At 36.4% G+C, this 288,358-nt stretch overlaps 5 protein-coding genes across 18 annotated transcripts; 4 read left to right on the top strand and 1 right to left on the bottom strand.

Annotated features, from left to right (window-relative positions):
* The first annotated feature begins 52,887 nt into the window (after positions 1–52,887).
* LOC121726816 (acetylcholine receptor subunit alpha-like) lies at positions 52,888–82,666 on the top strand. Its single transcript, XM_042114356.1, has 11 exons — positions 52,888–53,060; positions 69,878–70,008; positions 74,584–74,723; positions 75,227–75,271; positions 75,504–75,613; positions 77,330–77,510; positions 77,974–78,089; positions 78,608–78,913; positions 79,217–79,372; positions 81,267–81,558; positions 81,983–82,666. Exons 2-11 carry the CDS (start codon positions 69,945–69,947, stop codon positions 82,178–82,180), a joined length of 1,608 nt encoding a protein of 535 aa, XP_041970290.1. The 5' UTR covers positions 52,888–53,060; positions 69,878–69,944; the 3' UTR covers positions 82,181–82,666.
* A 6,270-nt stretch (positions 82,667–88,936) lies between these two features.
* LOC121727056 (acetylcholine receptor subunit alpha-like) lies at positions 88,937–93,422 on the top strand. The gene is made up of 5 exons (XM_042114734.1): positions 88,937–89,008; positions 89,297–89,619; positions 89,923–90,078; positions 92,023–92,314; positions 92,739–93,422. The coding sequence occupies exons 1-5, from the start codon at positions 88,937–88,939 to the stop codon at positions 92,934–92,936; spliced, it is 1,041 nt and encodes a 346-aa protein (XP_041970668.1). The 3' UTR covers positions 92,937–93,422.
* A 2,707-nt stretch (positions 93,423–96,129) lies between these two features.
* On the bottom strand, positions 96,130–266,843 carry LOC121726768 (fasciclin-3). Of its 10 annotated transcripts, none has more exons than XM_042114259.1 (16): positions 266,604–266,843; positions 219,531–219,736; positions 125,996–126,092; positions 125,296–125,377; positions 123,018–123,141; positions 121,987–122,112; positions 121,184–121,375; positions 119,994–120,184; positions 118,811–118,952; positions 118,110–118,148; positions 116,690–116,803; positions 111,234–111,273; positions 110,603–110,656; positions 108,531–108,654; positions 107,965–108,149; positions 96,130–97,387 (listed from the first exon to the last, which is right to left on the bottom strand). In XM_042114259.1, the coding sequence occupies exons 2-15, from the start codon at positions 219,580–219,582 to the stop codon at positions 108,009–108,011; spliced, it is 1,518 nt and encodes a 505-aa protein (XP_041970193.1). In that variant the 5' UTR covers positions 219,583–219,736; positions 266,604–266,843; the 3' UTR covers positions 96,130–97,387; positions 107,965–108,008. The 10 variants fall into 10 exon arrangements, 9 of the variants coding, with proteins under 9 accessions (XP_041970193.1, XP_041970194.1, XP_041970192.1 ...); XM_042114260.1 differs by lacking the exon at positions 96,130–97,387 and adding an exon at positions 237,633–237,674 and having other exon boundaries at positions 106,748–108,149; XM_042114258.1 differs by lacking the exon at positions 96,130–97,387 and having other exon boundaries at positions 106,748–108,149.
* Positions 99,693–104,040, top strand: LOC121727055 (acetylcholine receptor subunit alpha-like). Its single transcript, XM_042114733.1, has 5 exons — positions 99,693–99,764; positions 100,053–100,375; positions 100,679–100,834; positions 102,641–102,932; positions 103,357–104,040. The coding sequence occupies exons 1-5, from the start codon at positions 99,693–99,695 to the stop codon at positions 103,552–103,554; spliced, it is 1,041 nt and encodes a 346-aa protein (XP_041970667.1). The 3' UTR covers positions 103,555–104,040.
* Positions 266,844–277,242: 10,399 nt separating the features above from the next.
* Positions 277,243–287,393, top strand: LOC121727385 (WASH complex subunit 2). Of its 5 annotated transcripts, none has more exons than XM_042115205.1 (13): positions 277,243–277,299; positions 277,982–278,080; positions 278,587–278,684; positions 279,141–279,222; positions 279,862–279,992; positions 281,014–281,102; positions 281,433–281,563; positions 282,349–282,453; positions 282,903–282,996; positions 283,597–283,796; positions 283,868–283,984; positions 284,064–286,950; positions 287,174–287,393. In XM_042115205.1, exons 1-13 carry the CDS (start codon positions 277,297–277,299, stop codon positions 287,257–287,259), a joined length of 4,122 nt encoding a protein of 1,373 aa, XP_041971139.1. In that variant the 5' UTR covers positions 277,243–277,296; the 3' UTR covers positions 287,260–287,393. The 5 variants fall into 5 exon arrangements, with proteins under 5 accessions (XP_041971139.1, XP_041971137.1, XP_041971135.1 ...); XM_042115203.1 differs by having other exon boundaries at positions 277,250–277,299; positions 287,171–287,393; XM_042115201.1 differs by having other exon boundaries at positions 277,250–277,299; positions 287,165–287,393.
* The last annotated feature ends 965 nt before the right edge of the window (positions 287,394–288,358 follow it).

The following is a 288,358-nucleotide window of genomic DNA, read 5'->3' as shown; positions in this document are numbered from 1 at the left end:
CAATCTAGCCGTCAATATGCTCTCTTCCGAGTTAGAGAGACTGCACATTACACAAGAGTATATACTGTACAGTTTTTTATAACAAATGTTATTGTTTTATAGTAACAGTTTTATACATTATATTATATAACTGTAACAATTCGTAAGTCGAGAAAGTGACACTAAGTGCACAACGCATACAATTCGATCACACAAGATCGCTCAGCGAATCGACATAAAATTATATCAATTCGCTGAGCTACTGTACAATAATTACCAATAATATACAAAAGCTACCAAATGTATCTCTGTCTAATCGCGATCTACCAAAAACCCTTGTGCCCGCCCGCCTCACCAAAAAAACATAAAAAACTTCTTCCATTTGAATCTAGCAATCTCAAAGTTGTACGAGACGTCATTTCAACCGGGTTTTTCGATAACTGCTGTAAATTCAAAAAAAAAAGAAAAACAACAATCACCATAACACTCAGGCAGTGTACAGTCCCCCTTACCGTATAATCGGCTCGATAATGTCTGTCGTCACGCGCCGCCGCCCGAACTGTAAATGAACACTTTAATCACCCCGATACCTTCACAAATCGCTACACTGGAATGTGGACTATGCGTCAAAGTCAAAGTTTAACGTTATTCTTAGAGAATCGACATTAAACTCAGTAGTAATGAAAATGCTTGAGCAAAGTCAAACCGCCTATTGAATTGACTTTGAAAGTCGAATAGAGATTTATTTATACTAGAGATCGCCCAATGGTCGAAATTCGACCTTAGTTTCAATACTACTACACTACCTATATTTTGTAAAAAAATATTGACTTCATCATATTTTTTTTAACTCTTGTCTCTGGGACTCAGCGGATCTCAGACTGGCCGTGTAAGCATTGTCTAATTATAGTATCTAATGGTGCCTTCTCACGGCGCGTATTATCGCAAGCCGCGCCGCGCCCGCTCGAGCCACGCGCCGTGTGAAGGGGTGGCTCGGGCGTCACGCGCCAGCTCGAGCCACGCGCCCTAAGTAAGTGGTGGCGTGGTTGCGTTCTCACGGCGCGTGCTACCACGAGCCCGTTTGCTGGTTTGCCCCCTTATTTAATTAAAAAAAAACTTCGTGCTACCTATAGCGCAATGTAGCCACCAAGCAGCGGCATCTGTTATCAAAATAAAGGAATTAAACTTAATATTATAATAAAATTAGCGGCATAGATTGAAATGCAACCTATTTACCTAGTGAATAAAGTTGCATTTCATTAAAATGTACTTATTTAACGTAGTGACTTAAAGCAAAATAATATCTATTATCGTGTTAATAAAGTTTAATTTTACTTGAATGTTTGTCAGCGAAGCGCGGTTTGTGATATAACGCGCCGTGAGAAGGGGTGGCTCGTGCTCGCTCGTAATAGCTGGCTCGGCGCGGCGCGGCTTGTGATATCACACGCCGTGAGAAGCCAGCTTTAGATTCAATAAAAAAAAACTATAATCCATTTTCAATTTGTCACCTTGTTGTCTTGACCATATATTATGTCTATGGTCTTGACAGACTTCAACCATAAATAAAAGAGTATAATTCGTATGTATAGGCTTGTCACTTAAAAATCTATCATTTTTCCTAGTGTGTGTGTTGTAGTGTGTATAATGTTTTATTTGTTAAAAAAATGTATGATAAAAGCATAATTTCAAAATAATATTAGCTCGATGCACTCCTACACCATATAAACTATAACTGTGCAAAATTTCATTCACCTACGTTTCCCCATTTTTCGTCAAAAGGGATACAAAGTTTTTGGCTTACGTATATTAATATATAGATAGATATTTTGTAATTCTATCCCTGCAATCAATTTTGTATTTTTAGGGTTCCGTACCCAGAGGATAAAAACGGGACCCTATTACTAAGACTTCGATGTCTGTCTGTCTGTCTGTGTTTCTCCAGGCTGTAACTCAAGAACGGTAATAGCTAGAGAGTTGAAATTTTTACAGATTGTGTATATCGGCTGCCGCTATAACAACAAATACTAAAAACAAAATAAAATTAATATTAAAGGGGGGCTCCCATACAACAAACGTGATTTTTGGCCTTTTTTGCATCAATAATAACAACAGGTAGGTACTTGAATTTTCACAAAATCCTTAGTTTTATGTGTACTTTAATATTTAATAATAATATTAATATTAAATAAAAAATTTAGAGGGGGCTCCCATACAAAAACACAAATTTTGACCTAATTTTGCTCTATAATGGTACGGAACCTTTCGTACGCGAGTCCGACTCGCACTTGGCCGATTATTTATTGTTTGTAGTGATTTATGGCCTTAACTTCTTGAAGTAATTACATATCTAGCTAAAAGTAAGCAAAGCTAGTAAAAAATAACCTACTATATAGCCCCTTATACAACATAATGTAAATAAATATCAGTTAAAAATCCGGAGCAGCGTTCATAAATTTTAATAAACCAAAAGAAACCATAAACATCTGAATCGAGCTTCAGGCAGTCGGAATAATATTTGTGCTGGCCTTTGACTGCGGAATTACTGCACAAGTCTGTAGCACAGCTTTAACGGTACCTTTGTGCTTGTGCTCCGAATGTACTTTATATTATACAAAGTATAATTTTTAAATAACACGAAATATAATAGGCCGCAGTTAGTTAAGTATGCTTGCGAGCCGGCCTTATATTAAAAACTTGGTCTAATTTTTTAACGTTAATGTTTCATAGTTTCTAAGGTTTTTTTGACTGAAGTTTTTTTCTTTCACTAGCACTTTTGATTTGCTATTAATATCAAAATTAATAAATCAAAAAGCTGTTACATATATAAACTCCTGTCAAAAAATATCATGAAAATTGACATTAATCTATATATATATATATATATATATATATATATAATTATATTAATACGCAAGCGAAAAACTTTGTATCCCTTTTGACAAAAAATGCGAAATTGAAATTATGCTTTTATCATTAATTTTTTTAACAAATAAAACTCAAGAAGATGACAGATTTTTGAGGGACAAACCTATACATACGAATTATACTCTTTTATTTATGGTTGAAGTCTGTTGACAACAAGTTGACAATTTGAAAATGGATTATAGTTTTTTTATTGAATCTAAGATACTATTAGACAATGCTTACACGGCCAGTCTGAAATCAGCTGAGTCCCAGAGACGAGAGTTGAAAAAAATATGATAAAGTCAATATTTTTATACAAATTAAACGTATTATTTCTAATGTCGTCGAAACTTAGGTCGAATTTCGACCATTGGGTGATCTCTAGTTTAGTTAATTGATATTACACAACATAGCATCAACCACGATACTAGAAAAAAACATCTTTACATGATTGATCAATTGTTTAAATTGATATAAAATTAATTGTGACTTGCGTCTACCTAGCTACTCTACCTTAGGACTCTATGGTCTAAAGTGATTTAGACCATAGAGTCCTAAGCTTTTTGTATAGTACTAATTCGATATAATATGACCATTCTGAAGTTTGGGAGACCGCTAGTTACTCACGCAACGTATCGAGAATGCACTAAAGTTTTATTGGCCATAAATTCGCCTTCCACGTTAACACAAATATACCGTGTTCAAGATAAATAAGTAAGGGGTAGACTTGAATTGGCAATAAGGTTTGATGGTGACTCGCGTGAGGCCTGCATAATGAGACGACGTCACACAGCTTCGCCTGGGACTTTATAACTAGACGAACTTTCAAATCAATCGTAAACCTACTTTAAATATGTTTTATTTAAATTCTATTTTAGCGCTAAAGCGTTTAGTTTCACAACTCTATCTTTTTCTAGATATTATTCCCCCTCTGATATTCAAAATTCGAATACTTTTTTTTTAATTTTATATGCTGTCAAGTGCCTCGCATTTTACGCGGACATCTTGTCCGACGGAATACATTTACAATCATTTAAAAAAATTGTTTAGGTGTAAAGACTGTGGTCTCTTTACACCTAGATACGGACGGATAGATAAACTTTCGCAAATCTATATATATAAAACTCAAAGGTGACTGACTGAAATGGTGATCTATCAACGCACAGCCCAAACCACTAGACGGATCGGGCTGAAATTTGGCATGCAGGAAGATGTTATGACGTAGGCATCCACAAAGAAAGGATTTTGATAAATTCCAACCCCTTGGGGGTTAAAATAGGGGATGAAAGTTTGTATATAATAATAATACTTCTTAACGCGAGCAAAGCCGCGGGCAAAAGCTCGTTAAATATAAGTCTGAGTAATTGTTCACCATTTTTAATTGAGAAAAATTTACATTCAGTCAGTTAATTATTATTAGTGTCAGTTGTTCAGACAAATCTAAACAACAAATAAATGCAGCTGTTTGCTATAATAATAAATTGCAAATGTTGTTTGCAAAACAATAGCCACAAAACTGCTAAACAGTATCCAGGTGGTAATCTGGCGGCACAATTAGACTCGGCAGCGCTAATTAGCTGCCAGGCTATCGCCCTCATTATCTATATTATTCACGGGATTTTGTACTGCATCTCCTATCATAACAATTACTAGCTGACTATTTCTAGTATCAATATAAGAAGTAGATAAAAACCTATTCTCAGGCCTAACGAATGTATAATTATACAAAATTTTATTAAAATCGGTTAAGCCGTTTTGGACAAAAAATACTGTGATACGAGAACTTTATATTATACTATTAGATTAGGTTTTGTAAAATAAAATATAGGGTAAATGACTAGTAGATTGGACAGTATTAGGTAGTCATTGGAAAAAGCACAAAAACACCATATTTATTAATGTTGCTTTAAAAACTGACTGATTTTCTTTAAAAACAGGCGTTCTTTTACTTTAAAAACAGGAAATTTTTAAAGCAGCATTAATAAATATGGTGTTTTTGTGCTTTTTCCAATGACTGGTACTGTCCAATCTACTAGTCCTACCTTATTATTGTTTTTTGCTGTTCCGTAATATTGCTAGAAATAGATGTCCGTGGCGTAATGCCTGATTCTACTATTATTATTTTCATTACAAAATGTAATGCGCGGTATTTAAGTATCCACACTAATATTATAAATTAAAGTGTCTGTCTATCACCGCTTCACAGATAAATCGTTGAACCCATTGTGCTGAGTATGGAGATACTTTGAGTATCGGGACAAGACATAGCATACTTTTCATTCCGGGAAAAAGTACGGTTTCGAGCGCCATAAATGAAATATGGCGCAACGGACTTACGCGCGTCATCTAGTTCTGTAATAATTAATAGCCGACCCGTGCTTGCATCATTATTGGTTCACATTGATAATAATTAAATTAATATTATGATACTTATAAACGTTCCGGTTGTGGCTTGAGAGTAGCAAGGGCAGGACACATTGGAAGGAATTGGAGAAGGCCTTTGCCATACGGCACACGGAACTTAGTGACCTCTTGTAATCCTTTGTTTTTGTAATAAAAGATTATTATTATTACTTATAAACGTATCATGACTTTAATAACATTAAATACAACTGTATTGCTACAGGCCATTGCGTGCAATAATTGCCATACAATTAAATATTTCCATATTTAAACCTTAAAAGTTCAGTATGAATCGTAGAATCTTCGTCAAGAACATCAAATATTAGTCCAGCGGGTAGCAGGCTAAGCAAATCATATCACGCCGCGTTGAAATCGAATAAACAGAAGTCAATGCAATAAAATGCGGCACGAAATGCACAAACATAATTTGAAATTTCGCAAAATGTCGACAATTTGAAAGTTTAGCTTCAAATGCAGGTTTTGTTTTTCTTTTGTTTTAATACTAGATGACGCCCACAACTCCATTGCACCAAAATGAGTTTATCGGAACCGTACATTTTTTTGGGATAATAAACCTTTTTCTTTTCCGAGACTCGATGTATCTGTATTCTGTATACCAGATTTCGCCTCAATATTACCAAAATACGCCTCCGTGGTCTAGTGGTAGATATAGAGCGCGGAGACTAGACTAGAGACTAGAGACTCGGACGTCGTGGGTTCGATTCCCGTGTTGGAAACATGTAATTTCCAAGTTTGGTTTGGTCAATGCAGGCTGATCACCTGATTGTCTGACAAGTAAGATGATCCATGCGTCAGATGGGCATGTAAAAAGTCGGCCCTGCGCCTGATCTCTCGCCGGTCGTGTCGGTCTTCCGTCAAACTGGGTTATGAGAGTAAAGGAATAGAGAGTGCTCTTGTGTACTGCGCACACTCTTGGGCACTATAATATTACTCCTGCATAGCTGGCCTGGTTTCAGTGAAAACCGGCCACCTTCACCGAAACCGGTGTGGGAGCTATTATTATTATTATACCAAATTTCACCAAAATCGCTTCAGCGGTTTAAGTGTAAAGAGGTAACAGACAGACACACTTTCACAACTATAATATTAGTATGGATAAGGTGTGGTAAAATCAACTATAGGCATGTTAAATAGGTATATAATAAACGCTAAGATATGATATTCGTCATACTCGAAAGGAAAAATCTTTAACTAAGATTAATTTTCATGGCTATATTTAATTCCTATGGGATCTTTCTCCAGTCCCTATACGTCTAAATTTTAAAAATAATTGCACAAAATATTGTTCATATCGCACCGGCCGTCTGACTTCAGCATTTTCTCTTCAAACGCTGGTTTTATTTTTTAAAACATTTAACCAATTTCCGCTCTAAAACATCGTGAAAATGGAAATAGTTTTTGTTTAACGTTTTTTTGGCCTGGTGTTCCGGACAATGGACTTTTAAGTTTTATTTTGGCGCAATAGTTCATTAATCTGTGAATAAACAAACTTTGCTTACAAAATATATTTTTTATAATTATAGAATATACACATAGTATACGTGTTTTTCTTCTAATATTAAACTCGTTGTAGTTTGAATCGTATGTGTGGTTATCTACAACTTCATGTAACATATATTTTAGTTATCGTTTTCCATATTTATAAATAAAGATGCAAACAGTTTTTTTGAAAAAGATCTAACAATTGAGTAAATTTTATAAAAAATGCATAAGTCTTAATTAATATATTGCCGCACTCAGAGACCAATATTCATTACGCATGTAATTAAATTTAAAGTTTGATAGATAATCTATGGGGCTTACCGCTTATGTCAAAATCTTCATTTATTTACAGCAGTCTATATACGTGAGAGAAAAACTTTGTAACCCTTTTTACGAAAAATGGGGAAACGTAGGTGCATGAAATTTCGCACAGTTATAGTTTATATGGAGAAAGAGTGCATCGAGCCAATATTATTTTAAAATTATGCTTTATTATATATTTTTAACAAATAAAACGTTACACACACTACGACACTACTACTAAAAAAGATGACAGATTTTTGAGTGACAAGCCTATACATACGAATTATATTTATGGTTGAAGTCTGTTGACAACAAGTTGACAAATTGAAAATGGATTATATATTTTTTTTTAATCTTAGATACTATTAGACAATGCTTACACAGCCAGTCTGAGATCAGCTGAGTCCTAGAGACAAGAGTTGAAAAAAAATATGATGAAGTCAATATTTTTATACAAAATATAGGTAGTAGTCCTAATGTCGTTGAAACTAAGGTCGAATTTCGACCATTGGGCGATCTCTAGTTAATATTCATTTCTGAGTGCAGCTTACCACGTAAAATTCAACGAAACAACACATCATTCGGTAGATTTCATCTCAAAAGGACGATTCAATTCGAAGACTCAAACTTACTTCAATAAGCGAATATTCGAGATGTGACATATTCAGAGCTGATATTAAAATTCCCGCTGCGACCCTCGACGTTCGTTAAGTCGTACGAGAAAGCTCTCGACTTTATCGCCTGAAAAATATCTTTATACGTAGTGGACCATCGATTTCTATTTTAAATAGCGAAAGTGGGTCGCGCTTGTGACCGAGATTCGGGCATTGCACGGTACCGACACGCTTGTGTGACATAACGCGTGACACGACACCGTGACACATTGTGACACAACACTGTGACATTGTTACACATGACACTGTAGCATACGATATTGTAACACATGGCATTGTGACATACTACGCTGTGACTCTCGACGCATATTTTGTCGTTTACTTCGCAATTATTACAGTTGAATATCATTCCCATAATTCCATTAAAGCTATAACTATGACTAGGATGTTTTGAATGGCCGAAATGAGAAATAGAGCTTATAATAGAAATACCAGACGAGAGTGTATTTCCTCTTAAAAGGCCGGCAACGTACCTGCTGCAGCTCTTCTAACGTTGCGAGTGTCCATGGGCGACAGTAATTGCTTTTCCTCAAGTGACCCGTTTGCTTCTTTGTCTTCTTATTTTATTTAAAAAAATAATGAAAAATGGCACCACCTTCTGTAAAGTGTCACTTGAGAGAGGTCACGACCTCATATTGATTCATCCGCGAATATTTTTGTATGTAGCCAAATTATTAATTGTCGCTGATGTAATCTTGCTTTAATTGGCTTCATATATTTTATATTATAGGTCCTACAACGATGATATCCATGCGCCAAAACATCATTTTCAGTGTGTAGACCGTACATGTGGTTTTATAATATAATAATTAGAGATGTGCCGACTAGTCGGTATAGCCGACTATCTTTAATTTTTTGCTGCAGCATTTTTTTAAAGCGCTTATTTATTTAAAAAATAATATTAGCACGCATGATATAATTAAAATTTTAACTTTTTCTTTTACTGTCTCATAATTTTTTGTGATATTAGTATAATTTCAGGATTTTCAGGTATTTTAACTAAAATTTTTAATACAAACATGCGATAAACACGCATACATATTAAAAACAATTCGATACCACTTTTTATCTTTTTTTATGTGCACTATTATTTTGGACGTGGGAGAGCCATCTTCGGCACGAATGGGCCGCCTTGGTCGGAGTAATACCACGGGCTCACAGAAAACCGGCGTGAAACAGCGCTTGCGCTGTGTTGTGAGTGAGTGAGTTTACTGGCAGCCCAATCCCCTACCCTTTTCCCTTCCCTACCCTCCCATATTTCCTTCCCTACCCTCCCCTATTTCCTTCCCTACCCTCCCCTATTACCCTATTCCCTCTTAAAAGGCCGGCAACGCACCTGCAGCTCTTCTGATGCTGCGAGTGTCCATGGGCGACGCAAGTTGCTTTCCATCAGGTGACCCGTTTGCTCGTTTGTCCCCTTATTTCATAAAAATAAAAAACTATTAGTGGGCGGCGGGCCCGCGCCCTGAGGATTTGCATATTATATGTTCATACATCGCGCAGCACTCTAAATCCATTTTGATATTCAACGTTTCCATTACGTGTATTTTTTGTGTACTTTACAGCCACTCAAAATAGTGAGCTCGTCAAACACGACGCTTACATGTTTTCCTTGTGATCGTTTTTAAGGTTTGTTTAGTGGTAGGATAATAACATTTTTTTTAAATAAAGATGCTAAGTTTCTCTAGCGGCTAACATAAATAGCATTAAAGTATTTGTAAATAATACAAAAATGAGTAGCAAACTCACCAACCTTGCATTTCCACACTTATTGAACGTGCAGGTATTTAACGATTTCAACATTTGAGATTATAAGCTTTCAGGTCAACTAGAGAATTCAGAGCTACGAAATATGGTTGGGTTCATATCAAGCCTAGCCAGCAGATCATGACTTTAACGTGACATAACCCTACCACATAAACTGCCTCGAATTTATACACAGGCCGTTATAGGCCACGGCCTAGACGCGGCAGCGTCCTTAGAGGCCGTACAGATTACGTGCCATGGAGGGAATTGATTCCTAGGCAGTTGACAGACTAACATCATTTGGTCGGGTCATATCAATTCAATGTTAATTATTGTAATCTGTCGACTGGGTTTGACGTAACGCGACCAACCTACGTAGGTCCTCCACTACGTAGGTCTCTGATAGTTCTTGAGGTGGCGAAAATAAAGTAGCCTACTCTCATACAAAATATAAATTTGGCACTGTAAATATTACATTGCTATAATGTACATAACATGAACCGTATCTACGTAATACACCGACTATTCTCGGGAAATAATCGGTGAATAATAGATCAGCTGTCGGCCGGTCATAAATAACGCGTCGCCACTCCTGACGAGCCGCAATATCCGCATTGTGGATCAATCTCAGAGAGATATGATTTCACTCGATATGCCAAAGTAATGAAAACAATAAATAAGTTTATGTGTTTATAAATGAAAACCTCGGTGGCATTATATTGAAGTAAGTTCTTTTGAAATTAAATTAATATTCATTGTTGTTTGTCTTTGAACTAGTTTTTACATGAAATTAACAAGGTTTACGTTCTGACGTACGACAAAATTGAAACCGTACTCTATCTACGTAGCAGCGTAGACTTGAGTTAGGTCTACGCTGCTACGTCGTAGCCGCTCACTACGTCACCGCGTAGCGCACAGCTACGTGGTGACGTAGCTGCAATACGTTATATGTAGTTGCAACTATTATATTCTTACTTTAAGGGGGCGACCTATGTCAGAAAAAAAATCGGTTTTCACCCACGCACATCATACCCCCCGTACTCGCCTAACGCATTCAAAATGTCACCGCGGCTATAAATTTGTGTAATTATTCTCGTAACCACTTTTTGTACGAACGTAGTATAACCAAATATATCAGATAAAATTTTGAGAAGTTCGAGTCACATTTTCCATCTGTACTTTGAGAATCAAATTAATACTTTTTGCCTTATACATTAGTAATACTTTATGATAATATGTTTATTTATCGAAATCGAATAGGCTCTGACACTACTGGATCGATTCTGCTGTAGTTGTTACAAAAATATTATAACTTTATTTAATATAATCTACTAGCCAATAGCCATGTCTTCGTTCACGTCCGAATTTGGTTAGTTTTTGTGTGTATTTGCGTAAAATATATTAACATTTGTCAGATTAAAATATACAAAATTCTCATGTCACAATGTTTGTAAGCGAACTGCTCAACCGATTCAATGAAATTTTGCATACATACATTCGTTAGGCTTGAGGATAATTTTTTATCTGCTTTTTGATATAATATATTATTGATACTAGAAATAATTTATATAGCAAACTGACGTTTGCCGGGTCATCTATTCAAATATGTACATACAATTCTCTTGTCACAGTGTTTGTGCCCGAGCTCATCCAAAACGGTTCAACGGATTATAATGCTATGTACATTCGTAGAAATATCAGACGAGATTGGACGACACCCTTACCTTTGTCCATTTGGCATGGACAAAGGTAAGGGTGTCCTACATACCCAAAAGTGGGGACAGAGACAAAGCTCTACCAAAGTCATACAGACCAATTAGCCTCACTTCTTTCATGCTTAAAACAATGGAGAAGGTGGTCAACCTACACATAAGGGACACCTATCTCACTAAAATGCCGCTGCATGAAAGACAACATGCCTACCAAAAAGGCAAATCTACCGAGACGGCCCTAATGGACTTGGTAGATCGGATTGATAGAGCAATTGAAGATAAAGAGATTGCGTTATGTGTCTTTCTCGATATTGAAGGCGCATTCGACAACACTTCAACCGGCTCTATCACAAATGGCCTGGCTTCAAAGAATATAGATCCAACAACTAGGAAATGGATCAAAGCCACGCTCGACAATAGGGTAGCCTCATCGACTATTATGGACCTGACACTCAAAATCAGGCTGACACAAGGTTGCCCACAAGGAGGTGTGCTGTCACCCCTGGAATGGTCCCTGGTAGTGGATGAGCTACTAAGGGAACTGAACCTCATAGGTTACTACGCTCAAGGGTACGCTGACGACCTGGCGATTATGGTGGTGGGAAAATGCGCATCGGTGGTCGCTGGGTTGATGCAGTCAGCACTAAGAGTCGTCGAGAATTGGTGCCAAAGGGTCAAGCTAACAGTAAATGCTGATAAGACGGTCTTGATACTTTTCACCAAAAAGAGGAAGTTGGAGGGACTAAGACCCCCAACACTCTTTGGGAAAACTATTAAGTTTGCGGGTGATGTCAAATATCTAGGAGTAATCCTAGACAAAGGACTCACTTGGAATAAGCACATCGAGTATATTACGAAAAAGGCTAGATGTGCTCTGGGTTCCTGTTGGAAGCTTGTCAGCTCTAAATGGGGTATTCGGCCGAAGGCAATGCTATGGCTATATACAGCCGTAGTGAGACCGATTACCACATATGGCTGCGCAGTGTGGCATAAAAAGGCTGAACAAGTAAACTGTCACAAAAGACTAAATAGTGTACAGAGACTGGCATGTCTAATAATCACGGGTGCACTCTCGTCAACACCCACCGCTTCCCTCGAGGCCCTGATCAACTTAACTCCGCTTCCTCTGCTTGTTCAGATGGAGGCCAAAAAGGTGGCTCTCAGGGCCAGGACGGCGGGTGGGACGAATTGGGTCTCCACCCCATTTCGACAGCTGGAACAGTCTCTCAGTGAATCACCTATCATGGCCATGCCATCAGATGCCATGATCAAGGTGTATAGCTTTTCGAAGCAGTACCAGGTTTTTATACCTTCCAGGGAGGACTGGGAAAGGAAAAATCCAATCGATGTCCGCCCTAGCGACATAGTTTGGTTCACGGATGGATCAAGGAAAGACAACCGTGCGGGAGCCGGAATCTACGGAGGCAGGCCACCAAAAGGCAAATACGCCTGCTTGGGGGAGTTTGCGACCGTGTTTCAGGCTGAAGTCTTCGCTATCCTCGGTTGTTCACTAGAAAGCCTGGAGATGGCCCTAGTTAATAAAAACGTTTTTATCTTCTCCGATAGTCAAGCTGCACTTAAAGCACTGACTGCCGCAGAAGTCTCGTCCAAATTAGTTCTGGAATGCATTGAGACGTTAAACATGCTGGGAAGGAACAACAACATCCGCCTAGTATGGGTCCCGGGCCACAGCAACGTCCCCGGCAATGAAACCGCTGACGAGCTGGCTAGGCTTGGGGCCGAGAGTCTCATATATGGTCCAGAACCATTCTGTGGTATAACTCCCAGTACCACAAAGCAAGTGCTCAAGGAATGGGGTCACAGACTATGCAGGAAGCAATGGGCTGAGACCCCTGGCCTTGAACACTCCAAGGCACTAATTCCTGACTTCAACAAGAAACAATCAGAATTAGTGCTCACCTTGGGTAGGAACCAATTAAAAATCCTTACCAGAAGCCTAACTGGGCACTGCAAGCTCAACAAACACCTGAACAGAATGGGTATTTGTAACATAATGACTTGCAGATTCTGTGAGGAGGAGGATGAAACACCTATTCACCTTCTCCTCGACTGCCCTGCTCTACTACAGAGCAGGAACAGGCACCTTGGTCGCCACGAATACTCGTCCACAGAGGAAATTCATGGCACCAACCCCAACCATATCGTTCAATTTATGAGCAGTATAGGGTTGGGGATGATACTCTAGTGCGAAGGAGTCACAATAGATCCTAATGGGTCGCAGTGACGTCAGGGCTACAGAGACCTGCCTTCTTTAAAAAAAAAAAAAAAAAAAAAAAACATTCGTTAGGCCTGACAATAGGTTTTTATTTACTTTTTATATTGATACTATAAAAAAAAATAATTGGCAAAACAATGTTTTCTGGGTCAGCTAGTTTCCTCCTTTTAGCTCCCCTCGATTTCTCGTGAATTGCACCATCAGATCACCACTTTTATTAACATGTTACGAAATTCGGGCTACATCATATACAAAAGAATTTTGCAAATCCGTCAAGTAACGGCGGAGTTCTCCGCCATAGTATCACTAAAATCGTCTCTGATGCTGGTGCTGCGTTGGCAAAGGTGCATTGATGTGCACGGGTGATTACTTTGAATAACAGAAATAAGTAAGTTCGAAATAATCAGCCAAGTGTGAGTCAGACTCGCGCACGAAGAGTTCCGTACCGTTATAGGGCTAAAAATATAAAAATTGTAATTTTTGAATGGGAGCCCCCTTCAATATTAATTTTACTATCCATTATTAAAGTACAAATATAATTAAGGATTTTGTAAAAATTTCAAGTGCCTAGCAATAGTAATTATTGATATCAAGCAAAAAATAGCAAAAAATCAGGTTTGTTGTATAGCCCCCCTTAAATATTTATTTTGTTTTTAGTATTTGTTGTTAAAGCGGCAACAGATATACACATTCTGTGAAAATTTCAGAAGTCTAGCTATAGCCGTTCTTGAGATACAGCCTGGAGACAGACAGACGGACAGATAGACATTGAAGTCTTAGTAATAGGGTCCCGTTTTTACTCTTTGGGTACGGAACCCTAAAAAGAACATTTTTCAAACAAAACGGCAATATCATAGGTATAAAAGACCTTATAGTATATTATGTACTCTTCTAAACCCTTACATAAATGTGCCGTCACCTTTGTTCATACTCTTATTATTATTTATTATCAAGCGAATGGTCGAAGTAGTGAATTTTGCATATAATAATATAATGTTATCACTGTTTGACAATTTAATTTTATCATTTCAAGACCGTAGCGTTGTTCCTAAGAAATTTATTCGATATTTTCATAGTATCGAGTATGACATCAGAGTAGACAGAATGATAGAGTATGCCGACTTAGAACTGATGTTGAAATTTTTAAATTTGACGTATTATGACGAAAATCGTCGCTAGGGTTGTTAACTTGTTACCTACGAATTTAAAAATATGACATATTCGATGGACGTGTTCCTCTTTGGTCGTATTATTGTTTGTGTTTTGGCACATGCGATTAAAATTGTCAGAATCCAATTTTGAAATCTTTATTTAAAATATTTAAAAATAAATTATATCAGCCAGCGCGAGGCACAATCCGTTCATAATCCTAGTGAAACCCGACGAATTTGACAGATATTGAAACCTGTCCGGTTCTTTGCAGTCGAACTACTGGTAGTTATGTCTATTGTGACGACATTCATTGAAACCGAATCGATTTTCAAATAGCTGTCATACACTAGTTTTTGTCAAAACTATATCGATTTAAAGCCGATTTATTTTTTCAATCTCTATTGCCGCGGCCGCTGATTCGTCTATCGTCACGAAGCTTCGTGCTATGAGACGATACCATTGGACGATACACGCAGATCGTCCAATGGTATCATCTCAAGCACGAAGCACTACGCATGTGCGGCCGCAACATACGGGGTTGACAAATTATTTGTCATGATAATATTATCATATTTGTAAACAAATAAACATATTTTATATTAAATTAAAAAGCCTTCTACAACTGTTCATCGGCTCCAGTTTTCTCCTGTAAAGGTTGCTTTTAGTGTGTCTATTTAATTTTTGTTTGTTTCCCATGGTTTCGATTAAATATTTGCTCAATCCGGAGTAAAGAGAAAGAAGTACATCCTCTCCTCAGGCGCGCGCGAACGCGACTGTTGGCGACTGAGAGGTGAGACAAATCTAGCGGTGAAGCTGCAATGTGATTTTTCTTAAATATCTTAAAAAATATAAAGAATATTAAAAATCCGCTAGGTCGAACCCTCGGTGATAGAATTTTATATGATGTGTAAAAATATTAACTCAGTTTAATGCATGGTTTTGGCAATATATGAAAAAAATCGTCAAAGTTAGATGCATTTTTGTGATTTTTTTCTATCGAGAAAATTTTACGATATCGTGTTTTCGCTCAGATCGAATTCTTGGAAATATAATGTAGTATCTATGTTTAGAAAATTAAACAATTCGGGGCTTATTATCAAGTACAAAAATGATTTATAACATCGACAATTTTGGATTAGTCGCCTTCTTAAGGGCCCCGAAGACGATCAAACGGTTTGACTCAAACACGTAAATTATTTTGGTTTGACTCAAACCGATTTGATCGTTTACAAAGCTAGTTTGAACGGTTTGTCAAACATTTACGTGTTTGAAGCTTGTTTGATGAAATTTCATATTTTCGTTGTGTTTGACGCGCCGTTTGATCGTGTTCCGACGCGTTTGATCAAACCCGCTTAAGTTTAGTGCTGGATTATGAAATAGAAAAAAAAAGAAGCTGTAGTTTCTAGCACTTTCTGTAGATGTTCATGGGTAAAACGATATTATTATAGTCGATAGGCCATATTATTAATTTGGACCAAAGTCGTTTTCTTTTTTTTTCTCTTCTGACGCAGGACATTAACGTTATAAACATAAGATAAGAAAATCGCGATCCTCGTTCTAGAATCTAGACTCTAGAGTCTAGACTCTAGAGCATCTTCTGCATCACAAGACTTGTACTCGACAGCGCGTTTTGAATGAAACTGCGCAGTGTCGTTTGACAAACCGTTCAAACCGACATCAAACGGTTGCATCAAACACGTAAGGTTTGAATCAAACCGTTTGATCGTCTTCGGGGCCCTTTAGATACATACATAATATTCACAATCTATACATCTATACATCTATACATACATACATACATACATACATACATACATACATACATACATACATACATATAAATAAAATTGGAGTGTCTGTTTGTAATATTGAAAGAACCGTTTTTAACTAAATGCATATGAATGTATATAACTTTTTTTGGCACATAGCTGATGTAGTAAGGCATAACTTAGGCTACTTTTTAACCGACTTCCGAAAAGGAGGAGGATATATTTCAGTTTTTTTATATTGGTTCGTGGACAACTCCGTCGTTTGTAGACCGATTTCCAAAATTCTTTTGTTGTTGTATGAGATGTAGCCCGAATTTGGTAACATGATCACAAAAGTGGTGATCTGATGATACAATCCATGAGCATTACTATTTGGGTAAGGAAGGGGAAAATGTCTTTCTTTTTTTATTTTCTTTTTTTATCACATTTTGCTGACGCGGACGAAGTCGCGGGCAACATCCTAGTATTATAATAAAATCGTAGAGGTAAAATTTTTGTACATTGAAAATAAACTTAAAAAAACGAGTCAGGGGCATGGTAGAAGAGTAGTAGAACACATTTTAACTGTTTTTGAAATTTTTGCTTCTCTGTCTGTTTATCTATTTATATGTTTGTACAGGCTAATCTCTGAATCCGCTGGACCGATTTCTATTAAATTTGGCATGGTGATACCTTACATCCCTGATCAACATCTTAGATACTTTTTTAACCGAGTTTCAAAAAAGGAGGAGTTAATGTTTACTTTTTTTGTTTGTGGTCAGATTTTCAAAATTCTTTTTTTGTTTTATAGATTGTTAACCCGAATTTGAAACCATGTTTACAAAAAGATAATGGTTTTTATTAATAATTATTATTCTACTGTTTTATGATATTTGAACTACATTATTGTAGGTTAATAATATTACTTTAAAGTCACTGTTGACGTAGGACAATATTACTGACTTTTTAGTTTTGATTAAGTACGACACGCGTTAGCTCAGAAGAATCAGATTTAAAAGGCAATCGCTTGTAACGGCGAAAAACGTTAGTGACACATAAATCGAAGCTCTAGCCGAGTATAATATACAAAAAAACTAAAGTAGTTTCCACTACAAAGACAAAATTTATTTCAAAACTACAACATTTGTCCATAGCATGACAAAAACGATATTTCCAAGTGTTCATCAGCACAATCATTTGTCGGCCGCCGTCAACCGCGATGGCCGCTTCCCGTCGATACCGCTCTATTATGCTACTTTGTGATTTCATTCTTTACAACTTCAACATTTTCCGCCAAGAATTCCGCATTCGACCGAGGTTTCTGACAATGTAGTTTACATTTCCGCTCTCCTTGTACTTTTTGTTCTTGTTGGTTAATATTTTCGTTTTTCAAATGTTTTAAATAAAACTATTTGGTTGGTTTGTTTTCAACGTTGATATTAGCAAAGTGTACGATCACTAGCAAAATCGGTGTACTTTTTGTCACGTTATCACAAGGCAGTAAGGTTCAATGTGACTTATGTAAGGGCGCTTTTCCTGTCACACAGATAATCGTCCGCGCGTCGTCATGCGCGTGATTACTTGCTCCTAGCCTCGTGCGTGTTGCCCGCATGTCGGGAAATCATCAATGTGTCTAAACACCCTAGGACGAAAAAACGCGGCTGAAGTTCGGCATGATTACGCCTGCAGTGTATTTTAAATTGCTGATGACACACCATGCCGAAATTATGTAGCGTTATATTTTATGCGTAGCGCATAGCATGCGTAATCATGCCGAACATCTTCCGCGTATTTTCGGCCTAGTGTGTTTAGACAATAAGAAATGACAAACAACTTTCATGCGGACCAGACCTTCACGCCGCGCGGGCGATAGAGAAAGGCGACAGGAAAAGCGCCCTTATAATATGACAGACTATAATATAAAGCTGGTCGCACATTTTCAGCACCGTACACCGAAATGCGGCGCGTACAGTGCGGACTAAGGTGCGAGGTTTTACATCATTTCATAGAACGAATTCAAAATTACGGCGCGAACGGCGCGTGCTTGCTGATGATAATTAATGTGCAATCACCTAAAGTGTTGTGAATAAACGCTGCGTAAATATTTTCATCAGTGAGTGTGAGAGTAAATTATTGTGTACTCCATAATAATATATCAAAACAAACAGTATTCTATAATATGATGGTGCCTGGTGTTGGATTAATGGCTGGTCTGAAGAACACTGTGACAAATCACTGCCGTTGTACAAAACGTATTGATCCCCACGTGTCCGTCATTGAAGTTGATGCTCCACATCCATCATCGGAAGTGCCAAGACGAATGTGTGCGCATAAAAAATCTATCGATATGTGAAGAAAACAAATAGCAATTGTATTGACAAAAACTGATTTGTGTAGGTTTGTTTTGACGAAAAAATTACAGTTCTACAAGAATCTTATGTCACTTAGATGATAGATGACATCAATTACACTTGATGCCACCAACGATAATAATTCATATAGACCTTGTGATATACCGTAAACCGGGGTGAATAGAATTGAAGGGGGCAATAGGAAAAAAACTTAGGATAAGTTTCAATGTTTTTTATGGCAAACTCGGTATCCCCAGTAAAAAACCCGCAACTTTATAAATTTGTTGATATCATTCTCCTTAGTCTGGCAAATTTTTATGTGTGGCTACATCGCTAAAACTGCCAAAATTTAATTTCAAAGTTGACAACAAAACAAGTCGTTTTAGACGAGCGAGTTTGAACCTCCGCATTTCGGTGAATTTTGGTCATAATAGTTTATAGTTTTCTTCAAAATGCGGTCAGTGCTGTTATAATATATTTTGATAAAGTTATTAAGGTAAAAATATGCAGTAAGTATACAAAATTGTTCTTTATCCGTAAGCCTTATTTTCTTTAAATTTTTGGGGTGATTAGATACACTAAAGGGGTGAATAAACACGCCTGAGAGGTTAATAAGCACGCAAATATAGTTAATAGACACGGCCAAGGGGTTATTAGTTACGAAAGAGGGGTGATTAGCCATGATTATGTCAGGGCTGCCACAAAGTTTGTTGTGGTTATCTGCAGTTTAAATTTATCTTTTAGTTACTTAAAGCGTTTTTAATTTTCTTGATTATTTTTTAATCCATTCAATATTATTTAATTTTATTCATTCTTAACAGAATAATATAAATTAGTAAGGTATTTCATTTATTTTTGTAAATATTTACATTATTTTATTTCTCAGATACAATAATGCCTCGAAAATATATTAATATAATTTTACTTTTAATTTATACTAATAAATAATTAAAGAAACTTTCCCAAGTTTGCTTGCCTTTATCCAATAAAGAATATATAGGGAAACTGTAACGAGGCAGCCCTACGAAAATTTTCCAATCACCCCTCAGGTGTGTCTTTTGTCCCCTGATAAGTAGTAATTAGAAATTACGTATATTTTGTGTCTTTTTTTAATAACTACAAACATAATATCCGAAGAGAAACAAATTTATATCAATAGTTTGGCCTAAGACTCAATATATACACGACTAAAAAAGTGGGTATCCGTTCTGCAACCTTACGAAAATAATTACCAAACTTCGAAGACCTATCTATTCACCCCAAATTACGGTATGGATGAGATGGGGTATATAAAACATTATTTTTTTTAAATATCGGGTTGTATAGCCCGTCAAAAAAGTCACGACATTAATAGAGTCACCACTTGTTTCCGGTGTGGCCTCTTATGGCTACACTGTATCCAGTCACTATAAAAGATTTTGATACTTTATATTAAATACAGTTTAAAAAACACGTTGTAAATATTATGATTTATATATATTATGTAGTTAAGAAAATTTGAAATAATTATGATGTAGTTATAGTGTGTGTTTAATTTACGACATTACATAAAACAATCTAATCTATGTAAAGTATTATTATCTTTGTATATGTCATAGTCTGTCTCTGTCAAGAAAGTGAAAAAATTAAAAAGTGTCAACATCGTAGTGTCATCCATTTCAAATCAATTTAAGAAAAAAGGGACGACACTACGATGTTGTCACTTTTTAATTTCTTCACTTTCTTGACGGACTACCTATATAAAAATGCAATAACTCGATTAAACGGTTGAACCGATGTGGCTAATTTTAGTCTTAAAATATTCCTGAAAGACCAGGGAAGGCTTATAAGTGACACAAAGTTCACCGGTTCATCTAGTCACTAGTGTTACATAATATTATGAATTTATAACACCTGTTATTTAAATACCCTCTCCCTGAGAGCTGCAGAGCTATTGTGATGACCAGTGAGAGCTGAGAGAAGCTCACTCCTTTTTTATTAAGGAACTACTTATTTAAGAAAATACAATAAATAAATAAATGAAAAACAGGGTTTTGTTATTTTAATAAAATATGAGCATCCAAATAATATTCCACAATGCAGCCGAAAACAGAATCATCGCCACTTTCTAGGTCCATGTAGTTACAGCAGTGGTGTCACAGTGAAGTGGCACTTTCATCTTCAATAATCAGCTCTTCAATATCCTAATAAAGGGTTAATTCCCACTCCTTGTATTTATTTTCAGTGTTTTTTTTTCAAAATGATAGCATAAATTCTCCCAGTCATTTCGGCTATTTCGTTAAACGCTTTTTCTGCTACCTGTAAACATAAAACGTAATAATTATAATATTATATTACGCTGCTTCAAAGTGTTAAAGGAGTTAAGCACATACACTGTGACACGAGAATTTTATATACATCTAAGATACATAAATACGCAAAGCACCTAAGTCAAAGTATCAATCATTGTTAGGCGCGTTATATGATAGATTTATTTGACAGTTCATTGTTTACGTAAACATAAGGTTAATGTAAAATTGTTGTTTTATTATACTACATAATACTTACTCAGGCTACTTAAAATTACATTATACAATAAAATTAACTAACAAAATGTATAAAACAAACGCTTAATTACCTGCTACTATGGCGATTGAGCGATATCAGAATCGGAAATATGGACGCGAGAATTTCAGTGATATTTTCGCGTTTTACTATTTTTCTTAAATGAAAATCTTCAAATTTTCAGCACTTATGACACGTATTCCACTTTAATTATTCATATTAATCACAGTAACATGTAGTTTTCACATTGTAAAACTAAATTTAAGGAAATTGAAAATCTTTGTTTTGTAAATTTTATGTCATAGAGTATTGATACAACAAAGAGACAAATGTCAAAAGAGTGTTGCTATTGCTTAAAAAAAAAGTTTCGCCTCCTAGACATTCTTGACGCACTATAAAACAGCTGCCTGTCCACGGAAACTTCCAAAGATGACAACGTTAGTTTTACTGTTAGCTGCGCGAAAACATATTCTTGTAGTCAATGATATTTTATTAAAGATGGCGTATGCTCATACAAAGCGGTCATCAGAATTTGTTCCTGTACGACATATAAATACCTACTAGGGTGGAGCGATAATGTATGAAGAAAATTTTTTTTTTTTTTTTTAATGGCATAGCAATAGAAAGTTGCTCTTTGATGAGTAAATTTTGCATACAAAATATAGTTTACTTGTCTTGATGTTATGAGGTGCCCCAACCCAATTGAAAATTCGAAAAATACGAATTTTTTGAAAACATTGGTTTAGTTTTGACAAATAGTATTTTTCTATATTTGCAGTTCCTTGTAAAAAAAATACATTGTAATACGTTAAATAAAAGCCTGGTGCCTTAGCCAAGACCTTTTCTTTATCGCTTTTCTATAGAATCGCCGATCAAAATGTATGAAATTGACTTAAAAATTCGCGAATATGACGTTGACGTTCGACTCGTCTAATGTCAATTCTATACATTTTGATCGACGATTCTATAAAGAATCGATAAAGAAAAGGTCTTGACTACATGCTCTGGTTAGTGGTATTAATGTTTTTATCGAGAAAATTTAAATATTTATGATATATTATCAAGGATAGATCATCAGAAAAAAGGAGATTGTTTGGTATTAAATTGTTTTTTATTTCACAATTAGGCATTTCAAACAAAAAACTACCTTAATAATTTGTTAATTACATCTTCCATAAAACGAATATCAACTCCTTTGAAAACTATATTCACAACTATACTATCACAGCCACCTTTTCTGCCATCAAAATAAATTCTGCGTATACTTTTATATTTGCGATCTGCATCGTGTGTGCTGATCTGTTTTTCATTATTTCTCATCACATTTTTAACGATCAATGACAGCACTAGAATCCTTTGATATAATAATACCAACAATCAACATCTTTTAACACAGATAAAGAAGCAGATAAAGCTATAATAGCAGCTGCTCTGTCAGAGACTCAGGTACGATCGCATACGAGAGCTAATGATGGAAAATTGAATCTCTTTTTCTTGGGTGGCTGAGCAGCTACTTATTTTGGCGATTAATTAGCTTGTAGAAGCTACAAAAAGAAGTTACAATCGCTGGAACTCGTTCTTTCGGTTGTTAAGTCATCATGCAAAGAACGAGAACAAGACGTCTGGTTAGGATCCATTATCTCTTTGTTACGAAGTCATTCTTTGTCTTGTATTTTTATTTTCTTCATATTTTTAGTCGCATTTAAATCTAAACGGCCTATCATTTTTTTTGCAGTTCTTTAATCAAGTAAATACCTAATATACTTCTTTTTTTGGGAAAAAAAGAAGTATATTATTTTTATGTAGTCGTTTTATATAGTTGATTCTTCATAATAAGTATATGAATTTTATTGTAGTTACTTCTGTAGTTGAGTTTTTATGACGCAGTTAAGGTCTGTCGCGGAGAATTTTTAAATTTTGGTGGGATTTACGAAACGTTGTTTCTACAAAATACCATTGATCCCTTAAGCATAAAAAATACGCCATTTACTTTATTCAGCCACACGCTAATCAGTTTAGGAGGTGGTTGTGGGCTGGGTCGTACCAGTTTCCAGCCAGAAATGAAAGAAAACCGTTTTATTACAAAACCCCCGATTTTATGCAATTTTGGTGTACTTAAATTATCCTACTTGTGGCAATAATATCATGTTGTTATTTTGAATATCGGTAGAGTTTTAGTTTGTTTATAGTTACGTTAATGTGCTATTTAAACTTTAGTGCACATAGTTTTTTTAAAGATTATTTTTCTCGCAAATTTCAATTTTGGTGGATACATTTTGGTGGGTAAGAGGGTGTGTAAAACATTATTTTTTTAAAAAACACCATTGATTCTTTAAGCATAAAAAATACGCCATTCACTTCATTCTGTCACAAGCTAACTCGTCTAGGTGGTGGTTTTCGTACCAGTTTCCCGTAAACATCTAATCCCCAATTTTGGTGGAAACAAAAATTTCCACAAAAATTATATAAAAAATGCAACTTGTTGAAATACACTTATAACTGAATCATACGTATTTACCTTTAAACTAATGTGACCATACTGTATGTGTCATATTTTATCGCTAGAGGAAAACGGTATTCTTATCATTTTTACCCAAATCACAATATACCCAAATTTACCATCATCATTACTTACTTAATTAGAAAACCAGTATCGACAAATCAGAGCGTTTGACCGAACCAAAATTTCCAAAAAGATCATCAAGATTACGCCCTCGAAAAATCCCAAAGAAGTCATTACCGAGAATCGGCTAGTAACCATCAATCCCACAATTACGAGTCACGACTACGATTAAAGCCCGTAAACACGAATCGGCGTTTCACCACAATAGACAGAACGTACCAGTAGGCCAACTTAGAAGAGTTCGCTAAATTGAGACGTTTGACGTAGTATGACACATCGGTCGGCGCGCTTTGTTAATTGCGTTGATCAGCCTGTCGTGATAATGCTTACAGCGGACAGCAGCTGTACCCGCGTCGCTTCGTCAGTTTGTTTGAATTCGGCCTACTGGTTAGTTCTGTCTATTGTTATTTGACGGAGCACCGGACGGGCCGTGACGTAGATTGATGACGTCACCGGATAAAGGACTGATTTTACAATGGAGAAAAAATAAGTGTCGTTTACGAGCTTCCTCTTTTCAAGTGAAAACGATCAAGGTCGAAAATGAAAAATTGTTTCATTCAAATGGATATTTATTGAGAAAAATGTAAGTGATATTTTTATTGAAATATTTTCGATCTAGTTTTGTCAAACGTTTTGTCAAACTTGGATATATGGGCTATGAAACTCACCATAATACGGTTTACACATACTATTAAAATTTCTTACATATTATTACACATATTTTGTCTTTTTTTGGATTATATTTTCTTCTCTCGTGGCTTCAACCATTGTGATGTAATAAAATATTACAACGATCGAAAAAAGAAATGAACAACCGATGAGCCCCTCTCGAGTCTCAAATATCAAAATTATCGAGTGTTTGGCTAAGAGGCCGCTCCTCGCTGTGACGAAAATGATAGCCTTTCTACGAAATATTGTTTATGTACTTTACTGCCATCATCATCATCGCGAGATTAGAGACAACGAATTTGCATAACAAAATATAAGAGATTTTTTTGTATTGTCATAAAATGTAGGCATCATTTAGAAAATATATTTTTGGAAAGCAATACGTTAATTTCATTATAAGTTTGATCATTTATGCCTAAAAACTGCAAACCATCAAACTATCATTCAATTAAATATTCACAACTTTTTTGACAGAATCTCCATACTTGATCTGTCAAGTTAATTGATGGGGCTTATCAGGAAGTGGTGAAACAGGCCCTTAGTAAAATAAGTATAAAATTACTTACAATTACATAACGCCCGCAAGTCAGTTGCGCTAAATTCATTTATCGCGCGGGAACCGTACATGTTTCCGTAACAAAAAAACTATCCTTTGTACTTTCCAGGGCTTCAAAGTATCTGCATACCAATTTTCTTTAAAATCGGTTCAATGGTTTGGGCGTGAAGAGGTAACAGACAGACAGACACACTTTCGCATTTATAACATTAGAAGAAAATAAGTTTGGATTAAATTCAGACAATGTTTCCTTCAGGTATCGAATTAAAAGAATCCCAAAAACTCAATAAAATCGTAACTCAAACCAACAATGGACCCAATTCTGGTCTAAAACTTATAAATTGCATTAAACGCTGCGGATAGTCATTGAAAAGGTTTAAATTAAGGGATGGCTGAAGGGCGGGGGAACTTTAAATTCGGTGCGGTGCCTGCGGCCCACTCTCCTCTAAGGGGGTGAAATATGTTAAGAAGGCTTAAGGCGTTTTAACGAAATTTGAAGGGGGCGTGTTGGAATAACTGTCGTACGGGACCGTCGTATTTTAGTGATCCTCTGTCACTTGATAACGGATGAAGTTGGCTGTGTATAACTCTGACTTTAATGTAATATTGGATAATTTGGTTGTTTGGATTTGCTGTTGTATAAAGTCGAGGGGATCCATCTTTTAAGGTAAGTAAGTAAGTAGCCTATATTATAATGTTAGAATAATAATTATCTATCACCAGAGAAATTGGTTCATAGACAGAATTGACGAATCTAGGTACATACGCCAATCAGCCGGGTTATTTCAAATCAATATTAGTCTAAGTGACAATCAACTGGGCTAGGCAAACCCCATCCAAATAGTGTATGTCCGTCACGAATTTATAAAATATAGTGTATAATTATTATAGTAGTAAAAAAGTTGGATAAACGATATTCGTGAATACAACAGCCCTAGTAGACAAGTGGCAAGCGATTATCCTAAACGCTAACAAAATGTATTCGATTTGACATGAGTCATCGCTTCGCTAGCGAATACTTATGTCAAATCCCATACATTTTGTGGCGTTGGCGTTTACGGTAATCGCTTGCCGCTTGTCTAGACCCTCAGTTTATTACACAAGCAAGTCGACATTGCACTGTAAAGGTTATAATAATAGTGTAGTGTATAAAAACGCCCAGAAAAGTTTGAAGCCCAAGCTGAAACCGCAGCTCTAAGCGTAATATAGAGCGGAAGCCCGTCGTGAATGCAGTTTAATTTTATCACGACGGAAACTTTTCCGCGTTTCACGCAACGAGTTTGCGAAGTTTTATCACAATCGGATTAATACGATTTCCTTGATAGTCTGATATTAAAAGTATAATATACTCAAACCACATTCGTTAATAGTTCACTTGATTAATTAAATTTACGTTTAATAAAATTAATAACCGTCGCTTCCAATTTCTATATAGAGTAAACAGTTTGTATGTAAACATTCATATTAATTTACCCGTTATATTTTGTGATATACGCAAGTAAAATAAATTCAAATATATTTAACAATACCACTAACAAAATATGTTATAGATTATGTAAAGAGACTTAGGGTGAAGCTAAACGAGCGTAATTTGTGAGTTGTGAGTCGCAGAATTTCGGCTGGCAGAAATTCTACTTCATTCAGTTTCATACAAAAGTCCTGTTTGATTCACACGAGCATAATTTTGTGAGTCATGATTTGTATGAAAAGATATTTACGCAACCAAAATTCTGCGACTCATGACTCACAAAAATACGCTCGTTTGGTTTCACCCTTAAGAGTGTGCGTAAACTTTACGCATTCTGTTTATGCCTCAAAGCAAAGAGAATCAAAAGCATCTGACATAGATAGTGACCTCAGAATGTAAATGCAGTTTTTTCTCTTTTAATGATGGAAGGTGTATAGCACTAGATTCTTAACTACCATCTAGTTAGATTCAGCTACGCCGAACGGCAACGAGGCGCAGTCACAGATTGTGTTTATGAGAGTAGTTAGCTAAAAAGCTACCTAGTAATTAAAGAAACTTTCTGTAGCATCGCCACAAAATGTCGTTGGGTACCTCTGTATAATATTATTATCTTTAAGGTTATGTTGTCACCATAAAGTTAATATACCTAGCGGAATAGAGCAACAATCTCGAGCTGTCAAACGAAGCCAAAATTGGTTTTCATCTGTGTGAAAAATATGTGTACGTAATACGTATACACTTACACAAGCATGATTGAATATGAATTCTATGAGATTAAATTGTCAACGTGCGGCACGTGCCGACTGGACGTCAAAAAGATAGTGCTGCTTTCATGTATCACACGTCTCTTTTTACCACGCAGTGTTACTGATAGTGACATCTCTCTTGCTCAGGCCTTTGTTTCTCTATTCCGCTAGGTATATTAATTTTATGGTTGTCACAAGAGCTAGAAGAAATCTTATATATAAAATTCTCGTGTCACAATGTTAGGCCGCGTTCTCCTGCGAAACGGCTTTACTAATTTTAACCAAATTTTATATGCATATTCAGTGGGTCTGAGAATCGGCTACTGGGTACTTTTTATATTGATAAGTGCATTTGTTGAATAAATAATAGTAAATTATTACAACTCGAGACTGACGGCGACCATTGTTTGTGCGACGGGATAGCGATGGACGTCGCCATGGTGACATACTTATTTAGTCACTTCAATGAAATAATACGGGCGAATGCAATGATATTCTATGTAACTAACGTAACTAGATTGGAAGTTTACGGTAGCAACGCGTTGCCACTTCGAAGATGCCTGCAGGCATATCTCACATATATAATGACATAACGAATATATGACTTGACAGTGTCTTTTGAACAAAAAAGTAGTTACGCATTTCTGAGAATCTTTTGTAAGACATTGCTACTCTAGTATTTTAGAAACTCATTGGGCGAATGTCATATGGCAAAGAAACGTTTACCGGGATATCTAGTATGTTTCTAAAATCCAATAGAATCGCTGCACTGAGCGAAGTCAGACAAATGACGCTAAATGATTCTCAAAAACACAGTCTTCGCTACGCAGCTCCGGTAGTCCGGTTGCAACACACTCCACAGATGTTGTTATAGTTACAGTTATGGTCAAAGTTAACTTGTTATAGTTAACGTTAACTTTAACAATAACTATGACTATGACCACCGAATTTGACAAATGTCTGTTGCTAAAGTTAATGGGGTTGAGAGTATAAAAAATGAATTATCCATACAAATTGACAGGAAATAATAATTTGTTATGGCAACTCTGTGAGCCTTATGTTAAATCTAACTTTAACTTTAACCGAGCGAAATTATGCGGTTAAGGTTATCGTCAAACATGTATGGCAGAGTAGACAGAATGATATGTATGACGTCCATTAATGAGTTGAACCAGAGATTTGACAGTACATTTGACATTTTGTTAAACTTAAAGTTATAAGGCTTCTTACCGGCTGCCTAGACGAGCAATTTTTCGGGGGCCGGTAACTCTGTATAACTTCAGCAAATGTGGGTCGCGCTCCCTAAGACCCGAAAGCAGGTTATGCAGGCAGCGTTCTGGTAAACAAAATGTCATCGACATAAAATTTAATTTATAGTAATATTATGCCGATTCGAAGCAGAAAATGACAGTGAAAATAATGGGAGCGTGCGACGGCCGTGACCCAGCCGATTGCAGGCGCTCGCGAATTGAGAGCAAATCCTAGGTTTTTAGGGCTAAAAGCTCTCGCCGTGACTAGACTGCGCATTTCGAAGGGACAAAGGGCGTCGACATTGGTCTTTGTCACATTTAAGTTATGAAGTAGCTGGTTAGCTGATAAGCTTGACAGAAAACGTAATCAGATGATTGAAAGGGTAGTATCTTTAATAATAATAAATTACATAATAAATCATATTAATGTGTAGACATGATTTTTTTATATATTACAGACTCGAAAAAATATCACAGTAACATTTAGGTGCCCAAATATAATACTTATCGCTATGCCAAAAAAGTTGTAAGGAAGAGGTGATAACAAATAAAACATCCCTTATCAATCCCGGTACGAAACATTTCTTATCTAAATGTCAGGACAGTTTCAATTCAGCAACCAACTTTGTCATTATCAATCAATGGACACGGGAAGCGTCCCACCACTCGCGCCTGTCCGCCTGTCCCGCCACTCCGCCTGTCCCACGACTCCTCGCGCCGATATTGAAATCTGTCAATTTAACAAAGGAGCGCGGGAAATTGGGGCGGCGCTAATGGCGACACTGACGGCGATTAATGTTGCGCCCCGGGCGAGGGAGGGATCTGCGGCGCGGCGGGGGGAGGGGGAGTTAGAGACTGGATACATTAAGCAAATGATCTATGTCACACGATGCATTTATTCATCTTGGCCTCGACGATGTGGATTTGGAACGCTTTTTTCATTGCTGTAAACTGCCTTTATGGGTTCCCAGAGGACGCTTAAGCGCCATTGTCGGTGGAATATGAGTTAAATGTTCTATTTAATTTTCCTTGTAAATAAACTGGGTGATAGAGTTCGACGGAGTTGGAAGTTAATGAGATCTATTTTTAAAAACGTGAGTTCACCTGCGTTTAGGAACTATGTCATTAGATATTCACGGAGCGACTGGCAACTACGCCAACTTAAAACCTCCTTGAAAACTAGACGAGTCAACTTAAACTAGCGCCACGTGACATCACGTTAATTAACTTTCGTAGACGATAAATAGTGTCTAACCGATTTTTGGCCGAAGCCGAACAATATTCGGCTATCACTACAACCTTCAGTTTAAATAGAAGTCTTTGCAACCGAAACGGAAAAAGGTTAAAAACTCGGGCAAAGGTTCAAGGTCTCAGAGAATCTGTTCAAATTTCCAAACTTATTGAAATGTTAACAAAAAAGTTGAAACATTTTTCTCCAAAAAAATACTTTATTATACTTTCTGATTCAAAATAATAAATAAAAATAGAACTAATAAAATTTCGAAATAATAACAACTCGGATAGTTCAATTTCTTAGTTTGTTTGCTAGGAAGTGAACCGTGCGTCGGCCTCGGCCATCATTTCGGCTGAACCTTCAGCTTATCCAAAAAACAAATGAGGCCCGAGCCGAAGCCGAAGTCTAGTCGGACACTAAAGATAAACGACAAGCAATTAAAGTACGCTCCACATATTTTTGTTCTTTGTTATGAAGACCTTGTCGATATTCAGAACTTCATCTTGTGTTGTCATGCTCCCGACAGTTTTTCCCTGATGCTCCCATGATAAATGAACTGCTCACATATTATACTTGGAAATGTATTGCGTCGTTTGTTGCTAAGGATATTTTGAAATCTTCGATAAAATAGTAAAGGAATATACGAAATTAATCTAGTGGAATTTATTATAGTGTGTATAATGTATATACCTACTCTGTTTTCATTCATTTCGATCTATGTAAACTATAATTGTTGAAACTTGTTGAAATTGTTGAAAACACTAAATTGATGTTCCATTGTATTTCATTGAGATTGGCAGTATAACCGAGCTTGTTTAGATTCAGATCTAAATTAATTTAAACTGAGCTGACTGTTTTTTTTATGAAAGAAATTGATATTTTAAGATCAGAAGTATAACAAAATTATTTTATATATACATACTATAACGTTACCGATTTAATTAAAAAAACATAACTTTATTTATATTCTACCCAACTGGTAATAATGATGATGAGCTATATTGCACAACTAAATTGAACGCAAAAGTAAATTATCCTTACATAAAAGTACAGAGAAAAATCTAATAAAATTATTCGTTGGCACAGCGGCTGAGTGCGTGCGGTGCAACTGTGTCAGGGTCAGGGGGGGTTTCCCCATTTCCCCGCTTCCCCGCTTCCCCACTTCCCCCTGTCCTTGCAGCTCCTTCCCACTTCCGAACGAGAATTCGTCCTTCCCACTTCCCAAATCGTGTATTTCGGAAAGTTTCGCTGTGTAAAATTAGTCTCGGAGTTTTATTCCCGGATTTCTAGCGGATTAGTCGAATGAAGTTTTGTTTTATAAATCCATCTTAATTGTGTATTTAATTGTAGAGAAAATAAATAGTTTGATTCTTAGAAATCATTATAAGACAGGATGGTAAATATTATAACAAGATGGTAAATATAAATACAACCAGTTCGTAAGCGCTCCACATTTAAACTTTTTATACGGAAATGTGTAAGTTATTGATTTTTAAGATAATAGGATTCTCGGTATCCTGAGGCTTTTAACTGCAGTTTATTAATTCACTTGCGCTTTTATTAGCTAATATCAAAACATAAACCAATCAACGACGCCATACTAGACGAATTCTCGTCAAAAACCTACAGAAAATGGGCTTAGAGACATAAAACCTACATACCTAATATTATACTTAAGAGTCCGGGTGCCATCGCAAATATTGTAATCGTTCATATTTTTGGTATGTAAATATTTTGTAGTGAATCATTGTACAGGAACCTAGGTAATTACTATCTTAAGCTGAATTATAACTCAAATATTATGGTAAATATTCTTGTATGAGAAATGATCTTGGTATTACGTTTGTATGAGAATTGCGATGGCACCCGGACTCCAAAGCAGACATTGTTTCGAATTTATAACATAACTAGTGGGACTTATACGTGGGAGAGCCATGCTTCGGCACGAATGGGCCGGCTCGACCGGATAAATACCATGTTCTCACAGAAAACCGGCGTGAAACAGCGCTTGCGCTGTGTTTCGCCGAGTGAGTGAGTTTACCGGAGGCCCAATCCCCTACCCTATTCCCTTTCCTACCCTCCCCTATTCCCTTCCCTTCCCTCCCCTATTACCCTATTCCCTCTTAAAAGGCCGGCAACGCACATGCAGCTCTTCTGATGCTGCGAGTGTCCATGGGCGACGGAAGTTGCTTTCCATCAGGTGATCCGTTTGCTCGTTTGCCCCCTTATTTCATAAAAAAAAATGAATTTCTTAAGAAAAATACTTGGTTATCCAAACAAAAATGTACCAAACTATTATCCAAAGTAAACTCAACACGTTTACTTCACTCACACTTCACATATTATTAAGAAAGCTGCATAACGTGAAGTCGCAGCTGTCTCGTGTTAAGTGGGGTACGTGTCACGATGCGGCGATAACACGCGGGGGACGTAGGGGACGTAGGGGACGTGGGGGACGAAGGGGGATAAGCGGCTTTAGCGCTATAGCTAGACACTCGGATCGCATCATTACTGTAGGTTTATAAAAGTGATTGTCACCCGCTGACGTTTTTTGCGCTGTTTTTTCGAAACATCGAAACAAATTGGTTTGTTTTGGGTATTGCTTAGATTCTGCGTAACGTAATGTTTCTTCTGAGAAATTGACTATTCTAGCTTATTCGAGTTTATTTGCTGAAATTCAACGTGAATAAGTCATTGATGCACGAAATTCGCCAAATTGGAAAATGCAAAACCAAAACAAAATCTAAGCAAAGCTATAAAACCTTAAATTCACAGTACATTAATCTTCAAATTGGCAGTAACCCTGTACTACTAACGCATGGCCGCGTATATGGTATCACATGTCGTGACATCACGGGATCGCCTGGCACGGCTTGGCACGGTGCACCTCAGACTTGGACCGCTGCCCGTCTCCAGGGGAACATTAATTACGAACAGTACTTTCTCGAACGCGCAAGGAATTGTTCAAGTCGTAAAAATACTTGAAGAGCGTGCCTGTCCCTTCTTTAATCAAGGGTCAATCTAGCAGGACTTTATTTTGCAATTAAATGTGCGTTGTATGCAACAAGATATGGTACCAAGAATGTTTATCGTGCGGTTACCGTTTATTTTTCCATGACAAAAACAACTCGATGGCCGAACGGCCCAGAACTGGGGCTTAAATAATCTCCATAACAAGTGCATGTAAAGATAAACCAAAAATAAGTTTCAATATTAGCAAGCTGTTATCCTTGTTATAGTCAGGACAATTTAAGGTAGCACCAGCGGTCATTGACCTTTCTAGTCTAAGAGCTATGTGAAAAATACTCGCACTGCATTCTGTCAAATTAAAAATAAAGTTGAATTATTTTAAAGAAACGGACTATTATAATAATATTTTGATCGGAAAACGTCTTGGTTACCTCTTCGTGTGATAATCTCCAACTATTTATAAGTTTGAAGTGGTATAATTCATACTGTGTTCACATAGTGTATGGAAAATACAATATCACCCTTAGACTAGAAACATATTCTGTCACTTCATTGGCAATCGCGGATTGTATAGAAAATTACCGAAGTTTTTTGACAGGAAGTCAATGACCGCTACAGTCAGAATTCCGCAATTTGAGAATAATATTGAATTTTGCATAGACATGAGAACAAAGGCTTTAAAGAAGTAATCTCAAAAGGTTTTTACGTTAATCGGATCAATCTGGTAATGCTCTTATAAATCAATACGCTTATAGTTTTCACTTGAACTAATTATTACAAATACTGCCGGCGGGCCTGGAGTATTAAATTGCAACAATTTTCAATCCTTTATCAATAAATTAGTATAAGCTGCTTAAAAACTCAAAGCCAAAGAGGTGCTTTATAGAGAGATTTTCCAACTAAAACAGAAATATTTTGTACTTTCATACTTCGATAGAAAAAGGAAAATATCATAAGGAAGCCAACGTTGTATATCTGGTAACAAATAGATATTGTGTGTATGTTTCAAACCACAAAACACGAACAGACATTCACAAATGTGATAGGTATAGGTCTACCAGAATCTGATGGCAAAAAATGAGAAAATAAATTGGCTCTAGCAATACCGGGGTAGTTGGAATAAAACATTTTGATCCTTTTTCTCCTTATAGCGACTTATTTTGTGTGTGAAACAGCAATTTATATAAAAATTTATCCAATGATCAAGGATACTTTTTGAAAATCTGCCATTAAAAATTTGCCTTCAGATTCTGGTAGACCGATACATATTAATATTAAAGGATTGTACTGTCGGTTCTTGGTGGAAATTCATTTTCAACACAAGTAAAACACAATATTACTTGCACTTTTTCCACTATATTCATTAATTACTAAATTTTAAAACTTTGTACAGTACCAGTAACTCAGCCGTGCTTGCTGATTTTATATATATAATTGATTGTACTGTCGGTTCTTGGTGGAAATTCATGTGTTTAAAATGAATTTCCACCAAGAACCGACAGTACAATCAATTATATATATTAAATCAGCAAGCACGGCTGAGTTACTGGTACTGAGTAAAAGTGCAAGTAATATTGTGTTTTATTTGTGTTTAATATTAAAGGGCATTGGGTAACTTTGTATGGACCTGTGGCGTCATTTTTTTTTCCAGCGGCCAGGGATAAAGCTATAACTATTTTGTAGCACTACATTAGAGAAACATATATTAGTAATAAAAATAGTTCTAAGTAATATCGGAGCTGAGCTACGATTATTTTAGTATATTTATTTTTGCATCTTATGTTCACAAAATCAATAGTAATTAACGTTACTTTATGGAGCTATCCTTAACAAACAGGCGTAGAAAGGGTATATTAATCTGTTGGATATATATTTCTCATTAACTATTGCCCACGACTTCGTCCGCGTCAAATATGAATAATTTTTCATACATATTTTCACACTGGGTTTAACTCTCGTCCGACTGAAATATAGCCAGACTTAAGAATATAATATTTCATTAGACAGTGGATTTCAAAGGGCCGGATGCAATATTAGGCAATTATAATTATTGTGTGTTGTGGGTAAAATTACTCTAGGGTGTAGTTCCCATAATATAATGTCGATTATTTCCACTATTTAGCGAATTTTGCAGTATGCAAAGTAGTACCTATGCTATGACGCCCGACGCCACCAGCTTTCGACAGAATTTTCAGTCCAGCTTTTAATCTACTTCCCGACTCATTATAGAAGTACAGCTGCAGGAATGTTTTATAGAATACTATCTGTCCCGGTGAACTTCGTGTCACTTTAAACCCTTCCTGGACTTCTACGAATATTTTAAGACTAAAATCAGCCTAATTCGTTCAGCTGTTTTCGTGTTTTAGCTCGACTAACTCATTTGAAAATCCATTTTTATTTTTTATAAACTTATGAGAAGATTAACTATTTACTTACACAAAAATATGAAAAATCAAAACGGCCTTCTTTAAGAAATTCGAGAAAAAATGGATTTGCATTTTTTTGCAAACCAAAATAAATAGTTAAAAAACTCATTAAATGACGGCGCGGCGCGTATATTGTATGTTAAATGGTTAAGTCTTCTCTAAAATGTAAAAATAACTAAAATTAAAAATAAATGATGAGATGAATAATTAATTTTTCTTGTATCTATATCTACAGGTTGTAACATAAGTGATAATACTTTAGTTAGGGTATACATTATGTGTCCCTTGTGTAAAGTTCACTCTGAAAAGAGCAGGGCTCTAGCTGAAAGACCAAAAACATTTTTTGTGATTTGCGCGCCCTGGCGTAAAGAGTTGCCCCATACAAAAGTTTTTTTTTTCTCCGCTTGGACATCTGCAATCGGCTAATTATAACCATAATCAGATATTATCTAATATTGAATTGGGTTTTATTTGTCCAAACTCCATTAAGTAATATTCCACTTAATAATATTAGTATACAGGGTATAACAATACTAAGTGATAATACTTTAGGGTGTGTACTGTGTATGACTCCCGTGTATTAGAGTTTACTGTGAAAGTAGTAGCGCTGAAAGAGATTTTTTTTTTCACTTTTTTATATAAGTACAGCAAACTTGGACTTACTTAATAGAGTTTGGACAAATAAAACCCAATTCAATATCTAATATTGAATTGGGTTTTATTTATAATATCTGATTATGGTTATAATTAGCCGATTGTAGATGTCCAAGGGGAGAAAAAAAAAACTTTTGTATGGGGAAACTCTTTACGCCAGGGCGCGCAAATCACAAAAAAATGTTTTTGGTATTTCAGCTAGAGCCCTGCTCTTTTCAGAGTGAACTTTACACAAGGGACACATAATGTATACCCTAACTAAAGTATTATCACTTATGTTACAACCTGTAGATATAGATACAAGAAAAATTAATTATTCATCTCATCATTTATTTTTAATTTTAGTTATTTGTACATTTTAGAGAACACTTAACCATTTAACATACAATATACGCGCCGCGCCGTCATTTAATGAGTTTTTTAACTATTTATTTTGGTTTGCAAAAAAATGCAAATCCATTTTTTCTCGAATTTTTTAAAGAGGGCCGTTTTGATTTTTCATATATTTTGTGTAAGTAAATAGTTAATCTTCTCATAAGTTTATAAAAAATAAAAATGGATTTTCAAATGAGTTAGTCGAGCTAAAACACGAAAACAGCTGAACGAATTAGGCTGATTTTAGTCTTAAAATATTCGTAGAAGTCCAGGAGGGGTTTAAAGTGACACGAAGTTCACCGGGACAGATAGTATTCTATAAAACATTCCTGCAGCTGTACTTCTATAATGAGTCGGGAAGTAGATTAAAAGCTGGACTGAAAATTCTGTCGAAAGCTGGTGGCGTCGGGCGTCATAGCATAGGTACTACTTTGCATACTGCAAAATTCGCTAAATAGTGGAAATAATCGACATTATATTATGGGAACTACACCCTAGAGTAATTTTACCCACAACACACAATAATTATAATTGCCTAATATTGCATCCGGCCCTTTGAAATCCACTGTCTAATGAAATATTATATTCTTAAGTCTGGCTATATTTTAGTCGGACGAGAGTTAAACCCAGTGTGAAAATATGTATGAAAAATTATTCATATTTGACGCGGACGAAGTCGTGGGCAATAGTTAATGAGAAATATATATCCAACAGATTAATATACCCTTTCTACGCCTGTTTGTTAAGGATAGCTCCATAAAGTAACGTTAATTACTATTGATTTTGTGAACATAAGATGCAAAAATAAATTTACTAAAATAATCGTAGCTCAGCTCCGATATTACTTAGAACTATTTTTATTACTAATATATGTTTCTCTAATGTAGTGCTACAAAATAGTTATAGTTTTATCCCTGGCCGCTGGAAAAAAAAATGACGCCACAGGTCCATACAAAGTTACCCAATGCCCTTTGAAAATGACGCCAATATTACCCAAACTCCTTTCACTATCAAGTGTTTGCCTTAGTTTATGGTTTTGATAATAAGAAACCAAAACCATAAACTAAGGCAAAAACTTGACAGTGAAATTTAATATCCATATTAATTCCATATTACTTAATATTATAAATGCGAAAGTGTCTCTATTTCCATCTGTCTGTTACCTCTTCACGCCTAAACCGCTGAACCTATTTTTCCGGGTATGGAGTTACTTTGAGTCCTATAGGACCTTTCCCGGGACTCAATGTACAAAGGACAAAGGGTTCATTTTGTCTTGGAAAAATGTCCGTTTTCCTTATGATAAACGAATTTTGGTGCAACGGAGTTGTGGGCAGGTCGGGAGAGCCTGCCACTACAAAAGCGATCGGTCGTTAATGCTCACGAGTTTCATACCTAAACGTGGAGCGGAGAAAGTTGCGGGGTGTGAGGGGAGGCATTCGATCCCAGTTCGCTCGCTCATATTTTGTTTTTAATTTTTACCTCACCTATTGCGAGATACTCATATCTTAAAAATTACGAATACGAAGTCTAGGATTTTCTTAATCTGCTTAGCAAAAGAATAGCAAGAACAAAAGGGTAGCCTTAAAACTGATTTAATTTAAAAGTAGACGAGAGGAAATGAGTTACACAAAACTCTTTGTTTCAGCCCGTCTAAGTTCGTCGTGGTAAGATATAGACTACAACATGTTGTCGGAAGTTTAGCGTTTATATAAAGTTGAGTGACAAAGCGGGCGCGACAGCTGGCGCCCCAAGTCCCAACTGGTACTGATATTTAAGATTATAGATTATAGATGTTGCATGCAACTTTGTATGCATAGAAATTTTCCCCAGCAACCGTACATTTCATTCGGATTAACCGTATACAGGGTGTAACAAAAGTAAGTGAAAAAGTTGAACACCTTAATCGTGGGTATCGCAGACACAATCGATTTTCAATTGTTATGCGGCATCCGGCTGCCGGTGTGTATGTGTCCCTTATATTGATTTCACTTTGAAAGTAGCAGCGCTAAAGGAGTATTTTTTTGTGGTTTGTATGGGCAAGCGCCCGAGAGTCATGAAGTTTCCCAAACACAATTTTTTTTTTTTTATGAAATAAGGGGGCAAACGAGCAAACGAGTCACCTGATGGAAAGCAATTTCCGTCGCCCATGGACACTCGCAGCATCAGAAGAGCTGCAGGTGCGTTACCAACCTTTTAAAAGGGAATAGGGTAATAGGGGAGGGTAGGGAAGGGAATTATAGGGGAGGGGAGGGAAGGAAATAGGGTAGGGGATTGGGCCTCCGGTAAACTCACTCACTCGGCGAAACACAGCGCAAGCGCTGTTTCACGCCGGTTTTCTGTGAGAACGTGGTATTTCTCCGGTCGAGCCGCCAATTCGTGCCGAAGCATGGCACTCCCACGTATGAACTAAAAAAAGTTATTCTTTAAGCGCTGATACTTCCACAGAGAACTCGATATAGGGTACCCATACACACCCTAATATATTATTACTTAGTTTCGTTAGATACACCTTGCACACGTGGGTGATCTTCAAAGGATAATCGGTAGAGCGAAGGTCCAAGCTCACTGTTGCCATTTCATAATTATAATAAAAACTTAAGAGGTGTCAAGGTGGACATCCGAATGCAACAAAGTTATTTCGTATGTTCAAAAAACCTGTATACATATTATACACTCAAAAAAAATATTTAAAAATCGCCATCTAGTTGACGCACAGGAATACTTACTATCAACGCCCTCTGGCCCTAAAATGCAGGTACTAATAAAAAAGTGTGGAGGTCAAATCAAGGTCATATATCGTTCTGTCTAGCCTTCAGATTTACACCGAACGCGCGATAAGGAACTTCGTTCTAATGGTGAACCGTGCGCGCTGTGCCGTTAAAAACTTTCGTAACACGATTCAGGATTGTACATCTCAAAAGTCTTAAATATCTCTAATTTCCATGCCAAATTTTAATTTAAATATCTCAAGCGATATTGAATAAAAATTGAATCGGCGCCCGCGACGCCGCTCTACGTGTCGCGCCTGCACTGGTCCATGACGGTCGAAGACGTCGTAAACTACATCCGCGAGAAGACCACCTACACCTTGAGGGTGGAGCGTCTGCAGTCTCGCCACAAAGTGAATTTCAGTTCCTTTGTGGTGAGAGTGCCGACTCAAGTTTTATCCATCTTCGAGGTGGAGGAGTTCTGGCCCGCCGGTGTAGTTAACCGGAGGTTCCTGGGGAGGCTCCCGAACGAAGCGCGCATCACGTCGCCGAAAGAGACTTTACGTGATAAAGTGTAGTGTGATTGTGTGTGTGAATGTGTAAATAATATTATATATTAGGATAAAATTGTTCGGCGTGCACCTGTTGTCTGATTGCCATAATACAAGTTTTTACTTAGCATGGGATTAGCCGACGTGATGTACGCTATTTAGCTTATATACTATTGTATATTATTGTATGCTTAGTAAAGAATTTGAAAAAATTTGAATAACCAATATACAAAGAAAAATATTATCTTTGATCCTTTTACTATTAGATAATTAGATGTTGGAGTCCCTTTTACAAGTCTGTAAATAATAAAGCATTACCCTTAGGCACTAGAAGGTTAAGTGAGTTTATAATGTATGTCTGTACTCTTAGTGTCATTCTTATTCTTACTTTGTATCTAAATTAATCAATATAATTTATGCATATTTCTTAACGCTTCCAACGCTTTCCAACTTCCGCTTCCAACAGCTCTACAGCGACTGAGTGGAGTTTTGTTTTGAGAGTTATGTTATTAATACAGATTACAGAATGCCAGTAAAACAAATATTATAGCAGCCATTATATAAACTTTCCCCAACTTCGTTAATTATGTTATATAATAAGTAGTTATTGACATAACAAGATGTGTTTACTCATCAAAAATAGATAAAGACATCGTTGAATAAACATAATTATTGCTTTTCTTCGTTTCAGTTAATATTAATTTACGTAATAGACAAACGGGAAATTTTCTTTCTTTGGCTGGTTTCGTTACTTCTGTTGAAATTGACGACCTCTGTGGCTCAGTGGTGAGCGCGTTGGTAGCTCAAGCCGCGGGATCGAATCCCGCCGACGGAACCAAAAGTTTTCAAAGTTCCTGGGTCATGGATGTGTATTAAATATGTGTATTATATAATAAAAAATCTTAAATATATGTATAGTATAAAAGTATTAAATATATTTCCGTTGTCTGGTACCTGTAACACAAGTCCTTCAGGTACTTACCACGGGGCCAGACTGACGTGGTGTGAAGCGTCCATAGATATTATTATTATTATTATTAATTTCTGATAATATAATTCATAACTAGGAGTCATTAGCAATATTTATATTATATGGCCTAGGATCCCTTCATAGAAGGACCTTCACCGAGCTGGTTAATGGATGAAAAGTATTTTATATTCAATTACGTATATCAATAAATTTATTGCAAGTGGGTTGCCTAAAAAAGTTCAGTCCAGAATAAAAGAATTTGTCTACCAACCCAGAAAAATGTATATAATATGGCTGTTTTACTATAGTCCCAACTCCCTAGGTTCTTCATATTTTTCTGCATTTTTGCATATTTTTTATGACGTTAGTGGAAGAAGCAAATAAGTAACAGTTAAAATTTGTCTTTTTTAACCCCCGACAAAAAAGAGGGGTGTTATTGTATAAATAAAGGCTTTAGACTCGGAATTATGATTTGAAATAAACAAACTGTGGATTTCACGTGTAGCCAGATATATTAGCTAGATGACGAAGTAGGTAAATTACAAGGTTTGTTAGAATTACAAGGGAAAAATGAATACTCGTAATGTTATAAAATGTTATTTTTCTGGTGCTTCCACTCACGTCTTTAATTAATATTATCCTTTTGATCGACAAAAACGTTTTCAAAATCTACTATCTACTATCTTATAGCAAAACTAGCTGTCCCGGCAAACGTTTCTTTGCCATATAAAGTATTTCGCCCATATTCTTTTATTGAAGTGACTAAATAAGTATGTCACCATGGCAACGTCCATCGCTATCCCGTCGCACAAACAATGGTCGCCGTCAGTCTCGAGTTGTAATAATTTACTATTATTTAATTCAACAAATGCACTTATCAATATAAAATGTACCCAGTAGCCGATTCTCAAACCCACTGAATATGCATATAAAATTTGGTTAAAATCAGTAAAGCCGTTTCGGAGGAGTACGCGGCCTAACATTGTGACACGAGAATTTTATATATAAGATTTATTTTATAATCCCCAATTTATAAATCAAGTGAGAAATTGTGACGTTCGATTTATCGAAGCTCCGATACAAAGACAGTAAATTGCACCTTTTCAGTGCAGAGATGTGATAGAGAAAGGCGCTGACACGGCGAACGGGACACTCCAATCACGCCTTCAATCGATTCCTTCACGCTTCACGCTAACTAATTTATCTACGGCGTGACAGTATAACACGAAAATATGATAGTAAAAAATTTATTTGTTCTATGTGACTCTGGATATTATAGCGAAAAAAAACTTTACCGACGCTTCAAACCAAAAGTTAGATTTTTCAAAAATACGTTTTGAATGAAACTGCTACAATAAAATATTAAATGTTTCCAAAAAATGCACAGCTTTTTTTTATGAAATAAGGGGGCAAACGAGCAAACGGGTCAACTGATGGAAAGCAACTTCCGTCGCCCATGGACACTCGCAGTATCAGAAGAGCTGCAGAAGCGTTGCCGGCCTTTTAAGAGGGAAAAGGGTAATAGGAGAGAGTAGGGAAGGGAATAGGGTAGGGGATTGAGCCTCCGGTAAACTTCTCACGCCGGTTTTCTGTGAGAACGTGGTATTTCTCCGGTTGAGCCGGCTCATTCGTGCCGTAGCATGGCTCTCCCACGTCTAAACCTTACCTTCGTTGGTTGTCATACGTGAAATGAATATTATACATTAGATAGAGATCCGTACATCTTTCCGGGATAAAAAGTATTCTTTTCGGGATATAAAGATTTTCTCAATGATAGCACACCCGGGGAAAAATAAGCTGACTGACTGTAAGCCGCTTCTATATAAATATAACACATTTTACATGCTTTTGTAAATTAATTTAAGTTAAAAACTATTGTAATTTTCCATCTTTATAGTAAAAGATGGCTCCGAGCGAGTTTCTTACGCCGCCGGTTATTCTCGCCGGGTTAGTTCCCGAACCGGCGTAGGCCTCATGTAGACGCGACGTCCTAAAGTGTTAACTTTGTTAACCTATTTAGAAATAAATATTTTGATTTTGATCATGTGTCCTTTGCCGGGACTCAAATTAGTATCTCCATACCAAATTTCAGATTAAGAGGTTTAGCGGTTTGTGTGTGAAGCGGTCTTATAGACAAACAGACAGATAGACAGACAGCCACATTTTCGCAATTAATAAGTTTAGTCTAATGCTGCCCTAGCTACTTGTTAACCTTCAAGCGGTCGCGCGACGTCGAATCGACTCCCCTCAATACATTTTCGTTGATATTATGGATATTTCTCATTGAATCCGTATCATTTTCTCAGTAGCTTTTCATATTTTATCTATCTACCAAATAAATAGCTTACACTTACTCTTCGCACCCCCTTTGCAGCAAGGAGCTCAATTATTTTGGACTCGGCGCCGTCGTCGAAAAGACTCCGCGCGCCTCTCTTATAATTTTATATGCACTTTTCATATAATTGAAACAAATTTTATGTTTATTTATAAAACTAAGTCGTCGTTGACCGATAACATCGAGTTTTATTGCTAGATGAAGAAAAAAATTGAACTAGGGTAAGAAAATTCCGATCACTTTTTCTGCCCCCTCTTCACACAAGATAAGCTACTATGGGTCATAGGATTTTATAACTAAGTTTTTACTAAAAATACATTTAATTTTCTGAATAATTTTAAAAAGAGTAATAATTAAATTTGTGAAATAATAAATAATGATGAATGAAAAGTGTTTTGTTTTCGAAATTCACCTACGACGTCTTTTAGGTTACGCGCGACCACTGCCGTTACAAAATAGCGCGCGCCCGCTTGAAGGTTAATAGTTAATGGTTTCATATAAATACGACCCAATTTATGATCGTTGTTTTTCTATATTAATTTATTGTATTTCGATGATTTAATATTATAACTTAAGTCAAAATCTAAATTTAATCACAATAACTTATTAATTTATATTCGTGTCTGAGTGCGGAAGTAAATTATGATTTTTTTTAATTAATTGTAAGGCGAAAAGTGTATATAATTTTTAATATAAACAATAAATAAGCGTTCAATGTTGTTAGGGTTTAATAAATTTTCGTGTTAATCATTAAATATGAAATGTATCTTCGAATTCCCAGATGAAGTTTGATGAGCTGAAATTTTTAATAGTTCATTGAAAACTTCGGTTCCCCGGGCTTTACATCGCCGAGCATGTGAATATATTCCTCAAAATTATTTGAAATTGGATGAGTTTCGGAAATTATTTTAATATAAAGTTGCAAAAAATTTCGTTTAATAATATTATTTTCAATTTGCTTGGCTTATAGTTTATTTCCTAATCTGAACTGCAAACTTACTAATATTATAAACGCAAATGTGTCTGCCTGTCCTTCTTTTTAGGGTTCCGTACCCAAAGGGTAAAAACGGGACCCTATTACTGAGACTTCGATGTCCGTCTATCCGTCTGTCTCCAGGCTGTAACTCAAAAACAGTAATAGCTAGGGAGTTGAAATTTTCACAGATTATGTATTTTTATTGCAGCTATACCAAAAAATACAAAATAAATTAAACATTGGCTCCCACACAAAAAAACACAATTTTTACTATTTTTGCTCTATAATGGTACGGAACCCTTCGTGCGCGAGTCCAACTCGCACTTGGCTGATATTTTCTGTCTATCTGTTTGTCTGTCTTTTACGCTTAAGCCGCAGCGCGCTGAACCTGGATGAATCTTGATAGATAAATTGACTCAATATTATTGAGCCCCGGGAAATAACATAGAATATTCAGTTGTTGCGTTGTAAACATCGTATTCAATACTGACTACTTTAATGTAAATGGCTCATATTATTTACTCATTTACAAAAAATACGTTTTAATTAACATTACAAATACGTTTTGAGCTTTTAATCAAGCCAGTCGTACGTCTGATGCATTAGCCTTTGACGTCCACTGGACTTAGATAATCCTGACTGGCGATATCAAAGGCAAACCCTTATTATATTATCATACTGACCTTATGAATAATATCTGAGCTCTCAAAAACGCTTTTAGTCTGGAATATAGCAGTTATTTTAGAACATTAACAATTAGGTAGGACACGTTGTGATATGCAAATATCACTCGTGTTGACCAAAGGTCAAAATAATAACACTAATGTGAAAATCTAGTTTATGAAAAAATTGGGTGATATACGTCATAATAATGTAAATCACCCAATTTTTACCTTAATTTTATTGAGTTTTATGCCGTTATATGACACCAATAATATTATGAATATATTAATAACGTAAAATATCAAATGATTGGCACTTCAACAGAACAGAACTTCTGGCAATAAATTATTTCTGATTTCAGAAAATCCAGTAATTTGCCTTTATAGTAATATATTTTAATTTCAAACATACATATTATAATAGCTTACTTTCCCTTACTTTTACTCCATAGACTTGAAACTTCATAAGGGCTTGTATCGACAAGGTGTAACAAAACTAAGTAACCTTTATAATGTGTGTACGGGGGTAATATTATAGGTAGAGTTCGATGTAAAAGTTGCTGCGCTGAAAGAAAAACTTTTTTTACTTTTGTATGGGAAAATGCATGAAGCTAGGGCGCTTGCTCTTACAAATCACAAACGCGCTGGTACTTTCACAATGAACTCTATATAACATTATTATACACAACCTAAAATTTTATCAAGTAGTTTTTTTACACCTTATATAAATATTTTTCATATATAACTTGCTATAACTCCATAGTCTTGAAACTTCATAAGAATTAGGCTTGTATCTATATTAGACGGGGGCACTCGACCAACAATAGCTGTCCGTACCCCGTGCTCTCGTCTCCGTCACTTCCGCAATTACGTCATACTTTCGGGATGGGCTTTCATAACGTTTAAAGCTTTTTCAAAGCTCCGACATCAGCTTTGTAGAGGGCAATCTACATATTGCATTCTCTGAATTTAATATACGAATTAATTCGAGCTTTCGTGTGCGTAAATGGGCGTGTTCATTAAATTTGGCTTTTCGGATTTTCAAAGTTGTTTCGTATGGAGCATGCTGCATAGTGTTTGTACATTGCTCTTTTGTATTCATCTAGATTCTAGATCAGCCTTTCCCAAAGTGGGCGATAACGCCCCCTTGTGGGCGCTGAAGGTATAAAGGGGGGCGGTGTGGGACCCAGAATAAATGGGGGCGTTGTGTAGAGACTTGGGGGTTATTTATTTAATCTGGATGCATTTCAAATTGAAACAATAGGGGCGCTCACACATTTTTTTTTCAAAGTGGGCAGTAGACAGAATAAGTTTGGGAACCCCTGATCTAGACTAACATTATTATGAATGCAAAAGTGTGTTACCTTTTTAGGCTTAAACCAATGACCCTATTTTGATAAGGTATTATAATAATCTGTGGCGGTAATTCGCCTAACATTCCTGCATCGCGCTATCGAAGTTTCGTAGAACGGCAAGATATATACAACGTCTGAAATGACGTCAGTGGGCTTCGGCCTGACCGAGCATGCTATCTCGCTCGGTCGGAAGATCTTCCTTTTCGGCCGCCACCAACAACGTTAAAAATCTATGTATATAAAACTCAAAGGTAAAACTCAGTCAGTCAGACTGACATGGTGATCTATCAACGCACAGCCAAAACCACTGGACGGATCGGGCTGAAATTTGGCATGCAGGTAGATGTTATAACGTAGGCATCCGCTAAGAAAGGATTTTGATCAATTCTACCTCCAAGGGGTCAAAATGGGGATGAAAGTTTGTATATAATAACACTTGCTAATGCGAGCGAAGCCGCAGGTAAAAGCTTGTAATTAATAAAACTCTTTATTGCACACCAAAATACATACACAATATTAAATGAATTATATAAATATTAATATAACTTATTGATGTACTAAAGGCGAACTTATTGCTACTAAGCAATCTCTACCAGGCAACCTTTTGTATACAAGATTTAAAATAGGGATAAAAGAAAATAGTTTAGGTGCACAAACTAACTATAACAAGTGTTAAGTTTAAAGAATACTAATAGACACAGAAAATAAACGGTTCTTGCACGACGAACGCTGCAGGTACCGTACACATTTATTAGAATAGTATCATAATTCAGAACTAAAATGTAACGATACATACTCGTTAAAATCATTCAAGTATATTCGTCTAGAAATTTCAAATGAGAAAAGATAAAACAAAATAAAACTCAGTCTACCGGAACCTAACAGTTTAGTATCTTCTGGAGCTATTATTAAAGATGTATGTTGAAATAGGACGATCGATCTGCAAGGCAAAGGAACGCCACCAACGGGGTTCTTATCACCAGCTAACGCTGAGCTGTGGCGTGTTGCATACCACACGGGTTCACGGCTCAAGTTATCTGGCCGGTGGACTCCAATGAATTCATTCTGCTTCATTAGCGGATGCCTTCGGTGCACTCGCTGATTGAAATTCCCCCCTCCATCTCGATGACTTGCATCAGCTTATAATATTACGGAATGTTGAGAATAATAAAAATTGTTTTGCGTTATATTCGTAACTGGCTGTTACCCGCGACTTCGTCCGCGTCAACAAAATGTATAATACATAGGTAAAAGATAATAAAGAAAAAAAATATCCTCCTCCTTTTTGGAAGTCGGTCAAAAAGTAGCCTTAGTTACTCCTTATTACATCAGCTATCTGACAATAAAAGTCCCGTCAAAATCGGTCCAGCCATTTCGGAGATTAGCCGGAACAAAGAGACAGACATACAGACAGACAAAAATTCTAATAATTGTTATTTTGGTGTAAGTAACGTACGTGGGAGAGCCATGCTTTGGCACGAATGGGCCGGCTCGACCGGAGAAATACCACGTTCTCACAGAAAACCGGCGTGAAACAGCGCCTGCGCTGTGTTTCGCCGAGTGAGTGAGTTTACCGGAGGCCCAATCCACTACCCTATTCCCTTCCCTACCCTCTCCTATTCCCTTCCCTTCCCTTCCATCCCTACCCTCCTTTATTACCCTATTCCCTCTAAAAGACCGGCAACGCACCTGCAGCTCTTCTGATGCTGCGAGTGTCCATGGGCGACGGAAGTTACTTTCCATCAGGTGACCCGTTTGCTCGTTTGCCCCCTTATTTCATAAAAAAAAAGTACCGTCTAAATATTCATATTATGCATGTAGTAAAAAACGGTTATTTTAATATTACAAACAGACACTCCAATTTTATTTATATGTATAGATAAGCTACAAGATGACGTCGACACAAAATCCGTTTTTCGCACGGTAACCGTACTTTTTTCCGGGATAAAAGTATCTTATGTCCGTTTCATCTTTTCATCAAAATTGGATCAGTGGTTTGGGCGTGAAGAGGTAACAGACAGACAGACACACTTTCGCATATTTTATAATATTAGTTTGAATATTGAATGGTATGGATATCAAATCTAAGAGGTATAATATGAAAACATATTTTGCTCAAAAAGCTGTTCTTGGCTGTCAATTAACTAGTGACTTTTTCAGCGTATGAGATAAATACAGCAACAAATAGTAGGTCCAAAAATAATCGGCCAATTTGGCGAAGATATAAAGTAAACCCCCGAGAAGGACAAAAAAAATATTGCGGAAAAATATACAATTAGCGTGGAATATTTTTACAAGAGCCATGTTGATGGTGCTCATTGTGGGACTACATTCAGCAGTGGACGGCAATAGGCTGATGATTATGGTGATGATGATGACGATTGTGATGAAGCCATACAACTTCTAGTTTTTAAATATAAACACTGTAAAAAAGTGCAAAGAACTTAAACGCTGCTAAAAGGCTGCTAATGGTTGTTTTAATCATAAAGTCTCTCGCGGGACGTATCTTCAACTCGCATGAGCTACAGTTTGGAGCGTGGGGTTAATATTGTAACAAAACGTTTAAGGTTAACCACCTTCATACGATACGATTAAAAAAGCACTCATGCACAGGACTTACTGATATGACTTTTTTGACATAAGTTTATCTATTTAAAATCGAAGTTAAATGGATAACGTCCTGTAAAAAACAGAAATTGATAATTATTTTCAGTTCTTAAATGATCAATTTTAATAAATGTATTATTACCAAAAGATGAAATTATAGAAGCTCGTTATATGCTTAAACTTATGATAGTATTGCCCTACATCTTTGAACCTGAACCCTCGAGTGCATAATGCATATCACAGGGCTTGCCTAGTGACAAGTAGAGAATGCCATGACGGGTAAACTAAAATAAATAGACTCAATGAAAACAGTTAAAATGGACTCAAATAAATATACCAATAAGATTCAAAAGGTCCAGAGCACATATTTATGCGGCACGTTGTGTGTAAATACTATAAGGGTGGCCGCTTACAACCGTTTTCCGTTATTCAATTTCCTAATGTGGTATTCTAAATTTGAAATTCCGTGAGACTAGCCCAAACGTTCGTTTTTCTCCACGCGCAAACGCGCTGGCTTACACCCGAAACGTACGTGCTGAATTCATCCCGTTCGGAAAAAGCGAACGTGTGCGTCAGTTAATGTATTTTTACTGATTCCATGCATTCGTATTTCCGAATACTAAAAACGAATTCGAAAATCGAGTACTGAAATCGTGTTTATGCTGCCAGCCTTATGCGGTACGCTGTGTGTAAATACCATTAGGTGGGGACAGGCAAGTGCTACGTTTTTCGAGGGTTGCAATCGTAACACTCCAATGTAAAGTGGCTTACAGCCCTCGCTTTGATACATACATTTTATAGTTTTAGAACACTGCCACTTTGTATTCGTATGAATATTTTAAACTTTTGTTTGAATTTTATGTTATTTCTACAAACATGTAAAGCTTTGGTTTCTTAAGATTTTGCCTGAAGCTGCCATTGTACAATGTACAGTAAATTCACGCTTTCAAATGAATTTTTTAACTCATTTGAAAGCGTAAATTTACATGGCAATTATTCGTAATATTCACCAAAGTATAGACACCAATTGTTACACCAAGTAGTTGTTGGCCTTGGTGTAACAAAACTAAGTGATAATGCTTTTGAGTGTGTATGGGTTTCCTTTATAGAGTTCACTGTGAAATTAGCAGCGCTGAAAGACGAACTTCTTTTTTCACCTTTGTATGGAAAATATCATGACGCTCGGTCGCTTGCCCATACAAATCACATAAAATTTTGCTCCTTCAGCGCTGCTAATTTCACAGTGAACTCTATATAGAGAACCAATACACACTCTAAAGTATTATCACTTAGTTTTGTTACATCCTGTATAATGTAAAACATTAACAAAATAAACTATACACGTTATTTGAACACCAGCCCTAACACAATTAATAGAACGCAAACCGCGCTAATCCGGACCATTTTTAATCGAATATCGTTCGATCGCGGCTTCGATCAGGCCAAGTTTTAATTGATCGCCGCCGCAAGGAAATTGAGGAGGCCGCTGACATCCTGAAGACGGCGCCTTATAACTCCGTGATACGGCGGTGATTGCATTTCCGCCAAACGTCTTCGAATAATCCGATACTCCAATCCAGTTTTGTTTTTATCAGCTATTAATAGATTTTGCTCACGGCCCCGCTCGTCTTCAAAAAGTATCCCACGATAATAATTGTAGGTTTTCCGCGATAACAACTATAATTTTTTCCCGTAGTCTAGTATAATATGCCGAAATTAAATTTAAATCGCCCCAGTAGTTTCGGAGCCTGACAAACGCAAATTTTTCTCTTTATCATTAGTTTATCTATATATATAAAACTCAAACGTGGCTGACTGACATGGTGATCTATCAACGCACAACCCAAACCACTGGACCGATCGGGCTGAAATTTGGCATGCAGGTAGATATTATGACGTAAGCATCCGCTAAGATAGAATTTTGACCAATTCCACCTCCAAGGGGTTAAAATAGGGGATGAAAGCTTGTATATAATAATACTTCTTAACGCGAGCGAAGCGAAGCAAAAGCTCGTTATAGAATATAGATACAACGTTTCCCTCAGAATTCGTTAATACAAAATAGAATATAATATTATATACACATAGCGTTTGCCTGAGAATTTGAGAGTCAATACAAAACCGGTTTAAATTAGTATTAAATACCTCATTTCACCACCTTTTTCTTTTAAACGGGCCTTAAAAAACCACCACCATATTAAAATTTTGAAAAATCTTCCCTTAGTAGTTGCCGACATTAAAGTCATACTACCTCTATAGATAGCTGTGGCAAACATGGACATCCATCATGGCACAACGACCCCTTTACACGCAGTGGCTCTATGACAGATGGCGATACGCAACAGTTACATTAAGTTGAGGAAAACGCTCACGAAAGGGGGAAAGTTCGTCAGACGGTCGAGAGAGGAAACTGGGGGAACTCGTTACAAAACACATGACAGCCTAAAAGTCGAGTTTAAGTTCATTATCATCATCACTCCTGAGCTACAGACTTATTATCCATTCAAATTCTAATTCTTTATTAAGCATACAATAATATACAATAGTATAAAAGCTAGGCAGCGTACATCACGTCGTCTAATTCGATGCTAAGTAAAAACTTGTGTTATGGCAATCAGGCAACGGATGCGCGCCAAAAAATTTTATCCTATTATAAGTATAATATTATACAATAACATTGCACTTTATTACGTAAAGTCTCTTTCGGCGACGCGACGTGATGCGCGCTTCGTTCGGGAGCCTCCCCCGGAACCTCCGGTAACCTACACCGGCGGGCCAGAACTCTTCCGCCTCGAAGGGGTTCTGGCCCGCCAGTGTAGTTTACCGGAGGTTAACTACACCGGCACCGTCATTGCATACTTATTGTGCACATTTTTTATATTGCACATTTTTCCGGGATAAAAAAGTATCCTATGTCCTTTCACGGAACTTAAAGCATCGCCATACCAAATTTCAGCAAAATCGGTTCAGTGGCCTGGGCGTGAAGAGGTAACAGATGGACAAACAGACAGACACACTTTCGTATTTATAATGTTAACGAATTTATAAACTATGGATTAGCTTAAGGAACAGTAGTCCCTAAAATTAGCAGGTTCGTCATCGGAACGACGTTAAGGACATTAAAATAACATTCATATCAGCGCGCCTTGTACAGTGGCTGTTACGTGCTCGCCGCGTACCTTTTGTTTTTAGTATTACACAAATCAAATATATCAAATCGTTTACGTTAGGTTACGACACATATACTACATTTTTTGTTTTTTCTAGAAAGTGTGTAATTTAGCCATAACATGATTTAATTATGAAAAACAGCGTTATAACAGTCATCTTTGAGATTTTTTTCTATCGAGCACAATTTTTCAAATTGTGTACTGATATACCTTTGCGTATAGGAAATTTTCTCAATTTTAAAATGGCATTTATTTTATACTTAAATAATGACATTTCCTTTACTAAAAACGTGTTTTAAAAAACCCATTTTACGTAGTTGCAACAACCACAGCGCCTTAAGTCGCACGCGTACGCGTAAATTAAAATGTCACAGGAACCGTGTATTTTCATCCTGCAAAATATATCATATTTTCTTCATCGTGCTCTATCCTTCATGTTCAATTCATCAGACCAAATTACGTACTTCCTCTATCTGCCATTCATAGGCAGATGGCAATTTTCCATCATCATCAATTTCCCCGTTAGTACGATTTCGTGCATTTTTCAATGTTCTAATTTAAATTCACGATAAACAATAACTTTTTATTTGGTACTTTTATGTTTTAAACCGTGGATTTATGGTCGTTGCATGGTTAGTGCCATGGTACCAAAGTTTTATCGTGTAAGACATTATGTATTCAACAACAAACGTTATTTTTTGGTTTCGTAGATAGAGTAAAATAATGATGACTCTCTATTTTAGCATGGTTCTAAATGCGGCAAAGGTTTGTGACATCTAAGAATATAGACTAGGATATATAAAGACAGTTATTCATCAAAAACAGCAATCGTTATAGCAATCAGAAGTGTGTTTTTTCAAACATAATTGTTGCCTGTACTATTTTACATTTAGGACGTAGCTTAATGCAATGGAACTAAGCTACTACGTCCCAAATAACGAGGCAAGTCATAAAACTGTATATTAAAATATGCTATGAAAATATGTTCGATTAACCAAACCATGATTTAGATCCTATTGTAGATAAAATTTAAATCCATAAGACCTTTACATTCCAGCAGATTAATACTTAATTTTTTCATCTTTTTAAATCAATTGTAAAGAGTGTCAACACACATTTTTACATTAAAAATATTATGCGTTAATATCATCTAGATCTTTGACTATACATACAAATATTACTCTGTGTGTATAGTTGAGGAGCCGGAGGACATGACTTTGGATTGTTGCGGAAAGCGGGTATCGTAATGTGTGATTAGCGGGACGTGCGGGCCGCAGCGGGCGCGGTGCGCTCTGGGCGGGCGGCGGGCGGCGAGGGCGGGCGGGGAGTCCGCGCCGCCTCAGTCGCAGCCGAGCGAGCGCCTCGAAGCGCCGTACGCGCCCAATCCGCCCTCCGCGTACCATGAACTGACGACGGACGATCGGTCGCTGGATCCGCGTCTATAAAGTGATAAAGTGATCATAATAATGGTTTTATTGTAACGTGCTTCAACAAAGTAAGGTATTGGCAACATTTTTTTTATTATATGATCGGTGTGAAATTTATCCTTATCAGTAATATTGTGGTGAATTATCAGGATATCATTCCTACCTTTTTTACGTATTGAATTCAAACTGGTTCCGTCTTTTACGAATTAAGCTTATGGAAGAATGTAAGCGAAGAAAGGCGGATGGAGATGGATAATTAAAGAAGGATTATGTTTTTTTAATATGAATTAAATTAAGGAAGAGTTATCTTATACTTTTTTCTTTTTTTAATATAAATGCATGCCAGCATTGTGTGTTGACGTTGCATTTTTGCAAAGTGCATTTGAGGTCTTATGTAAGCCCGTGCGGTTGTTCTAAACGTATAGTTTACTGTGCTATTATTATTTTTATACAGAAAAAAATGTTAATACTTAACATCTTTTTATTTTTATATTAATTACTCAACTGGGTACTCATTCGCTTTTATAAATTTTAAAACTATTTAGAAACCTTTAGGGTTCGTCTTTCTTAGGTTCAAATGTGCGTAAAATTGTATATGATGAAATTGTTAAACTGTTTATTCATTACTTTATGTATTTACTTCAGGCATCATAGGCAATAAAAATATTTTTAATATTGTTTGTACTGTTAAATGATTTTAAATATTATAATTAGTAGTATTCGATTGCATCATTTACGAATTAAAATTTGATATAGTCTTTTGTTAAAGACCTATTTTTTATAATTAATTAAATTAATTGTTTTCAAGAGTTCATTAAAATATTCAAAACACTGAAAATAAAGTATTGAATCTATCTCTTGATAAAAAATTCCGAATATTTATCCGGTAGAAACAGGAATTCTGTGAATATAATCTGGCACCGCTGCAGCCCCAGGAGCGCACCTCATAAGAATTTCACATATCCCCTCAGCCAACTAAACGACGTTTAAGTCGAATACATTTTATTTCTGCGGTAAAAGAGCTATTTGGTCGCTTAGAATTTTTGGTCGCTTAAGAATTTTTTGTCAATCCACATACCTACATACCTATATATTTTATTTGTTTTGTCATAAATATAACATGACTGCATTCATAACTCAATAAGTAATCATTTGTGGGATGATACACAATATATATATATATATATATATATATATATATATATATATATATATATATATATATATATATATATATATATATATATATATATATATATATATATATATATATATATATATATATATATATATATATAAACATCGTCCGAAAAATAGTGTAAAATATTCGCGATAGTTTACGATTAACCAATAAGCGATAACGAAATAATAATAGAAGTAATATTCACCTATGATTGCCAGTCATCAATGTCGATGCCAACGTTTTTGCATGCTACACACATCTTTGCAATCATGGTTATTCCTCGTAGCCCAACGTGGGAAAGGGTCTTTACATTACAATTCGGATTATTCGCATTAGTTCAAGATTAATATTTAAAGCAATATTGAACTAAGACTAGTAAGTAGTAAGGTAGCAATTTTCATAATACAGACGTTATAAAAATTGCTACCAACGTCTCATGCTACAAACATCTTCGAAACCATGGTTATTCCACATGGCTTAACATGAGGCCTTCCTACATTATAACGCGGAATATTCGAGATAGTTCACGATAAACTAAATATACAGGGTGTAACAACACTCATTATTCATTAGTAATACTTTAGTGTGTGTAATATGAGTCCCCTGTATAGAGTTCGTTGTGGAAGTAGCAGCGCTAACAGAGTAACTTTTTGTTAAACTTTTGGATGGAAAAAAATCATCAAAAATCTTGCCCATACAAACCAGAAAATGTTTTCTCTTTCAACGCTATCAGCGTTGAAAGAGAAACTTTCACATTCAACTCCATATAATACGGAACACACACACATCCTAAAGTATCACTTAGTTTTGTTACAACCTCTATAAGCGATAATGGACTTGTAGAAGAAATATTCATCTATGACATCGACCTCAACGTAGTCTGCAAGCAACATGGGGAAGGCCTTTTACATTATAATTTTTAACGTGAAATATTCGCGATATTTCACGATAAACCAACACAAATGATTAGAATGTGTAGCGGGTATATTCACCTGTGATTGCCCATCATCGACATCAATACCAACGTTTCTGCATGCTACATACATCTTTGCAATCATGGTTTAGTCATACATGGCTTAACGTGGGGAAAAGCCTTCACATTACAATGCAGAATGTTAATTCACGATGATTTGAAATAATATAAGAGATAATAAACTTTTTTTTTACTAGCCTATGCTGTCCCACTGCTGGGCAAAGGCCAGTAGGGTGTGTACGAATTCCCTGTATAGAGATCGTTGTGGAAGTAGCGGCGGTAACAGATATGGATAGTAAACTTGTAAAAGGAATATTAATCTATGATTGGCTATCGTCCACATCGATACCAACTTTTCTGCATGCTACAGACAGCTTCGTAATCATTGTTAAACATCATAGACCTACGAAGGGGCCTTTATGCCATTTTTCAAATAATGACGACACTAAAATGCCGCTCATCTAACAAGAAATTTCACTCCCACGTTATATCAATCGCATGAAACGCAACCATATCAAGTCCACACATAGGAACCATATCAAGTTCACACAGTTAACGTTGGCAAAAGCCAATGTTAACTGTGTGGACTTGATATGGTTCCTTTGGTATTTATTACATATTGTACGCCACAGCTAACGATGGTATATCGAAAATTTCATGACCTTAATACAAATTATGCATTAACATTATGCTTTAACATTATGATACTAGCTGTCACGGCAAAGTTGTTTTGCCATGTCTATATATTATTTGTAGTTGTAATGTGGTTTTTATTATGTTTTAAAGTGACGAAATAATTATGGCACCATGACAACGTCCATCGCTAACCCGTCGCACAAGCAATAGTCGCCGTCAGTCTCGAGTTGTAATAATTTACTATTATTTATTCCACGAATGCACTTATCAATATAAAAAGTACTTACCCAGTAGCCGATCTCAAACCCACTGAATATGCATATAAAATTTGGTTAAAATCAGTAAAGCCGTTTCGGAAGAGTAAGCTATCTAACATTGTGACACGAGAATTTTATATATTAGAATAAGATTATTTACCACTAGGTACATGACACCCGCTACTCCGCTGTGCCAAAATCCGTTTATCGCGCGGAAGCCGTACATTTTTCCGAGATAAAAAGTATCCTTAGTCACTTTTCGGGACTCAAACGATCTCCATGCCAAACAGCAAAATTGGTTTAACGATTCTTCTTGATTCTCATATCGACTTTCATTTTAAAAGAGATAATAATAAATTAAGCTTCAGTCTTCGTATTCTCTAAACGTCTCTAAACTACCAGCAAAATTCTACAGAAACTGTTATCAATATCACGGTAATAACTTTACAGAATGCTTTTAACATTATATTATAAAAGTTCATATTTATATGTTTGTTCGTCCACTACACGAGCATCGATTTTTCAACTTTGTCAAACTTCGTGTAAGAAGCTTTGTCATTGAAGATAAGAAAAGGAGTGCCGGCGTCTTTGTTATATTCTTATCTCAACTTCTTAAAGGTATTAAAATTGTTTTATACAGAGGAAGACAATAGGATGGTTTGTAGGGACGCTGCTTATAAAAATGAGAAATAGTTTGAAAATATTATAGGCATGATGCACATAATATTATATTCTCCTTCCTTACAGAAAACATAATATATTATATATTATGTTTTCTATAAGGACGTTCAGCACACATTTTTACAAATGCCCAGATAACAATATTTGACAATAATAGATCCCCGCTATTTTCGAAGTCGATTCCATTGAAACAAATTAACTACAAGCTTAAGTACACATATCTACGGATCCTACGACCCATGATTTTTTTTGTCAATCAAGCAAATCAACCTGCATTGTCTAACCAAGCCTTTTTTTTTGTTTTTCGCCGAGAAAATGTTTTAAGCATCTTGCGGAGGATGGGGGTCCTGCCCGCAAGTATGTGAGTCTCTGCTGCGCCCGAAAGATGCTAGTAGACGTAGCCCCTACCCACTAAAAACTCGGCGGCACTCCACTATTTGCCCTAGGCGGGCCGCGGGATCATGTGAGCTTACACCACGGCTACGCCGGCGTGTGCCTGCTGCTGCAGGCTCTTCTCTGTGTGGTCTAACCAAGCCTGGAAACAAATTTTTATTGTTTCAACGCGGAAACCTAACCACGATCTTCAAAATATCGAAAACAAAAATACTAGATTACAGCATGGCCTACGACCTACATCTAAGAGTCAATGCGTCGCGTAGATGCATTTCTAAATTTGTACTGAACTGACAGATTTCGTGAGCGTGAGACGTCTTGTAAATCTGTCAAATCCATACAAATTTAGAAATACATAAATACATCTACACGTCGCGTTGCGGTCTGAATTGACCCTAATACCTATATAATAATGTTAATATTGTAGCATTGACATGTAAAAACAAAATTTTAAATTAAACATAAAGGAAAAACTGAAGCATAATTAATATCTATATATTGAATCAGATAATCAACTATAATTATGAACACTGGCTGGCACAACATCGATGTTAGGTTATTAAAATCAAATCATCATTTTAGTTATAACCACCAATAAGTAATTGCTATTGAAAACCATTATGTTATTTTATCATAATGGTTGATATTATTTTGCTATTACGTAGTCCATTTGAATAGACCTAGTTTTAAATAGTAGGACGTTTTATCTAAGAACTAAATAATTACTATTTAATACTCACCTAATGTTATCTACTAACTGTAACTGCACACTCAGAGAAGAATAGTAATTACTTAACTGCAATTAAATGAAGATTTTGACATAAGCCCCATACATTATCTGTCAAACTCATTATTGAATGGCTCTAAGGGTTGATTCAGACCGCAACGCGACGCGTAGATGCATTTCTAAATTTATATGGATTTGACAGATTGGCATGTCGCCTCGCGCAATTGAAATCTGTCAAATCCATACAAATTTCCTCGCTTCGCCTCGTCGCGTTGCAGTCTGAATTCACCCTAAGAGCCCCCGCAGACTGTAGACTTTTAATCGGCCGATAGTTAAGTTTGGATCTAAATCAGTATGAAGCTGTATGGAAGTGCGCATAGTATTACAATGATACCGAGTCGGCCGATGGTTAAGTTTGAAGGCTATACGATTGCCTTCAAACTTAACCATCGGAAACTGTCGGCCGATGCTAAATCAGTACGACATTCTTCCACGCGCGCACATGACGCCGATTGTGGTCGGCTGACTCAGCACAAATCCGAATCGAATAAAATTTTCCATTCCAAAATCTATCGCTATGAATGGAATCGTGCGAGAACAATCGGCCAACTGTTGTCTAGTCTGCGCACTCACCACCAACCCAACTGTTTAGTTGGCGTAGTGTGCGCGCTAAAAGCCCAACCCGACCAAACTAACGGCCGATAGAAAGTCTGTAGTCTGCGGGGGCACTAAAATGCGACCGTAAGACTGTAGTTTTATAAAAAACTAGATGACACCCGCAACTCCGTTGCACCAAAACTCGTTTATCGATCGGAACCGTACATTTTCCGTGATAAAAACTATCCTATGTCCTTTCTCGGGACTCAAAGTATCTCCATGCCAAATTTCAGCAAAATCGGTTCAGTGGTCCGAGCGTGAAGAGGTAACAGACAGACAGACAGCGTGGGAGAGCCATGCTTCGCCACGAATGGGTCGGCTCAACCGGAGAAATACCACGTTCTCACAGAAAACTGGCGTGAAACAGCGCTAGCGCTGTGTTTCGCCGAGTGAGTGAGTTTACCGGAGGCCCAATCCCCTACCCTATTACCTTCCCTACCCTCCCCAATTCCCTTCCCATCCCTACCCTCCCCTATTACCCTATTCCCTCTTAAAAGGCCGGCAACGCACCTGCAGCTCTTCTGATACTGCGAGTGTCCATGGGCGACGGAAGTTGCTTTCCATCAGGTGACCCGTTTGCTCGTTTGCCCCCTTATTTCATAAAAAAAAAAAGACAGACACACTTTCGCATTTATAATATTAGTAAGTAACTAAGTAAGTATGGATGCATTCTCACAACATACACAGTTTAAGAATCATCATACTGTCTGATGGTTTGATCATACACTGTATAGTAGCTGGGCTAAATTCGTAGTTTAAGTACTTATAAACCAATTATTATTGTTTTTGACCAATACATAATATTAAATTAACGACTAATAACTCTTCAAAATTCTAAACTTATACAATCCAAACTAATAACAAACATTTTATAACATAAGGGAACTCATTTAACCAATTAAAACAAACCTAACTTATCCGGTTCACCATCTGGCTAATAATATATCTATTTTATTAGCCAGATGGTGAATATATCTATATTATTATGAGTTCCCTTATGTTATAAAATGTTTGTTATTAGTTTGGATTGTATAAGTTTAGAATTTTGAAGAGTTATTAGTCGTTAATTTAATATTATGTATTGGTCAAAAACAATAATAATTGGTTTATAAGTACTTAAACTACGAAGTGGCTATACTTAATATAATCCACATTTTTTTTTAATTCAAATAATTTTTACAATCCTAAAGCCTTAATTTATGCAAAAAAACGATTTTTTAAATTGTTAATAATTATACTACTTCATCCACTTACGACTTCAATTATTAGCTATAAAGCTTTAAAAAAAATTAAAATGAAGTACTACGTAGTACACAACGGGTTAATATAGAATAAGTTTTTTTAAAGCCTCATGTTTAACTTGATATTTGACCCTTACACAGCTGCGGTAAAGTTACAAGTAAGTCGAGCTTCTGGAGATACAGTGTGCTTGTCTCTATCGATCTTGAGTGCTTGTGGCTCACTATCTGGTGTATTTTAACTGTGATACAGTTACTATAGTCGTGCATAGTCCACTGATGCATTGTGCAATATTTTTGAGATGTATCTACATTTAGTACTAGACGAAATTCTAGCGTAAGCATCAAAAGAAATTTCGCCTAAAAATTGTTGCAAAACTGAACAATGTTTTAAAACTAAAACAGTATAATGTAACCAAGTTATATATCTTAATTCGTTTATTTTCTTAGGATTAAACTATCGACGTGTTATTTTCCGGAACTCAAAGGATTGATTGTCAAATTCAAATCAGCGCAGTGTGAGAAGGTAACAGACATACAAATTAATAAATATATTATTATGTTGAAACCAGATGATGACGCCTGCAACTCCGTTGCATCAAAATTTTCGCCTTACATTGTACACCGGTATAAAAGTATCCTATGTTCTTTCCCGGGACTCGATGTATCTTTATACCATATTTTAGCAAAATCGGTTTAGCAGTTTGAGCGTGAAGAGGTAACAGACAGGAAGATTTAGCATTTGTAACATCCCTAGTTCTATGTCATGGTTTATATCCAAAAAACTTGTCCAATAAGTCGGCAAATGGCATATTTTCCGTGTGGAGGCTCGAGGAAAATCCCACGCTTACAAGTTTGTGTTTACGACGCCACGCCCACTTCTTACCGAGTTAATTAGTTCTTTGACTTTCTCCGCGTTTCCTTTATCTGTAGTTTTGTTGTACTTTTTCCTTTTTCATTCCAGCTATGTTTAGAAGAGTATTTTAATAATCATACTGTGCATTGAAATCAGACATTTATGATTTTTCATTTTAGTATTTTTTTTTATGAAATAAGGGGGCAAACGAGCAAACGGGTCACCTGATGGAAAGCAACTTCCGTCGCCCATGGACACTCGCAGCATCAGAAGAGCTGCAGGTGCGTTGCTGACCTTTTAAGAGGGAATAGGGTAATAGGGCAGGGTAGGGAAGGAAAGGGAAGGGAATAGGGGAGGGATGGGAAGGGAATTGGGCCTCCGGTAAACTCACTCGCTCGGCGAAACACAGCGCAAGCGCTGTTTCACGCCGGTTTTCTGTGAGAACGTGGTATTTCTCCGGTCGAGCCGGCCCATTCGTGCCGAAGCAGGCTCTCCCACGTGTCAAGGTTTTGCTTGAGATAATAAAATGCATACTTAGTTCAAGTTTTACTATTAATTTAGTAAACAATTACAAAAACCAGAAAGCAACAAAAATAAAATTACTTTTAAATCGTAGTATTCTTCTATCAAACAATTTACTAAAAACTTTTAAAGCTCTTTTGAAATATTGAAACTTTGCCCCCAAAAATTTTATTCGGAATAAAAACTGTGACAGCGGAACGTTTGAAACCTAGAGGCTGTGTATACAAGGCAAAGGTACAATGTAATATAAAGCCAGAAACAACTGAGCTCCAAGGGAAGAGCCCTCGAGTCGGCGAGTGGCTCATGCCGAGTGAAAAGATACAGTGGCATATCTTTTAAATATCATTTTGCGAGAGTTTTTATAGTCACTAATTGAATTGCACTGAAATATGCCAGTAGGCTCTTGTACTAACGATGACGCCGCCGCAGGCCCTAAAATTGAATTTTTGTTCCGTAATTTAGGTTTGTGATAATTCCCGTCCGCTTGTTTGTTCACCTTAGGTCTACAATGTAAGTGGCTAGTTCTAGGATGATAAAATTTTGAATGGATATTGCATGAAACATAAAAAAATAATGGTGGGAATAAATATAGTGAAATGTGAAGAAAAACTATAACTTTAGTGCTTTCGCACGGAAACTGGTATAATAAATTGTAAAATGGGACCATTTAAAAAATTCTGTTAAAAAAATCAAATTGCTGAACCATAATAATTGACGACTACAGAACCCTATTCCGTGCGTGACCTGACACGCACTTGGCTGGTATTATTTATATTATTATGAGTCACAAAGCACACACCCACACAGTATCGCGTGATGTATTCTAATACATTTCATTTCTAATCTATGGCGAGTATGTAACGAGTTTCGAAAGTATGGAATGAATATTCTGCCTTCGACCCGTAAGCTTTGGGCTTAGCACGAAATATTAAACTAGAATTTACTAGAAGACTACAGACTACTCCGTTGCGCCATTATTCGTTAATCACGCGGATACCATATATTTTTCCGGGATAAAAAATATTCTATGTTCTTTTTTCTTATAATATCTATGGACGCTTCACACCACGTCAGTCTGGCCCCGTGCTAAGTACCTGAAGGACTTGTGTTACAGGTAACAGACAACGGAAATATATTTAATACTTTTATACTATACATAATATATTTAAGAATTTTATTATATGATACACATATTTAATACACATCCATGACCCAGGAACTTTGAAAACTTTTTGTTCCGTCGGCGGGATTCGAACCCGCGACCCCCGGCTTTAGCTACCAACGCGCTCACCACTGAGCCACAGAGGTCGTCATAACCTCTTTATATATTTCATTATACTATTAATATTGTTAATTATTATATGCGCTATATGCCCCTGATGACAATCGAAGCCGCTTCTTTGACCGAATGTAGATGTGTAAGGCCGCCAGAATTGTCAAATAGTAACACAAAAGATTTTGTGTTACCGTTACACAAAAGTGACACCATTTTTGGATAAAGGTGGTTTCATAATGGTGAAATAAATTACCTACAATTTTTATTTTTTTATTTCTGTAAGACGATTTAATACAAGATAAAATGTGTGTTTGGGTTGGTTGGTTGACACAGGTGTACAACATGTAAGTAACTCACAACTTGAAAACCAATAATAATGAGCCCTAGCATCATAACGAATAACTTTTTGTATGGAAGTAACAGTGAAATAGCGAAAAAATAAATCAGCTGTTCCATACTTTTCATGTGAAGTCAGTTGAAATAAAATACCAATTTTTTTTCACAATTTCAGTGTTGTTTTCATACAAAAGTCATTTGTGATGATGAGCCCGAGAAGTAGTTTTCAAGCTATGCGTTAATTTAGTCACGTAACACGTTGTATGGCCGTCCAAATACCACTATGCATTCGGCTTTATAGATCGATTGTGTTACGATAACACAAATGTAACATAATCGTAACACAAATGCAACACAAAAGACTTAGAATTTACAACAATTTTAGATTATATTATTTATTTATTGCAACTAGGCATTAATGGGCGATTTTTAATATACCTTTGACCTCATCGCTAACAAATATAATACAATAACATTAAAATATCTGTTATTACCTTAGAATTCACATTTACTTGTATTTTTTTCCACATAAACAAAAACATAACGACCATTTTAGACTCATTTACTCCTGAAATAATAAACCTAGCATTTTTTCTTAATTTTGTTGATGACAGTGCAGCCGTATTAACACTGCATTTGCACGTTGACTCTTTAAATAGTACCTTTGGGGTAAAAATTCGTCACACAAATAATACGTAACACAAAATAAAAAGCCAAATTTTATTTTAAACTATCGATAAAACAAGTCAATTGAAGGGTTTTCGCAACAATATTAATATTAGAGCAAGGGACTATCATCTAATTATTCGACGGTATACTTATTATTCAGTTATTCTCTACAATTTGATGGATATTCCAACCATAAGATACTGCAGAAAAAAACGACAAAAACGTCACACAAATAAATTGACAATTTTGGCGGCCTTACCATCTGGGTAAGGCCGCCAAAATTGTCAATTTATATCAACGCGAAGTCGTCTAAGTCGCGTAGACGCCTACGTCGCGTAGACGCCTACGTCACGTAGACGCCTACGTCGCAATCACTACGACGTAGTGGAGACGCCTACGTCATGTAGCTACGTCGTGTAGAAGTCAACGCTACGTGTCTAATAATTACGTGACCACGTATTCTTACAAGCGAAAAATTGATTTATAATAATTCGAATTGATTTATATTGATTTATAATTAAAAAAAAAACTAATTGTAACATTTTATTCTTTCACAGTAATAGTTTGCTAATTAAATATAAAAACTTATATATTTGATATATATAATTTTTTTTATTGGATAGAATATAATTTGTAATAAGTTCATTACAAATTGAGTCCAGTTACATCGAGGACAATGTTTTCAATACAGTGTACATTCAATGATAACTGGAAGAAGAAAGAAATGAAAAAACTAAGAACAAAACCCTACTCCAGACTTGGAGAAATGAAAAGATTAAAGACTTAACTATATCATACTTTATCAATATGAAAGTCATAAGTGCCCAGTGGTAATAACATTTTTATATATAGAAATGTTGAGTTGCATATTTTTGTTTGCAGATATGCACATCGATCAATAATAATAATTATTGATTTACTTATTGTATTAAAAAGTTGTTCAAGAAAATGTGCATTCTACTTTTTTATTTTTCAATTTTTATTTTTTATTTTTTTATGACCGGGACTCTTACTAATACATATAAAAATGGTTAAAATATTAAAATAAACAAGAAGAAATGCGAAAAAAATAGAAAGCCAATTAATCTTTCTTAGTAGCCTGCTGTTTAGCTTGGTGAGCTTGCAAAACAACAACAGCTTCATCTACCTTAGCCTTCAAAGACTCTCCATGCTCCAACATGTGAAGCAGCTCAGAGTTGTCAATCTCTAGAAGCATACCAGTTATTTTTCCTGCGAGTTCTGGATGCATTCTCTGGATGAGTGGGAAGAGACGTTCACCTAACATCTGTTTCTGTTCCTGTAAGGGAGCCGCCGCTAACATACTAGCAGTGAGGGGCTCCTGTCCTTGAATGTGAATATATTTAGTTAGTCTGTATAAAAGAGAAATTAAATATCTATTATCTTGCGTTTGACAAAATAAATGTCGTTTATTGTTTCAACTTTTAGCATCAAACAATAAAAATATATTTTGTTTTTAAACAAGGTCTTTAAGCTTCGCAATTTCATTTATATAACTCGTTATGAAAAAATGTAGCCTTTATAACAATTTGTTTAATAGTTGTTATTTCAATGAATAATTTTTGTCTAATTATTATTAATAATCATTCTGATAACAATCATATGAAAATGCAAAACACCTTTTGTGCAGCTGGGTTGTTTAATCTTTTAAAGTTTGTTTCAAATTCTTTATTACAATATGTATAGTCAATTAAGGGTCTCTCGAATATACCACTGTTTCATAGTTAATAAGTTTAATAACTTATTTGATTACATAAACCTATCAAATTTATTTAGCTTTATCGATTTATCGGTAATTTATATTATAAATAGTCAATGTAAAATATAAATTACCGATATTACTCGTATTTAGCATAGCTTAAATATATACTTTAGTCTCTCTAAAAATCCTTGTTAACCCGTATACCAATGTCATTATTTAAAATTAAAATGAGTTCCGTCCTCACAAAAAAGATTGCCACCGACAAAATTACAACTTTCTTTGTAGACCTGTCCCTTTGCATATGCTTTAGTAGAATTATTTCATGAAGAGTTTGACAGACAGTGTATGAAGATTTGCCTGCAACTTTTCGCCATCGTTCCACGCGAAGATTACACCATCCTCATCACCTTGATGAGTGGCAGTCTTCCACCATGCGTTTTTCGCGTAATTTTCTGCCACGCACTGTAAACTTTGGAATGAAGTGTCACTAGTAGTATTTTCGGACCAATGCGACCTGGAACCCTTCAAGAAGAGAGCGTATTCCATCTTAAAAGGCCGGCAATGTCAGGTACATTGCCGGCCTTTTAAGATGGAATACGCTCTCAAATGTTAAGAGTGTCCATGGGCGACGGTAGTTGCTTTCCATTAGGTGACCCGTTTGCTCGTTTGGCCTCTTATTTTATATAAAAAAGATGAAGTCGAAATAATAATTTCATTAAAATTAAGTACTGAAATAATGAATGTCTATGTATGTTGTATATCTCTTCTACGTAGCTCTTTAAAGCAATGCTTGTATGCAATGATCAAAAGCATAAAAGTACAAGCAACATTAGCCGTTTAGGAATGTGTAGGAACAAACAGCACGAATATGGTCGCAAAGGTCAAGTGCTTCTTGAACGGGCGAGAGGTTGAGGGCTAGAAGCTAGGACGTCTGCGACATTCAGGTTTAAAGCTGTCTGAGTATTGACCATTACCGCTTGTAACTGTAGTAGCTAAGGTTACAAAACCGGCCAAGTGCGTGTCGGGCCACGCGCAATATAGGATTCCGTAGTACCTCTAGTTTTTGATAATTTTTTGTATGGTTGCTATTAATGTACATTTATGACGTGTTTTACACTACTAACAATCATCATCTCAGTTACGTACAAAGGAATTTGAACGAAAAGTTCCTTTTTACTTCGCCGAATACATTTTTTTAGTTGATCGACTATAACTCAAAAACTTATAAAGTTTTCTTAGCCGTTTTAAATTCAGCATATTTCCTACTCTCGTGATTTTTTTCACATTTCCAGAAGCAACCGTTTAGCTAGTAGAAGGGCGGAACAATAGACTCTTACGATTTTTTCCTCTTTAAAACTTAATATTTCACAAACGGATCCTTAAATCATCAAAAGTGCTGAGTTTTGAGGTGCCGCACCGGTTGGCAGCGGGCAACACTACTGGTTTCTATGTATTTCTATGAAATACCCTCCGCAGCAAGCGACATGAAGCTAGCGACACTTTCACAGAAATACATAGAGACCAGTAGTATCGCGACGACACGTCGTCTGCTGCCGCTTCATGTAGCCGGCTTCCTTGTACCTTTAAGCATTAGGCGTCCATTAGACGGTCATGCCCTGGTCAGTCAATTCCATCAATCATGACTTTCGTTTGACTGTTGGTGAATGTTGAAATTAATTCCACATAACACAGTCATTCCGACTGATTGTCAGCCATACGCAAAACTTCACAAAGATTACACGTCGTGCTCAATCTAGATAATTATGGACGACTGATTGACTGACGCGTGATTGACGAAATGCCATTAAACGTTAACTCAAAAGTCACGATTGATGGTTGCATGACGTAAAAACCAAAATATTCAGATAACTGTCAATCAATTTCATGCAATCATCAGTCACATTACACGGCAGGTTATTCAACACTCACAGTCATGACTGTGGTAAAACTGACAGCAAAACCTACCGTGTAATGGATGCCTTAAAACAGACTAGATGACACTTGCAACTCATTTGCGCAAAAATTTATTATATTAAAATCGTCAAGATAAATTGACTCCAATTGTAAAATAAATTGGGAATTATGAAGCGGCTACTCAGCCGCTTCATAATTCCCTAGCAACAGCTGCAGAGGAAAATAATTTATGTTAATCTATCGGAAAGGCACAATTATTCATAAATTGGACCTTTACTAATAAAATTGCTATTTTATCTGATCGCCCGTCTTTAAATTTTCGTGGAATCGGTTAGCCAAGTAAAATGAATTATTTTATGTTAGTAATTCAATTAACCCTTAATTAAGGGTCAGTTACTAAGTAATTATTAAAATTTAGGTCTCTATAATATAAGATCTGTCTTATCAATCTGTACCCGTCCATTACTGGACCCAGGTATCTCTTAATGAATGATGATGATATCCTACTTCTAGTATTCAACATAGACCCACAAGTAAATAGATATCGTCGTCCCACCTAGTTTAAGGTCGAAGTCAACCTATAGTAATTGTAAGTCGAAATTTTGGGTATAAACATCAAAAATAAGGGCAGTAAGTAATTACTAATATTATTGGATATAAGCTACGATTTACGAATAATAACAACTAAGGAAACGTAACTACTCACTCCCATGCTATTACCGTTTTAAAGGTTCCATTCGAACTGTCATGTAACGTCAGCCTGGTACCGCTCAAGGCCACCGAAATATTGCAAATGTATTGAAAATGTGCACCTTGGTACATCATACGTAACATTTGTGCGAATATATTATTTACTGTCTACTGTGGTATGTCCAAATTGCAAGCTTGGCGACCGGCGACCATTCGTCTGATCCTTTTATCTATCGGATTGCAGTGAATTGATATCGTAAAATAGATCTGTGTCACAACTCACAGTCTTGTCGTATGTGCAAGTCATCTTAGCTATGTCTTTGACACAACACACACAAGTTGTTTGTGTGTGTTGTGTCAAAGACGGTCAATAAAGACATGTTTTGTATGCGTGTAAGCCCTTCCACACGATGTTTTTTTTACGATCGTTTGTATCGATACAAACACAAGTTGAACGCTCAGCAAACGGAAGGAAGCCGACACGTTTTAAACTTTATATCTGCCAAAACGCGACGAAAACGTGCAGAAGACGAGAGCATCAGAAACGCGCGTCGTCAGTGCGCAAAAAATACGTCGTGTGGAAAGGCCCTAACGTCGAGCGAACTATTTAAAATTAAGGTTAACAATAATCTAGGCAACACATAGGACGTTCTAAAAGTATAATATTTTGATTCAAATTTATTTAAACATGAAACTACGAGTAGATAAAAAGAAATTTATTCACACGCAGATGGCGAAACTAACTGTCAAGCCCAACAGATCGTTCCGTAGAAATAGGTGATAAGATAAGTCAATTTTCTATAATCTTATATATAAAATTCTAGTGTCACAATGTTAGTTACCGTAGTCCTCGGATAAGTGCATTTGTTGAATAAATAATAGTAAATTATTACAACTCGAGACTGACAGCGACCATTGTTTGTGCGTCGGGATAGCGATGGACGTTGCCATGGTGCCATAGGTACTTATTTAGTCACTTCAATAAAATAATATAGGCGAAATACTTTATATGGCAAAACAACGTTTGCCGGGACAGCTAGTAACTAATAAGTTATCTAAAATAACTATTTTCAATTCAAATAATTAAATAAGATGAGTCAATTTTAGTACAACAAAACGAAATTTACGTCTACGTTGTAAGTACGTCCATAAATTTAGACATAATTGATTAGTACGTTTTGTACTCGAATTTTAGACACATAAAATTATTTTGCTAGTACTAAAATGACTAAAACTACACTAAAATATAGCTAAAACGCGTGCTATAAAAATTCGAAGCAAAACATCGGAGCAATTAACCTACTGCGCCACCACCGGCGTTTTCGGATATTTTATTTTCTTTTTTAGTGCGAGTTGCACCTACGGCTAACGTTTTATAGTAAACTGTTACCGAGATCTAATTCCGATATGAAATTGTTTTTGGACTGGCAATATTGTCACATGTTTTTGTTGTTTTATTAACGACATCGTTTTCATACCTATGTTAGAATGATAACAACAAACACAGTTATCTTTTTATACCCCTGTGAACGTGTATTAATCATTAATTGGGGAGAAATGCATTTTTATTGCTTATCAGTTATCACGTCTTATCAACCTTATACAGCATGACTGGTGAGACATGTTCAATACTCGAGGACGTTATATTTGGCTATTATATTAAGTATATGAAAAAAAAAATCAATTATACATCACTAAGTAAATGTATCTTAAAGTTAAATAATTACATATTTACCCAACGCATGGACACCGCGCGCGGGAGGGGCAGCGCGCGGCACGGGGCGCATGCCGCCACGCCGGCCGCATAGTAATTTTTACTAAGTGTCTATGATTCATTTATTTAAAGGGGGTCAAAAATTAAGTACCTAATTTATTACTCATGTCTCACCAGTCATGTTATATATTATTTGAAGTAAATTTTGCATCAATTTAATATTGAACAGTAATTTATAAATGAATTGTTAAAACTAATTTTTACAAGTTGAATACGTTTCTAGAACCTAATATTACTTTGCGCAAATCGAAATGCACTTAAATTTGGAACAGGCCAACACAGGCGGCAATTAAATGACGTGTATCTTATTGCGTAGTTCATAAACTTTATTTTTGAATAGCTGACAATAACTGACATCTTTTTTTTTAAATAATGAATGTTGTTTTAGCGGTAGCGGGCGGTGCGAGGCTGGGCGGCGCGCGCGCGCGATGCGCTGACGCCATGTGCGCGCCGAGATGCGCGCGCGCGCTCTGCCCGCCCGCGCGGCGCGCATTCTGCTCCTGGCCCTGCTACTTGCCGGTACGTATAACCAAAGAGAATGTCATATACTACGTAACAAGAGGTCGGACTTAGTAGAAAAAAAATTAACATTTATTATTTTTTTTTAATTGAAACTAAAGTTAAATTTTTTAAGTGCAAAACCTTCCACTCTAAACATACCAAAAATTAAAAAAAAAAGAAATGAGCTCAAATAAATGTTTTATTTCAATAAAAAATATTGTACATAGCTAAATAAACACGAACCAATAAAACAGATTTAATCCACAAGGTTTAGGCAACAAATCCGTCCGCTGCGTACGCTCCGATTCCGATCCAGTGGACGCGCATCTTTATACACACATAAGTATTATTACTTTGTTTTGTTACACCCTGTACATACGACAGCTGAAATCTATCGCGTGGGCTCAGGCCAGCTGCATACCACCTCACTTGATCAGAGGATTTTCCCTTAGTGGCCGCACCTCTCATAATCCCATACCTTCCTTCTCCTCCTCCTTAAATCTCCTTAACAACCATTGCCTGCAGACTAAAATGTTGCAAACTAGTACAGGGACCTAAAAATCTGAAATTAATGAAAAGTTTTTCATTTACTACATTTCCATTCATAAATTATTTATTATAGTTAATGACCTTAACGTGCAATTAATTACTACAATAAATCAATAGATACATTTCAACATTTTCGAAATTAACTGCATACATATTGATAGGTACCACGGACGTATACTTTTTTTACGTCCGTGATAGGTACATTATAATATTTTCCATGAAATAATAATCTATCTTTTTCATATTATTATAGTTTAAGTTGTAAATTATTATACAAATAAGCAAATAATCACTATGACATACTTACTTTGTATTAGAATACGGTATGACATAGTTATGTTTTGCTTCAATTTATCAATTTGCGGTTATTGCCATTTTACAATGCCATTTTACAATGGCTTACCTTTTGTTTTTCAATAATTAATCCACTAATTTTCAATTTTTGAAAGAGTTGCTACAAAATAATTTTCACTAACTGAAAATCAATATTTGAGTTTTATACTTCTTCTTTGTCTTTTTTATCAACCAAACACAGTCGATCTTGCTTAAAAATTGTACAGATTATCCAACTTAATTTAGTTGCTACGTTTAAATTTGGAACCCAATTTTTTTTGTTCGAAAGTTTCACCCACCTGCGTATAACGTAATGTGTTGTGATCCGTTTCCGAGAATTTTATGTGCTCTAATACTGTGTCACCAATGTGTACAAGAAGGAAATTACGTCCAGGAATTATAAAAAACAAACGTCCGTTAAAAACAAAACTAAAAATACAGTTTTATATATATTATATTATAACCAATGATCTGGGAGGCTTATATTATGAGACTTTCACGAATTTTATGAATAAGGACATAATAGTTTACACGGGACTGTAGATAGTAACTAAAAAACCTTTAAATAAGTACCTACTTACAAGAACCAACTTACAAAAAGAACTGAAATCCAACAAAAACATTTCTTATAAAATGTTGCCGTGACGACCACATATTAGGTTTACCCTGTGAAAAAGATATGAGATCTCATGTAGAGCCAAGCTTCTGAATCTACACGGCCTAACTCTACTGACCCTAAGGCGCTTTGCAGACGAAGGGGCGGGGCGGGCCGGTCAGTTTCGCCGCGAACGATAGCACAAAGGGAATCCTATATTATCAACGCACACGGTGGGCAAAAAGACCGCGCCGCAGGTGCCCGGCGGGACCTGGCAGCGCATGTGGGAGAGCCATGCTTCGGCACGAATGGGCCGGCTCGACCGGAGAAATACCACGTTCTCACAGAAAACAGGCGTGAAGCAGCGCTTGCGCTGTGTTTCGCCGAGTGAGTGAGTTTACCGGAGGCCCAATCCCCTACCATATTCCCTTCCCTTCCCATCCCTACCCTCCCCTATTACCCTATTCCCTCTTAAAAGACCGCCAATGCACCTGAAGCTCTCCAGATGCTGCGAGTGTCCATGGGCGATGGAAGTTGCTTTCCATCAGAATAGAATAGAATAGAATAGAATATACTTTATTGCGTTCAAGATATTGTACAAACATAAAATACATTCATCAAAGATACAAGAACGCAAAGGCGGCTTTATTGCTATTGAGCAATAAAGCCGCCTTTAAGAGGATACAACAGGGGCTAGAGAAATGAAAAAAAGTACGTGTAATATCTATAGCTGTCTCCCTTATCTGAAGCCGATACCGCAGAACGCGATAGAGACAACTGCAGAAAATCCAGAAAATCAACGATTCGTTGTCCCCTGATTCCTTCTCCAAAACTTAACCGATTTAAGTACTTTTTTCATTAAAGATTAAAAAAAGGCTTGAGCTGTGTTCCTATGTTTTGCTTTTTTTGTATAATCTAGCCAAATCTGTTTTCTGGACGTTTGAACACAGCGGAAAATCTGGCCATTTTTTTGGGTTTTTGAACGTTCATATCTTATTTAATAATTAAATTATGAAAAAGAAGAAAACATAGGGACATTGTATTAGTGGCCGTAGATATTCAGGAAAAAAATTATAACTCTACTAGCATTATCCAGGGAGGAAACAGGGGACAACGTTTGTATGGAAAAAAGGGCGGTGTGGACTCCTCTTAAGTACAATAACAATTAACTTTCCATCAGGTTACCCGTTTGCTCGTTTGCCCGCCCTTATTTCATAAAAAAAATGTCCGCGGCTGCCCGCCATGGCTCACACATCTGGAAATTCTTAAAACAAATTCTACATTTCAGTGTGCTGAGTGTGAGTTTTTTGTTTCACATTCGATCGTGAACGCGTTTGGTGTTTACTAAGATTTTGTATGGGTTTACTCACTGGGCTGGGCTCACTCCCGTGAGCATCGCTAGCTGGCGCTGTACAAATCCCATACAAAATCTTAGTAAACGCCAAACGCGTTCACGATCGAATGTGAAACAAAAACTCACACTTGGGCCTCAGTAAATATGTATGGCTCGTCTCTACTACTAACTTCAGATCAGAAATAATTAATATTTAGATATTCGCATCACCTCCGCGACAGTAGCGAAATGGCGAAGTCATACATATTTACTAATATAATATGTAGAATTTGTTTAAGTTAGGGTTAGTAGAGTTAGGCCGTGTAGATTCAGAAGCTTGGCTCTACATGAGATCTCAAATCGTTTTCACAGGGTCAACCTTATGTGGTCGTCTCGGCAACATTTTATGTTTTTGGTGGGATATTTATTATCTCTTTATGTACAAAAATCATAAGGTACGTTGTTATAATATTCGATTTGGTCCAAGTGTTGCAACTTGCTACCGTCAAAACTCAAAAGTCGTCATTATATTCATTAAAGGCTTAAAAATCCCATATCAATTCGGTCCAGCTACCTGAAAACAATAAAATTATAAAATAATTAGTGATTTCATTTGATTATTCAGTGGCACTAAAATACTTTCAGAATTCAGTGTGGAAATTTTATGAGGAGTTTATGCCGCAGAAGTTATGTGTCGGTTGAATTTATATTCCTCATTAATGGATTCAGGACGTACTTAATACCATTCCACAAACTGACGGCTGCCTATGAATATAATATTAGAAATTGATATTCATTATGATCGTATATTATAAGTTATAACTCACATTATCTACTGCAATAACAGGTGTTTAGGACTCATTTCATGTTATCATTATTTGGTTTGTTTAGCCACATACGTCATGGTGCATCTTAAAGGTTTTCCAAGGGGTATACCGTATAGCTGTTTTTGAGCTAACAAGAGAAAACACCAGCAAAGTTCTTTAACATTGTATCTGCATATTATTATAGAAATTCACAAACGTTCTTTGTAATTACAGAACTACGCACAATTATGCGAAATCCGTTTATTCGAGGATTTAGATTATAGTGATTGTACATGAAACTGATTGAATTGACCAACGTATTGGCAAACCATAAGAGCTAAATTACTCGAAATTTCGCACACCTGTTTCTTTTATGATAATATAGAATACCCATCAAGAACGAATATTTTAAAATTCTACCCTTAAGGTGGTTAAACAGGTTATGAAAGCTAGTACGCCTGGAACACTTTCACCGAAACTCGGGCAAAACCATGACAAAAGGCGTTTTATAGACTTTGGCCACTACAAATTTCCACAACTTGGTCAAATAAGATTAGAAAAACTCTTGTTTACAATACAATATAATCTTCAAGATTTTTTTTTTATGAAATAAGGGGGCAAACGAGCAAACGGGTCACCTGACAACCTGATGGAAAGCAACTTCCGTCGCCCATGGACACGCGCAGCAGCAGAAGAGCTGCAGGTGCGTTGCCGGCCTTTTAAGAGGGAATAGGGTAATAGGGGAGGGAAGGGAAGGGAATAGGGGAGGGTAGGGGATTGGGCCTCCGGTAAACTCACTCACTCGGCGAAACACAGCGCAAGCGCTGTTTCACGCCGGTTTTCTGTGAGAACGTGGTATTTCTCCGGTCGAGCCGGCCCATTCATGCCGAAGCATGGCTCTCCCACGTATAAATTTCTTTCTCCTACTTTACTACTCATACTTTCTTCTCAAAAACATGTTACTGATGATATTTCAGGGTGCGCCGGCAACCCGGACGCGAAGCGGCTGTACGACGACCTGCTGTCCAACTACAACAAGCTAGTGCGGCCCGTGCTCAATGTCAGCGACGCGCTCACCGTGCGCATCAAGCTGAAGCTCAGCCAGCTCATAGATGTCGTGAGTAGAGAGAGAAAGATATTATATCACCTTGCTCTGTCTAGCCGTACTACGTAGCAGCGACGCGCCCACCGTGCGCGGGTGACTCTACCGGTCACCAACATTGGGACCCTTCCCAATACCGCCTCATCTTTATGAGGTGCGGCAGAGGAATACCCCGATACCGATTTCCCATTTCTCCCCTAAAGGGGAAGTGAAAGATTTTCCTACGAATCACCGTGTGTATTAAGCTCATCCAGCTCATATATGTTGTGAGTAGAGAGAGAGAAATATTATATCATCTGTATCTATAAATTGAGCAAGCCCTCAATAATTTATATAGCCATCCTTGTTCATAACGCAAAGGCAAAAAATAATTATTGAAATGTAAACCAAATTATTATTTTTTTGTATCAATTGTTTTCTTATATTTTCCCATATCTTTTAGGATATCATTTTATTTTAATATTATTATCTGAGATTATGTTAATGCGGATACTCATAATTTCTTTTTTCCTTTTCAGAACCTTAAGAATCAGATTATGACTACGAACTTATGGGTTGAACAGGTAAGCCTTTGAACGTTATTCAACATAAATAATAATAAAGGTATTGAGATATAATATATCAATAACTTTTTGACCTTCCCACACATTCTTTTATAAAATTGTCTGGCCAAAAAATATAACATTTGTCTGCCATCTGCCTAACTTATATTGTTGTATTTCATTAATAGGACATATTATATAAATGTTACTGACATTCTAGTAATAGTTTCTACATAAGTTGTGTGTTTTTCAGAGCTGGTACGACTACAAGCTATCATGGGAGCCGCGCGAGTACGGGGGCGTGGAGATGCTGCACGTTCCCTCGGACCACATCTGGCGGCCGGACATTGTGCTCTACAACAAGTAAGTTTTCACCTTTAACGCGTCGGTGGACGCTGCAAACTGCGAAGTATCTAAGAATGTGTGGCGGATGAGACAGTAAATCGGTTCGCCGCTGTCGGTGAACTAGAGGCATTATAGAGTGCCGTACGCACAACTTTAAAAAAGCCAAACTAGAGAGGGCAATAAAAATTAACCCGGAAAAATATACCGTTCCCGCGAGACAAACTAGTTACAGGCGTCATCTAGTCTTGTATAATTTTCGTTCAATTGATAAAAATAATGAAATTTGTTGTGTATTGATTATAATTTACATGATAGGTCTATTTCACAAATAAAATACGTTATTTACTTGTTTATGTCCCCCTATCGCAAAATATTTTGAGTCAATTTAAGAAACTTAGGTATTGGGAATAAAAAGTAGTGAACAGTGAGTGAACAACTAACATGTTGCTCACGTTTCCGTTTTTTATGGCAAGGGTTATATCTGTTGGACGTGACCTAAAGACCGTTTGGGCTTACTTTACCTTTGAGCTTATAAAAGTAAGCCTTATGTCTTTGGGATAGGGGTCAAGCCGGAGGCCTCTAAGCCTGGTGCTCCGGCACGTAAGGACAAAAAGATCCTCATCTTTTACGTCCTCTTAGCGATACTTGAAGTGTACGTTTTTTAAGTCAAAGTCAAAGTCAAAAAATTTTATTCAGAATAAGTTTTTTCAAACATTTTCCGAACGTTGTTGCTACTGGGGCCTACCACCGGTCGATTTTTTAGAAAACTTCATGACGCTGTGGTAAACCTAAATAATTTATATACGAGTATACGGTATATCTCAATTTCAGGTGTGAATTGTATATAGTATATTTTCTGACAGTGAAAAATAATACGATTCCACACTAAATCTTAAGCGCTTACGATGACAAGTGAGAAAACTCGCAATCAGCATATTCAATGAGATCTTCATATTGATGACGACTTTGTTTATATGTGATTCACTGATGATATGAATCACGCAAACAATAATAAATGAAAAAATCTGAATTAGCAACAAAATAATGTAACTACATGATGCTACCGCCAATTCGGGAACTAACCCGGCTACCTAATAATCAGAGTAAGATTTAATTTTGTTGTCAACATGTTTTAACACCTTTTGGCTTTTATTTTTTACCAAAAAGGTGGAAAATTATAAAGTACTAGATGGGCAAAGATCACCACAGAATGGGTACCAGAATATGATGGACGACGCCGCCGTGGCCGGCTTCGAAAAAGATGGTGCGATAAGCTAGAGTCTAGACAAATACGAGCCAGGTTGGCCTACGGCTGCGTTGAATCGAGTGAACTGGAAGACTTTGGGGGAGGCCTTTGCCCAGCAGTGGGACAGCATTGGCTCTTAAAAAAAGATGACGCCCGCAACTCCGTTGCGCCAAAATTTGTTTATTGTACCGAAAACCGTCCATTTTTCTGGAATAAAAGTATCTTATGTTCTTTCCCGGGACTCAAAGTATCTCAATACCCAGCAAAATCAGTTCAGAGGTTTGGGCGTGAAGAGGTAACAGGCAGACACACTTTCGCATTTATAATATTAGTAAGGGTTCCCATACAGCACTGCGAATTCGCATCGCATCGTAATGTCATTCTTATTTTGTCACAGATATTTACGATGTGATACGTATTCTCAGTTATGTTTGGGAGCCCTAAGTATGGATGTCCTCAAAACTTGTACCACCTGCAAAACATTCCAGTGCGGACGGCAACTTCGAAGTGACGCTGGCGACGAAGGCGACGCTCAACTACACTGGGCGCGTGGACTGGCGGCCGCCCGCCATATACAAGTCGTCCTGCGAGATCGACGTAGAATACTTCCCCTTCGACCAGCAGACCTGCATCATGAAGTTCGGCTCGTGGACGTATGACGGCTTTCAGGTGAGATATTCCGGGGAATGTAAGATAGATAATGTCCGGTTTCTGAAGTTTTTGTCTCCAGACAATAACTTCAGAAACCGGCTCTGACGCTAGCGAATCGAAATCGCTTATGAATAACTAATAAGCGGTTTTCATTGGCTAGCATCAGAGCACTAACCAATTAACAACGCTATAGAATCGATAAAATCCTGTCGGAAAACCTCAGGAATTGGGCATAACTAAAGCAAAGTATAAATGCATTTTTTTTGGAATTGTTAAATTTTAATGAACATAAAAATCTAAGTTTGTTTAGGTACTTAACCAACATCAACAAGCTAAAGGTACTTTTTTGAAGAGAGATTTCTTGCTACAAATGCTGTAATTATTAGACTTTCTGCAACTTTTAACAATCAACAATCAACAGCTGCCGCCATAATTTGCTTTAGTGTTCCATTGAGATATGCGGTAATCACCCTTCTTGCAGGTGGACCTGCGTCACATAGACGAGGCTCGCGGCACGAACGTAGTGGAGCTGGGCGTGGACCTCAGCGAGTTCTACACCTCCGTCGAGTGGGACATACTAGAGGTGCCGGCTGTTAGGTACGTCTCAGCTTATAATTAAGTTGAAAAAAATCGGAGAATCTGCCGGCTGTTTGGTACGTCTGAGCTTTCAGGTGGAAAAAGTACCCCATCGGCAGTCATCCTCGTAGATTTTGTTTAGAAATACTAAGAATGCCAATAATGGGATTTTTTGCAGAAGGAAATCTTGAAGTGCCAAGAATGAGTGTTTTAACGGCTACCAATCTAACCATTGTAGATTGTAGATGCACAGGAGATGCAGTAGTGAAAATACGTGGAGAGCCACTGGATACAGTGGCGGATTTACCAATAGAATAAGTAGGCTGGAGCCTATGGCGGCGTCAGTTTTAGGGGCGGCAAAAATTGAATAGCCTACAGGCGGCAAATTTGTAAATCCGCCACTGACTGGATATAAGAAATACAGTATTATAATTGGAAACAATATTGATCCTATTTCTGCTTTAAAAATAAAATCAATCTTGAAAAAATATATGAACGTTAATTGTATTTAGAGATAAATAGTCAATTTTTGTTTTCAGAAATGAGAAGTTTTACACGTGCTGCGACGAACCATATCTGGACATCACGTTCAACATAACGATGCGGCGCAAAACTCTCTTCTACACAGTCAACCTCATCATCCCCTGCATGGGTATCTCGTTCCTAACCGTGCTGGTGTTCTATCTCCCTTCCGACAGTGGGGAGAAGGTATCTCTGTCTATCTCCATCCTGCTCTCTCTCACTGTGTTCTTCCTACTGCTAGCGGAGATCATTCCACCGACGTCGCTCGTTGTACCGCTGCTCGGGAAATTCGTACTCTTCACGATGATTCTTGATACATTTAGGTAAGAGCTCCATCTACAATTATTATTTTATGCGTTAGTGTATGTTAATTAATTGTTAGTGCTAATAGTTTGTTAAAATGCCATGCATTAAAGTATTTTGTTCCGTCTGGAGACTTTCACTCCTATATTCTTAGTATAGGAGTGTAAATAGACGGTTCTTTAGTATTTATGCAACAATATCATATTTTAAGTTGCTGTTACAGAAAAACTTACTATTTCAATTTGCTGAAACACAAACGACCCTCACTGGATAATCATTATAATATAATGATAATAGAGTCCTCAACAATCCTGTACTTCCAGTATCTGCGTGACGGTGGTGGTGCTGAACGTGCACTTCCGGTCGCCGCAGACGCACACGATGGCGCCGTGGGTCCGCCGCGTGTTCATCCACGTGCTGCCGCGCCTGCTCGTCATGCGCCGACCGCACTACCGCCTCGACCCGCACCGCAGCCGCTTGTGAGTACTGGCCTAATTTGGCGTACAGTACTATCAGAGATGTTGATTCCTAGGCAGATATGGGGGACCTACGTAGTCCGGGGCGTCTCTAGCCCATGTGGCGCCCGTGTGCAAACATTACCCTAGCGCCAACTAATAAGCGCGCGCGCGGTCAAAATGAAATAGGTACAAAGTAAAAGTACAGTTTGTCCGGTCGCTTAGGGGTGAGGACTCTACGCCGTGGCTTCTTTCGTTCCACCAGACGAACCATAACAGCACATCAAGTTACCACATAGGTACTGTCAAATTTCTCCAATATAAAATAGATAACAAAACCCTATTGTTATTTGTTTGTAGATTGAAGTTTTTTTTCGGTTTTAACCATGATGTGCTCTTGAGTCTTGACTGACCCTAACAAGCCTAACCCCAAAACGTAAATTTTATATCGCTTAGTACTTCAATTTTACTTTAAATTTCATGTTTTATACTTATTAAACATCACATCATCACAACATCGGTATTAATTCGATTTCATTAAAAAGAACTCTAACTTCTCTACATCCGAAGAGCCAGCATGGCACAGTTTGTTTTCTAAGTTTACTGTGCTTTTTTGTATCTAAATCCAAATCCTCCCACTACCGATTTTGAAAAAAACGAGCGATAGGACACTCACTATTACACCAAATAATATAACTTCATTTATGTGTTTTAAGGTTCATTTCACGTTGAAAAATAAAGATTATAATATTTATATTGCAAAAGCCGAGCCGCTCATGGCGCGCCTTGCTTTGCTGTAATTCTACAAATATAAGAAGAGCTTCTTCTTACGTTGTTCTTTCTTTTTACGTTCGTCAATAAAGCGTGGGCCGTGGCAGCCGGCCAGTGCGGGCGCGCGCCAAGTGCGAGCGGCGCTCGGCGCCCCTAGAACCGCGGCGCCCGTGTGCACCGCACACATTGCACCTAAGGGAAAGACGCCCCTGTACGTAGTTTGGTCGAGTTACGTCAAATCCTGCCGATCACAATTATTAACCATCCGACCAAATAGCGTTGGTCTGTACTGCCTAGGAATCAACCTCTTCGATGGTACTATAACCACCTAATTATGTAATATATATAATTACATATTGATTGCTGATCTAATAACGTACACCATATAGGTAGTCGCTAAACTACTCACCCTCAAAAAAGAGTCAAAGAGATTTAAAGCGATGTTATATATATACCGAGTACCAAGCTTTGCTCGGTACTCGGTATATATATATATATATATATATATATATATATATATATATATATATATATATATATATATATATATATATATATATATATATATATATATATATATATAATTATATAGTATTTAAGTATTATATATACTCGATATAATACTTAACTACTAGATTAGCTAGCATATATTTTTTCTAGGAAATACTTTCTTTTTTTCGGTGAAATTTCCTTTTACATGAATATCTAAATCATATACAGTGTGTAACAAAAATAAGTGATAATACTTTAGGGTGTGTACGTGTTCCTTGTAGAGTTCACTGTGAAAGTAGCAGCTCTGAAAGACGATTTTTTTTCCCTTTTGTATGGGCAAGGGCCCGAGCGTCACGAGTTTCCCCATACAAAAGTGAAAAAAAATTTTGGTCTTTCAGTGCTGCTACTTTTACAGTGAACTCTCTACAAGGAACACGTACACACCGTAAAGTATTATCACTTATTTTTGTTACACCCTGTATATATACAAGAATTGCTCGTTTGAAGATAATTTAAGATTTTAATTATTGGTCATTGCCACAGTTTAGATCTCCAGTTTTAGTCTCCATCATTCTTTTCCTATGACAGTATTCATTTTCAACTTCGGCTTAAAAGCGTTCCTTCCTCCACTAATTTTAACACGATCACGTTTCAGTGCCGGCATAGTGAGCAGCGAGGGTTGGTCGCCCGTCGTCATGCCGATGGGCGGCATGGGCGGTATGGGGGGCATGGGGGGCATGGGGTCTACATCTATGGGGCACATGGGGATGGGCGTGGAGGACAACTCAGTGCCGGAGTCCCCCGCGCCGGGCGCCTGCAGGCTCCACGACGCCCCCGCGCTGTGCGACGCGCTACGCCGCTGGCACCGCTGCCCCGAGATACATAAGGCCATCGATGGCATCAACTACATCGCTGATCAGACTCGCAAAGAGGAGGACTCGACTAGAGTAAGTATCTTCGTGGCTACTGGTTGCTTAATTTACTACAAGCCATAGCTTGTTGGAAGTATATTTAAAGCGTGTCAAGGAGGAAGTTGCTGCCAAAATAAGTTCAAGTTAGAGACTTTGGGAGTTTTTACTAGTCTTTTATTTAATACTAGCTGTCCTGGTGAACTTTGTGTCACTTTAAAACCTTCCCTGGACTTCAACGAATATTTTAAGACTAAAATCAGCCCAATCCGTTCAGCCGTTTTCGAGTTTTAGAGCGACTAACACATTTGAAAATCCATTTTTATATATATAAGATTTACTAAATAGTCTCCTAATTGGTCCTTACTCCTAAATTTGCCAGACTTTTAATTAACTTTGCAGTTACTGGTAAGGTCTTAATTTTTTTGGCCTATTCTCTAATTAAACCGTGTACCTGTTTCAGGTGAAAGAGGACTGGAAGTACGTGGCGATGGTGCTGGACCGGCTGTTCCTGTGGATATTCACACTGGCGGTGCTGGTGGGCTCCGCCGGCATCATCCTGCAGGCGCCCACACTGTACGACGAGCGCGCGCCCATCGACGTGCGCCTCTCCGAGATCGCGTACGCCACCGCCAAGCCGCGCCCCCCGCCGCCGCGTTAATCCGCCACTGGTCAGAAGCCTAAGCAAGAATATCTCGAGAGCGGAGATTTTTGAGTGGCATATAGGATAAATGCACTGTATAAGTATCATATTGGTCGGAATTCGTAGTTGTTAAATTAAGTATGCGTGTAATTGCCGTTTTTGCTTGGACTTCTGTCGTAAGTGGGTTCAATTATTGCGTACGTCGCTCCGCCCGGGACCGAATGTCGGACCGATAAGTCGTTTCGATTCATTATCGCACAGTTAACATATTGTGTATGTTTGTAGCCGACAAGTCGGACGCCTATGGTCGGGGTGGCTCAGTGGCAGTACGTAACACGTTCGGGACTCGAACTCCGACCGTCGCCGTTTGCTCGGTCCGTCGCACTGTTTATATTATACAAAATTATTGTAAATAAAATGATATTAATAGTTTATACGACGAAGTAATGAGATCGAAGATAAGTCGAATTTCTTTTGATAGAGACAAAATAAAATCAATTGTTTATAAAGTTTTTTTCATTAGTATCCTTTTCCTTATAAGTAATAACATTCGGGAGTGACGAGACCAAAGTATTTCACATAATATCCACAGCTATGGTCTATCTATACTATAATAATTACTAGCTATTTGACCGAGCTTTGCTCGGTATTCGATAAAACACGAATAAAATGACATTTCCGAAAAATGATTCCTAGCTGGATCGATTTATCGCCCCCGAAACCCTCTATATGTACTAAATTTCATGAAAATCGTTGGAGCCGATTTTGAGATTCCGATTATATATAAGTATACAAGAATTGCTCGTTTAAAGATATCATACATTTTCTAAAAATGATTCCTAGCTAGATCGATTTATCGCCCCCGAAACCCCCTATATACAAAATTTCATGAAAATCGTTGGAGCCGATTCCGAGATTCCAATTATATATAAGTATACAAGAATTGCTCGTTTAAAGATACTAGAGATCGCCCAATGGTCGAAATTCGACCTTAATTTCAACGAAATTAGGACTACTACCTATATTTTGTAAAAAATATTAACTTTATCATTTTTTTTTCAACTCTTGTCTCTGGGACTCAGCTGATCTCAGACTGGCCGTGTAAGCATTGTCTAATAGTTTCTTAGATTCAATAAAAAAAAATAACCCATTTTCAATTTGTCACCTTGTTGTCAACAGACTTCAACTATAAATAAAAGAGTATAATTCGTATGTATAGGCTTTTCACTCAAAAATCTGTCATTTTTCCTAGTGTGTGTAGTGTGAGTAATGTTTTATTTGTTAAAAAAATGTATGATAAAAGCATAATTTCAAAATAATATTAGCTCGATGCACTCTTTCACCATATAAACTATAACTGTGCAAAATTTCATTCACCTACGTTTCCCCATTTTTCGTCAAAAGGGTTACAAAGTTTTTGGCTCACGTATTAATATATTGAATAGAATAGATAAAGAGGAAAAGTTTTTTTTTTGTATTGAATAGGCTAAAAAACTTCCGAACTGTTTTTAAAAATTCTGTCATTTACGGAAAGCTATATCCTTTGTGATGGACATAGGCTATGTTTTATTATGAAAATAATATATTAAAGATCCTTCCGAAGATTGCAAAATTCCAAAGTGGCAAATAATAATAGGTAATTTACCATAAAATTATATTATTACGCTTGCGCTGCGAAAAGTATTGATGATATAAGTAACTAAGTTACCTATTATTATGTAGAACTTTTTTTTATGTAGATAAGTCTAAATATATAAAAAAAATACGCTCATAGATATCAGAAACAAACGGTGGTGGTCTCTCTTAGTTTAATATTTTGTATTTTATAATATTTCTAACAGTTATAAGATTAAATAGGGAGTTGTTTTTAAATTTATTATCTTATCTAATCCACATGTAGACAGAGGAGAGTATAATAAATAAATTGTTAACATGATATAATATTATGGACGCTGTTAAGTATTTGTGAAAAAAATACACACACCCACAAAAAATACGTAGGTATTGAGTTATGAATGCAGTTATGTTCTTAATTAATAGATCATTAAGAACAAATTGGATGCATAATTTAAGAAAAAAAATGTGGGGGTATTATTTTAAACGGCAATAGTCCCACCTCACATTCCCACCACTGCAACTCCATAATCGCAACGCAACGTAAAAATAAAAAGTAGAAACATAAAGAATATAGAAAGAAAATAAGACAAAAAACAAGCTTAGGAATAAAAAGTTTATTAATATCAAAATATGTCATACACAAAAGCTTAAGTACAGTATTGTATGTAGCTCACAAATTCGTATACAATACATAATCTATGTTACATAAAAAATTATCATTAAATAAAATATTCATATGGTACTGAGATTATTCTAATGAGAAATTCGTTATCAAATAAGACTTTAATAACATTTATTTAAGCTAGCTTATTAGCTACATAATATATTAAATATTAACCGTTTTTATAAGTTTATTATTTTCTATCAAATGTTTTCCTTACCAAAAACTTATGTACGCGCCTGGCGTACCTCATTTTTTGTAACGAAAAGATTTTAAGAAAATATATTTTTTTACTCACAGACCACAGAATATTGAAAAAACATACTTAATATTTTTTTTTAGAAATATGTTGCAAACATACAATGTGATGTACAATTTCTGATACAATTTAATATTATTGTGTGTGCATTTCAGGCAATGAGCTTAATTTGAGTAAAATATGATAATACTCGTAATTATTAGTATTTTGTGCGTACTCAGACAGTTTCATGTTATTAATAATAATAATTAGACTAATACTTGTATGATGTGCAATTAGAATGAAAAGCGGTAAATAAGTCTTATATATTATTTAAGTTCGGTAAAACGTTGCTAATATGATTTTGTCATTGGCAACCCTAAGATTCAATTTCTTGTGGTAACCCTGAGAAAAGCACCTTAAATTAAGTATATATAAACATTAAACAATTATATGGACGGATTACAAAGCGCTAACTAACAACGCAACTTAATATAAAATATTTGTACCTTCCAATGTTCTATAAGTGTCGTATTCTGAATTTACCTTATGCTGGATTTACACGGGTGACTAAAGCCGCACGATTTACGCCGCACGGCGAAAATTGACCGTCTAAATGGCAATTCGACTACGCCGCATGCGACTAAAGCCGCAAGCCCCAAAGTCGTGCGGCCAATGGCCGCATGCGGCTGGTGACTAAAATCGACCGTGCAAACGCTCAGTCGCAAGCGATCGCTTGCTGCAAATACATAGCGGAGATCTCGGACGGCACAGGCGATTTTTGTAGAATGTGTAAATGGGGTGGCGATTCGGCTTGGACAGGCGATTCGACTGGTGACTTGCCGCGCGACTAAAATCGACTCGTTAGTCACCCGTGTAAATCGAACATTATATACCTATAATAATTATAAGGTTTAACCCATCAACACCCAAGCAGCACCCGGGTGCTGCAAACAATTGAAAATCTATTGTGTCTGTGATTAACACGATCGAGGTATTAAAAGCAAGAATCTAAAATTATTCTAAGGATTTTAGATAAACTTTGCAAATCAGTAACACATAGCTTTTTGTTACCTATTCAGAATATTACACATAAAGTATTGTGGTTTCAAGTGATTTATAAAAAAAATACAGAGCTAGGTAATAATATCAATATTTAAAATAAATAAAATGGCTTAGGAAGATACCAACCTACTTAACGTAATATTATTGTAAATGTGCTAAAACTTAATTTTGAACATTAAAATATCGAATAAGCGAGTATATCTAAATTTAGCTACCAGGAATTTTGATTTGAAATTCATTTTATTGTTACCTAAATTATATTAGTAATTTGAATACGTTGGTCAACACACTTAAATGCACAAAAGTCAAAATAAGTTTACTTACTGTAAATAAAAATACAAATATATCTGCCCTACTCTTAAGTTAACATCATAAAAATATATTAACTTAATAAAATTCAATATCGATTACAATAATATACATTTAAATAACAATAATATTTCGGTGGATGAAAATGTTACTGTCATTTTCTTCTGATGTTCTACTAATTTGTAATTCGCATTTCCTTACACTAACATATTTTATTAAATGCCTTAATATAAAACACACATATAACGCACACTCCGACATAAATTTTATATACTTTATTCAAAGAATTTTGTAAATAAGTTTTAAGTATGATTTAATTTTTATGGCCAATCTCTACATTCTGTACGTCAGATGGCATTATCATTTTGCAAAAATAGTAATGAGAGAAAATATAGAGTTCAGATTATAGTCGTACTTCAAGACCGTTTAGATTTCTTTTTTTTTTATTTGCTGCTCATTCTTGATTTTAAATTAACCAAGCTCTTACTTTTGCAAAACTCAACATAACATTTCGTCAGCATATCTCAATTCCATTGCAAAACAGACAGCCTTATTTCGTAATCTCTACCGTACGCGATATGTCTACTCCTTCGTCTCTGCTGCTGGCTGCTGCTGTGTGTAAACGATCTCGGCGTACTCGGTGGCCGGCGGCGGGGGTTTCTCCACCGTCTCGCTGAGAGCCAGCTCCGCGTACACTACGCTCTTCTTCTCGTCTCCTTGCTCCTGAAAGTATAATTATAATATGATATTTAAAGCGTTGTTCTGCCGCTTATTCAACGATTATGCTTAGCAAACGCATTATTTTCTGTTATGTAATTGCTAAAAAAATCTATAAATTGATTTAAGTTTAAGGCTTTCCCACATATCAAGGGGGCATATCAGGGCGATCAGGAAAGTATAGAGAGCATTAGTTCGTCTGTAATCCCTTTGATTGTGCATTCTGTAAACAACTGCCTAATTGCAATCATCGTTACCTATCGTAAGCCAACAAGAACAGTTCTGTTATGTAACTTCGTAACAAGCTATCTAGTTAGGTTTTTATATTAGGTAGAGTTAAATAACTTTGAATACCCTATAACCCTAGCCTCCTTGATAACCACTTACCTCATCTCTAGTCTCCGGGGCGGTATCTTGCACCTTGTCCTTGCTGCGTGGCAGTACCGCTCTCATCCTCGCGCCCAGAGCCGCCAACCGGGATCGCTGGCCGGCCGCGCTCTCTGTGTCACTACTGGCACATAAGCAACAACGTTAGTAGAGTGCTAGAGAGAGAGGGGGATAGCTTGTGGACCTACAAATAATACAAACTATAGTTTGTGCGTTTTATGATGATATGCGTGACACATTATAATTGACAATAGTAGGGAAGTTACCTAACAAACATTAATCGATAATTTAAAAATATCGAATCACTTCGTAAAGGAATTGCAATCGAAATTATCGATTTCGTACTGACATTTCAGTGGTGCCGGCGATTTAAGATGGCCGCCCTTTTTTATCGATTTGATTTCGATTCAACAGAGTCAATCTCTATTGACATGGTTCCGTTTTATGCATCTGATATTTTTCAAATGTTTTCGTAAAAATAATTTTTCACAGTTAATATTTATAATTTTATATTAATAAGTTAGCATTTAGCAACTTTTCGTTTTTATTCATTTACAATTATAGGAAACATTTGTTTTTGTAGATGGAATATAATTTATTACATTTTGATTTTTTTGTTTTCTTGTAAAAAAAACCCGTAGCAAGGAATATGTAAACTGTCACCCATATCATCTTAAAACGCACAAACTATAAGGAAACGTAACTCTCATACTTCAACCGTTTTGATTTTGGGAACCAAAATTTTGGAAATGGACTTGGAATTTTAAATTTTGCACACTAAAATATGGCAATAGCAACGAAACACACACTCAAAATAGAGCCGTTGAAATAAAATTTATTGTCACTTCTATAATATTTACACAAAATTGTGTACCGAATACATGCATAAAGTATGCATGTATTTGGGTCTCATTTTGTAGACTCGTGGACAAATTTTTTGACACAGTTACTCTTCCTTAGTTTTTATTATTCGTAGTTGTGGCCTGAGTTAGAGTGAGAGAGTCAGTAGGCTCCTTATTGTAGCATGGAACCACTAGCTCTGTCCAAGTACTGGCTAGATGGATAGATCTCGGACTTCGGTAGTTTCGTACAGGCTTAGCAAGTTAGCACGTGTCTTGAAGTTATTTTGTAGTGATAGCCGACATATGACTTTTTAAGTTTTGTATATTTGTAAATTTATAATTTAAATATGTATTAATAATGCGGGGTGCGATTAAGCCTTCCTGCCAAATTTTGATATATTGATTTTTCTTTTTCACTCAGTACCAAAATGTTGAGAAATAGCTTCCGAAAGTTATCCTAAAAAACACTACAATTAATGGACACTACAAGTCACCCGCGCGCCTTTTCCCGCGTCAGCCCCGCTCATACCCACCGCCGCGAGTGACCGTTCTGCAACGATTTTAAATGGGATAAAATATGTCATTAAAAAAATAACACTCATTTTTTTTGGTAATTAGAAGAGTCTAATTACCAAAAAAAATGAGTGTTATTTTTTTTTTAATAATTTTTTCCAGGGCTTAGGTATCATTAAGAGAGCTTAATGATACCTAAGCCCTGGAAAAAATTTGACAGGAAGGTTTAATTGCAGCCTGTATTGTAAGTCTACTAATTTACATCATTTGCAAAGTTCCATTGGTTAGGACAGAGGTTATAATTAAGTTGAAAAAAATCGGAGAATCTGCCGGCTGTTTGGTACGTCTGAGCTTTCAGGTGGAAAAAGTACCCCATCGGCAGTCATCCTCGTAGATTTTGTTTAGAAATACTAAGAATGCCAATAATGGGATTTTTTGCAGAAGGAAATCTTGAAGTGCCAAGAATGAGTGTTTTAACGGCTACCAATCTAACCATTGTAGATTGTAGATGCACAGGAGATGCAGTAGTGAAAATACGTGGAGAGCCACTGGATACAGTGGCGGATTTACCAATAGAATAAGTAGGCTGGAGCCTATGGCGGCGTCAGTTTTAGGGGCGGCAAAAATTGAATAGCCTACAGGCGGCAAATTTGTAAATCCGCCACTGACTGGATATAAGAAATACAGTATTATAATTGGAAACAATATTGATCCTATTTCTGCTTTAAAAATAAAATCAATCTTGAAAAAATATATGAACGTTAATTGTATTTAGAGATAAATAGTCAATTTTTGTTTTCAGAAATGAGAAGTTTTACACGTGCTGCGACGAACCATATCTGGACATCACGTTCAACATAACGATGCGGCGCAAAACTCTCTTCTACACAGTCAACCTCATCATCCCCTGCATGGGTATCTCGTTCCTAACCGTGCTGGTGTTCTATCTCCCTTCCGACAGTGGGGAGAAGGTATCTCTGTCTATCTCCATCCTGCTCTCTCTCACTGTGTTCTTCCTACTGCTAGCGGAGATCATTCCACCGACGTCGCTCGTTGTACCGCTGCTCGGGAAATTCGTACTCTTCACGATGATTCTTGATACATTTAGGTAAGAGCTCCATCTACAATTATTATTTTATGCGTTAGTGTATGTTAATTAATTGTTAGTGCTAATAGTTTGTTAAAATGCCATGCATTAAAGTATTTTGTTCCGTCTGGAGACTTTCACTCCTATATTCTTAGTATAGGAGTGTAAATAGACGGTTCTTTAGTATTTATGCAACAATATCATATTTTAAGTTGCTGTTACAGAAAAACTTACTATTTCAATTTGCTGAAACACAAACGACCCTCACTGGATAATCATTATAATATAATGATAATAGAGTCCTCAACAATCCTGTACTTCCAGTATCTGCGTGACGGTGGTGGTGCTGAACGTGCACTTCCGGTCGCCGCAGACGCACACGATGGCGCCGTGGGTCCGCCGCGTGTTCATCCACGTGCTGCCGCGCCTGCTCGTCATGCGCCGACCGCACTACCGCCTCGACCCGCACCGCAGCCGCTTGTGAGTACTGGCCTAATTTGGCGTACAGTACTATCAGAGATGTTGATTCCTAGGCAGATATGGGGGACCTACGTAGTCCGGGGCGTCTCTAGCCCATGTGGCGCCCGTGTGCAAACATTACCCTAGCGCCAACTAATAAGCGCGCGCGCGGTCAAAATGAAATAGGTACAAAGTAAAAGTACAGTTTGTCCGGTCGCTTAGGGGTGAGGACTCTACGCCGTGGCTTCTTTCGTTCCACCAGACGAACCATAACAGCACATCAAGTTACCACATAGGTACTGTCAAATTTCTCCAATATAAAATAGATAACAAAACCCTATTGTTATTTGTTTGTAGATTGAAGTTTTTTTTCGGTTTTAACCATGATGTGCTCTTGAGTCTTGACTGACCCTAACAAGCCTAACCCCAAAACGTAAATTTTATATCGCTTAGTACTTCAATTTTACTTTAAATTTCATGTTTTATACTTATTAAACATCACATCATCACAACATCGGTATTAATTCGATTTCATTAAAAAGAACTCTAACTTCTCTACATCCGAAGAGCCAGCATGGCACAGTTTGTTTTCTAAGTTTACTGTGCTTTTTTGTATCTAAATCCAAATCCTCCCACTACCGATTTTGAAAAAAACGAGCGATAGGACACTCACTATTACACCAAATAATATAACTTCATTTATGTGTTTTAAGGTTCATTTCACGTTGAAAAATAAAGATTATAATATTTATATTGCAAAAGCCGAGCCGCTCATGGCGCGCCTTGCTTTGCTGTAATTCTACAAATATAAGAAGAGCTTCTTCTTACGTTGTTCTTTCTTTTTACGTTCGTCAATAAAGCGTGGGCCGTGGCAGCCGGCCAGTGCGGGCGCGCGCCAAGTGCGAGCGGCGCTCGGCGCCCCTAGAACCGCGGCGCCCGTGTGCACCGCACACATTGCACCTAAGGGAAAGACGCCCCTGTACGTAGTTTGGTCGAGTTACGTCAAATCCTGCCGATCACAATTATTAACCATCCGACCAAATAGCGTTGGTCTGTACTGCCTAGGAATCAACCTCTTCGATGGTACTATAACCACCTAATTATGTAATATATATAATTACATATTGATTGCTGATCTAATAACGTACACCATATAGGTAGTCGCTAAACTACTCACCCTCAAAAAAGAGTCAAAGAGATTTAAAGCGATGTTATATATATACCGAGTACCAAGCTTTGCTCGGTACTCGGTATATATATATATATATATATATATATATATATATATATATATATATATATATATATATATATATATATATATATATATATATATATATATATATATATATATATATATATATATATATATATATATATATATATATATATATATATATATATATATATATATATATATATATATATATATATATATATATATATATATATATATATATATATATATATATATATATATATATATAATTATATAGTATTTAAGTATTATATATACTCGATATAATACTTAAATACTAGATTAGCTAGCATATATTTTTTCTAGGAAATACTTTCTTTTTTTCGGTGTTAGAGTTCACTGTGAAAGTAGCAGCTCTGAAAGACGATTTTTTTTCCCTTTTGTATGGGCAAGGGCCCGAGCGTCACGAGTTTCCCCATACAAAAGTGAAAAAAAATTTTGGTCTTTCAGTGCTGCTACTTTTACAGTGAACTCTCTACAAGGAACACGTACACACCGTAAAGTATTATCACTTATTTTTGTTACACCCTGTATATATACAAGAATTGCTCGTTTGAAGATAATTTAAGATTTTAATTATTGGTCATTGCCACAGTTTAGATCTCCAGTTTTAGTCTCCATCATTCTTTTCCTATGACAGTATTCATTTTCAACTTCGGCTTAAAAGCGTTCCTTCCTCCACTAATTTTAACACGATCACGTTTCAGTGCCGGCATAGTGAGCAGCGAGGGTTGGTCGCCCGTCGTCATGCCGATGGGCGGCATGGGCGGTATGGGGGGCATGGGGGGCATGGGGTCTACATCTATGGGGCACATGGGGATGGGCGTGGAGGACAACTCAGTGCCGGAGTCCCCCGCGCCGGGCGCCTGCAGGCTCCACGACGCCCCCGCGCTGTGCGACGCGCTACGCCGCTGGCACCGCTGCCCCGAGATACATAAGGCCATCGATGGCATCAACTACATCGCTGATCAGACTCGCAAAGAGGAGGACTCGACTAGAGTAAGTATCTTCGTGGCTACTGGTTGCTTAATTTACTACAAGCCATAGCTTGTTGGAAGTATATTTAAAGCGTGTCAAGGAGGAAGTTGCTGCCAAAATAAGTTCAAGTTAGAGACTTTGGGAGTTTTTACTAGTCTTTTATTTAATACTAGCTGTCCTGGTGAACTTTGTGTCACTTTAAAACCTTCCCTGGACTTCAACGAATATTTTAAGACTAAAATCAGCCCAATCCGTTCAGCCGTTTTCGAGTTTTAGAGCGACTAACACATTTGAAAATCCATTTTTATATATATAAGATTTACTAAATAGTCTCCTAATTGGTCCTTACTCCTAAATTTGCCAGACTTTTAATTAACTTTGCAGTTACTGGTAAGGTCTTAATTTTTTTGGCCTATTCTCTAATTAAACCGTGTACCTGTTTCAGGTGAAAGAGGACTGGAAGTACGTGGCGATGGTGCTGGACCGGCTGTTCCTGTGGATATTCACACTGGCGGTGCTGGTGGGCTCCGCCGGCATCATCCTGCAGGCGCCCACACTGTACGACGAGCGCGCGCCCATCGACGTGCGCCTCTCCGAGATCGCGTACGCCACCGCCAAGCCGCGCCCCCCGCCGCCGCGTTAATCCGCCACTGGTCAGAAGCCTAAGCAAGAATATCTCGAGAGCGGAGATTTTTGAGTGGCATATAGGATAAATGCACTGTATAAGTATCATATTGGTCGGAATTCGTAGTTGTTAAATTAAGTATGCGTGTAATTGCCGTTTTTGCTTGGACTTCTGTCGTAAGTGGGTTCAATTATTGCGTACGTCGCTCCGCCCGGGACCGAATGTCGGACCGATAAGTCGTTTCGATTCATTATCGCACAGTTAACATATTGTGTATGTTTGTAGCCGACAAGTCGGACGCCTATGGTCGGGGTGGCTCAGTGGCAGTACGTAACACGTTCGGGACTCGAACTCCGACCGTCGCCGTTTGCTCGGTCCGTCGCACTGTTTATATTATACAAAATTATTGTAAATAAAATGATATTAATAGTTTATACGACGAAGTAATGAGATCGAAGATAAGTCGAATTTCTTTTGATAGAGACAAAATAAAATCAATTGTTTATAAAGTTTTTTTCATTAGTATCCTTTTCCTTATAAGTAATAACATTCGGGAGTGACGAGACCAAAGTATTTCACATAATATCCACAGCTATGGTCTATCTATACTATAATAATTACTAGCTATTTGACCGAGCTTTGCTCGGTATTCGATAAAACACGAATAAAATGACATTTCCGAAAAATGATTCCTAGCTGGATCGATTTATCGCCCCCGAAACCCTCTATATGTACTAAATTTCATGAAAATCGTTGGAGCCGATTTTGAGATTCCGATTATATATAAGTATACAAGAATTGCTCGTTTAAAGATATCATACATTTTCTAAAAATGATTCCTAGCTAGATCGATTTATCGCCCCCGAAACCCCCTATATACAAAATTTCATGAAAATCGTTGGAGCCGATTCCGAGATTCCAATTATATATAAGTATACAAGAATTGCTCGTTTAAAGATACTAGAGATCGCCCAATGGTCGAAATTCGACCTTAATTTCAACGAAATTAGGACTACTACCTATATTTTGTAAAAAATATTAACTTTATCATTTTTTTTTCAACTCTTGTCTCTGGGACTCAGCTGATCTCAGACTGGCCGTGTAAGCATTGTCTAATAGTTTCTTAGATTCAATAAAAAAAAATAACCCATTTTCAATTTGTCACCTTGTTGTCAACAGACTTCAACTATAAATAAAAGAGTATAATTCGTATGTATAGGCTTTTCACTCAAAAATCTGTCATTTTTCCTAGTGTGTGTAGTGTGAGTAATGTTTTATTTGTTAAAAAAATGTATGATAAAAGCATAATTTCAAAATAATATTAGCTCGATGCACTCTTTCACCATATAAACTATAACTGTGCAAAATTTCATTCACCTACGTTTCCCCATTTTTCGTCAAAAGGGTTACAAAGTTTTTGGCTCACGTATTAATATATTGAATAGAATAGATAAAGAGGAAAAGTTTTTTTTTTGTATTGAATAGGCTAAAAAACTTCCGAACTGTTTTTAAAAATTCTGTCATTTACGGAAAGCTATATCCTTTGTGATGGACATAGGCTATGTTTTATTATGAAAATAATATATTAAAGATCCTTCCGAAGATTGCAAAATTCCAAAGTGGCAAATAATAATAGGTAATTTACCATAAAATTATATTATTACGCTTGCGCTGCGAAAAGTATTGATGATATAAGTAACTAAGTTACCTATTATTATGTAGAACTTTTTTTTATGTAGATAAGTCTAAATATATAAAAAAAATACGCTCATAGATATCAGAAACAAACGGTGGTGGTCTCTCTTAGTTTAATATTTTGTATTTTATAATATTTCTAACAGTTATAAGATTAAATAGGGAGTTGTTTTTAAATTTATTATCTTATCTAATCCACATGTAGACAGAGGAGAGTATAATAAATAAATTGTTAACATGATATAATATTATGGACGCTGTTAAGTATTTGTGAAAAAAATACACACACCCACAAAAAATACGTAGGTATTGAGTTATGAATGCAGTTATGTTCTTAATTAATAGATCATTAAGAACAAATTGGATGCATAATTTAAGAAAAAAAATGTGGGGGTATTATTTTAAACGGCAATAGTCCCACCTCACATTCCCACCACTGCAACTCCATAATCGCAACGCAACGTAAAAATAAAAAGTAGAAACATAAAGAATATAGAAAGAAAATAAGACAAAAAACAAGCTTAGGAATAAAAAGTTTATTAATATCAAAATATGTCATACACAAAAGCTTAAGTACAGTATTGTATGTAGCTCACAAATTCGTATACAATACATAATCTATGTTACATAAAAAATTATCATTAAATAAAATATTCATATGGTACTGAGATTATTCTAATGAGAAATTCGTTATCAAATAAGACTTTAATAACATTTATTTAAGCTAGCTTATTAGCTACATAATATATTAAATATTAACCGTTTTTATAAGTTTATTATTTTCTATCAAATGTTTTCCTTACCAAAAACTTATGTACGCGCCTGGCGTACCTCATTTTTTGTAACGAAAAGATTTTAAGAAAATATATTTTTTTACTCACAGACCACAGAATATTGAAAAAACATACTTAATATTTTTTTTTAGAAATATGTTGCAAACATACAATGTGATGTACAATTTCTGATACAATTTAATATTATTGTGTGTGCATTTCAGGCAATGAGCTTAATTTGAGTAAAATATGATAATACTCGTAATTATTAGTATTTTGTGCGTACTCAGACAGTTTCATGTTATTAATAATAATAATTAGACTAATACTTGTATGATGTGCAATTAGAATGAAAAGCGGTAAATAAGTCTTATATATTATTTAAGTTCGGTAAAACGTTGCTAATATGATTTTGTCATTGGCAACCCTAAGATTCAATTTCTTGTGGTAACCCTGAGAAAAGCACCTTAAATTAAGTATATATAAACATTAAACAATTATATGGACGGATTACAAAGCGCTAACTAACAACGCAACTTAATATAAAATATTTGTACCTTCCAATGTTCTATAAGTGTCGTATTCTGAATTTACCTTATGCTGGATTTACACGGGTGACTAAAGCCGCACGATTTACGCCGCACGGCGAAAATTGACCGTCTAAATGGCAATTCGACTACGCCGCATGCGACTAAAGCCGCAAGCCCCAAAGTCGTGCGGCCAATGGCCGCATGCGGCTGGTGACTAAAATCGACCGTGCAAACGCTCAGTCGCAAGCGATCGCTTGCTGCAAATACATAGCGGAGATCTCGGACGGCACAGGCGATTTTTGTAGAATGTGTAAATGGGGTGGCGATTCGGCTTGGACAGGCGATTCGACTGGTGACTTGCCGCGCGACTAAAATCGACTCGTTAGTCACCCGTGTAAATCGAACATTATATACCTATAATAATTATAAGGTTTAACCCATCAACACCCAAGCAGCACCCGGGTGCTGCAAACAATTGAAAATCTATTGTGTCTGTGATTAACACGATCGAGGTATTAAAAGCAAGAATCTAAAATTATTCTAAGGATTTTAGATAAACTTTGCAAATCAGTAACACATAGCTTTTTGTTACCTATTCAGAATATTACACATAAAGTATTGTGGTTTCAAGTGATTTATAAAAAAAATACAGAGCTAGGTAATAATATCAATATTTAAAATAAATAAAATGGCTTAGGAAGATACCAACCTACTTAACGTAATATTATTGTAAATGTGCTAAAACTTAATTTTGAACATTAAAATATCGAATAAGCGAGTATATCTAAATTTAGCTACCAGGAATTTTGATTTGAAATTCATTTTATTGTTACCTAAATTATATTAGTAATTTGAATACGTTGGTCAACACACTTAAATGCACAAAAGTCAAAATAAGTTTACTTACTGTAAATAAAAATACAAATATATCTGCCCTACTCTTAAGTTAACATCATAAAAATATATTAACTTAATAAAATTCAATATCGATTACAATAATATACATTTAAATAACAATAATATTTCGGTGGATGAAAATGTTACTGTCATTTTCTTCTGATGTTCTACTAATTTGTAATTCGCATTTCCTTACACTAACATATTTTATTAAATGCCTTAATATAAAACACACATATAACGCACACTCCGACATAAATTTTATATACTTTATTCAAAGAATTTTGTAAATAAGTTTTAAGTATGATTTAATTTTTATGGCCAATCTCTACATTCTGTACGTCAGATGGCATTATCATTTTGCAAAAATAGTAATGAGAGAAAATATAGAGTTCAGATTATAGTCGTACTTCAAGACCGTTTAGATTTCTTTTTTTTTTATTTGCTGCTCATTCTTGATTTTAAATTAACCAAGCTCTTACTTTTGCAAAACTCAACATAACATTTCGTCAGCATATCTCAATTCCATTGCAAAACAGACAGCCTTATTTCGTAATCTCTACCGTACGCGATATGTCTACTCCTTCGTCTCTGCTGCTGGCTGCTGCTGTGTGTAAACGATCTCGGCGTACTCGGTGGCCGGCGGCGGGGGTTTCTCCACCGTCTCGCTGAGAGCCAGCTCCGCGTACACTACGCTCTTCTTCTCGTCTCCTTGCTCCTGAAAGTATAATTATAATATGATATTTAAAGCGTTGTTCTGCCGCTTATTCAACGATTATGCTTAGCAAACGCATTATTTTCTGTTATGTAATTGCTAAAAAAATCTATAAATTGATTTAAGTTTAAGGCTTTCCCACATATCAAGGGGGCATATCAGGGCGATCAGGAAAGTATAGAGAGCATTAGTTCGTCTGTAATCCCTTTGATTGTGCATTCTGTAAACAACTGCCTAATTGCAATCATCGTTACCTATCGTAAGCCAACAAGAACAGTTCTGTTATGTAACTTCGTAACAAGCTATCTAGTTAGGTTTTTATATTAGGTAGAGTTAAATAACTTTGAATACCCTATAACCCTAGCCTCCTTGATAACCACTTACCTCATCTCTAGTCTCCGGGGCGGTATCTTGCACCTTGTCCTTGCTGCGTGGCAGTACCGCTCTCATCCTCGCGCCCAGAGCCGCCAACCGGGATCGCTGGCCGGCCGCGCTCTCTGTGTCACTACTGGCACATAAGCAACAACGTTAGTAGAGTGCTAGAGAGAGAGGGGGATAGCTTGTGGACCTACAAATAATACAAACTATAGTTTGTGCGTTTTATGATGATATGCGTGACACATTATAATTGACAATAGTAGGGAAGTTACCTAACAAACATTAATCGATAATTTAAAAATATCGAATCACTTCGTAAAGGAATTGCAATCGAAATTATCGATTTCGTACTGACATTTCAGTGGTGCCGGCGATTTAAGATGGCCGCCCTTTTTTATCGATTTGATTTCGATTCAACAGAGTCAATCTCTATTGACATGGTTCCGTTTTATGCATCTGATATTTTTCAAATGTTTTCGTAAAAATAATTTTTCACAGTTAATATTTATAATTTTATATTAATAAGTTAGCATTTAGCAACTTTTCGTTTTTATTCATTTACAATTATAGGAAACATTTGTTTTTGTAGATGGAATATAATTTATTACATTTTGATTTTTTTGTTTTCTTGTAAAAAAAACCCGTAGCAAGGAATATGTAAACTGTCACCCATATCATCTTAAAACGCACAAACTATAAGGAAACGTAACTCTCATACTTCAACCGTTTTGATTTTGGGAACCAAAATTTTGGAAATGGACTTGGAATTTTAAATTTTGCACACTAAAATATGGCAATAGCAACGAAACACACACTCAAAATAGAGCCGTTGAAATAAAATTTATTGTCACTTCTATAATATTTACACAAAATTGTGTACCGAATACATGCATAAAGTATGCATGTATTTGGGTCTCATTTTGTAGACTCGTGGACAAATTTTTTGACACAGTTACTCTTCCTTAGTTTTTATTATTCGTAGTTGTGGCCTGAGTTAGAGTGAGAGAGTCAGTAGGCTCCTTATTGTAGCATGGAACCACTAGCTCTGTCCAAGTACTGGCTAGATGGATAGATCTCGGACTTCGGTAGTTTCGTACAGGCTTAGCAAGTTAGCACGTGTCTTGAAGTTATTTTGTAGTGATAGCCGACATATGACTTTTTAAGTTTTGTATATTTGTAAATTTATAATTTAAATATGTATTAATAATGCGGGGTGCGATTAAGCCTTCCTGCCAAATTTTGATATATTGATTTTTCTTTTTCACTCAGTACCAAAATGTTGAGAAATAGCTTCCGAAAGTTATCCTAAAAAACACTACAATTAATGGACACTACAAGTCACCCGCGCGCCTTTTCCCGCGTCAGCCCCGCTCATACCCACCGCCGCGAGTGACCGTTCTGCAACGATTTTAAATGGGATAAAATATGTCATTAAAAAAATAACACTCATTTTTTTTGGTAATTAGAAGAGTCTAATTACCAAAAAAAATGAGTGTTATTTTTTTTTTAATAATTTTTTCCAGGGCTTAGGTATCATTAAGAGAGCTTAATGATACCTAAGCCCTGGAAAAAATTTGACAGGAAGGTTTAATTGCAGCCTGTATTGTAAGTCTACTAATTTACATCATTTGCAAAGTTCCATTGGTTAGGACAGAGGTTATAATTAAGTTGAAAAAAATCGGAGAATCTGCCGGCTGTTTGGTACGTCTGAGCTTTCAGGTGGAAAAAGTACCCCATCGGCAGTCATCCTCGTAGATTTTGTTTAGAAATACTAAGAATGCCAATAATGGGATTTTTTGCAGAAGGAAATCTTGAAGTGCCAAGAATGAGTGTTTTAACGGCTACCAATCTAACCATTGTAGATTGTAGATGCACAGGAGATGCAGTAGTGAAAATACGTGGAGAGCCACTGGATACAGTGGCGGATTTACCAATAGAATAAGTAGGCTGGAGCCTATGGCGGCGTCAGTTTTAGGGGCGGCAAAAATTGAATAGCCTACAGGCGGCAAATTTGTAAATCCGCCACTGACTGGATATAAGAAATACAGTATTATAATTGGAAACAATATTGATCCTATTTCTGCTTTAAAAATAAAATCAATCTTGAAAAAATATATGAACGTTAATTGTATTTAGAGATAAATAGTCAATTTTTGTTTTCAGAAATGAGAAGTTTTACACGTGCTGCGACGAACCATATCTGGACATCACGTTCAACATAACGATGCGGCGCAAAACTCTCTTCTACACAGTCAACCTCATCATCCCCTGCATGGGTATCTCGTTCCTAACCGTGCTGGTGTTCTATCTCCCTTCCGACAGTGGGGAGAAGGTATCTCTGTCTATCTCCATCCTGCTCTCTCTCACTGTGTTCTTCCTACTGCTAGCGGAGATCATTCCACCGACGTCGCTCGTTGTACCGCTGCTCGGGAAATTCGTACTCTTCACGATGATTCTTGATACATTTAGGTAAGAGCTCCATCTACAATTATTATTTTATGCGTTAGTGTATGTTAATTAATTGTTAGTGCTAATAGTTTGTTAAAATGCCATGCATTAAAGTATTTTGTTCCGTCTGGAGACTTTCACTCCTATATTCTTAGTATAGGAGTGTAAATAGACGGTTCTTTAGTATTTATGCAACAATATCATATTTTAAGTTGCTGTTACAGAAAAACTTACTATTTCAATTTGCTGAAACACAAACGACCCTCACTGGATAATCATTATAATATAATGATAATAGAGTCCTCAACAATCCTGTACTTCCAGTATCTGCGTGACGGTGGTGGTGCTGAACGTGCACTTCCGGTCGCCGCAGACGCACACGATGGCGCCGTGGGTCCGCCGCGTGTTCATCCACGTGCTGCCGCGCCTGCTCGTCATGCGCCGACCGCACTACCGCCTCGACCCGCACCGCAGCCGCTTGTGAGTACTGGCCTAATTTGGCGTACAGTACTATCAGAGATGTTGATTCCTAGGCAGATATGGGGGACCTACGTAGTCCGGGGCGTCTCTAGCCCATGTGGCGCCCGTGTGCAAACATTACCCTAGCGCCAACTAATAAGCGCGCGCGCGGTCAAAATGAAATAGGTACAAAGTAAAAGTACAGTTTGTCCGGTCGCTTAGGGGTGAGGACTCTACGCCGTGGCTTCTTTCGTTCCACCAGACGAACCATAACAGCACATCAAGTTACCACATAGGTACTGTCAAATTTCTCCAATATAAAATAGATAACAAAACCCTATTGTTATTTGTTTGTAGATTGAAGTTTTTTTTCGGTTTTAACCATGATGTGCTCTTGAGTCTTGACTGACCCTAACAAGCCTAACCCCAAAACGTAAATTTTATATCGCTTAGTACTTCAATTTTACTTTAAATTTCATGTTTTATACTTATTAAACATCACATCATCACAACATCGGTATTAATTCGATTTCATTAAAAAGAACTCTAACTTCTCTACATCCGAAGAGCCAGCATGGCACAGTTTGTTTTCTAAGTTTACTGTGCTTTTTTGTATCTAAATCCAAATCCTCCCACTACCGATTTTGAAAAAAACGAGCGATAGGACACTCACTATTACACCAAATAATATAACTTCATTTATGTGTTTTAAGGTTCATTTCACGTTGAAAAATAAAGATTATAATATTTATATTGCAAAAGCCGAGCCGCTCATGGCGCGCCTTGCTTTGCTGTAATTCTACAAATATAAGAAGAGCTTCTTCTTACGTTGTTCTTTCTTTTTACGTTCGTCAATAAAGCGTGGGCCGTGGCAGCCGGCCAGTGCGGGCGCGCGCCAAGTGCGAGCGGCGCTCGGCGCCCCTAGAACCGCGGCGCCCGTGTGCACCGCACACATTGCACCTAAGGGAAAGACGCCCCTGTACGTAGTTTGGTCGAGTTACGTCAAATCCTGCCGATCACAATTATTAACCATCCGACCAAATAGCGTTGGTCTGTACTGCCTAGGAATCAACCTCTTCGATGGTACTATAACCACCTAATTATGTAATATATATAATTACATATTGATTGCTGATCTAATAACGTACACCATATAGGTAGTCGCTAAACTACTCACCCTCAAAAAAGAGTCAAAGAGATTTAAAGCGATGTTATATATATACCGAGTACCAAGCTTTGCTCGGTACTCGGTATATATATATATATATATATATATATATATATATATATATATATATATATATATATATATATATATATATATATATATATATATATATATATATATATATATATAGTATTTAAGTATTATATATACTCGATATAATACTTAAATACTAGATTAGCTAGCATATATTTTTTCTAGGAAATACTTTCTTTTTTTCGGTGTTAGAGTTCACTGTGAAAGTAGCAGCTCTGAAAGACGATTTTTTTTCCCTTTTGTATGGGCAAGGGCCCGAGCGTCACGAGTTTCCCCATACAAAAGTGAAAAAAAATTTTGGTCTTTCAGTGCTGCTACTTTTACAGTGAACTCTCTACAAGGAACACGTACACACCGTAAAGTATTATCACTTATTTTTGTTACACCCTGTATATATACAAGAATTGCTCGTTTGAAGATAATTTAAGATTTTAATTATTGGTCATTGCCACAGTTTAGATCTCCAGTTTTAGTCTCCATCATTCTTTTCCTATGACAGTATTCATTTTCAACTTCGGCTTAAAAGCGTTCCTTCCTCCACTAATTTTAACACGATCACGTTTCAGTGCCGGCATAGTGAGCAGCGAGGGTTGGTCGCCCGTCGTCATGCCGATGGGCGGCATGGGCGGTATGGGGGGCATGGGGGGCATGGGGTCTACATCTATGGGGCACATGGGGATGGGCGTGGAGGACAACTCAGTGCCGGAGTCCCCCGCGCCGGGCGCCTGCAGGCTCCACGACGCCCCCGCGCTGTGCGACGCGCTACGCCGCTGGCACCGCTGCCCCGAGATACATAAGGCCATCGATGGCATCAACTACATCGCTGATCAGACTCGCAAAGAGGAGGACTCGACTAGAGTAAGTATCTTCGTGGCTACTGGTTGCTTAATTTACTACAAGCCATAGCTTGTTGGAAGTATATTTAAAGCGTGTCAAGGAGGAAGTTGCTGCCAAAATAAGTTCAAGTTAGAGACTTTGGGAGTTTTTACTAGTCTTTTATTTAATACTAGCTGTCCTGGTGAACTTTGTGTCACTTTAAAACCTTCCCTGGACTTCAACGAATATTTTAAGACTAAAATCAGCCCAATCCGTTCAGCCGTTTTCGAGTTTTAGAGCGACTAACACATTTGAAAATCCATTTTTATATATATAAGATTTACTAAATAGTCTCCTAATTGGTCCTTACTCCTAAATTTGCCAGACTTTTAATTAACTTTGCAGTTACTGGTAAGGTCTTAATTTTTTTGGCCTATTCTCTAATTAAACCGTGTACCTGTTTCAGGTGAAAGAGGACTGGAAGTACGTGGCGATGGTGCTGGACCGGCTGTTCCTGTGGATATTCACACTGGCGGTGCTGGTGGGCTCCGCCGGCATCATCCTGCAGGCGCCCACACTGTACGACGAGCGCGCGCCCATCGACGTGCGCCTCTCCGAGATCGCGTACGCCACCGCCAAGCCGCGCCCCCCGCCGCCGCGTTAATCCGCCACTGGTCAGAAGCCTAAGCAAGAATATCTCGAGAGCGGAGATTTTTGAGTGGCATATAGGATAAATGCACTGTATAAGTATCATATTGGTCGGAATTCGTAGTTGTTAAATTAAGTATGCGTGTAATTGCCGTTTTTGCTTGGACTTCTGTCGTAAGTGGGTTCAATTATTGCGTACGTCGCTCCGCCCGGGACCGAATGTCGGACCGATAAGTCGTTTCGATTCATTATCGCACAGTTAACATATTGTGTATGTTTGTAGCCGACAAGTCGGACGCCTATGGTCGGGGTGGCTCAGTGGCAGTACGTAACACGTTCGGGACTCGAACTCCGACCGTCGCCGTTTGCTCGGTCCGTCGCACTGTTTATATTATACAAAATTATTGTAAATAAAATGATATTAATAGTTTATACGACGAAGTAATGAGATCGAAGATAAGTCGAATTTCTTTTGATAGAGACAAAATAAAATCAATTGTTTATAAAGTTTTTTTCATTAGTATCCTTTTCCTTATAAGTAATAACATTCGGGAGTGACGAGACCAAAGTATTTCACATAATATCCACAGCTATGGTCTATCTATACTATAATAATTACTAGCTATTTGACCGAGCTTTGCTCGGTATTCGATAAAACACGAATAAAATGACATTTCCGAAAAATGATTCCTAGCTGGATCGATTTATCGCCCCCGAAACCCTCTATATGTACTAAATTTCATGAAAATCGTTGGAGCCGATTTTGAGATTCCGATTATATATAAGTATACAAGAATTGCTCGTTTAAAGATATCATACATTTTCTAAAAATGATTCCTAGCTAGATCGATTTATCGCCCCCGAAACCCCCTATATACAAAATTTCATGAAAATCGTTGGAGCCGATTCCGAGATTCCAATTATATATAAGTATACAAGAATTGCTCGTTTAAAGATACTAGAGATCGCCCAATGGTCGAAATTCGACCTTAATTTCAACGAAATTAGGACTACTACCTATATTTTGTAAAAAATATTAACTTTATCATTTTTTTTTCAACTCTTGTCTCTGGGACTCAGCTGATCTCAGACTGGCCGTGTAAGCATTGTCTAATAGTTTCTTAGATTCAATAAAAAAAAATAACCCATTTTCAATTTGTCACCTTGTTGTCAACAGACTTCAACTATAAATAAAAGAGTATAATTCGTATGTATAGGCTTTTCACTCAAAAATCTGTCATTTTTCCTAGTGTGTGTAGTGTGAGTAATGTTTTATTTGTTAAAAAAATGTATGATAAAAGCATAATTTCAAAATAATATTAGCTCGATGCACTCTTTCACCATATAAACTATAACTGTGCAAAATTTCATTCACCTACGTTTCCCCATTTTTCGTCAAAAGGGTTACAAAGTTTTTGGCTCACGTATTAATATATTGAATAGAATAGATAAAGAGGAAAAGTTTTTTTTTTGTATTGAATAGGCTAAAAAACTTCCGAACTGTTTTTAAAAATTCTGTCATTTACGGAAAGCTATATCCTTTGTGATGGACATAGGCTATGTTTTATTATGAAAATAATATATTAAAGATCCTTCCGAAGATTGCAAAATTCCAAAGTGGCAAATAATAATAGGTAATTTACCATAAAATTATATTATTACGCTTGCGCTGCGAAAAGTATTGATGATATAAGTAACTAAGTTACCTATTATTATGTAGAACTTTTTTTTATGTAGATAAGTCTAAATATATAAAAAAAATACGCTCATAGATATCAGAAACAAACGGTGGTGGTCTCTCTTAGTTTAATATTTTGTATTTTATAATATTTCTAACAGTTATAAGATTAAATAGGGAGTTGTTTTTAAATTTATTATCTTATCTAATCCACATGTAGACAGAGGAGAGTATAATAAATAAATTGTTAACATGATATAATATTATGGACGCTGTTAAGTATTTGTGAAAAAAATACACACACCCACAAAAAATACGTAGGTATTGAGTTATGAATGCAGTTATGTTCTTAATTAATAGATCATTAAGAACAAATTGGATGCATAATTTAAGAAAAAAAATGTGGGGGTATTATTTTAAACGGCAATAGTCCCACCTCACATTCCCACCACTGCAACTCCATAATCGCAACGCAACGTAAAAATAAAAAGTAGAAACATAAAGAATATAGAAAGAAAATAAGACAAAAAACAAGCTTAGGAATAAAAAGTTTATTAATATCAAAATATGTCATACACAAAAGCTTAAGTACAGTATTGTATGTAGCTCACAAATTCGTATACAATACATAATCTATGTTACATAAAAAATTATCATTAAATAAAATATTCATATGGTACTGAGATTATTCTAATGAGAAATTCGTTATCAAATAAGACTTTAATAACATTTATTTAAGCTAGCTTATTAGCTACATAATATATTAAATATTAACCGTTTTTATAAGTTTATTATTTTCTATCAAATGTTTTCCTTACCAAAAACTTATGTACGCGCCTGGCGTACCTCATTTTTTGTAACGAAAAGATTTTAAGAAAATATATTTTTTTACTCACAGACCACAGAATATTGAAAAAACATACTTAATATTTTTTTTTAGAAATATGTTGCAAACATACAATGTGATGTACAATTTCTGATACAATTTAATATTATTGTGTGTGCATTTCAGGCAATGAGCTTAATTTGAGTAAAATATGATAATACTCGTAATTATTAGTATTTTGTGCGTACTCAGACAGTTTCATGTTATTAATAATAATAATTAGACTAATACTTGTATGATGTGCAATTAGAATGAAAAGCGGTAAATAAGTCTTATATATTATTTAAGTTCGGTAAAACGTTGCTAATATGATTTTGTCATTGGCAACCCTAAGATTCAATTTCTTGTGGTAACCCTGAGAAAAGCACCTTAAATTAAGTATATATAAACATTAAACAATTATATGGACGGATTACAAAGCGCTAACTAACAACGCAACTTAATATAAAATATTTGTACCTTCCAATGTTCTATAAGTGTCGTATTCTGAATTTACCTTATGCTGGATTTACACGGGTGACTAAAGCCGCACGATTTACGCCGCACGGCGAAAATTGACCGTCTAAATGGCAATTCGACTACGCCGCATGCGACTAAAGCCGCAAGCCCCAAAGTCGTGCGGCCAATGGCCGCATGCGGCTGGTGACTAAAATCGACCGTGCAAACGCTCAGTCGCAAGCGATCGCTTGCTGCAAATACATAGCGGAGATCTCGGACGGCACAGGCGATTTTTGTAGAATGTGTAAATGGGGTGGCGATTCGGCTTGGACAGGCGATTCGACTGGTGACTTGCCGCGCGACTAAAATCGACTCGTTAGTCACCCGTGTAAATCGAACATTATATACCTATAATAATTATAAGGTTTAACCCATCAACACCCAAGCAGCACCCGGGTGCTGCAAACAATTGAAAATCTATTGTGTCTGTGATTAACACGATCGAGGTATTAAAAGCAAGAATCTAAAATTATTCTAAGGATTTTAGATAAACTTTGCAAATCAGTAACACATAGCTTTTTGTTACCTATTCAGAATATTACACATAAAGTATTGTGGTTTCAAGTGATTTATAAAAAAAATACAGAGCTAGGTAATAATATCAATATTTAAAATAAATAAAATGGCTTAGGAAGATACCAACCTACTTAACGTAATATTATTGTAAATGTGCTAAAACTTAATTTTGAACATTAAAATATCGAATAAGCGAGTATATCTAAATTTAGCTACCAGGAATTTTGATTTGAAATTCATTTTATTGTTACCTAAATTATATTAGTAATTTGAATACGTTGGTCAACACACTTAAATGCACAAAAGTCAAAATAAGTTTACTTACTGTAAATAAAAATACAAATATATCTGCCCTACTCTTAAGTTAACATCATAAAAATATATTAACTTAATAAAATTCAATATCGATTACAATAATATACATTTAAATAACAATAATATTTCGGTGGATGAAAATGTTACTGTCATTTTCTTCTGATGTTCTACTAATTTGTAATTCGCATTTCCTTACACTAACATATTTTATTAAATGCCTTAATATAAAACACACATATAACGCACACTCCGACATAAATTTTATATACTTTATTCAAAGAATTTTGTAAATAAGTTTTAAGTATGATTTAATTTTTATGGCCAATCTCTACATTCTGTACGTCAGATGGCATTATCATTTTGCAAAAATAGTAATGAGAGAAAATATAGAGTTCAGATTATAGTCGTACTTCAAGACCGTTTAGATTTCTTTTTTTTTTATTTGCTGCTCATTCTTGATTTTAAATTAACCAAGCTCTTACTTTTGCAAAACTCAACATAACATTTCGTCAGCATATCTCAATTCCATTGCAAAACAGACAGCCTTATTTCGTAATCTCTACCGTACGCGATATGTCTACTCCTTCGTCTCTGCTGCTGGCTGCTGCTGTGTGTAAACGATCTCGGCGTACTCGGTGGCCGGCGGCGGGGGTTTCTCCACCGTCTCGCTGAGAGCCAGCTCCGCGTACACTACGCTCTTCTTCTCGTCTCCTTGCTCCTGAAAGTATAATTATAATATGATATTTAAAGCGTTGTTCTGCCGCTTATTCAACGATTATGCTTAGCAAACGCATTATTTTCTGTTATGTAATTGCTAAAAAAATCTATAAATTGATTTAAGTTTAAGGCTTTCCCACATATCAAGGGGGCATATCAGGGCGATCAGGAAAGTATAGAGAGCATTAGTTCGTCTGTAATCCCTTTGATTGTGCATTCTGTAAACAACTGCCTAATTGCAATCATCGTTACCTATCGTAAGCCAACAAGAACAGTTCTGTTATGTAACTTCGTAACAAGCTATCTAGTTAGGTTTTTATATTAGGTAGAGTTAAATAACTTTGAATACCCTATAACCCTAGCCTCCTTGATAACCACTTACCTCATCTCTAGTCTCCGGGGCGGTATCTTGCACCTTGTCCTTGCTGCGTGGCAGTACCGCTCTCATCCTCGCGCCCAGAGCCGCCAACCGGGATCGCTGGCCGGCCGCGCTCTCTGTGTCACTACTGGCACATAAGCAACAACGTTAGTAGAGTGCTAGAGAGAGAGGGGGATAGCTTGTGGACCTACAAATAATACAAACTATAGTTTGTGCGTTTTATGATGATATGCGTGACACATTATAATTGACAATAGTAGGGAAGTTACCTAACAAACATTAATCGATAATTTAAAAATATCGAATCACTTCGTAAAGGAATTGCAATCGAAATTATCGATTTCGTACTGACATTTCAGTGGTGCCGGCGATTTAAGATGGCCGCCCTTTTTTATCGATTTGATTTCGATTCAACAGAGTCAATCTCTATTGACATGGTTCCGTTTTATGCATCTGATATTTTTCAAATGTTTTCGTAAAAATAATTTTTCACAGTTAATATTTATAATTTTATATTAATAAGTTAGCATTTAGCAACTTTTCGTTTTTATTCATTTACAATTATAGGAAACATTTGTTTTTGTAGATGGAATATAATTTATTACATTTTGATTTTTTTGTTTTCTTGTAAAAAAAACCCGTAGCAAGGAATATGTAAACTGTCACCCATATCATCTTAAAACGCACAAACTATAAGGAAACGTAACTCTCATACTTCAACCGTTTTGATTTTGGGAACCAAAATTTTGGAAATGGACTTGGAATTTTAAATTTTGCACACTAAAATATGGCAATAGCAACGAAACACACACTCAAAATAGAGCCGTTGAAATAAAATTTATTGTCACTTCTATAATATTTACACAAAATTGTGTACCGAATACATGCATAAAGTATGCATGTATTTGGGTCTCATTTTGTAGACTCGTGGACAAATTTTTTGACACAGTTACTCTTCCTTAGTTTTTATTATTCGTAGTTGTGGCCTGAGTTAGAGTGAGAGAGTCAGTAGGCTCCTTATTGTAGCATGGAACCACTAGCTCTGTCCAAGTACTGGCTAGATGGATAGATCTCGGACTTCGGTAGTTTCGTACAGGCTTAGCAAGTTAGCACGTGTCTTGAAGTTATTTTGTAGTGATAGCCGACATATGACTTTTTAAGTTTTGTATATTTGTAAATTTATAATTTAAATATGTATTAATAATGCGGGGTGCGATTAAGCCTTCCTGCCAAATTTTGATATATTGATTTTTCTTTTTCACTCAGTACCAAAATGTTGAGAAATAGCTTCCGAAAGTTATCCTAAAAAACACTACAATTAATGGACACTACAAGTCACCCGCGCGCCTTTTCCCGCGTCAGCCCCGCTCATACCCACCGCCGCGAGTGACCGTTCTGCAACGATTTTAAATGGGATAAAATATGTCATTAAAAAAATAACACTCATTTTTTTTGGTAATTAGAAGAGTCTAATTACCAAAAAAAATGAGTGTTATTTTTTTTTTAATAATTTTTTCCAGGGCTTAGGTATCATTAAGAGAGCTTAATGATACCTAAGCCCTGGAAAAAATTTGACAGGAAGGTTTAATTGCAGCCTGTATTGTAAGTCTACTAATTTACATCATTTGCAAAGTTCCATTGGTTAGGACAGAGGTAGGGAAGGGATAGATAATAATCTATAAATAAAGCTTCAAAGCACCAACTAAAAGCTAAACCCAATTTTAGTAACTAGCTGATGTAAATGTTTTTTGTTAAGTTTTGTGCTAAATGAGAGCTATCAAAGGTGATTTCAAGCTTTTAATGTTAATATTATGATTATTGTCAAGACTCATGACACAATAATTTATACTAAGTATGTATTCATATCTCAATTTTGAACGGTCGAAGATAGATATGCGGTTGAGTAGTTTTCGAAGTTATTCTTTTTCATTAGGTTAGAAAATATACACGATCTATCTCTGACTGTACAATATTGACAATTAAGAAGCATCTTGTATCCTGATTCGTGACAACTTGTTTGTTTTCAAGCATGCGGACACACGTGCGATATAGCTCAGTGAGTAAACATAACGTACGTTCTAGAAGGTCGCGGGATCCCCCTCTCAATAAGCACATCACCCGCCGGAGTCCTTACAAAAAAGGTCAAATATTTACAAAGTTGTCGATAGTGTTGCCAGGTAAAAAGATATTAATAAAAGTCTTTTATAGAACCCTATATAAAAGGCTATCTTTCAGGCTGATATTGTAGTTCTTTGCTATCAAATAATAACTAGCAACACTATCTAAAATAGTTTTAAATACCGTTTTTAATAAAGCAGCTAGCTAAACACATAGTTAAGTTGGTAATCACATTGCTAGTCAAAGCCACGGATCAAATATAAAAAGTTTTTTTTAAGTATACTATCCCAGAGCTGGGCAAATTCCTCCCCCAAGGTTTTATAAAAAGTATTTGCGTAACTAATAAAAAATGTCTTAATTACATTGCAATTTTCAATATTCCTGGATACCCGAAAACTTTTTAATTTGATCTTTGACCAAAAGTGGCAGAGAAAAACAATAATATTTACAGACTTGGTTTTTATAATTTGTACACAAAAAATGGGGAGAAATTATTTTACCCACGAGGAAAATTTTAATTAGGTGTTTTGTCTTATAGATTTTATTTATAACCCTGAAGAACAATAACTTTTATACAAAAATACTTACGACTCTCCAGAGTTCTTGGTGTGGTCGCGACTTCGGCTACCTGAAAGTTAAAATGTATTTCTTTTTTAAAACCTAATCTGGGTTGAAGCTAAACAGTTTATTGAGTGACGAGGTACTAATATTTTTTTACCTAACTTTAATAGTTTTTTTCAAACGGCCTTTGTGAACTAAACTAACTCTTTTTGTCTTTTATATTTACGTCACTTACTCACAAAAACATTGCGATCTTAGTCATTACGCCGTTGAAACAAGATGGCATTGAATTCGTAGACAACTATTAAGATTTTTCCTTTCGGACAACTTTTCTAATCTAATAATTACAAATATTACCTATATCTCGTAGGCCGACTATGTGGCGTAGACTTACTACGTCTCGTAGACTTGCTACGTCTCGTAGACTTGCTACGTCTCGTAGACTTGCTACGTCTCGTAGAATTGCTACGTCTCGTAGACTTGCTACGTCTCGTAGAATTGCTACGTCTCGTAGACTTGCTACGTCTCGTAGACTAACTACTTCGTGAATATCTACTAAATCCGTATATACAGTGATTGAATGTGAATGAATTAATAACTAGCAGGATCACTAAGCTGTGGTAAAATAATACTAGCTACATTTTTCGACAAGATTCAGTCCTTTATAATTGCAAGATTTTTGTGCATTTTTATACTTATATAAGAATCAAAAAATGATGTATAATCTCTTGTATTTAATAACGAATAAACGTAAAAAAATATATAGCAAGTTGGTTAAATTTGAGTGATTTAGATTCAAAATGCGTAAACAAAAAAATTACCTAAATAAGTAACTTTGCATTAAGTTAATATTCCATTAAACATAATTTAAAACTATGGTTGTAAATAAAACAAACGTTTGTCTTATTTAATAAATACTTTTTATTTATTTTCTAAATTTTAAAATTTGTATGACAATACAAACTCGTATTCACTATCTATGAATGTCTATGATAAATTCTCGAAAAAGTCAATGTCAGAACCAGGAAACCAGGTCGGAACTAGGGGGCATACCACGAAATCGTTTTGAGACTCTAACAAATCGGAATGCCGCGTCCTACACTAACAAACATGCGTTAGAATAGGACGCGACATTCCGATTCGATCGTTTGAGTCTCAAAACGGTTTCATTGTAGGCCTCCATGTCAGAACCAGATCGGAACCGGGTCAGAACAAGGTCAAAACCAGGTCGGAACATGGCGGATAACCGTAAAAAGCTATTATATAATATTATAGTAATTTTACTCTAAATTTATACATGTTACTGTGAGATCTTGCTTTAACAAGTGTGCCATTATTTGGCAACTTTTACAACTGGAGCGAAAAAGATCGTCACGAAATCTATTGAGTTTATATTTACGTGAAATAATATTCGGAGGAAAGGTTTTGAATTAATTATTTCAAGCTGTGTCTATTCATAAAACCTAAAGCTGAATATGCACTTGAAATTTGGCTACAAATATATCTTTAACAGTAAGTATATTTTATGGTAGAATTGGTAAATCTGACAAAAAGTCATAAAAATTGGCAATGTAAAATTATAGCAGTACAGTATTTTGCTTGACATTTTGCAACCGTTCATGGCAGTGTTGTAATTGACGAAATATTACAAAAAGCGTTACAACTAAGGCGGTACAAAAATAAAATTCTTAAAACGATTCAAGAGCGCTAAACGAAATCACAATGACGGCAATAGCTAACTTAAAACTAACTTTTTTACAAATAGAGATAACAGTTCTCGATTTTTTCAACTCGATTAAGTACATGCTTCGGGACATGTTTTATCGATCTGAAATGTCAAAATATCAAATAGCAAAAAAAATCGCGAACTACCTAAACCTAAAGTCTTAACTGAAAATTACAAACATTAAGTAGATTACAATATCTAATACAAATTATATACAAAATATAAAATGGTGGTTGAACTCGTAACTACAAACTATAATAATTGTGCATTAAGTTATGAAGATTCATAAACCGCCTACGTACGAGTAAAGCTAACAATGGCCGATTAGCTTAAATTCAGCTCGACGACTTAAAACTATTTTTTGTGAGTTCAGCTCGTCAACTGAAAATGTAAGAAACTTATAAACTAGAAATGCCGATAGTGAGCCGTTCACCTAGGATACTATTCTGTAATCTATACAAAATGCCAAAAGTCGTTACAAAATTTCATAAATGGAACAGTCTTACAAGCAGATATTGGTTTTGTTGTAACCATCGTAACAGATATGAGATTCATAAGCTATTCCTTTAAGAAAGCTAGTAGGATTAAATTCGTTTTTTATAAAAGCGGCAGTATATAACAGTCGATATTCAAGATATAATTTTAATATAAACATTCAAAAGTCAGTCAGAACATTTAGTAATAGTATGTGCAAAATAGGATGTGCGGCAAATCCTCGTCTCGTTAAAATAAAGATTCGAGTTCCCAACTCGAATGAATCGAGTTAACTCCTATAATATCTCAAAATGTTTCTTACTAAATAATTTAATAAAATAAGGTAAATTACATCAAACACGGCAAATAGAATTGAAAATGACTTAATTCTGTCACTCACTAACGATAAACTGTAAGGATATAACATTGAGAATACATTTACAATATACTTTATGTAACTTCAGTATAGGCAACTACATTTAAGTATTGTTACATTCAAAACATCTTTAACATTACGTTAAATGTACTAATTATTTCATATTGAAAATGTCTCGGTGACAACATTTTAACGGATCATGAGTTACATTAAACTGTGCTCGTTACGACATCAAGAACATGAGTTATATAAATAATTGTTTTAATTCAGTCGATTTCAGAGCTTGTCCATCAGACGCGAGTCGATTTATTCAAAAATACTTCGCCCGCACTTAGAAAGATTTCACGATTAATGAAACTTGACATAAACTGCACAAGTTATCTGTCAAACTTCATTTAATTACGGTTATCATTAATATAATATCAGAAGTGCGGTCGCAAGTCACTTATGCGTCGCGTCCTATCATCGGTTCTCGAACTCGCGTCGTCCGAACTCGCTCGGTCGACTTACGACTTAGACGGCGGTGTCGGGTTTCTTTTCGGGATGTTTAGTGTTGCCATTGCTGATGTACTCCCCGTGGTCGTGCGTGGGGTTCTCCGAGCCCTTGATGTCGTCGTGGGGCGGGAGGGGGGCCTCAGAGTCCGCCCCGTCCGGTATGTCGGTCCGGTGGGACCGCCCTGCCACATAGCAATCAGTTAGGCGATCAAGATACTAGTGTGTTAGTGCCTTATAGTTCAGTGAAAGCGTGTTGTTAGAGCGACTACCGAGCTATGTTATTCGGTGATTTTCTGTTTTATGATAATATTAAAAACGTGTCAAAAATTAAGCTCATCACACGGAAAACACATTTAGGAAAAGCTTAAATTATTATCTGTTGTTTATTTATCACAGTTCATCATAAATATTGTTTAATTATATTAGTTATCATTTATAATAGTTCATTATAAATATTATTATACTATTGTCCGATATTTCAACAAAATTTACATTTCGTCATTTTAAAACAAAACCTATGGGATGACGTATAATTTCTGTATTTGTTTCATGTTGTAAAGAGATAATGAGGATGTGAGTTAAAATAACAATAACAAAGAAGAAAGAATACCAACACCTTTATATTTTAACTTGCTCAGCTTTTAGCATTAACTACTTTTTGTTATTAATCATATTTCATGTCATATTTTTAACACCTATTGCATAATGAAGTATTCAAATAAAAGTGAAAGTGAAAAAAAAAATAGAAAAAGAAACCATGTATTCAAAAAAAATGTAAAGCTTTTAATTTTAAGATTTATGTACGCGAAACGTTTTAAACTACTTTTTTTCAAAAATCATGCAACATCAAAGTCATCATGCAAACATGCGAAGAGAAAATCATGCACATAACATGCAACATAGTTCTTGATCGCTCAAACTATTGCTACATAGCACAGTCATAGTAAAAAATATATTAGGATCAAAACGCAAAACATGACATAGATTTTGATAACTTGACTAATAAAATAGTTACAATGCATTTCGATCCTCATAATACCTCAAAATGAAAAGGAGAGAAAAATGTTGATTATTGTAGTCAAAAGAAAACCATATAACATTAAAAATTAAATGTTGGGCTTAGTTTATATTTTTATTATACTAAATCACAACAATACAAAAAGGTCACTTTAATTTTTACATTTTTATCTCCTATTTAATTTTAAGATTTTGTTTTAATGTTTTACTCTTCAATCCTAACATTCTGAGCAGTGAAGATTACATTTTTTTACTTTAAAAGTGATTTGAAATTATGTAATCTTGACAGCTTAGAAATGTAAAAGTAATATTTTAATTTTGTTGCGTGAACTATATTTTGTTACTTAGAGTTTCTAAAATTGGCAACACTGTTTAAAAATAAATGTCAAGCAAACATACATTGCATCTAAAATAATTTTAATTCTTACTTAACGATTTAACCGGAAATCTGTTAAAATACAACAATATTTTAATTTACTAAGTATCTATTTCTCTTTTGTACTCTATGTAGTCTTATATTTCTATTATTTATATTATGAGCCAATTTAATAGTCATCTCGATAGCATTAATAGTCGAGTTGAATTCGAGTTAAAGTCAGATTCAATGGTAAGGGTACGTAGACCTAATTATTCTCGGTAATATTATCTATTGTTTAAATTTTATATATTTCGATTAACGAATTGCATTTAGAATGAGTTCATTTCTATTCCTATTTTCAAGAACAACATCGAAATGTAATTTTCAGAAAGCTAGAATGGAAATCTCGATCGTAAAGCGAATGCGAAGCGATAGTTCATAATGTCGATGCAAGGGACATCCTATTCGTAACATCACGGAATAGTCATGCAATGGTCGTAATGCTCAGACGTCATGCAAGGAGCCAATGTTGGCTTAATAGCTAGAATTCATGAGAACATAAAATGACTAATCTCCCATAAAACCAATTGATATTGTTTGAGAGGTATAAAGCACTAACAAGACTTTTACCTTTTTTCTTTAACCACAGATTTTTAATTTTATACTTTTAGGACCTGTTTCGCCTTTTACTGATAAGTGCCGGATAGGCTATTCACAACATAATATCTGACAGATAGAGTATAGAGTATCTCTGTCAGATAATAGATAGATACTAGATAGCCTATCCGGCACGTAACAATGGTGAAACAGCCCCTTAGTGAAATTAACGAAAACATCGCTTACAATATCAATAAGTTTATGTAGTTAGTCAATTCAATTCAAGGAATTCTATATATAAGTCGTGGAATAATTATTTATTCATGACTGACTAAACTCTAGACTCCTAAAAACGGTCACATTTTCATTTGTACTATAAGTTATCATCTCTATCAGTAGTTAATGGATGTTAAAATCAAGGAAGTTTCTAGAACACTGACCTCCGAAGCACCAGCGGTCGGTGGCTTTGGCGAAGACGATCAGGGAGACGGCAATGAGAAGAATCAGCACGGCTACGACTATGCCGGCAATCGCCCCCGAACCCAGCTCCACACCTGCAAAACAAATGGAGTTAGAGAGGGACAATAGACGGAAGGAGACAGAGAGATGGCCAAACGTAATGCATGCCTAGTTTTGTTTTGTAGCAACTTTAGGGTCAATTCAGACCGTAACGCGACGCGTAGTTGCATTTCTAGATTTGCATTGATTTGACAGACTTCAATTGCGTGAGACGACATGCAAGTCTGTCAATTCAATACTTTAGATGCGGGCTCTACACTCGCGGCGCGAAAGCCCGCGAAGGCCGCGAACCGCGAGTGTGGAGGGTTTCGCAGCTTCGTGTTTGCGCTTCGCGGCTTCGTGTTTGTACGCATCGTGTTCACGGCGCGTAGCATCCGCAAATCGCGGCCGTAATTCGCGCCGCGAGTGTAGTCTGTAGAGCCCGCAAGAAATGCACCTACGCATCGCGTTGCGTTCTGAATTGACCCTGAGGACACAGAGAGAGATGTCCAAACGTAATGCATGCCTATTGCCTAGTTTTGTATAGTATAGCAACTTTAAACTAAAACTAGTAAGTTATTCAAGTAGGTCGTAAAGTATTTAAAATTGAATGATTCCTATAAGAAGTAAGACTAAAAATGTTTTACTTGGTTCTATCTTACATTATCTCATTGTTACTAAGTATACTTTAATTTAGAAATTAAACTATAATGTATGTAGATGCTAGCGAAGCAAAGTAAAGAATACTATAACATTCGCTAATGAACAAGCATTTTGTAGTTTGTTTAAACGAATATTCATGCGTCCCTAAGCTTAGACCTTTTGCATGCGTCTTCAAAAAGTTTTATGTTGGCGCAAAAACCATATTGTTAAAGATTTTTTGTTGTTGAATAAAGAAGCATGCCTCTGAAGGTAACAGTTGAGAACTAGAAGATAGTTAACAATTATTAAAAAACAATAGAAAATAGGTCGCATATTCATGACACTTTTCTAGCGAAGAATAAAAAGTAGCAAACTTAAAAACGAGACAACCTAAACTTAGGTAATGTAATACTCATTAAATTTATTTCTCTAAGGGAGATCGCAGACGACAGACTTTTTGTGCGATCGAATCTGCGGCGACCATGCCGACTGTATGGGCGCCGCAGACTACGATCTCCCTAAACTAAAATATCTGTAACAACAAAGGTCAAACCTTTTGTATTTTAGAATATTGTCATTCTCTCTACAGCTAGGCATTCAACTACAGTTTACAAATCTACATTTTAATTCTACGGATAACAAACATACATTAATTGTAGCTTTAGATTATCATGTCAAACTCAAGACACTATCTAAAAGCTAGGTTTTGGTTGTTCTTACCATAAACGTCTATAAGGTAGGACGAGTTCGCTTTTCGCGCTGTTGGATAAAAATCATGGAATAAAATCATGGGGTTTATATTTCGAACAAAAAGGGGTTCACATAGTATGTAAATATTTTAAGGCTTTTGTGTAATGTTATTTTTGCTGTTGTGTGCGTAAAGTACCCTCCTATTTTCTATCATTAAAGAAACATTTTTAGCCAGTATCCTTCAGAAGTTCTCAAAAAATCACCGAGCGGCAGCACTTGTGCAGTGTTGCCGCCGTTAGTGTAATATATTTTTTAATAAATACTTACACAAAATGAACATGAACAACATGAATGCAGTCTAAGCTTTGCAGAATACTATTTACACCAGACATGGCTGGTCTCTGACCAGACTAAGATTTAAGTAACGAAAAGAAGGCACATTGATTTTGTTAACCCCAAATGTGAGTCCATGTTCAAGCGTAGCATATTACTCATCTAACTTTAATGAATTAGATGACATAAGATTATTAATAGTGTCCCGAGTAGCATAGGCTTTATTTAATATAGGCGCAATCAAGTAAAATTATAGAATATGTAGTTTTAATCTTCTAATCGTGATGTGTGTTTTAACTTTTAACATAAGTTTTGTATAGTAACATAACAGGTGTACAGTTTTACAGGCCATGTACCGCTTCTACGCTACACCAGCTCAAATAGCTATTCATCCTTACCGGCGGGTTCGTCCATGGTGCTAAGTCTGACGGCGAACTCCTCCTGCCCGAGCTCGTTGGAGACTCGCAGGTAGTACGTCCGGTCCACGTCCTCCTTCGCCACGCGCTGCAGGATCAGCGTCACGTTGTAGTAGCCTCCGCCCTAAAATTATGGCCAGTTTAGAAGATGTAGCTTTTATTAATTACTAGCTGTCCCGGTGAACTTCGTGTCACTTTAAAACCTTCCCTGGACTTCTACGAATATTTTAAGACTAAAATTAGCCCAATCCGTTCAGCCGTTTTCGAGATTTAGCGTTACTAACACAATTGAAAATCCATTTTTATATATATAGATAGATTATTTTGTGTATTGTTGTCTGTGGAAAGTAGTTAAATGAAGAACAATACAACGAGGCAATAGATATTTACGGTCACTTCACATCAAATATTAAACTTGGTATTTACGGTTGGTCTTGTTTTGCGCCATAGAAAAACGAAAAGGGATAATGGGCTTGTAAAGTTGTACAAACAATTTACGTTCGTAAAAGTTACGAGGCCCTTTCAAATATCCATCAAAATTTACTTTTAATTTACACTAATGTTTTTTTTTTTTTCATTCATATTGTTCTGATCTTGTATCTATCTAATATACTTAATAAAATATCTGTGATGTTATGCAAGCTATCATAATAATGTACGCAGATGTAATGTAATATAATCTTTTTGAGGAATTAATATAGGCTTTTTATTATATTTATTTATTATATATTGTTTTGATCACTAAAGGCCCGGCGCCTTTAGAGTCATACCCATACACCTAACAGTGCGACTGTCGATTTCTAACTGCCGCACTCAGAAACGAATATTAATTACCGAGTATAGCCGAATATTAATTATAATGAAGATTTTGACAAAAGCCCCATACATTATCTGTCAAACTTATTAAATTGATGTTTAATCATTAAATGCCTCATGCAGTAGGTAAAACATTTTAATGATTAATTGGCGAAAGTATTCTTACCATCATTTCTATCGGTTTTATCATAATAGTAAAATATAGTAAACTCCTAAAATAGCCGCTGTTAAGCATTAGTGTCCTAACACACTTTTTTTGTTGTTAAATTTTTAATGCGGTCTTGTTCAAAATTTTGTGGGTTAGTACACGAAAGCTTATTAGCGTCCAAATAATGCTTATCTTCCTTACCAGGTGCTCAGGCTCCAAGGCGACGACAGCGGCGTCGTCGGCGGCGGGTCGCGGCGACACAACGAGATCGCCGACCGTCCACGAGGCGGTGGGCGCGGGGTTGGCGCGCACCGTCACGTTCAGCCGACCCTCCTCGCCGATCTTCAGACCGAAAATTGTGATCTGACCCGCCTCCATGCGCTTGGGGGGATCTGAAAGATGATTTACAGACATAGATTGTATTAATAATGGATACAAAATTGTGCGGCTATCAGGCTAGTGACTGCTTAAAAAAATTAATTAACTTAATCTAGATAGGCTTTTTTGCAATTCTGAAGCTGTCATAGTTTCCGAGAGTTCCTTAATTTTATATACATTTGAAGTATTTTTAATAATAATTTTGGTAAATTAGTTAAAGAGCTATCAGAGAAGTTGATTCATCGGGAGGTGGCGGACCTATGTAATTTGGTCGCGTTATGTCAAACACAGACAACACATCACGATTAGCTTTTATTTATATATTTATTTGTCCACACTGTGCCTTTTTTTGTTCGTCAAGGGCATGCGTTATAGCGCAGCCAACAGCGAACGTGAGGCATGCCCGCGACACATGCCCTCTGACCGTATCGAAAACTTCAAAAATGACAATATTGGCGTTGAGTTCCTTGACGCATTCAATTATTGAATGCGCCAATATGAAAGTTGTTGACGAAAATTGAAGCTGAAAGTGCATATGTGGACATGGCTAAAGATAACATTGAATTTAGGTCCGTCAACTGGCTATGACTCGATTTCATCGATGGTACAATCAATATGAATAAATTTTTCAGCACATACAGAGAAATCGATTCAAAGGTTAATAATAATCTGATTATTAAATTATTAAAAACTGAGCAATGCATAACCCGACAAAATAACGTCGTTTCGCTATCTGACAATGAATTAGGGCCGGAACACAAAAACACGATACGACGTCGTGTCGTACCACGAGTCACGAGTCACGACGCGGCGTCGTTTCACGATGCGACGTCGTGTCATGGGAATCTACGACGCGCGTCGTAAAAAACTACGACACGACATCGTGTCGTACGATGTCGTTCGTAGTTTTTTTACGATGCGCGTCGTAGATTCCTACGACACGACGTCGCATCGTGAAACGTGTCGTGTCGTGTCGTGTTTTTGTGTCCCGGCCCTTAATGTCCGGTACTTACACTCAACAACGAGCTGCCTCGCCACATCTTTAGGTCCGTCCAGCGCCTCGTGCTCAGCGCGGCAGATCAGTCGCTTGCCGTTGTCGTCAGCTGACAGGGTCCGGGAGAGGTTCTGGCTGATGGTCTTCAGGTCGCTGCCAGGCTCTGGCCTGATCACCGCCTGGTGAATACCCTCGAGCAGCGGCTCATCATCTGGAAATTATGAGTTATTGTATTTTTCAGAGTATCTGTAATAGATAATTAGATCTAAGTCATTTTTATTTAAAAATATTTTGTTTAAATTTTATTTTATTTTACTAACACTAAAGTATGACAAGGTTTGAACGGTCAGTCTGGCGTTAGTTCAGTCCATCATCAGTCTCAGACGACTTACGCCAGAATTATGGCCGGAATGTAGGTACCGACATAGTACATAATAAAAAATCGGCCAAGTGCGAGTCGGACTCGCGAAGAGTTCCGGAGGCGGGAGGTCTCCCTGTTTTGGATTAAGAACTTTAAAAATGATTCCGTCAATGTCACGGTTACACGATCATTCTCCCGTCAATCTGGATCAGACTGATGGACTGAACTAATGCCAAACTGACTGTGTAACCCTAATTTATGTCTTAATTGACTTGCACCGTCAGTCTACCACGTTATTTCAGTACTTACTGCGTACCTATTACAATTTATTATTTATTAGTCAAGGATGTTATGGTAATACAAAAGTAGTACCAACCTTTCATACTAGATATTAATATACTTATACTATTAGTTATGTTTCTATTTTAATACCCTAAACTTTTAAGTGGTTCTTAACTCACCTAAATACCAAGTAACCTTGGCAGCAGGTCTGCCGCTGGGCACGACGCACTGCGCCATGAAGTAGTCGCCTTCCTTGAAGCTGGACTGATGGGTGTCCGTTATCAGCAGGGGCTGAAGAGGTGGCCCTGGAAACAGGAAATATTCAGTAATTTTTTGATCTTCGTTCTTGTTTTATGAGGGTCACTAGAAGCGCCATCTGTTATGACTAGGAGTAAACGCAAAAGTTCCAATTTAAAGAAATAGATGTCTTCATATTGCCCAACATTACTCAAAATTAAATAGTTTCCAGTGACGCGCAATCTGTTATAAGTTAAAACCAAGAGTTAGCAATAGTTTCAGCTTTACGAAATAGGAGTATTCGTAGTGCGTATTCATAAAATCATGATAAAATCCTAGCTCCAAGACATAATTATTATTTAAAACAAAGTTTTTGACAATACATAGAAACGCCATCTGTTAAAAACAAAAGTAAACAATAGTTCAAACTTTACGCACTAGATGTCGCAGTGATGCACATTTGTAATTTTCAAGTTTACTTTCAAAGTTTTGTAGACAGTTCTTAAAAACTTTTTTCGCAAGTAAAAACTGTGAAATATCCGAATAAAGGAGTGAGCACACTGAGACGGGCCGTGCCGGGGCTCAGCGTGCCGGGGCTCATCGCAAAAATCCGCCTCCATACAATTTGTATGGAAGCGGATGCGCGTATCGCACACTGTGTCGGGGCGCAGCAGATTTCCACTGCCATACAAATTGTATGGAGACAGATTTTTGCGATGAGCCCCGGCACGCTGAGTTCCGGCACGGCCCGTCTCAGTGTGCTCACTCCTTAAAGACGCCATTTCACAGTAATTATTAATTTATTATCAGCGTTACGTTGCCATTTTAGTAACATAGTACAACGGCTTCTCATGAAAAGCCCACAATTCGCGATCATTTGGCAACATGATGGCACAATGCACGAGATGTTGCCGCTCTCTGTCATCTGTCGTGCCGTCTCGCTCGCACACACTAGGAGCTGCTAGGTACTCACTGGCGACGGTGAGCTGCATGGTGGCAGTGAGCTCGATGCTGCCGGACTGCGGCGGCACCACGCACGAGATGTTGCCGTTCCACTCCTCGCGCACGTGCTTGATCAGCCCGCCGCACTCGCCGAACTGGAAACACGATAATATATTCAATAAGTACTAGGAATATTACAATAGAGCGCGTTCAACATCTGACAACACCTTGAGGACTTTAAGAGGAATGCGCTTTTTTGGTTCTGCTCGCTGGCGTGGCATAGGTAGGCGAATAAGGGTGTGTTCCCACCGAAGTCTAGCTAAGCTGCGTAGCTAAGATTGTGTTTCTACTTTCTAGATTCCATTAGAACCTTGGTTCTATTGGATCCTTAAAGACCATTTCCTTGCAAGGCAACTGACTTCAGCTCCGGTGGAAACGCAGCCTAATGTTTCATAAAAACTACTGCTCGCGGGTTCTTAGGTTAGTATAATTATGAAAAGTTGAAATAATTATGCATTGAAGCCCAAACAACAAAATATTAAAAGTTATTTAAGTATAACCTAAATTCAGTTTAATTTCGCCGCATCGCAAATACATAGGGTATTTGGAAAAAAGAAATCTCGCAAAAATAATTATTATAAAGTCCACACAGCGAATTTTCGTTTCAAATTATGTACTTCCTTATTGTGATCATAACATAGTGGCCTTTAATATTATTATTATATAGTAGGTAAGTATAAAAACATGGTACCTCATTTAACTACCAACTACCATGGGAATAGTAGAGTAGAAGTACATAAAATGAAAGTCATTAGAATATTGTGTCACACGCAAAAGTTGGCTTAGTGTAGGGTAATGTAGGTAAATGTAAAACCGTAGTTAAAACTTCTGCAAAAGTTGACTGTGTAATTTGGCTAAAAGCTCTGATAACATTTTCCTTTTGCAATTATACGGTTTTAGGTTTTCCTTGTTATTAACTTGAGCTTCTTTTGTCATTTTGTTACATTACCGTATTTATCAATAAATCAGGCCCATTCTCGATGATAAAAATTTTGAGGGGTCTTAAGATTTGAAATGGGTTTACAAAAATCTTATTCATATTAAAAAGACTTGGGAACGTGGGACTTGGGGGGTTGGGTCAAAGTCCCCTGTCTACTCCTCCTCGGACGCTCGCTCGCCCTCGGACCGCTCTTGCAGACAATTTATTTTCCATTTCAAGTCACAACAAAGACGCGTCGTAAGCGCGTCCTACTTCCATAAGGCTCATTAATCTTCAATACATTAAAACAAAAGAACTGTTCATCGTCTGATCCATTCGATCAAAAAGTCAGTGGCCTCGAACGCTACTACGTAAATAGGTACATAATCGATAAATAGTTACCAACAAAAATTGGTTTACGAGTATAATATGCTAGATTATGTCGCCCGCAACTCCGTTACGCCAAAATTCGTTTGTCACGCGGGAACTCTACAAATTTTCCGGGATGAAAAGAACCCGGGACAACAATTATCTGCATACCAGATTTCATCAAAATCTGTTCAACGGTTTAAGCGTGAAGAGGTAATGATGACGTGAAGATGGTTAGCAGCTACAATACCGAAAAATTCGTAGCTTAATGATTTTACTATTATCTCAATTTATAAAGGCAATAACTATAGTTTTTAATGAATATTTCAACTGAATACGAAGAATCCACAAAACACTTGGCTAATCCCACTTAGCCGAAACTGATTACCTGAGCCAAACTTTGACCTCGGTGTCGTCTTATCCAATGGCCGTAGGGAAATATAACTCGACTATCTTTTACTGAGATAACTATGATTGATGTCGTCTTAAATACCAAAGGATATTAAAGGATCCATTATCGCGCCAGCTTAACTTTACAAAAGTATATTTCTCTCTTTGTTTCAAAACTTAAATGATCGAAAAGTTATAACTTACGTAGTAACTGTTTACTTGTTTAGTAATCTGTGCGATAACCCTGTTACGCAAATAATTATAGAACGTATGTTTCTGGCTATTCCGAATCAATTGACTTTTTTTTATGAATAGAAATCGGATCAGTAGCTTAGGCGCTGCGATCGAACAAGCATAATTTCTAAAAAAATAATATGTATCTAACATACAGAATGCTAACCAAAATCTAATTTCCTAATTACTAATTACTTTCCTAACAACTAGTTCGCATTTCTAAACAAATACTGAAGCAATAAGAAAATCCTTGGACCAATCGACGGAAAGCAATTTCCTCGGAGTTGTACATGAAAAGAAGTCTTTATTTTATTCGCCAGCAGTAAAAGTACAGTACCTGTAATCCATTGCCGGAGTACACGACTTCCTCATCTTGGTTTGTCGGCAGCAACCGGTAAGAGTTGGGCCCGACGGTCATTCTGAAATTTAAAATGTGAGATGTTAAAATTAAAAAAAAAATCTTCAATTAGAGACATTATTTACGCAGTATTAGCAATAGATGCAATAATATTATGATTTATAGCTGAGTGATGTACTATTTCCTATCTACAGAATGTAACGAAACAAATTGATAATAATAGGTACTTTGGGGCAACCTTTCCCAAAGTGGGCGATAACGCCCCCTTGGGGACGCTGAATGCCTAAAAGGGGGCGGTGTGGGACCCAGAAAAAAAAGGGAGCGTTGTGTAGAGGCTTTAATTTAAAAGAAGGTGAAACAAAGGGGGCGCCAAAAAATTGTTTTCTCAAAGTGGGCGGCAGACAGATAAGTTTGGGAGCCCCTGCTTTAGGGTATGTAGATACTACACTAATATTATGTATGTGTCTTTTATATTAGAGTGTACTGTAAAAGTGGCAGCGATAAATTATGATTTGTAGTGTAGATAATGCGTTCCAGTGCAGCGTCAGGAATTTTCCCATACAAAAGTTAAAAAAAATGTTACTCTTTCAGCGCTGCTACTTTCAATACAGGGGAAACAGAACAGACTTCGTTTTTTTACACATTCTAGTAGTGAAATATAGTGAAAGTAATGACTTACCGACACGAGTCGATGGGGTAGGGAACTTTGCACTGCACGATGAGCTCATCTCCCACCCGCCGCACCGCCTCCCTGGGTGTGATGTCCACGACCTGACCTGCAACCAACAATATACGGTTAATATTATGATTCATAAATTATTTTTAATAAATATTGATCCTCCTTCATAGACAGATTTGGTTTAGACTCTTCTACCACATACTTATTGCCTATGAAGATTTTGAAAGCAGAACAAGCTATAATATTGTGCACTGTGCGTTTAAGAAACGGTAGAAGAGTTCCCAACATTTAATATAATAAACAATTTAGAATAATTTTGCGCACGCTTTTGGAGTGTTAACCGGCTATTTGGTTGAATGGGCACCCTTATTATTTACTGTCAGCTCACGGCTACCTATTTAACGATACTTCAAAAGCTTGAGTGCAAAATACTAAACTGTATTATTGTTACTACCACACTTAGGGCCTGTTTCACCACTTCCTGATAAAGTCCAGCACTTATCAGAAAGTGGTGAAACAGGCCCTTAGGAGGATTCCACACCGCCCTTTTTTCCATACAAACGTTGTCCCCTGTTTCCTCCCTGGATAATGCTAGTAAAGTTATAATTTTTTTCCTAAATATCTACGGCCACTAATACAATGTCCCTATGTTTTCTTTTTTTTCATAATTTAATTATTAAATAAGATATGAACGTTCAAAAACCCAAAAAAATGGCCAGATTTTCCGCTGTGTTCAAACGTCCAGAAAACAGATTTGGCTAGATTATACAAAAAAAGCAAAACATAGGAACACAGCTCAAGCCTTTTTTTAATCTTTAATGAAAAAAGTACTTAAATCGGTTAAGTTTTGGAGAAGGAATCAGGGGACAACGAATCGTTGATTTTCTGGATTTTCTGCAGTTGTCTCTATCGCGTTCTGCGGTATAGGCTTGAGGTAAGGGAGACAGCTATAGATATTACACGTACTTTTTTTTCATTTCTCTAGCCCCTGTTGTTTCCTCTTAGGGTCTGTTTCATCACTTCCTGATAAGTGCCGAATAGGCTATCCACCAATTAACTTGACTATTCGCCACTTTATCAGAAAGTAGTGAAACGGGCCCTAAGTAAACTGCATTATAATGTCAATTTGGCATTATTGGACCAAATGCGTTATCTCTTTGATATAAGACGATTACGAGGTTAATATCTGTAATTAGTGCCTAAAATTGATCTTACTATATCCAGGAGAATTAGGCGTTGGTCCATCGAGGGCATAATTTGGTAATCGCACCAAAGGCGTATGACAGCAAATTGCCTATCACAGTGTTAAGCGGATTGCACTGACTTGAATAAGCTAGGCGCATTACGGATTGTCGGAATATAGAGTTTGTATTATACAGCTCGACAAGGCTTTATATGAACGTGGGTGACATTGACGGGAGCGCTGCTGGTAAAGGAGAACTGTCAAACACATGTCAAAAATGACGTTTTTGTATGATAGAAGCGTTTAGTTCCTTTTCTCGCCACGTTCATATTATAAAGCCTTGTCGAACTGTACCTATACTCCCAAACAGAGGACACAAGAGAACAGTCAAAAAACTTTAATGTTCAAACGCATGTTTAGGTATTGCTTGTTCTGTGTGTTGTATATAATCCAAAACTGTGAATAAATAAAGTTGTTTGCCATTGCTTTTTGCCCGATGTATATAAGTAGGTATCAAAAAATAAAAAAAATATCGGCCAAGTGCTATTCGGACTCGCGCACGAAGGGAACGCCGTACCGTTATAGAGAAAAATAGGCCAAAATTGTGTTTTTGTATTGGAGCCCCCCTTAATTTTTTATTTTATTCTAATATTATTATTAAATATTAAAGTACACATATAAGTAAGGACTTTGTGAAAAATTCAAGCACCTACCACTTGCCACTATTGATAAAGAGCAAAAAAGGCCAAAAAAAATTACGTTTGTTGTATGGAAGCCTCCCTTAAATATAATTTTTATTTTGTTTTTGGTATTTGTTATTATAGCAGCAACAGATATACATAATCTCTAAAAATTTTAACTCTCTAGCTATTACCGTTTTTGAGTTACAGCCTGGAGACAGACAGACGGACAGACAACGAAGTCTTAGTAATAGGGTCCCGTTTTTACCCTTTGGGTAGGGAACCCTAAAAAACGTCACGACGCGACGCCTCCGCAGAGGACTTTTTTCGCAGACGAAACTAGCAAACACCTTGAAAAAAAAATTCTTTAACATCGCTTCGATCGGAATCTCGAAATGTAAAATAAGTTTAATACAAAGATAAAGTGAATAGTTGAGCAGACAAATGCAGGCATTGCTCAAAGTATCACAAACTCTCGGCCCCAGCAAAGTGCACCCTAACCAGAACTTTTGCGAGTGCAATTAATAAGAACGGCAGACATCTTGTTTTAAATTCCTTCTGAAGAAGCCGTTTAAGGAATCTACAATTAAATTATTATAAAATGTAATAATCGATTAGCTGCATAAAATTCTACATACTACAATAATCATAATCACCCTTCCTTTTAGCTCCTTAGTATTTCTATATAATATATATTGAGGTAATATTTGACCCATAAACATAACTTAAACCGTAATAATATAGTCGCAATTTCCAAGTAGATTTAATAATTTGAGGTTCCTGTATTATTATTTTAATTACTTTTAAATAAATTATTCTGAGCTTGACGAAATCTATACTTATAAAATTACATGTCCTGACTGACTGACTGACTGACTGACTGACTGATTCATCATCGCTGAGCAAAAAATGTAAAAGTTACAGCCACGAAATTTGGTGAGTAGGGTTGTTTTATTAAGTAGACACCCACTAAGGAAGGAATTTTGAAAATTTTACCCTGAAGGGGGTGAAATAAGGGTTGAAAGTTTTAATGAAAGTCCGTCATTTCTTGAGTTAGAAACATGAAACTTTATTTTTGGGTTACTGATTAAAAATGAATGGATACGTATTTAAGTGTTTTTGGAAATTCTACCCCCAAGGGGGTGAAATTGGGGTTGAAAGTTTGAATGAAACTCCGTTATTTCTTGAGTTAGAAACATGAACTTTTATGTTTGGGTTACTGATTAAAAATGATTGGATACGGGTTTAAGCGTTTCTGAAAATTCTACCCCCAAGGGGGTGAAATAGGGGTTGAAAGCTTAAATGAAAGTCCGTCATTTCTTAAGTTAGAAACATGAAAGTTTATTTTTGGACTGCTGATTAAAAATGAATGGATAGGTATTTAAGCGTTTTTAGAAATTCTACCCCCAAGGGGGTGAAATTGGAGTTGAAAGTTTGAATGAAAGTCCGTCATTTCTTGAGTTAGAAACATGAAACTTTATTTTTGTGCTACTGATTAAAAATGAATGGATACGTATTTAAGTGTTTCTGATAATTCTACCCCCAAGGGGGTGAAATTGGGGTAGAAAGTTTCAATAAAAGTCCGTCATTTCTTGAGTTAGAAACATGAAAGTTTATTGACGTTTGCGTTTGACGTTTGCTTAAATAGGGTCCGTTTTTACCCTTTGTATAAGGAACCACAAAAACAAAAAGGAGAAAACTATCCATCTTTGTTATTATACTATGTTAACGCGGATGAAGTCGCGGGCAACAGCTAGTACGATATACGGCATTCCATAAATAAAAACAACGCCTGATCCCACCAACGAGTTTCAGTTAATACGGCTTAATTAAATAATATTCTCGTTTTGGTGGACTTTTTATAACTCTCGTAAATCTCAACAAAAAAGTACTTAAAAAATCTAATCTTTTCTCCCTAGTTATATTCTAATCCACGAAATTTTTCTCCGGTACACCAGACTGGTAGAATATATAGGTAATATGGGCATGGAACTGTGTACGAGTACATATTATAGTTGTGTCATGTGTGCCTCGTCCTACTACATAATATAGTAACAACTTTAGAGCCCATATGACCCTAACTTGACTACATACTTTAACCTAGATCTCAAAATCTGTAAGGTCTAGAAAACTGATTCTTTGACACAAGTAACTTCAGTTCATAAAGATTAAATGCTCAAGACGAAAACACGATTACTCAAAAAATGCTCGATAGTTTCTTTTTTACAAAAAACCTTGTTTTAGACACATTTTTGCTTGGATCTTCGAAGTTTGCTGTCTTTTCTTTAATATTTTTTAATATCTAAAAAGGTATTGATAAAACCTAAATTTGCTCAAAACACTTTTTTCATAATCATTATAGTTCGTCTTTTATTCAAGTAAAACTAACTCGGCGATGATTCCGCGCCGTCCTTTTTTACCTGGCATATGAAGAGAGAAGTGAGTGTGAAGAGAGAAGGACGATGTTTGATTTTTAGAGTCAGGTGAGCTCTTAAGTAATAACACTTTTGAGCATAGATACTACACTGACTTCATGCGTTTAGCGAACGACCGAATGCATCGTTTAAAATAAAAAAATGTTCCGAGTGCCCTAAATATTTTCGCTGTTATTTCTGATGTTTACCATTCTTTGAAACAAAATATTAAATAGAACATGAACTTATTTCCTAAACTTAAATTCACCAAGTTTTGTAGACTAACATGAGTAAGTTTAGACCAAAATTGAGTTGAGAATGTTCTTGAAAAACTTACTCTTAGCATAGTTGACAAGTTTGTAGCACTTTCAAGAAGCTTTACTAAATAACAGCTAAAATCAAGTAGCAACCGAATAACATTATCATTATCAGCCTACCAAACCATGAAATAGGAATCACGATAATATTATATTTACTGCAATGTTCGACGTTTTACAACGTTTACGTCGATAATATATCGTAATCCATTAACAAAATATGTCAGGTTTTACAAAATCACAATTACTATAATTACTAAATTACTAAATTCTTTATAATCTTTATTATGACAAACAAGTACATCACCTGAATATTCTGGACCTGGCTGTTTGGGTCTATTTTAAATAAATTTCTCCCTCTACTTATTAGTAAAATTCCTTTCCTTCCCTACCCACAATAAAATTAATATTCCTTCTACCGACATTTTTCGCCGTCGCCCATGGACACTCGCAGCATCAGAAGAGCTACAGGTGTGTTGCCGGCCTTTTAAGAGGGTATAGGGTAATAGGGGAGGGTAGGGATGGGAAGGGAAGGGAATGGGGGAGGGTAGGGTATTGGGCCTCCGGTAAACTCACTCACTCGACGAAACACAGCGCAAGCGCTGTTCCACGCCGGTTTTCGGTGAGAACGTGGTATTTCTCCGGTCGAGCCGGCCCATTCGTGCCGAAGCATGGCTCTCCCACGTATAAAATTATTAAGAGACAATATTGACAAACTATTTTACCTTACATTTAAATTAAAGGTGTTTTAATTATTCATCATAAAAATTACGTTTTAATATTGGTGTTGCCAATTCTTCAAGAAACATAACAAAACTATTAATATTTGAACAATATAATTATGTTTGAACAATATAATTTTATAAAAGTTTTGCTTTAATTCAAAAAATTTATGCTTTTATTATAAATATATACTTACAGGTTGTATAAATTGCCCGGATCGGTAATTTGTATGGGTAAGACCACAGAATAGATAATAGTTGGTAAGACGACGGATTTTTTTGAGTTCCCAGCATTGTTCTCATAGAAAAAGTTTTTCATTTTGACGGGCTCATTTTATGGTTTTAAGGATAACGGTGTTCACCCAAACAACCTGTATATTAACACATCTATCATGATTCATGTGCAACACGTCGGATTGTTTACTGTATGTGCTAGTAGCGTCCTAGAACATACAGTAAACAATCCGACATGTTACTCCGACTTTCTGGAATATTCCCTATTGAAAATAACTGAACAAAATCTCTTCACCATTGCCTGAAGGGCGAAGTATTTTTCGGCAGCAATAGTTAATAGTTCCGAACTTCCCATTAAAGTGCAAACTTTTGAGAAGCTTAGCTTAAAAGCTCGATTGTTAAGCTTCGAGAGCAAAGTTTAAAGGAAAAATGTTCGGGCTGGGAAATTTAAATATTGAATTTATGTGGGCGAGACGAATCGGTGCAGTGTACGGAGAATTACGCTCAAATTCGAATTCATGATTCACCGGATTTTGCATTTTCGTGCATATATTACGTCATATTATTGTGTTTTCAACATTTGATCGTCCTGTCTGGAACATTTTATTGACATGCTATTGCTAAATCGTTTTCATAATCATGGTCAACTTAGACCTATATTATACAACTCCATTTTAATTGGTTTAAAGGCCAACATAACCGCGTTGCGGCACCGCACCGCCAAAATCACCGGCAAAAAATTCAAAATTGATAATATAAAAAAAACTGAAGAATTCCGCCAGTTTTAGCGTTGTGGTGGCGCAACGCGGTTATAATATTATAATATTATGTTTCGGTCCTAAAGATTTTAAGTTATCCAAGCTTAGGTTCACTTGCACAGATCTGTCATCTAGGTTAATAAGAGTTAACTTTAACTCAGATGTAGCTCTGAGTTAAACAACAACTGGCTTGTGGCCTGTGGGTTAAATTAACCCTGTCTTAAACTTAAGGTAATCCTGTGTGAAAATATTTTTTTTATTAATACGAGAAACTATAATAAATAGACTAGTATAGACAAAACTGACCCAGGGTTGGCATGAATTAGTCTGTTGGAGGTATACATTTTCCCAATAAGAAGGGAATTAGTTTTCAGCAACAATGGATGTTGTTAGATTGATTACATTATCTAGTATTGACTGTGATTTACGACCGGTGGCTTGTAGGAAGATCAGTATCAGCTTTCATTAGAGATAAGTACCTACTGAAAAGTTTAAAATGATCTTTTGATAAAATTATCACTTTTTAATGAAACATATTATACATATAGGTACTAATAATTTATGCCATTTGTTGTTCTAACAGTTCTGTGAGTAAGATAAAACAGAATGAATTATTTACAACTACGATCAAAACGTACGTCTAACAAAATTAGGTTTTTATTAGGTCATTTAGTTTAAATTAGGTCATTTAGTTATTACCAACATAAATGTAATATAAAACGAGACGTAAGCAATGCACAAAACGGGAAGGAGGCCCAAGTTTAAGACTCTATCAAATAAACAAAAGACATTACACTTATATTTAATATTTCAAAGTAAATCTCTCGGTAGTAGATGTGAGGCAACATTAATAACTCTGTCGCCACGCGAGGCGCTAAGCTGTTCTCACCTAGAAATGAGAGAAATAATTGCTTCATCCAATCCTTCTGCGAGAAGTTCTAACTTTGTTAGATATTAATCGTAGCGTTGTTGTTATTTCCAGTCCTTTGTACTTTTAATTCAATGTTGTAGGTGTTGTCATATTATGGAACAGAAATTCGATTGTGTGGTAGCCGTATGTTTTGCCGCAATAAAAACTATCACACTTGCCTTGGGACTCAAAAGATTATATTATTACCCATTAAGTTCAGTTTGTTCGAGCGCTAGCATTTACTACAGAAATATACACTTTCAAACTTATATTATTATTATCAAATAGAATAACATTCACTTGGCTTCTGTAATATTTTATTGCGGTACGATCACGCATAATCAATTTCCAATTTGTAATATTATAATGCGGTTTGTACCCTAGTTTTGGTAAAATAACGACTAGTTGCGGCAACACATAATAAAAACAAATGGCAACCCCGCGAGGAGAGGAGAGGGGAAGTGGGAGGGGTAAGCCTCCCGGGACTGTAACGCAATTACCGATACATAAATATATTAGTGGCATTACCCACACTCATCGAAATATTATACTATGGAAGAGTAACGGAGCCAAAAAAATGGTTCCACGGAATGGACACCAAGGAGTATACTTAGGGTCAGCTCAGACCGCAACGTGACGCGTAGATGCCGTAAGTGTCTAAACACACTAAACCAAAAATACGCAACCGAAGTTCGGCATGATTACGCGCTACGCATACAATTAAACGCGACGTATTTTCCGGCGTGGTGTGTCATCAGTAATTTAAAATACATTGCAGGCGTAATCATACCGAACATAGGTCGCGCTTTTTTGGCCTAGTTTGTTTAGACACTTAGATGCATCATGCATTGCATTGATGCATGCAAATTATGTATGTTGATTGTTAACAGATTTCAATTGACGTCTATCAATTCAATACAAAAGAAATGTATCTCACGACATCTACGCGTCACGTTGCGGTCTGAGCTGACCCTTAGTTGGTTGGACCCGAATACGACAACTCAGGTCAGGCATAGAATTTTCGTTGCCCTACGTATATTTTTATGGCAGTTAGTTAAATATATTTAAAAGGTCCAATGTATGTGAGTTATCGTTCTTTATATTGTTGTATTTCGATGGCATTATTCACCCCATACCGCTTAATGTCCGATTACTAGTTTATTCATATCCGACCGTTTTATCAAATTAACCACAAATCGAAATCTATTCGTGGACAAAATTCATTTATGACTAAATTAGTTGATCCGGCCAACGTCGTTTCGCCATATATCACTACATTAAGTAATAAGTATGTGTTAAGCGTATGATATAAACCTTCCTGTATATTTCGTATTTCGCTATTTCTAATAACAAACCGCATAAAAATCCGTAGATTGAAGCAAACCTATATAGGGACACTAGATATAATACTTAAATACTAGATTAGCTAGCATATATTTTTTCTAGGAAATACTTTCTGTTTTCCGGTGAAATTTCCTTTTACATGAATATCTAAATCATATACAGTGTGTAACAAAAATAAGTGATAATACTTTAGGGTGTGTACGTGTTCCTTGTAGAGAGTTCACTGTGAAAGTAGCAGCGCTGAAAGACGAAAATTTTTCACTTTTATATGGGCAAGCGCCCGAACGTCACGAGTTTCCCCATACAAAAGTGAAAAAAAAATTTGGTCATTCAGCGCTGCCACTTTCACAGTGAACTCTCTACAAGGAACACGTACACACCCTAAAGTATTATGAATTATCACTTATTTTTGTTCATAAAAAAATAATACTATACAGGGTGTATAGTATTACTTTTTTATGAAATAAGGGGGCAAACGAGCAAACGTGTCACCTGATGGAAAGCAACTTCCGTCGCCCATAGACACCCGTAGCATCAGAAGAGCTGCAGGTGCGTTGCCGGGATTTTAAGAGGGAATAAGGTAAAAGGTGAGGGTAGGGATGGGAAGGGAAGGGAATAGGGGAGGGTAGGGAAGGGAATAGGGTAGGGGATTGGACCTCCGGTAAACTCACTCACTCGGCGAAACACAGCGCAAGCGCTGTTTCACGCCGGTTTTCTGTGAGAACGTGGTATTTCTCCGGTCGAGCCGGCCCATTCGTGCCGAAGTATGGCCCTTCCACGTCTATTAACCAATTAACATCAACATTTTGCAGATTTTTTTTAATTTTCCACAATATGTTGATTTATCTCGAATTAACGTTCTAAACGTTATCAAAATATTTAGATTAGTAAAATATTTTAACATTGTTCCATAATTACTTCTTCAAGTTTAAAATAAATTCTTGGAATTAATTCCACAATAAATTCGCAACTCGGATCGTAATAAGCAAATAACACGAATTGTAAAAGAATCTTGTAATTTAACGAACATCGGAACGCGGTGAATGCTTCTTCTCTTTTGTGGTCCTCCCCGACCAGGGCCACTTGCTCCAGGATTGTTATTTGCTAACCGTTTGTCAGAATATCATGCCTTTCCTTTCATATAATATGAAGAAGGAAAGCGATAACACGATGCTTAATCAACGATTAACATTAACATAGATTGACGAAAGTTGGCTTTTGAATTTTGATAAAGATTATACAAACTTTAACAGTTACATGAAAACAGGTCGGTGTTTGCTTCTAAAATTACGTACTTTTGTTTAACTTACAAATAAATAACTTAAGAATTTCAGAATAAACAAAATATCTCCCGATACTGTGAAGTAGTAGACATTAGTGATTAGTGATTACTGATTAGGGTGATAATGATAGAATTATTATTTTTAATTAATTAAGAACTAACCGTCAGATTGCAAACTGAAATAATTCGTTTAGAAGCTACGATGCAACTAACACATAGATAGGTACACAACACTAACACATACACAACAGATAAATCTTATTTCCCTTTTTTCAAAAGAATTCTTTTTTCGAAGAGGCTTACGAAGAGGCTTTTTTCGAAATCGGAAGAAATCAGAAATCTTACTATTGAATTATTATTAGAAAATACTAACCCTTAATAAACTGGTCTAGTAACTTTCAACAGCGAATCATATCATAATAAGCTTTCTAGCACTAAATGACTTTCAAAGTTACAAGCAATGAAGTCTACAAACTATCATAAAGTTAGCTCAAGCCACAACCTAGGTCTATGATAAAGCCCTAATTATGTGACAGCACGGCCCGGCCGCCGCTCAGAATACATTAGCCGTTCCATTGAATACTCTAATTTCCTAGGTCTAGTTCCATTCTAACGCTAGACTAGGCGTAGGCTTTGTGGAGCGGAATGCGTCTTACTGGACGAATTAGTTGCAGACAGTTGTAGGACATGGCACGGATTCGTTTGGAGTTGTCTACGAGAGGTAATTTGAACTGACAGAATGTGATAAACGGGTCCACTTAATAATAATATAATTTATAATATTTTACATATAAATTAACGAGCTTTTGCCCGCGGCTTCGCTCGCGTTAAGAAGTATTTTTATATACAAACTTTCATCCCCTATTTGAACCCCTTGGGGTTAAAATTTATCAAAATCATTTCTTAGCGGATGCCTACGTCATAACATCTACCTGCATGCCAAATTTCAGCCCGATCCGTCCAGTGGTTTGGGCTGTGCGTTGATAGATCACTATGTCAATCAGTCAGTCACCTTTGAGTTTTATATATATAGAATTATTTTACTTTTTGCTCGCATATAATTTGTCTGAAATCCAGTTATAAAATGGTTGAAAACAGTTTTTCAGTGCGATTTAAATATACTTAAAGTAGACATTATTACCTACTATATCTATCTTTGACAATTCCAGCTTGAGCGTGGAATCGCTAGCCACTGAACCTGAGCACTGAACCATAGATTTCGTCAAGCATTTTAAAGGACATTGCTACGATATAGAGCTAATTGGTGTATTGATGACTTCACAGTTATACCCATAATTATTATCATCATAACTTAGTAAATAATGATCACATCGTTACTTATCTGTGACTTCATAAAATCTTAATCATGATATCTGTGAGATCATAGTTCTATGTAATCATTATCGTTAAAATTGAAATGAAATGTAAAATGGTTTTAAATAAACAAAGCGGTATTTCAGCTGTCAGGGGTATTTCACTGGGAAATTCTCTGAATTTAGAATTTGTAATTTCAGTGAAAGCAGGACAATAATTATTGAAAAACGAATATTTCAATAATTATTGTCCTTGGAACATTTTCAATTATATTTTTTCGTCAAGGTAAACCGAGTTTCGAAAATTTTAATGATGTTTATTTTTATGTTTCAACCGACTTCCAATAAAGAAGGAAGTTCTGCAGTTTTTTTTTTTTGTAATTTCGACAATTACTTCGCGGTTTGTGGAACGATTTTCAAAATTTATAATTATTATTTCTTCGCTTGCCTGAAAAGGTCAACAATACTATTATTATGGAGGTATATTTAGTAATTAGATTTTTTTTAAATTTTATAATAAGTGCTACAAAATCACATAGCATTTTGTCCGGTTTCATATTTTGTACGATGGCAAAAAAGAGCTTTTAGTCAAATTCTATTCGATATCGAAGAGGATTAGGCATCGAAAGCGCCATGTCACTTAGCTATGCCTGTGGGCTTTGGTGAATCCCATACACATTTGATTTCTAACTCCGTCGAAATGATCAAATGAATTGCATTTGATCATTTCAATCAAGCACAAACTGTGTTATTTAAAAAAAAAACTAACGTCAACTAAAAACGAGACCAAACTAACTCGTTTCAAACAATAGTCAACTAAGTCATACAAAGTTCGTCTAGCAGAAGTAATTCAGATAATTCCCCAACAAGATTTGAACCCGCACCCCAACGAGGCAATTCAAAAACCGTAATATATTCATCCTGTATCCTGCGGCCGGACTAATTGGTGATCCACCCTGTATCGTCACTTAATAAAATCCGGGACACCCTTTATAAAGCTCCCTTTATTGGTCCGCCCTGGGCCTTTTACTACTTATTGAAAATCTTGTTTACTACTCAATTTCGGTGTCTAGTTTTCGGGTAGTAAAAGTGTTATTAACTTATTAGTAGTTTATCACAAGTAGTAACGTAGTTTGATAGCTTACTTGGTAGTATACTATATCAACTATAATTATACAGGGTGTAACAAAAATAAGTGATAATACTTTAGGGTGTGTACGTGTTCCTTGTAGAGAGTTCACTGTGAAAACGGCAGCGCTGAAAGACCAAAATTTTTTTTTCACTTTTGCATGGAGAAACTCCTGAAGCTCGGGCCCTTGCCCATACAAAAGTGAAAAAAATTTTCGTCTTTCACCACTTGCTACTTTCACAGTGAACTCTCAAGGAACACGTACACACCCTAAAGTATTATCACTTATTTTTGTTACACACTGTATAGTTAGTAGTTACTCTTAAATACACCCACATTAGAATTCAACACAAAATCATGCTCTCGTAGAAAAAAAGTGACACAGAAAATATGTAAACTTTTGACTCATAAACCGATGTAATGGTCTCTGAAGAACAGGTGTAGTAGTAGTACAGGTAGTAAGTACTTAAGGTTTATAGTAGCCCTAACGGTGGCTAAAATACCTAAAATTTCTTCTAGGTTTCTGAATTTCTACAATTTCAATCAAAGTGTAAATATTTCATAATCCATTCACGCACCGTCACTCTTGCCGTGCTAGCATACGCCAACGAGATATCTCACTCTACACGTTTTCTCGATGTTAACTGGTTTATCTCTTCATCTCTATTGACCCTAACATGACATGCATTTTTTCTAGTACGTCTGTCGTCAAAATTAGAGATAATTTTGTTTTTTTTATATGTGATATTTTTGTCTATATACTAATGAACAATATCCGAACGAGAAATTTATCTCTCGAGTCTCGTCGTACGCATGTTAGCAAAAAAGAGATATATATATCGCTATCGACAATATCACTACGCTCGAGAGTGAGATATCCACGAGATATCTCATTGGCGTATGCTAGTGGGGCTGGTAGCTGCAATATCTTCCGGTTGTACATTTGTGTCACACGGGACGGCATTTCGCGATTGAAGGGCAGTTCTTTTATCTATTATTTACATTTCCATAGTGCGGGGTCTCAATCACGAGCCATAATGTATGCACCCTACAAATCAACGAGATACATCGCTACCGTAGGGTCACCATGCGGCTGGAAATATGAATATTCAAGTTTTATTATGATGAGATTTTAAAGTTTAGTAGAATGTATTAATGATGTGTCTTTTAGGGAAATGTGAGTATCAATGTGGTTTTATTAATTATGAGGATTAAGTTTAGCTGAATATACATTAAGTCTTACTCATTGTATGTAAAACTATTGGTGTTTCAGGTATATTTTTTATACTTGTAGGTATATTATTAACATCTTTTATTTTTCCATCTATCTGTGTAATTTTTAGGAATTTATTCTGATCTTACTATAATATTATTGTATGTTAATTTATTTTCTTGGGCTGTTTTGTTTAAGTTTTATTTTAATTTTTTGTTATTGTTTGTTTGGAAGAAACCGTTGAAAGCGGTAAGGCGGCGATCACACATTTGCAGAATTACTTACCTTGTGTTGTTCTTTTTATTGTATTGTTTATGTGCAACTTGCAAGTAAATAATAATTTATAAATATATACTTACGTATATAAAAAAAAGGTTTTTAAAACCTGCAATTTTTAAATTTTGGCACTTGGCTCACTCTAAACACATTACAACCAGACCTCCAAATTCTTTTTCCAAATATATTTTACGTAGATTCTGTTTTTGGCAGAATGTAATTAGCCGTAGCATACACTTATTTTGTTCTCAGCAGTTTTCCCAATGGTTTATCATAATTTTTCCTAAAACTCAATGAAAATGAAAAATTAACGATATTCTAATAAATGCACTGCGCATGGCCACCCCACGAAATAATCCCCCCGAACAAGGCTCCCGGTGATCTCAACTCAAATAATGCTGCGGTTATTTGTCAGGGGATTAGCGCTCTACAGCGGCGCGTGTCCAATTACATACAGTGTGGTCACCCTCGTGTCAATATAATGACGCTTCTGTCTATTGCTTGAGACTTGCAAATAGAAGGAGATATACTGGGAATGTTACCTACATGTTATCATCGTGAGAATGCGACATGTTGACCAGTGACCTTATAATATTATTATGGTCGTTACTGGGCGAATAATATTTGTCACCATTCGCAACCAACGGATGGACCACTGGTACCATAGACTTAATATATACACAATAAAATATAGCAAAAGTTTAGGCTCGATATTAAAAATGTTGAATAATCCAGAATTCACTACAAATATTTCATACATTTCAGATAAATATCACATAATACAAAAATATTTAAATGATAACAGCTGAAGAGAAAACTTCTTTTTTGAGATACTTAGTTAAAGAATTAAACGCAAAATAAGTGCCATCAATATAATATTGCCAGAAGCCCAATACATGTAGCTATGTAGTGCAGAATCAGCCACAATACATTGATGTCTACGCGACATACATACAAGCTCATGTAACGGACTGACGTGGAATGTCGGCGCCAATCAGCCCAGCTAGTTTCATGACAGAGTTTGATACCTATCTCAACAGTGAATAAAGCAACATAGCCTATATACGACTGGGCGATATTGTCATCACATAGGCGAGTCTACACTCATTTATGAATAATTAGATGACGCCCGCAATTCCGTTGCGCCAAATTCGAAATCGTGAACTGGACATTTTTCCAGGATAAAAAGTATCCTATGTAGTGGATTTACAAAATTCTATCCCTAATGGGTTAAAAATACAATGAAAGTTTGTATGACAACATTAACAGCGAAAAAAAGTTCTTATAATTCCTATTACTTATAAGGGAACTTACATTATACAGGAAAACAATATTCCTAAGAAAACTTCTCACAAAACATTTAATCCGGAACCAAAACGCTATAAAATCTAACTAAATACGAATAAACTGCTTTTAAAAAATCCAATAGACGTATCGAATGTCGCAAAAAATGTATTCGAACCCCGTACCCCACTTAACCACATCGAGATAAGCTTCAATTCATTGCAACCGCGCACTTAAAAATTGAACAATTGCTATAAAACCGACATCTGCGCAGGGGATGTCACTGGATTAGACCACCGATATAATATATCGTCTAGACGTGACTCGTCGTTTAAATTCGTGAACATGACTTGAATGTAAATTAGTAAATAAATTGTGAATTACTTTTTTGTTTTATTGTGTATGTTATCTAATTGAAATTCATAAAAACAAAATTATCTTTGCAATTTACAATTTTGTGTTTCTATTTATAACATTATATATTTTAGCTTTCATAACAAGAATATCAGGCTTTTTACTCGTACAAAACTGTTGTGCAAATATGGGCAATGACTAATGAATAATAATATAATTATGGCACTTTCAAATTACGTGGAATTAAAATGCTGAAATATTAATGAATCGCTCTGTTACCCTCTCTGCCACCTCTGTCACCAGCAATCACAGTCACTTTCAAAGAAATTCGAGGTAAAAAATTACTTAACTGAATGGTCACTATTTCATGAGTGTCTACAATACTACATCAACGTTTGGTTTAGTTTATTTAAATATTTAGTTGTGACTGCCGGTGGCCCCCGTGGTCGCGGATTACCGACGGCCTGATGAGATGTGCAGATGGCCGTGCACTTCATTTTAATATTAAAATGTTTGATTACATTAGTTATTAAAGCGTAGCACGCATGCGTTTTGAACGTAACACAACACGCGAAAATGCACGGATGAAATAATAAAACTAAAATATTATGTATTGACGCCTCATCATTTAAATCGGATATGTGTGGCACAGAGATAAAATAAACATGATAATTAGTCAGACTTATTGATCTGAAGCGATGGTGGAATGGTGAATTCGTTCGCGGAAATCATTGCAAAAAAATTAATACTCTCTACTAATCCTACGAGCTAAGTAGACATTGTTAACATGGCTGGTGACTGTTCTACTCATAAGAATAAGAATAAGAATGGATTTATTTTTAGCATCACACATAGATATACATCATAAAGTTAGACTATAACATTATAAAATTAATTTATTACAATGCTGTGTGACACCAAAAATTGGCCCCAGCTCAGCAAACGCAGCAAGCAAACCCGCTGCACTGATATTCTTCATTTGCTGGATTTGCCATATACGAGTAAAAATCTGGTGAATTTTCTCTGGTAAGGCGAGAAAAGAACAAATCTACTTACCAGCGTTGTAACTGTTTCAATATTCCGTGTGACGACCGACCATATGGCGGTCTCGTGATTGAACGAAATATATCCGTATTCGGAACACAAAAATTCTTTATTAAGCCGACAGGCGTCCGCTGCTTGTTTTTAACTCATACACACAGAAATACTATATCCATTTCTGTGCTCATACACGTATGACCTATATGTACAGTTCCTGTGGCTATTAAGAGGAGTCCACAGCGCCGTTTTTCGATACAAACGTTGTCTGTTTCCTCCCTGGATAATGCCGGTAGAGTTATGATTTTTTTCCTGAATATCTATGGCCACTATTAGCATGTCCCTATGTTTTTTTTTCATAATTTTATTATAAAAAAAGATAAGAACGTCCAAAAACCCAAAAAAATGGCCAGATTTTCCTCTGTGTTAAAACACCCAGAAAACAAAACTGGCTAAAATATACAAAAAAAAAACATAGGAACACAGCTCAAGTCTTGCTTTAATTCTTAATGAAAAATTCAATTTCTCTCGCCCTTGGTGTATCCTCTTAATTATTTAGCATGCCTACGTGACAGAGCCAATGACAATGCAATAGATAATTTGTTAAAAAAATTAACAAAAAAGCGTGTTTTTTTGTTTTTTCAATCTATTATTATTTAATTTTCGTTCTTCTAAATTCAAATATTAAGCAAAGTTGAGTCGATTTTAGATAACTTTTTAACTCATCGAACATGTAAAAATTGGGCTAATCAGCTTTCAAACTCCAATGATAATGAGGTACATAGTTAAATATTACAAGGTGAAGAAAGAAATCGCTATCAATGGCCATTCCTACATAGTCGTCGGCCGGACTATAGCATCACTCATTGTCCTAATACTAGAGTACCAGAGAGAACATTTCCCAGGAACTAGTAGTTACTAGCCCGTGTATAAGAGGCTTAAGGATAATACGGAAAACTCACGTACCTGAACTTGGATCACGTATGGAAAATGCAAAAACCCATTTCGCCGCTCGTCTCAAAATATTGTCGCTTTCTCGAACATATTTCATTGTGAAGTAGAAGTTCTAGCACTTTCGAAACAAAAGAATAACAGATTTGACGAATTTAAACAAAAATAATGCCGGGAAAATGATTTTAAATAAAAAAATGTGGCTTCTATGTATCGCAGTATGCTAGATATATTAGCTATAGATTATGAAGTAGGTAAGTGGTTTTTACGTGGGAGAGCCATGCTTCGGCACGAATGGGCCGGCTCGACCGGAGAAATACCACGTTCTCACAGAAAACGGCGTGAAACAGCGCTTGCGCTGTGTTTCGCCGAGTGAGTGAGTTTACCGGAGGCCCAATCCCCTACCCTATTCCCTTCCCTAATCTCCCCTATTCCCTTCCTCACCCTCCCCTATTACCCTATTCTCTCTTAAAAGGCCGGCAACGCACCTGCAGCTCTTCTGATGCTACGAGTGTCCATGGGCGACGGAAGTTGCTTTCCATCAGGTGACCCGTTTGCTCGTTTGCCCCCTTATTTCATAAAAAAAATATGACGCAAAAAAAATTGTATATAGGACATACATAACATAATAAGAGATAATAAGATAATAGCTAGTATAATTATTCAGTGTCGGAACCGACTTTCAAAAAAGCGACTTTTCTACAAGAATTAATAATCACAATACCTCATTTCTGTTAATAATTTTTAAAATAATACCTACAGTGCATTTTACATTTAAATGAGTATCCTTTTATTTATAAATTAATTTATTCACATTAATGAATATTTGCATGCACATTGCTTTTATAATTAAAGTATCCTATCGACAAAATATAACTCGGGTTCAATTATATTCATTTAATACAAATTAATATAAGTGATAATATTTTATTAAAGTGTATATGTATTTCGCTTTTATAAATGGAAAATTATTTAATACTTGTATTAATATCTATAGGGCAGTTCCATGTAAAAGTTACCATAAACTAAGAAAATAAATACCTGATTTTGGTATTAAATATACTTAATTATAGTCACAACATTATGGTACTATTAAGATTTTATAGAAGCAACAATTTCTAAGCATTACTTTTCTAGCAAAGCTGCCATTTATGAGATGATGTCGTGAGCTCGGCTGAGTGTGGTTTTGTGTGATGAAGTTCTGACTTAGTTTTCACCATAGAGTATACATTATAGCAAGCTATAGAGTGCTTCTAACAAGGTATGAACTGTAAGCACGAGTGTGAACATATTTTCCTATAAGCGTCAAACGATAGCGAATGGAACATCACTAGACTTGCGTTATACGTTTGACAAGTATCTATAGAACTTCTGCTTACGATCGGCACAACGGGGAACGAGCGATGCGCGCGCTCTATAGCTTGCTAATGTATACTCTAAGGTTTTCACGTTATCTTTTTTAAATTTTTGACATATTTTGTCACACACTGATTGTTCACACAATTAAATACCGATATAGCTTTTGATATTCGGGAAAATTCATTTTTAAAAAGATATAATGCTTTTTGTCATGACAAAAGGTGTGGTTACCGCGATTCTCTTTCGAATTTTGGATATTAGGATATAGAACCTGCTCATAGCAAAATGTACAATTTCTGCGAGATTATATTTCGAACTTTTGACATTAATAAAGCGTGCTATAAGCAGAGTAAACATACTAAGTTCTGTCTACTCTGCTATAAGTCTCTATTATGAAAAATACTCTTGTCACTTGGAAAATAATAAACAGCAAGTTTTCATATCCGCCGGCGCTGTGTCAAACCGCTTATTGATAGCCTGCAGGCTGCAATTTTAGAATGTGACATCATGCTTCGCTGACAGGGGCGCGCGTTTCCGGGTCTCTTGTATTTCCCTTTTTGGGTATGCGTGCTCGTGCATCGCAATCCGGCTTATTTGAGTTTTTAAAAATTATGTTTTTAGGGCGATATATATTTTTTTTATGAAATAAGGGGGCAAACGAGCAAACGGGTCACCTGATGGAAAGCAACTTCCGTCGCCCATGGACACTCGCAGCATCAGAAGAGCTGCAAGTGCGTTGCCGACCTTTTAAGAGGGAATAGGGAATAAATACACGGAAGGAGCGCAGAAGCGATACTAGAAATGTAATTGTAGAATTGTAAGCAGCTATTTTTACTAAATCAAAGGCTTAGCCCATAATGCTGCGTTTCCACCAGAGATGTGTTACGGGGAATGTGTTTTTGAAAACCAATAGAACCGCTTCATTGACGTGACCTCGCTCAGCGCAGCGATTCTATTGGATCTTAAAAACACATTCCTCGCAACACATTTCTAGTGGAAACGCAGCTTAAGAGTGTAACAAAGGTTTGGATCTTCGCAAGGTTATCCCAGTTTTGGAGTTCTAAACATAAGTAGTTAGAGTCCGATTTTACGACGTTCAAATGATCACATTTTAGATAACAAGCCTTCTAGAACTAATTCCAGGGACAGCCTTTCAGCTAATTATCTACGTCATATTCCTTACTTTAAGAAAAATATTGTAGCAAATAACTAAGATGAAAATTCCAAAAACATAAATTCCATATCAGATACCGAAGCAAAAGAAACTTATGTAAACTTCACCGACCCGTGGCTGAGTTAAAGGAAACAACACTTCCAAGTTATGTCATGAATGGTAAAGAATCTATCCGTAAAAATATTTTGTTGTTTGCAGTTTGTTCGCTTCAGTAACAGCATCAGCAATAATTCGTTTAACGTAGTAATGATTTCTAGAAGGTTCTAAAATGTTTTAATATCTGGAAACAACTTGTGTAGACAGCTATAGTGCAGTGTTTTTTAACCTTTGTACCAAAATGTTTCTCGAACCCCGTGTTTGCTTTTCCTTTCTCCTACTTAGTATGAAATACTTTTTTCGATCCCTGGCGACAAAAGACCCACCGGTTGAAAAACACTGTTACACTCAATAATAAAGGTATTATATAAAAAACTCAAAGCAGATATGTTACTGGGTGAATCTACTCAAAATATTATTTTAGGCCAAAAATTGTGTCTTTTAAAAAACCCTTAAATATTGCTCTGAATGTGTCTGGTGTTAAAAGGCACCGAAATAGAATTCCCTTTCTGTAAGAGTCACGAAAAAAAATTAAATAATTTAAGAGATATTTAATATTAAGTAAAAACTGTTGTTCATTACAATGACAAAATTTGTGGAAACTGACGTGTTTACTTAGAATAATGACAATTTGTTGAGAATAATGATTATTTTAAAAATCTTAGCCATATTCGTGCTGATTATATTATTATTATAAACGCCTCCGTGGTCCAGTGGTTAAGAGCGTGGCTCTTGACTCAGAGGTCGTGGGTTCGATTCCCGCGTTGGAAACATATTGTTAATTATTATTTCCAAGTTTGGTTAGGACTTAGGACATTGCAAGCTGATCACCTGATTGTCTGACACTCAGAACAGGAAAATAAGGTCTGACAAGTAAGATGATCCATGCGTCGGATCACGGATGGGCATGTAAAAGTCGGTCCTGCGCATCTCTCGCCAGTCGTGTCGGTCGTCCGTCCCACTGGGTTATGAGAGTTAAAAGGAATAGAGAGTGCTCATGTGTACTGCGCACACACTTGGGCACTATAAAAATACTCCTTTCAATGAAACCAGCCACCGTCACCGAAACCGGTGTGGGGGTTATTATTATTATTATAAGTAAAAAATAGGATTTTCAATAAAACCTATTATGTTAGTAAAAGTAGGTATTGATTTATTATAAAAATTTATTCCCTAAAATATAGCTTATACCAAAACCTGCCTTTAAAAAAATATATTCTACCTTTTTGAGTCACCTGCAATAAAAAATGTACACCTGTTAAATAATAATAATTCTGATATTTATTATTTCTTAAATAATATTTTATTTCAAACGTTCCGCGAGGCTTCGCTCGCGTAAATTAGATATTTCACAGACAAATTATACACACAAAATAGCCTATGATCCTTCACGTGGTCAATTTCTTAATTATTATCAGTTATCTGTACAAAATAACAGAAAAATTGCTCCAGTGGCTCGTGAGATAAGCCCTTTCAAATAATTTGCCCCGTTTTTTCCATATTTTCCTCTATTTCTTAGCTCCTATTAGTCTTAGCGTGAAAAAATATAGCCTAAAGCCTTCCTCGATAAATAGGCTATCTAACACTGAAAGAATTTTTCAAATCGGACCGGTAGTTCCTGAGATTAGTGTGTTCAAATAAGCCCTCTTTCAAATAATTTCCCCCCGTTTTTCCACATTTTCCTCTATTTCTTAGCTCCTATTATTCTTGGCGTGATAAAATATTCCTTATAGCCTTTCTCGATAAATGGGCTATCTAACACTGAAAGAATTTTTCAAATCGGACCAGTAGTTCCTGAGATTAGCGCGTTCAAACAAACAAACAACCTCTCCTGCTTTATAATATTGAAGTATAGATAACATTTTTACTACTTTTCTTACTATTCTTCTACTAATTTACGAAAATGTGTCAAATAACTACCTAATTGTAATATCGACATTGCATCGATTCGATATATTTGTCCCTGTTTTCCAGAAATACAGTTTACAGATTTGGTCATTATTCTGAATGATAGTCATTATGTTTTTAGGGCTATTCAGGAAAATTACGTTCAGGAAAATGACGAATTCACTAAATTCGTTCATAATTAAGTATTTATATAAAGAAAACTAAAAAAATGATTATGAACTTAGAAATGTTGCGGGCCTTTATAACTTGGTATAAAAAAGTAGTCAAAAACAGACAAATGTTGGCACACATCGAGAAAGGTAAATGACGTCTTATTTGGAAATTTTTGTAGAACGTATTTCAAAGACTCACCTGCATAAAACGAAGACCTCTATCCACACCAAAGCACTGCGATCAAATAAAGTGAGCCAGCAGATTTTATCGCAAAATAGGTTTCAACCCGTCACGTTGAGTATATCGGCAAGGCATTCAAAACAAACAATGCGCAGGGCAATGACGCGAATTTTATGAACATTTTAAAAATATAATTTTTAGTTATTTAATGTAAGTTGATGTGTTATTTGTTGGTATCGAATAGTTTATTAGTTCTTTATCTTCAAATTAACATTAAGTTTTTAATCCTTTCTAGCTCATTTTTTTATAAATAATAAATTGTGACCGGCAGTATCGAAACGACACGCAAAAATTTCACAATTTGGTACTTTTTTTATAATAACTTTTGAAATATTAACTTTACTTTCAAATAGTTTTAGCAGCATTTTCGTGTTAATTAGATTCAAGTTAATTAGACATTGAAATGTGTAATGTTACATCAAATTTACGAAGGCGTTTTGGACCCTCTTTTTGGACTTCGAAGACATGAATTTAGTCTCTCTCAAATATTCGCCCTACTATCGCGCGCGTTGTGAAGCTTCAAATACGACCCAATTGGGTCGTCTTTTATTTAGTCTCTCTCTTTTATGTAAATGACATTTCGTATCTTTTGTTTCACTTATCTGTCAAATTTGTCAATGTTGTTCGGAAGAGATTTAAACCGGAAAATAGTATGAACGTAACAGATCTGTATAAGTAGAATATCATTGGTTACAACTTACACTACAGCAGTTTCTTTCAACCATTACGGACTTACGGATTTTGTCACGGAGCCCTTTCTTTTTCCCGAAGTTTCAGCTGATTTCCAGGAGCCATGGTCACAATGAACAGATTAACTACTCTAACTTCTATCTTCAGATTAAAAAGCATCCTAATTTTAACCGAAAAATAGCCCAAGAGTTGCAACTTCCTATTGTTTGGTCTATGCCCTTCGAATCAATCTGACATCGAAGGGCATAGCAACAGACCCTAGTCCATCTCACACAATAGCTTCTTAAGGACCCTTACACCGGAAGTCATCGATTCTAAATGATGCCTGTCCTGTTATTTATTGGACACATTTTCTATTTCCTGCATTCTATGGAGCGCGATGCAGCCATTTTCGAGTAATATATGCACCCACGATCTTTTAACATTTTCTTCGGAGCAATAAATTTTGATGGGTCTATAGGAAGCGCCCATAGATTTCAATCGTTGATGTTAGTAATGGGTACTCATAAGTCATAACTTATCAATTTAGCTATTTACAAGTTACAACTCAATATATTTTTAAATAGCTGTCCCGGTGAACTTTTGGTATCACAATTTTTAATATTAGTATGAGAAATAGTAAAATATATTTAACACTCCGTAGGTACACAAGAACAGCGGGGCTAAAATGGTTACATTTAGCAATTCCTCTCAATCAATTCAGCAAATGAATTGTCAAAACTGTCAAACTGACAAATGTCAAATTAGTACAAATTACTAGACATATGAATTGCAAGCAGTGTTGCATTTTGCGTTTTAAAAAAAAAAATCATATTATAATTCATAATATGATTCTCCAAAGCTACCATTTTAGCCCCGCAGGTGAACAAAGAACATTGTAGATTTAGACCTCAGTGCGAACATAATTCCTACCGACACAATTTTGAGAACAATTTATTCCATTCCCAAGAAGGATATCAAATTTAATGACACAATAAAATGTTTGCGCATCAAATTCAACGATCCCCGAGGAATAAGAGGAATCGTAACGGAACAAATATGATATGAAAGTAATGGAGGTTTGTTTGTTTGCATATTTCTTGGAAACACAAACTGTTGAATGCAGCTGAGCTCTTACGGCTTTGATGAATGAAAATAATCATTCGTATGCTTAATTGGAAAATGCGGATGTTGATAAAAACTCGTGATTGAGAGAACGCGACACGCGTATATTAATACTTTTGATGTGCACATTTGGGATGGACAAAAAATGTTAAAAGCGTCAGCATACGTGTGCTGTGAAAATTCACGAGAAGAGCGAGCGAGTAGACCGCCGGCGCCATAGGAGAGGAAGTCCCCCCCCCCTTTCTCTTCGGAATACAAAAGGTGATTTTTTTAAGTTAATCGTTATGTTACTTTAATATTTTTTACGAGATGACACCCGCAACTCCGCTGCGCCAAAAATCGTTTATCGCGCGGGAACCGTACATTTTCCCGGATAAAAAGTATCCTATGTCCTTTCCCGGAACTCAAAGTATCTTCATACCTTCATAACTGAAGTTAAACCGGATCAGCGGTTTGGGGTGAAGAGCTAACAGACAGACAGACAGACACACTTTCGCATTCATAATATTAGTATGGATAAACCTTAATTTTTCTCCACGATTCATTTCAATAATTTCCACACAACTTGAGTAATGAACGAATGACCGTTTGCAACAAGAGTGAATGAAATGTGTGACAATGGAAACCGGTAACTGACCGATATCAATTACTGTGCAAAACACGTTCCAGTGACACTTCTGTTTCTCAGAAGACCGTATGTGTGACAGTGGCTTTATGGGCTCAAATTAAAAAGTATAACTGTCATGAAAACAAGACCAAAATCAAAAAATATTGTCTAAGTTTAAAATAAAGTCACACTGATTAGGTTCGCTAGCATAGATTTAGGCTAAAATTAATATAACACGATATTTATCCCAGTGTTAACTTTAACCCGTCAGTGCTAGTGGACTTAATTCCAGATTTAACCTACACTCATTAGTCTTAATTGTTCGTTAAACTCATGCCATATTACATTTATCAAATATAAAGAGCGAAAGAGGGAACAAGATATTCAATAGACGATTTTACAGGCTTTGATATACGTTCAACCTTTTAAACTAAACAAGGTCATAATTACTATATTTAGGCATTAAGGCTGATCACTTATAATTAAACTTATAAGACAATTTGCATTTGGAATGGACATCGACGATCAACCTACCCACATCACAAGTCATTCTCGTGAATCGTGATAATGAAAACTTCACGAATGTCAAGGCCGATTTGATAATATTATTCCCTTTCTGAACTCTGAAGAAACAAGTGTTTTAAATAGTATATACCGTGTCATCTTAGGAATTATAGGAATATTTTTTTTTCATTTTCATACACTGCATAATAGTATGAAGTATTCTAGTGATTAGAGAATTCAGACTAGGTACTTGCGACGGCTTTGCTAAATCCATGCTTAATCCGATTGGTCCATTTTCCATTTTTCTATTCCTTAATTCGTTGTCGAAGTTATCGATAGCAAGTTGTTAAACACGAGAAAAGTAGTCTATCAAGGCATTTTTAATGCTTCAGGCATAATGCAATTCAATTGAATAAAGTTTAGCCAGCTATTACAAAAGGTACGGTTTACAGTAGCAACAAATTATAAAATCAGTTAAGTAATTCGGTTAATGACTAGGCCTCGTCAATAAGTTTCAACTAGGGAATGCAATCCCGCAAGATAATTTCAATCCCGGTATTTGCGGGATTGAACCATCACAATCCCGCTGGATCCCGGTATTTGCGGGATCCCGCAGGTTGATTTTAAACTTTTAAAATAAATCGTTATAATGATACTTGATATACCCCGTTTTATGCTCAGAAAGTCAAAGAAAACAAACTTTGTGGAACACTTTTTTACAGGGGTTTATTAATAAAAATAAAAGAAAACCATTTTTTATGTCTAGTGTCTAATCGTAATAATAATAGTTAAAAAAAAACTAAAAAAACTCACTTATTTATTTTCATCTTATAATTAAGTTTTTTTTTTCGAAATATAGATATAAAATTGAACTCAAAGAGTCTGCTACATACATACAGCCCAAACTTATAAAAGTATGTTAAAAAAGTTAAGGTATTAATTTTGTGTCGTCTGCCAAACGGCTCCTGATATTCCACACTAGGTAGCCAGCAGCTGAAAAAGTTAGCTCAGCTTCCACGCTGGTTGGTACAATTGTCATTAAAAGTGAATTGAAGGTAAATAATTGTTAAGTAGGCTGCTAGTAGCCAACGGGTCTAAAATGGTGACATTTAGCAATTCCTCTCAATCAATTCAGCAAATGAATTGTCAAAACTGTCAAACTGTCACATGTCAAATTAATACAAATTACTAGACATGAATTGCAAGCAGACTTGCATTTTTCGATTTTAAAATAATGAATCATATTACGATTCATAATATGATTCTCCAAAGCGACCATTTTGGCCCCGCTGTTCACGCACCTCCGCCTGCAGAGTTACACGTATGAATCACGCTTCTTTGTAATCCCGCCAGTCCCGCGGAGTCCCGCTAAATTTTCGACCGGGATTAGTCCCGCAAAATGCATGCGGGATCCCGGTATTTCGGGATCCCGGTATCCCGGTATTGCATTCCCTAGTTTCAACCTATCACAGGGAATATCAGGTATCTATTATTCATGAAAATCAATAACCGAACGTATTTCACAAAGTTTCCATTCATTCAGTCTTCAGCCTTTATTTCATTTTTCATTTTCTGTCAATGTTGAATGAAATATTCATGAATCTTTTTATCGATTTAAAACGCTTTGTCGGCGATAGTTTTATTAAGTGTACGATTTTTAGCGTAATAAGCCTTATATCCGTGGCGTCCCTAACTTCTAAGTCAGACTTATGCTACTTACCTCAGGCTTAGCTCATGCTAACTGGACTGTGGTTATCCACAGTCCAAAGCAGAAATTCAAAAGAATAGAAATATAATAAGTTTTCCTTTATCGAGCATATTTTTACGATTTACGTCAGTAAGAAAATTATATTATGTTTTCTGTGGTGACTAAAAACCCATACTTGTGTTTTTCCAGGTTAAAAAGTATACTATGTCCTTTCCCAGGAATGAAAGCATCTCTATACAAAACTTCAGCAAAATCTGTTAAGCTGTTTGGGCGTTAACAGATAGCTACACACTAGGGAATGCAATCTCGTTCTCGCGAGATCTCGGCCTTTTTAGCGAGATTGATCTCGGATGAAAAAAAGGCGAGATCTCGCGAGTTTGACGAGATTGCACTTGATCATAAAAACGTCTTATTTGAAGCGCCGACTGACACGGACGGAGTTGCGATCACGGAGTCAAAACAAAGAGGAGCTGGCCTAAGCAACTGTGCACTGTGATTCTCAACTAGGTCCTGAATTTTGACTTCTCGTTATTTTGTTAGTTATAAAAGAACTATTTTATTACTAAAAGATTAGTGTTTGATAGTGCGCTTTTATAATTCTGGACGTCACGTTATCGTGGACGCCGGCTTCCACGATAAAACGTTGTTGATAGATAGTAGATACGTATGTCAAAGTTTACTACCTAAAATTATAGACAGATACATCAAACAATGTTTGATGCATAAAATTCTATTGAAAAAATCGTGAAAATGAATGTTAATCTTATAAAACTTATAATATTTTATTTTTTTTTCGTAATTTATTCAAATATTGTGATTATTTGCAAAAAAACCCACCAAACTGCTAATCTCGCGAGATCTCGAAATTGGCGTGATCTCGCGGTATTGTATTCATAAACTCGCGGGATCTCGCTTGAGCCCCAATCTCGCGAGATTTGCATTCCCTACTACACACACTTTCGCATTTATAATATAATATGGATGTTTATGGGTTGCACGTGTGATGATGATGATGTGTCACAGCGACACTATCCACAAACCGTAAACGGTTCACATATTTCTAGTCACACGCATCGAGCTATGTAACATACTGAGAGCTGTCGGTTCCGTACATTCCTACTGCCGACTGCTGACCCGTTTTGGAATTATTTTGAAATGTGCAATGTTAATATTGTTTATCGGGTAGAAAGAGCTGAAATTCCCATTTAGACTATTTAAATTATTTAGGTTAAGGGTAAGGTTATTGTTCTACATGTTCGAAAATAGATTATAAGTTTTACTTTATTGCACAAATCACTTAGGGCCGCACTCAGAGACAAAAATAATCACTTTAATGAACATGTTTGAAATTCTATTTGCCAGCAGTTGCAGCTATGACGTAGTCTGTAGCCTTAGGGTCTATCGTGTCAATATTATCTTGACACATGACAGCTATATCCTGAGTAGTGACATATGAAAGCAGTTTGACACGATAGACCCTAAGGCTACATAGCGGCACCTGGTGGGAAATAGAATATTTTCGAACACCCTCATTTAATAAAGATTTTGACATTACGCTTCATACATTTTCAATCAAGTTCTTCACTAAACTAAAGTTAATTAATTTTTAAAATATTGTCTTTCAGTACGGCCGTCAGGTTGTATTTGTTCTTAGAAACTGTAAATTATCTAGGTGAAAGGGGCATGACAGATGTAGGTTATGATGTATCGGAAATAATCCATAAAATATGGCAAACATCGCGCATTTTCAAATAAAACCTGTTATTTATGTGTGGAGTCAGCAGAGACGAGTAAATACTAGGGTTGCCTCTGCGAAAATTTTTCTGCTATTGTTATTTCATTATCTATTATTTTTAAAGGCGTTGTGGAGTTTGTTATGTTATACACGTAAAAAGTAAAAACCTAATAGTATGAGTTTTAACTGTGTATGTTTTAAATTAATTTTTATAATTGAAAAAGATTTTCATTTTGTTACTTTAAGCCGAAAACAATTTTAAACATACTTAATATAATATGCAATACAAATTATAACTAAAATAACTAAGTTTTTATATTTTAATGTGTATAAAATGCTTCTCTAGGATGTAGCAGCAGTGACTATTTAAAATCTGTGGTAGCAGGCAATTTGATAGAGAATGTTCATATAGCTCTCTTCGAGACAGCCCTATCTAGAGGCAATGTAAGCGATATACACGCCTTAAGTTGTGAGAACACACGACCGAGTATTGCTGATGTTAACGTTACGTTACACTTACGATATGTTACGTTCTTGTGATATAATATACTTCTTTCTTACTTGTTGTTTACTTATTAGTGTAAAAAATAAGACGATTTCAAAAATAATACATAAAATATTTTACAGCAACGAAACGTATAGTCGAATTTGTATTTTGTGTCTACTTTTATTATTTTTTATTCGATTTTGAAAAATCATATAAATCGCCGCAATAACCCATGTTGATTACTTATTCATTTAAATTTCTACGTTGAAACAGTAAAACAGTTAAGTATTAAGACTTTCTTGTACGTGCATAAAATCTAAGTAGGTTATCAATGTAAAACTTATCTGGCGACGCTAAAGAAAAACGTAGTTTATTCACCGCAATTTACGGTCCGTGTTTAACAAAATGGAAACATACGTATGCATAAAGTGGCGCAAGGAATAGCTTTCAGTTGGCCCATTACAAACGGCCGATTCAAACCATTAGAAGCGGTATTAATATTTGATGCAAACGTAATATATCGCTGCGCTAAACTTTAATATTTATCGCACAAAGCGGATCCTATATGTAATTTAATATGGAACACTCGTACCGAAAAGTTTGAGCCGTGGATAATCCTTCAGTTGGGAATTGGGATAGTTATATTAAATTTCACATTCTATTTGTAAATAGTTTCTGTGTTATCTCCATGGTGGCCTACGAATTACGATGGACCAATAGTGGTCAATTCGCAACACGACGCGTAGATGCATTTCTTTTGTATTGAATTGACAGATTTGAATTGCGTGAGACGTCTTGCAAATCTGTCAAATCCATAAAAATTTTGAATGCGTCTACGCGTCACGTAGCGGTATGACTTGACCCGGCTATTACGAACTCGGAACGTGTAGAGTAGCATGATCGATTGGACACGTGACAGAATGATATTGCCTTAAAAATAAAATCGTGAATAATGTCGCAAACGTATTGATTGTTGCGATGTTATATTCTTTCCAACTTAAGTAGTCAGCTGGGTTTTCCCTAAAGTATGACGCATCCCGTATTTTCTATGGAAACGTTTTACATAATTTTCAAACACGACTACGTGACAAATTAGAGGTTTTGTGTTGTAGTATAACTGTATGTCAGTGTATTCAAATAATAATAATATTTCTTAATTGCAGGCTGAATCTAGTATTTTTGTTATTTTCACGAGATGCATTTCAGAAAAAAAAATTAAGCTACGCTAATCCCCATTTTCCTTCCCTACGAACTAGCTAGCTTATAAATGTTATAATGAAACAAATACGATTCGTTCCTAATGAGTTATGAATATGATAAAATACTGTCTCGACAGACGTACAAACATTTTTATTTATGTGTACATTCAACATGAGCGCCAAGTTAATAAAAGTTATCTGTTGCGCGCGGGATCATTGGCAACAGGAAATTAAATGCATGCTCCGCCCCCGACCTCCCCTCGCGCTCCGTTCACGCCTGCCTGCTCTGAAACGAGACACTTCTGTTTGTTTGTTATATTAAATATATTAAAATATATGCTTGTGACTTCTTCGAGGCCCGTTTTACCATATTTCACCCTCTTGGGGGATGATTTTAAAAAATCGTATCTGTATTTATTTGATGTATTGTAGATATTGTATACAATCCATCAACTAAACTGGTGTTTGTGGGCCTTAGTATTTGGGGTGCTTTTTTTTTTAATTGGCATGGTAGGTGAAATGAGAAACTGTAGTTTCTCCCTCTCCTCTTTTCACCCTCATTTTCACCCTCTCCTGTTATTTTAAGAGGAGAGGGTGAAAGTTGCAAGCAAAATTTTGATTGAAACTGAAACTTCAATATTACATTTCTGCTTCAATTTATCTAACTGAGGAATATTAGGAATCGATCATTCTATGTAGATGCAATTTACAGCACAATCCGTTTAGTGTTTTGAGCACGTTGACACGCCTGCCTGCACTGAAACGAGACACTTCTGTTATATAAATACGTATATTCATTTGCGTAAGCGTTACGTTTCGCCACGGTCCAGGGGTTTAGTGTGCTGGCCAAGTTCTTTGTACTGAGAGAGTGTGTTTTGATATGGAAATAGAAAAAGGAAATCGACCTACATCTTTCTCAATGAATATTATAAGTAATTACGTCAAGGTTTCGTCTGTTTAGTCTTTTTACATGTTTAAGTGCTTTTGCTTGTTTTCGATGTTTTGCCATTTAAATCATAGTAAGACCACCATTTGTTACAAAGTTACAGCCGCGCGGGAGTGAATTTTGTACAATACTTTGCTAGCCGATGTTTTAGCTATAACTATGCTATTGCTATTAATTCTGTAGTGAGAATGTGTGTTCGCAGATCAGCAATCATATAGTACGATAGACCCATTTATTAATTGACTGTATATTTATTCTATGCTAATAAGACGTCTAACGAGATAAAATAGAAGTGGCTATCCTAGAAAACGCGCTAATATTTGCAGAGCAGTAAGACAGACATATTAAGATAGACCTATCTATTAATTGACTGTAATTCTAGGCTAATGAGACTTTTCAAAGGATAAAATAGAAGTGGCCATCCTAGAAAACGCGCCATGTCCCACATACGACAATTAATCTCAATTTCAGGCTGAGTCAACGTGCAATTGATAGTTTAAGCTGCCCAATTGAAGTCGCATTCTCACGGAGTTTCGTAATGTCGTAGGAGTAGCGTGACTAGATCAAAAATGTCTCGTTCGAACCCGCGACCCTTCGCGAACAAAGTAATTACATGATAAATAAGAGCAGCCACTATCTACCTCGACGATATACCGTCTAAATTGTAATTCTATATTAAATGGGTACTACTACTAAATAAAAAAACGATTCATTGCATTGACATAATCCAACCAAATAACATACGAATCCATGTATCCACATCTATGATGGTACATAGGTATTGTATCATAACTGCCACGTGTTTGATTCTATATTATATAAATATATACTCAATACTCTAATCTTTGAACACACTAGGTTAGGGACCAAGCAAATACTCTGTTCTACTTGTCTAGTCTGTACGCATAGAATGTAGAGCAAGCCATATTTTACTAGTCATCATAACATTACATTACAATTGTAATATTCCTGACACTTGTTATAGTACATAGTACACACCATTAAAAGTTACATTTTAGTAAAGGTTTGAGGTTGAGGCTTCTAAAAATAGCCCGTAGTAACACAAGCTTCATAAATAGGTTAAGCCAACATGCTATGGACATTGGACACACCCTATCTTCGATGTCACCAGGTCAAGCCAAATTATATACAAAATGCTATTTCCCTAGTTGCGTGACAGTCTATTATATACTACACATAACACAAAGCACCTATGACTTACGTCCCATAAGTGAAAAAACTTTGGCGTGTTAACACAGAATAACACATTTGAAATTATATAATGAAATTAGTACGTCTTGTTATGCATCCCTTTAAATATCCGCATAACTGTAAATCAAGGTCCACTCTCTATCTATCATGTGATATTTCCGATGTGCCCAAAAAAGAAAACAATGTTCCCAAGCTAAACGAACCTTTGCATTTTTAAAGAATAAAAAGCACTTTCCCACTGTAAAGAGCGAAGTCGTAATGTAAATTACTGAGCAAACAGGTAATGCACAAAATTGAAATGTAGCGCAATTTTCCGCTTAATTAAAAAGTACAAGCTCCTGTAGTCCACACATTAGGGGTTTCCATTAAAAACTGCATACACGGCGAATTCGTCGCGAACTTTAAAAGACCAGATAAAGCGAACGTACACAGAAACGCTTTTACGTGGAGAGGGGTGCGGTGTCGCGAGAGAGGTTTAATAGCTCTCATTATATCATATTACTAATATATGCTACGGTATGCCAGCTTCATTTCGGTTAGAATTTGACCTATATTTCATTTAAATGAACTTGGGACGCACGGGGAATCCTATAAACGGCATTCTCAGGATTCATACCTTAATTGTCAAAGGGCAGAGGGAGAGAATGTTGCTTTTGTCTGACGAGTGACAGAAGTGGACGAATATTTGTTTATGCAAAAGAATTCTAGAGAATTTTCCGTTCATTTAATGTCGCTTAAAATTCTACCATGCCTCATTGGATACTTTGATTTTGCCTTTTGATTGAAGCCACAAAAATACAAAAAAGGGTTTGACTTAAATAGGTCAAACCCTTTTAATTAATACCATGTTACTAATTAATAAACAGATGTGTATAATCAGAGTTTAAGATGTTACACGTGGTAAAAGATTACATCACCAGTTAAGGAGCGCCCACACGATTCAGTTTAATTAAGCTAGTTAAATATAACAGTAACGGGGCGCAGTCGTGTCACATGACAACGATGGTAAAAATAATGCAATTAATTAGTCGGTGTCCTTTTTTTGGTGACCCCGTTACTTCAAACGATGTCATGCTCCACCGAGCCAGAGACAAAACACCCATGGAGTTTTTAAACGAGGTATTTTTAGATGTATCCTTATTGGATCCTGCGTCAGTGATTGGCGCAATATATGGAGGCATTTATTTGCCTTAAACAGGACTGAGAACGCTGAGGAATTCAGGCTGGAAGGCAGTTTGTTCACTATTGTTGTAAAGAGTTTTGGAATTTTGTTAGGACCAAAATAAGGTGTTTTCGTTACTCTTGTTGGGTAAGTGTAAATAAAAATAAAAAACTTGCGATGTGTCAAGGGGCACCCTAATGGAACGAAGTTATTTCTTATGTTCAAAAAACCTGTATACATAATAATTATAATAATACACTCAAAAATATAAAAAAAAACGCCATCTACTGATGCCCAGGAATACTAACAACGCGTCGCTATTTATACTAAAAAAATGACATCTAGTTGACACACAGGAATACTATCAACGCCCTCTGCTACTACCATGCAAGTACTAATAAAAAAGTTTCGAGGTCAAATGTCGTTCTGTCTAGCCTCCTTTACGCCGAACGCGCGATAAGGAACTTCGTTCTAATAAATGAAGGGATTTCCATGGAACTAAAAATGTTGGTAGGTATACTTTCACTTAGCCTTAAGGCCCTTCTCGTTGGGTCTGAGCAATCAAAGACGAATACGCTCTACATATTCCCTATATTACTTGTCTTTGGCCATCATGGATTCTTAGGCCAACGTCACGACTAGAGAGGTCGTATATAAATAGTTATTTACCTTACACAACTTTAAGAATATAGGACATGTCTAACACGAAAATGGCCAGTGACCGTAGCTATAACATTAGCCGCAGTGATTACAGATTTCCGCAGCTGCGACATTCTTGTGTGACCGCTTACCACTTACCGCGTTAGTGGACATTACCGCTATTAAAACCAGGTTCTATTTCCGGCCGTTTCCAAATTCTAATGAATAAAATAAAGTTGTAAAATCTAAAACTTTCTTATAGCCTGGCGTGGAAATGGTAGTAGTTTTAACTGACCAGTAACGATAAAATCCTATGGTTACGCGAGTCTTATATGAAATTGGTACTAGCCACTAAGCTCTAAAAATTTTATGTCATAGGTTTATTTTATTATAGTAATATGATAAAAGAAAGTGCACAGTGCCGGAGGTTTTTGACAGTTTTATTTTTAACAGCGTTGATTAGTCAACTTCTTCACGATAGGCCATCAAAAGCGCTAATGAATACAATATAAACGTCCGTCAAAACTTTCGGAAACCAAGCATTAACAATTGCAAGACCGCGAGAAAATGCTATTAGAACAATATTAAAAATAACACCACACCCTTGGGGGTTGAAATAGCGCACTATACTAACACTTAGAACTATTAAATTTCGCGGAAAACAAGCTGTGGACACACGTCGAGCGACACTATAATTGGATATAGCACAAAATATCTTTGATTACGAACCGTACGGTATGTTATTTGAAAAATTCTACTGCAACTCTTTGATGTTAGTTCTGTGGATGCCATGAAAAACTTTGTTGCAATATTCTAGCTGTCAATAAATACAGTCTACTGTATATCTAAAACTACTAAATTTTGTTGAACATGATTTGAAACATGTCGACTGTACCTTAAACTCCCTTCTACATGTTTTGTGATCGCCTGTACTTATACATTACTCCTAATTCTTGTCGGAAAGAAGAGCCTTTATGAAGCAATGCTTGGCGTTAATAATTTATTTATATTGTAAAAATTGTGTATTCCTGTAGGATAATGTGTATTACTCCTAATTCTTGTAGGAAAGAAGAGCCTTTATGAAGTAATGCTTGGCTTTAATAATTTATTTATATTGTAAAAAAGTGTATTCCTGTAGGATAATGTGAATTATTTGTGCTACCAAAGGCGGCATTAATATATTTATCATAATATCTTCCTATAGTTTTCGCTTGTATACATGTAGAGGCTAAGATATAAAAGGCTAGCTGGGGGCGCGCCTGCTCTCGTAAACTGTAACACTGTCGCGTTTATTTCATAATCAACAATCATTTACCACACAATAAACACTTTTATATTTATTACACACATCATATTCGGTGTTTTATCGCCAAAAAACATTGCTGTGACGATTCAAATACTTAGTATTTAATTTAACAAATTATATCTACGCATCGCAGCAGGTTCAATTAATTATGTTTATAATACTGGAATGTAGCAAGATTAACATTAATTTATTTTACGCATATTTTAATTTTTCAACAAATTTTCTGCCGAATCACACTGACCTTAATAATTACTTAACTTTAAGAAAGAGTTTGACAAATAATACATAACTAGTTTATGTCAAAATATTCATTAAATAAACGTTGACGGCACTCTAACGGCACTCAAAAATATTGAATGAGTAGGTACGAGTACTACTCATTCAATATTTTTGAGTGCCGTTAGTCAATTATTAAAAGAAGTAAATTATGTACGCGGTTGTGTTGTCAAATACAAGAAGTAAGAACGTATTTTATGTGCACCACAAAACGCAGTTAGCTCCCCACTCCCCATTTCCTCTCCCCACTTTATTGCACTTAAACGTTTCAAGAAAATGCCTTATGAATTTATAATGTGCTGACTATTTCTCGGTATGCCATTGTTTTGTCCGTTTAGTATAATTCAGTAGAGGCTTGTCAACTGCAATAAGAATACAACAGTAGAAACTAGAGTTTGCATTCTACTATTTTGTACAAATATCTAAGTGGACACCAGTAATGTAGCTTATAATTCCTTTTGGATCCCGATTAATCCCATCTAATAAAAAAACAGCAAAAAAGAAAAAAACGGCATTAATGTTGCTTTAAAAATGTAGAGATTTTGCTAAATTCATTAGTTTTATAAAAGCGGTAACAGTAAAAATCTCTTTAGATGATAAACTGTTTTCTTCAAAAAGTATTATTATTATTATTATTTATATTACTTCATTATTATTTATAGTGAGTATATTAAATTATTCCAAAAAAAGGCTACTAGCTACTGTTAGAATACCTACTACCTACTAAGTATTAAAGTTTTTCAGTGCAAACCGCTCTACATCGTGAATCGTGATATTTCCGGCGGAACAAACTTGCTCGGAAGCCGGAATTTAAGCCTCGACGCCGTGTGAGCAGAAAATAGGATGTTAGGATTACTTTAGTGTTAATAATGAAACTCGCAAGTTGCCACGTTGACTTACAACTTGATAACGATAAGTCTTGTGGAGTCAGTGGCTACGCTGCCACAACTTCCATGAGATTAGGGTCGTTTTTCATTGAACTATGTTTGAAAATTAATATACTATTTTACCGTATCACATTAGCATTATTTTTTATTTTAATTAACACTGCCCCATTGTGGGGCAAAAGCCTGGAGTCTTATGAGCGCTAAGCTCATCGTATAGATACGAAAGATATTGCTTTCCCGCAAAGAAAGACAATTCTTAGCCAAAAATGTTATATTCTTACTCTGCTATTAATTCAAGACAAACCTTCAGACACCTCTTCAAATACACCGAGTAAATTACCTGAAAAAAATACATTTTATTAGTATCACGAAATACTATGAATAATGAACCAAAGGAATGTATTAAAACGATGCTGAAAGTTGGGGCGAAATGAAATTCCCAGACAAGTATTAAAGTCATGTGATAGATAACCAACCCCTGATGTCTGCTATTTTAATTTCACAAACACTAACGTTTTTCCTCGGCTTCGATACCATTCGCTTTTAGAATACTATTCAGTAGGGGCATACAATCCAGAATTTTCCAGAATTAAAGTATATTTAGTAAAAATAACGTGTATTTGTACATTTAATTGTTTATTTAATAAACAATAAAATATAGGGTAGTATTTTTAAAGGTAGTTTTCTAAGAGTAAAGGTTTTTGTGGTTACACTAAGTATTCGTTTTTGGGGCGCCATGCGACTATGGCAGGCGCCGAAAATAATTACTTGTTCAAATACCATCCGACCTAGGGCTGACGTCAATTTAAGGCACCTTTCTACAAACACATTTTTGTCTAGAGGTGTTATAGTTATAAACACAATTCACGCTAGACTTGATATATCATGTATCACACTACATAGAGAACGGACAAAATATATATTCTATCACTCCCACACGCGTAATAGGATTGAAAAATATTTTACAAAAATTTCCACTTGAAGCATTCTACATAGGTTTATGTAAGCGGGACGAAAACGTGATCTATACAGGATTTTATCTGACGCAGGATCCTGCCAAGGGCCGGATAAGGATGCTCTAAGACTGTGAACACTGCATCTTGCAGATTCTTCAGTTTACCTTTAAAATTCATACATAAAATCGGACAAAATTTTAGCCTTTTTACAATTTCTTTTAATAAAAAAAATTGTAACTTAAATTAGACAATTTTATTGGATATTTTTTTTCTTAAATAGATAGAGAACTCCTAGAGAATCTTACCATCACATTAATATAACAAAGGGAAAAGTTTGTAAATGTAAATGTTTGTTACTTTTTCACACAAAAACGACTAAAATGATTTTGGTTTGGGAGCTGTAGCTCAAACTCTAGCTAGATGAACATAGGATTTTTTAATCCCGAAAGAGTGCAGTATTCTCGTCGTATGCTGTAATAACTAATAAGCAGAGCCACCGGTAAAAAAACTAGTTTACATTTTTTCCAAAAACAAGACCCTAAAGTCACGTTATAAACTCATAACGATATCTAAATTATACAAAAAATACAGTTAAATTATACCACAAAACACTTATCACACAGATGTCTCTAATTCATTCGTTTATCTAATTGGTGGCAGCCCTACACTTGGCGTGACGTCCAGTCGCCATAATTACGTCGCTGTCACGCGACACGCTATATTTGACTACTTTTGATTAGAAACACATTATATTATACTATATTATATTATGTATTGGAAGGTCACTTTCCAGCTATACATAATAAGGCGCTCTAATAACAATTTTCTTGGAAAACTTTATTTCAAAGAAATCAATAAGCTGAGCTGCGGCTTGTTTACAATCAGAATGAGTATTAAGGGGGCGACTAACCCTAAAGTGTCGATTTTATAATTCATTTTTATACTTGAAAATAAGACCCGAATTGTTTCATTTTCTAAAATTTGATACTACATTATATTTCCGACAATTCAATCTGAGCAAAAGCACGATATTTTAAAATTTTCTTGATAGAAAAAAAACACAAAGATGCATCTAATTTTCACGAATTTTTCATTTATTTCCATAACCGTGCATTGAACTAAATTAACTAGAGATCGCCCAATGGTCGAAATTCGACCTTAGTTTCAACGACATTAGGACTATATTTTGTAAAATAATACTGACTTTATCAAAAAATTTTTCAATTTTGTCTCTAGGACTCAGCGGACTGGCCGTGTTACAAGCATTGTCTAATAGTATCTCAATAAAAAAACTATAATCCATTTTCAATTTGTCACCTTGTTGTCAACAGACTTCAACCATAAATAAAAGAGTTTATTTCGTATGTACAGGCTTGTCACTCAAAAATCTTTCATTTTCCTAGCGTGTGTGTTGTAGTGTGTGTAATGTTTTATTTGTTAAGAAAATGTATGATATCAGCATAATTTCAAAATAATATTAGCTCGATGCACTCCTCCACCATATAAACTATAACTGTGCAAAATTTCATTCACCTACGTTTTCCCATTTTTCGTCAAAATGGATACAAAGTTTTTGACTCACGTATTAATATATAGATATTTTAACACGTTGTATAAAATTCTATCATTGAGAAATCGACCTAGCGGATTTTTTAAATGTTTATAAATATTTATCGAGTTATTGAGAAAAAACTAATTTGGCGATGAAACCGCGTCGTTCATTTTCATCTGGCATATGAAAGACGGGCGTGAGTGTGAAGAAAAAAGGACGATGTTTGATTTTTGGGGTTAGTCGCCCTCTTAAACTACATAATATGTATTATTATTGTGTATGTGGTGAAGTTACTTGCTATGACATTACAGCTCAAAATCTCGATTCATCTATTTTAAAGTAACCTTAAGGCACACTTGCGCAGATCTGGGTTAAAGTTAACCTCGAATCAAACGTTATCTCTTTCGTAAAATATATGAAGAATGTAAGAGATAACACACTATTTAACCCGGTATTAAAGTAAAGCCTAGATCTGCGCAAGTCGACCTAAAATGAGTAATGACTTATAAACCAGTACAAACTCATATTTTTAAGACTTAAGTTTTTTGACATTTCCTGGTGAATCCCGTTTTGTAGTTTGATAGGAAACGAAATAGAGCTGGTATCAATGCTGGTACACTAGCTATGTCCACACTGTGCACTTTCATCTTCAATTTTCAACATCAACTTTCATATTGGCGCATTCAATTATTGAATGCGTCAAGGAACTCAACGCCAATATTGTCATTTTTGAAGTTTTGGATACGGTCAGAGGGCATGCGTCGCGGGCATGCCTCACGTTCGCTGTTGATTCCGCTATAACGCATGCACTTGACAAACAGAAAAAGGCACAGTGTGGACAAAGCTATTGGGCGTTTTGAAGCGCGCGCTTTGCTAACGCGCGTTTCGAGAACCCCGGTTCTATTGAAGCGTACACAATACACATGTAACGCACGCTTGCATGTGTATTGTGTAAGCTTCAATTATAGAATCCGGGGTTCTCAAAACGCGCGTTAGCAAAGCGCGCTCTTCAAAACGCCCAATGTGTACCAGCTCATAAGAAACGAAGTTGCGTTTATGTTGATTGTGGCAGTAGAATTGGGGTTCCATCAAAAAATAATTGACACGGTATGAGTTTTTCGTCCAAATATTGAAGTTGTAATTTATTTTATGAAATAAGGAGGCAAACGAGCAAACGGGTCACCTGATGGAAAGCAACTTCCGTCGCCCATGGACACTCGCAGCATCAGAAGAGCTGCAGGTGCGTTGCCTTTCCTTTTAAGAGGGAATAGGGTAATAAGGGAGGGTAGGGATGGGAAGGGAAGGGAATAGGGGAGGGTAGGGAATAGGGGAGGGTAGGTAAAGGAATAGGGTAGGGGATTGGGCCTCTGGTAAACTCACTCACTCGGCGAAACACAGCGCAAGCGCTGTTTCACGTCGATTTTCTGTGATAACGTGGTATTTCTCCGGTCGCGCCGGCCCATTCGTGCCGAAGCATGGCTCTCAAATATGTAATATGTCATACAGTGTAGGTACCTATATCAACATCAAAGTTTTGAAAGCAGATATTAATATCCGCAAGTTATTAATTTTCAAAGTTGACATGAAAATTCCGATTTTCCGCAGCAGAGATTGGCTTTATGGATATTGACTAACCCGCGGTAATGTGGGCAAAGTGGGCAAACTGACAGTTTATGAGTGATGAGTCCCACCGGTGGGCTGCCCAGGGCGTACTTTTCCAAGATAAAGAAAGTACATTTGAAAGCCATTTGTTATTGTGAGGGTCAGATGTAATTTAAAAATATTGTATTGCAGTCAGAAACAGACAGGTGTACGGAGTAATAATAAAGAATAATATCAAATAATCTTAATATTATTGAAAACTTAAAAATATTATACGTGGTAGAGTATAGCGTAACGAATTTTAGACGATAAACTTAATAATTTATCACGATAGCGATACTAGTGACCCACCTCAGCTTTGCGTGGATGCTACTAAATAAAGTGTACCTCTAAAATCATTCTATTAGTGATTAGACTATGTAATTACAAAGAGCAAGAAGTCAGAGAGTTAGAGCTTAACGGGTTTGTTTGTATAGTGCTAGTTTATAATATTATTTTCATGTACTTATACTATACGCAGCGGGCCATCAACGCTCTTCGAGTACAATATAATAATGCTTTCAGGGTGTTGGTGGGGCTCCCTCGCTGGTGTAGTGCATCGGCGATGTTTGCGCACGCCCGCACAGACGGTTTTCACACCGTACTGCGACGTCGCATAGCTTCGCTGATGTTCCGCACGCAGGGCAGCCCCAACAGCATCCTAAAAGTGCTCAGCGGCAAGCTGGACAGCCCCCTTCTGGGGCACTGGATCCATACACGTCATGTGCCCGGAGTGCCAGAAGGTGGCAATTTATACTTTAACTAATTTATTTTTTGTAACTATTACTAACATACACACACTGGCAAAATTAGCGGAACATAGGTAAAAAGGGCCAAAACTTGAACTCAAGTGGGTCGGGCTGTCTGAAAGCCTTTTTTATAGCTTCTAAGCTCATTCAAGAAATAAAATATTGAACAAAACTGGCAAGTTGACAGGTTTTTATAGCAATTATGCCCTAATAAGTGTTTTTCGATTATTGACGTTGTAAGTGTTCCTGATAAGAATGGCGTTTTAGCGGGGTGCAAGGTGTGCTCAGCTCATTTGATTGTTTGGTTTTTGGAAGAACACATTGCTTAGATACAAAACTAGTGATTTCCCAGCATCTGCGACAACTAGAGTTGTAACCACGATAGAGAAAGGTCACACCTACCGTTCGGTCAGTCAGGCCTTACGTGTGTCGGCTTCCGTGGTTCATCGTAACTTTCAACGCTTCAGAGAGACTGGATCTTACGTTCGGAGACGAGAATAAGGCAGATATCGGGTGACAATGGTTCAGGATGACCATTTTGTAAGGAAACAAAACTTAAGAAATCGACCTCAAACTGCTATGCAGACACGAAACCTGTCGGAACAGGTCCAAGATGAACGTGTAAGTGATTGTACAGTAAGAAGAAGATTCAAAGAAGTTAAATTAAACTCAAAAGTGCCAGCAAGGGCACCAAAACTTGAGACAGGACACCGAAGAGCCAGGCTAAGATTTGCGCGTGAACATCAAAATTAGACAAGCGAGTGAAATCTTGTGCTGTACAGTGATGGGAGCAAATTCTGTGTACATTGTATTGACAGGCGATAAAGAATGTGGATAAATCATAAGGAAAGCTACAGGCCATCAAACTTACCGGAAACAGTGGCCTATGATGCAGGCTTCGTAATGGTTTGGAGTTGCATATGATTTGGAGCCCGCATGGAGCTGATGATTATAGATGATGGTACTTTGACAGTACAGGGCTATAGCACCGACATCCTGGAACTGCATGGTGTGCCTTTTACACAGTTTTAGGTAGTAATTTCAATTTTATGTGCGTCCATAGAGTAAGAAAATCGGGCATTATTACCTAAACGATGCTGGCGTAGCCCAGGTGGAGAGGCCAGCGTGGTCTACGGATATGGATCCGATTGAAAACGTGTGGCACATCAATGGGTGAACGGTACGAGTTAAAACTCCAGCTCCAAAATGTGTCCAGGAGCTCGAGTTAACGCTAGTGGAGGAGTAGGAGAATATCCCACAGGAAATGATTGACAATTAAAATGCAAGCATGGAATGGCGTATCCAGGCCCTCTTGAGATCCATAGAAGGCATTACACGCTTTTAACATGGCATTTCTTTAATAAAAATGGATAATTTATCTTAAAAACTTACTACTGAAATTTCAAAGATTTTCTTAATTTTTTTATTTTTGCTGATTTTTTTCTATTTTTAACGTTTTTATGCCCTAAATTTATATAAAATTTCTTTTTAATAATCAATTAGTAAATAAATAAATAAATATTTAAAAATCAGTGAACAATTAAAAAAAAAAATGAAAATTTTGTTATGTTCCTCTAATTTTGCCGGTGTGTTTAGTCTTTGTAGGTTTATTGTTTACTTACAAAATATGGGTTAAAAAGCCTTAAATAAACGTATTTTTTTATACAAAATCCTTTATTAACAATCAATCAATAGCTCGCTCTGTGGACAGTCCAAAGGATTTAATATCTCAGTATACGATACCGACGTTATTTTTAAGCCAGAGGCTAAAGCTTTCATTTGTAGCACAATAAACGAGACAATTTTAACCACTACGTCCGTTCTATCATTTAAAAGCAATTTTCAAGTAATTGCTTTAAATTGTTCATCCCATTTTGAATAACGGACACACCTACGTAATAGGAGATAGTTCATCTTGAAATTTTGAGCTGGTTAAAGTTATATTATAATTTCATAATAATATTATGGAAGCTGATAAATTCTAGTTTTAGGATCTATTATAGATGTTGTCACGTACAACTATCATCTCAATTTCCAAAGATAGTAGCTAGTAGTAGAAATAAGAAAACACGTTACTAAGGATTAGGTACTAAGAATTTTCAGACACCCATAAAAAAAATTAAAAACTTAATGAAATTATTCATGAAAAACAACAAAAGAATTAATTAGTGTTATTCCATAAATACCTCCTAAGTCCTATCTAATTTACGAGTGGTAACGTAGAGTAAGGCCGGTGTACTATGTTCCTATCATGGCTTCAATTGTGCTAGAATTATGAGGTCTCATTAAAAATAGCTTAGCGCCGCGTGGGAACACTGTCAACCGTTATAGCGCATATCGACTGTTTCATCGACTATTGTTAGAACCGCAACAATATCATAGCTCGAATTATATGCGTCCGCGCGAACGAGCGGTTATATGTAACGATTTATTTTAATAGCGGTGCGGTCGCGTGGTATAGCCGCCACGCCACGCGTTCGGGCGGACAGATAAAAATCGAGCCTAAAAATACATAAAAAACAGACAGAAAGGTAGAAATTTGTTTGTCGATTAATTTAAGAATGTTAATTAATTTATGTTTAATGTTTATTTAATGGAAACCTCTCAAAGATCTAATCGAATAATTATATAAAACTTCTTTATAAGGACTTTAATCTTTATGATATGTAAATTCAACATGTGTAACATTTTATCGATATGGTAATGACATCCCTTTCACCAAATGATGGTAGATTAGGTACTATTCCACTAGTGATTTGGCACATCTTCGAATTTATGCCAATAAAAATTGTTTAGCACATAGTGATTATATTCTATTTGGTTTAAAGTTTATTTGTGGTTCTTATATTACAATTTTTTTTTAATTGTGTAAATTAAATTAATAAAAATGAATTGTTAAAACGAAAACTCTGAATGCTACAGGTACTTGCCACAGGTACTAGGTACTTTTCGTGTTTTTGCTTGGGAAAAATTATTATTTAGTATTATCATTGTTGCACCCACACTTGTCACATAGATTCAAAGATTCAAAGAATTTATTAGCATCCAAGTATAGTATACAATATACAAACTCAGCACCTTGTACACTGTACAGGCGGCAGGCGGTTGCTTATAAATGCAAGCGCAAAGAATATTATTACTAAGTGCTAACTAAAGCACCTATTAGTAGACCTTAATACGAATAAACGACCAAAACACTATTAACTAAGGTAAGCACTCTTGTTCGTGACTTGTGCTACTTTCGTGGGATATATTTTTTGGGAATGTGTGTTTTGTCCTTACTTCCGCCAACAAACTTATCGTAAATCGTAATATTAGGCTAGTGCGACTTCGTTGATCCCTCCTAAACTTGAATACATCGTTAAGTTCTTAGGAGACCATATTACTTCGTCAATTCGCCAGGTTAGAGCGTTCCTTTAAGATTATATAGAAAACTTATACAATAGAGAGAGCTATACAAAGCTGACGTGTCCTCGTGTTTATGGACTTGGAATCCAATTTAACTACGTTGGAATAGCTTTATTACTGTTATAAAAAGTTTTCTTTCAAATTGTTCCCCGGGTCATTTCCCGGGTCTCCAAGTAAGTATCTCTATGCCTAATTTCAACAAAATCGGTTCGGCGGTTTTGTGCGTGAAGAGGTAAAAGATAGACAGACACATTATAGTATGGATATGGATTATATTATAATAATTCATAGCTATCATGGTCATGCCTATGATGGTACTAATACCACATCTATCGCCTCACGTATATAAAGTCGTGTAGTTTGGATATTGTGTAAATTATTTTCGAGTTTATCGTGAAATCGTGAGCATCAGAACTTCGCGAGTGAGTTCCGCTCGCCTCATTCTCACGGACATAATTAGCAACGACTTTCTAACGTGGACGACGTACTGGACAGTGGACAGTAGGCAGATGGGCAGTATCGTCAGGACAGGTAGATGGGCAGTGTCTACAGGACTGAAATTAGGTGAAATAATAATAAATAAATAATTTTTTTATTAATCAATTTCGTTACAATTTTTTACAATGAGACGAGATGAGAGGTATATGTCTACAGGACAAGCAGGTTAACTACGTTAGATATGAGTAACGAAATTTAAAATTAGGCTGGTTATCTACCGTGCCCGCAGAACATGCCAATTACATATCAACGGTGTCTACGAAACAAGCCAATTAGACAAGTTATCTAAAGTATCTACAGGTAACAGGACAGGCAGATTACTGTGAATGACCTCACGGCGTCTACAGGAAAGACGAATTTTCACAGGCTAATTGATCACGGTTCGTGGCCCCACAGTGTCCACAGGACAGGCATTTCACGGACAAATTGTCCACGGTGGGCAGGCAGGTTTACTGGGAAACGCAAATGTAATAATCCGTAGACAATCGCTAATAGACACATTTTATGCCGTTATGAGAGAGTCAGTTGTAGAAACTAGAGAGTAGAGAGCTATGAAATTCTAGAAAAATATTTCTAGAATTTCATAGCTCTCTACTCTCGTATTTGGAAGCATTTTTAAAACAATAAAATTTAACCTAAGAATTAACTTATTCAAATATTTATAAAAATTTAAAGGAATCTTTAGTGATTACATAAACTAATATATTTACAACTTTCTAGTCCTTGATAAAGACGAGATATAAAACCATACCTTGTCATTCAATATTCATGATGTTTAAATTCAGAATTACGAATTAGTCCACTTTAATACGAAAATAAAATTATTTCGAATTTCGCAATGAAAAATTATATTTCCCCAGAGCGGGCGAAAACTTTTAAAAGCGGCACTCGCGCGGTGGCTCATGTAGAAATAGTTTGGATAATTATTTTATTAACGCCTCATAATATTATTTCATTGCTAATTAGTAATTACTTATATACGGTTGCAATTTGCGATTGTTACATATGAATACTGAAACCAATAGTAAGTCATCTTGGTGATTATCCACAATAGTCAAAAAACATCTTAAAATTTACTATACGTGTTTATGCAGGAATTAGTATTATAATACTAAATTATAGCATTGCTAATTTGCTAAGTAAATTGAAGTAACTTTTGAAACTAGCGGCCGTACTCAGAAAGATTTAGCCCGGCCGCCCATTGTCCGAATTCCGATCAGAAACAGTTGAATTTCGCCGGCCCGCCACCCCGCACACTATCCGAGATATCCTTCCGGCGAATTCGAGCTCACTCGGCTCAGTACAAAATGTAAGAGACAGCGCGGACATTCAATTGTTTCTGATCAGAAATTTCGGACAATGTGCGGCCGGGCTTGATGATATAATTAAACTCTGTCAATTAAACTTATGGTTACTGTCAAAATCTTCATTTAATTACAGTTAGGAATATTCATCTATGAGTGCGGCAGTTAGACAAAGAGCCATTTACATTTAAGGCTGCATTTAGTACTCGAAATGTGTTTTCATTTTTTTTTTCTCTAACTGAAGAAATCGAAATCCACGTGTCACTTCCTACTCAAGGCAATAAACATGGTAAAGACGACCAGCTCACGGGCACTCGCCGGCACCAACTTACACATGACACCTGACCCCATTCCATTTCATCCGCAACGATTCCAATATTTTTTCAAACTAATTTCGGCACTTATATTGTAAACCAATTTATATTATTTCGTCGTATAAACTTTTTCCTTCTGGATTACGGGTTTATTTAGTCCACGTGTAAGTTATTATTAGTGACAAAGGATCTATATTCTACGAGTAGGTATACATTCTACATCTACTATTTTTTGTGTATACTTTTGTTTGCGATAAAAGTAGAATATAATAATTGTGTCCTGTACCGCCTATTTCATTATTATGTTTCGTATCTCGAAATCTAACCGATTATTTTGTGGCTTCAGATTTTTCGACTATTTTCCGACTTTCATAAAAGTAGGTTCTATGTTTAGTTGTACAAGTTTTTTTTTTTTAATTAATATCAATATTTTGAGACAAGCAAAATCTATTAACGTATCTAGATATTATCTAGATACTTTAATAGATTTTGATCTGATAATTGATGATCGATCTAGTAGATAACTTAAAAAACGTAGTAAAAAAACTAAGTTTTTTTACTAAGACGTAGGTCCGTCAACTGCCTAGGAATCAATTTCCTCGATGGTACCCTTTGTCATTCACGTTACGTTTGTCTATGGACGTTAAAAAAAGTTAGCACCTTCGCTTTTTGCCACGCTAACCTAGAAAGGAGAAACTGACGGTGTTTGTAGCACAAAAAGTCCATTCCCGAATTCGCAAATATTCAAATAGCCAAAAGCCGGTACAATGGCCGTTCACACACATTGTGTATTGTCTGTGGTTATGTCATGGGTTTTCGAAAGTAGGTCCGAGGTACATGACCCGCTCAATGACGGAAAATTATGATTTAATGACTAATTAATAATTATTCACAGAAACATTAAAATACGCATGTTACATGTCAAAGAGTTACTACTTAATTATTTTTTTGTAGTTCATAAATGGAACGACTTAAGTAGCGGGTAAAAAGCAGAGAAACTAGCCTAACAGAAATACCTTTATGAGGAAAATTGGCAGTCATTAGAAAGGTATTAATCACCACAAAAAAAACTAAAATTGAATCTAAATTCTAGCGTCCCCAAACGAGCCATGTTCATTAGAGCGTAAAAGCGGAAGTGATGACCGTTATTGTAATTACAGACGTATTTCCGGTCAAATTCGTCTCTATACTCCTGACTTTATAATATAAAGGTTACTTTTTATGTAAACAAAGATTATTATCTGTTTTATTAATAAAACAAAATAGAGTTACAGAGATTTGGGTATAAAATAATACATTATTTTGGAAAAATATTTTATTCTATGATCAATTATGGGCAGCTTAGGCTGCGTAGACCGACGAGTATAATATCATGAATACAGAATTCCCAATTCCCATCCAAACTGTATTGAATATGTATTAATGTTAAATTAAAATTGTAGAATTGAGAGCTCCGGGGTTCTAATGAAGCTTAGAAACTACTTACAAACCCTAACTTCTCTACTTTCAACTATTTCCAAACTATATATGGTAAAATGTGCAGTGCTCAAATGAGATTTAAAAAATTTAATGCTCCCCAATGTCCATTTGTACTTCCGTATTTTGTACATCTCCCTACCCCCACGAGTTTATGGGGTCATTACATGTTAAATGACAGCTAAAAATGCACCGAGCGGAAACGGCGCGGGAATCGAACCGTGAAATGTGCCAGCCAGAACAGTTACTGGCGAATTGACAGCTTTTACTGTAAAAACTGTGCTGTCATTATGGAAACATAGTGGTTGAGGTCCAAATGTGTTATGTAGAGTGCACATGGTACACCAGTGTGCCGTGGCCCACGGCACACTGGTGTACCATGGTCAGCAGTAATTGGTGCGCCTCGGAAAAGGTCATCGTGCTTAGTTCTAGTGCTAAGTGCCAAAAAAGGAACATCTCAGGACGATCGACGAATGGGTGAGAGCTCAGAGGCCTATACACACTGATTAATTTATGGTGTACCTCCAAATAATTTCATTTTCCTAGATGTACGTCGAACACAAAAAGTTTGCGGAACCCTGATGTAGAGCCACAGAACAGAATACATTTAGTACAACATATTTGTGGTACTTGGTTAGAGTTGAGAGCACTGTTACCTTTTACCCGTACCTGGCTACCACAGAAAATAGTTATGACGACGTAATATCTCTCATCACTGCTCAACTAACTTCTTAATTATGATATGGTAGTTATAAAGTTATTTTTATGAAAATGTTAAAAATTAAAATGTATTAACTAATTAAAATAATTTTTCGTTATTTTGTGTGTCGAATGTCGAATATTGGGAAATTAAACAGGTGTAATATTAAATATTATGAACAATTAAAAATCTATTAATGGACTTAATATAACTTACGATTCTAGTGTAAGTTTTGTTTAGAATAAAAGACAGTGAAGTATATTTTACGCTCAATACACAAAAACAGGTGAACAAAGAACATTGTAGATAGGCATCAGACCGCAGGTGGGCTCGACCAAAACTTTTTAATATTACCTGACAGGTATAAATGTATTAGAAAATATACCCTAACATCGTAGTGTTAAGATTAAATTTTAATTAACACTGCATCACCCCACAAGTTCACCCTATAGTCGAATTATAAGGTAACTTGATGGTAATTTATTATACCTATGTTATTATAAATTGTAGTAAGGTTGTAGAATATTAGACATACCTGTCGCCCTTGCACGAATTTTGTAATCAGGTAGTTTTAGTTAATATTTTAACAAGTGCTATAAAAGTGACGTAAAGTTGTGGCATAAAGTAATTAATAGCACAGTAAAATATTATACAGTAGAGTTACTCAGTCGTGTGTTTAAAAATCAAACTATATACATAGTTGCATTTAAATCGTATATTTCGTAGATTGATGATAGATAGATGTAGACGCCAAAATTCGTTCATCGCGCAGAAATTGTACATTTTACGGCATAAAAAGTATCCTATGTTCTTTCCCGGAAGGCAAAGTATCTCTATACATTTCAGCAAAATCGCTTCAGCGGTTTGGACGTGGAGAGGTAACGGACAAACAGACAGACAAACACACTTTCGCATTTACAATATTAATTTGGATACTACAGGCTATACGTGGAGACAGGCATTACGCGCGTGCGAATGCGATGTTTGAATATTTTGCTCCGAGTTTTTGCAACATTTTTTGTCTGGTGCTGGCATTGTAGGTTTTGGCGCCCCTGGCTACCTGGCATGGCATGGCGCCTACGCTCTTCCGTTTAGACTGTACAATTTCACACTGTGTAAGTAGCAGTGTAACAAGTGCTTCCATTAAACCACACACACATCCACAGATTAAACATTGGTTAATCTGTGTATTCAAAAAAGGCTAAGGTGCAAAAAAAATTGCGGTTCAACGCCTAAAGGTAATTTTAAAAGCCAGAAATTTTCAATGCGTGCAAAAGGCAATATTCTTGGGGTATTAGATGTTATTCTTTAAGATTATATTTTTGTAAGATTGTATTTTTACTTGCTCTCTTCTGTTCCAGCAGTCTTAAAGTAGTTCGCAGCCATAGTCCATACGCCACTATAGTAATAATAATATTTATAATCTAATATTATTTGTTGGTACTTTAGATATTACTTATCATAGGCAATATTTCATACACAATAATCAGACTGGGCGAACCACGAAAGCTGTTATCTACACTTGGCAAACCAACGTTCATTAGAATCATCGCATTACGCCGCACCACGGCACCACGTGGCCAGTGCTGCCAACAACGTAACTCTATTATATTTTACTGCCAGATATTTTAGGAAGCAACGTTACAAAATGTGCCTATAGTAACTGATTTTTAAGAATTATAAGGTACGTATCATAGGTAAAATAAGGTTCAATGAGAGAAATAAACAATGTTAGTAGTATGTTACTCATTACTCCTTAGTCACTACTAATGACTAATGAGTAATAGACTACTGACATATAAGAATTGAAGATTTTATGTTTTCCTGAATAATGCAGATTAAAATAGCTAAGGACCTAACAATCACACCAGCTATAGCTATAAAGCAAAATTTTTAACTAAAACTTTTCATCTATTCCTATACGTGTTTGGAAGCTACAATGGCCCAAAGAAACGCAATGCAATTCACACATATTATTATCTAAATGCAACACAGACGTTAAACTTAAACTTCTTCAAAATGTCGGGGGTTATTTATATTATGTACCGCTTCTTGATTTTGTAGCATCGTCATTCTCATGATCATGGCATGAAAAGCGACACAATATACTTAATGTACAGTAAAACAACAATAAATTAAACATACCAACACTTGCGGTGAGGTATGTTTGCTGTTTGCAGTTTGCACTTCAAGTGTGTGGACAAAGTTTTGACGCTACTTGAGATACGGTCTCGTATCTCATCATACTTGAACAAAGCGACATTTCTTTATGTAGACAGTAGAAGACGTAGTTTCGTTCAAAAATATTTCAAGTACTCTTCACTCGTTCAGAAATTCACTTATCGCCTGGATCCTTACTTTTTCCTGAGTAAGAAATATTCTAGAAACTTTATCAGGATTCAGTTTTTCAAAATCTGTTGAGCTGCTTAAGTATGAAGATAGACCTGAGGCAGACAGATATCGCATTTATAATTTTTTTTTTTGAGAAAGATTCGGATTTTTCGTAAATTATAATGATTAATGACTTTCCAGTTTCCATACATCGTCTCTTCTTGGGCGCAAAATAACGAAGATTACCAAACGTGGTTTTAGTAAGTTATACAAAACTAACTTACTTCCTTTGTGAAATGTCTGTTATGGAAAATGAATTTTGGATGAAAAAATGTTGTACAAAGCGAAGTTTCCATTCGAAAAGCTTTATTGAACTAGAAACTGTATAACGTCAGTCGAAGCTGCTGGACCAACATATTTCGAGCATATTTTGAGTTGACCAAGTTTTTTTCAGTCGAACACAAAATAGAGAAATCATAGAGACATGTCATACACCAATTACTTAGTTGTAAAAAGTGTTATAAACAACATGCATAAAAGACAAAAGTATTTGATTTAGATTAAGCTACCCTGTTCTTAGATACTTATTTAAAACGTTTTTGAATACGAATTGATTAATATTGTATTCTGTATGCGATTTTTATTACAATTAGTCTGTTCTTTACCTCAATATTGCATTGGATGACAACAATTTAGTTGTCGTTGTATTAACAAACACGATAGTTGTAAAAGTAAAAAGTTACATAATAAAAAGCAAAGAAAAAACTTGAATTTCACTACGACAGTACTTACGTCTGTCCGTCTATAGTACGACGGTACTTCGTGAGTCGTGACCGACAATTTCTCGGGCTTACGATAAAATGTGTCTCGGTGTCCGCCCAAGGCATAAGGGCTATATTTCACCGGGACACCATGACGGGACAAGCGGTCGCTATCAACGAAATGTATTAAAGATGGACACCAGTAGGTAAGCCTACTGGTGTCCATGCTAAGGCATAACAACATTAGAAACGGGAAAGAAAGGAAATATTGACAGATAATAGCAACAAAATGGCGGACCTTTGTCAATCTGTCACTTTGTGTATTCTTTCGTAGAAAGAAATTGTTTCTATGGTGACCATGCTATGCACAGTGCTTATCCAAAATGCATTCGATAGAATATGTCAATATTGTATGAGTCAAAATGCATTCGATAATGACGATAGATGTCAATACTGTATGAGATTTGACATATAAAGCGTCGCAAGCGCCATGAATGCTTAGAAACGATCCACTTTAGGACAACTAATTTTGCCATCGAAACTGGCGCATGCATTAATTTTGAATAATCATTTTTCTAAGTGTCTCTTGGTCTGTTATAGCTATAGAATATAGGTATTCATTTTGTTGGTAAACGACTGGTTGCTTCACCATGGAGTCCCAGTTGAAATATAGCTCAATCCAAGAGTCAATAAAGACGTAACATGGCATTTTTTTAATAGCGATCTAATGATGAACTATAATAATGAACACACAAGAATATACTGTTTTCATTGCAAGAGCGGCGCTACGAATCACAAATTGCGCATTAAATCGCATTTCGGTATCTTTATTCTTTACTGAAAATCTTTTTACTTACATGACCGCCTAAGCCCCACAATAATAACTCTAAGGTCAAACAATATTTACTCCACAAACTATAAACATGAAGAAAATCGTATCCAATTTCAATGTTTTTATCCCTGTTTACTTAGGACGGTGTCAAAACAAAAGTTCAACGCTTATTGAGAGGACAGGAGACACATAAAGCACAATATAAAATACATACAGTAGGATGTTACCGTTATTTCAAATAACTTGAAGGAGAAGTGCATTACTATCAAGCTACAGTGCAAAAAACTTAGGTATAGGTATAAGGTACGTCACTGTTGCAGTTGTGATTTTTTTTAAAGACGGGAAATGCGCTTAATCATCCCCGGCGGCACTGGGGAAAGACCACCGGGGTATGTGGGACTCTCTGCGGCCGATAAGATGGTAAGTTAGCCGCAGCTCTACTCACTAAAACCCGTCCGTGCCTTCTCCTCCGCTTTGTGCCGGGCCGCTGGACGCGTCTGAGACGAAAACTGCAGCGGCCCAGTTAGCGGCGTCTGCTTCCAGCGCAGCTTCTCCGCGCGATATTCTGCTGTCTTAATCATCCATTCTAACATGACTATACCAACACAAATGCACAGTTAAAATGTCAAAAATATTTATCTGGCAATGAGCGATTTCAAGGACATGTCAGAGTTACTCTACTGTATGATATTTTATTGTGTTAAAGCTTTGAGTACATCAAATGATCATTGTGTTGACACCATTTTTTCAGTCCCTCATAATCGCGTTATACAAAATGATGATGGACGGCAAATCGGAATGCATCAACTCGTTTTGTGCAATTTGCCAATCAAGGGTGATGACGTCATCGATGACTAACGCTCGTGATATTCAACTGCATCAATGTCAGTTCATCCAGTCATTATGGAGGTCGATTTCTATAATAAATAATGGTTATTTCCAGTTTATAGAGATTTGAAGTGCAATTTTGAGTACCTTATATCCAATAGAACCCAGGCGGACTGATCGCAGGCAGATGCTATGCATTACCCTGAGTGACCTTATGAGTCGTAACTCGTAACGTGTTAGATCTGCTTCAGCACGAATGGGACGGTTTGTCTTAATACCACGACCACGACCGACGACCAGAAAATACTCGCATTCATTCCATTGGTTGAGACTCGGGAGTGAGAACCATACAAAGTTTAATGTCTATTTTGAACTAGATGACGCCCGCAACTCCGCTGCGCCAAAATTTGTTTATCGCGAGGAAACCGTACATTTTCCGGGATGAAAAGTACCGTTTGACTTTTACCGGGTCTCAAATTATCTCCATACCAAATTTTACCAAAATCGGTCCAGCTGTTTGGGGGTGAAGTGGTAACAGACAGACAGACACACTTTCTCATTTATAATATTACTAGCTATTTGACCGAGCTTTGCTCGGTATTCGATAAAACACGAATAAAATGACATTTTTTTAAAATGATTCCTTGCTAGATCGATTTATCGCCCCGAAACCCCCTATATACTAAATTTCATGAAAATCGTGTGTGTGTGTGTGTGTGTAGTGTGAATGGCGCGAATCAAAAGGCCGTTATAATATTATGTCATTACTTTCACACATTTTCTATCAAACTCTTTGACCTGTCATATTAATAATAACGATGGCCGTCACGTTTTCCAGTTAAGCATCAGAACAGTCGGCGTGCCGGCCCGACGTTTGCAGAATATTAATATGATGTGAAAACTTGTGCCTATACTAGGTTGACATTTCCATTGTGCCATATAGGGCTAATGGAATTTGACACTTGTTTTATGCTAATGAATCTAGAAAGTTGGCCTGAAGGTGTCTTATAATTAGGATAATTAAGATAATATGTTTATTAATAATATTATGTATTATCAAATTGGCCTTTTTTGTCAAAGCTATGTCGCTGGATTTTCTCTATCGGTCATTGAACGATAGCAGCTTGTCTCTTTCACACGCGTAAGAAATGTTTGTGCCTCGTTTCCAGACAAACGTTATATTTACAAACTAGATAATGGACGAAATTCACTATATCCGGCGGCCAGACTTTAAAATCGATAGCTTTTGTGGGTAAAGAACATACACCAAAACTTTAAATAAACCACCTTTCCGGGGAGATATCACAATTTGGGCAATAACATAATAGAACGCATTTATTATTGCTTAGTCGGCGAGCCGGCGGCAAACATTAGCTAATGAATTAGCGTTGTTCGTCGCACATGGCGGAGTCATAACTCACGTACACAATTATCTGTTTTGCAGTGGTGGTCTTATCTATTCAGAATTGGAATTAGAGCATACCATGGCTATATAAATATCTTAAAATAGCCCATCCCTGTCCTTGAATTCGCTCTATAAGATAAGTTTTATATTGTGTGTACGTTTTGCTACTTCAAGTCAATCTTAAAATACGTAGGTGTGCGTGCACTTGATTCGGGAAGGGTAAAATGATGGTCTACTGTATATTTTTATATTATGTTATGGCTTTTATAGTAATGTTATGATTTATTTTAATTATATTAAATAATGGAATACCCAACAAGATTTTAGAACAGCTATCAAATTATCTGTGAGCTTCATTAAATCAGAGGAGGTATATCGGTGTTGCCCGACTCCCGATGTAAAAAACGCTAAACGCAACGCGTAGATGTCTTTGTAAAATACTGAATTGACAGATTTCGTGAGCGCGAGACGTCTTGCAAATCTGTCAAATCCATACGTCTGAAATGCGTCTACGCATCGCGTTGCGGTCTGAATTGACCCTTTTACCAACAATCTATACTCTATAGTCTATACTATACAACGAAACATGGCGGTAGCGGTCATTCCTAATCCATTGTCAATCACGGCAGAAAATGCTACCTAGCTGAATAGAGCAACAATCTCGAGCTGTCAAACGAAACCAAAATTGGTTTTCATCTGTGTGAAAAATATGTGTACGTATACACTTACAGAAGCATGATTGAACACATGAATTCTATGAGATTAAATTGTCAACGTGCGGCACGTGCCGACTGGACGTCAAAAAAAGAGTGCTGCTATCATGTATCACAGGGAGGGACAGGGAGTCAACGACCGCTACCGCCATGTTTCGCCGTACAGTATAGTAGGTAAACAACCTCCAAAATGCCTGCAAATTTTTGTGACGAAACGCAAGGAAATTGCTAGCGGGCGAGCAAATGAAATGAGTGTGTCAGAGCTTTGATGACGGCGGCTTTGTTCCGCGCCGGTTATGAAACAAACCGTTCTTTTCGCATACGAGTAATACAGTCATACAACTTCGTGTACGTGATTTGAAAAACTGCTTCAGTATTTGGGAATGAAACTGGAGTTTTTCACTGTAACACGTTTGGAGGTGCCTACATGGCACAGTGTTCGGACTTCAATAGGAGTAAAGGAATACATTTCTGCAGCACCGTCTTTATTGGAAGGAAGGAACTTTATTTATAGGAAAGCAAAGAAGTCACTTTTACAATAAAACAAAAAAAAAACTCGTACAGTGCGCCATAATAACATCTTCTTCTTATCTTATCTTCTTCTTATATATAAAATTCTCGTGTCACAATGTTAGGCCGCGTACACCTCCGAAACAGCTTTACTGATTTTAACCAAATTTTATATGCATATTCAGTGGGTCTGAGAATCGGCTAGGTACTGGGTACTTATTATATTGATAAGTGCATTAGTGCACTAGTGTACTAGTGTACATAGTAAATTATTACAACTCGAGACTGTTTGTGCGACGGGATAGCGATGGACGTTGCCATGGTGACATACTTATTTAGTCATCACTTCAATATAATACTAAGGGTGAAATACTTTATATGGCAAAAAAACATTTGCCGGGACAGCTAGTAATTAAAAAAAAACATAAAATGTATTCGATGAAGCGTTCCTATCCTAGAGACAAAAGAATGAGGCACCTATAGATTGTTCGTGCAGTGACTTTAGACCCAGCAACAGTTTCTAATAACTTCTTTACAAGTAGCAGGAATTGCTCAAATCTACTTAAACTTTGTGACTTTAAATCCAGCAACAGTTTCTAATAACTTCTTAAAGCTGGCGCCAGACATGGGCTTCAAAGTTTGAGCAAACTTTGCGCAAATAGGAAAATGCCAGCAATTAACTTTGCACAAATAGGCAAATGTCAGTGCCACACTTGGCGAATTTGCGTATTTGATCACATGTCTGGCGCCCGCCTTACAAGTAGCAGGAATTGCTCAAATCTACTTAAACTTTGTGACTTTAAATCCAGCAACAGTTTCTAATAACTTCTTAAAGCCAGCGCCAGACATGGGCTTCAAAGTTTGAGCAAACTTTGCGCAAATAGGAAAATGCCAGCAATTAACTTTGCACAAATAGGCAAATGTCAGTGCCACACTTGGCGAATTTGCGTATTTGATCACATGTCTGGCGCCCGCCTTACAAGTAGCAGGAATTGCTCAAATCTACTTAAACTTTGTGACTTTAAATCCAGCAACAGTTTCTTATAACTTCTTTACAAGTAGCAAGAATTGCTCAAATCTACTTAGGTATACAAAGTCGTACAAATGAAAGAAGTTTGTAAAACTTCAAGGTTTTACTCCTGTCGCGTGCGAACTACAAGCTAGATTATTTTGACTTCCAAAGGTTCGCGTGATAATTTATTTATACACTTGTAAAGCTATTCAAAATGTCGGATCACGCTACGCCAAATTGTAAAACTTACTCAATTTATAATACGCTAATCAAAAGTAAAGTCGTTACTGAATTAAGCTAATTGCTAAATTTCACGAAGCTCGATTAAACAATTTCAACAATAAAACAACTATTTACTTTCATTTCCTTAATGTTTGTTTACTTTAGTTGTTTAATTCCATACTAATATTATAAATACGAATGTCAGTTATGTTACGCTTCATCCAGTACACGCTAAACCGATTTTCATGATATTTCGTATGACAATACTTAAAGTCCCGCAGAAAGACATACGACAGTTTTCGTCACGAAAAAATATGTAAATGTAATGTAATGTTTTGCATCGAAATAGCACAATAGACATAACGACCAGTAGTTCGACTGCAAAGAGACGGACAGGTTTCAATATCTGTCAAATTCGTCGGGTTTCACTAGGATTATGAACGGAATGTGCCTCGCGCTGGCCGATATAATCTATTTTTAAATATTTAAAATAAAGATTTCAAAATTGGATTCTGACAATTTTAATCGCATGTGCCAAAACACAAACAACAATACGACCAAAGAGTAACACGTCCAGCGAATATGTCATAGTTTTAAATTCGTAGGTAACAAGTTAACAACCCTAGCGACGATTTTCGTCATAATACGTCAAATTTAAAAATTTCAACATCAGTTCTAAGTCGGTACACTCTATAATTCTGTCTACTCTGGAAATAGCGTACAACATCTAGTGTTTGAATAAATGTTAAAATGTTGTATTAGTCATTTACATACCTTCTATGACCTTAAGTTAATTTTAGAAAGTGTCAATCACTTGTAATGTAGCAATAGATTAAAATAGTATCAAGATTAGATCATACTATGATTTACTATTTAGCTATACTTTCAGACTTAAGTAGGATATGAAATAACTTTCTTTAAACGAGACTAGTAGATAATATCGGAGAAAAACTATAAGCAATTGTTTGAATTGCTATGATGGTTAGTTTAAACAGAAAAACAAATAAAGCAGAACAACTGTGTGAGACGAACGCTAAAAGCTTCTCTACTGTTTAAAAGCTATGACGATCATCAACACAGGTGACGACTACGACACGATATTCGCAGGAAAATCGATACGATATGCAAGAGTGAAGAGACTAGTTTAACTTTATTTTTTATCTCACACGAAGCCTGAAACAACAGAGGATTAACAAGTAGGGTAAACAATAATAGGTTAGTGCTCAAAAAAGGACAAAAGCGAATAGAGTATTATAAGGTGCTGTCCAAATAATGACTAATGAGTATCCTCATGAGTATGTGAGTAACCTATTACTCATCTTATCTATAAGTAGCACACAACAAAATATCGTATCGTAGCCGTCATGTATGAACGGTTCCGTAGGGAGCAGGCTTCATTACAGTTGCGTAATGATCAGGACGTGCTGCGAGGCTTTTTAGGACCGCCTCTAGGCTTTGTCCTGTATTCAGGTGACTTAAAAACCCATATCCTTTGTTCGGGAGACATTACGCAAATTAGCTCCCGCGATAACGATCAAAGACTTTGATCGTACAATCTCATTCTTGCGGTTTACTTTGGTATGTTCCTTCTTTGAATTTCGATTGATACTCCCTTTACGTTCCTCCGTGCCTCCGTGGTTCAGTGGTTAAGAGCCGACTTGACTCGGACGTCATGGGTTCGATTTTCACGTTAGAAAAAATATGTTGTTTCTAAGTTATGCAGGCAGATCACCTGACTGTCAGACAAGATTATCCATGCGTCGAATGGGCATGAAAAAGTCAGATATCGCCTGATTTTCGCCAGTCGTGTCGGTCTTTCATGAGAGTAAAAGTGATAATAATATAATAATAGACTTAATTACAATGTAATGGATAGTACTAGGTATAAGCCAATTACCGATATAACTGATCATTATTCAGTAGTTATACCTACATTTCAAATTAACCGCTATAAGTTGTATCGTTTACATTAATATATTCAATTAACGTTATCTGCTAATGATTTTTCTGATATTACATTTTGTATCAACATTAAATACCTTTTTTATAATTTAGAAATAAAAATATCGCAATATTTATAAAACCTTTTAACTTTTTTCATAAATGAATTTAATAAAGTCAATTTAATATCGCAGTAAAGTTTTAATAGAAGATTCTATCGACCGGGTAAACAGAACCACTTAGATGTTCAAATGTTTGTTGAAGTAGGTAAACGTTTAAGAAAATGGCGGCTAACATTTCTAAATTATGTTTTAAACCCGTTGGTATATTTCGTTGTGCAATTTGCAACATGCATATTTTTGCAAATTCCATTCCTCAGAGTTTCAGCGCAAATTGTTCGTGCCACAATAGAAAGACAATATTACATACATATTTTGTAACAAAATTTCTATCAAACTATTTGTGACATGTTGACTGTTGAGTATGCAACTCTGAAAGTGTAACTTTTTTTAACTTATGTATGGGAAAATCCCAAAAAATCACAATGAACTCTTCATAAGGGACTTATAAACACCCTAATCTCCTAAAGTGTAATCACTAAGTTTTGTTACACCCTATCTATATATGCGATACCTAGGTATTTTTTAATTAAAACAATTTCATTACAATAATAATTCGCTATAAATATTTCATTTTGTCAACAAAACGAACTCACATTTCAACTTTCCACAAAGGTTTTCATTTATTTAATTTACAACACAAAGACAAAAGGGCCATAACTGTACACCCATTCAATGTGAAATAAAAAAGTAACTGTAAAAACTAATTACTGTAAAAACAAAGAGCCGGTTATCTCACTACAGAGGGTCCAAACCACTGAACCGCTTAATGATCCTTAGAACTTAGCCTCGGAGGAATTACGAACTACTTTTTCATGCTAAGGAAATAAGTTGCCGGTCCCACGAGGTATCTGAAGTAGATTAGCTACCAGGGAGTACAGGAGAACTTTGTTTACGTCAAACTTGGAACGATTCGTTTTAGGTAAAAACTAAAAGCCTTATTTATTATTTATTTATTTATTTATTTAAGGTCGCTTTAACATCAGGGTCATTAGCGACCACAACAAAGAATACATTACAGAAGACTTAAATAATTCTATATTTGATAAAGTTCCTGCCCACTTTTCGTGTAGAAATGATCAAGTAGTTATAACCAGATTGCGAATTGGACATACAAACATCACCCATATTCACTAAAAGCCTTGTATTGGTCAAAAGAAAAAAAAATGTTCTAATTTCAAAAAATTGAATTAACTTTTCGTAGTTCGAAAAATAAACTTACCGAGTAGCTCACCATGTTTTAGTTTCCTACGTAGTAAAAATACATACCTGTAACAAAAATAACAAATGATTAGGCAATTTATAAAATAATCATGTTTGAATAGCAAAGTGAGGCCTCATACGAAATGATATTGTGTTCATTTCGTACCTGTGTATTTCATAGTATTGCACATGTTTGCACAACAATAAACTTATAAACCTCGCCCTACATTGTATTAGTGCATCTTTGCGTCACAACTTCACAAGACGTTCACAAGAGACGCCACGGGACACAGCAGCTCTTGTAGTGAAAAAGTTTGAAAAAAAAGTTATATATTTTTATTTATTAGGAAAACATACAGTGTTTTGTTACGAAATAGAATGCTATATTATAGTATCTCTATAATAAATATGACATCGTCATGTCTTGACTTTAAAATCATGAAGAATTTGTACATTGCTTTTATTTACATTTTTCTTCGATTCTTAATCACAATTTCCATTGAGCTTTTGCAGCACTTTGGCAAGCTATCAATTATTCTTGCACTTTTGTTTAATTTTAAAGTATTTTTTTTTAATATTAAGAGTTTTGCTTTTTTTATCAAAAACCTGGATAATATGCTACTTTCCTCCAAGCAGGTATTCGAAACATTTTTATTACGACCGCACTGATTAGCTATAGCTACTTTAATTTGAAGGAATGTACCACAGCGAAGGAAAATTAGAGAGCTCCGCCACAATTCTAAAGTAGAGTAAGAAAATTAACCAAACGCTCTGAATTTAAAATTTTATACATTTAGCAAACCTTTTGTCATTTCGTTTATAGTTCAAATCACATGTATGAAATATTTCATAACAATAATAAGCTGCATACAGCACATCTACAAAACCACTACCAGCTTTATTAAATTGTTAGACCTCTGAAAATCCTAGCATGTTTCCTTCAATTGAAGTTTTTATTGTGAGTTAAAATCTGTGCTTTTCTCTGCGGTTTGGGGGCGTCCACAAATTACGTGAGGTGTTTTTTTTTTTTACCCCCTAAAAATTGTTGAATAAAATCTCACGAAATCTCACCGATTTCGTGAGATTTTATTCAACCCAGGGGGGTTAATCCCCCCCAAATCTCTTTTTTACCGGTAAACGTTTGGTTTGACAGTCAGTAGATTTTCTTTCGAACGAATTTGTGAATTATCTTAATCGTATAACGATTACACTTAAGCATACGTACAATCTGGAAAATTGGACCAAAATAGTATTATTTTGTTGAGAAAAAAATTATGTGAGATTTTCCGAGACCCCTCCTTTCCTCAACGTGAGATTAGATGAGATTTGACTCGACCCCCTCCCCTCCTAAACACTTCACGTTTTGTGGACGCCCCTTTCGCCAACCGCATTATTCCACAGATAAAAAATACGTGTGGCACTCGGGGACTGTCGCGGTAAAACTATTGCATAGCATTTTTATCAACTTATGCAATTAAGTTTTTAAAATTATAATTCGCATACTTCTAGTCCAAGTACAGTAGACCCGCGGTAATCCGACAAACGTTTTGCGCGGCCGTGTCGGACTAGCGGATTTGTCGGATTATAGAGTACTCCCTACATTTTTACACATTACAACACCTTAAAATCATAATTTTAAAGTTTTAGCTGTAACCGTAACCGTTGCATGCATTGTACCAAAAAAATGTACGTACATAAACAAAGATTGGGCAAAATAATGTTTATGTACTATCAGAGAAGTTGATTCCTATGCAAATCGGGGACATAAGTAGGTTGGTTGCGTTACGTCAAACCCAGCTGACAGATCACAATTAACATTGAATTGACATATTTGACCATCTGTCAATTGCATAGGAATCAACTTCCTCGATAGCACCTAAATTAACCAGTGATAGGGATGTCGGATTACAAGGGGCATCGGATTAGGCAGGGGCCGGATTATCGCCTATCGGGGGTCTATAACTGCACCGATCGGAATGGAGGTGTTAAATTTTGTCGTTACGGAATTTCTTGATTCGGTCGCCGCGCTCAAAGCAGCTTATGCATTCACAGAGCTTCTCAGTAGCAGAAAAGTTATTATTGCTCATATTTCGTTATGAAGAAAGCACAAGGATGATGCAGATTAAAATAACTCGTCCCAATTAGGGCGAGTTCGCGGAGGCGCCTCGCACGTTTTAGCGCACGCGGTTGTAAAACTGGCGCTAATGGCGAAGTAAACAACATGTGAGTTATTAACTTATTTTTAAATTAAAACGCCAATTGAGTTGCATGTTGCTTCTAATAAACGATAAGTTGATTGTAGCTCTTTGTAACATTTTTTATTTATTTATTTATTTATTAAAAAATTTATGCACATACAAGACGTACAAAGGTGGACTTAATGCCTTAAGGGGAGGTTATTCCTAAATTAGCAGGCCGATGTCTGTCAGTGCGAATATCGACGTAAAAGACATTAAAATAACATTCATATCAGCGCGCCTTGTACAGTGGCGGTTACGACGATCGCCGCGTCCATGATGAAATAGGAGAAAAAACCTTTTTACTTAGATAAAAAATAGTATAACTAAACATGTATCCGTACATTTCCCTGTAAAATTTTAATAGTAATCGAACTATCCAAATTATTTTTTGATTGAGTCCCTGTAAGTCCTATAAAACTGAAAATGTTTTTAAAATCGAGGTTGTTTCGGAATTTTTTTTTATCGAGTAAAATTATCTGTATTGTGTTTCTAACCGTAAAAGTCACTAGTTAAAAGATGTATCTTTACATGTATATATTTTTCAGTTTTTTTTAATGACGCTTTCTTTAAAAATTACTCATTCTAGAAACGTGAATTTGGAATATCCTAGCCTTAAGGCATTATCTGCCAGTCAACCTTTGGGCGATACAGAAACAAAATTGTATAGGTGCCAGTCAAGATACAAAAATAAGAAAAAAGAACTAACTTACTAAAAATACAAGATTATATTATATGAATTATACTAATAGAATATAATATAAACTATACTAATGTCATAGATACACTGATATTATATAAGATAATATATATAAATAATAAGACTATGAATATATTGAGTATATACTTAAATATAATATACTATATTTTTAATTTCGTTTTCTTCGAAAAGTCTTGTTATTACAAAAGTCTTGTTAACTATTACAAAATAATTTTGACTTCGCGACTTAACAATTATTATTAACAAAAAAATATATCTAGAAACACGACCACTATAAAACGTTTAAGTCAATATAAATGAACGGTATTTTGCTGTGCCAGCGTCGTTAGTCGTTACCTTGTAACATGGCAGCTGAATAAGATTTTTTTAATTTAGTTTCAAAACCTTCGTGCATCAAATAAAGAATTTAAACGCGACAATGTAAAAAAGGGGGCCTAAAAGGCTTAGGAAAGAGAACAATCTAGACACAAACTCACAAATGCATAGTCAGAAATAAGGCCAACAAAAACCAAAAGAAAAGTTAAAAACCATTTAGTTTCGTCTTAGTCGGATAAAAAACAGACAATGCCTACGGAAGCAGGCTAACAGCATCAGGAGGTCATCTCAATCCTGGTAAACAAAGAGATAAATGCTTAACTCCTAGGGCATAAGACGGCTTTATTTAGCGTCTTAATTCCAGATGCTGTATCCTTTGGCTCCCGGCCAGATAGTACAATTAAGACCGACTTATATATCTCACCATGTACAGGCATTTCTTCTACTTTCGCATTTAATGAAAACTTTTATTGCGGACATCTGGCATAGTTTAAAACCAAGATATGTTTGCGAGTTCTCAATTTGGACGGTAATTAATCTGATTCTGCCGTAGGTTTTTGCAGTTTTGTTTTAGCCAAAAAAATATATCTTTCAAAGGATGTTGTTTATTAAAGGTCCTATTACAAATTTATTTAGAGATAACCATAGACATAATATATACTGTCGTAAAGACCACCTGACAACTCGAAAATGCGTGACCATTTTTGATCTGTCAATGTGTGCGTGTGCTAGTGATGTATATTTTATTATCGATAGTATAGTATTTTGCTATTGATAGTTTAGTCCGTTCGAGTTATTTGACCTGAGTTTCTATAAGAAATAAATAATATGCAACTTTGATAGATTTGTATTTCAAATTAGGTATCATAAATTTTAATTGGCAACAAAAGGTGACGATTGAAAAGTAGATACACATTTTCTTTTGGAATGATTTTTCAATCGTCGGATATGTTATGACATGAGATAGGGGTAATAATAATAATAATAATATATTATAGGGGTAAATAATTTACACTTAACACATTATAAAGTTACTTATTTATTACTCAGGTAAAATCTATCTGGTAAATCAGTCCTTACATTGAAAGTAAACGTTGAAAGTAAACAACACACATAGTATATTATATTTTATTCTTAAATTAAATACATATTATAAAATATCATAATATTTTATTACAATTATTTTGAACCGACTTCCAAACAGGAGGAGTCTAGACGTTCGCCTGTGGATATATTTTTATGTATGTTCAATGATTACTCCGCCGTTTATGAACCGATTTTCAAATTTTTTCTTTTGCTGTACATTGTATTGTTCCGAGTAGGTATCATGTTCACAAAAGTGGTGGTCTGGTGATGGAAACAATAAGAAATCGAAGTGACTCCTTGATATTCAAATGGGAACATATGGTCCCAGAAAATGTTCAAAATCTTTCGATTAATAAATTTTAAAAAGTAGTCAAAGAACGTTTTGTGCCAAAGCCAAAATGATTTCATAATTGATGGCACATCTTGGGAGTAGAATGCTGAATTACTGCTTGCAAGGCTACTTCTACATGACTTACAATTATTATGTATCTATATATGTTTAAATTGTATAATTTTTAGTTACAGCATTGTAAATGTTGTTTTAAAAGATTATTTTTTTTCTCACTTTTTTTGGTAAAAAGTGGGCGTGCGAGTTTCTTACGCCGGTTCTTCTCGTCGGCTTAGTTACCGAACCGGTGGTGTACCATGTATTCTGAAAATATATTTTATTTTAGATTTGTTCAGAAATAAAGCAATTTTGATTTTGATTTTTTAAAACACCAACTGTAAGTATAGAAAACGTTAAGGACAGCTAAAATGAGTAAAATTATTATTTTTAAACAAAAAATTAAAACCGACTTCCAAGGCAAATTATACTTAAATGAACTAAAAAGTATTAAATAATTCTTATTCTGTACTCAGTATTAATTCTGTTCTCAATCTTCATTATTTTGCAATCGGTACCAGCTAACCTAATCGCCAGTTCTCTGACAGAATAGGTATAACAGCAACTTATATACTTAGGACTGGTACCGACTTCAAAATTATGAAGATTGAGTACAGAATAAGGATTATTTAATACTTTTTAGTTCATATAAGTATAATCTTAAATGAACTAAAAAGCATTAATTGCTTATAATTGCTTATTTTTAATAATCGCTTCAGTAACAAGTGCAACAGTATGTCAAACTTACTGGCACAAATAAAGTTGGGATAGCTCCTTTAACCAAAATAGTATTTATTCTAATTTTTCTTTAAAAATTTTCAATGAAATGTTTGCCTACATATTGTTGAATTTTTCTTGGGATTCCAACCAACACGCCCAATTAATTTCAGCCATTTTCCTCTTATTAGAGGATCTTGAGGGAATCTGTAAAACAAATGATTATGATATATAAATATAAACCTTCCTCTAGTTTTAGAGCCACTCTATATTATAGTAGTTATATTTTATTAGCTATATTATACTATACTATATTAGTTAAAATAAGATAATATGTCCTTTTAGTCCGGCCGCACATTTTCCGAATTTCTGATCACAAAAATTTGGACGCCCAGCCCCGCTCATACATTTTGACACGTCAGAAATTCTTTTAGTATGATGGGTCTACAACAAAATGTATGAACAGAGTGCGTTCCGCCGGGCGTCCGAATTTTTCTGATCAGAAATTTCGGATAATGTGCGGCCGGGCTTAAGGTGATAAATATAAAGGTAAATGATTTTTATTTTAGATTTATGTTATTGTAAAATATCGATAAGCATATCGATAAATTTGATTCAAGCACTAGCGTATATGTAAGAAATTTTGATGAAAAATTTTTCTTCAAAATTTGTGTAATATAGGAACAATAGTACCTTTAGTTACGAAAAATATGAAAGTAAAAGGGAGGATTCACAATATTTTATTTGAAATAGAGAACTAAAGACCAGAATATAGCAAAAATAAACACATCGTAGCAATTAGGACATGAAGATTAATTACGGGTGAAATGTATATTTTTCAGGATTATTCCTATGATTTACACTGCAATCACTCACAGCACAAGTTATTATTGTTATATATAATAGTATTTGTTGAAAATAACATACGATTTAAATAATAAATTGCAAATACCGAAAGGGCATAAAAACGATTGACGACTTTTGACGACCTGTCAAATAAAAGTTGTTACAATTTTCATTAGACTGCCTCTCTCTTTTCATCTTGTTATAATTCCATAAAGGATTTTCTTCTCTCTCGCACTCTTTGTTGGTCTTTAGGTATATATTATGTCTATGGAGATAACTATCACTCGATTTCTTTACGTTATGTCGTAAGATCGTAAGAGTCTCGCCTTGATCTGAGCAGTATCCAGTTTCTGAGTTTTTGACGCAGTTTTTTTTTCTTTGATATAAGGTAATTCCTTTTTTTCCAAAAAGTTAGCTAATTTTAAAAGCGCTAGTGAATAAATAAAGTACTTTCAGAAAACTGTGACATGTTTCTATCTACCCGAAGGTGTTACCCACTGCGGGTTGGCTATTGCAATATTTAATTTGTGACTACAATATTATTTTATGTACGTTTAAACTTTAAAGCCTTAATGACTCATAAAATGGTTGTTGCTGCATAATGGTTCATAAAGTTAAAATTTTCTCGAACTTTTACAGATTAACTGCGACTTTCCCGTAAAGTTTTTATCAAGATAAAATATAGTCTCGGCCTGTGCACATTTCTTACGGTAATGTTTTTAACATCTGTTACTATAGAAAAAAACAATAATAAGTAGTTTAATAAACACAGTGACTACATAAGAACACGGAACACCTATAACTATGTAGTTACTACTGACACATGGGTATGGGATATACACATTTTTATAATGATAAAGCTACCTTATTTGTGATCAATCCTTCTTTAAGAGGATTCCACACCGCCCTTTTTTCCATACAAACGTTGTCCCCTGTTTTCTCCCTGGATAATGCTAGTAGAGTTATAATTTTTTTCCTGAATATCTCCGGCCACTAATACAATTTCAAAAACCTAAAAAAATGGCCAGATTTTCCGCTGTGTTCAAACGTCCAGAAAACAGATTTGGCTAGATTATACAAAAAAAAGCAAAACATAGGAACACAGCTCAAGCCTTTTTTTAATCTTTAATGAAAAAAGTACTTAAATCGGTTAAGTTTTGGAGAAGGAATCAGGGGACAACGAATCGTTGATTTTCTGGATTTTCTGCAGTTGTCTCTATCGCGTTCTGCGGTATAGGCTTGAGGTAAGGGAGACAGCTATAGTACTTTTTTTTCATTTCTCTAGCCCCTGGTGTATCCTCTTAATGGCACTGAATTTGAATCTACTTGAACTTATGAATATACGATTAATTTATTAGTGACTCATATGGTGTCTTTGACCTTGCGAAACGTTGAATAAAACCGCCATCAAAGTTTACGATACCAATTAATATTAGGTGAGGCAAAATCAATTTACGGATATTTTCGGCACATCCACTAGTGCTTAGGCTAGGCGTAGATATTGACAGAAAATGATAGTCACATACAAGAAAAAATATTTATTTGGGAGAGTTGGGCTTAGGCGGAGAGCCAACCATGATATTACGATTTTTTTTTTCATGTTACGATTATTTCTTCGCCAAAGCATCCAAAAACATTACGATCATATTCCCAAAATATCCGCAGTCAATTTTACCACATCTCATACATATTCAAACAAACTGTACAAAAGAAAGTGCAGTACCAAAACTTACAACTTACACACATACATATTACATAGTATCTCTTACAGACTTCTCAAAGCTTTTGGAGAAAGTTGTCCGTGGGCGACGGGCGGCGTCCTTGGCTGCAATGTCGGAGCGGCCAAAGACCTCGGCTGACGTCCTCTGTTTATATTTAACGTCTATGCCATTTATTTGATCGTGAATTTTATTAGAACTAGATGGTACAGGTCATAGAACTCATAGCTGAATATTAATATACAAATACAGATAATTTCTTTACAAAAATTTCAAGATTTAGCTTAGCCTGGTATCCAAGAAATTATTCCCCAAAATGACCTCTTCCCATTTTTGGAAGTCACAAGAAAAGACCGATTTAAGTTTCGTTTCAAAAAAAAAGAACCTACCGATGTAGTACAGAATAGTATACACTTTTCGTACCACGTCTTGCTTCTTGTAATATTTTTAGATGTTTGGTGTTTACGTATAGGTATTATGTTTACAACTAGTTGAAACAGTTTAATGATCCTAGCACATTGAACTTGGTATTTGGTAAACGAAGCTACTTTTGCGCCAGATTTGTTTTTGTAGTATCCTTTATTTTCATGTTTCTAGAACAATGTAGAACTAGTTATCCGTACTATGAATGCGAAAGTGTGTATATCTGTCTGTTACCTCTTCACGCTCAAACCACGGAGATACTTTCCCGGGTAAGGACATAGGATATTTTATATACGGGAAAAATGTAAGGTTCCTTTGATATACAAATTTTTACGCACCGGAGTAATTGCGGGCGTTATCTAGTTACTTCATAATAATGAGGTTTCTCGCATAACTTTTTCATAGAATTATTGTTGAAGTTTTTGTGTTATTATTGAATATCCAATGTCCATCCTCTAATACAATTACCCAGAACCCAATTCAAGTTGGCTTCGACAGACATATTGATATTCGAAAAATATTTCGTAACCCGAAAATTTCTGTTTGCAGTAGAAATAGAGCAAACATTTCGAGTTTGATATAAAATATTGGCATATGGACTGTGGATATTACCCTAGGCACTAATTTTGTACGTAGAATAGGTACTCTCTCGGTAAAGTACATTGCATCCTGTATTCCCTGATTTTAGACATTAAAATGATATTTGCATAGATCGCTCTCAAAAGAGAGAATATTATGATTTATGATGATTTCTTGACCAAGTCAAACTCTGTAACAAGAAGTTAAGTAAGATCATTAAAATATGTCTATGAGTGCTGCCGCAAGTAGTACATTATCTCGCTCCATATTTCTATCAGTTGATAGATAAGTTATCAAACTATGAAAAAAAGGTAATTTTATATTGACGAGATCTCTATAATGCAATGTTGCCAAAGAACAGAAACGCAATTGTAAATGTATGGAATCGCAATTCGCAAGGTAACTTGATTAAGCGTATCCAATCTCTTTTATTATTCTATTCCATTTCTATTAGCGATTCCACTTTTCTTCATTGTATTAAGCTTGAAATATTTAATGTATAGCGCCATCGAAATAATATACAGAATAGAACAGTAAGTTTCAAATATATTGCTTGATTTATATGCGTCCGCGCAATAGAGAGGTTTGGCCGCTACACAAAATATCGTAAGCAATTGTATGTGAGTAAATAGCGGAGTAACCGCGCCTTATCTTATCTTATATCTTTAAACGAGCAATTCTTGTATATATGTATATATATATAATTGGAATCTCGGAATCGGCTCCAACGATTTTAATGAAATTCAGTATATAGGGGGTTTCGGGGGCGATAAATCGATCTAGCTAGGAATTATTTTTGGAAAATGTCATTTTATCCGTCTTTTATCGAATAATACCGAGCAAAGCTCGGTCAAACAGCTAGTTAAATATTATAATGCGACTGCGCGACAGAGATCACAAGCAAAGATAATATTATTATCTTTGCTTGTGATCTCTGTCGCGCAGTAGCATATAAATCGAGCCAGTCAGCCAGCCAGCCAGCCAGCTAGCCATCCAGCCAGCCAGCCAGCCTTCGGCTTCAGTCACTATGGCTGATTCGTTTTCGTGGAACCATTTTTTGACTCAGTTGCATGATAGTGTATATTATTCGTAGTTTAGTGCGTATTAAATGCGGGGTGAAATATTAGAACTTTGTTCTGAATGATTGCAGTGGAGCATGGGTTTTTAATTTTAAATATAACAGCGAAATTATATGAAACGGTCGGCCATTTTGGTTCGTGGTCGCCGTCCACTTTCCCTCGCATAGGGTTGCCAGGCTTCCAGATAAAGTCGAACACAGGCTTTTTGATTGCGTGTCCGGCCAAAATTAAAGGGAGTCGGGATAAGATTTTCATGTAAAAGAATGGATTCAAATACTGTACAAAGTATTTGAATCCATTATTTTACATGAAAATCTTATACAAATATTAGAATATTTTGCGCCTGATGAGATGTAATATTGTATCTTTTACATGTTTATTATTTTAGGGGAAAAGATTTATACAACATATTGCTATACTGAGAATTTAGATTTGGTGAAAGTTTCCGGCTTTTTATACAAATGTCCGGTTAAGCCGACTGCTTTGTCCAGCTTTTCGGTTTAGCGACCTGGCAACCCTACTCGCAACTAGTTTTGCAAGATTTATTCCGCTTTGTGCGTTACTGAGGTTGAGTACTAATGTTTTATTATCGTAAGAAACATAATATTGAATATACTAGTACCAGTAATTGGCAGTTTGTACTGATATGGGGCTAACGAGATTTCATTATGTTTCTCTGTTTCTCTGTTTCTCTAACTAGCAGTCACACTGAAGAAAATTACCGAGTATTATTTATTCTAAAAGCTGGCTGGTCCTTAATACCAAAAAATTAGTGATCTGATGAATCAGATAGAACTAGACCGCTTTAGTTTACAATAAAATTTTAGGTGTGACTTGTGACATTCGTAGTCTCACAGTAAACTGGGTTCGTGTATCGTGTTTGCAAATTATTATCATTCTCAATCTCCCCCCCCAGGCATATTTATAGCGCAGTTTGTAGGATGACTCACGGTTCGAACCCACGCCTTTGTTCAGGAAATCACCTTGAAGTTTTAAGGGATTGATAATATTATTAACCAACTTCCATAAAACGAGGAGGTTATAATTATATTCGGCTGTCTGCTGTGGATATTTTTTTTTTTAATTCAATGAAACTAAAGTCATTAAATAGGGAAAGAATCAATATTTGAGAACTTCATTAATTATTATGGTTCAATATGGTTTTAATCTACAAAAAAAAATTGAGAATCCCTATTATATTTTGAGTTTTTATGTGGTTTTAGCCAAATTTAGCTTATAAAAAATGGCGCTAAAGGTTACTTTAAATATGAATAAAAATTTACTAAAATAAAAACCACCAGATGCATTTAAGAATTTACAGCTTTTAAAGAAAATACAAAAAGACATTCCAAATTAGCGAAATTTCAAACATCAACGTTGTTGTCGCGAAAAAATGTGAAACATTTCATTTTAGCTTCATTTGGTTTTGGTCGAGCAACTACCTTGAATGGACTCCCGAAACGAGATTAAAAACACGTTTTACTCATTTAATTAGTTATCTCAAATTCATCACATTTACATACAAACTGTCTCCAACCGGATAGCTATCAACGTGTTAATGTTGCTAATTTTGTTTATCTTCAAAGATATTAACTCAGTTAAATTTTTGCAATTGCAGCAAAGCGATAATAACTTTTTGGTACATCTGTTACGAGTATTATTATTATACTACGGAGTTTTAGCTAAATAAGAGACAAAACCAGTCTATTATACGAGTCTGCAAAAATAGACTTCTTACCTAATCTCAAGGGATAGAAATTGATAGAATATAGATAGTAGAATACAAAGTAAGAAGGTGACAAACAATAAAACCCCCGTTGAAAGGCTCTGCAGGAGGTCAGTAGATAGCGCCACAACATACAAATAACAATATACATCTCCGTTTGCCGGGCTAAGTGGTCCGCGCGTGTAAATTCACAATCGCTTGACGTAAAACGAAATTGCTCTGGCAAGCCACTGTAGCAATCAACGAACAAATGCGTATGAACGAAGTCATACTGATATTTTGATGCGAAAGAGTCTCTCTGAATTCAAAATAAACCTGCTGAATCGATTTAGATACATTTAGTAGAAAGATATTTACAGTTTCGGGAAAGGACATGGCATAGTTCATCTCGCAAAAATAACATAAAATATCTATCGAACCTTCCTTACACAAACCATATCTTAACATGCTCTCGGTTCAGTTAAATTGAATAATTTTAGAAAAGATTTTACAAGAGGGCTCACGCACTCTCGTAGCACCTACCGCCCTATAGGCCATCCCCTGAGCAAACGAACTTGACCATACATTTGCCGCGTTGCCGAGATCGCACCAAACCCCTATTTTTTTACTTATCTTAGTTCAAAATAGGAAATTAATAACGTGGAGAGGAATATCCGTATACTGAAGATTATTGCTGTATCTGGGGGCACGGCAGTGCCCCAGCCAAGCTTTTTAGCAAAGGCACGGCCAGAGGCAGAGAAATAATCAGGGACTAATTGGATTTATTGGGTACCATCGGCCACATGCGTCGTTAACTCGTTACATATTAAAACACTTTACGCTTGCCATCTGTGTAAGTATGAACTCCTCCCAATATGCAGTTTCATATTTGTTTCTCTTGTGCTCATTGCCAAGCTACTATAATAATTATAAAATAAATAAATCTATGTGATACGTTTACTGAATGTTGATTTAAATTACAAAATAAGTTGAAGGCTTGGCTTGAAATGTGACCTGAAAACTTTTTACGACAGAAGTATTGAGTAGCTATGTAATATTTTGCCTGGTTAATTTACATATTTTCATGTTTTTTAAGGGATTTTTATTAAAATTTTGTAGCTTTCAAATTATGAGTTATAAAGCTCTGAAAGCGGTAGATTACGGCATCTCCGTAGGGGGACCGCCTTAAAGTAAATGTCCAGTGAATTTACACTGAAATGACCTTTAAAAGCTTTTATTCGACTAGAGATCTTGGTGGAGCCTTAGAGGTCATAGATCTTAAAGCCAACGCCCCGTTTTAAAAAATAGTGAGGTTGTCAAAATTCATGCACAATTTGAGGCAAGAGGCGAACAAAGGGGGTGGTGGAATGAACCCTGTAGTGCAGACGCGAGCGTTCACCTCAGACCGACCGACCCACACGTTATTATATTCATTTACCAACAAAAACGATCAGAATCACTGAGAGCAACTTGGAGAAATAAAGACGTATAAACACGCCAATTTTACAAACTTTAAATAAATACCATTAAGTGTCCAGAATAACTTAACAAATTATAGAAATGAACAATTAAAAAATAATAAGATGACAATCTAATCTCATAACTTTCTTCAGGGAGTACATACTGACAATACCATATAATAATAACCATCCATTACCAACTAGGTGAACCTTCTCCTAGAACAATGCAAAATCTCTAAGTTAATAATATTACAGCATATTATTATAGATGGTTTAAGGTGTACCGATTAAAACTTGTCTGTGTAAAACATAACTTGATTATATTGTTGACAGGTTAGTTTATAGTTTATGCATGGTAACTGGTTTAAAACTTTAACTGGTAAATTCATAACTGGCTTAGCTGTGACTATTCTTATGTAACAGAATTTATCATAAGAATATGAACACTACCTCTACTAAATATTAATTAGGTAATATTTTATGCTTTTAAACGTGTTTATTCAACGACAACGGTTGTTAAAAATTATAAGCAAAACTAATACGAAAAATCTACGTAGCGATAAAATAATAGAGCAGGAAATATTGCTAATTGGTCGCAGTATTAACAATTTGCTGTGGTACTTATGCAACTTAAACTCTTATGTTAGTGAGTCTTATGTCGTGAGTCTTAACTCTATTATGAGTTAAGACTCACGACATAAGACTTTTTTTTTATTTATGTAGTGACTAAAAATATTTTTTTATTTATGTAGTGACTAAAAATATCTTATCTTTATATATAAAAATGGATTTTCAAATGTGTTAGTCGTGCTAAAACTCGAAAACCGCTGAACGGATTAGGCTGATTGTAGTCTTAAAATATTCGTAGAAGTCCAGTGAAGGTTTTAAAGTGACACGAAGTTCACCGGGACAGCTAGTCTTAAATATAATTAAAAATATCCTTCAGATATAAACAGTAGACTCAAAGACTCTAGCTACTAGCCCATTAAGATCAAGAAGACGGAGAGAATCATGCAGATCTGAGAAACTTCGATTGCGCGACTCAGCGCGACCATTGGTTGTCAACATCATTTCTAGAATGAAAAAGTTTTCCGATTTTCTTAGACCCACCGAATAAGCACACGTAAGGGCCAGGACACAAAAACACGGCACGACGTCGTACGGCGTCGTACGGCGCCGTACGACGTCGTGCCGTGGTTATTAACGAGGCGCGTCCGACACGGCGCCGTACGACGCCGCACGACGTCGTGCCGTGTTTTTGTGTCCCGGCCCTAACACCTCAGAGTTCAGACGTAACACAATCAGACAGCCGTTTCAGAGAAGTTTGGCAATCAAGCAAAGCAAGAATTTTATGTTAACACATAATATAAAAAATATTTTTTTATGTATTAACATAAAATTCTTTGACATAGAACATCATATAACATAGAAACACTAGCTTCAAATGGACACGACTAAGCGGCTTGTATTATTCTACACAAGAGCATTCCATTCCTAACAGTGCGTAGTTCAAGCGTTGTGTTCCTTGGATTTCGCTGTAGGTTGAGCGGTGAGCCTAAGCCTTCTCTTTGACCAAAAATTCCTTGCGGGCGGTTATTTACGTTATACAATCTCTGGGCACAAGGTAGGCTTACAAACTCCGTATGCTAAAAATATTTCGAAATATAATTAATTTTATTTCGTAGAGTAAAAATACTTTCGTACTAGTAATGTTATAATATATGAATTTGAAAGTATGTTTGTCTATTTTTGTCTGTCTGTGTATGTTTGATCTTGACGCCAATACCGCTGGACGGATTCTAATGAAACATAGTGTGATTGCCCATAATCCACGTCAACAGCCTTACAATCATGATAGCATCTCAACTTAGAGAGCTTAATTTATAGAGACAAAATATTAAACTTCTTAAAAAATAACAAAGCATTAAAAAGTAACACAATATAAGTTGTTTAAAACAGCAGACGGGACATGTGTTAACTAATTATAGTTGGCATGTAACCTGTTGCCTCTCACGACTCAATATAAACAACCTCTTCCGCCTCTCGGAGGGTTTAACTTTAACCTTGGAATATTTAACGGACATCGAGTTTTAACTTCCAACCTAACTAAAAAACTGTATGATCGTAACTGTTTTTGGATTAACTGAAATTAATCTAAAAACAGTTACTTACTCGAGCTTATTCGATATGTTTCTGTTTTTTTAGATTAATAAATTTTTAGAGAAATTAGTTATATAATTTGTAGCTTCAAAAAATATTATAACACTAGGCAACAAGCTAAACTGCTATATTATTGCTATTATGCTACAAGACGCTTCATTCTCTCGCCTCATAATAAAATACTGTTAGTTGTTACACAGCAAAACTATGTAATACTCAAAATTAATATTTATGATCTAATTATACTGGACTAAGAGATACATCCTGATAAAATACGTGTCTGATTTATCTTTCAAGCTTGCCAGAACATTGTTTCAAATTGGGAGTAGCACACTGCAGACTCGTACTAAATTTCGGCGAATACAGCCTCATATACGAGATGTAGCCGTAATCTTAAATGGAATTCGTTGTAGCTCTTAAATCACGTTGAAGAAGCTTCTCTACATGCGTTGAGCTGAGTGTAGAGTGTAGACCATTAAGTATACATTATACATAACTCAAGGAGTGTTATTACTGTGTAAAATAGGTATTGTTTCTATTAATTGTCTCAGTGTAGGCGCAGAATATATATTAGTAGTACCAAGTGTAGGGCACATAATATTTTAACAATTAAAAAAAGTAAAGCGTTTTGAAATCAGCTGAGGTCAATCACATTCGAATTTCGATAGTAAGTTTTTTGTTTACAACATAATATAATGTATGACTATTATATTTTGTAATAATTGATTTTCGAACGATTTTCACATTCCTCTTTTAAGTACATTGCAATCCCAATCAAAAGGCATCCTCTCAATAGGGTCATTGGTCAATCTCTAGGGTGGTCAACTCTAGCAGCCCACGTTCACTTTTCCAGTCGTATTCAAATATTTAGGTAGAGACTTGAGACAACAAAACGTACAAACAAACCACATTTAATGTTTGGATATTTGGATGTTCGTGATGTTAACAACGGCATAATGTAAACAACCTGAGCGCTGTCAATCGACATATTGTGGTACCCTTGTTAAGCGCGAGGTGACAGACAGGACAAGAATTGTCGATTAACTACCCCCCAAGTATTTTTAAAAAGGTATTCTTTGCTCTTTTTTGGTTAAAAAATCATGTGTAGCAGTGGCGAAATACGGCGCTGTGTTATGAAGGTATACCTATAATAATAATATTAGAAAATCTTCTTCAGGCCTCAGAGCCTCTATAATCGATATAGATTAACAACTCCCACACCGGTTTCGGTGACGGTGGTCAGTTTCATTGAAACTAGGCCAGTTACGCAGGAGTAATTTTATAGTGCCCAAGTGTGTGCGCAGTACACAAGAGCACTCTCTATTCCTTTACTCCCATAGCCCAGTGGGACGGACGACCGACACAACTGGCAATTAGGCAGAGAGGTCGACTTTTTACATGCCCATCCGACGCATCCAGGATGATCTTACTTGTCAGACAATCAGGTGATCAGCCTGCATTATCCTAGTCAAACTTGGAAATAACAAGTTTCCAACACGGGAATCGAACCCACAACCTCCGACTTCCGAGTCAAGAGCCGCGCTCTAAACCACCTGGACCACGGAGGCGTTGATAGAGATTAGTTTGACTATTTGCAAATTGGTGAGAAGTGAAGAACACGGATCGTCTCTCGCGAATTTTGTTCATGATGTCGGGCAAACTTCTAAATCTTTGACACCTTAGATTTTCGTTTGAAAATTGTGGATTTCTTTAAGAAAGAAAATTGTATCAAAATGCGCGCTCAAAACAGCAAAAATTACAATACACAGACAGACTGGGAACGAGCATGAATGCTCATATTATGTTTTTTCTTGCATCTCGCCTTATGTCTAGCTTTTTGAACTTTATTGCTATGTCTGATGTCTAAATGCCATGTGTCGTGTTGCAACAGCAAGTTTCACCTTTAGCTAGAATTGCTATTGCGACCGCAAAATGCTTCGTAGACACGATCCACGAGGGGAAGCTACGTTGCCGAATATTGTGCTGAGAACAAGGTGGATGGCGCCGTTATTACTAACACAATAAAGTTCAAAGTCAACGCAACAATTTTAAATAAATAGTTTAATGAGAAATAGCTTTTATTTTATTTTCCGAGTTTATACTCGGAAAAATACAATGTGACGAGGCGTGGATATTTTTACTTAATGAAGCTAACCATCATCATTAATACAATAAATCGCAGTCACAATAGATTTTCAATTGTTATGCGACAGCCGGGATTGATGGGTTAAATAATATTTCTTTAGCCCATCAATCCCAATCCCAAAAAAGTCAACTTACGAGCAACTAAACCGTTTATAGTGAAACTTTGAGGTCACACTTGATGTTATGATAAATAATGATAGTTAGATTCCCACGGTACCACTTTTACTTGTTAGACGTAAACTGGAGCTGGCGACTAGCGGTACATAATTATTTATGTACAAAGGAAATTAAAGTAAGTATTAAATAGAAAAAGTCAAGATTATTAATATTCCAGATTTAAGGAATAAATTTATTAATTTGATAAGTTTATACATAAATTTTACATTTGACACATACACAACACCTTAGAGTCTATACTGATTGTTTTCAATTTTGGGTTTGCAGGACTATGTGTATGCAAAAGCATAGTACAGAGTCCTCCAAACCCAAGGCTTTTATTCATCTGTGACTTGTGAGTGTGTGAGTAAAGCGACGAATGACGAACCTAAAGAAGAAGAGAAATAATAATAACCCAAAGATCCGCTGTGAGCATAATATTGTGTGTACGTTAGCGATTGAAAACGATGTACCTACCCTTCACTTGTAGTTGTATGTAGTGTTCTTCACTTGTAAAATGTTGGTTTTTATATTCGATAAGATGGAACAGGCTAAATTATTATATTATTTAATATTGAATACAACTGAGATGATATTCAGTAGCTCTAGAAATTGCAATGTCATCGTATAACACTTGAACTGCCCTCGAAAAGTCGAAATTCCGCGTCTATGACACTCCACTCCACTCAACGATCCGTTTGTTATGTTGTACAACAATATTAGATGACGTATGTATGAGCTATAATGCTACTAATTTAAATACTACTTATTAGATAAAGCTGAAGAAATAGAGTGGTTCTTTTCGTTTAGAATTTGATATTTCATTTTTATTGCGATCAAAAATTGTATTAAAAACAAGTACTTACCTACCTATACTTTATGAAGTAACTAAGTACGTATAGATAAAATGATTGAGCAGATTTTGTAACTAACGTAAGTTGACTTACAAACACTTCTTTTCGATGCCTGTCGCTTAGTGAAACTTGCATTACAATCGAGAAGTTAATAAAAATATTCAAATCATTGGAGTTTAAAAGTTCTTGAGTCATTTGCATTAAAACTTTCAAAAACGGCACATTGCTAAAACCTAAAATATTTGTCATCTTGATTCTTAAAAAGTTAAAGTACCTACTAGAATCTAGATGACGCCTGCAACTCCGTTGCGCCAACGTTAGTTTATCGCTTTTCCGGGATAAAACGTATCCTATGTACTTTCCCGGGACTCAAAGTATCACCATGCCAAATTTCACCAAAATTGGTTCATGTTTTGAGATTGAAAAGGTAACAGACTGACAGACACACTTTCACATTTATAATATTATAAGTAATAATAATAATAATAATAATACTCCCCACACCGGTTTCGGTGACGGTGGCCGGTTTCATTGAAACCAGACCAGGTACGCAGGAGTAATTTTATAGTGCCCAAGTGTGTGCGCAGTACACAAGAGCACTCTCTATTCCCTTACTCTCATAACCCAGTGGGACGGAAGACCGACACGACTGGCGAGAGATCAGGCGCAGGACCGACTTTTTACATGCCCATCCGACGCATGGATCATCTTACCTGTCAGACAATCAGGTGATCAGCTTGCATTGTCCTAACCAAACTTGGAAATAACATGTTTCCAACGCGGGATTCGAACCCACGACCTCCGGAGTCGAGAGCGACGCTCTAACCACTAGACCACGGAGGCGTTATAAGTACCTAAGTATGGAAGTATTGTAATATGGATAGTACGGAAGTATGGTTTATGTACTAGATTTTAAGACAATCGGGGAAGGAAACACTTATTTCCAAAATAAAACTTCCCTGGACTCCCACGAATATTTCAAGATTTATAAGCTAAATCGGTTTAGCCGTTCTCGAGTTATAGCGAGACAATGTTGAAAATTCATTTTTGTTTAAATAGATTTTCACGCTAGCCCTCTTCTACTTAGTCCGGGGTAACACAATTTTTTTGTTACTATTGACAAGTAAATTTTTTTGTGAAATCAACAAAACTTGGTTGACTACGGAACCCTAAAACGGAACCCTAACCAGCAGATTTTCTTGTATATTGTAGGGTTATTACTGTTAACAGTTATAATAATTTAAGAGTAACTTTTTTTTTTCTTGTATATTGTAGGGTTATTACTGTTAACAGTTATAATAATTTAAGAGTAACTTGTCCTACACATAGAACAATCCATACTTTAGGTCCATCAAATCAAAATACGTATTAAAATTTAAATCCCTGTTAGCTACCAAATTTCGAGAATTTTCGCAGAGGAAATTGTTGTTCGGCTTATCAAAATGAAGCTACTCACGAAAAAATAGCTTGTTAGTAATAAAAAAAATTGTTCTAGGGAACCTGTAGTCTGTACTAGCCTGTTCATAAATAGTTATGTCCACACTGTGCACTTTCATCTTCAATTTTCGTCATCAACGTGGGAGAGCCATGCTTCGGCACGAATGGGCCGGCTCGACCGGAGAAATACCACGTCCTCACAGAAATCCGGCGTGAAACAGCGCTTGAGCTGTGTTTCGCCGAGTGAGTGAGTTTACCGGAGGCCCAATCCCCTACCCTATTCCCTTCCCTTCCCATCCCTACCCTCCCCTATTACCCTACTCCCTCTTAAAAGGCAACGCGCCTGCAGCTCTTCTGGTGCTGCGGGTGTCCATGGGCGACGGAGGTTGCTTTCCATCAGGTTACCTGTTTGCTAGTTTGCCCCCTTATTTCATTAACAAAAAACAACTTTCATATAAGCGCATTCAATAATTTAAAGTATTGAGACAATATTGTCATTTTCGAAGTTTTGGATATGGTCAGAGGGCAAGCGTCGCGAGCTGAGGTCGCGAGCATGCCTCACGTTCGCTGTTTACTGCACGGCGCTATGCCTTTGACGAACAGATAAAGGCACAGTGTGGACAAAGCTAATAAGATCCCTTATCGTTCGTACTCCATCCGTCCGTATATATTTACCCATCATAATTTCACATTGGAAATAAGCTATAATATTTGTAGCACACATTGCATAATATATTATGTTACTAAAAGTCACGGTCACCTATAGTTAAGTCATCCCACAAGCGGTGGGCGCGTTGAGGTAGGTCCGAGTTAAATATAACTGGCCGGTTAACTTTCCACGGATTTATTATAAACAGGTTAAAATTTAACTGAAGCTAAACACGCGTGCGATAACGTTGTTTTAGTTTAAAACTAAAAAGTAAAAACGCTCATTATATTGTAGATTTGGATCTTGAAATAAATAAAAACTTCAGCCTCTAAAATAATAATAAGTATTAAGACGCCTGCAACTACGTTGCTCCAAAATCCTTTTATCGCGCGGTAACTGTATTTTTCCGGGATAAAAGTATCCTATGTTCTTTCCCGGGACACAAAGTATATCTATAAACAATTTCAGCAAAATCGGTTCAGTGGTTTGAGCGTGAAGATGTAACAGACAGACAGACTTTCGCACTTATAATCTTAGTATGATCTAAGATTACCGTCTAAACTCTAAGGTGCTTATTATATTATTGATCGTATCACTTTCTAACTTTGCCTTAGAAATAGCTATTTGCTATGCAATGTATCTATAATTTTAATTCTACATTGTTAAACTTAACTTTAATAAATGAAATTACCTACTAATATTTCTTCTGTCTGTCCGTTGCCTCTTAAGAGGAGTCCACACCGCCGTTTTTCCATACAAACGTTGTCCCCTGTTTCCTCCCTGGATAATGCCGGTAGAGTTTTGATTTTTTTCCTGAATATCTATGGCCACTATTAGCATGTCCCTATGTTTTCTTTTTTTTCATAATTTTATTATTAAAAAAAAATGGCTAGATTTTCCTCTGTGTTCAAACACCCAGAAAACAAAACTGGCTAAAATATACAAAAAAAATAAAACATAGGAACACAGCTCAAGCCTTGCTTTAATTCTTAATGAAAAAATTACTTAAATCGGTTAAGTTTTGGAGAAGGAATCAGCGGACAACGAATCGAAGATTTTCTGTCCTTTTATTAGAACTTTTGTCGTGTTGTCTCTATCGCGCTCTGCGGTGGGAGACTTGAGATTAGTGAGACAGCAATACATTTTCAAATACATATTTTCAATTTCTCTCGCCCCTGGTGTATCCTCTTAAGCGCTCAAGCCCTCAAGCTTGAATCCCGGGAAGGATACTTTTTATCCCGGAAAAATGTACGGTTCCCGCCCGATAAACGAATTTTGGCGCAACTGAGTTGCGGACGTCATTTAGTTTTTCATACATACTAATAATTAAATTCTTTGAGACCTGAGTGCGGCTGTAGTTAATTCCAGGGTTGATACTTGATTCAGACCGCAACGCGTAGATGCATTTCTAAATTTATATAGATTTGACAGATTCGCAAGACCTCTCACGCAATTGAAATCTGTCAAATCCATACAAATTATGCCGCGCCGCGCCTCGCCTCGTCGCGTTGCGGTCTGACCCTGAATCAACACACCTAGCTAGATAATGGTATATCTTGTATGCATTGTACAATTTACAGTCCCTAGTTCCGACTTCCGATCCTAAGTAATTATGACTTTCACACAAACGCATCACTATTACGCATTGTCTTGTTAGTGGTCGTGACTCGTGACTAGGAGGAACAAATCGATCGTGATTATGTAAGCCTCCGGGCTCCGAGATAAAAGTTGAATCAGCCTGGATGAGGCCTGATTCACAGTTATCCAATCTGAATCATTTATGATTCACTGCGGAAAAATTATGCACCATTGTGACCCATTTCCTATGAGTTATGCGTTCCTTATCGAACAATGGCGCTTGCACTTGTTTTATGCGCTAACTCGCTGATGCTAAGCGTATTCGTTCACGAATGCTGCTTAATATTACTGTGCCACAAAGTACTTGTATATTTCTTGAATTTAATCTATTGAAATGTTTGATAAAAACTGTAATATACTTTATGTCAAAATATTCATATCATAATATTAATACGCGAACGAAAAACTTTGTAACCCTTTTTACGAAAAATGGGGAAACGTAGGTGCATGAAATTTTGCACAGTTATAGTTTATATGGTGAAGGAGTGCATCGAACTAATATTATTTTGAAATTATGCTTTTATCATACATTTTTTTAACAAATAAAACATTACACACACTACAATATATACACATGAGAAATGACGGATTTTTGACATACGAATTATACTCTTTTTATTTATGGTTGAAGTCTGTTGACAAATTGAAAATGGATTATAGTTTTTTTTATTGAATCTAAGACACTATTAGACAATGCTTACACGGCCAGTCTGAGATCAGGTAAGTCCCATAGACAAGAGTTGAGAAAAAAAATATAAAGTCAATGTTTTTTACAAAATATAGGTAGGTAGTAGTCCTAATGTCGTTGAAATTAAGGTCGAATTTCAACCATTGGGCGGTCTCTAGTATTACTAAAAATCTCAATTAAAATTAAATGTTATAATAATTAGTTAAAGATATATCTAGTAATTTGCAGTTGCCCGCCTGTGTAGTCTATACTCTATCTGTACTCAATAATATTTTGTTTAGAACATTTCCACTGTGTCAATTAAATGAAAAAAATAGACTGCATAAAATAGATTTAATCGACAACATTTAGTTAAATGAACACAATGTGTTAAACAAAGGTATTTAACGGTTTGTTAAAATAATGCAGTTAAATGTCGCACAGGGCGACGGATTTTATTTAAAAACGGAAACGGTTTATTTGTTTAGCCCGCTTGTTTGTTTAGACTTTAGTGCATACAAGTTTAAAATTCGATAGAATCGGCTCAACGATATTTTCATGCGTTTTAACAATAAAAACTCACAACAAAAGATGTCATGAGGCCGAGGAGACCATAGATTTTTGTGTTGTCCCAAAAGGTCTTTACTAACTTATGCAATGATCTTTTACTAAAACAACTACTTTACATAATTACCCCCCCTCCAAGTCATAGCGAAGCTCTTACTTTTATCCTCAATTTCTTTAACTTGACATTATTATTAGTAGGCTCATTTAGAAAGAGACACGCTTAGAAGATACCTATATATGAGTCAACCTACATCTCCCTCTCTATTGAGATAAAGAGGGAGATGTAGGTTGTGACTTGTGAGCAACTAGAATATTCTTTGTTTTGCGGAACCCCAACCTGTCATCGACCTCAATCGCAGTTCCGTACGTGCTGTCATTACGGTGACTCACGTGTGACACAGCTTCAGTATAATCATCTCATGGTCACTGCATTGTGCAACATTATCAATTGGTTTAAAGTTTGAACGAATTGTAGGTTTCTTTTGTTGTGCTCAGTTTAGGTGACGCCGCGTTAAAGTAAAAAACCGTGTTGGATATGTTTTAGATACAGACAGCAAAAAATGGAAAGGGCGTAAGCGACAAAATGGTTTTTGTCGCGTAATTTAAAAACCATAAATACATTTCATTTAAGCTATGGGCAAATTAAATTGTATGCTTGAACCAATTTATGTACAAATTTTGGAAACTTAAGTCACTCTCCTCTGTTGGCAAAATAGGAATCCCTTTTTTTACAGAGGTATTTTTGATTGATTATATCATGATGAATACTGACAATGAACTTTAATTTCTTAGCTTTAGTCATTGCTGAGGAAAATCGAATCCGCTACAGCCAAATGATCAAGGCGTCGCCTTAATTCACAACTTACGACTCTACAATCCATGCCTATGCCCAATGCCCATGCATAGGCATGGATTGTAAAGTTATTTTTAATTATATTTTTAATATGAATTGAATTATCGTGGTCTAAGCATGCATTTTTAAAATTCATACACATTTCAATTCATTTTGGTCTGAATGAAAACAAAAATAAAGCTCTACTAATTATCACACTTTATAATATTTTAAAGTGTAAAAACATCGCGTTGGTAAAATAAAAGATATCTATAATAAACTTTTATTTTTATTTTATTTAAGTAGTTCAAAAAGAAATTTTATCGTATATCCGATACAACATGGTTATTATATTATTATTCATAATGAAATGAATTTATCATGCTTATTAAATTCATGCTTAAAGAGCAAGACATTACGTAAATCCATAATAATAATTAATATCAAATTAACATTAGGCTCCCAAGTCTCGTCAGAGCTAATACATTTTATATTATTAAAGTTCATAGCGCTTTATGTAATAAATCTTCAGAGGATATTTCTGCTTGAAATCAGGAGGAAGCTGGAAGACAAATCTATTGGTGAGGAATTTCTTCGAAAGCTTTTGACGCTATCATTATCGTTTCAGTCTTGTTCGGTTGGATTTCCTTCAGGATTCCAGTGAGAAATCTAAAACTGAAATCTTTCCAGAAACAGAAAAGGTGCTAACTGGTAACTTTATTTCCATGGTGAATGATGATTAACTGCATAGGAATACTCTATGTAGAGTCAAAATGAAATTTACGTTCATTGATCATTATTATCAGCTATTATTTATTAAGCAAATATTTTGTGGTTTCTAGAAATAAACGGACAATAATACTTGAGTCTCGCCTATAATATTATATTCTTTTACTTTCATATATTTTTCAGGCAGACAGTATAAATGCAAGTCGAAAGCTTCTAATGTTGATAATACACTTTTGTTATCATGCTGTCTTTATATTTGGCTGTCGATACGCTGTCGATACGCTGTCGTTATGCTGTTGTTATTTTGTCATTATAGTATCGTAACTCATTGCACTGTGCGTTTTCTGCTATTCTACCCAGCACATATAAGCTGGAACATGGCATTGGAAACCTAAATCCCGCCATAGTACATGGCAAGTGAACCACAAAGGTACACAATGGCAGTCACGCCGCGTGCCTCGGACGATGACACATATACGCGTTGTGCGACTGTCACATAACTATAATATAATCCCCGCGTTCCATTTGATGTTAAAAACGATCAAAACGCTCAAAGTAGGAGGCATTTTGAGAGTTTTGATCGTTTTTAACATCAAATGGAACGCCGGGAATATGTGATTATGTCTTTTTGTCACTCCTGTCATGTAGCGGTCAGTGGCATGCGCTGGTATGGTCATTGATTGGTCAAACAGTAAACTGTAACGGTAAAAAGTGATTAGTTTAATCCATACTTCTATACTATCCATACTAATATTATAAATGCGAAAGTGTGTCTATCCGTCTGTCTGTTAGTGACCTCTTCACGCTCAAACCGCTGAATCGATTTTGCTGAAATTTGGCATGGAGATATTTTGAGTCCCGAGAAAGGACATAGTATAGTTATTATCCCAGAAATGTACAGTTCCTGGAGTTTTCACAAAGTTGCGGACTTCATCTAGTAAACTACAACCCGACTATGAAAAAAAAAAAGATTACTGTGTATCTCACCACTCATCTGTGACCTGCGGCATTATTTCTAGTCATCTATACAGTACTAGCACAGCGTAATAAAGTTCCATAGACTGTGGTATTAGTCAGATGATGCCCGCAACTCCGTTGCGCCAAAACTCGTTTATCGCGATGGGACCGTACATTTATACGGAACAAAAAGTATCCTATGTCCTTTTCCGGGCCACAAAGTATCTTCACGCCAAGTTTCAGCAAAATCGGTTCCGCGGTTTGGGAATTCGGCGTGAAGAGGTAACCGACAGATCACAGACAGATAGATAGACAGGCAGATAGATAGACAGACAGACAGACCGATAGACACACTTTCGCATTTATAATATTAGTATGGAAGTATGGATTACACTGTACACATACAAAAACTATGAATGATAGCGATCATCAAGCAGAGACTCTCGTCGTTCTAACAAAATAATAAATATACAATCTATTCGATATAATATTATAGTCTCCCTGAAGTAGAATTCAACAACAATTCAATTTCTACAAAAACAAAAATCTAGTTTTGTTAAAAAAAACTACATACTAACTTTTGTAAAACCGCTACACAGCACCTACTCCAACATAACGATTGTTTAAAACAATTCTCCAACTAAAACTTTTCTCGGGTAATTCTTTCGCGACCAAATAGAGTTTTCTCGTGAAAAATCTTTTCAACTTCCCCGCTAGTTCTCGCCGGCATTGATTTAATATTGGCATTGTTTCCATTGTCCCGCTCCGACACGAGGTAATCTATGGCTTGATTTAGTGACAATATTTCGCTGACTTCTAGTAAATGTAACGGATTGTTCAAGAATACAATATCTAAAGAAAGATCAAGCTTTATAGATGGTCTATATCATTATGGATGATAGATAAAAACCTTAAACGACTAACGACTTGTTATTAGTTCTAAAAATTTAAGACAAAATTCGTCTAAAACACATCTGTCGAAACTTGCAAAGTAGCTTCAAAAGTTCTGCTAAAATACGGGCGCTGCACGCTGGCGCTTGGCTGCCAGATAGCTTTATTTAACTTTGTGAACCATATACGGTACCAAAAGTGATGAAATTAAATTGTTATAATAAATCCAATTTTGTGAAAGTTCGCGAGTCTTAATAGTTGGCGCAGTCAGTACTTTGATTCAAGTTCCGTTCAAGTTTGGATGCAAGAATTGATTCATAGGCAGATTGCGGTCCTACGTCATTTGATTGGCTTTCTATATGTGGGAGATCCATGCTTCGGAACGAATGGGCCGGCTCGACCGGAGAAATACCACGTTCTCACAGAAAACCGGCGTGAAACGACGCTTGCGCTGTGTTTCGACGAATGAGTGAGTTTACCGGAGGCCCAATCCCTACCCTATTCCCTTCCCTAACTTCCCCTATTCCCTTCCCTTCCCTTCCCTTCCCTTCCCTTCCCTTCCCTTCCCTTCCCTTCCCTTCCCTTCCCTTCCCTTCCCTTCCCTTCCCTTCCCTACCCTCCCCTATTCTCTTACCTTCCCTTCCTTACCCTCCCCTATTTCCCTATTCCCTATTAAAAGGCCGGCAACGCACTTGCAGCTCTTCTGATGCTGCGAGTGTCAATGGGCGACGGAAGTTGCTTTCCATCAGGTGACCCGTTTGCTCGTTTGCCCCCTTATTTCATAAAAAAATGCTTATGTATTATTTATAAATTATAATTATGTATTAACATTGGATTAAAATATACAGTAGAAACGTTCCTTTATTTAACTGCGATATTTGTGCCGACGATTCACCGTAAACTTAACGTGTCGTCACGGTAACCGTGTGGTCATGGACACCCGCTCTACGTGATGGAATCTGGTCGAGTCATGCGGTTTTTTCAGTTTAATAAACATTAGCTGAGAAATCCTGGAGATAATGGCGGCTGGAAACGATTGGTTCAACAATCTAATCTTTTCTTGTAGCTCCGATCAAAGAAAAAGGTCAGATAGTTGATAGTACTGTAGATTTATAGGAGTTATAGGGTCCAAATCTTGAAGCTAGTCCCAAATCTTTTGTACATGTGCAAACAACGATTCAAGTAAAAGTTTCCTGTCGAAGTTAACTAAACATTTTTAACATATACAGTAGTTTGTGTACAAGACGTAAATTACAGTCGAAACAGTTTCAATATTCAACGGGGAAGAAAAACAAAAGACTAGCTTCATAACAAAACAACTCAGTAATTCGAATGTTTTAGGGTTTATTCTTGTCATACATGTATTACCAGATATTTTTCATATAAAATTTCATACAAATCTGTTCTATTGTGTTAAAGAATCTAATAATCTGGACGGACGACGTCAGACCAGCGACAGTCCACTTACCCCGGTCCCCGACTCTAAGCCATATCACGTGTCCAACAATACCCTACAAATTTCCACAAAAATACATTTTCTAGTGAGGCCAAAATATCGGCTTCGGCTTCGGCCAAAAGAATAAATGTTATGTCGAAATAATTTTTGTAGGAAAAAATTGGAAAAATAAAGTTCATTGGCTAGAAAAGTTTAAATGCCGAATCTTGACTAACTTTTACCCAAAAGTAACAAAATGTACATATTATTTTTAATTTTTATTTAATATTTTTACCTTGTTGTTCAATGTTCATAGAAAAATTAATGTTATAATAAAGTTATCTTATCATCTTAATTAAATAACAATTTAAAGTAAGTTATAACTTGTAACTGTAACCATAATACCTAAAAAAGATCTTTGAAACTTTGGGCTTTGGTTTCAGTTTCGGCTTCGGCTAAACATCGACCTTCGGTCGGACACTAATATGCGGAGATTTGATACGTCCTTTAACCTTCTATACGGCAAAATCCGGTAAATCCACTCGCAAAGGCTATTGATTTGAAGCCTTTTTCTTTTAGCTCCTACTCCTTATATTAAGGAATTTAAAAGCCTTTCTTTCTCTGCACCGTTGCACACAATCTTTCTTAATTAATTAGTTAGCTGATTAAACTGTCGGTACAAAGCTCTTTTTAGAAATACTGCTACAGTTGTTTTAGGAGAGATTGATTAATGCTCGATAAAAACTTGTTAAACAATGTGTCCCGACACCGGTGTCCGATCCTTTAATGTCATAATGTAGGTAATAGGTATGGCATATTTTATTGACAAATTGGCTATCAATTTTTTTTCTCTAACTTTGAAAACATTTTTTTCTGGCTCTCATACAAATCTGACCAATACTTTACAATAAAATCGTTATAACTTCTAAACTATCTGACTTAAAGAAGAGAAGTAAAGAAATTTATTTAAAATAAAAACCTACTCTATATTTAATGCACTAGATTTTTCACAAAAGCCATTAATTAAAAAATACGCAACATTTTTTCGTGTAAGAGTAGTCAACAAGTTTAGCTATCAAATGAGACCGTTTTCATCTTCATTGTAGAGAAGGAGAAAGAGAGAGAGACAAGTATTGGTCAGATTAGTGTGAAAGCCCGAGAAAAACTAAAATGGCCATTTTACAACCGTGAGAGAGAGGACAAATTTGAGAGCCAATTTGTCGATGAAATATGCCATACATCATGACAACATCGGTGTCGGGACACATTGTATATTATGTATAACCTACAACAGGCTACATAAAATAGATAAAATATGTTTTTTGGGATTTTGAGAGTCTAGTCGCAATTTCTTTTTTTAATTAATCATTAAATATTATAATATAATTTTTGACTCGCATTGCGGTTTCGGCCATAGCAAAATCTCAAAGCAACAGGGAACATAAGGAGGACGGATCAAAAGCGACATACAAAAGGTTAAACGTAATCTGTCCGTCACATTCCACGATTTAAATCTATATATATAAAAATCAATTGCTGTTCGTTAGTCTCGCTAAAACTCGAGAACGGCTGAACGGATTTATCTTATCTTGGTCTTGAATTATTCGTGGAGGTCTAGGGAAGGTTTAAAAGGTGAGAAAAATTCGAATAATTGCCGGGAAAATCCTCAAAACAGCATTTTTCTATTTCCCATACAAACGTTTTCTAAATAAAATGGAGAGTCAATTTGTAATTTATTACCGCTGCATAAAGTTCAAATTCGCGTGCGCGTTGGAGGACCTAATATCGCGTTCTGAAACTCAACAAAAGTGAAAGTGAATCGCGAACGCGACAAAATTGCATAGTCTCAAAATACATAGTACATAAATAAACACAATTTTAGCTAACTTCAGTTGTTACTCTGTCCGATTATTTTTTTAATAAGACTATATAGAAATCGAAAGATAAATCTATATATATATATATAAAAATCAATTGCTGTTCGTTAGTCTCGCTAAAACTCGAGAACGGCTGAACGGATTTATCTTATCTTGGCCAATTTTGATGAAATTTTTTGTGTGTGTTCGTGGAGATTCGAGAATGGTTTAGATTTACAGTTTGGTCTACTGGAAAATGTTTTTTCAATTAATTTCTTATTTATAAGGAGTTGTTGATTTTGGAATGTTTTACATTAGATCCGGCGGACGGCGTTATCATCGCATTCAATATTATTCTATTTCAATTTTAGTTTGTCCTGACAGATGGTGCTACGATTAATTTGAAAAAAATTTTGTTATTCAATTCATGTGCTGATTAAAATATTAAATAAATAACACATAGGCTACAATTTTAACCGACTTTCAAAATGGGGGAGGTGTTATGTTCGTTTTCTTATATTCAACGATTACTCCGCCGTTGGTTAACCGATTTTCAAAATTTTTCTTTTGGTATATAGGGTATCATCCCAATTTGGTATTATATTCAGAAAAGTGATGATCTGATGAAGGATCCATAAGTAATCGAGGGAACTCCTCAAAACTTATAGGGAAACATATGGTGACTTCGGTTTCGTGAGAAGTATTCTAAGCATATGCTACCAACAAGTAAGATTTTGCACCGAGATATACCTGGTATACTGTGGTTCGGAAGGTGCTGAGAGAATTCCTGATTCTTTATAGATACAAGTTTGGGAGTTTCGGCGTTGTTTTAAGAACAGAAAGCATATGCTACTATGCAAATTACATTCTTCATCATCATCATCATCATCATCACTACTATATCATAGTCTTTTAGATCGAGACTCGAGTTTGTCAAGCGATAATTAAAAAAAATCTATATCTACCTAATATTATAAACCTGAAGAGTATGTTTGCTTGAACGCGTCAATCTCAGAAACTACAGGTCCGATTTAAAAACTTATCTCAGTGTTAGATAGATCATTTATCGAGTAAGACTCATCATTTATCGAGAAGGTTATATTATATTATTACTCTAAGACTAATACGACAGAAGAAACTCAGGAAAATGTGGGAAAAACGGGGGAAATATTTTTTATGGGAAAATGTACCTACGGATTCTGTAAAATTTCTAATTTACGCGGGCGAAGCCGCGCGGGACATCTAGTAATAGATGAATACCTGCGGATCAAATTCGAATAAACTCGAGATTCACAACGAACGTAATTTGACTTCTTTTGAATAATTTAATGCAAATTGAAGATGAGTTCTAAGACTATGTGGGAGTAAGTTGATGCATTTACATTATTTCAGTTGAATAATTTAAACTTTGTAATTGTCAACAAACAAGAGTTCTCTTCGATCTAGAGTCTAGACTTTAGTATTTATAACAAAGACAAGAATTTATATTGAATGTTTGATCACGACAATAGAATGTAACAATTTTAATAGTCAATACTTTTGTAAAAACGTTATGTAAGCAAAATTACGTTATAAGACTGGAAACCGTTTCTAAATATTTAATAGTTTTTTTTTGCTAAACCAAGTAAGTAGGTACTAAATTGAACAGAATTGAAGAACTACTTGTTTAAGACACTACCTAGGTATTGTTTCCAGATAAAAACTAAGCTATAACAAGACTTGTTTTCTTTCCGGCATAAAATAATAACTTGCTCTTGTATTTCCGCGCTTGTTGTGGACTGCGGTAAAAGTAATCTCATAATATATTGTAGTTATTATTTTACTTCAAGTGCAGAAATGTCATTATCCGATCTTACAAGCTATTCCCTACTATTAAAAGTATTTACACAGCAATAATTAATTAATAATAGGTACTGTAAGGTCCTCTTTGTCTGGCATATAAAATTGTCACATGTCGGAAAAAGACAGTGAACTTTGAATTTTTATTTTTACTAGGGTATCAATTATAAAAGATAAACTTACCTTTGACGACGGCGAGGAGAAAAAATCCGAAAAGCGCGGGAAATACTGCCATCTTGTGTTTATAAACTTGATAACTCACAAAACTCTAAGCTCTGGCATCACTAGCCGATGGGATTGGGTCACTCTTTTTTTCTATTTTAAAAAAATTAAACTCGTTTCGTCTGTCCCACTCGCACTCACGGTCACTGCGACTCTCTCTTTCACACCTGGAACAAAAAACACATTTTGTAGGGTTCGGTTCATTTCGAAGCAAGGTGTTTTGAGGATTATACGATTAGATATCTAAATATAAAAAATGATATATTATATGAGGCACGCAACTATTGTGCGTTTGGGGTATGTTAATTTTGACTAAAAAAATCACTTTGTTATTGTGGCTTTGATTTTATTTATTGCCCTGGAGTGGCGTCCAAAATTGTATTAAAGCAGATCGTTCGTAACGAGGGCAGGGTTTCTCTGGGGCATAAAAGTTGAATATTACTCTCATTAATTTAAAGTCACTTTAAGTTTTTAAAGGTAGGTTGACATAATTTTTTTTTTGTAGTAGGTATATCATATTATTTGGATGCAAATTTTGAAGATTCCATTAGTTACATTTGCTTTTACAAAGTTTAATACTTTAAAATATTCACAAGATGTCCATCAAATTAGCTTTTTTAAATTACAAAGTTAAGCAGTTAGGGTCACCATGCGCTCGAAGTAAATAGATTTTAAAAGACATCTCAGAGCAATTTAAAATGTTTAAATTTAAATTTGATTTGAGCGTCACATTTTACGAATGAATCAACTTTTTATGGAGGTTATATTTGCAAGACAGCTTTTAAGTTTAATTATTTTATTATTTCTTGAAATAATTATTTAATTGCGTTTAGAATGCATACTTCATGTCACAATGAAGCACAAAATAATTAAAATAATAAGAGACAATTTGAACAAAACAGGACAGTCTGAAGGACGTGTGGTTACTCTAATATCCCTCATTTACTATTTATCACGTACACACTAAGTATGCTCAAAGAAAATTCGTCTGCGACGGACATTGCTAAGAGCTCTTTATACCTGGGATGCCCAAGATCTTGGTCAATTTTTTTTCGAATAGTTAGAGTCTACCTTTTGTCTATCTTTTATAAACATTACAGTTGATGTATTCATTAATCATTGGTAACCTATGGTCCAAGCCACGACACAAGCTACAAAATTTCATACAAATTTTGGTATTTAATATTGTGACTCAAAACCTTTAATATAAAGGTAGAGATTTAAAAATATATATCAGGGCGAGCGAAGCGAGCCCCAGTATATCCCACAACCTTTACATTTTGTGCTACACTTTACCACAGAAAAGATTTACGGAAAAACTATCACGTATTTGTGTTATCATCAGTCATTCATGGTTTTTTATAAGTAGATGTGTTATCATCAGTCAGTTAAGACTCAAGGTGTGACGAAGCGAGCCCTCACAAAGCTCGGCTTTTAGCTTGTTAAATAATGTACAGCGAACGTTTTTCTTATACAGCCATTTTGTAGAGATTTAGACGTAGCAATGAAACCCATTAGTCGATGTTGGAATTTTCATTAAATTGCACCGTCAGATAGGTACAATTAAAACTTATTCTCCGATGTAGAGCGACGCCACATTGCTCCAGCGCCGTGCGTCGCGTTGTCGCAAATCGCAACGGAAAAAAGTATTGTATGCTACAAGATGAGATCTACGTTGCTGTGACGTCCGCGATGCGATAATACAAAACGGTGAAAGCGCTTCGCGTTAACTAAAGCAGGCCATACACGCAAGGGTGTGCCTGAAAGGTTTGCCTGAAGAGGTCAACTATTCAGGTAAACCGGAGCTTGGTTACAGAACTGTGCAGGTTTTGCCTCCTCTTTGCCTGACAGGCGTAACTGCACAGGCAAACCTGTCAAGCACAACCTAGCGTTTACGGCCGGCTTTAGTTTCTGTTTTACTGCTCTCCTGCCTTCTCAGTTCTCTACTTCATCTCCTGCCAGTCTTCCCATCAAAACAAAGTGTCCGACAAAGCAACGCATCAATGTTCATATAAATTATAAAGCATGTATTGTAAAACGTTGTACCGCAACTCCGCAACGCAACGGTGCTTTGTGGCTCCACTCGCACAGACAGCAGATTCTACGAGGGGTTGTTGTGCTCTGAATGAAAACAATCCTTTCAATATGACGTCTTATTGAACAGCTTCAGAGGAATTAAAAAAAAAATAAAAATCCTCCGGCGGAATCATCCGCCGTATTTAAATAAGCCGCCGTTTCGTTTGTTTATTTGTGCGTCTGTGCGGCTCCCGTTCACACGCACATATGGAAAGTACGGTCAGCAACAACGACCTTTTAAACTGATATAGCATTAAGCCATCCATACTCATGCGGAAGTATGTTGTCTGGCTGTCTAAGTCTATCTCTTTGTCTATAGACATAATCTACTAGATGACGCCCTCAACTTTGCGCCAAAATCCCTTTATCGCGCGGGAACCGTACATTTTTCCGGGATAAAAAGTATCCTTTGTCCTTTCCCGGGCTCAAAGTATCTCCATGCCTTTCAGCTAAATCTGTTGAGTAGCTAATAATATTAGTACGGATTAATTCTGCACGTTAAAAATGTGGAACCGACCTATAAAGTAGGTACTTAAGTATATTATGAAGAAATAAATAAAAAAAGAGAGAGATCACGAGTCATTTTTATTGCGGAATAATTTATGGTGGAGACAAATTATTTTGTCACATTGAAGTTGCGGGCAATAAGTAGAATAATAATAAATACAATAACCTGATAATTTTTCGTCTGACGCTACACGCTGCGCGCGCGCATCCGCCGCGCACGAAAATAGAACGCTTTGTCTCAGCAACAGACTCCATACACCGATGTCCGTTACAAAATATAAGTGCCGATACTTTCAAATATGGGGAAACAGGAGAATTTGCTTGAGGTTTAGAATAAGACTTCTCAACTTTATAGAATAAGCATTGACCGGACAATACTCCAAAAGTGCATCTTTGGAACTCTAACCTATTATATTTTGTTAAGTGGATTATGGCTATTTGGTTGAGATTCTATATGCTGTCAAAGCTGTTAAAGCTTCTGCAAGCTGTTAAAGCTTTCTGCTTCAGCCTTTAAAAATTTACACACACAAGGAAGTAACGAATCGTCTGAAAACGTGGTTGATATAGGGAGCATGTGTGTGTATAGTGTACACCTGGGCTGGTACCACGAAACCGTTTTGAGACTCAAACAATCGAACGAGAATGCCGCATCCTACTCTAACAAACGTGAAATGATGTTGTTAGAGCAGGATGCGACATTCTCGTCCGATTGTTTGAGTCTCAAAACGGTTTCGTAGTAGGCCTACTGAATCAAGTAGTACAGTAGAAGTTAGAACGCAACATTCTCGTACGATTGTTTGAGTCTCAAAACAGGGGCCGTACCACGAAACCGTTTTGAGACTCAAACAATCGTACGAGAATGTCGCGTCCTACTCTACCAAATGTGAAATGGCGTTGTTAGTGTAGGACGCGGCATTCTCGTCCAATTGTTTGAGTCTCAAAACTTTTTCGTAGTAGGCCTACTGTTTCGTGGTACAGCCCCTGATTCGACGGCGCTGGTAAGCGTTATACAGCGCATGCTAATAAGAGAGATTTAATACATCTTTTTAAATATGTAATTATAAACTAACACAGTAATAATACCCACGCTCCTATCAATGCAGATAACATGGGAATAAACTAGAAAAATATTATAGTTTAATTATTTCATACGCAATTATATCATGTAAATAAATCAGTCGGTAACGAGTGTGCTATGAGTAATAAATTTAATTGTATAAATAATTAAAATAACATATGAATGCAATCAGCGCATTAATTAGTCGATCGTCGGAATTAATATTCGGTACCAATTATAGTTGACAAAGACCGCAACCGCTTATGATTATGGTGTGCATTGTTAGACCGTCACGAATGTTACAACTTTGGCCGTTAGCATATTTAGGCCTTATAAGGCAGTCCTTCGGTAAGCACGGAGCACCCCTTGAATCATATACGTTCTGATAACCCAAGAACCACCACCTCAAAGCCTTTAGGCCCATTTTTGACACTTGCTACCCACTGCCAGACACCCCATCTGGCAGTGGGAAGCATTAAGTGTCAAAAATGTCAGTGGATGTGGAGATTCCTACAGTTATCCTGAAGAAAATAAGTTAGTAAATAATTAAGTTTTGGTAGAACTTCAGATATGGATACCTACCTCCTAAAGGACGACTGAAATTCCATAGTTGCTGATCGTTCTTACATCTATAAGGGTCATACAAGAAAACTTTTAGCTTTTTTTGAAAGTTTTGATGATTCTTGGGTTATAATATAACTCCCGTCCAAGTGAATACCCACGGTCTTACTACAAAAGATTTAAACACTTGTTGAACAGAGAAAAAGTTGATTAGAGAAAAATTCAGTACAAAATGGTCTCAAAACAACTGTTCGACAGATCTTTAGTTTTTTGTGGTAAGGCCGTCATATTTTAGCGGCGTTGTGCAATTTTTTGGGATACATAAAAAATGTTAAACTCGCAACTGAAGACTTGACCTGATCGAAAATCGTTAGACGGAGAGAGTAGCTCACTCAGTAGTGATATCGAATAGGTGTGTAGTCATGCCAGGATTTTAATTTTTAACTGTGGATTATATTTTTTTTTAATTAACCAATTTCCCAAAGCAGAAGGAGGTTCTACGTTTGAAACCTAAATTTCGAGGCTCCAAACTTGCAATTCCAATTCCAGACCAAAGTACTCCACATACAAAGTTTACGTCCTACACTCAACTCTGTTAAAGTTCTGAGTTTAATACTAAAGGCTTCTAATAGAACTAATGACGAGATACAGATAGCATACTAACCAGCCTGTGTATTACCTACAGCGAGTCCCGCTCGGAAAATGCACAGATAATGAAAAGTAAATCTATTCAATTAGCAGTAGCTGGAAGTCCTAATGACTATTGCACAATTCAATTCAACTTTACTGGTTCATTTATTTCACAGTTAGGTTCCAGTGTTTTTCTATTCAATACAGATACTTTATGATTTTACTCCTTACTGCTATTATTCAACATTTTAAGAAAATAAATATTGGATTATTTAAAATACTTTTTCATTGCTTTACTTTCTCATGAATAATATCATTGACGAATTAATAGTATTTTATATGAATCTGGATACCTTCGAATCGTTAGTGTACCCTTAAATGTAGCCATTTTTGTTAACCCTAGGATTTATGATTTTTGTTTGTTTGCCTATTGTTTTAAATAAAAATACAACCTGTCAAACTTCTAACACCTGTGCGTGGTGAATTACGGCACGGTGTGAGCTTGTGCCGGACCGCGTCATTGTTGGCACCGGGTTGCTTGGCAGCCATTGATTTGGGGTCATTCCCTCTGCCCTGTATGGGGGGAATTAAGTAGACGGACAATGTGGAAGCATATTGCTCAGATTATGGACAAACCGAAAAATGTTATTATGACAAAATTGGCACCACCTGGCACATACTATAAGATGACGAGACTGGGCACAGAATTGCAAACATGACGTTTGAAATAAAATTTTGTGCTCTGATTCGCCGTTCGGACCTTTTATTAAAGGTATCTAAGAATAACTTTAGGTACCGAAGAAGTTCTGTAATGACCAGCTTTAGACATAATCTTCAGTCTTCACTTTTAAAATCGTAACAGAATCATGGAAAGCAAAGCCACGCTCTTATAGCGGGCATATTGCGCATCAATTTTTATTTTGTCATTTATATAATATGAAAAAGGTAAGAAATATAGCCTATAGAACGGTAAATAGAGCAAGTGATAAGAGACCGCGATAAATCGTTATGGCCGCCCTGCTTTCCTATCGCTTTGTATAAAGCTTTTAGGCACGCTTCACACAGACCGATAATGATCGCGGTTATGGCTTCTATTCAGGCTTCTCGCTCACGTACGACAAAACAGTTGTTAGAGGAGAGACAAGAGTACATAAAGTTGCGGCCACTATGAAAACATCTCATATAGAAAAACTGCCCCGCGAGTCGCGACACATCTGACTCAATCTCTTCGACAGTTTTAACACACTTATCAGACTGAGTCAAAACTGGCTAGTGGCTAAGGACTGTCGTGTATTACTTAGGTGACCGCTAAACCTCAAACCGCCTCAGACAAATAAAAGATCTAGGAATAGGCTGACCGATATTCGGCGCTTAAAAAGCACTAATTGTAATACTTATAGTCAAAATCAGGGATTAACCATATCGCTGGCTTTGTCGCTAACTATATTCTTTCGGCGATATTTTACGATGGAAAACCTTCTCCTTTATACCTACTTAGTTACATCTTTTTCCTAGCAACCTTACTTACAAGTCCAGCTAAGCCATTTATTAAATCTCGCTAACTACAACGAATAACCGGGTTTAGTTTTAAGTTAATCTTTTATATCATGCCGGAGACATGACAGGAGAAATTGAGATTAATGAGAGAAAAGGACAAACATTTGATAGTTCACCATGATACTGTCGTCACGACTCGGTGTAATCCAAAGCTTTTTATAAGCTTTTTATGAGCTTTGAGTAGCTTAAGTGGGTCGAGTACAAAATAATTAGAAAGCTCCCTATCGAACGACTTTTACCATCGATTTGTTTTATACTTTCATATCAACTTAAATGCTGCTAAAGTTATAAATAATTGTGAAAGTGTTGCGGAGCCGAATTATCGGTGAAAATTCAATAAGACATGATATTACGTAGCTATTAAACAAATGAAGCGGAACATCGAAATTGAATAAAAAAAGAAGATTTATAATAACATGGCGAAGAAACGCGTTATGTGGCGACTGATTTGACCATGTCTTAATTTTTTTAGTTTTATTTTCTTCAAAGAGTTAAACGAAAATTTGCTGCTCATAAAATGCAAATAACATTTTTTAAGCACTGCCTACCTTTTCACATTTGCTTAATCTTACTTAAAGTAAATAGCTCTCCAAAAACCCAACTTCTGAATAATAATTTAAGTGACATTATCTACCTTATATTATATTGTACATGTGATTTATTTCATATTATTACTGCAGTATTAATGGTCAAGCATCAGTGCCCCTTGACACTAATCTAAGGATGATAGATATCATCACTTTTTGTATATTCCAAAGTAATACGAAATTACACGTTATGTATGCAATGGGGCAATGAATTTAGAAAGTAATTTCCTGCCAAGTGTGTTTACAACATTATTTATGTAATAATTTCATTGTTTGGAGTGTGTAAAGTAATTATTACAAATATGTAATGTATTTTATATTTTGTACATTCCATATTTGCAATGAATGATATTTATAGCTACAAAGTATGCCTTTTTGGGAATCGTAAAAGTTCAATTCCCAGGGAAAAGCAATTAAAGAGCCATCAAATTCACATTTGTAGAGACCGAATATCATAGTAACTTTGGCATTTTTCTTTTTCGACTTGTGTCACTTTTCCTAAGTGGTTTGTTGTAAAAGTGTTTTCCCAAATGCAAGTGGACCAGACACCTGCTTCCTAAAGGCCGAGGCCTTTTTAAAAACCGGCCAAGTGCAAGTAGGACTCGCCCATGAAGGGTTCCGCAGCAGCTTTTAATTTCATAGAAATAAATAAGGTTTATTTCTATGAAATTAAAAGGTTTTTGATTTATTTTTATATTTCAGTTGATTTAATGAAAGTTAAATTAAGGTTTACCATTTATGACGTATAAAAAAAACTACTTGCTAGATCTCGTTCAAATCAATTTTCGTTGGTAGTTTTTATGGTAATGTACATCATACATTTTTTTTAGAATTATCATGCCCCTACTTTAGAAGTTAGAGGGGGGGGGGGGCACATTTTACCACTTTGGAAGAGTCTCTCTCGCAAACTATTAAGGTTAGAAAAAAATTATATTAGAAATCTCAATATGATTTTTGAAGACCTATCCATAAATACCCCACACGCATAGGTTAGATGAAAAAAAAATCAGCTAAATCGGTTAAGTGTTTGGGCGTGAAAAGGTCGCAGACAGACAGACACACTTTGACATTTATAACATTACATTAGTATGGATTTATGCGCGTTAGGTCGTGTATATTTCTAGAGTCTAGACAAAGTGCCATGTCATATTTCAATATCGTGAACAGCCAGGATGAGCGATGCCTAGCACTTTCAAAACTCAAGAGACATCGTAGAATATTGAGTCTATGTTAAGTAGTTTGATATACGACCTCTTTTCTATTTGCTAAGTTTTCGATAATACAATTACTTATTTAAATCGATGGAGTGTGAAGGTTTTACAGCTCTTATACAAGTCTACCTAACTTATCTATCAAGTATGTGTGTCTTTAATAACTTAGTCCATAAGACAGACAAATACCGAAGATTCCAAACGTGTATAATAATATAGAGGCATATCGGTATTGGAAAAATGTTTTGGACTTTCATTATATTTTATTATCTACATTATTTTTTTTTATGAAATAAGGGGGCAAACGAGCAAACGGGTCACCTGATGGAAAGCAACTTCCGTCGCCCATGGACACTCGCAGCATTAGAAGAGCTGCAGGTGCGTTGCCGGCCTTTTAAGAGGGAATAGGGTAATAGGGGAGGGTAGGAATGGGAAGGGAAGGGAATAGGGGAGGATAGGGAAGGTAATAGGGTAGGGGATTGGGCCTCCGGTAAACTCACTCACTCGGCGAAACACAGCGCAAGCGCTGTTTCACGCCGGTTTTCTGTGAGAACGTGGTATTTCTCCGGTCGAGCCGGCCCATTCGTGCCGAAGCATGGCTCTCACACGTATGAATTGTGTGAATTTGTGTGGGTATAATGAAAATAGCTTGCAAAATATGAATTTTTTTTAGTTAAACGCGTATGATGATAATGATGTTGGAGAGCGAAATGAGTTAAAGTTAATAAACGTTATTTGCACAGGTTTAACGCCGGCGTGCGATTAGACGCGGTGTGTTACCGGGGCCTGGGAATTCGTCCGCCTCGTTACTGCCATATTTGTGTAAGCCATCTCTATGATTAGGTATACTGTATACATCGTCTTTGATATGAGTAGTGATTTCGAGAAGTTAAGAGTTAAATAGATAAACGTTTAAGTCTGACTTGCGCTGGTTTGTTAGTGATTACTAAATATTTACGTTGTTTTAAGTTTCCTTGATTAATCATGTTTTCTCTCATTTTATCTTCATCTATAGAAGAAAATTAGAAAACGTATTCATGTATAATAATTTTAAGTACCTATGTTAAGTTCAATAGGTTAATCCAGATTGGCCCACGTTGAGCTAAATGGCAAGTTTTATTGATAGTCACAAAACGCATACGAAATTAGAAAATTAAATTCTAAAATTTGGTTTCCACGCCAAAATAAACACACAAAACCTACGTGGTACATTAATTTAAAAAAATGCAATAAAAAGGTTTCTTCGTTTCCAGCAAGGGTGTAAAATTAATTAAAATTTTCATATTTCACGACGCCCATGGTTTACATTTTATTCGCACAAAGGTGGATCTCGCAACACGATAGCCCTTGCAAGAGAAAGGCGGACCGTAGTCCAGGAGTTGAGCGTTATTTAGTGCGGCTATCTAGATTTTAATATTTCAGAAAAATTTATAGTGTAGTAACTACTTACTAGTTATTTTCATAAAAGATTTATTACTCGAGATGGCTGTAATTAAATTTAAGAATGAAGATTCGATAGTGCTGTAGCTATAGATGACGGAGATTTGAAACTGCATACTCAATAATTAATTCTACTTAAGCCGCATACAGAATTAGTTATTAGTTTATTATTTATTACTAAATCTGCATTGTGACTTTCACCTGAATGATTAATGAATATCTTGGGTAAGTATAATATAATTTTAGTCAACTGTATAATTTTCTTCGAAATGTTGATTGAAAACTACTATTGATAGAAATTCTCGTAAATCTACAAACAAAAGAAGATTCGCAAATTCATTACATAAGTAATTATTTTAAATATTAAATACAAATAATTATTGTCCTTTTAAGTTCTACACCTATAAACATACTAAACACACATTACTTGTTAGCTTATAATATATCTGGAATACCTAGATTACAATGGTATCATTATATCAACAAAAGGCTAAATAAAACAACGGTCAGCCCTCAGACTATAGTACCGGTTCACAGTACAATGAACAAAAAAGCAAGCGGCTCTATCGAGGCCAATGACCCCGTGCTATACCTTACCACAGCCCTAATTAGTTCAAACGAAGGGAGTAGGGACATTTTGATCTAGTTTTAAAATTTACAGAAAAAATATTATAGGTAAGTCCTTATAATTTTATTGTCGTAAGATTTTGTTTTTTCTTTTAATTCGAGAACAGGAGTTGATAAAAAAATTACGGCCAAAATTTTTCAGTGTTTTCATTTTTAAAGCCGATGCCGGAAGCTTCTGAATTTAAATAAAGCTTAGGCCAAACCTACGCGACCAGCCTACCTAGTATACGCCAACGAGATATCTCACTCTACATGTTTTCTCGATGTTTGATGGTTTGTCTCTTCATCTCTATTCACCCTAGCATGACAAACATTTTTTCTCGCGTAGATCTATCATCGAAATAACACATGCTAGGTAGGCTGGCGACTGCGAAGCGGAGCGTCAAGTTGTCAAATGTGTGTTTTGTATACAAAAAACACATTTGACAGCTTGACGCTCCGCTTCGCAGTCGCCTGGTCGCGTAGGTATGGCCTAAGCTTTATTATTTTGTCAAATGGAAATCCAGACTTATTTTTGTAAATTTAAAAAGGAAATCATAAAGCATTCCAATTAAAGAAACTTAAACATTTTTTTATTTGCATTCAAATATAATTTTCACAACAAAAGCCGTTTAATATCACTCACGTCTAACTGCTGTGATTTACGGCGTCGTTATTTTTGCCGTTTTTATTGTCATTTGAATAGCTCGTTAACTTTCGCTGGAGTACAGTTACTTGCCGATGACGTACTCGTCAGCACTTTTATGCAGAACCTACATTGCCTACACATGCTCTGATTAACACGAAATTATACATTTTGAATAGAACATAGAGACTAGAGACTAGAAAAAATATAAATAGCTGGTGAACAAAAACACGTAGGTAAGTATTGTGTGTATTTTGTTATTTGTACAAATACAAAATATGTATGTAAGTATTATTTTTTTGTAAATTGTTAACTCAACCAACTTCGTTTTTCTTATGAATAATATTTTACTTTTTACTTTTTAGGTATTCTCTATATTAACAATTATTAGTCAGCATGAAGAAACAGAATTTCATACAAATTACATTTTATATTAAGTTTTGCATTGAACTTTAGAAGGTCAATGACCACTTTAGGTCACTGAAGGAATTTGCATCCTATTTGGTATTGCAATTTTGAGTGGCTTATTTGTGGCACATAACCATGCAATGATCACAGTTCACACTTATCGAGACAGTGCTCTCGGCCGAGCACATCCATATAAAACATACCAAGTACTTGGCTGAGAGCACTGTCCCGCGACTTTACTCGGTAAGTGTGATCAAGGCAAAAGGAATTTTCAGGAATAAGGATACATTGATATCGCGGTCGCGTAACGGATTGTAGATCAGTGTCAGTACAAGTAGCACGGGTGCACACCGCATACTAGCTTCCAACTTATTGTGATCTTTATGCTGTAGGTATTAAGGTCCTGTTTAAGGTAAAATTATCTGAATCGCAGTATTGTATAGAGTTACCCGCTATGGTGCACCGCAAAAACTTATTAAGGACGACTGCGAAAGTAATTTATTAGATTTATAGAAGCTTGTACCTCATACAATTTCCTCTTTATATAATGCAAACGAGCAAACACATCGCCTAACGAAAAGTGAAGAAGGTGAAAAATGAGTCTATACTCTATTCCCGCATCACTGGAGAAGTCATATGAGTATGTTGCCACTAAACAATCACTAATTAGACTTTTAAAAAAGTTTTCACAATCAATAAAAGTATATTTTTAAGTGTAGGTCAAATAATTGATTTCGCTATATTTTTTCTATTTATGTATACAGTGTGTTAGTGTAAAAAAAAATGCCGTCTTCATACCCATATGGATGCCCGGATCGGCAATTTGAATGGACATGAACTATGAAGACGAATTTTTTTTTGAGTTCCCAGCATTGTTCTCATAGAAAAAGTTGTTCATTTCGACGGGCTCATTTGATAACGGAGTTTACACTAACATCTTGTATAATACTTACCTTCATAATAATTTTTAATAAAAAAAAACAGGCACGTGCAGAAAGTTTTGACGGGTCCGTTTTGTGTGCCACTATTAAGAGGAGTCCACACCGCCGTTTTTCCATACAAACGTTGTCCCCTGTTTCCTCCCTGGATAATGCCGGTAGAGCTATGATTTTTTTCCTGAATATCTATATCCCACTATAAGCATAATTTAATATTAAAAAAGATAAGAACGTCCAAAAACCGAAAAAAGTGACCAGATTTTCCTCTGTGTTCAAACACCCAGAAAAAAAAACTGGCTAGAATATACAAAAAAAAATAAAACATAGGAACACAGCTCATGCCTTGCTTTAATTCTTAAAGAAAAAAGTATTATATATTAAATCGGTTAAGTTTTGGAGAAGGAAACAGCGGACAACGAATCGAAGATTTTCTGTTCTTTTATTAAACTTTTGTTGTGTTGTCTCTATCGCGCTCTGCGGTGGGAGACTTGAGATTGGTGAGACAGCAATACATTTTCAAATACCTATTTTTAATTTCTCTAGCCCCTGGTGTATCCTCTTATGGGCGTTCAATATCGTCTCCCGAAAACTTAATAACTCTCTTGACCCTCCTACTCTATCCTACTCTACAACTTAGAGGGCTTTAATCTGATACGGCTGAGAAGTTTAAAGCTTTTGAGAGGTCAAACGTACTTACGAAATATATGTACCATCGAGGAAATTGATTCCTAGGCAGTTGACAGACCAACGTCATTTGGTCAGATCATGTCAATTGTGATCTGTCGGCTGGGTTTGACGTAACGCGACCAAACTATGTAGGTCCCCCATCTGCCTAGGAATCAACTTCTCAGATAGTACCTAGGTACCTACTACCTACGTACAATTTGTTGAAAGAAATAGGTGACATGAGAGAAATTGATTCAAAGGCAGACAGCTGTGGATCAGTGTTATTTGGCTGCCCCTTAATCGGTATCGGAGGCCCAATCCCCTACCCTTTTCCCTTCCCTACCCTCCCTTATTACCCTATTCCCTAAGGCCGACAACGCACCTGCAGCTCTTCTGATGCTGTGAGTGTCCATGGGCGACGGAAGTTAAGTTACCATCAGGTGACCCGTTTGCTCGTTTTCCCATTTCCATTCGTGCCGAAGCATGGTTCTCCCCCGTCAAGACCTTTATTATGTCAAAATCTTCATTTAATTACAGTTAACTAATTAATTATTCGTCGTCCTAAAGGGATTGTTGAACTTTAATTTAGATTTTGACGTGAAGTATAATAATTTATTGTCAAAATTCGTAAAGTAATCTTTAAATCCCAATACGGTATCCGTTACATGCTAGTAATATCATAATATTAATATATTCTCAATAAAGCGTTTAATATTGAATCTAAGCCCTAAAGTCTACGTGTACCTGCATAATATAATCTTATTAGCAATTAGTCAAGCAATAATATCGAGCAAGTTTATTAGTGTGTAATCCGAGCATACGATTGACGAATATCTGTCAACTGTAATTATGCCTGTGTAAGTGATGAGCTGATTATATTAATATATAGCTAATCTCGTAAGGTTATTATTTATTAACGTTCTACCAGTAATATAGTAAGAGAATTGTTTGTTCGATTGCACTGAAAGATCTGAGAGGACATACAGTAAAGAAAGATTATAATATTGTACTTTGACCGTATTTCGATAAAGTTCAAACTTTTTCAAAAATGGAACATTCTGATTCATGACTTAGCTCTAACAGAGTAGACAGAATGATAGAGTATGCCGACTTAGAACTGATGTTGAAATTATTAAATTTGACGTATTATGACGAAAATCGTCGCTAGGGTTGTTATCTTTTTACATTATTATGAATTTAAAACTATGAAATATTCGCTGGACGTGTTCCTCTTTGGTCGTATTGTTGTTTGTGTTTTGGCACATGCGATTAAAATTATCAGAATCCAATTTTGAAATCTTTATTTTTAATATTTAAAAATTTATTATGTCAGCCAGCGCGAAGCACATTCCGTTCATAATCCTAGTGAAACCCGACGAATTTGACAGATATTGAAACCTGTCCGTCTCTTTGCAGTCGAACTACTGATCGTTATGTCTATTGTGGCTCTAAGGTACAATAATGTCACAATTGCTAATTGGTATTATTGCTTTAAAATTCTCGTTTTAAGTAATAAGTAAAGATGTCAAATTATTATTGCCATTCCAATTATTTTTGTTTTAAAAAGGAGAAATGTCGAAATATGCAAAATTGTAACCGTAAGCAATGAAGTTAATTCAAAGTTAATTTTCAAAAAGTTAATATAAAATATGGGGGCTTATCATCTTGTACATAAAAATAAGTTTAGTATAAGTTTGTTATATAAGTTTATGACCTAGTACAAAATATCAAGTCAAAACTACTTACAGTTAATGATCGCACATAAAAAATGTTCATAATATGTAGCAACGTTACATCACACCGTTAAAAGTAAAACCAAGGCCGGGACTCAGTTAATTACACCTTAACAATAAGATAAAGAACTATTTCTTCACCCAGCGTTTTCATCATGCGTTTTTTAGGAGTTTCAATTAGTGTTTTGTTTCATAGGCCATCGAAATTTCGCTAATTACGAAATATTCTATTGGAAAATATTTAACGGTAAACTATGTATTTGTAGGAGTCTAGTTAAGAAGAGTCGCAACCAAAACGAGCAGAGGTATAAGATAGTAACTAACTAGATAGCTATAATATGGTTTTCATACTGATGCGTAAAATCATCTAGGTATATCTTAAATCTTATATATAAAATTCTCGTGTCACAATGTTCGTTCCCGTACTCCTCCGAGACGGCTAATTTTTTCAGTGTTAGATAGCCCATTTATCAAGGAAGGCTATAGGTTGTATTTTATCACGCTAAGACTAATAAGAGCGAAGAAATAGAGGAAAATGTGGAAAAAACGGGGAAAATTATTTGAAAGGGCTAACTTGAACGCGCTAATCTCAGGAACTACTGGTCCGATTTGAAAAATTATATCAGCGTTAGATAGTCTATTTATTGAGGAAGGCTATAGGCTATATTTTATTACGCTAAGACTAATAGGAGAATGTTGAAAAAACGGAGGAAATTATTTGAAAGGGCTTATCTTGCGAACCATTGGAGCAATTTTTATGTTATTAGGCACAGATAAGAAGTTGACCAAGTGAAGGATCATAGGCTATCGATTTTAATCATTTTTTCAGTGGCTATATATTCGTGCGACGCCGGGGCGGGTCGCTAGTTTATTTTATAAAAATTTCAACATTTAATTCTTGTATATTATATTTTATTGACTTAATTGGGTCTTCATATTGTGTGTGAATAAGAATAATTGATAGTACAAGGAAATTAATAGCTATTTGTCCACGAATAATAAACTATTTGTATAATTTAAGCCTTGACAAACATGGTGGCGTCTCAAGAATGACTAATTGATGGATTTCCGTTATTCAAGTAAATTCGTGTGGATGTCTACATTTACAAATTTTATTATTCGATATACTATTATTATGGACTGGTCAGTAACGGATTAACCCTTAATCAAATTAAGCAATTGCCTAGGGCATCACGTCTGAGGGGGTACCAAATGAAGCACAAAAAAATCCGTATTAGGGCATCACGTCTCACTCTCACATCTCAAAAAACCAAACCAAATAAGTTTGGAAGGAAAAAACTAATGTTTTAGGCGGTAAAAGTTTAAAGAACATTTCTAGTTGTCACTTGTCATACGGATAGGGCGGCCCACAAGCGTGGATTGCTTAGGGCATCAAGTAGTCTTAATCGGTCACTGGGACTGGTAGTTATCCTAATTTCTGTGTTTTATCCTAATGTTAAGTATGACTGTATATTTTTTTAGACACACTGTTTAGTCATACTTTACAATGAGATAAATGATAATAAAGTTGGCAAGAACTACTTGAGCGTTCTTTAGAGCTAATTTCTACGTGACGCCTTTTTATTTTCATCGCTTTCATTGTTACTGTATATTTTCCTTTACGCTTCCGTACGTACTTAAGTGCATTTTAAAATTCCTTTGCACAAAGATACAGCGCTTTCGGACTTTTTTGTACGCTTCAAATGCCCCTAATAAAGGTTCCTTTTATTGCATTGTAAGTGTTAATTAAAAAACAAAGCGCAATAGTTCCATTACGATATCTTTCAGCTCAACTCGGGCGGAATTTCCGCGCCTCTCCAGTTAGTCAGGAAGCGCCGGAGGAGTTCAAACATATTATTTAAATAAACATTTTACATAAACGCTAGTTGTAGCAGAGAAACTGATTCATAGGCTTATGTATTTGATCGGGGTAGAGAGTAGACATACCGCGACCAAATATCTGCGGGGCCAAAATGGTCGCTATGGAGAATCATATTTTGAATCATAATATGATTCATATTTTTAAAATCGCAAAATGGTCACTCTGCTTGCAATTCATGTCTAGTAATTCGTACTTCGTCAGTTTGACAGTTTTGACAATTCATTTGCTCAATTGATTGAGAGGAATAGCTAAAGCCTAAGGCTGCGTTTCCACTGAAGCAGAGCGGAGCTTAGCGGTGCCCGAATTGACCAATCACCATGCTCGAAATCTCCGCTCCGCTTCAATGGAAACAGCAAGAGCGGGGTGGAGCGGAGCTGAGCGGATATTCATAGAAACGCAGCTGAGCGAGGCGAAGCGGTGCGGAGGACAACGGGGTGCAGAGCGGAGGACAGCGGAGCGGGGCGGTGCGAAGCTGGGAATATCCGCTCAGCTCCGCTCCACCCCGCTCTTGCTGTTTCCATTGAAGCGGAGCGGAGATTTCGAGCATGGTGATTGGTCCATTTGGGCACCGCTAAGCTCCGCTCCGCTTCAGTGGAAACGCAGCCTAAATGTGACCATTTTAGCCCCGCTGCGCGCTGGTCAATATCTATCAAAAGTCACGTCTGACATTATCAATTCTATCGGTATGGTTTTTACCCCCAACAAAAATGTGGTATTATAACTTATAAGTTTTGTATGTCTGTGTGTGTCTCTATCCGTTGCTTCGTAGCATCCAAACGGGTGGATCGATTTAAAAAAATAGGCATCTAAAAAGTTTGAAAGATTTAACTTTACGGTAAAATGTTAATGTTAACGTTAATTTACTACATCGATGTTTGTGGATAATAATTAACACGCCATTGGCAGTTAATCGTTTAACCACAGATTATTCTAATAAATTGGTAACATGCTGCACTGAAAATGTAGAGACTATTTTAGTGAACATAATCCGTCATAATTTTGTTACTACTATAAATTGAAACATTATTTTTATTTGATTGAATTTGTATTATATAGAATATTTGTAGCGTGATCTGACTACAGGATTAACTGTTGGTATTATTAAGTAAAATGCGAAAAATAAACGATGAATAAACTTTAAAAAACTTATACCTTTATTACAAATCAATTATTTTTGGAATCATCCAAGTACGAGTTTAAAACTGATCACTATGATCATATTTCATAACCACAGGCGAAGTTGAAGAACGAATAGTTGGGTCTTTGCACATTCTTCAGTACGTGAGTTCGATGAACATTGTTCGAATAAAACTTTGGTATTGTTTCGAGCTCTCGCGATACTTTGGTGAAGATATAAAATGTGGGCTTAGACTTTGTGTAAACTGCATCGTGCCAAACGCGCAAATGCTTTGGTAACTTTTATGTGCATTTATTTTAACCTAGGATAAAAAAGGGAATGTTAGGTTTCTAACTAGCAGTTTCTGAGTTGTGACTTGTGACGTCATTTATTACATTGTAGGTCCTTTAGATACCTATAACCTATTATGTGAGGTGCTACATTTCGCGCCTCTTTCGAAACTGTTCGTCCATAGAAGTTTACCTGAAACCAAAAAGAAAACTGGTAACACATCAAATTAGAAGAGTATAGGACGTGACCGACAACCAAATTTTAATGGATCCATCTCACGGATGACGGACGTGAGTCAGACATTTTTTATTCGAAATTCGAAACAGTAGACGAGGAGTCTATTATCTTTGGTAAAAACATTTCGCACAATGAAACCATAGAGTTTTTGCCGCGGGTGTCATCGCGAATCAGCCGTCGACGCCATGTTTGAAACGTCACGTAACGGCGCGTTCCGTTATACGGTTAAAGACCTTATCGGACAATGAATATTTACATTTCGTTCCGTAAACGTATCATCCATAACGCCTGGATAATTCGGGCTTTTAATGTTTGTTTTATTATTATAATGGTAAACGTAAAAATTTTGTTAATCCGTAGGCATTCCCACGATCGAAATTCCTTTGTAATTATTACGACTTCGGTGTTAAAATGCCCGTGAAAAATTAGCTTTCTTGTTCAACGCGGCTAAGCTCAACTCGGATATTCGGTGCGGACCGCAGAAAAACTATGTAGGCGAGCTAGGTAATTACGCTTGTAGAAACTAAGTGACGTTTTTGCTGACCCTACTTTCCTTATCTTTATGCAATTATGTGGAGCAAGCCTTTTTATAGGTTATTATGTTAATATGGAACTGGATATAAGACGTAATCTAATAAAAGTGTAAACGTATTTGCTCAAACACAACTTTTTACTGACCGGTCATCAAATATTGAGGTTGCAGGTAATATGCGTATTGCGAAATGCCGGTATTTTCCTAGCAATTTTAGATTCGAGAGGAACTAACGTTGGTCTCAAGGCTTGCATCCGTGAGGCGATTGTAACTTTAAAGGCTCGTGTAAACAAGGACAACAAATTGCGACACCATCTTATCAACTTTATTACTTAGCAATAACCAATAAAGATCTATCGGCGTCTATGTGTAAAATAAATGTAGCAAAAGTGACATGGAAAAGGAAAGCAATTTAAGTATTTTTTTTTTACATTTTAAACACTTTATAAAACTCTAAATATAATTTATTACTAACCATGTGTAGCAGCCAGCAGGTTATGTAAAAAAAATAACATTCGAATTGAATTGGCCTAAATCGTTTTATTTGTAGTCCTTTGAGCACAGTCGTGGTGTGGACCGTGGCAAAATGAATTAATATTTCGCATTTGTAAAAATGTATGTCTGTGGCTAATGGAAAATCAATACTGTGGTAATTACTGTCCAATTGTTTGCGTTATCTGTTATCATGATGTATGTGGGTCCTTTGATGATTTATCAATATTAATTTCTGCTATTTTCTATTACCGCATAGCTGGCGTAGCGTACTAATTTATTACGGAACAGATAAAACAATATAATAGTAGCATAACCAATACCGAAGTTTTTTTTTCGTTTCTGAATCATTGATACCTAATACAATAAATATTTGAGATTAAGACCTAATTGTTTAAACAAGTAGAACATTTTTAGGAATATTCGTTTGAAATCATTAAATGATTTTGATGAAATGATTTGAAGATTGATGAAAAAATTTATTAAAGTTTTAATAATAATCAAAAAATTGAATGGTTATTAAGTTTTAATTAAAACTTTAATAAATTTTGAAGATGACAAAAACATTTAAGACAAGAGCTGTAATACTGAACATAACTAAGCGTATCAAAAGAAGCGTAGAGACTCGCGTATTTTAGGCTTGGCCAAACTTTAGATCAAGGACAAAATGATTAAATGCATACCGTCACACATGAAAAAGCAAGATAAAAAATCGGCCAAGTGCGAGTCGGACTCGCGCACGAAGGGTTCTGTACCGATACAGCGCAAAAATAGGCTAAAAATTGTGTTTTTTTTTTGTATGGGAAATGTATATTTTATTTTAATATTATTATTAAATATTAAAGTACACATATAACAAAAGAATGTGTGAAAAATTCAAGTGCCTACCTCTTGCCAATATAGATATAGAGTGAAAAAGGCCGAACAAAATCACGTTTGTTGTATGGGAGCCCCCCTTAAATACTAATTTTTTTTCAGTGTTTGTTGTTATAGCGGCAACAGAATATATACAGATTCTGTGAACATTTCAGAAGTCTAGCTAGAGCGGTTCTTGAGATACAGCCTGGAGACAGACATGAGACAGACAATGAAGTCGTTACTACGTTTTAAAATATAATGTACCGTTTTTACCCTTTGGGTACGGCGCCCTAATACGAATGTAGACGAAGGTTATATGCGTTCTTTGTTAGTTAATCGATAATTTAGTCCGACGCGTCTGCAAATAACGATTTTCTTTATTTGAATCCAGTGTCGTAATTTTCCTTATATTATCAATTGGAACGGGACAAAACAACCTGTAGACTGTTTACTTTCTAGTCTGTTAAAAAGTTTCACTTCACAACGCGGTTTTATAAAACCACAAGTACTTATTATTAAGCCGACTTCATATTTCCCGGGTATTAGAGACGCGATACACTTCCATTAAAAATTTTTAATGGAATTTTCTCTTGCGTTATTTAGATACAGTAGAAGGCAATCGTTATTATTAAGACATATTTTAAGCCAGTGAACATTTGGAATTCAAACGTTGCCTGCAAATTAAGAAAAGATTTTTCAAAATTATTATAACACGGATATCATCCTCCTTCATCTTGTCCTCATTTATTTAATTTTAAGGATATTACTAACATTGCCGATAACTAAATAGTAATTAAATAATCTTTTAGACAACCACGATCGTGAAATTTAAGTCCACTCAACAGACAATTCACCCTGGAGTTGGTCTCCAGGGTGAATACCCGTGTCAAACCCATTAGCTGATCGTTCTCAGCAATCTCCATCTTTCTATAAAAATCTTGAAGATCTAAAAAAATAAAAAAAAACATTAAAGACTATCATAAACTGATATACACGGTATGGCCAGCTATCTATAAACCTTGTAGTTCAATATTTGTAGAATAAGTATGTAAAAAAAAAACGATACTTAACAAATACTTATCATTAAAGACTTCAGATGATCCTGAGAGCTTCGCTCATATTATACATATACGAATATAAGGAACAGTCCAAATCAAAAGTTATTCAGTACAAAATAAAAATGAAATGAAAAGTTAAAACGCCCTCCATTTAATATGGAAACTGTATTTTGGAGTTCATGCAGAGCACTTTTCCAAATGGACGAAAAAAAATATTTACTAGGTACGACTAGATACTAGATAGTAGATACCAATTACCAACTACTAACTAGATATAATAAAGTTTAATAATAATAATATGAGTAGTATAAACTATAAAGATAGTTTTGAATATTATCAATATCAATGTGAAGTTAACGAGATATTTAAATCATGAAAAGCTTTTGAGTTACGTTCATTTCCTTGTTCATATTTAAAAAAGTAAAATGCAAAAAGAAAAATGTGACGAGATCAAAATACCAAGCCACCAAGCAACGGTCATCTGTCACTCCCGGATTATCCCGAATATATGGGCGGTAAAAATATATAGATCGGAAAACGCCAACATAATCCTTCTGTCGCGTTGTCACTATTAATTATAAAATATTTCATTATATTTTTAATTATTCTCATGTTGAAATCAAAGGGTTGAAAACAAAGAGATTATAACCCAGGAGCCAGCGATAGCCAGACTTTCGTCATTTTATGAAAGCTGAATCTATACGTGGGAGAGCCATGCTTCGGCACGAATGGGCCGGCTCGACCGGAGAAATACCACGTTCTCACAGAAAACCGGCGTGAAACAGCGCTTGCGTTGTGTTTCGCCGAGTGAGTGAGTTTACCGGAGGCCCAATCCCCTACCCTATTCCCTTCCCTACCTCCCCTATTCCCTTCCCTTCCCTACCCTCCCCTATTACCCTATTCCCTCTTAAAGGCCGGCAACGCACCTGCAGCTCTTCTGATGCTGCGAGTGTCCATGGGCGACGGAAGTTACTTTCCATCAGGTGACCCGTTTGCTCGTTTGCCCCCCTTATTTCATAAAAAAAAAAAGCTGAAAGAGGTAAGAACGACCAGCAACTACAGAGTAACCGCGACCGAAACTCCATCGACCATAGATGCTGCTCGTCCTTACATATTTAATAGGGGTTTTAAACAATAAACAGGTAAACTTTTAACTTTTATAAAATGGCGAATAAGTCCGGCTGTCGCTGGCTCTTGGGTTAATGTAAATGGCAGCTTCAATTTGAAAACGAAAACAAGCCCACAGTGTCGTCTGTCTTTGGAACTTAGCAAAGCAATTTTCTCTAATTACTTCTAGTAATTATTGGTATCTTAAGCGGCCTTTGCACTAAACGATTACAGAGAAACAAATTATTCGTCGATGAATGCCCAATGCCCATGATCTACGTAGATTGTGTATATAGACATCTTCGCAATCACGTTGTTATATGGATATCCATCTTAGCTTGTGAGCGCCTTTAAGTGAAAGTATAGATTCTTTCTAATTTCTAAGAAATATTCAGACTATCAAAGTATATCATCCACATCTAAAGCGCTACTTGAAACGTTAATTTAAACATTTCACAAAAAATTACGTGAACACCATGTTATGAAATCGTTCATAATCATTTCGGTCTACTGAACACAGCTACGAAATCACTCAAATAAATTACCGTTAACTAATAAAAGAAATAAGAATATATTGATCTTACGAGATCACGCCCACAACTCCGTTGCGCCAAAATTCGTTTATACGAACCGTATTATATTTTTCCGGTATAAAAAGGATCCTATGTCCTTCTCCGGGACTCAAAGTATCTCCATACCGAATTTCAGTCAAATCAATTCCTTGGTTTGGGTGTGAAGAGGTAACGAACACACAGACACACTTTCGCATTTATAATATTAGTATGGATTCGTCGAAATATCCATTGAATAATCTGTACGTAATGGACGTAGGAAGTGAGTAGTTACTAGCTATCTAGCTAATGATCTAACTGTCCCCAACTGAGAACATCAGATTGACCACTGGTGGTCTAAAGTAAGAAGAGCAATCATCTGTCAGCTCGCGGTCAATTACCTTTTTATTGCTAATTTACAGTAATATCAGACACAGATTTGTGGGTCGGTTGTACCTAAGTTTGTTTCTGTGAGGAGGAGGATGAAACACCTATTCACCTTCTCCTCGACTGCCCTGCTCTACTACAGAGCAGGAACAGGCACCTTGGTCGCCACGAATACTCGTCCACAGAGGAAATTCGTGGCACCAACTCCAACATATCGTTCAATTTATGAGCAGTATTGGGTTGGGGAGGATACTCTAGTGCGAAGGAGTCACGATAGATCCTCATGGGTCGCTGTGACGTCAGGGCTACAGCGACCTGCCTTCTTTAATAAAAATAAAAAAAATATGTTTGTTAAATATCATGCCATCCCTCTCGTGATTTGTATAAAATGAGAAGGATAGATAACATAATATTTAACTTGGATTAACTATTACACAGATCAGTGATATAGATTATTATTATTATGTAAGTAAGTAACAAAATACCACTAAAATTTATAATATTTCCAGTCTATTCTATCATACAAACTTACATTATTAAATTGATGAACAAAAACTTGCTCTAGATAAAAAGACAAAATCCTCATTCGAGATAGATTTCACCGGAAGCGCTATTAAAATGGCCGAATAAAACAAACGCGCGCCTCGCAGCTGACGTCATATGGGAGTCGGATTTTTAAAAATTGACACATGTCAGGCAACGGCCAATGGATTTATGACAGAAGTGATTTTCATAAAATCCAATTGGTACGTAAGTTTAAAAAATCTGATTTTCTGAAAATGTACACAGCATATTACCTTTTTTCCATTAACTGGTCACTAATAATAATTTAGAGGTAAGGTGGGATTTCACCAATCACACATAAAATTTCGTTTTTAAAACTTTGTTCCCATTGAACGCATCATGCGGCGACGTAAATCTCGTTTTGTTTCAAATGGATTCCACAATCTTCTTTTAATCGCGATTAATAAATCTAAGTTCACGTGACGTCACGCGATTATTTTACATGATTTTATCATTTTGGAGCCTTTTCACGTTATTTTATCAGCAAAATAGCAAGAAACCATACATAAACTGATCCGCCATGATACTACACTGACAGGACTTGAACGGGTTTTATGAAGTGAACCGCGAACATTGGGCGTTCAGAAGATAAAACTCGGACTTGCTGTGAACGCGTTTAGTTTATGTTGGTGAAATGCAATTCGGTGTTATAAACGCGTTTACACACGTTTAGATCTGGTTCAGTGTGCACTAAACGCGTTCCGTTTCTTTGGTGAAATCGCCCCTAATTCTAAACCATAAAGCTCTCTGAAAGACATAAGCTGTAAAACGGCGAAGACTCTTGACAGATATATGACTATTCATGACAGGAATATGGTCTATTGGTGTAATTAATGACATGGGCTACACTCTGTTATCACAGAGAACTTTAACGCCTACGAAATAAGGGCTAATCCCATTAAATTTTCAAGCTAAAATAACTATGGCCGGATTATAATGCCTCCCACATCGGTTTCCCTGATGGTGACCGAATTAATGGAAACCAGGCCGGCTAAACAGAAGAATATTCTCTCGTAACCGAGAGAGACAAATTCGACTTTTTATCAGCCCACCCGATGCGTAGATCATCTCTCTTATCAAAGAATCATAATAATAATATTATAGTCTGCATTATTTTGAGAACCAGACTTAGCTGGCCCTAGACGAGCAATGTTATTGTGCAATATCACATATCACAATTGTCCAATAAACTGTTCAATAAAGGGCATTGGGTAACTTTGTATGGACCTGTGGCGTTATTTTTTTTCCAGCGGCCAGGGACTAAACCAATACTATTTTGTAGCACTATATTAGAGAAACATATATTAGTAATAAAAATTATTCTAAGTAATATCGGAGCTGAGCTATAATTATTTTAGTATATTTATTTCTGCACCTTATGTTCACAAAATCAATAGTAATTAACGTTACTTTATGGAGATGTCCTTAAAAAACAGGTGTAGAAAGGGTATATTAATATGTTGGATATATATTTATCACTAGCTATTGCCCACGACTTCGTCCGCGTCAAATATGAATAATTTTTCATACATATTTTCACATTGGGTTTAACTCTTGTCCGACTAAAATATAGCCAGAATTGAGACTTCTTTCTCATGTATTTCATTAGACAGTGGTTTTCAAAGGGCCGGGTGCAATATTAGGCAATTGTAATTATTGTTCTTGTGTAAATTAATGTGTTGTGGGTAAAATGACTCTAGGGTGTTGTTCCCATAATATAATGTCCACTATTTAGCGAATTTTGGCCATAATTTGGTAGTATAATATAATATATTCTGTGCCATAGTGCACTATGAGTCATACCTGCCGAAAGATGGCGTCTAGCGTCATACTATATGACGCTGGACGCCACCTTTCGGCAGAATTTTCAGTCTAGCTTTTAATCTACTTCTCGGCTCATTATAGAAGTACAGCTGCTGCAGGAATGTTGACTACTACTGTATAGAATATTAACTTACTTACACAATATATATATATAAAAAAAACAAAACGGCCCTCTTCAAGAAATTCGAGAAAAAATGGATTTGCATTTTTTTGCAAAAGAAAAATAAATAGTTAAAAAACTCATTAAATGACGGCGCGTAGTTGTACAGTTCGACAAGACTTTCAAATATGAAAATGTAAATGATGTCAATGGGCGCTGCTGGTAAAGGAGAACTGTCATAAATGACTTTTTTGTATGATAGAAGCGTTAGTTCCTTTTCTCGCCACGTTCATATACAGCCTTGTCGAACTGTATGTTGAATGGTTAAGTCATTCTTCTAAAATGTACGAATAACTAAAATTAAAAATTAATGTTGTAATGAATAATTATTATGCTTGTATCAATATCTACAGGTTATAACAAAAGTAAGTGATAATTCTTTTTTTATATAAAATAAGCGGGCAAACGAGCAAACGGGTCACCTGATGGAAAGCAACTACCGTCGCCCATGGACACTCGCAACATTAGAAGAGCTGTAGGTGCGTTGCCGGCCTTTTAAGAGGGAATACGCTCTCTTCTTGAAGGTTTGCAGGTCGTATAGGTCCAGAAATACTGCTGGTGACAGAGTTTTACAGTGCGCGACAGAAAGTTACGCGAGAAACGCACGGTGGAAGACTGCCACTCATCAAGGTGGCGAGGATAGAATATTTTTCGCGTGGGACGATTGCGAAAAGTTGCAGGTGGTATAATTCCGAACAATTCCTCAGAGCACTCCCCGTGATACAACCGATAGAGGATGCAGAGTGAAGCTACATCTCGGCGTAATTCCAAGGGGTCCAAGCTGTTTAAAACACTATGGTAGTCAGCAATTCGAGCGGCCCTTCGTTGGATACGATCCAGAGGGAGCAGTTGGTATTTTGGCGCTCCTGCCCAGAGATGAGAACAATATTCCATATGTGGCCGAACCTGCTTCTTTTTTTTAAACGGGCTTTGGCCCACCACACATTCCCACCACTGTATCTCCTGTATCGCCGGGATCGACAGCGGTATCCAACCACGAAAACCCTTTGATATGATCTCTTGAACGAAATTAATCAGAAGAAAATAGGAGGAGTAGGAAGATGAAACTGCGCCTTGTAGAGGTGTAGGCGTTGGTCCGGACTGATGTACTGTCTCGCTCGGTTGAGAACACCAAGCTTCTTCGAGGCTAACTTGGCCTTACCCTCTACATGATATTGGAACTGGACTTCATTCGATATGCTAACGCCAAGTCTTTCAATGCTAGGGGATATGGTTAAAGATGTGCCCTCAAAACGAGGATGTACGACCATTGGTGACTTTTTAGCGGTGAACGCGCAGACTTGTATCTTAGCGGGGTTGAATTGGCCTAAGTTACGTCTACCCTATTCAAAGACTTTCTCCAATGAATTATCTATTTTAGACACATGTTCGTTTCGACTCTCAATGACATTTAGCCGAGAAATATTGGGGGAGCCGGTATATATAACATCACCTGTACTATCATCCGCATAGTAATGAATGCCGTTGGTCTGTAACATATCATTGATATGCAGTATGAATAAGGTAGGCAATAGCACACAGCCCTGCGGGACACCATCACAACAGACTGAGTTTCCGAGCATTCGCCGTCAACTACGACCTTTATGCTTCTGTCTGCTAAGAATCTTTTTTGTGATTTGGATGGGCAAGCGCCCTGGCGTAAAGAGTTTCCCCATACAAAAACGAAAAAAAAATTCTCTTTCAGCGCTACTACTTCTACAGTAAACTTAATACACGGGACTCATACACAGTACATACACTAAAGTATTATCACTTAGTTTTGTTATACCCTGTATACTAATATTATGAAGCTGAAGTGTTTGTGTGTTTGAAAGTGCTAATCTCAGAAACTGCTTGTTCGATTTGAAAAATTCTTTTTTTTTTGGATAGCCCATTTATCGAGGAAGGCTTTAATCTAATAAATAATGCAGTATTTTTTTTTACTTTACTAAGTATTCATGTTATGATTGAATTTACTTTTAGTTGAAAATACGAACTTAAAATGCCTAATATCTCGGCTCCGATATAGTTTAGCTATATGTCCCCCATAATAAAGTTTACTCCCCTTGATATGTTCTTTCATAGTATGCTGGTTTGGTGAGTGGCCGCGAGATTTGAAGATGACGCCAATATTACCCAAACCCCATTGAAGCGTGAACAATTAAATTGCTCGTCTAGGGGCCCGCTTAGAAATGACATTTAGTTTTTTTATGAGTTTATCTTTTCAGTAGCGTTGTTGACTGGTTAACTTTTTGACTTGGAGCAGACTATATACGTCTATGGGTCATGCCACAACACTGCATCGCGGTGTCGCAACGCAAAGACAACAATGTAGGGACATTGCTGTGCAATCAGCAATGGCTGTTTTTGCGATACGACATACGACGCCACAACGCAGTGTAGTAGCCTGGCCCTATGCCTTCAAGCTACCGGAAAACGGATGGTAGACGGATACTGTTGCTGTCGTAATCAGATACTGTCTCCGTTTTTATCGCTTCGTGGTAGCACAGGTGATAGAACTTAGCTTCTCACGCTTAAATGCATGCAATTTAAACGGTCGTGACACCTTCAGAGATAAATAACTAAAGTCAGGTCGCTTGATAGAGATAAATTTTAAAACACTAACGCTGCTCTTACAATCCCGCACAAACACACGTTTTCATTCGTGTGCGTCTGAAAGAGACAAGCAGTGTTAGGTTTTGTTCAAAATATCTTTACAGACGATAATTGGTGATTGGATACCATAAGGCCGAACTGAATAACAGCAGAATTTAAACTACGGAACCCTAAAAAGAAGAGAAGTCACATTTTTCAGCTTTATTTGCGTTATATCTACAAAAATCAATTTTATCATTATGTACACTACCAGGAAGTGCCAATTTCGAAATAAAACATTTTCCAATTTCAATCATTCAGTAAATGCATTAAGAAATTTCATCTGAAAAATCACTCATCATCAAATAGAAAACAATAAACGTCATGAACTGGCACTTTTTAATTGCAGTTTAATTAATGAGTTAATTGATACAGTCGCTCGCCGAGTTAAATTGAGAACACGGTAATACCACAGTATAAATATATAATATACAGTAGTTTAACATCATACTAGACCACTTGGACGGACACACACACATATAGCAGATTTCAGTTAACTTTAAGCTGTAAAATAATGCCGTAGACATTCACACGTGCGTAAGTTTTGTCCCTGCGCGGCGCTGAGAGAAGACTGAGACTCGGCGGACTCGGCGGTACCAGCCTAGTAAAACTGGCCGAGATTTTGTTGTGTGCCGTACGTGGCGACGCATTGATACTATGGCGCACACATACAAGCCGCGCGCGGTGCCCTTGTATGAAGATAACTTACTTCCCCTCCTTTTACTATGACCTAGGCGCTCAACGCGCGTTTACACTTTACAACTATGTATGCTCGTCTAGGGGCCCGCTTAGAAATGACAATTTAGTTTTTTTATGAGTTTACCTTTTCACTAGCGTTGTTGACTGTAAGTATAAGTTTTATTCGCAAAATCTCGCTTTAGCATGTATACGGTCTATCTACATATATGGCGTCCATTATGGACTTTTACTAGGGATTTAACAGTGCATTTGACATTTTGTTATGGTTAAAGTTACTTCCCCCCCCCCTCCAAAATTGCAGTCTGCGACCGCGCCTGATTACTTTACTGTGTGTTGTTTATACTATGGTAATACTCTCATTACTCCACCTCTTAATTAATCACTTGCGGCAAATTTAAATTTATTACGCGCCGATAACACGGCAAACTTATAATTATGAAGATTAATTTGTGTTACAACTTACAAGACAAGATTCTATATAAGAATATCAATATCATGTACGGTACCTAATCAAAATATGTATGTATATTATCGAGGTAAAGTAGGTAACTAATAATTCTCATCACCGAAATGTAGGGTAACATTCGTTGTTTAGCGTCTTTTTAGAAATCGGGAGAAGTGATATTGTTTTTTTTGCCTTTGCCTTAGAATCCGGGATCAGGTAATAAAAGTCATCGTTTCACACCACGTTCTCAGCTAATCATCAAATCATCAATGTGATATTTTTCTCGTTTAGCCTTTCAGCTCTAAATCCACTAAACGGATACAAATGTAAGTACCTAACCAATTTAAAAGATGCACATTTTGGCAGTATTGTGGTCAAAATATGTACGATAAATATTTTTACTGCAATATTTTTGGCATCCTTACAATCCGCAGAGCACTAAGGTTAATGGTGATAAAAAATTGCAATAGGTAGTCCTTGGAGATGCTAAAGGCGCCTTTAAGTCGTACTCTAAACGCACTCTATTCCCACAATAATCAGCTTGTTGTAATGCAATTTCAATATTGCTAATTTGGTAGCGTTAAGGTTCTGACACACCTGTGCTTTGCGTGTTTGGAATATTCTCCAGAGCACTTGAATCTAATGGCTCATTAATGTAAAAATGACGCGAGTCGACACTGAATATTCGTATGCGTATTATTGTAATTTTAAGACCGTATTTCCATAGACAAATTAATGCATTATTTACTTACTAGTATAAACTATCTGCTTTTACAAAATTTAAAATTCTCCTTTCTAACATCGAATTCACGACACGATTCTACCTGGCAACGCCTCAAAATCTATTGTCTCTGGTCGGGAAATTTTTACCTGCACTGTTTCGCTATTGATCTTAATTAATTCCGGCAAGTTTCTCTTTGCATAAGATAACTGCAAGTCAAATCCACTATTATTCATTAAACTGCGGAAGTTGGATCTAAACAAACGAACTGCTGCCAAGAACTCTCCAGCTAGGGTTAACAGTTAGGTTTAATAACTTTATTAGCTTCAACTTTTAGTTACAAATTACAATAATAATTAATAATTATACATGACATAATATCAGTTATCAGTTATCACATACCCTACTTCAATTCAAGATTTAGGTGTTTTATTATTTCATAACTTAGGTACTTATGCATAACTTTTAGGAATGCAAAAATTACATAGTTTCAAGTAATCGCGGTGTTTTCCCAATGTTTTCCTGTTATGTAACTTTCTCTAAAACTAAGGTTTAAAATACATATTAACAATATCTTCATGTTCTATCTTCTACGTATTGTACATAGTACTAAATACTCTATCTACGTAGAAATTAGAATGCTTAGTAGGTACTATAGTCAATATACTCATCAAAAAGAAAACGCATGCCGAACACTCGCTTTCAATCTGTCTTTAAATACGAGGCCTCGCCAGGCAGGCGGCAGCCCTGCTTCCTGGCCACTCAAACAGAATAGTCCAGTAATTAACACGAATAACAAAGGCGGCCGCACAAAGCTCTCCCTTTGTAAGTTAAACTTTTTACAATTCCTCGAGTGTGGTAAGAACAAAGTAACACAAACAGCCTGGAAAACACGTCCACGTTATGCGTCTAAAAATTTTGAGGAATGGCCCTCGAAGCCTGCGGGAGAGAACGTGAGTTTGAGGACAGTCGCTAATATCTCGGGGTTAGATTATACCGTGACGTCCCGAATAATTACTCCAACTTGACGTCGTAAAATTTAATTTTTCGTACGTTTATTCCGTAATATCTAAATTACTCATTTGAGTCAAACTTGCTGGGTATAACTTTGCTCCAATTGAAAACATCTTTATTAAATATGGAATGTTTAATTAAATAGAATAAAACATTTTCAGACACTACATCCTCCGCGACTCGTAACTTTTGTGAAGTTTCGGTAAACGACTTTCCGAACAAACTCGAAGGGTTGCGCTGGTGATGAACAAAATTTAATTTACGATAAGCCTCAGAAGGTAAGTTTATTATATTTTCATAAAAATTTAAATTAGGAACTGAAAGTGTCACGGCTTATCTCTGGCCAGCTGGGCTTGGCGCCTAATTAGTTTAAGCGTAACAAAATATTTAATCTGAAAATATGAAAAAACGAACAATTTCTGAGGAGTCATTTATCATTCTCACGTTAACCGCCGGGGTTGGCGCCCTAATGACTAATAAATTTTATTAACGATCCCCTTATCTCGCGATGTTGGTACTCGGAAAGGGAATCGGACATCCATATGTGATATGTGGTATAAATAAGTATAAAATACCCTCGCGTTAAGACTATTCGTAAGAATTTTATTGTAGTCACACGATTCCAAAATTATTGTTATAATTTATTTTAAAACCCCCTACAATTACAAAAGTGTTAAGTATCCAAAACAATTATTGTTATTTGTTACTATGACGTGGGAGAGCCATACTTCGGCACGAATGGGCCGGCTCGACCGGAGAAATACCACGTCCTCACAGAAAACCGTAATATATATATATATATATATATATATATATATATATATATATATATATATATATATATATATATATATATATATATATATATATATATATATATATATATATATATATATTGTTACGGTACATGGTATACGGACACGTGGTGCGCAAGTACATACTCGAACCTTCTAAAAAGGTCCAATGTTTGTTTACGTGTTTACCCTTTATTTGTTAGCGTGTTTGAATTTAGACCTTATGACTGAGTACATAAGGTCTAAATTAAATTCAACTTACTGCACTTATCGCAAGGACGGCAGTTTTATTGTGGTACATGCCCGAGCCGCCTAGAAATTTCCCACGGTTGTTTACTTGTTTACGTGAATCGGGAAATTTCTGGAATTCGTCTCGCCATATAAAAAGAGCCGCAGGCAGACCCGGCAATTCAGTTCAATCTGAGCGATCTTCAAGGCGACATCGAGTGATCAATAGTGAGTGAACCAGTGAAACCTGCGACTTGGCTACGACCTAGGACAGTGATAGTGCTTAGTGATTGGACCTAGTGATTTGTGTTTGGACTTAGTGCTAAGTGTTGTGACCTAGTGTTTAGTGCAGTGTTAATAAAGTCTTCAAGAGAGTCACCAGGTCTTTCTCTCCAAATCCTCGAACCCTAGCACGTAACAACTGGTGTCAGAAGTGCGATTTGGAGATGCCATTGACTCCGAGAGAGGACTTCAAGGGGAGTGTCAGGACAAGGGCGCAGCGAGCTGCTGCCATTGACTCCGAGAGAGGAGTTGCGGAGGCCACACCCACTGGGGACCAAGCTCCGCCCACTGAGGGACAGGCCCCACCCACTGGCCCCGCCCACATGGCTCCGCCCACTGGCCACGCCCACCAGGCTCCGCCCACTTTGGCTGAAGCCACGCCCGCTGGCTCCGCCCACCGGGACACGCCCACTGGCCACGCCCCTCAGGCTCCGCCCACTTTGGACATGGAAACGCCCACTGGCTCCGCCCACCGGGACACGCCCACTGGCCACGCCCCTCAGGCTCCGCCCACTTTGGGCATGGCCACGCCCACTGGCTCCGCCCACCAGGCCACGCCCACTCAGGCCACGCCCACTAGCTCCGCCCACCGAGCTCCGTCTGCTCAACCCCTGCCTACTGGCTCCAGCCACCATGCATCGCCCGTAGCTTCTGCGGCCCCTCAAGTGGCTCCCCAATTACAAAGCCTAATTGAGTTAATTCAGGCTCTGCAAGAATCACAAGACCGCAAGTTCGGTGCTTTGCAAGAGGCACAAGACGGCAAGCTCGGTGCTTTGCAAGAGGCACAAGACCGTAAGCTCAGCGCGTTGCAAGAGTCACAAGAGTCACATGATCGCAAGCTCGGCGCTTTGCAAGAGTTACAAGAACGCAAGCTCGGCGCTTTGCAGGAGTCACAAGAGCAACAAAAGGACCTCCAAGAAAAAGCGCTTTTGGCTATAAAGGATGTTAGTGACACGGTGACTAAGCTTCGTAAAGATGTCGACGTAATGGACGAACGCGTTACCGGGTTAGGAGGGATGTGGAAAATGTAAAAACCGGCCTCACTGAACTTCAGAAGAAAGTAGTGCGCCTGGAAACCACAGGAGTCGCGGCGTCTAGTGGAGCTTCCGTAGTGGTACAAGGACCAAGAGTTAAAGTGCCACCATACGACGGTACTACTTCTTGGAACGCTTATCGTCAGCAATTCCAGACGGTTGCTTCTGCCAACGGATGGACTGACGAACAATGCCTGACCGCTCTCACTGTCGCGCTCAGAGGGCAAGCCTTGTCAGTCCTGGAAGCACATACAGGAAATGGGTTCAAAGACCTGATGGAGGCCCTTGAATCCAGATACGGGGAGCGACACCTGGAGCACGTGTTCCGTGCTCAACTTCGTGACAGAGTCCAACGCTCAGGAGAGGGACTGCAACAATGGGCGTTGGAAATTGAAAAACTGGTCAAGAAGGCACACCCAGGAGCCGATTCCAAGATGGTTGACTCGAACATTGTTCAAGCCTTTGTCGACGGAATCAGGGACCTGGAAGTCAGAGCTGCGGTGAGGCTACGTCACCACACCTCGCTTAAGGAAGCATTGGCGCATGCTTTGGAGGTCGAGGCTGTTCGGCGTGACATACGGCAGACCTATAAGATCCGTGAGGTCTCTGAGGAAGTCAAGGAGGTTAAGGCTCCTATAAAGAAAAGTTTTGGAGCCATGTGCTACAAGTGCGGCGAGAGGGGCCATCTTCAACTCAACTGCCCGCAGAAGGAGACCCAGATGGCAAGAATGAAAAGACTCGAGGAACGCATTGAACAAATAGAGGAGCTGAAGAAGCAAGGGGCTTCGTCCCCTACCCGGGAGCAGGGAAACGAATAAAAGCCAGGACTAAGGGGCGAGTACTGGCTGATGCGGAGGAAGCCCCAATAACGGTTGTCTCCCAAGCAAGCAGCGGGAATAGTCTGGTAATTCAGGGAACTATTAACGGGACAGATTGCAAAATGACTCTAGACACAGGAGCCTCTAGAACAATAGTGAACCCAAACTTGGTAAAAGCCGCAAGGAGGCACAAGAGGAGAATTAACTGTCGGCTTCTTACTGCCTCCGGTCAGCCAATACCCGTCCTGGGAGAAATGTCAGTTACGATTAATGTAGGGGGGTCCTCATACCCTCATGACGTTATCGTGGCTGAGATTATGGATGATTGCATCTTGGGTTTGGATTTCATGAAGAAGCACAACTGCAGAATTAATGTCGCCGACGGAGTGTTCAAATGTGGCGAAGAAGAAATTTTCATCCTTGGAGGCGCTTGCGGGAAAGTTGAATGTGTAAAGAAAGTCATAATACCTGGACGAGCGGAAGCTAGAGTGCTGGTGAAACTACCGCCAGCTGGAAAGAAGAAGTTAAATAGATGCGTGTTGATCGAAGACTTACCTACCAAGACATCAGCGCAAAAACTGATGACGGCGAGAACCCTTGTTAGTGGTAGCAGTAACGCTGTGGTCAGGGTTTTAAATCTTGGTGATCGCGAGATCTGCTTGAACAAAGGTGACATCATTGGAAAGTGCGAGGAAGTTGTCTGGATGAGAAAGTGTAGTTCGATCACAGGCTCAGACTCAGCAAACACCAGCAACTATGGAATAGTGACTGAGCTACTCGATGACTGCAAGAGTAATCTGACTTATTCGCAGAGCATGAAAGCTAAGAAGTTTTTACAACGCCACGCGAATATCTTCTCCAGTCAGGAAGGCGACCTTGGAAGAACGTCGATGGTTCAGCACAGGATAGATACCGGAAGCGAGAACCCAATTCGTCAACGAGCAAGACGGATACCCATTGCAAAGGAAAAAGAAGTTGAAGGCCTTTTGGAGGACATGAGAAGGAATAAGATAATTGAACCGTCTGCAAGTCCGTGGTGCTCACCGGTTGTATTAGTGAAGAAGAAAGATGGCAGCACAAGATTTTGTGTGGACTACAGACGTCTCAATGACGTCACTAAGAAGGACAGCTATCCATTACCTCGAATCGACGACACTCTGGATACCTTGAGTGGCATGAAATGGTTCTCGACCCTGGACCTGAAATCTGGATACTGGCAGGTGGAAATTCATCCAAAAGATAAGGAGAAGACAGCGTTCTCCACCGGTAAAGGTCTATGGCAATTTAACGTCATGCCCTTTGGATTGTGCAACGCACCTGCCACATTTGAGCGACTCATGGAGTGTGTACTGGCAGGCTTAGTTGGAGAGGCTTGCTTAGTCTACTTGGATGACGTCATCATTGTTGGCCGCGACTTCGAGGACCATTTGCGAAACTTAGAACGAGTTTTCGCCAAAATAGAGGGGGCCAAGTTAAAGTTGAATCCGAAAAAGTGTCGTTTATTCAGGAGTAAGGTGAACTATCTCGGCCATGTTATCTCCAGTGATGGAATTCAGACGGACCCGGAGAAACTAGAAGCAGTCCAAAATTGGCCAACCCCTAAGAACAAAACCGAAGTGCGGGCATTTCTTGGCCTATGCTCCTACTACAGGCGTTTTGTTAAGGGATTCTCAGAGATAGCCAAGCCATTACATCGGCTGACAGAAGATAAACGACAGTTTATTTGGGACGAGACTTCCGAAGATTCTTTTCAGAAACTAAAGAAACATCTGTGTGAAACACCAATCCTGGGGTATCCACAACCTGAAGGTCAGTTTATAGTCGACACGGACGCAAGCAACACGGCCATTGGAGGGGTGTTATCTCAAAAACAGGGTGAAAGAGAAGTTGTAATTGCATATTTCAGCAAATCTTTATCTAAGCCAGAGAGAAACTACTGTGTGACAAGAAGAGAACTCTTGGCTGTCGTAAAGACGCTACAACATTTCAGCAAGTATCTCATCGGCAGACAGTTTTTACTGCGAACTGATCACGCAGCCTTGAAGTGGCTACTACAATTCAAGAACCCAGAAGGCCAAGTAGCTCGATGGATTGAACAACTCCAGGAGTATGACTTCAAGACGGAACACCGCAGCGGAAAGGCACATGGGAATGCCGACGCACTTTCGCGAAGGCCGTGTTCAGAAGACTGCAAACATTGTGTTAAGCAGGAATCTAATGAAGTAACATTAAAGTTAACGAAAACAAGTCCTTTGGGTCCATGGGAGAATGATGCTATGAGAGAGGCTCAAGAAAGAGATGACGACCTTCGACACATCATCACATGGAAGAAACGGGATGACGTAAAGCCAATCTGGAGTGAGGTTGCACCCACTGGCGCTGTCACTAAGGCGTACTGGGCGCAATGGGACAGTCTGATTCTTCAAAACGGAATACTTTACCGGAAATGGGAGAAGACCAACGGCAGAGAGTTCCATCTTCAGATAGTTGTCCCAAGAACGAGAGTACCGGATGTTCTCCGTGAAATGCATGATGGCGTATCAGGAGGTCATCTAGGAGTAAAGAGGACGTTAACGAAAGTGCGAGAACGATTCTACTGGTTGCATTGTCGAGATGATGTACAGGATTGGTGCCGCAAATGCACTACTTGCGCTGCAGTGAAGGGACCACAGACAAGGAGCCGTGGGAGCCTGCGCTTGTATAACGTTGGCGCACCGTGGGAACGAATCGCAGTTGACGTAGCTGGGCCATTTCCTGTAACGGAATCAGGAAACAAGTATTTCATGGTTGTCATGGATTACTTCACCAAATGGCCCGAAGTGTTCGCCATACCAAACCAGGAAGCTACAACAGTTGCTTCTAAGCTAGTCGAAGAAGTAATATCTCGCTTTGGTGTGCCTCTAGAAATCCATTCCGATCAGGGCAGGAATTTCGAATCGCAGGTCTTCCAGGAAGTGTGCAGAATTTTGGGAATGCATAAAACGAGGACCACCGCGTACCATCCACAGTCTGATGGAATGGTTGAGAGATTTAACCAGACCCTTGAGAGGCATTTGGCGAAATTGGTAGATGACAAACAAAAGGACTGGGACAAGTATATACCACTCTTCCTTCTGTCGTACCGTACCGCCGAGCATGAGAGCATAAAAGCTACCCCGGCGTATGTCAATTACGGTAGAGAACTACGAGTACCAGTAGACCTTTTGACAGGAGGATCACCGGAAGAACCAAAGACCGTACCAGATTATGTCTGCGATTTAAGGGAAAAGATGCGTTATATACACGCCATGGTTCGGGAAAATGGGTTACAGTCAAGTGAGAACATGAAGACCAGATACGACCGGAAATCGAATACAAGCGGCTTCGAAGAAGGGTCACTGGTGTGGCTGCATAACCCAACTCGCCGAAAAGGCAAATCTCCAAAGTTGCAGACCAAGTGGGACGGCCCATACAAAGTGGTTACCCGATTGAATGACGTGACTTACAGGATTCAAAAGCAACCAAGAGGGACATTCAAAGTGGTACACATAGACCGTCTGGCGCGTTACCATGGCAGTAACAATGATGCTCGGGACGAGCATCTCTAAGAGGGGAGTAGTGTTACGGTACATGGTATACGGACACGTGGTGCGCAAGTACATACTCGAACCTTCTAAAAAGGTCCAATGTTTGTTTACGTGTTTACCCTTTATTTGTTAGCGTGTTTGAATTTAGACCTTATGACTGAGTACATAAGGTCTAAATTAAATTCAACTTACTGCACTTATCGCAAGGACGGCAGTTTTATTGTGGTACATGCCCGAGCCGCCTAGAAATTTCCCACGGTTGTTTACTTGTTTACGTGAATCGGGAAATTTCTGGAATTCGTCTCGCCATATAAAAAGAGCCGCAGGCAGGCACGGCAAGTCAGTTCCTTTCGAGCTATCATCGAGGCGATTTCGGAGTGATCAATAGTGAGTGAACCAGTGAAACCTGCGACTTGGCTACGACCTAGGACAGTGATAGTGCTTAGTGATTGGACCTAGTGATTTGTGTTTGGACTTAGTGCTAAGTGTTGTGACCTAGTGTTTAGTGCAGTGTTAATAAAGTCTTCAAGAGAGTCACCAGGTCTTTCTCTCCAAATCCTCGAACCCTAGCACGTAACAATATATATATATATATATATATATATATATATATATATATATATATATATATATATATATATATATATATATATATATATATATATATATATATATATATATATATATATATATGACATCTGCTATACTTTCGTATATATATCAGAGTACATAACTAAAGCACAGAATACATAATACTAAAGTAACATAACTTGAATCTTTTATTACTTCTGTTTCACTAAAATTACCTCTACTGCCCTTAAGACCTGAATATACATTCTACAAATTATTACTTAGTCTGTTAAAAGTTCCGTTTGAAGACTGCTCTCTAGGGGTCGCGGGTCGGCGTACCTCACTCGGCCCAAATTATATTATAACAAACTTCATCTGAATTGTAAAACACCTCATGTACATTAAAGTAGGTAAAACCACAGCCCCATATCCCCATACCAATCCCCACAGTATTTTAAAGCGGACAGGTTTTGCAAAGTTACACGCCAACTTGAGACAATCACAAGTACGAAGTAAGTTAATAATATGCCTAATAAATAATAATAAGTAATAACTAATAAAAAAAACCAGCCAAGTGCGTCTTGGCCACGCGCAATATAGGGTAAAGATAGGGTAGCGTCGTAGTTTTTTACGACGCGCGTCGTAGATTCCCACGTCACGATCACACGACGTCGCATCGTGAAACGACGTCGCGTTGTGGTACGACACGACGTCGTGTCGTGTTTTTGTGTCCCGGCTCTAAGTCCTATAGTCCCTGAGCAAAACCGCGGACAGACAGACGGACAGATAGACGGACGGACAGACAGACAGACAGACAGACGGACAGACAGACAGACGGACAGACAGACGGACAGACAGACGGACAGACAGACCGAAACTATAAGAGTTCCTTGTTGACTACGATTATAAAAGCCATATAGAAATGCCATAGGGTGTTTTATAAAAAGAAAGAAGTTTTTAAAGGCCGGGATACGGAGTGGATTTGTGAATGAAACGAAAAAGTATGTCAGGATTTGTGATGGAGGTCCGTAGTCTTTCCCTTTTGGGAAATCAATTTTAGTAACGTTCAAGTTTGTTTAGATGAAATATGACGTGAAAGATAGGTCGAAACATTTCGTATAGAAATGTTTCAACCTACCCAAAAGCGTCCTTTGCAGAAAAAAACCTTTATAGAAATAACCTTAAAGCCTTTAGGCCACTTCAATGATCTTACTTGCTTCGACTTATATGCAAATCATTTTATTTCTCTGATTCTTCGTAACAATTATAAAAGAGATACAGATTGCCCAAGTTAAAGTTAAACCTTTAACGAGGGTTATGGAAAATATTAATGATTCGCGCGCACGTTAGGTACGTCGTTCGCCCAAATCACCAATTAATATTTACTCAGGCCTTCGTGTTTCGTTCCAGAAAATTCCATGATTCGAAGCACGCATCGCCATTAGAGGATATACTTTTTGTGTTAATCAATTACAATCGTTTTGCCATTTCATATGCTAAGGGTAGGCGGTAGGCCGTATGCAACGTGTATAACCTATATAGGATCCTAGGAGAGTCCTATATAGGATCAACATTCAACATCTTTACCCTTTCTTACGAGTGTCTATGTTTTTTTTTGTTTAAATATCTTGTAGTATTATCTATTCTGTGAATATAGTTACAAATAGGTTACAAATCATTTAACAATTTATAGACTCAAATTATCAAAGCACAGTCGATCCAAATTCGGTATACTTACTGCACATTGGGCAAATATATATTATGTATAAACTGCAGTCTTTTTTGTTCAAATATTTTTTGATGTTTGCAACGATAATTAATACTCTTTTATCTCGAATATAAATCTCGGATCCCATTAAAAATCTTATTTTAATCCGATCTTCCTGGCAACACTGGATATGCAGTTTTAATTTCGAACTCAATGAGAATTTCTCAGAATTTTCATGTACCAAAACTCAAAAGGTAGGAGGTACAGTTGGTAGTTGGTACACAATAATAATGTTGACAACGGCAAAGCTCGCTAACATGTTCTGCACACGGGCTTAGCTTTCGCAAAGCAAAACATTAATTGCAATTTGCAATGTAATAGCTATTGCACTGACATTTGCAAAATATTAGGTACGAAAACATATTCTTTAATGCCCGGTTCCTAAGATTTCTTGACAGAAGTTTATCTATTTATTTAATCAGTACCTGGATGACCGAGCTTTGCTCGGTAGGTATAGCAAACACTCATTGACTTCGTGTTACTTAATAACGCCATCTACTGGTCGTTAAAACAATTAGTTGCTCAGAAAATAGTATTATTATTCGCCAATAGATGTCAGGAAGAGTCATATTTTTCAGTTTATCGATTATTGATAAAACACGAATAAAAAGACATTTTCTGATATATATATATATATATATATATATATATATATATATATATATATATATATATATATATATAGTTGGAATCTCGGAATCGGAAAAATCGAAATAATTATATATATATTTTGAACGTCAAATAACCAATCATCAACGCTGTATTCGACTCCTGTCAGAAACTTCGAAAACCGAGCATCCGTATAGTAAGAATTCGTTAAAATACTACAGCAAAATTAATTGATTTCAAACGGTAACGGGATTATTAAGCACAATAACGCAAACACATCATTATAATTTTGCATAATAAAAAGACAGCCATATGTCATGATAAAATTTGTCACGTGACAGCCCTGCAGGCGAGTGGATTATCCGGGGCCATCCCTAATTACTTTAAACCCCTACAGAGTACACCCACAAGCGCGCAACAATGCCCAAAAAACCGTAGCGTGAACGCCTGTGCTCTTTTAAATACCCTCAACTCTCAAGTCTCAACCGCCTGGCCTGTTGTCCATCGCCGCCGTCACCGGGACGTCACCGACAAAAATTCAAATAAAATTCAACGTGGAAGAGCCATGCTTCGGCACGAATGGGCCGGCTCTCACAGAAAACCGGCGTGAAACGGCGCTTGCGCGGTGTTTCGCCGAGTGAGTGAGTTTACTGGAGGCCCAAACCCCTACCCTATTCCCTCCCCTTCCCTTCCCTCCCCTATACCCTTCCCTTCCCTACCTTTCCATATTACCCTATTCCCTCTTAAAAGGCCGACAGCTGCAGCTCTTCTAATGCTGCGAGTGTCCATGGGCGACGGAATTTGCTTTGCATCAGGTGACCCGTTAGCTCGTTTGCCCCCTTATTTCATAAAAAAAAAAAACACTTTATGACCTAGGCAGTAGGCTATACGTTTCATTTTCTACCGACATTGATCAAGCGATCGATGCCGCTACTGCTTGTAGTGGGCTGTGGCGTAGACAGTAGAGCAAAATGAAAATTATAGAGCCTAGGAGACGTGTAGAAATCGCGCTAACGAAGTTTTTGAAATCGACCTTATGAAATGTCTAAAATGACGACAGTGGACTTCTGCCCTACCAAGGATACCACCTCGCTCGGTCCGAAGATCCTTTGATCCTTTGAGGCTCCCAACTCCCAAGCATACTTCCACGCATCGAAAACACTCACAATATTATTGCAAGAAAGCTTATCTTTAGTAATAAATAATACCAAAATATACGTTGCATTGATTGGACATTTTATGTACCTACAGTTCCGAGAAATAAGCAAGATCAGTATGAAATCGATGACGAATGTTTTGCAAGCAATGAACAAAGAAACATTGCAACACATGCCGGAATCATTTTGATGCAGCAAAACCTCTCTTACACCTTCTCATGGTAAAAACCGACAATAAATTCTGCCAATACGAGCTGCAGAAAAACGAAGAATATCGAACAAAGACCTTTCTCACGACTGACTTAATTATGGAAAGTGATTGTTAATTATAAGGATAGGGCGCGATTGTTCATCGGGCGAAAGCTATAATATTGCGTAAAGTACATCATCTATATTATTTTTGTTTGACCTACGAATTTGAAAAAAAAACAAGCATGAAAGTGTTCGAAATATAAAAAAAATATAATCGATGAAAGGAACTCTTTCAGTGATTTGAAAGGTAAAACTTTTTTCTTTTTATCAATAGGCCACCAATAGGCTATCAAAGCAGAATTTTTAAACTCTCTCTAAAAACTCTTTTACAATCGCGCCAAGTTCCAGTAATTAGTGCTAATGTATGTTTCCAGCTGAGTAAATAATCTGCAATTTAGTCTTTAAAGGTTCTACCAAGACCTTTTAGTATCTTTTAAAAATTAATGTTACTATAGCAATGATAATCCGATGACGACTTTTTAGTGATGATTATGATAAACATGATGATAACGAAGATGATGGTACATTTGCAGGTCCCGGTCCGACCGAATGAGTCAGTAGTAATGTTTAATACTTTAGAATCTGAAATTAAAGAACCAGGCAGGTTAAGTATTTGAATAATTTTCATATTTCGAATCCTAATAACGTTTCGGCTCTCTTAAACTTGGCAAGAATCTTCGTTCTTTGATCTAAGTTTGTGTTCTATTTGCATGTGAAATGTGAACAAGGTAGGAGAGGTACTTTACTTTCAACCAATCTTCAGTTAACGAACTAGCGCACTTCGAGAAAGGTCACAAGGATCCACACCTAATGAAATCCTTACGTCGTCCCAATTTGGACGTGTTTTACTACAATAGTAAATTTTACTGCAACAGTAAAATCACGCCGTTTTTATAATAACTACTTTCGTATCTTCGTTTCTATGTAAGTATTCAAGTTTTATGCGCCGTAAAATGTGATCAAAGGTTCGATATTTGAATATCGTGGGAGAGCCATGCTTCGGCACAAATGGGCCGGCTCGACCGGATAAATAGCACGTTCTCACAGAAAACCGGCGTGAAAAAGCGCTTGCGCTGTGTTTCGCCGAGTGAGTTTACCGGAGGCCCAATCCCCTACCCTACTCTTCCCTACCCTCCCCTATTCCCTTCCCTACCCTCCCCTATTCCCTTCCCATCCCTACCCTCCCCTATTACCCTATTCCCTCTTAAAAAGCCGGCAACGCACCTGCAGCTCTTCTGATGCTGCGAGTGTCCATGGGCGACGGAAGTTGCTTTCCATCAGGTGACCCATTTGCTCGTTTGCCCCCTTATTTCATAAAAAAAAACTTCCGTCCTCATCATCATTGTCCGTCTCGGGCTACGTTCCATTCAACCAAAGTTTGATCGACTGGTTATAATCTTTGATCTTAGATTACGTCAATTTAACGAGACAGGACACTCGGGTCGGGAGTCTGACCCATATTGTTTTAAAGCGGTCGAAAGCACATTGCAATTTAGACATCGTATGGATCTCCGTTGTTGTCTTAGGACTCAGGACAAAGGTTATTGGGTACAGGTAGGCAATAGGCATCGTTTGAACTCCCGATATCGACATTCGACATCCTTTTATTTTTTATTCTATACTTACCACTTCGCCTTTCGTTCTTTATAAACATGGAAAGTAAAACAAACACAGCACTACTAACACGAAAACGTGAGATTTTAACCGTTATCTGAAAAAGTGGGCAATTAAATACAGTTTTGTAACGAATTCAATTGTTTCGACCTACATGAATCTCGTAAGCGTATTAATTTTTGCACATTTTTCCGTCTACTTTTTGACTTGTTAACTGCTGGTTGTTTCGACGTTTCACTCGGCCAGTAGGTTATTAAATGACTTCTAAACAGGAGGTACTGTTTTCGTCTATTTATGGTTAGGTATATTTAGTAAAAGTCCTCGCCTTCTCGATTTTGCAACTAATATTACGCTTTGCATTTCACTTTTCTGCACTCGCACGTTTTTCTCACAATGTCTCTCATGAAATTACCATCAATTAAAGTAAAATTAGGTATAAAAACCCTAATGGCCAATAATGTTAATAGTGAAATGGCAGACTGGACAAACCGGTGTACCGAGGTGAAAGCCTTCTGACTCATAACTCGCACTACGCTGGTACTAAATCCAAGGTACAAACGGCACTTTCACAGCCTTAAATTCTGCAGCAGATGCCGTTTCCTGTGACGTCATCCCTCGTGGGATACTAACAAGATTCTCATTAGTCAATGAAGGTTTTTTTTTTAATTGGTTGGAAGGGTCAAACGGATGGCTCCATCTGACTTCCTACAATCTGAATTTGAATTTCCTTGTTGGTTCTTTCTATTGATGAATATAGTACTATTGACTAATATTGTACGTTAAAACGTACAGCTTAAAGTAATCAGCAAAGCAAATTTTCACTATCAATAACTACATTTCATAAGTTAATAAAAGCTTATTAAATTTGGCCACAATATGCAGGGTGCAATTTTACCTTCCTGCCAAATTTGAATATAGTTTAAAAATAAAAATACACGTATTTTTATTTATAATTTTTTCACTTTTAAAATCACTCAGTACTAAAATGTTGAGAAATAGCTTCCGAAAGTTATCCTACTAAACACCACAAAATATGGACACATGCGCGGTATATATACAATTTGGTACACAATAGCTTGAAAATTCATTTCACGTGTGAAGCCGCAGCGCGCAGGCCACTAAAAATAACAACCACTTTAAAGTTCGATAAAGAAAATTTGCACAAAGAACAAAGAGGCCATGACTAACGCTTTGCATACCAAATGAGGCGGGAAAATTAAATTTACTGTTAATTATCATAGAATATTACGAGAAACTTAACTGCGAAATGTGGTCAGGGGTAATTTCGTAAGTTTGTCGCCACGGTCAACTTTTTTTTTAATTAGATAGATTCGAAAACGATTCGAAAATTCTAAAGAACTATAATGATTATGAAAAAAAGTATTTTTAGTAAGTAATCGTGTTATCGTCTTGAGCATTTAATCTTCATGAACTGAAGTAATACTTGTGTAAAAAAATCAGTTTTCTAGACCTTACAGATTTTGAGATAATTAAGTATGTAGTCAAGTTAGGGTCAGGTACATTCCTAAAAACCACTGGAAACTATTGGGTAACCACTATCAAGCAACAAGTTTTAAATAACTTGTTAGAATTGAACCGAATAGCGATAACTAGCGGCGCGCTTCGACATAATATTTTAAGGTTAGACTCAGCTCTCAGACCAAATAAGTATCTATTTTTGAAGTGAAAACTTCTTTAGCGGCGTTGAGCACTTTTGTGGGATGGGTAAAAACTGTAAAACTCGCGCCAGATTCTCGTGCTGATCGAAAAACCGTAAGACGGTTGGAGACGGTTGGTTGTTGTAAAATCGAAATCGATTAATCGAACAATCTATTGTTTTTCATAAAAAATGGGTTAAAAAAAATAATGCACAACGTTAGTAATCAAGTTTTCACTTCTGCCGGCACTCCCGCAGTGCAACCCGTCTTTTTTTTTAATACTTTTTTATCTAAGGATAAAATTAGTAAGCTAATATTATAAATGTAAGTGTGTCTGACTGACTGTCTGTTACCTCTTCACCGTCAGGCGTCATCTAGTTTGGTTGTAAAGTAATCTTAATTGAGTGAGCACACTGGGACGGGCCGTGCCGGGGCTCATTACAAAAATCCGCCTCCATACAATTTGTATGGAAGCGGATGCGCGTATCGCACACTGTGTCGGGGCCCAGCGGATTTCCACTTCCATACAAATTGTATGGAGGCGGATTTTTGCGATGAGCCCCGGCACGGCCCGTCTCAGTGTGCTCACTCCTTAAGGCTGCCTTCACAATTAAGTCGCGAGTAGTGCGGCAGCCGCGCGACTTCCATACTAAAACGGAGCCGTTTTATAAATGACTAGTACATTGGACCGTACTAGTCATTAGACAGAGCATAAAAACACAATATTTATTGAGGTTGGTATAAAAACTGCCTGTTTTTAAATTATTAGAACGTCCGATTTTTAAGAAAAACAGGTAGTTTTTAAAGCAACCTTAATAAATATAGTGTTTTTGTGCCTTGTCCAATCATGACTAGTACTGTCCAATCACTAGTCATGTTCACCCTACCTTAAAATCATGAAGATGATAATATTATGCTATGGACATTGGAGACGTATACTGATAACAGTAAAGCATAGCAATTTGCAATGAAAAGGTATAAAGTATAATATAACGTCTAGACTCTAGACTCAAAAGAATACTAATATTTCGAAATATTTACACGGTGCACCTCACTCACGTCTTCATTGTTTTTGCAGGAAGTTACCTTTCAAATTTTGAATACCGAATTGCTTTACACTGCGAAAAAAAGAAGTACAGTGCACATATTGATCAGTTTTTTACGGACATTCCTGAGATGAATAATTCTACACAAAATTGTTGGCCGACTACGAAATAGCGCCATAAACCAGTTCCTAGGATTTGAAAGTAGCTCGCCGGTCGCCGCATGTAGCTTTGAATTTTAAGTGCGTTAAAAAATAAGTAAATTTTGAAATTAATATTACCATATATAAAAACGCTTTCCCAATATTATTGTTGTTCTTCCATTTTAAAATTATTATGTAGCATCGGCGCGAGGTTCAGTGCAAATAAATAAACCGATAAATAGGAAAGATAATGAAAAGTCATACAGATATAAGATACATACCTCGATAAGGCTGATTAGAGACCTGTGATGAACCACAATCACACTATTTTGAATCACAAAGTTGATTTTGAACTTTGAAAAAAGTATTTTACGGTTGAACGCGGCACTAACCGCCTACGCCACACCTCAGAGCACTTTCAAAACCGGTTCTAAATGGTCACGTAAAAGTAGACTCGGTCCGGGATGCGACGCGACGCAAGCTCACTCTCGTAACGTACTCGGCAAACTGGTAGCGTGTAGGGTACATTCTACAGTGTTGCCAAACTAGTCACATAAATTTTCCTACGAGTTTTTTTTAATTATCATTAATCAATAAAAATAAAAACGTAAACAAGATAATAAATTAATATTTATAAGGAAAGCAAAACACAAAAAAAAACAATTTATAAGAATTGTTTGTACAGTATGATGAACATTGAAATTCATTACAAATAGAATTTAAAGGCGAAAAGACGGAAGAAACCCAATATGAATTGGCTGTTTAATGTTTACATTATTCCGTACCTAAACATTAAATATCAAAAACTAATTTAAATAAAATTTATATATAAAGATATAAGTAGGCTACTTTTTATTAGGTTGGTTATTTGTATTTATGCAAATATACGTGGGAGAGCCATGCATCGGCACGAATGGGCCGGATCGACCAGAGAAATACCACGTTCTCACCGGCGTGAAACAGCGCTTGCGCTGTGTTTCGCCGAGTGACTGAGTTTAGCAGAGGCCCAATCCCCCTACCCTATTCTCTTCCCTACCCTCCCCTATTCCCTTCCCTTCCCAACCCTCCCCTATTCCCTCTTAAAAGGCCGGCAACGCACCTGCAGCTCTTCTGATGCTGCGAGTGTCCATGGGTGACGGAAGTTGCTTCCCGTCAGGTGACCCGTTTGCTCGTTGCCCCCTTATTTCAATGAAAAAAAATATGACTCCTTAACTATATAGTGTGAGACCTAAGTATTGACTACTTAGCTACTTTTAAACTGTATACGTTTAAAAAGTATAAGTAAAAAGATTTCCCGAAAAAGGGGCAAAAAATTTACGCTTGCCACACTGGAGTAAAACTTTCATTGTGCGTTCGGTGAAGTTCGTACAAGATCGGTGTTTTCCGTAACAAAACCCGCGGTATGCTTCAAGGCGATTGGCGGCTTGCCGGTCAAAAACTAGTTCGAAAGGATTCAAAAATAAAAAACGTTTTGATATAGAACTAGCCTCATGAATCTGAACCACGGTTGCTACTCGCTGATGAAGATAAAATTGGTCATTATTAATCCATACTTCCATACTTATATTATAAATGTGAAAGTGTGTCTGTCTGTCTGTCTGTCTGTCTGTCTGTCTGTCTGTCTGTCTGTCTGTCTGTCTGTCTGTCTGTCTGTCTGTCTGTCTGTCTGTCTGTCTGTCTGTCTGTCCGTCCGTCCGTCCGTCCGTCCGTCCGTCCGTCCGTCCGTCCGTCCGTCCGTCCGTCCGTCCGTCCGTCCGTCCGTCCGTCCGTCCGTCCGTCCGTCCGTCCGTCCGTCCGTCCGTCCGTCCGTCCGTCCGTCCGTCCGTCCGTCCGTCCGTCCGTCCGTCCGTCCGTCCGTCCGTCCGTCCGTCCGTCCGTCCGTCCGTCCGTCTGTCTGTCTGTCTGTCTGTCTAGTCTGTCTAGTCTGTCTGTCTGTCTGTCTGTCTAGTCTGTCTGTCTGTCTGTTACCTCTTCACGCCCAAACCGCTGAACCGAATTTGATAAAATTTGGCATGGAGATATTTTGAGTCCCGGGAAAGGACATAGGATACTTTTTGCCCTGGAAAAATGTACGGTTCCCGCGCGATAAACGAGTTTTGGCGCAACGAAGTTGTGGGTGTCATCTAGTAACTTAATAAATTCTATACTAATATTATAAAGAGGTAAACTTTGTTTGTTTGTTTAATTGTAACGAATAGGCTCAAAAACTACTGGACTGATTTTAAAAATTCTTTCACCATTCGAAAGCTACATTATTTACGAGTAACATAGGCTACTTTTTATTTTGGAAAATATAGGGTTCCGTAAGATATTTCAGTTTTTCGGAAACAACCAGAAAATTTACTTATTTTGCGTACGCTGCCTAAACTATAAAAGACAGAACCATACAATGTTCTAAGTAAATGTAGATCTTATAAATATCTACAAAAACGTCCGCGACACACTATACCTATCTATGTCAAGTGAGGCACAACAACCATATTTTTATTTAAAAAACTTGATTTTTTTTTGGACTACATTTAAATGAATTTATTCTACCCATGATTATAATCCTTATCAAAATAAATTATTTCATCTCAAAGTACAGTTTATGTGGACAATATTTAGTCTTTGAATGATTAAAATTGGACGTTTGGTTTAGAAGTTATGGCGAAATTAAAATATTGCGATTTACGCCCGTTTCGAAGTGGGCGCTACCAAGGCGGGGGTGCGCCCGCGGGAGGGGAGTTTAGATCTATGAGTATTGACTATTGAGTAGTAATGTATTTATCAGTAGTATCGACGGAGAGCTGACGACCAAATCAGTCATGTTACATGTAGCTTCACCTGTGTTAAAACTCCGTTAGCTACTTCCCTGAACAACCCTTTCTGATAATAATCTGCGTGCTGGCAGGCCGTGGGCGGTGGGTGTGGGAGTAGTGGGGTGGGGAAAAAAATAAAAAAAAATGTAGGTTCAGCTGTATTAATACTGCGTTAGCTACTTGCCTGAACAACCCTTTCTGATAATCTGCGTGCTGGCAGGCCGTGGGCGGTGGGTGTGGGAGTAGTGGGGTGGGGAAAAAAAGAAAAAAATGTAGGTTCAGCTGTATTAATACTGCGTTAGCTATTTCCCTGAACAACCCTTTCTGATAATCTGCGTGCTGGCAGGCCGTGGGCGGTGGGTGTGGGAGTAGTGGGGTGGGGAAAAAAAGAAAAAAATGTAGGTTCAGCTGTATTAAAACTGCGTTAGCTACTTCCCTGAACAACCCTTTCTGATAATCTGCGTGCTGGCAGGCCGTGGGCGGTGGGTGTGGGAGTAGTGGGGTGGGGAAAAAAAGAAAAAAATGTAGGTTCAGCTGTATCAAAACTGCGTTAGCTACTTCCCTGAACAACCCTTTCTGATAATCTGCGTGCTGGCAGGCCGTGGGTGGTGGGTGTGGGAGTAGTGGGATGGGGAAAAAAAGAAATAATGTAGGTTCAGCTGTATTAAAACTGCGTTAGCTACTTCCCTGAACAACCCTTTCTAATAATCTGCGTGCTGGCAGGCCGTGGGCGGTGGGTGTGGGAGTAGTGGGGTGGGGCAAAAAGAAATAATGTAGGCTCAGCTGTATTAAATCTGCGTTAGCTACTTCCCTGAACAACCCTTTCTGATAATCTGCGTGCTGGCAGGCCGTGGGCGGTGGGTGTGGGAGTAGTGGGGTGGGGAAAAAAAGAAAAAAATGTAGGTTCAGCTGTATCAAAACTGCGTTAGCTACTTCCCTGAACAACCCTTTCTGATAATCTGCGTGCTGGCAGGCCGTGGGTGGTGGGTGTGGGAGTAGTGGGGTGGGGAAAAAAAGAAATAATGTAGGTTCAGCTGTATTAAAACTGCGTTAGCTACTTCCCTGAACAACCCTTTCTAATAATCTGCGTGCTGGCAGGCCGTGGGCGGTGGGTGTGGGAGTAGTGGGGTGGGGCAAAAAGAAATAATGTAGGTTCAGCTGTATTAAATCTGCGTTAGCTACTTCCCTGAACAACTCTTTCTGATAATCTGCGTGCTGGCAGGCCGTGGGCGGTGGGTGTGGGAGTAGTGGGGTGGGGAAAAAAAGAAATAATGTAGGTTCAGCTGTATTAAAACTCCGTTAGCTACTTCCCTGAACAACCCTTTCTGATAGTCTGCACGCAGCACGCAGATTATAAGAAAAGGTTGTTCAGGGAAGTAGCTAACGGAGTTTTAACACAGCTGAAGCTACATGAGTCATGAGTCATGAGTCATGACTGATTTGGTCATCAGCTCTTAGTCGGGTAGTAGTAGTAGATCTATGAGTAAACAAACAAACAAAGTTTACCTCTTTATAATATTGGTTTAGATTAAAAACTCATTAATTCAGTGAGTGACATTGGCTATATATTTTTTACCCGTGCGAAGCCGGGGCGGGTCGCTAGTAAATAATATTTTTAATAAGAATTTTAATATTAATTTATTGAATAACAGCCGAACGAATCGTAAACAATTTAGAGTCAAGTTTTTATGATGTTTGTATAGAACCTTTTTACAGGGTGTAGCAAAAATAAGTGATAACACATGTACCGAAACTATAAAAAAGTTAAAGCTTTCTTATAGTTAAAGTTCAGTTAATGTTACCGGCGAAGTTCGTCACTCGACAGTAATCTCGTCCTGGCATAATTTTACGCAAAAATATTTTTGTGGAATTTTGTAGTTGCATAGGTAACTTTTTTTTATAGGAAATTAACAGGTTAGTACGAATATCGACGTTAAGGACATTAAAATAACCTTCAATATCAGCGCGCCTTGTACAGTGGCGGTTACGACGCTCGCCGCGTTCTTGATAAAGCGAAAATGTATGAAGAACATGAGAGCGTTTCTTATTTTTCTTATAAATGGAAATGTTATTTATTTTTTTATAAAATATTTAGCTATTCGTACAGGGGACTAAATAAACAACATTTTTTTGTGTATAATTATTCAACAGGAGAAATGCCGTTCCGCATTCCACGGGAGATTAGGGAGTAAGGACTCTCGGCGCTTATAAATGGGCAATAAATACTTAATAATAGTGGATGCTGCCCAACCAACTAATACTTTGCTCACAGCAGCCGTGTTTTGGTATGTTGTTCATTATCATCGCCGAAGCCACGGAAACTTGTAGAAATCCTCGACATTGCCTAATACTCAACCAGAAACCCTACAAACATAGACGTGGGAGATTTTACACGTGGGAGAGCCATGCTTCGGCACCAATGGGCCGGCTCAACCGGAGAATTACCACGTTCTCACAGAAAACCGGCGTGAAACAGCGCTTGCGCTGTGTTTCGCCGAGTGAGTGAGTTTACCGGAGGCCCAATCCCCTACCCTATTCCCTTCCCTACCCTCCCCTATTCCCTTCCATTCCCATCCCTACCCCTATTACCCTATTCCCTCTTAAAAGGACGGCAACGCACCTGCAACTCTTCTGATGCTGCGAGTGTCCATGGGCGACGGAAGTTGATTTCCATCAGGTGACCCGTTAGCTCGTTTGCCCCCTTATTTCATTAAAAAAAAAGATTGAAAATCCTGCTTAAAATCAATAGTATGGTTCACCTACAAATAATAACATTATCAGTATTATTAATACAAATTACAAGCAGAACCAATTATTTTTCTTTTCCTAATTATAATATTACTAGATGACGCCCGCTACTCCGTTGCGCCAAAACTCGTTTATCGCGCGGGAACCGTACATTTTTCCGGGACAAAAAGTATCCTATGTCCTTTCCCGGGACTCAAAGTGTCTCCATGCCAAATTTCAGCAGATCGGTTCAGCGGCTTGGGCGTGAAGAGGTAACAGACAGACAGACAGACAGACACACTTTCGCATTTATAATATTAGTATGGATTGCAAGAACATACATTGTCTAATCTTTACGTCATATTATGAGATTGCAGGTAAACATTTTTGATGTACTATCAAAGAAGTTGATTCCTATGCAAATCGGGGACCTAAGTAGTTTGGTTGCGTTACGTCAAACCCAGCTGACAGATCACAATTAACATTGAATTGACATATTCGACCAAATAACGTTGGTCTGTCATTTGCATAAGAATCAACTTCCTCGATGGTACATACTTTTCATGTCCTTACCAACAATTTTCTAGTTCGTGTACCAATATTGTAATTTGAGTAAGTACCTACCTAATAAGTTCATTTTTTTTATTATTATTTTTTTCATTGGGAAATGCTTTACGCATCCCCGGCGTATTGGGGACATCGGCCGGGGTATGTGGGACTCTCCGAGGAACTACCCACTAGGCCTAGGCTCAGTCACGGGCACGATTACTCGTAACCCACCGCAACTAACCTAATACTAACCGCATCGTATTCAAACCGCCGTACTCAGAGACATTTAATTATGATTAACCTTCAATTTAATGAAGAGTTTGACAGATAATGTATGGGGCTTATGTCAAAATTTGGAAATTATTACTTACTAATTGCTGTTCCACTCTGAGTACAGCAGTAAGTTCCTACATAGATTACTAATTGTAGGTTACTGAAATGCTCCTGCGTTTGAAATTAGAATTAAGTACTTGTTGTCTTAATACTCGCTTGGCCAGTTTTTATAGGCCAACCATTTATTTCGACCGCAGCGTCGCAGGAAGAAAGGCGGTTATTTTTTCAAAAATGCTGGCACGTCTCACAAAAGCCTTTAAGTCAGATAAGGAGTATGCCTGACACACATACACACACGTACGGTTTTTTAGCTCGTAAAGTTGGATAGCTTATCTACAATTTTATGTTACTAACATAGGCAGTATAATTGTACGTTAAAACCGTGTCGCTCGTCTGAATAGTTCTTCTTTGAAATTTTCATAGAAAAACGATTATACTTAATTTATATAAAGTGATTTCCCAACGATTACAAAAAATCGGCCAAGTGCGAGTTAGACTCGCGCACGAAGGGTTCCGTACCACTATAGAGGAGTGGTCTTGTGTAGGAGCCTCCCATAATTAGTATTTTTATTAAAATTTTATTATGAAATTTCTTATAATATTCTAATATTATGTACACTGTACAAATAAAACTGAGTAATTTGTTAACATTTCAGGCTACCTATTGTTGATGTTATCATTAATAACGAGCAAAAAATGTTAAGAAAATCACGTTTGTTGTATGGGAGCCGCCCTTAAAATATTAAATTAATATTGTTTTTAGTATTTTTTGTTATAGCAGCAATATTTAAAATACATAATCTGTGAAAATTTCAACTCTCTATCTATTACCGTTCTTGAGTTACAGCCTGGAGAAATACAGACAGACAGACATCGAAGTCTCTGTAAAGGTTCGGTTTTTACCCTTTGGGTACGAAGCCTTTAGGGTTTAAACTTAGATGACAATGTATATTGTATAGTAAATGTGGTAAAAATTATACAACATAACACCAGACAAAGAAGGCGGCTATTACTCCTCTCTCCTGAGTCCTGCCTCCTGAGTCCTGCCTCCTGAGTCCTGAGTCCTGATTCCTGAATTCTGATGGAATAACACGAAATGCCGAATTATGGCACAAAACGGTTTCAACGGACTTCAGATTAGTTTAGAGTACAACGGAACTCCGAAAATTGGATAACGATGCGTGTCCGTGGTACCGGTCCTAGCTCGATTTTACAATGCATGCAAATATAGGTAATACAAAAGTATTAGCAGAACTACACCAATGAGATTTACCTTTGTAACTATTTGTCGATATTATGACGTACTAGCCATAATATAGCAGTCAGCAGATCATACCATCTTTATATTGTAGAAACAAGGTAAGTAATAGGCCATTCGATAAAACTATCTTAAACTGCTGACTCCAGCTACGTTTATATTTTACCGTAACATGAGCCTTGAAGAAAGAGCCCGTAAAAGTTTTGTAATGGATAAACTTTAAACTTAAAAACCTTCCAGCTTAAAACGTTGTCACTAGTCTCTACTTCAAAGAGTGGATAATTTGCGTCTTAGAAGTTAGAACCCTTTATTTTTAATTCCTGCCCAATTCCTGCCGCTCCAATGTTAGCTCTTGCTTCGTAGAGACAAACGGACGCACTCACACATATTAATTTATGATTACTTAATTTAAGGCCGGTATAAATAGTCAGTACTCAAGATGCATCTGGGTCTCAAGACGCGATTCGGCTCTATGATTGGTCCAAATTTTGACAGCCAACCAATCACAGAGCCTGAACCGTGTCTTGAGCCCGAGATGCATCTTGAGTACTGACTATTTATACCGGCCTTAATCTACTTAATGAAGAGTTCGACTCTTAACTTAGATAATGTAGGTAGGTATAATTTGATTAAAAAAACCGGCCAAGTGCGAGTTGGACTCGCCCATGAAGGGTTCCGCAGCAACAATAAGGTTTACTTCTAGGAAATCAAAAGATGATTTATTTTTATATTTCAGTTGATTTACTGAAAGTTAAATTAAGGTTTATCATTTATGACGTATAAAAAAAACTACTTGCTAGATCTCGTTCAAACCAATTTTCGTTGGTAGTTTTTATAGTAATGTACATCATATATTTTTTTTTAGAATTATCATGCCCCTACTTTAGAAGTTAGAGGGGGGGGGACACATTTTACCACTTTGGAAGAGTCTCTCTCGCAAACTATTCAGGTTAAAAAAAATGATATTAGAAACCTCAATATGATTTTTGAAGACCTATTCATAGATACCCCACACGCATAGGTTAGATGAAAAAAAATTTTTTTTGTTTCAGTTGTACCTATGGGGACCCCTAAAATTTTTAATAATTTTTACATTTTTGTATCAAAATCTTAATGCGGTTCACAGACTACATCTACTTACCAAGTTTCAATAGTAGGTATAGCTCTTATAGTTTCGGAGAAAAGTGGCTGTGACATACGGACGGACAGACAGAAAGACAGACAGATAGACATGACGAATCTATAAGGGTTCCGTTTTTGCCATTTGGCTACGGAACCCTAAAAAAGGTGAAAAATTGTAAGCCGACTTCAAGATGAAACGATAACAATTAATATAGACTAAACTTTAAGACAATAATATTTAAATGTTTAAAAAATATGTAAAAAATAATATATCTTAATTAATAAATGATGTTCTTCTTGACGTTCTTAAGTCTTAACAAAGCGAGGCAGTACCTATCAGTCCGGACTCCGGAGTCCAGCCCAACGCGAACAAGGCGCAGGTTCGGCCTCACTTAGAATACTGTTCTCATCTCTGGGCAGGAGCACCACAATACCAACTACTCCCTCTGGATCCAACGAAGGGCCGCTCGGATTGTTGACTGCCATTAAAATGTTTCAAACAGGCTGGACGCCTTGGAGTTACGCCGGGATATTTCATGTGGCTTTACTCTGCAAGTCTGCATCCTCTGACCTCTATCGGTTGTATCACGGAGAGTGCTCTGAGGAATTATTGTTCGGAATCATACCTCCTGCAACTTTACGCCATCGTTCCACGCGAAAAATATACCATTCCCATCACCTTGATAATTGGCATTCTTCCACCATGCGTTTTACCGTTTTTCGTGTAACTTTCTGCCGCGCACTGTAAAACTTTGGAACGAACTGACACCAACGGCAGTATTTCCGGACCAATACAACCAATACAACCAAATCTTGCAGCAGGAAAAGGCCGGCAACGTACCTGCAGCTCTTCTTATGTTACGAGTGTCCATGGGCGACGGTAGTTAGTTTGTTAAATAGTGCCTTTTCAAGACTCGCATATTTTAACTTCAACTAAATCAACAATTAAATCTTCATTACTTAGTTTAAAGTCGATTCTACCTAAAATAGGGGTGCTGACTGCAGCTGGTAAGTCCTACACTCATACGTAGTAACATGTACCGTACTTAATATTATGTAAGTACTTTATGTAAGTACTCAGCAATTTTGGTCTCAAGATTATCTGTAGACTGTACTGTATGGCTAATTTATGGAGAATTTCATAAAAATTATATATATATATATATATATATATATATATATATATATATATATATATATATATATATATATATATATATATATATATATATATATATATATATATATATATATATATATATATATATATATATATATATATATATAAATAAAATATATATAGTATAATATTATACTATACTTACTTATAATATACATATTATCACACATAAAATTTTATTTCATTCGTAACTCCACCGCGCAGCGCCGTTAGCAGCAACCAAAAATTATAAACGTGTGCTAATGTAGTAATGGGCCTCACTGATTGGTTCACACTCGGTGTTTCCGGCCGCAAACAAAGAGTGAACCCAAAACTAAGCCCAAGACCACAGTATAGCAATATTAATATGTCATATTGCTATACTGTGCCCAAAACCACAGTATAGCAATATTAGTCCCTATGTCATATTGTTTAAATACTGACTGTGCCCAAAACTGTGTCCATGGTTTTCAGCTGTATCCACAGATTACTAGTATATAATTGGCTGTATCACAGTATCAGTAAAAAAAACAAACTATCAGATGTCAACAAAATATTTGGACAGTTGACACATACAATGTTACCAAGGTTTGGCCTTCAATAATTTTTAGTATGAAATATGAAAACACAATATTATCACCGTATTTAAGTTACTACGTATTAGAAAAATCGTAATTATTGATGTCAAATGTCAAGTGTTTCAAATACCAATCAGATCCCTGCTATCCATAATGTAGCCCCGATAAGGGCATTCTATTTCTACGGAACCTAGTCCCTTTGTTGTGGTGTTTTAAAAGGTTTTTTCATCTCAAGCAAATACATTTCATTAAATTTTTAAATTACCGCATCGCAAAAATATATTAGTGGGGGAGGTCTTTGCCCAGCAAACATAATAATAATAATTTCAGTGGATTTCTGGCCAAATGAGTGGTCACACTTTCATGAACTGTCAGATCACAGATGTCAGCTGTCAAAAACGTGAGATGAGTGATGACAAAATAGGATTTTGTTGACAAAAGTAGGAAATGGTAAATTAGGTATACGATTTCGTTGATAATATTACGAAAACTGTCGAGGAAATAATATTACTAAACCCGAATTCCGTTACATTGTGCTCTGAAGATTTGTAGTTCCCGTTTTAAATGTAAAATCGAGGTAACTCTTAAATGCTGATCAGATACCTACTTCTGATTTTTGTAATTTTTGAACAATTCCTGCTGTAGATCATAAATATAATAATGTTTTATAATTAATCAACAATACACGCCCCTGTGACATTTGTTTTAAACGATTCTAATATGTGTTTTATATGTAGGAAACTAGTGCAAATTGGTATTTCAAAGTTGTTGTTGTTGGTATTGTGAAAATTCTTTATACTTACCATTAACAGCTATAAATTCAAATGTTTATTGAATACATTGTAGACGATCTTTAAAACCGGTTTAACAACATCATTTAACCCCTCAACTCCCAAGCAGCACTGGGGTGCCATATATAACAATTGAAAATATATTGTGTCTGCCATTCCCACTATTGAGATATGAAGTACTTACCTACTACTGTAGCACAATTTTAGTATGTGTTATTTGTTTTAATTTTGTTTGATATTAAAAAATGTTTATTTAGAACAAAATTAATTTAAACAGTCTACCCTACATTTATCAATTTTATAGCAATATTGAGTAAGTATAGAAAAGTTAACATTTACAGATAATGGAGTCCCGAACAGCAGAGCTGAGAAAGTCGGCTCCAGAATGGAGTTTAGCCGGAGACAGAAATTTGCTTCAAGCTCTACAAGACTTACACCAGGTTTCTATTTTTGAAATTATTTTAAATTATTTAAGGGCCTGTTTCACCACTTCCTGATAAAGTGCCAAATAGGCTATTCACAGCTTTTTTGACAGATTCTCCATACTTGATCTGTCAAGATAATTGTTGGATAGCCTATTCTTCACTTATCAGGAAGTGGTGAAACAGGCCCTTACTCTCTTCACTCAGCTAAAGCAAAGCTAAAAGGAAGGACTATTTTGACAGTTTAAATACTTCAATGTTTCAGTAATATTTTTAAGTTATATAATTTTTAACCCATCGATCGTGGAATAACGAGACACAATAGCTTATCTATTGTTATCGCGGCCGGATGCGGCCACTTAGGGCTTCATGAATTAAATACTTACCCCATTTGATTTTTATGTTTTTTTATATTAAGTATAAATTATAATCATATTAATTGTTTTTAGCAAAGAAATAATTATTTAACTTATTTTTATACCCTTTAAGTTGCTAGAATTATTCAAATCATGATTTTGTTCCAGAAATTAATGAGCAAATGCCAAGAAGTAAATACAAATTTAGATGACATGGTCAACAAATTAGATAATGCCTCAGTAGATTTGCAAAATGTTAACAATAAGTAAGTAATCTATGAAATAATATTATTTGTTCTGTATAAATAGATTACTTAAGTCAAGTTAAGTCTTAATTTAAAATGTTATTTTTTAAATGTTACTTTGCAAATTCTCACAAAGTCTTATATTATGAACATATACATACTTCCATACTTAATATTATAAATGTGATAGTGTGACTGTATGTCTGTCACCTCTTCACGCTTAAACCACTTAACCGATTTTGATGTAATTTTGTATGGAGACACTTTTTTTATTGTATGGGAAGGAACATAGGATACTATTCATCACAGAAAAATGTATGGTTCTCACGCTAAAACGAATTATAGCGCAAAGGAGTTGCAGGCACTATCTAGTTAAATAAATATCCTAACAACCTATACATAATTTATGTATTTTATTAATTTCTGGTAGCATAGTCAAGTACATTTAATTTTAATATTATTATTTTACATTTTCAGGTTTCTTGCCTTAAGTAATAGCCAATTCATTGAAAGTAGGGTGTATGATGAAGATATTACATTAGAAGGAGAACAAGAAATGGTATGAGCATTATTTATGAAAGCCACTGTTATTCTACAACACAAGTTATAACACAGTGATAAATAATATACTTACATACTGTTGATGTTATAATATTATTTTACCCCACATAAGTCTTTGTAAGTATTTGATATAGGGGCAAGGAGGCAACAGTGACTCGGATTTTTTCAGAAGATTGAAAAATGAAGAAATTGTCATAGATTTGGCCTGAAATTTGCACACAATGTACTTATACTATTGTACTTTAATTCAGCATATATGATTCTGACACAGTGATAAATAAGATACATACTGTTGATGTTATAATATTATTTTACCCCACATAAGTCTTTGTAAGTATTTGATATACTTACAATGTATATTTTGTTACACTATGATTGTGCATTGTGCAAATATAAAGTAATTTAATTTTATCTAAAGCGAAAATGAAGCAATGCTAACCCTGACCTTGTCTTTTTAACTTTCATTGAATTTTTTATAATCCATTATCTAGCTAAAAAATCTATGCAAACGGCATAATTTATTTCATAGTATGTAAGCACAACCAATGCAATATGCATAACATATTCATGTGTGTCAACAAAGATACACAGTTATAAATAAACAATGTTGTGTGATTACAAATATACATTCCTTTAGAAAACAAATCCACCAGTGAGTGAAGAAGATGAGCTGTTGAAGCTTAAACGGAGTCTCCAGACATTTGAAAGGATGCATGAAGCTGTAAGAATTCTAGACAGTGATAGTTCTGATGAGGACGATGATTTCAGGTATATTTATTTTTTTTAACCTTTTTCATGACGGGGTTGCCCCCTTGCATTAGTATGAAAATATATTTCGCCACCCTTTGCTTTTTAGGGTTCCGTACCCAAAGGGTAAAAACGGGACCCTATTACTAAGACTTCGTTGTCTGTCTGTCCGTCTGTCTGTCTCCAGGCTTGTATCTCAAGAACCGTTATAGCTAGAGTTCTGAAAATGTGTATATCTGTTGCCGCTATAGCAACAAATACTGGAAACAAAATAAAATTACTTAATATTTAAGGGGGGGTCCCATACAACAAACATGATTTTTTTATCCTTTTTTGCTTGATATCAATAATGACAACAGGCAAGCAGTTGAAATTTTCACAGAATCCTTAATTATATGTGTACATTAATAATAAATAATAAAATTAAAATATGATTAAAATTTAAGGGGGGCTCCCATACAAAACACAACTTTTAGCCTAAATTTTCTCTATAATGGTACGGAACCCTTCGAGTCCGACTAGCACTTGGCCGATTTTTTATCATGTATGTTTGTTAATTAATGAATATTTTTAACTATTATTTTTGTTAAAATTCTTCTACTTAATACATTAATTTAATTTTTAAAATTTTTATTGTTTTTTAATGAAATAGAATTCTCGACCTCTGGTGACCATCCCAAAAGAGGTTAAAAAACACTGCTAAAGACTATTCAGACTTATTTTACCTACCCTTTGAACCTATACCACATTTCAAATCTTTTAATCTTAATGTAAACAAACAACTAACTCGCCAAATTAATGTGCGGTCAGTTTTATTATTATGTGCCATTCAAATTAGTAGTATAAGGGCCTGTTTCACCACTTCCTGATAAGGCTATCCACCAATTAACTTGACAGATAAAGTATGAAGAATCTGTCAAAAAAGTTGTGAATAGCCTATTAGGCACTTTATCAGAAAGTGATGAAACAGGCCCTTAATATTATAGCCATCCATCTGATATGATAATGTTGCAGTCACAGAAGTTGTAGTTTTTGTTTTCAGTACAATATTGAAGCCCAAAGACATGTACTCACAAAGACCCCTGCCTTACATCATTGGCTCTCGGAAATGGGAAACAAAATGGCATGTAGGTGTGTATATATTTTTATTGTAATAATTAACAAATTAACGTCTATAACTCTAGGGTTTATCCAGTAATAAAAAAAAATTAATTCATAGGTTAAGGCTTAGGCCAAACCTACGCAACGACGCGACTGCGAAGCGGGAGCGTCAATACATAACACACATACGACAAATTGTTAAATGAGTGTTTTGTATTGACGCTCCCGCTACGCAGTCGCGTGGTCGCGTAGGTTTGAACAAAGCATTAATGTTGCAACCTTTTGGCTAGACATAACCTTACCAAATTACATTAGTTTGTCGTTTGCCTACTAATTAATCTATGTATCTATTATGTTTAGGGCTGGTGCCATCCGAGTCTGAGAGTGATGACGGCGAAGACAATTACTTTGCGAAAAGACAAGAGCCTCGCGAACAATACTCGGAGTCAGAGTCCGAAGATGAGGGGACATACCAAAAGGAAGCAACTCGTGTAAGTACCAATAAAAAATCATTTATCGGGCCTTTGTCACGATAGACAAATAGAAAATCAAAAACCCTCATTGGGCACTGAATTTTTGTGTGACATATTAATAATAAAAAATCTTAAATATATGTAATAATATAAAAGTATTAAATATATTTCCCTTGTCTGGTACAAGTCCTTTAGGTGCTTAGCACGGGGCCAGACTGACGTGGTATGAAGCATCCATAATATTATTATTAATTTCAGTCCGTATGTTTTATTCTTCTTCTATACATAGTGCAAACCACGAAGAAGCGCCCCACCAATTTTTCGCTTTGCCCCGGGATCGCGGGGTATGGGGAGTTTCACCCGAGCGTCAGTTGCGAACCGTCAGCGGTGCGATGTGCACGAGTAGTGCAGTCTATGTTGCAAAACTGGGTTTTTTCGACTTAAAACGAAACTTTAAAAGATTAGGAGGAATAGTGGATTGCACTATCTGTACAAAAAATCGGTCTTTGACATAAATCGGTTTTGCTCGATAGTTTTACTCCAAATCGAGCAATAATCTCCGTGTGAACCGCAAAACTGACAGCTCGAAGGCTCGCTTCGAGCTTGCTCCGATAGAATTAAATATATCAAATATGTCATTTCCTTCGATTCGGAGTAAAACTATCGAGCAAAATCGTACGAGTACTTAGCATTATGATAACTGACGTTTATTTTTGCCAACATACATTAGGGCCAGACTGCGTTGCGACGTCGCATCAGGCTGACCCTTTGTACGACTCATGTCGCCATCTTGTGTTATCCAGGTGTCTTCTAGTTCGGAGGCGGAGTGGGAGCCGAGCCCCGGGACGAGCGCGCGGCCGGCGGACGTCGCGGCGCAGATAGCCAGGCGACTCGCCGCTCAGGAACCGGTAATGTCTAGTTTAATTGTTATGTGTGTGTGCCTGTTTCACCACTTCCTGATAAGGTACCGGATAGGCTATTCACAACTTTTTTGACAGATTAGTGGATAGCCTATCCGGTACTTTACCAGGAAGTGGTGAAACAGGCCCTAAATCTGTCAAGTTAAGTTGTGGATAGCCTATCCGGCATGGTTAAACAGGCCCTAAATCAGCGTACTATAATCTGAACATAAACTGAATCCTAGTCAAACGGAAATTCTAAACCATAACAATAAAGACGTAAAAATATGGGTGAAGTCGATAACTATAACATCTCATAACATAAGTACAATTACTCATTTTTATGTCATAATTTAAATAAGCCTTGTTATTTATCTATTCATACCGCTGCTCTAGCTGACGATAATATTATAGGAATATTGAGTGCATCTTTCATTTCATCGTAAATCAATTTCTAGGCTCTGGAAACTGAAATTGAATCCCGGCAGCCATCTATTCCAGATAGTGGTCCACGCAAAGTGTATAGAGCGGAGCAACCTGGTACCATACCTGGTAAGTTTAGAAATCTAACACTATCTACATCTACACTATTATTATAAAAAGAAAAGATTTTTAATTTTTGTATGTTTGTAATAAACACAAAATCTACTAGACCGATTTCAAAAATTCTTTCATCATTGGAAAGCTACATTCACTCTGAACAACATAGGCTATATTTATTGCTAGAAAACATTAGGGATCCTTACTAAAACGAAACTAACGTAATCCAAGAGGTAAAAATGCCTATTGGTGATACAACAAAAGTATAATAAATAAATAAGAACATATCAATATTATCTACAAGAAACTTCACCATCACCCGTGCGAAGCCGGGACGGGCTAGTCATTAAATAAGTTAAAAGCAATAACCCAACTACATAGAGCATAGAAAGCTATTATTGTGAATTAAACGATACCTGATTGGCGCTGCTATCGAAGAAAGCAAAATACTACATAGCATTAACAAGTTATACTATTATAGACTGCCATAGGTATTATCTTTTTGACTTCATGGACCGTAGTTTGGTCGAAAGACGGTTTTTCGAAAAAAAAAGATGTTATACATTCCTTCTGTAAGTGTTGTTGAATTAAAATAAAATATATCTGTCGTAGTTTTCTCCGAGGAGCCGCCGCCTTTAGATGACTCTATCGACGACTACAGCGATAACTACAGCGACGAGGAAGATATATTCGCGGAGTTGCACAGGAAACCGTCTACACATAGACAGAGTGATCCTCGCAGCGTTGATCCAATTGTAGAAAAACTCTTCGGTGATGAAATACTAAGAAATGAAGATAAACAGGATGAAAAGGTAATTTCACAATTTTTAACACTACAAAAGAGTGTGATATTTAAATAATTGACACAAACAATGTGTTTTAGGTGGCAAGCTCTGTGGGCACATCTATTTTACTAAAAAATGATTCGAAAGCAAATTTACTACCGCAGAAAAATGTAGCAGAATCGACGGAAACAAATCGAAAGGAGCAAACTATTAAAGTAAGTATAAAGTATTTAAATATATCTTTTGTACCTAATTTAAATACCCAGCTATTAATATAATGTGTTTTGCTTATAGAAACCAGTTGGTGGAATGTCGCTTTTCGGATCCAGCCAAGGAGCGGAGAGTATCGGAGCAGCTATACTAAAACGTAATCAAAGAAAATCGTCAACCTCGGATGATGAAGATAAACCTGTAGAAGATAATTCGCAACCGCAGCGAATAGTCAATTCTGTACCTCCACCAGCAAATAAAATTATAGAAGATTTATTTACAAAACCTCAGGCAACTAAAAAGCTACCGACAATAGGAAAAGTAACTGGAGTCACATCTACTCAAAAAAGTACACCGAAACCGAAAATGGACTTGTTCAGTGATGATAATATATTCGATGATCTCGACGACACATTCACGTCTGGAATTGTTACTAAACCAAAAGAAACAAAACAAAAATCGATATTTGATGACGATGATTTGTTTGTCGATGTCATTACCAACACTGTTGCTAAAGACGATAAGAAAAAGAGTTTATTTGATAGCGATGATGAGCTGTTCAAAGAAGATTCAATTGAGACTACGAGTACAAGCGCCAAGAAGACTGTTACGACAAAAATAAATGAAACTAGTGGAAATAAAAATACTGAAGCTAGTATATTTAGCGATGGCAACGATAGCGATGACATTTTTACGTCTAACAATAATACACCTAATTTTTTTCAATCTCGAACAATGTCTGAAACTTCTGATCAAAAATCAGCACAAAATGATAACTCAAACACTGTGCATAGTACAAATCATGTGCAAACTATTCATAATGAAATAACAGTCCAACACACTCAAACTTCAAACAAAACCCTGGAACCGACATTACCCAAGAAGTTCGAAAGCCCTCTACTGTTTGACGAAGATGATATCGATGATTTATTTACAAGCAATATGAATGCCTCAAAAATAAGAGAATCGAAAATAGGATCGAATAAAGATGAGCATGTCTTTGATAATGAAAGTGTCATAAAAGCAACAAAAGCTAGTAAAGAAAATAACGATCAGGCTTCTGAAAAACAGGCTTTAAAAGATACTGGCTTAGTCGTTAATAATACAGAATCTGATAAATATTTATTTAATTCACCAAAATCTCGCGAAGAAGTTGGATACGATAAAAATACAAATGATAGTATATTGAAAATATCAAATGATTCTGATAAAAACAGAAATAAAGTTAAAAACTTTGTATCGGAAGATTTTAAAGTAGAGGAAACAAAAAATATTTCTTTAGAAAATGAGGAATCTCTTGGTGATATTAAAGGCACAGAAAAAGTTACAGTCACAAGTGACTACTTATTAAATGCTCCGGTGAACAAAGAAAATGCCAATAACTTAAGTGATTCTGTGACAACAGAATCAATTAGTACCACTATAAAACACAATCAAAAACAACATGATGAATTCGAAGACCTTTTTAGTGATATTCCTCCAGCTTTTGAAAAGCCCGCAGAACCAAAGAAAAGTAAAAATGTAAATGCATTATTTGACGACGACTCAGACGACGAAGCCCTGTTCTTTAGGAAAAGTGATGTAACAGATGAAAAACCAAAAGTTTCGTACGACAATGATAGGTTTAGAATTTTCCACGATGAACCTCCTGATGTTGACGTAGATTTTACTACAAAAACAGAAAATGCCTTAAAAACTGTTGACTCTGACGAAGATTTATTTACTTTACCGAAATATAACGAAAACGGTAAAAACAAACCAGACACGATAGACAAATATCCTTCAAATGTTAAGACAGGTCACGAAAATATTCAACAAAACGATGACTTATATAGCAAAACACAAGATAGTGTAGAAATTAAAAAGGAAGAAAGTTTAGATATATCTAAGCTATTGAGTAGTGAAATTATTGAGACTGATAGTAAATTAAATTCCGAAATAAGTAGTACTGTTAATCAACCGATACCTAACATCGTGTCGGAGCAAAACGATAAGGACACAGAAATAAGTGGAAAAAAATCTGTTGGCAAGTTAAAACCTATGAATATAAATATCAATGTTCAATCTTTATTGCCTGGAGCTTCACCCACTAAACAAAAACCAAAAGATGAGTCAGATGGTTCAACATTTTCGACTCAAAGTAACGAGGAATTAAACAAATATAGCAATGAAAAAGAAGACTTAAAAATGGTAAAGTCTGTAAGTTTTGATGGCGACCCTGGGTCAGAGGTTCTAGATAACAAACTATCTAAAGGGAGAGCTAGAATTCAAGTAAAAAGACGTCCATCGTCAAGACGAGCTAGGTTAGAAGCTGTACGAAAATCAGGCATTGACTTTACAGACGATTCAACTGATAATTCTAGCTCTTTTGATGAACCAAAGCCTGCATCATCATACCATGATAGATCTTCTGAAGTAAAAGAAGTGCCAGTTCATACTAGCACTTCTGATATTGTTAGTACTACAACCGTAAACACAGTCATAAGTAAAGAGATGACTTCCAGTAAAAATATTGATAATCTTGAAAATAACATCACCACGGAAGTAAAGTCTAAGACTGTGTACATTCTACACGATGAAGATATTTTTTCCAACAGTCCAAATACAAAAACAGACACGACCAAAAAATCTTTGACAATCTTAGACGATGATGATGATGAAGATTTGTTTAAAAGCCCAGGTTCTACGTCCGCCAAAACTAATAAAACATTAGAAAAGCCTAAGGAAGATATAAATAAAAATATCAGTAAAAATAATAAAATCCTAGTACCAAAGGCAACCAAATCTATTTTCGACGATTTGAGTGATGACGATGAACTATTTGGTGGTAAAAATGCCAGCGAATCGAGGAGCAATGTAAAAAGTAAAGACACTAACAAAGTTAAACATAATGTATCATCTATGAAAACTGGATCTCTGTTTGGTGATGACAGTGATGATGAGGATTTATTTAAGACTGCTAGAAATAACGGTAAGTTTAAGCCAAAAGTCTTAGGGCCACCACTTCCTGATAAGTTCCGGATAGGCTATCCACAACTTAACTTGACAGATAGAGTATGGAGCATCTGTCAAATAAGTTGTGGATAGACTATCCGGCACCTTAACAGATGGTGAAACAGACCCTTGAAAACACCAGTACCGTAAGATTTTTAAGTTATCCTATCTGAACAAAATATTTGTTTTAGTTTTAGAAGTGAAAGCAGCAAAACCCAAGGAAATAACAACAGTAAAGTCAACAGCGGTAACGCATGATCCACTTTCGCTGTTTGATGACGACTGAATGTCGTATTTTCTCGGCTGAACAAAGGATTTTCACTATTTTCGTAAGAAGGCTTAAAATTTTAAAAATCGAACATGCGTAAACTTGTTAAGTATATAAAATGTAAATAACTATTTATGTTACAAAATAGTCAATGTAAGCCCTCAGGGTGACAACGACAACTTCTTAAAACGACAACTTCCGAAAACAACAACTTCCGAAAACGACAACTTTCTAAAATGTCAACATTCGAAAATGACAACATCCTAAATCGTCAAGTACCTAAAGTGACAACCGCCAAAATTGAGATCTTCCTGGAAAGACTGCGCGTTCGATTCTTTTTTAAAGGACTTTTGCTGCTGACTGTACCTATTTTCATTCGTTTTTCCTTAGTTCCGTAATCCGTACCCAAATGGTAAAAACGGGACGCTATTACTAAGACTGCGCTGTCTGTCTGTCCGTCTGTCTGTCCGTCTGTCTGTCACCAGCCTGTAGCTCAAAAACCGCGATAGCAAGACAGTTAAATGTTTCACAAATTATTTATTTCTGTGGCCGCTATAACAACAAATACAAAAAAAAGAGGCGCTCCCATACACAAAGCGCGATTTTTTGCCCTCTTTTGCTCGATATCAATAATGTTAATAGGACTTGAATGGTAATAACTTTAAATATTCACAAAATACTCAGTTTAGTTGTATTTTTACTTTAATAATAAAATTAAAATAAAAAAATATATAAGGGGGCTCCCATACATAAAATCTTTTATAGTTATTTTATAAATTATATACCTAGTCAATGGCACGGAACTCTTCGTGCACGCATCCGACTCGCATTTGGCTGGTTTTTTGTCATTAGTATGTATATAATATATAAAACAAACTAACAAATAATTCATTCTCGAGTAAACTGCACTTTACTTTTCTCGAAATGCTAATTACTAATCTCGAAATAATGTATTTCTTAAAATCACAAAAAGGGAAAGACTTATACTTACTATCAACGCCCTTTGCCCCTAACATGCAGGTACTAATAAAAAAGTGTCGAGGTCAAATCAAGGTCATATATCGTTCTGTCTAGCCTTCAGATTTACGCCGAACGCGCGATAAGGAACTTCGTTCCA

Source organism: Aricia agestis, chromosome 5 (assembly GCF_905147365.1).
Source record: "Aricia agestis chromosome 5, ilAriAges1.1, whole genome shotgun sequence".
Lineage (NCBI taxonomy): Eukaryota > Metazoa > Arthropoda > Insecta > Lepidoptera > Lycaenidae > Aricia > Aricia agestis.
The sequence above is the reverse complement of the archived record's forward strand: the minus strand, read 5'-3'. Positions and strand labels throughout refer to the sequence as shown.

Excerpts from the sequence above, each read along its gene's own strand:
- LOC121726816 (XM_042114356.1), top strand. The coding sequence starts at position 69,945 with ATGCGCGCGCGCGCTCTGCCCGCCCGCGCGGCGCGCATTCTGCTCCTG. Across the intron at positions 74,724-75,226 it reads TCAGCCAGCTCATAGATGTC|AACCTTAAGAATCAGATTAT; the intron begins GTGAGTAGAGAG and ends TTTCCTTTTCAG. Across the intron at positions 79,373-81,266 it reads GACCCGCACCGCAGCCGCTT|TGCCGGCATAGTGAGCAGCG; the intron begins GTGAGTACTGGC and ends ATCACGTTTCAG.
- LOC121727056 (XM_042114734.1), top strand. The coding sequence starts at position 88,937 with ATGGGATTTTTTGCAGAAGGAAATCTTGAAGTGCCAAGAATGAGTGTT. Across the intron at positions 90,079-92,022 it reads GACCCGCACCGCAGCCGCTT|TGCCGGCATAGTGAGCAGCG; the intron begins GTGAGTACTGGC and ends ATCACGTTTCAG. Across the intron at positions 92,315-92,738 it reads AAGAGGAGGACTCGACTAGA|GTGAAAGAGGACTGGAAGTA; the intron begins GTAAGTATCTTC and ends TACCTGTTTCAG.
- LOC121727055 (XM_042114733.1), top strand. The coding sequence starts at position 99,693 with ATGGGATTTTTTGCAGAAGGAAATCTTGAAGTGCCAAGAATGAGTGTT. Across the intron at positions 100,835-102,640 it reads GACCCGCACCGCAGCCGCTT|TGCCGGCATAGTGAGCAGCG; the intron begins GTGAGTACTGGC and ends ATCACGTTTCAG. Across the intron at positions 102,933-103,356 it reads AAGAGGAGGACTCGACTAGA|GTGAAAGAGGACTGGAAGTA; the intron begins GTAAGTATCTTC and ends TACCTGTTTCAG.
- LOC121726768 (XM_042114259.1), bottom strand. The coding sequence starts at position 219,582 with ATGGCAGTATTTCCCGCGCTTTTCGGATTTTTTCTCCTCGCCGTCGTC. Across the intron at positions 123,142-125,295 it reads ACTCCGGCAATGGATTACAG|TTCGGCGAGTGCGGCGGGCT; the intron begins GTACTGTACTTT and ends TCGTGTTTCCAG. Across the intron at positions 111,274-116,689 it reads CGACCGCTGGTGCTTCGGAG|GTAGCCGAAGTCGCGACCAC; the intron begins GTCAGTGTTCTA and ends TTTAACTTTCAG.
- LOC121727385 (XM_042115201.1), top strand. Across the intron at positions 279,223-279,861 it reads TAGAAGGAGAACAAGAAATG|AAAACAAATCCACCAGTGAG; the intron begins GTATGAGCATTA and ends ACATTCCTTTAG. Across the intron at positions 281,103-281,432 it reads GGAAACAAAATGGCATGTAG|GGCTGGTGCCATCCGAGTCT; the intron begins GTGTGTATATAT and ends TATTATGTTTAG.